Consider the following 288,358-nt stretch of genomic DNA (forward strand, 5'->3'; position numbering starts at 1 on the left):
GCTATGTGTCACGTGTGCTCCCTCTCCGGCTTCTAGGTCACTAGGCTGCTCGTTATGGCGCACACCTATCACCATCGTTACGCGCACCTGCGCTGCACTGGACTCCATCACTTCCCTGATTACCTTCCCTATATATGTCACTCACTTTGGTTCCTTCCCCAGACGTAATTTTTTCAGTTTCAGTTTCATGTCTGTACGTTGTTCGTGTTTCTTGTTTTGTATTATGTTTTCATTTATTTATTAAATGATTCACTCCATGAACTTGCTTCCTGACTCCCAGTCAGGATGCTCTCGATGGTGCAGCTGAGGAACGTTTTGAGGATCTGGGAACCCATGTCAAATATTTTCAGTCTCTTGAGTGGGACTAGGAGTTGTTGTGCCCTCTTCACGACTCCCTATTGGCTGTCTCACCTTTGTCGGTGATCAGGCTGACCACTGTTGTGTCGTCAGCAAACTTAATGATGGCGTTGGAGTCGTGCTTGGCCATGCAGTCATGGGTGAACATTGAGTACAAGAGAGGACTGAGCACGCACCCCTGAGGGGCCCCCGTGTTGAGGATGAGCGTGGCAGATGTGTTGTTATCTACCCTTACCCTTGAATGTTGACCTATTTAAAGGTCTTACTCACATCGGCTATGGAGAGCCTGATCACACAGTAGTCCGGAACAGTTGATGCTCTCATGCATGCTTCAGTGTTGCTTGCCTCGACGCGAACATAAAGTTATTTAGCTCACCTGGAAGGCTCATGTCACTGGGCAGCTCGCGGCTATGCTTGCATTTGTAGTCCGTAATAGTTTGCAAGCCCTGTCACATCCGAGCATTGAAGCCGGTGTAGAACGCTTCGATCTCAGTCCTGTATTGACGCTTTTCCTGTTTGATGTTTCGTCGGGGACCGTAGCGGGATTTCTTATAAGCGTCCGGGTTAGAGTCCCGCTCCTTAAAAGTGGCAGCTCTACCATTTAGCTCAGTGCGGATGTTGCCTGTAATCCAAGGCTTCTGGTTGGGGTATGTATGTACGGTCACTATGGGGGCGACGTCATCGATGCACTTATTGATTAAACCAGTGACTGATGTGGTAAACTCCTCAATGCCATCGGAAGAATCCCGGAACATATTCCAGTCTGTGCGTGCAAAACAGTCCTGTAGCTTAGCATCTGCTTCATCTGACCACTTCCTTATTGATCTAGTCACTGGTACTTCCTGCTTTAGTTTTTGCTTGTAAGCAGGAAACAGGAGGATATAATTATGGTCAGATTTGCCAAATGGAGGGCGAGGGAGAGCTTTGTACGCATCTCTGTGTGTGGTGTCAAGGTGGTCTAGAGTTTTTTTTTTTCCCTCTGGTTGCACATTTAACATGCTGGTAGAAATGAGGTAAAATGGATTTAAGTTTTCCTACATTAAAGTCCCCAGCCACCAGGAGCGCCAGCTCTGGATGAGCATTTTCTTGTTTGCTTATGTCCTTATACAGCTCGTTGAGTGCAGTCTTAGTGCCAGCATCGGTTTGTGGTGATAAATAGACTAAGGGTGAATTTGTGTGTGAGAGATATATTATGTATAACCTACCTAAAAGCAAGAGATTGCTATGTACACAGGTAAGATCAGGGATATTGCCTCTGCGTATTGAAACAGGTCAGATCAGGGATGTTGCCTCTGCGTATTGAAACAGGTCAGATCAGGGATATTGCCTCTGCGTATTGAAACAGGTCAGATTAGGGATATTGCCTCTGCGTATTGAAACAGGTCAGATCAGGGATATTGCCTCTGCGTATTGAAACAGGTCAGATCAGGGATATTGCCTCTGCGTATTGAAACAGGTCAGATCAGGGATATTGTCTCTGCGTATTGAAACAGGTCAGATCAGGGATATTGCCTCTGTGTATTGAAACAGGTCAGATCAGGGATATTGCCTCTGCGTATTGAAACAGGTCAGATCAGGGATATTGTCTCTGCGTATTGAAACAGGTCAGATCAGGGATATTGTCTCTGCGTATTTATACAGGTCAGTATTGTGGTGACATGGAAGAGGAAAGACTATATAACTATTGTGACCTCAAAGAAATAGAGAATGAAACTAATTTTATCCTCTATTGCCTTTTCTACCACGAAATACGCTTGCTCTTATTCTAGAAAGCACACCAGATATACCTTGGCATTATGTGGCTGAGCGATGAGGAGAAATTGAAATGTGTTTTTTGTGTATTTCCATTTGCGGAATATTTAGATAAAGCCTGGGATAAAAGAAAAAGGGCGACCTATAATTAAATTGTAAAAATATTTAGCTTCTATGTGGTAAATGGTGTGTGTGTGTGTGTGTGTGTGTGTGCATATTATTTTACTGCTCTAGGGATGTGATTATAGTTTGGATAACCTTATTTACTATTATGTATTGATTTTTACCTTACTTTTTTTTTACTCTTAATGCGATGCACAATGCAGAAAACACCAGAAGAAGAATTATAATTTATTTACCATAGTGAATTATTGTATTTGTAAACAATTAAATGTCATTTCATTTAATAAAAAAATTCAAATAGCTATGAAAAATATAGATAAACTCTCTTGTAAATAGTGTGGTCTACAGCTTACCATGAGATACACTACCTCAGGCGAGCAAAACCTTAATATTTGATTTTGTGCACCAGCTGTCATTGACAAGTAGACACAGACCTCCACCCCTTTTCTTACCGGAGGCAGCTGTTCTATCTTACTGATACACGTAAATCCCAGCCAGCTGTTTGTTGTCCATGTCGTCGTTCAGCCACGACTCGGTAAAACATAAGATAATACAGTTTTTAATGTCCTGTTGTTAGGATAGTCTTGATCGGAGCTCATCCATTTTGTTACCCAATAATTGCACATTGGCTAATAGGACTGAAGGTAGAGGGGAATTTCTCACTCGCAGTCGGATCATTACAAGGCACCCTGACCTACGTCCCCGATATCCCGTCTCTTCTTCATTCGAATTATGGGGATTTGGGCCTTGTCGGATGTGTGAAGTAAATCATTTGCGTCCGACTCGTTCAAGAAAAAATCTTCGTCCAGTACGAGGTGAGTAATTGCTGTCCTGATATCAAGAAGCTCTTTTCGGTCATTTTGTACAAAATAAGTTACAAATAACGTGAAAAAACACACACAATAGCACAATTGTTTAGGAGCCCGTAAAACGGCAGCCATCTCCTTCGCCATCATAAAAGCTCTTCAGGAAGGCCATTCTATTGCCAATGTTTGTCTATGACTATCGCACAGGATTGGTACATCCGAACATCACACCTGCGGGACAGGTGGCAACAACACCTGCCCGAGTTACACCAAGAACGCACAATCCCTCCATCAGTGCTCAGACTGTTCGCAATAGGCTGAGAGAGGCTGGATTGAGGACTTGTAGACCTGTTGTAAGGCAGGTCCTCACCAGACATCACCGGCAACAACGACGCCTATGGGCACAAACCCACTGTCGCTGGACCAGACAGGACTGACAAAAAGTGCTCTTCACTGACGAGTCGCGGTTTTGTCTCACCAGGGGTGATGGTCGGATTCGCGTTTATCGTTGAAGGAATGAGCGTTACACCGAGGCCTGTACTCTGGAGCGGCGATTGATTTGGAGGTGGAGGGTCCATCATGGTCTGGGGCGGTGTGTCACAGCATCATTGGACTGAGCTTGTTGTCATTGCAGGCAATCTCAACGCTGTGCGTTACATTGAAGACATCTTCCTCCCTCATGTGGTACCCTTCCTGCAGGCTCATCCTGACATGACCCTCCAGCATGACAATGCCACCAGCCATACTGCTTGTTCTGTGTGTGATTTCCTGCAAGACAGGAATGTCAGTGGTCTGCCATGGCCAGCGAAGAGTCCGGATCTCAATCCCATTGAGCACGTCTGGGACCTGTTGGATCGGAGGGTGAGGGCTAGGGCCATATCCCCCAGAAATGTCCGGGAACTTGCAGGTGCCTTGGTGGAAGAGTGGGGTGACATCTCACAGCAAGAACTAGCAAATATGGTGCAGTCCATGTGGAGAAGATGCATTGCAGTACTTAATGCAGCTGGTGGCCACACCAGATACCAGATGTGTGGCCTCGAGTCACATGACTCGGACTCGAGTCAGACTCAAGTCACAAATATGATGACTTGCAACTCGACTTTGACACCAATGACTCGTGACTTGACTTGGACTTGAGCCTTATGACTCGACCTGACTTGGTACCCTCCCCAAGCCCAAATATAAAAAATTATGCTATTAAAAAAAGTGTGCAGCGCATCAACTCTTCATTTAACGGGTTACAATTTGAATCGAACAGCAGCCAATCAAATTGTGCCAGCTGAGAAAAAGTTGTGCGTGGCAGTGCAGAGGAACTTCGGCGGGTGAATTCAGATGGAGCCCTTGGAAAGATGATATCCAAAATTATTATTTTCGGATATAAAGACAACGCTGTATCAACAAAAAACGGATTGCAACTTGCAAAACATGCGGGATGAAAATTACAGACGGAGGCGCAACAATTTCCAACTTTGTTCGACATTTGAAGCTGCACAAAGAACGGTAAGTCGTGGCGAATATAGCCGATAGCTATATATTTTATTACTTTACTGGTATATCATGTAGGCTAACGTAACGTTAAATCAATGAGCCGCCACACAGTCAGTCAGTGCAGGAACATGATCATTGCACCCAAGATTGAGCTACAACTGGCTAGGCAGTTGGTAGCCTAAATCCTGCCTGATGTTACTGCTGTTCCTAAAACCATTGACATACGTTAGCCTACTGAACCACACAGAGAGAGTGTGTGTGTGTTAAGGTTGGGCGATTGTGTACAAGCCTACATCGCCCGATTGCGCCCCATAGCGGGAGGGGGTGTCTTTCTCATGGCTACCCATGTATTTCCATGGAAATATAATGTTTATTTGGAAAGTAATAAATATATAGATCTTTTTAAAAGCATTCATGATTTGCGTAAATGTAATATACTATTACTCTTGTTAATAATATGAAATGGTATTACATTTGGTGAAGAGCACATTGTGACTTGTTTAGGACTCGAAACACAAAGTTTAGGACTTGAGACTTGACTTGCACTTGCCTGTCTTGACTTGGGACTTGACTTGAGACTTGAGTGCTAAAACTTGAGACTTACTTGTGACTTGTAAAACAATGACTTGGTCCCACCTCTGCCAGATACTGACTGTTACTTTTGATTTTGACCTCTCCTTTGTTCAGGGACACATTATTCCATTTCTGTTAGTCACATGTCTGTGGAACTTGTTCAGTTTATGTCTGTTGTTGAATGTTGTTATGTTCATACAAATATTTACACATGTTAAGTTTGCTGAAAATAAATGCAGTTGACAGTGAGAGGACGTTTCTTTTTTTGCTGAGTTTATATACACTGCTCAAAAAAATAAAGGGAACACTTAAACAACACAATGTAACTCCAAGTCAATCACACTTCTGTGAAATCAAACTGTCCACTTAGGAAGCAACACTGATTGACAATACATTTCACATGCTGTTGTGCAAATGGAATGGACAAAAGGTGGAAATTATAGGCAATTAGCAAGACACCCCCAAAAAAGGAGTGATTCTGCAGGTGGTGACCACAGACCACTTCTCAGTTCCTATGCTTCCTGGCTGATGTTTTGGTCACTTTTGAATGCTGGCGGTGCTCTCACTCTAGTGGTAGCATGAGACGGAGTCTACAACCCACACAAGTGGCTCAGGTAGTGCAGTTCATCCAGGATGGCACATCAATGCGAGCTGTGGCAAAAAGGTTTGCTGTGTCTGTCAGCGTAGTGTCCAGAGCATGGAGGCGCTACCAGGAGACAGGCCAGTACATCAGGAGACGTGGATGAGGCCGTAGGAGGGCAACAACCCAGCAGCAGGACCGCTACCTCCACCTTTGTGCAAGGAGGTGCACTGCCAGAGCCCTGCAAAATGACCTCCAGCAGGCCATATCATTAATGATATAATATACAAATGCCTATCAGCCAACTTGCTTGCGCCAATCCCTCGTAATTACAGTAAAGTACTGTAAAAATTACATTCTTACCGTTTCTTTGTAACTTTTACAGTATTGTACTGTCTTTCATTTACTTTGACATTATAGTAATTTACAGGAAGCAGGCATCCAATTACCCTGAATATTTCAGTAATGTATTAGCACTATCCAGAGATAGTCAGAAATATACCATAAGATATCTTGTTGTAATTACAATTATTTTGAAGACCAGTATATCCTTAATTACAACAAGATTTTCAGTAACGATTACAGAAAAGGTTTACTTGCTATGACTATGATGTTTTTAAAAATTATCAATCTTGTTTCAATGCACCAACTGTAAATTATTAAGGACAAGAGTGCCCGTTAAATGACCAAAATGTAAATTAAAATATAAAAATGAAAACTTTCAAAAAACACTCGGTAATATGTCACTGGGTAATTTCAGTAATATGCTGTAATTGTAATTCGTCTGTAAATTAGATTACAGTAGTTGACGTGGTACTGTAAATTAGATTACATGAACATTTTTGGTACCATAAAATGTATTACAGTAGCTGTACTGTAAAATCAATTACAGTAACTTACTGGCCAATTGCGTGCCAGTAAATTACTGTACATTTTACAGGAAACGTTTTACAGTGTGGTGTAGGCCCATTCCAGGAAAAAAACAGCTGGGCTTCAATTGGTAGACTACAAGTTTATTTTTTAAACCCCACCCACAGACAAACGCCAAAAACACATGACAACAGCATTTTATCTGTTGAGCGGGGCTAATCTATGCGTAAAACGAATTAACTACAGAAAACAGAAGAAAACTGATTATGAACTGAAGCACAAACAATGGATTGACATTTGTTAAGTAAGTGAAAAGTAGGCTATCTATTTTTATGAATGTATCTGTTCCTTACTTTGTGGATGAGCTGAAGTGAGCATGGTATAAAAAGGCATTTTGATTGTCTTACTCTGCTGATGTTGAATTCTAGCCTAAAGTTTTGGCGTAACCAGATAGCCCATTTAATTTACTCTTTTACGACAAAAGTATGAGATTGACTCTGTTCCGACATATCATGAAGTTTATAGGTTACTCAGCCACCTGAATATGTGCAATAAGAAGAGCAGGTAAGCCTATGCGTAAAAAGTATTCTACTTTCAACTGTATCCATTTCTTTCTTAGGGATACTTTTTGAACAGTTCACATTGACTTTATACCAAAATGTAAAATGTATAAGCAGACATAAACAATGAGGGAACAAAGAACAAATTAACATGATGGGCATTGATTTCCTTCCCTGTACAGCCACACGGTAAAACTCTGATTTAATTGGGAAATTATGCTTATCCAATATATCACAGACAACCCAACTGTTATAGCCTAGTCAGTGTGTGGTAAAGTGAGTCATTTTAAGGCCTACTATAGTAGCATATGCCTTAATTAAAATGCTGTAGAATGAGGTCTACACATAAACATAGGCCTACACCCAAAAAGCTGAAAAGCTCCTCTTGTTTGTGTGGATTGTAATCATACCATTTTGAACACTTCCAAGGAAGGGCATTGTGTAATTAATTCATACCAGGATCCAGGTTACATTGATGCCTTCCCTCAACCATCTTCTCTTTTATCTGCTCAGGTTGCTCCAGTGTTCCATAGTTGTCGAACAAAAGGTGGCAAGTTCTGAAAAAGAGACTGTCAACATCCAGCCTCAACCATGGATTGGAAGACCTTCCAAGCCCTGCTGAGTGGGGTGAATAAGTACTCCACGGCATTTGGTCGCATCTGGCTCTCTGTGGTGTTTGTGTTCAGGGTGATGGTGTACGTGGTGGCGGCGGAGCGTGTGTGGAGCGATGATCAGAAGGACTTTGACTGCAACACCAAGCAACCCGGCTGTGCCAACGTCTGCTACGACCACTACTTCCCCATCTCCCACATTCGCCTGTGGGCCCTGCAGCTCATCTTCGTCACTTGCCCTTCCTTCATGGTGATGATGCATGTGGCGTATCGCGATGAACGCGAACGGAAGAATGCCAAGCACGGCAACAAGGACAAACTGTACGAGAACACAGGGAAGAGGCACGGTGGCCTCTGGTGGACCTACCTGCTTAGTCTCTTCGTCAAGTCGGGCATCGAGATCTCCTTCCTCTACATCCTCCACAAAATCTACGACAGCTTCTACCTGCCCCGGCTGGTCAAGTGTGAGGTCAGCCCCTGCCCCAATCAGGTGGACTGCTACATCGGCCACCCCACAGAGAAGAAAGTTTTCACCTACTTCATGGTGGGCGCCTCGGCCCTCTGCATTGTGCTCAACGTCTGTGAGATCATATACCTTGTCTCCAAGCGGATCGCTCACATAGCACAAAATACGAGGAGAAAACAGAGCACCATGGCCCTGAATGAACGGTACAGCAAGGAGAATTTCTGCAGCGACTGCACTCTGCCCATGTCTCAGCTGGAGAAACAACCCTTAAGGTCCCAGTCCCCAGGCCACCTTCAAGCCCCTTTACCGGCTCACATGCGTGCGTCTGCCCCTAACCTGTCCTCTGCAGTATAGGATGCCTGAACTATCCCAAGATTCAACCACAACATGTATGCCTATGGAGCCAGGTCTCACCTTATTGATCAAGCCTGCTCATGCTTGTCCTCCTTTAAGACTCTGTATGAGAGACAGGTTTTTCTCTAAGACTCTACTGTCCTATTACTGCCCTATACTACCATGGTGCAAGGCTTTGTACTGATGTTCCATGACCCTGGGGCTAGACAACCCTGATCTTCAGCCACACCCCATTTTATACAACTCAACTCCCACTGCCAGACAATATAAAAAAAAAAAAATCTATTATTGTCTACTGTTACATCTTACAAAGCTTTTCCAGTTAGTCTCACTTTGTTTTCACATTACTTTAAAGTTTCTTGCCAGGGGTAAAAGTGCCCGCATACTAGATTTGGTTTGTTCATAGCAGAACTCGGCTAGGCGAAGCAAACGTCTGTGTTCGCATACTCCCTAAAGACCTTCGCTTGAAAAACAAGAAAAAAACAGCAATATTACTGTTGTTTGTCCCTCGTGAGCCACCGTAGCAACATCATAGCCAGTAACACATCCTCAAAATAGTCAGAATTAATCTAAGATAAATCAATAAATCTGTAATACATTTTCTACCGAGGATGTCTGTCGCGCAATTTTATATCTAGCTAAGATGTTTGGTGCAAGTGGAAAAGTGAAAAGAATTTGCATGAAAACTAGTAGTGTATTATCCTCAAATATATATATATATTTTTTTACCTTGTTTTATGATCTCAATATGAGGACAACAGAATGATAACAAATCTCTTTGGTTTGGACTTTATAGTATTACTGCAAGCTTAGTCTAAAATGGACAGTGCCTTCCCACTACTTGACGCTCTAATAATTTATTTTGTTTTATTTACAGCATTCATTCTAATAGAAGCTCCTCTATCATTATTACGGATATTTTTTATTTTTTACTTACTCTATTGCAAGACTACATTAGCATGGTTCCACTCAGATTTATGTTGCAAAGCTACAACAGATTGCCTGTCTTTTTACATGCTTGTAAACCAACCTTCCTCATCCAAGGTTTATGTTGATTCAAATGAGGGACAAGGAACGCTGCTATTTAATTGATCAAGTCCACTTATGCAAGTAAACCCTGGCATCTTGGAAAGCTGGAGCACATGAAAGCAAAGAAGAACAGGGTTGACAATAAAGTGGACAAAATCTCAGCCTTAGTGTTCCTCATGGAACATTGGTGTGGATACCTGATAGCCTCACGTTGTCAGGAGCAGAACCCTCACAATCAGCTTCAAACTTCCATTTTGTACATTATTATTTTGATAAATAAAATGTTGACATTTAATTTACTACAGTCTCATTCATGTTACAGTAGTTATTTGGCATTCCTGTTGACCTGACTGACTAGATAAGAACATCTCTAGTCAGGACATTAAAACAGACCCATGTGACATACAGGACCACAGACAGCAGTCCAGCGCAAAGGCATCCTGTTATAACCATGTAATACAGTATGTCATATTGATGTAGGCCTACACACGTACAGTCAGTGAAAGGATGTTTCTAGCACTAAATATTGCTTTAGTGTTCATTTTCAATTAGATGTCGGAATTTCTCTGTTTATGTTCAAGTCATCAACTCATTGGCCCATATCTGCCAGCTAAGGACAACATCTACTTGACGTTTCCTGTTCTGCATTCTCCCAATCAATGATGACAAAGGACAAAAATGGACCAACAAACATTCAAATGACTGAGTTAGATCTAAATGATTATTGTTTTACCATCTGCCTATTTCCTCATTGTGGCGCAGAAACATTTGTTGAGATTCTCTGGGAATCTGTGTTAGCAAGCTAAAGGAATTTGCATAGCAGGTCCAGCTTGTCATTCACGTTTCTCTTTGCATTAGGACAAGGAGTGGAAGACAAACACTCCTTGTCCTAATGCAAAGAGAAACCTGAATGACAAGCTGGACCTGCTATGCAGATTCCTTTAGCTTGCTAACAGAGATTCCCAGAGAATCTCAACAAATGTTTCTGCGCCACAATGAGGAAATAGGCAGATGGTAAAACAATAATCATTTAGATCTAACTCAGTCATTTCACTGGAACATGTTCCGGGATTCTTCCGATGGCATTGAGGAGTACACCACATCAATCACTGGCTTTATCAATAAGTGCATCGAGGACGTTGTCCCCACAGTGAGTGTGCGTACATACCCCAACCAGAAGCAATGGATTACAGGCAACATTCGCACTGAGCTAAAGGGTAGAGCTGCCGCTTTCAAGGTGCGGGACTCTAACCCGGAAGCTTACAAGAAATCCTGCTATGCCCTGCAACGAACCATCAAACAGGCAAAGCGTCAATACAGGGCTAAGATTGAATCATACTACACCGGCTCCAACGCTCGTCTTATGTGGCAGGGCTTGCAAACTATTACAGACTACAAAGGGAAGCACAGCTGCGAGCTGCCCAGTGACACGAGCCTACCAGACGAGCTAAATCACTTCTATGCTCGCTTCGAGGCAAGCAACACTGAGGCATGCATGAGAGCATCAGCTGTTCCGGATGACTGTGTGATCACGCTCTCCATAGCCGACGTGAGTAAGACCTTTAACCAGGTCAACATACACAAGGCTGTGGGGCCAGACGGATTACCAGGACGTGTGCTCCGGGCATGTGCTGACCAACTGGCAGGTGTCTTCACTGACATTTTCAACATGTCCCTGATTGAGTCTGTAATACCAACATGTTTCAAGCAGACCACCATAGTCCCTGTGCCCAAGAACACAAAGGCAACCTGCCTAAATGACTACAGACCCGTAGCACTCACGTCCGTAGCCATGAAGTGCTTTGAAAGGTTGGTAATGGCTCACATCAACACCATTATCCCAGAAATCCTAGACCCACTCCAATTTGCATACCGCCCAAACAGATCCACAGCTGATACAATCTCTATTGCACTCCACACTGCCCTTTCCCACCTGGACAAAAGGAACACTTATGTGAGAATGCTATTCATTGACTACAGCTCAGCGTTCAACACCATAGTACCCTCAAAGCTCATCACTAAGCTAAGGATCCTGGGACTAAACACCTCCCTCTGAAACTGGATCCTGGACTTCCTGACGGGCCGCCCCCAGGTGGTTGTGGGTAGGTAGCAACACATCTGCCACGCTGATCCTCAACACTGGAGCTCCACAGGGGTGCGTGCTCAGTCCCCTCCTGTACTCCCTGTTCACCCACGACTGCATGGCCAGGCACGACTCCAACACCATCATTAAGTTTGCAGACGACACAACAGTGGTAGGCCTGATCACAGACAATGACGAGACAGCCTATAGGGAGGAGGTCGGTGACCTGGCCGTGTGGTGCCAGAATAACAACCTATCCCTCAATGTAGCCAAGACTAAGGAGATGATTGTGGACTACAGGAAAAGGAGGACCGAGCATGCCTCCATTCTCATCGACGGGGCTGTAGTGGAGCAGGTTGAGAGCTTCAAGTTCCTCGGTGTCCACATCAACAACAAACTAGAATGGTCCAAACACACCAAGACAGTCATGAAGAGGGCACGACAAAGCCTATTCCCCCTCAGGAAACTAAAAAGATTTGGCATGGGTCCTGAGATCCTCAAAAGGTTCTACAGCTGCAACATTGAGAGCATCCTGACTGGTTGCATCACTGCCTGGTATGGCAATTGCTCGCCCTCTGACCACAAGGCACTACAGAGAGTAGTGCGTACGGCCCAGTACATCACTGGGGCTAAGCTGCCTGCCATCCAGGACCTCTACACCAGGCGGTCTCAGAGGAAGACCCTAAAAATTGTCAAAGACCCCAGCCACCCCAGTCATAGACTGTTATCTCTACTACCGCATGGCAAGCGGTACCAGAGTGCCAAGTCTAGGACAAAAAGGCTTCTCAACAGTTTTTACCCCCAAGCCATAAGACTCCTGAAGAGGTAATCAAATGGCTAGGCTACCCGGACTATTTGCATTGTGTGCCCCCTCCCCCAACCCCTCTTTTATGCTGCTGCTACTCTCTGTTTATCATATATGCATAGTCACTTTTAACTGTACATTCATGTACATACTACCTCAATTGGGCCGGCCGACCAACCAGTGCTCCCGCACATTGGCTAACCAGGCCATCTGCATTGTGTCCCACCACCCGCCAACCCCTCTTTTACGCTACTGCTACTCTCTGTTCATCATATATGCATAGTCACTTTAACCATATCTACATGTACATACTACCTCAATCAGCCTGACTAACCGGTGTCTGTATATAGCCTCGCTACTTTTATAGCCTCGCTACTGTATATAGCCTGTCTTTTTACTGTTGTTTTATTTCTTTACTTACCTATTGTTCACCTAACACCTTTTTTTGCACTATTGGTTAGAGCCTGTAAGTAAGCATTTCACTGTAAGGTCTACACCTGTTCTATTCGGCGCACGTGACAAATAAACTTTGATTTTATTTGCATCACTTGATTTCCAGTAGAATTGCAAAATCACAACCTCTCAGACTATTTCACTCAACCATTAGGGACATACACGAATCCAGTGGTTTACAAATATCTCAATGGTACCACCTTTGATTGGTTTTGTAGTGCCTATGAATGAATGTCAAATCCTCAACTAGTCCAGTTATATAATCACCAGATCCCTAGGTGAGTCATTTCTTCATCCTAGTGGGATGGGGAGTGTTGTGCTGGTAGACATTTTGGCTATACTGTAGATGTGTCACAGACACTGGCTGTGTAAATGCACTAGGTTATATAACCTGTTTTATTAAATATGCATAACACATTCATTAAAAATGTTAGTATTTATTTTTTGAAAATACAGCAAAAAAATGTGCTTCCTTAGATTTGAGACAAACTTTTCGAATGGCTTTAATTCAGAAGTGTAACATTTTACAATAAATATTTACATTCAATGAGACAACAAAACCAAGAATTAAACAGAAAAAGAAAAACTCCACTCAAACTGCAGGAATGGCGGACTTTAATTGTCCTAATATGGTAGGCTTGCAAATCCTAAGTGGTTTTCAAGTAAGGATAGTTGGAAGTTTGGTTAAATGGAAATAAACATAAGAGAATGACTAAATCCTGTGACTTCCTGTCCCATAATAGAAAACAAGATGGTCCATTTGTTGATTCAAATCAATACATGTTTTCTATTCCACTCTGCAAACATCAAGATCTGTTTAGGATACCTACTGCAATACACTGGCAGGACCCATCCATTTGCCACTGTTATGACAACTGGCTAAACATAAGGATTGACAAATAAGGACAAGGCTGTTTCTACACCAAGCAATTGAAGTACAAGTCAGGCAATCCCTTCATTTAACTTTAAATTATATTAAAACAGCATACTTTATTCTGAATATGACTAGTGTCCTAGTGTATTTGCAATAATCATGTAACACACAACGGTAGCGGGCAAGGCACCAGGTTGATGTAGGACAAGATGAGAATGATAAGGCACCACTTGAGCAAGGCTTTCCAACTATTTTGATTTCTTCATTTATAAGCGAGGTACTTGACTTATATCAAATAATGGAACACACACAGTTCTTACAACCATTTTTATCTACAGCTAATCAAAGTATATTACACCTCGGTGGCACAGGTGTGTGTTGCCTTAGTAATGCCTTTTAGCCTTGTCTGTAGGCATCACTCGTGACATCCCTCTTCTAGGCCTTTGTGGAGCCAGGTTCAGAGTTTGCAGGTGGCCTGGGCCACTTTCGAGCTGGTCTTTTTGTTCAGGGAACGACAGATAAAAGCTCCAGCATCCATCAGCTTTGGCAGGTCCACTCCCTGAGACAGAGGGAGAGGAAGGACAGAGTCACACACAAACAGGGAACTCATTGTGTGCACTGACCAGCTTAAAAAAGATAACTGGTTCTCCTACAGATCAAAACCCTTTGTGTCGAAGTAAACACTGATGACAATGATGCTTTCAATACAGAGGAAGTAGAACACTATCTCGTAACAGTTTGCCAGATTCCATTGAACTGAGGGAGGAAGTGAAAGTGGGAGACCAGTAAAAAGAGAGGGAAAGGGTGAATTCTCACCGTCTGTATGCCAAGTCCGTGCAGCATATACACCACATCTTCTGTGGCCACATTCCCAGAAGCCCCTTGTGCATATGGACACCCGCCAAGGCCAGCCACTGACGAGTCCACAACACTGATGCCCATCTGCAAAAAGCAAACAGCATCTTCATCAAATGCATGCCAGTAGAATTCCAGTACTATTCATACAGCAATCAGAGGAGTCCTCTATATTGCACTCAGCTTCAGGTCTATGGTCAGAGTCGATATTCACGTCATAACAAGGAATTCCCCTCGACCACGCCCACAAATTGGGGAAAACATACCCCCATTGTAAAAGAGCCAACTTCGTCATAGATTTTTTTGTTTTATGTTTTTCAATGTACAGTACATGTAACCAGGTAAAAAAATCCCGACCTACGGTTTGCAATGCTCCCACGTATAGATATAGAGCCTGCGAGAAGAGCCCTGTGGCTTCAGGCTATTCGGGTTGGGAGAGTAGGAAATGTGGGGACCCGGTGTCCAAGTAGGCTACACATACACTACCAGTCAAAAGTTTTAAAACACCTACTCATTCAAGGGTTTTTATTTATTTTTACTATTTTCTACGTTGTAGAATAATAGTGAAGACATCAAAACTATGAAATAACACATATGGAATAATGAAGTAACCAAAATATTGTTGAACAAATCAAAATATATTTTATATTTGAGATTCTTCAAAGTAGCCACCCTTTGCCTTGATGACAGCTTTGCACACTCTTGGCATTCTCTCAACCAGCTTCATGAGGTAGTCACCTGGAACGCATTTCAATTAACAGGTGTGCCTTCTTAATTTGTGGAATTTCTTTCCTTCTTAATGCGTTTGAGCCAATCAGTTGTGTTGTGACAAGGTAGAGGTTGTATACAGAAGATAGCCCTATTTAGTAAAAGACCAAGTCCATATTTTGGCAAGGACAAGTCAAATAAGCAAAGAGAAACGACAGTCCATCATTATATTAAGACATGAAGGTCAGTCTATACGGAACATTTGAAGAACTCTGAAAGTTTCTTGAAGTGCTGTTGTAAAAACCATCAAGCGCTCTGATGAAACTGGCTCTCATGAGGACCGCCACGGGAATGGCAGACCCAGAGTTACCTCTGCTGCAGAGGATAAGTTCATTAGAGTTACCAGTCTCAGAAATTTCAGCCCAAATAAATGCTTCACAGAGTTAAAGTAACAGACACATCAACATCAACTGTTCAGAGGAGACTGTGTGAATCAGGCCTTCATGGTCGAATTGCTGCAAAGAAACCACTACAAAAGGACACCAATAAGAAGAGACTTGCTTGGGCCAAGAAACATGAGCAATGGACATTAGACTGGTGGAAATCTGTCCTTTGGTCTGGAGTCCAAATTGGAGATTAAAAAAAATAATAATAATTAAATTTTTATCCCCTTTTCTCCCCAATTGTCGTGGTATCCAATCGCTAGTAATTACTATCTTGTCTCATCGCTACAACTCCCATACGGGCTCGGGAGAGACGAAGGTCGAAAGCCACGCGTCCTCCGAAGCACAACCCAACCAAGCCGCACTGCTTCTTAACACAGCGCGCCTCCAACCCGGAAGCCAGCCACACCAATGTGTCGGAGGAAACACCGTGCACCTGGCTCCCTTGGTTAGCGCGTACTGCGCCCGGCCCGCCACAGGAGTCGCTGGAGCGCGATGAGACAAGGATATCCCTACCGGCCAAACCCTCCCTAACCCGGACGACGCTAGCCCAATTGTGCGTCGCCCCACGGACCTCCCGGTCGCGGCCGGCTGCGACAGAGCCTGGGCGCGAACCCAGAGACTCTGGTGGCGCAGCTAGCACTGCGATGCAGTGCCCTAGACCACTGCGTCACCCGGGAGGCCGGCAAATTGGAGATTTTTGATTCCAACCTCTGTGTCTTTGTGAGATGTGGTGTGGGTGAACGGATGATCTCCGCATGTGTATTTCCCACCGTAAAGCACGGAGGATGTGTTATGGTGTGGGGGTGCTTTACTGGTGACACTGTCTGTGATTGATTTAGTATTCAAAAGCACACTTAACAAGCATGGCTACCATAGCATTCTACAGCGATACGCCATCCCATCTGGTTTGGGCTTAGTTTAATTTATTTTTCAATATGACAATAACCCAACACGCCTCCAGGCTGTATAAGGGCTATTTTACCAAGGAGTGTGATAGAGTGCTGCATCAGATGACCTAGCCTCCACAATCCCCCCAACCTCAACCAAATTGTGATGGTTTGGGATGAGTCTGACCGCAGAGTGAAGGAAAAGCAGCCAAAAAGTGCTCAGCATTTGTGGGAACTCCTTCAAGACGGTTGGAAAAGCATTCCAGGTGAAGCTGGTTGAGAGAAGGCCAAGAGTGTGCAAAGCTGTCATCGAGGCAAAGGGTGATTACGCATTAAGAACGAAAGAAATTCCACAAATTCACTTTTAAGAAGGCACACCTGTTAATTGAAATGCATTCCAGGTGACTACCTCATGAAGCTGGTTGAGAGAATGCCAAGAGTGTGCAAAGCTGTAATCAAGGCAAATGGTGGCTATTTGAAGAATCTCAAATATAAAATATATTTTGATTTGTTTAACACTGTTTTGGTTACTACATTATTCCATATGTGTTATTTCATAGTTTGATGTCTTCACTATTATTCTACATTGTAGAAATTAGCAAAAATAAATAAAAACCCTTGAATGAGTAGGTGTTCTAAAACTTTTGACCGGTAGTGTAGCTATGTGTGTGGAAAACATTTAATCACAGGTAAGACATTTAACTTGTATAGTCTGTAACTCCACTTACTCTTGTAGCTGTATCGTCTATTTGTTTGTGTTGTTGGTCTTGGCTAGCTTAATGTTCTTGTTGGTAGCAAGCTAGCGCCATCATTAAAAGGGGCAATAAGAAGCCCTACAACATTACGTTTTTCTAAGACGTGAGAACGCTCTAGAGCAGGCAATGTTGAAAAGTCATCTTTAGACATGTTGTACCTTTCTTAAATGTAGTTTTGAAATTGACGAAAATTACATTTAAAAAAAGTCACGTTGTTTTTGCTGTGAGCCAATGGGGTAAACACGGGTTGGTATCCCCCAAGGCGAGCGGGGACGCGATGTTCTATCTAATGTCAACTGGGACTACACAGTACCTGTAGGGCAATGAGAATGTTGGCCAGGGCCTGACCGTAGGTGTCGTGGCAGTGGACTGCCAGAGCGTTGACGGGCACCTCCCTGCTCACCGCCTGCAGCATCTCAGTCATGCCACCTGGTGTGCCCACGCCTATGGTGTCACCCAGAGATATCTCATAGCAACCCATGGAGTACAGACGCTTGGCTACCTGCATTAAAGAGTTACAAGTGAAATCCTCAAACAGGTTTTAAGCTCTATAACAATGTTCAATTAAATCTATTTGGAGCATAATAACATTTACAAGGGAAGATGAGATATTTCTCCGTGAAAAGGGAAAGAATGCTGGGCTTTTTCTGAGTCAGAGGAACTCACCTGAGCCACTTTGTCTGGTGACACCTTGCCCTCATATGGGCATCCCAGCACACATGACACATACCTGAGGGAACAGAGCAAGGACATGAGACTGATACCCTGGAGTCAAACAACCTGATGTCTTAAGAGGAATGTGACCAACCCTACAGAACTACAGAATATGACCAACCCTACGGATTTTCTCCATTGACAATCATTGCTCCTCATTTTCTACCTCAGCTTCTTTGTCCGTCTGTCAGTCCGTCTTACCCTCTGACTGGCACGCCGGCCTCTTTGGCTGCTTTGGTGACCTCCTCAAAGCGCTGCAGGCTCTCATCCACAGAGCAGTTTATGTTCTTCTTACTGAACAGCTCCGAGGCTGCACCAAATATGGCCACCTCTGCTGCTCCTGCCTTCACCTGGGAAAACAAACAGCAACATACTTGCTCGATACCTACAGTATAAAATAGGACACTGATTTTACAACAGTGTATGATGACACTTAATGGAATTCATAAGTTATTCTAACTTCTCATTTTTTTAAATAATTTGTGTATAGATATGATATTGAGGTGACATAAGCAGTGGCATGGAGCCCAGGTAGGAACTTACAGCTGCCAGGAAGCCCTTGAGGTTGGGGGTCAGAACGGGGTAGGACACACCTGGCCTTCTGTGGATCCCCATCATCACCTCCACCTGGTCTGCCATCTGCCAATCAGGGAAGAAAAGACACCAAAGATGATGGATAAATGAAGATGTCCCACTCAGGCCATTTACCATTTAAAACAAATTGTAAGTTCTGTCTGCTTAACGGGGTAGCTCTCCCATAGACACCAATGCATTAGCAGCTGGGTCTGGTCTGCTTAGTTCATTGACTGTATATGAACTCGAAGAAATGAAGGAGTGTGATGTCTCGCTTCCTCTTCCGTCTCTGAGGACATATCACAAACTATGCAATGGAGTCTTCGCTAAGCCCCGTCACCCTTGCTTATTGTTACATCCTTGGACAACATTTTTCCGGGAAGTCTAATACATGCACTGGCAAAATACCCTCACAATGATCTTTAACTGTGTTTCTAATACGCAGTTAAAACACACTACTTGGTATTTATTAAGGATCCCCACTCTTCGTGGGGTCCAGCAACATTAAGGCGGTTATTTACAATTTGAAATATTACATGACATTACATTTCATAACACTTTACCCAATACATTTAGTGTGTTCCCTCAGGCCACTTGCTAATCAGGAAACTCTTAGGGTATGTTGTGGAGAACTGTCATTACAATTGCTTCACGGGAACCTGGTTAAATGATGTTTGTAGTGTAGAAAACCACTGAATGGCTCTGAATTCACTGTCAGCATGCAGTCAAAGCTACAACCACTTTTGGAACTAACAGCAGATGGGAGTTGTATTCATAACAACTTGGCTAAACATACATTTTGAGAAAACAAGTTATATTAAGTGGCTAGCTAGCGTTAGCAACATTTGGTGGTCAATGAGACTGAGAGCTAGCTAACCAGCTGAGCTAGCAAAGAATGTAATAAAAGTATAATTTAGGATTAGAAAAATACTCCATTAACAGGCTGTGCATTTCAGGAATCAAATTAGCAAGTACTCCTGGTGCACTGCTTAATTACTTAACCATTTACATATTAATTTAAAAGAAAAATCTCCGTTTTCATTTAATTTAAACGTGAGCTTGGCTCAGGTTAGCTAGCTAAGTTATATTCATAATATAGCTAACTCATCTGCTATCGACATCAGGATATGATCTGAGTGCACTAGTTACAGTGCCTTCAGAATGTCTTCATACCCCTTGACCTATTCCACAATGTTGTGTTATAGCCTAAATTCAAAATTTATAAAATAGTTTTCTACACACAACAATCCATAATAACAAAGTAAAAACATGTTTTTCAAAATGTTTGCAAATGTACTGAAAATAAAATACAGAAATATAATTTACATAAGTATTCACACCCGAGTCAATACATTGTAGAAGCACCTTTGGCAGCGATTACAGCTTTGAGTCGTTTTGGTTATGTCTGTATCACCTTTGCACATCTGGATTTAGGTATTTTCTCCCATTCTTCCTTGCAGCTTTTTTCAAGCTCTGTTAAGTGAACAACAACATTCAAGTCTTTCCATGGGATTAAAGTCTGGGTTTTAGCTGGGCCACTCAAGGACTTTCACGTTGTTCTGAAGCCATTCCAGTCGAATTGGTTATTAGAAAAGCACAAACATAACATTTTCCTTCACAACGTAAATTAGATATTTCTGTATTTAAATTTTCAATAAATTTGAAAAGATGTTTTCACTGTCATTATGGGTGAGAGAAAAAAATATTTACATTTTTTAAAATTCAGGCTATAACAACATGTGGAATAAGTCAAGCGGTATGAATACTTTCTGAAGGCACTGTAGCTCGAAAAGTGGTCAGTAGCTTTGACTGCGTGCATTTAGACCCATCCAGTGGTTAGGCACACTTCAAACTTCATTTTACCAGGTTCCTGTGAAGCAATTGTAACGAAAGTCTACCACAACACACGTAAGAGTCTCCTGAACAGCAAGAGTTTAATAATGTTTCATCTGTATATTCTATAAAGGAAAAATGGGTGTCAAATGAAGCTTTAGAGTTTGCTCTGTAATATTAGCAGCATTTTGATTTCAATAATTTTCTCACAAATAATCAATATTGAAAAATATAAACAGGAATATTGAAAATATAACACATTTGATTTGTCTAATTTCTCAATATATTGAACATAATTTACTGTACAGGCATATCAAAGTTCTAGAGAGAGATCTCTGCTAGTTTGAGTTATGTTCCAATTTGTAAAGCATTTCCAACAGAGTGAATGTGAAAATGGATTAAAATTGGTCACCCTCTGCTGGTTATTTGCAGGATGTGCAATGATACAATCCAACAGCATACCACCCTGCATCCCACTGCTGGCTTGTCTCTGAAGCTAAGTAGGGTTGGTCCTGCTTAGACCAGATGCTCCTGGAAGTAGTGTTGGAGGCCAGTAGGAGGCACTCTTTCCTCTGGTCTAAAAAAAATATCCCAATGCCCCAGGGCAGTGATTGGGGACATTGCCTTTTGTAGGGTGCCGTCTTTCAGATGGGACATTAAACTGGTGTCCTGACTCTCTGTGCTCACGAAAGATCCCATGGCACGTAAGGGGTGTTAACCTTGGTGTCCTGGCTAAATTCCCAATCTGGCCCTCATACCGTCATGGTCACCTAATCATCCCCAGCTTACAATTGGCTCATACATCACCCTCCTCTCCCCTGTAACTAATTTAAAAAAAAATACAAGTAAAAGAGGGGCTGTGATTGCCAACTATGCCAATTTCTCTGTAGAAAAATGGGCAATAACTCTAAAACTACCAGAGATTCCACTCTGGAACTTTGATATGCCCGTAGAGTATATTATGTTCAACAATATATCAATATATAACAATAGACATGTTTTATATTTTCTATAATTATGTTTATATTTTTCAATATTCATATATGAATGTAATAAAATTGTTATTGAAATCAAAATACTACCCATATTACAGAACAAGTAGTAAAGCTTCATATGAAACACATTTTTCCTCTGTAGCACATACAAATGAAACATTATGGAGTCTTAAAGGAGGCCTGGGTAAAGCCAAAATGTAAACTGTTCTAACTTTAATTATTTCTCTATTAAGATACGAATGTCAAATACACTGCTTAAAAAAATAAAGGGAACACTTAAACAACACAATGTAACTCCAAGTCAATCACACTTCTGTGAAATCAAACTGTCCACTTAGGAAGCAACACTGATTGACAATAAATTTCACATGCTGTTGTGCAAATGGAATAGACAAAAGGTGGAAATTATAGGCAATTAGCAAGACACCCCCCAAAACAGGAGTGATTCTGCAGGTGGTGACGACAGACCACTTCTCAGTTCCTCTGCTTCCTGGCTGATGTTTTGGTCACTTTTGAATGTTGGCGGTGCTTTCACTCTAGTGGTAGCATGAGACGGAGTCTACAACCCACACAAGAGGCTCAGGTAGTGCAGCTCATCCAGGATGGCACTTCAATGCGAGCTGTGGCAAGAAGGTTTGCTGTGTCTGTCAGCGTAGTGTCCAGAGCATGGAGGCGCTACCAGGAGACAGGCCAGTACATCAGGAGACGTGGAGGAGGCCGTAGGAGGGCAACAACCCAGCAGCAGGACCGCTACCTCCGCCTTTGTGCAAGGAGGAGCAGGTGAGGCACTGCCAGAGCCCTGCAAAATGACCTCCAGCAGGCCACAAATGTGCATGTGTCTGCTCAAACGGTCAGAAACAGACTCCATGAGGGTGGTATGAGGGCCCGACGTCCACAGGCCAACACCGTGCAGGACGTTTGGCATTTGCCAGAGAACACCAAGATTGGCAAATTCGCCACTGGCGCCCTGTGCTCTTCACAGATGAAAGCAGGTTCACACTGAGCACATGTGACAGACGTGACAGAGTCTGGAGACGCCGTGGAGAACGTTCTGCTGCCTGCAACATCCTCCAGCATGACCGGTTTGGCGGTGGGTCAGTCATGGTGTGGGGTGGCATTTCTTTGGGGGGCCGCTCAGCCCTCCATGTGCTCGCCAGAGGTAGCCTGACTGCCATTAGGTACCGAGATGAGTTCCTCAGACCCCTTGTGAGACCATATGCTGGTGCGGTTGGCCCTGGGTTCCTCCTAATGCAAGACAATGCTAGACCTCATGTGGCTGGAGTGTGTCAGCAGTTCCTGCAAGAGGAAGGCATCGATGCTATGGACTGGCCCGCCCGTTCCCCAGACCTGAATCCAATTGAGCACATCTGGGACAACATGTCTCGCTCCATCCACCAACGACACGTTGCACCACAGACTGTCCAGGAGTTGGCGGATGCTTTAGTCCAGGTCTGGGAGGAGATCCCTCAGGAGACCATCCGCCACCTCATCAGGAGCATGCCCAGGCGTTGTAGGGAGGTCATACAGGCACGTGGAGGCCACACACACTACTGAGCCTCATTTTGACTTGTTTTAAGGACATTACATCAAAGTTGGATCAGCCTGTAGTGTGGTTTTCCACTTTAAATTTTGAGTGTGACTCCAAATCCAGACCTCCATGGGTTAATAAATTTGATTTCCATTGATCATTTTTGTGGGATTTTGTTGTCAGCACATTCAACCATGTAAAGAAAAAATAAGAATATTTAATTCATTCAGATCTAGGATGTGTTATTTTAGTGTTCCCTTTATTTTTTTGAGCAGTGTATATGTCAACAATCGTTCCAAAGGACCCTTCTATGGCATTCAATTTAGTTAAAATTCCCCAAATCATGGTCCCAAATCACTCTAGTAAGCTCACCTGTGGAACCCATTTCGGGGAGACAAAGCTCGTGGCTTCGATGACAGAAAGACCTGCCTCTGAGAGCATGTCAATCAGGTGAATCTTAACTTCAGAAGGAACGACAGTCTGACAGGGCCAACAGGAGAGAGACAGGAGTTATGACAATAACATCTGCAGACTGCAACCGGTGGCTTTTGACCCAGTTCCCCATAACTGGAATGACTAACTTTTTCCTCATGAGTTTGAGTGACACGCCCACCCACTCAAGCCAATGCAATGGACCGCCATAAATATGTAATTCACTGGTGGACTGATTAAAAGTATGAAATCTTAATAAAGTGAAATATTACCTTCTCATTTTGCAGGCCATCCCTGGGTCCCACCTCCACTATCTTTACCCTCTCTGGGAGAGTTTTCCCTGCAGACGCGCCATCCTGAACCTGTCAACGGAGCGTTGTGAGACAGTGCACGTAACGTTAGTTAAAAGCAACGCACACAAGAACCACACACGCTCAGATTAAGGCAAACCATATCGCATTATGTATATGACATTGACGGTTATACCAAAATATAGTATCACACACACACATTTTATAAGCGGCCTTTATCATCAATTCTAACAAAAACAGCTAGCTAACCTAGTATCAATGATACTGGTACTGTAGTCGCTAGCTAGCAAACGTAGGCTAACAACGGGCGCTTGTGTTTAAAGGGCACTCATTTGCAATCAAATGTAGCTAGTCAAAAAAGCAAGCCACTGCATTGAGGAGACATTGAAAAAGAAAAACATATGGACTTACTAATTTTGCCACTACTGCTGGACGACTCAAGGATAAACATTGATGACCCATTCTAGAACCAAAACAGCTTCTGTTGACAAATCTCATGACAGCCGCCATTTTAGTCCAACATTAGCGTTAACGTCAATTTCTTCTTCTTCTTTGGTATCATGGCGTTCGCACATTTTGTTTGTGCATGCTGCTGCCTACTGTGCGGTAGCATGTGTTCAATCACGTTACATTTGTGATACAAAAATAAAAAGGTAGCGAGAGAAAATACAAAATTGCACCACCAACCAACCCTACACATATATACCACAATATAATAAAAGTCTCGAAATATCTTAGAACTCTTCTGCAGTCAAATCTCGTATACCCAGGTACTTCTCTGCAGCTGCCACCTACACTCATTAAAGACCCACTGCCCCATTCCACTACTTTGGCCCTATCTTCTCCTGAACCATGCCAACGGCCTGGGAGGATGAGACACCACCACTCAACACACCCTGTAACTCTTCTGAAGTCAAATCTCGTAAACCCAAATACTTCTCTGCAGCTGCCACCACATCTATTTTCTGTGATTTACAGTGCGTTCCATTTCTGCAGCACAGAAGATAACCATTGCTATGAACGCTAAGAAGCCAACCTTACTGAAGCATATATCACTCGTTGGCTTATCCCTCTGAGCTGGCACCAATCTACTCTCACGATCCCTCACCCTTAACCCCATCCTCCTCTACTTTCTTCACTGCCTCATCATATGACACCTTCTGCACTACTCTGACTCTGGGCACTTCAATCTGCCTCTCTCGCACCGGACACTTCCAATCCCCAACAACATGTGCACCCCTACAGTTGACGCACACAACTTTATCCACTGAAACTACACAATCATCTGTCCCATGCCTATAGGGAGTGATTCAGGACAGAATTCAGCCTAGTGAAGCTACTGATACCTCTCACCAAGTCCCCTAACATCTTCCTAGCGCAATAAGATACTGCCATCAATTAACATGGATTGTCAATGGAGACAAGTTTTTTTTCTATGGTGTCAAACCGCCGACACATTCCTGTCATGTTCATGTCACGTGACACATCATATAGACATTTCTTATGAAAGATCTCACCTTGAACGCCTTAAAACATCTACATAACATCTGCGTGTACATCATGCTTTCACGTTGTGTACACGCGATACTTATGTGTCACATATTAGTTTATGTGTAAGTTTTGTTTTTATTAAAGATCTCACCAAATATGCATTTCACCTCTATATAAAAAATATGTATATGGCTAGTTGATTTGCAGCCAGCTCTCCTTCTCCGTGGCTGACGTGAGTAAGACATTTAAACGCGCTAACCCTAGCAAGGTTGCCGGCCCAGACAGCATCCCTAGCCGTGTACTCAGAGCATGCACCGACCAGCTGGCTGGTGTGTTTACTGACATATTCAATCTCTCCCTATCCCAGTCTGCTGTCCCCACATGCTTCAAGATGGCCACCAATGTTCCTGTACCCAAGAAGGCATAGGTAACTGAACTGAATGACTATCGCCCTGTAGCACTCACTTCTGTCATCATGAAGTGCTTTGAGAGACTAGCCAAGGATCATATCACCTCATATCACCTCCACCTCCACCTGCCACCCTAGACCCACTGCAATTTGCGTACCGCCACAATAGGTCCACAGATGATGCAATCACCATCACACTGCACACTGCTTTATTCCATCTGGACAAGAGGAATACCTATGTAAGAATACTGTTCTTTGATTACAGCTGAGCATTCGACACCATAGTACCCTCCAAACTCATCATTAAGCTGGAGAGCCTGGGTCTCAACACCACCACGTTTGGGTCCTGGACTTCCTGACGGGTCGCCCCCAGCTGGTGAAGGTAGGAAACAGCATCTCCACTTCACTGATCCTCAACACTGGGGCCCCACAACGGTGCATGCTCAGCCCCCTCCTGTACTCCCTGTTCACCCATGACTGAGTGACCATGTACGCCTCCAACTCGATCATCAAGTTTGCAAATGACACAACAGTAGTAGGCTTGATCACCACCAACAACGAGACAGCCTGTAGGGAGGAGGTGAGGGCACTCGGAATGTGGTGTCAGGAAAACAACCTCTCACTCGACGTCAACAAAACAAAGGAGATGATCGTGGACTTCAGGAAACAGCAGAGGGAGCACCCCCCTATCCACATCGACGGGACAGCAGTGGAGAAGGTGGAAAGTTTTAAGTTCCTCGGCATACACGGCACGGAAAAACTGAAATGGTCCACCCACACAGACAGCGTGGTGATGAAGGCGCAACAGCGCCTCTTCAACCTCAGGAGGCTGAAGAAATTTGGCTTGTCACCTAAAACCCTCACAAACTTTTACAGATGCACAATCGAGAGCATCCTGTCAGGCTGTGTCATCGCCTGGTACGGCAACTGCACCGCCCACAACCGCAGGGCTCTCCAGAGGGTGGTGCATTCTGCACATGTAACAGTTTAACTTTATGGCGTCCTCTCGCCCCGACCCGGGACCCTCTGCACACATCAACAACAGTCACCCACGAAGCGTCGTTACCCATCGCTCCACAAAGGCCGCGGCCCTTGCAGAGCAAGGGGAACCACTACTTCAAGGTCTCAGAGCAAGTGACGTCACCGATTGAAAGGCTATTAGCGCGCACCACCGCTAACTAGATAGCCATTTCACATCCGTTACACTCACCCCCCTTTCAACCTCCTCCTTTTCCGCAGCAACCAGTGATCCGGGTCAACAGCATCATTGTAACAGTATTAACTTTACGTCCGTCCCCTCGCCCCGACCCGGGCGCGAACCAGGGACCTTCTGCATACACCAACAACAGTCACCCACGAAGTATCATTACCCATCGCTCCACAAAAGCCACGGCCCTTGCAGAGCAAGGGGAACCACTACTTCAAGGTCTCAGAGCAAGTGACATCACCGATTGAAAGGCTATTAGCGCGCATCACCGCTAACTAGATAGCCATTTCACATCCGTTACACACAACGCATCACTGGGGGCAGACTACCTGCCCTCCAGGACACCTACAGCACCCGATGTCACAGGAAGGTCAAAAAGATCATCAAGGACAACAACCACCCGAGCCACTGCCTGTTCACCCCGTTACCATCCAGAAGGCGAGGTCAGTACAGGTACATCAAAACTGGGAATGAGAGAATGAAAAATAGTTTCTATCTCAAGGCCATCAGACTGCTAAACATCCATCACTAACAAAGAGAGGCTGCTGCCTACATACAGACTTTTAATTATTGTCCACTCTAACAAATGGATCACTAGTCACTTTATTATTGACACTTTAATAATAATGTTTACATATCTTGCATTACTCATCCCATATGTATACAGTACTGTATTTTATACCATCTATTGCATCTTGCCTATGCAGCTCGGTCATCGCTCATCCATATATCTATATGTATATATTCTTATTCCATCCCTTCAGATTTGTGTGTATTAGGTAGTTGTTGTGGAATTGTTAGATTAATTGTTGATTTTGCTGCACTGTCGGAACTAGAAGCACAAGCATTTCGCTACACTCGCAATAACATCTGCTAACCATGTGACCAATACAATTTAATTTGATTTGATTACTGTGTAGGTATGCCTATTTCTCAAATCAATACGGACAAGAGGGCTTCTTTGTTGGAGGGAGCCCTATTCAGAAAGAAGATGTAGCCTATGTCTCCAGCACAGAGTTCAAACAACTGGGAACTCGGCAATCTCTGAATTCAGACTTCAGTGCATTCAAGACAACTGGGAACTCGGAACTCTGCAATCTCTGAATTCCGGCTTCAGTGCATTCTAGACAACTGGGAACTCGGAACTCTGCAATCTCTGAATTCAGACTTCAGTGCGTTCAAGACAACTGGGAACTAAAAATAAATAAAAACATTTGAAAGGTCATCCAAACTCGGGCATCTTTCTGACTTTGTTTCCGCCCCAGAGTTCCCAGTTTACCACAAGTTTACCTGTTTAACAGACACAATCATTGTCACCATGCAGTCCTTAGGCTAGTAATTATGATTAAAAGCAGGGCAGGGAAAAAAGAATAGGCTACCCCTTGTTAGCTTAGCCTTAGAAAAAACAACAGTCCAGATTATATAAAGCGATCTAGGCTATAACAATGATTAACTCCATGATTATTTCTGCAAAGTCTACTAGCCTATTGAAGGTCTTGCCCAGCCTCAACAAGGGTTCTTGGTAGGCCTATGGGCTTATGAAAACATTTACTTTGAAATGTAATGCAAGTGTCATTATCCCAAGATAAATATGGTCATTTTAAATGCTCAGCAATTTAGAATATTAGTGGTAGGCTATGCCTATAACAAAAGACCAAAAAGATAACAGATAACATTTTTATCTCTCAGCAGAATCACATTGAATCAGGTTATTAATTTCAGTGCAGTTGTGTTTTTACGCATTACCTTAGCTTAAACTGAACCGAAAACACCCCAGCCTATTGATTTTGCCCACTATCTCCTACAGATTGGATACACACGAAGGCCTATATTTAATCCGGACAAACAATAGCCTTTGACGTCTTGCCATATGTGTTCCAATTAGGCTAAATGTAGTCCTATTAATAAGGCTGGAATGTTTTCAGATTAATTTGCATAGGTTAACATTTGTGATTAATGATATTTACTATCATCTGCTTTTTATTATTAAACAGGCCCCATTAAGAATAATTGTTTTCAATGCTCTGCATGGACTTTGATTTTTCATTTGTTTTCCATAAATGACTACTGCTTTATACCTGACCACGTTGTTAAGGTTACGCCTAGGCCTGTTCCTTGTAAAGATTGTATTGAGTGGAATAAAAAACAATGTCTAGACAAGAAGGTGGGAATGGTTGTGTGGTGAAGAGCACCAAAGGCATGTTTCTGTCTACCAACAAATCGTGCGTATTAATTGTGTCATTGTGTGAATCGTTTAGTATACCCTTTGTTTGTTCATGTTGATCAATTCCCTGTTATATACAGTACCAGTCAAAAGTTTGGACACACCTACTCATTCAAGGCTTTTTCTTTATTTGTACTATTTTCTACATTGTAGAATAATAGTGAAGACATAAAACGATGAAATAACACACATGGAATCATGTAGTAACCCAAAAAGTGTTTAACAAATTAAAATATATTTTAGATTTTAGATTCTTCAAAGTAACCACCCGTTGCCTTCATGACAGCTTTGCACACTCTTGACATTCTCTCAACCAACTTCACCTGAAAGCTTTTCCAACAGTCTTGAAGGTGTTCCCACATACTGTATGCTGAGCACTTGTTGGCTGCTTTTCCTTCACTCTGCGGTCCAACTCATCCCAAACCATCTCAATTGGGTTGAGGTCGGGTGATTGTGGAGGCCAGGTCAACTGATGCAGCACTCCATCACTCTCCTTCTTGGTCAAATAGCCCTTACACAGCCTGGAGGTGGTAGCCATGCTGATTAAGTGTGCCTTGAATTCTAAATAAATCACTGACAGTGTCACCAACAAAGCACCCCCACACCATTACACCTCCTCCTCCATGCTTCATGGTGGGAACTACACATGCAGAGATCATCCGTTCACCTACTTTGCATCTCACAAAGACATGGCGGTTGGAACCAAAAATCTCAGATTTTGACTCATCAGACCAAAGGACAAATTTCCACCGTCTAATGTCCATTGCTTGTTGTTTCTTGGCCCAATATAGTATCTTCTTCTTATTGGTGTCCTTTAGTAGTATTAGTAGTAGTTTTCAGCAATTCGACCATGGTTTATTTAGAATTCAACACCAGTAAATGTTCACCGTTAATTCCCATATTTTATAATCTTCAATGTTGATTTACGGCAATTTCTGTTCATGCAATTCGAAATGCTACACAAAACAACAAGTTTTGTTTTATTACATAACATTGACAAATTCTGTCAATTTATTCATTGTTTTGTCAGTTTCTTCATGGTCTTTTGTTTGCGTTTGGGCTTGTCTTTTTTGTAGAAGTAAGCTACTTTGCCTGCTCGCAAATGTGTGTTAAAAGTGGGGATGTTTCATCATATTTCTGATTATCTTAACTCACCACCAGAAAACCATGGAACCACCAATACAATATAGGCCTACACTCTTTGTCAGGTTTTGGCCAGGACTGTTCTGGTTTTGGTCACTAGATGTCCCCATTGCACCTTTTTTGAACCTTTTGTTTTTTCCTTGCTCTAATTATTGTTTGCACCTGTATGTCGTTCCCTTGTTAGTATTTAAACCCTGTGTGTTCCTCAGTTCTTTGCTCAGTGTTTGTATGTTAGCACCCAGCCCCAGCCTTGTTGTGAACTTATATTTTCTCTTGTTGGATTTTTCAGAGGTTCTCTGGTTTTGTTCTTGTGTATTTTGGATTAGTCTTTTGAGGTTTGTTTTTTTCCCTTGCTGTTCTTACCACTTTGTGGATTTTCTTTGTATTTTGGAAGATATCCATTTTTTGCCTTTTGGCTTGATTTTGGACATTGTGGATTTATATTCTTTGCCTGAAGATCTTGTTCTTTTATTAAACCACCATCTTTAGTACTGCTGTGTCTGCCTCATCTTCTGGGTTCTGCCGATTATTAGTGACTGTTTCTCGCACCGGGTCCTGACACTCTTAGGAAAAAAAGGTGCTATCTAGAACCTTAAAGGGGTCTTCCACTGTCCCTATAGGAAAACCCTTTGAAGAACCCTTTTTGGTTCCAGGTAGAATCCTTTTGGGTTCCATTCCACAGAGGGTTCTACATGGAACCCAAAAGGGTTCTTACTGGAACCAAAAATACTTCTACCTGGAACCAAAAAGGGTTCTCCTTTGATGAGAGCCAAAGAACCCTGTTGGAACCTCTTTTTCAAGAGTGTACACAACAAGTTCCACCTGTACTCAACAAACATCTGCCTGGTATTCCAGATAACACGCAACATAGCACGTCAACCTCTGCTCAGACTTAAATAGCAGTTCCAAGAACTTCCACCAGGGTTGACTGTAGCATCCTCAAATGGACAAAAAGGAGACAAGAGGGCACCCCACATTCATTTTAGATCCCGAGGCGTCTTTATTTCCATATGCACTCACTCACATCACTTTGCCATCTTCCATGTATGGCATTTCAACATTGACACAGAGGGGCACATCACACTCATGTATTTTCTTGGAACTCCATCCATAACTACACACACACACGCACACGCACACGCACACAAACACACACTTCTGTAGCATCTTGTTTACATTTCTCACATTTTAGGCATCCAACTGAGGCCTTGGTTGAATCGTGTTGCACTGAGATAGGCACAGAGGTATGTACAGCCCTTTTCTGTGTGGCTGCAAATGAGTTGAACAGGAGAAGAAGAGGTGGTTGCTTGTAGAGGGAGAGTGGTGGGGGTAGTGGGTTGAACAGTTTCAGTGAAGCTGATTGGTTGATCTGGCTCATGACATCATCTTGAATAAAAGAAAGACTGATTTAGAAATTAGTTCGACATTGTCATAGTTAAACAGCTGAATAGACTTCATTAACATGGTCCCAGAGATAGCAAGATATTCCGTTTTCACTGAATGAAGTAGCTACCCTACCCATATACAATTTAACTCTTCAAATAAATGAATTATACTATAGTACGTTCAATGACTTTATTATGTAGACTATAGGCTACTCCTGTATCTACCTTGTACAATGCTGTAATCATTGAATGAAGTAGCGTATCCATCCACATTTACAATTTAATTGATCAATTAGATAAATAATACAAGCACATACAGTTACATTATTGTAGAATAGGCTACTCCTGTATCCACACTATAATAGCATACCGTTATGATACTGGCGTGATCTTAGGTCTTCAATCGAAGTTGTATGTTGTGTCTCATTTCCGTACTTCATGGAAAAGTAGTTATGCATCCCCCATTCAATTAAGTCCGGGTGTGAATGTCCCATAGCTCCAGCACACAACGGCATGTAGGGGTAGTGTATTACAATGTAAAATGTGTACATGTCCTATAGCGCCCCGTTTGTATATTTTAATTTACAATTGAATTAATCCATTAAATAAATAATACCATACATCAAATTACGTTATTATTGTATACTAGCCTACTCCCCTATCGACACAATAAATAATATTGCCTACGTGCCTTCGACTATACGTTGTCAACTCAGCAAAAAGTACTTATTTTCAAATAAACCATATTTGCCTTACCAACACAGTATGCCTAAATATTTAATAACAATATCAGAACTTAAATATACTCACTCCTAAATAGGATCAAGGACATCTTGTGAATGATTTTTAATCGTCTATCTGGAGCAGACTCGAAAATCACGCCTTTCTCTTGTTCTATGGTGTACCATTTCTTTGCCATAGTTTTTCCTGTTAAAAAAACAAAAACAATTGATGTCTGTGTTGCTAGCGAGCTCTCAAATACCGTGTCCGTTTTTGGTTTAGAAGTGTGTGTGTGGGGGGGGGGGGGGGGGGGGGGGGGGGGGGAGGGGGGGGGTTAACCTTGCGGAGTCTTGCGGTCTGGGCATCTAAAGCTAATTTCCTGCATTTCTACAAAATCTAAATTGGAGATTGCATGGCTGTGTGCTCAATTTTATACACCTGTCAGCAATGGGTGTGGATGAAATAGCCAAATCCCCTATTTTGAAGAGGTTTCTACATATGTTTGTACTGTATATATATATATATATATTGTATATCCCCTGATTTGGGCATGTTTTCAATACAGACTCCTTTTGTCGTACAGTATTCCACATAAAGCATCCAGAACTTATGAAAGTTGCACAGTATACTCTACAATTTGTAATAACTCAAATCTAGTGATACATAACTTGACATTTCTGCCATCCATTGTGACATTGTGGGAGGATAACCAACCTTTCAATTAATGGCAATGCATTTCTTAGCTGCTATAAATGCTTGGTTACACAGTTTCTTCTGATAACAGTCTCCAGTATCAACATTTCCAAGCAACCAAAAACAGGGAGAAGGGAGAGTCTGTAGACACGCTGAGATAAAATAACATACTCTTTGCCAGAATTCAGCCAGCCTTGACAAGACCATAACATATGCAAATATGTCCCCTTTTGTGTTTTACACCTCCAGCAGAGGAATTGCATTTCTGAGTGCTTGATATTCAGTTTCACTGGCATATAGCACGTTCTATGGATGGGCTTAAACTGCAGTAATGTATGTCTGAGATGATATGAATATGACTGGGCATTCAAACACATCTGTATCCATTCATCATCATCAATAGTGTCTCCCAGGTCTTCCTCACATTTTTGTTTTATATATTTTGTGTCATCGGGAAAAGCCTCTATCAACCCTTGATACCATTTGTAAATCAACTTTAGAGGTTTGTCAGACTGCCTTAGAATAGTTTCAATCTTTGAAGATTCTGGCTTGTCCAGTGTTTGCAGCACAGAGAAAATAAAGTGTTGCATCTGCAAAAGATCACTTTAGCGCCATCACACACTGGTCTTCCCTGGTTGCCTGACCTTGCTGTGATCCCTGTCACCATCTGATCCTGCTCAGATGAGGCAAGGCGCATAATTACCTTGGTGTACATTTATACATTTTATTATCCAAGAATAGAATCAATGGTTAATTTACTGAAATGGCCATCATTCCCAGATCTCAGACTGTAGCCTGCCCATCAACTCAAGATGGAACGTTGTATCCATTCACTGACTGTTATAATAAACTGCAAAATTCACCGGAGCTCCGTAGACTGGTCTTCCCTGGCTGTCTGACCCTGCAGGGACACCTTTCACCATTTGATCCTGCTAAGACATGATGAGCATAGTGTTGTGTACTGACTGTGCACCATTACAGTGAAGCCTGTAGAGCTGTTTATACCATGTCAGTGTGAAAAGTAAGGAATTACCTAGGGAAACTGACAGATCAATAACGTTACATATACTACCTCAAATAAAAACTCACACTGCGCTCTCAAAAAACGTCAGAATATCAGTCTTCAATCGTTTGGTCGCTGGTTTCATAATTTGATTCAGGTCTGGTGTGATTGAGGCAAAAGTAATAGCTAATGTTAGACAACTTTTGGCTAGCTCTAATGGTACATTAACTGGCGAGAACGAGACAAGTTAATTTACTTCTATTGAGACGAGACAAAACAAAGGCTACAAAACATTTCCATACATACAACAGCTGTTATATGTTGCTACCTGACAGATAGCTAGAGGCTAGAGCTGAACTGGCTGTGGTAGCTACTAGCTACTAAATTCAGACAAAGCTTCAGTTGAGAAGGGATGAAACATTAGCTAACGTTACACGCCACTTACACTACTAGCTCAGCACTGGGAATAAATGATTTTTTCCCTATTAAGTCAAACAGCAGTTACCTTGCCAGCTACATCAGTCAAATAAAGAATAGCCAGTTTCTTCTCTGCTTGCTGTTACAACTCAGGGAGAAAAGCACAACACACACAGACAACAGCTTCCTCTGTTCACACGCTCTGTGGTGTCCACGTGGTCCTAAATCCAGCCGTCTCAAACCACCAAACAGCCCACCCGACTGCTCTGAGGGGTCCGCATGGACCTAAACCACACCAATACCGCTTTTTGTATCATAGTGCAATGATAAAACTGGGGGGACAAAAATGCAATTCCAGAGTGTGTGGGGGTCATGTCCTCCCATCCCAAGTGACACTAAACTTAACCACTTTGCATTTTTACTTGATTGAGGTAGGGACATATAAGGATCCTGGATAGCACGGACCCTCTGGGAAATCCTATGAACTGGTCTATTCGACTGAAAGTCATGGACACAAACCCTATTGGTTGTCTAACGTAGTGGGAACTGGTAACAACACAGTCTGTGATTGGCTAACAATGTTTAGATCTGTATACAGCGAGATAAGATAACATACTATCCCATGAGGTGTTGAGGAAAAGCCAGATTAGGAATGTCTCATCCTATGTTCAAGAAGGGCCTTTTCCCCTTTATTCAGATTACACCTGCTCACTTTCAGTTGTTTGAAAAGGAAATAATCTCCAAAATATCGTTATTTTTTAAACAAGCCTTAGAAAGTTGGTTGCAATTTCAGTTTAATCCACCTGAAAAGACAGAACAAATAATACAACAAATATTGTGGTTAAACTCAAATATACTAATTGATTAAAAAAACATATTTTTCGAAGAAATGTTTAAAAAGGTATAACTTTTGTGAATTATATCATGAATAGGACTGGTGGAGTTGTCACACATGCAGCTAACACAGACATATGGAAATGTCTGCTCTACCCAAAATTACAACCAACTAATTGCAGCATTACCACAAAAATGGAAGAGGCAAGTAGAAGGGGAAAAAAGTTAGGAACATGTATGTCGGCCCTCTATTAAAGAACATAAATGGTTAAAGAAAAGTGTGATGAATAAAAACATATACCAATTTAATTTAAGGACCAAAAAAAAACTGACAGCTGTGCCATATAAATTGCAAAATAGTTGGGAAGAGATTTTTGATGTACCCATTCCATGGCACATGGTTTATGAATTGATACGCAAAACAACGCCGGATTCAAAACTTCGAATTTTTCTATTTAAATTACTATACAAAATTCTTGCAACCAATAGAATGTTATGAATATGGGGGATACAATCTTCCCAGCTCTGCAGATTTTGCTGTGAGGAGGCAGAGTTATTAGATCATTTATTTTGGTATTGTCCATATGTAGCTCGTTTTTAGTCACAGGTCCAGGAATGGCTGAAGAATTGCAACATTTGCCTAGAACTAATGCTACAGATAGCAATACTGGGTGATATGAAAAGCCTTAGTCATTCAATCAATAATATAATTATTTTAGCAAAAATGTTTATTTTTAATTTACAATCTGTAGAAGCTATGAGAATAGAAAGGTTCAGGGCTTTTGTCAAGCATCACAGCACAGTTGAAAAATATATGGCAAATAGAAATCCAAAATGGATGGTGTTGAGAGATAGTTTGGAGGGGTTGAATGGAACTGAAGGGTGGGACTAATAACAAGATAACCAATGCAAAACATACGGGTCTGTAAAATGTATATAGATTCAAAAATGTTGTGAAATAGCACAGTTACAAATAGAAATCACACTGGATGGATATCAGAAAGAGGAAGGACTAAAAACAAACAACATATAACTATTGTAAAATGTATTGTGTCTGTAAAATGTGTATAAGATGTGTAAACTGAATGTAGAAGCCTAAGTGTTATTGTTTATTAGTTTACTCCAATTGGGGGAAGGGTGGTAGGGTTTGCGGGAATAATAAAGGTATATAAAAAAAAATATGTATGTCTATATAGGTATGTGTATGTATACATATGTGTATGTGTATGTTTATGGATATATTTACAAAAAAATATATATGGGGGATTGGAAATGATGCAGCCAATTACATTGATGGAAGCAACAATCTTTCCGCAATATTAAGCTGATCCACCCCTTAAATTAAAAAGGACAAATCCTATTGGTTGTCTGACGTAGTGGGAACTGGTAACAACACAATATGTGATTGGCTAACAATGTTTAGATCTGTATACAGCAAGATAAAATAATCCCATGAGGTGTTGAGGAAAAGCCAGATTACCTATATATTAGACGTAATCTTTTCTAGGCCATAATAGCCAAACACACAAACTGTAGGCAACACTATAGGCCAATGTGGCTACTGTGAGGATCTGTGTTTATTGCGCTATAACCCAATACTACATCACGTGATTGAATATTAGCAACTGTTGGCCTGGGTGCCTGGGTGTCTGTGTTGGAAGTAACATTTTGCCCCAGATAGTGTGCTGAGAAGCTGTGGTTAACCTTGAGCGAGAACAGTATGCTATCTATGCAGGTGCAAATAGCTCAAACAATGTTACAGAACACCCTAGAATCTACACAGCAACAGCGCCGGACACCAAGGAGCGCCAAGAGGCTGGGACCAGCCTGGGCGCCGGCGATAGCAAGTTTAAACCACGCTCAGCCTCTACTGTGATAGGCCAACAGACGGGTTGGAACTACGTCTATCACAGTATAAGAACAGCTGTTTACTTTCATCATACCAGTTCCCTGTTCTACCCTGCAAGGTGTTACAGTGAACCCGTATATACGAAAATTGCATTTACCATTTATCGCTTGAGTTTAATAAAAATACTTAAAGTATATTCGGTGACTCTGAATCACATTTTTATCCTGATACCAGATTTGAATTGACACAATCCCTTATACTACCTACATCGCAATGTCGGCTTGCATGGGGAAAACGGTGCGAATATAAACTATGCACTTTCGGGTTTTTATTAATACGCAGGCGTCAGTAAGGCATTGGTATCACCTCATTTCAGCTGGACATGCAATAGTAGACGACAGCCACATGGTGGTACTGTTGCCTAGGCTTAATTTTGGCCTTAATCACTCCCCATACCCTATATCCTGCTTACACGCGCTCGGTCTCTGCCAATGCTCTACCACGACAAAGGTATCGATATTCTACGGTGATCTGGTTCACCCGGTGCCCGATATGCTCTATTCGCCCCCATCTCTGTCATCATTGCCATTTAAAAAAAAAAATGTTGGGCAATTTTACTTGTTTGGGGGTACACATTCACTTCCTGCTCAGCCCTAAAGCCCTAAACCCGTTTGTTAGAAGATAAAAAAAGGCAGTGCTGAGCGCCCGAAGACCAAGGAGCCACTTACAGTATAAGTTCCCCCTTTTAGAGACTATACTCACCTTTTTAGGGCTTGACATTTGGAATTATTGAAATAATAACATACCTAAGATTAGGCCAACCCGATCCTCCTAATTTTTTGTAAAAAAACAAAAACAATTTGAACTAATTGTTCCAAAAACATAGCCTTCCCACATGTATATTGTAGTACTATAGCTATCACTCAGTTATATGGTTAACTCAAACAATCAAGCACCATATACACCACAGCATCTCTTACCAGGGTCAATGAAAAATGATTGATGTGACCAATGAAATCAAAACACAATGACACAATATATTTTCTTTGTTTAGAAAATGTATTTCCCAATTTTTATGGCTATTGACTCAGCTATTATATCATTAGAGAAAATGTCTATGACAATACATACAAATGACAAGACAGATAAGACATGGTATTTTTCACCTAAGCATTAGAGAAGTACCTGTATGGAATCAACAACATAATATTAAATCATTATGAAATATAAATCATTCATTTTGTCTTGAGGTCTCTTCATGTGTGAATGGAAAAGAAAAATGAAGAACTTTATGATTTGCTTTGGCCCAGTAACATAGGAGGAAGTGAAGAAGATGAGCATTGAGTGACATCATATTGAAGACGGGCTGTTATTAGTGAATCCGGTAGGGTTTTTGGACTGCCAGCGCCAAAGGTCCTCACCTTTAGAGACAACCAGAGGCATGACATTATGAGAATAAACATTTGCTCTTTGTAATCAAGATTGTGCATTGAATTGAGGCCTGGAGCTGTCGTGTTGTGTTGACAAATGATGTACAGACTCAGAGTAACAATGAAAGTAAAAGGGTAGTAGTAGTTCAATAAAGGTGTACTTACACATTCTCTCCAGGTCGAAGTCAGCTTTCCAGCCCAGCTCTTTCTCAGCCAGAAGGGGGTCAGCATAGCAGGATGCTACATCTCCTCCTCGCCGAGGGGCGATCAGGTACATGATCTGTGGCAAAGACAATCATTACAGTACAACCACCCTCACGTGAAATGGTTTGGTCTGAAATTAGCCGTCAGACAGGTATTGCTTGAAGTAGCCGCTTTCTACACATGTAGTTCTAAAAATGTAGTTCAAGAGTAAATAAATCTAGGAATACTGATGGATGAAGGCTCTGAAGTTTTTAAAAGAGTCTCAAGTCACTCACTTCCTTCCCTGAGGCCTTCTCCATAGCCTTCACCATCTGGAGCACAGAGTAACCGGTTCCTGTTCCTAAATTATACACCTAGAGAGTGAGATACAGGGAGGGAGAGGGGGGGGGGGGGGGGGGGAACGTCACATTTCTATATGAAAATGGCAGAGACCTGAGAAATTGTGAATGAATGAGGAAAGACAGGAAAGATCACTCAGGTAATAGTGTGTTCATGTAATTCAGGCCGCCGGTATACTGTACCTTGCATCCACAATTGTCCTTCAGTTTCTTGAGGGCAGCTATGTGTCCTTTGGCCAAATCCACAACATGGATGTAATCTCGCACTCCTAAAGAGAGAAAGAGGAGAAGGATTATTCAGAATTGGATGCATTTCACAAAAGAAATGATGATTTGACATTTACCATCAGACGGTTATGATTTTGATTTAATTCTATTCTGTGTTGTTTTCAATCAATGTCAATCAACCCACTTTTGTTGAAGCATAAAGTCAGTCATCATTACCTGTTCCATCAATAGTGTCGTAGTCATTCCCAAACACATTGAGGTGTTTTCTTCTCCCAATGGCCACCTGGGTTAGCGAAGAGAGAGCCACAGCACATAAAGTCAATTACAATACTACATCCCAGTGACAAGAACAGAGATGAGAAAAGGAATAACTCAGTAGTATATCGCGTCATTCAAGGTGGATAAACATTGCTTGTGTTTACCTGGGCGACATAGGGCAGCAGGTTGTTGGGGATGCCCTGAGGGTCTTCTCCGATGAGCCCAGAGGAGTGAGCCCCGATCGGGTTAAAATAGCGCAGCAGCACTGCGTTCCAGTCCTGTGAATACATACAGTAGTATCGTTGTACACATTGGTACACACTGTTATTCAGGACATCTATCATGCATGGGATGTATGTGACAGATGGTCAGGGTGTGTGTGATGTTGAATAGAGAACCTGGGGTAGGTAGGTACAGTACCTTCTCTGCCTTACACTGGTCAATAATCATCTCCTCTATGAAGTACTTGGTCTTGCCGTAGGGGTTGGTGCACCCCCCAACAGGGTGCTGTTCGTCTATGGGAAGCCGCTGGGGGTCTCCATACACCGTGGCTGAGCTGCTGAAGACCAGATTGTGCACGCCATGAGTCTGCATCACCTGGGAGGCATGCAGATGCACACACACACACACACGGACAGACAGCAGCCCTTGAGACAGCAATCTAAGGAACACACATGCTTAAGCATACAGACTAACATCAGGAAGCGGGTTGAGATTATTGCAAGCAACACAAACACTAGTAGCGGGTCAAAAGTAAAAGACAAGTACAGTGCTACAAAGTTATAAAATCAACCCACAAGCACTCATGCACTTTGGTAGCAGTTCTAGGCAAGCGGCAGTGAATGCCATTACATAATAGGTCGCTTCAAAAAATGCAAGGCAAGCTAAGATTGAGGTGTTCTCGCTTACCTCAAGCAAGTTCATGGTTGCAGTGAGGTTGACCCGATAGTACCTCAATGGCTGCTCAACTGACTCACCCACTGCTTTTAGACCAGCAAAGTGCATTACAGCACTGAATGAATGCTGTTAGGACATGAAGACAGAGACAAACAAGAAAAAACCAAACAATGACAAAGGTCTTGAGCAAAAGTGTTAATAGGGCCAGGAGCTGTCCCTGACTCCATGACCTGAAGAGGAAATCCTCTGGGGTCTAGTTAAAGCCTGTGAACACTGTTCAGCAGGGATACATGTGTAGTTTTAAACCTGTTTGAAGAGCTTCTCCAGGCCTGTGCGGTCCAGCAGGTCCAGCTCATAGAACTCAATGCTGGTGTCCAGGATTTTCTCTATCCTCTGCAGGCTCTCAGGGACATCCCTTACTCCTCCAAAAAACAAAAGGATGTGGAACAATGATCAACACACAAACACACCTTTACTGTTATCAGCGTCACACACAAAACAAACAGTAACTGTCAAACAGATAGAGTGTCATAGGCCGTATTAGCCTACTCGCAAAGCCACACTGGGCAAACTAAGGACATTTACCTTGGACGGCATTGCTGAAGTTATCTATGACCACAGGGCAGAATCCTGCCTCAATCAGTTCCACCACACAGTGGCTGCCGATGTAGCCTCCTCCCCCAGTCACCAGGACCTTCTGTGCCATCGTGACCCCCCGCCTTACAAAGACAAAACACATCACACACCAGCAACACACTACACACAACAATCATTAGAGCACATAGCAACATTCTAGAGATGTGCTCGGCCTCAGATCTACCTTAGATCAATGCCTGGCTTTAATGAGACTGTCACAATATTTCAGGACAGCCCAGTTTACATTTTGTCTTAGAGATAACAACCCATAAAACCTGGAGTGCTTGTAAAGCTAGAAAATAAATGGCAAGAGGTATGTAGTTCAACTATTACATTTCAGTGCCCCACCCACCCACAGACCAACGTCACCACTTAGTGCACCTGTACAACCAGGAAACAGATGGTGAAAAGGTAACAAACAGTGCCTTCAGAAAGTACTCAAACCCCTTGACTTTTTCCACATTTTGTTGTGTTACAGCCTGAATTTAAAATTGATTACATTTAGATTTTGTGTCACTGATCTACACATAATACCCCATAATGTCAAATTGGAATTTTGTTGGTAGAACATTTTCTAAATTAATAAAATATTAAAAGCTGAACTGTCAAGTCAATAAGTATTTAACCCCTTTGTTATGGCAAGCCTAAATAAGTTCAGGAGTAAAAATGTATGAAATCGCATAATAAGTTGTATGGACTAATTCCATGTTCAATAATAGTGGTTAACATGATTTTTGAACAACTACCCCATCTCTGTACCCCACACATACAATTATCTGTAAGGTCCCTCAATCGAGTAGTGAATTTCAAGCACGGATTCAACCACAAAGACCAGGGAGGTTTTTCAATGTCTCGCAAAGAAAGGCACCTATTGGTAATGTGTAAAAATTGTAAATAAAGCAGACTATAAATAGCTCTTTGAGCATGGTGAAGATATTAATTATGCATCAATATACCCAGTAAATAGAAAGATACATGCGTCCTTCCTAACTAAATTGCAGGAGAGGAAGGAAACTGCTCAGTGATTTCACCATGAGGCCAATGTTGATTTAAAAAAAAAAACAGTTACAGAGATGAATGGTTGGGATAGGAGAAAACTGAGGATGGATCAACAACATTATAGTTCCTCCACAATACTAACGTAAATGACAGAGTGAAAAGAAGGAAGCCTGCACAGAATAAAAATATTCCAAGACATGCATCCTGTTTGCAACAAGGCACTTAAGTAATACTGCAAAAAAATGTGGCAAAGAAATACACTTTTTGTCATGAATACTGAGCAATATGTTTGGGGCAAAGCTACCAACACATCACTGAGTACCACTCTTCATATTTTCAAGCATGGTGGTGGCTGCATCATGTTATGGGTATACTTTTCATCGGCAAGGACTAGGGAGTTTTCTTTAGGACAAAAATAAATGGAATACAGCAATAAGCACAGGCAAAATCCTAGAGGAAAACCTGGTTCAGTCTGCTTTCCAACAGACACTGGGAGACAAAGTCATGTTTCAGCAGAACAATAACCTAAAACACAAGGCCAAATATACACTGGAGTTGCTTACCAAGACGACATTGAATGTTCCTGAGTGGCCTAGTTACAGTTTTGACCTAAATCGGCTTGAATCATTTTTTAAAGAATAATGGGCAAATATTGTACAATCCAGGTGTGCAAAGCTCTTAGAAACGTACCCCAAAAGACTCACAGCTGTAATCACCCCAAAAGGTGCTTCTACAAAGTATTGACTCAGGGGTTTGAATACTTATGTAAATGAGTTCTCAATTTCGAGTTTTCAATACATTTGAATTCTTTCTGAAGGCACTGTAGGTGCAGTGAAGAAAGTGTCCCTGCCAGACCATACTGCAGTTGCAATTAACGCCATGACATAACCTGAATATGACTGCGCCCAGGCAGAACCTTTTTTTCAAGACACATCAGCAACATATTCAATTCTAAAATGCAATTGAACTGCTATATTATGCGTGACAATTGTGCCTGTAAATCATGAGCCACTAGAGTATGAAGTCTATTATACAACTAAAATCGGCAGTTAACAAGAACATTATTGATGTGGTAAAGTTAGCAAGACATTCACATAAAACTCTTCTGATTGAGTTATTGCAGCTAAGCTGTCACCACTGGATGAATGTTACCACTGGCATTCACCCAGAAGATCATACATGAATGAAACTACTTACTTGAACGTCTTCTCCAGGAATTGTCTTCGCGGGAAAGATGACGTCCGAAGAATATAGTACAGATATAGTGTGTGTCAATGACTGCCAATAAAACATTAAGATATCACCTGAAATAAGTCTCCCTTGTACAGTGCAGTTGTTTGGACATATTTCTTGCTTCCTGTTCAGATACGTGGACCATGCGTAAGTCAGAACAATCAAATACTACATCCGGTAGCGTATGCGCGGTTCTTTCAAATTAAAAGCCAATTTAAAGCCTTTTTCCTGACTTTTTAAGCAGATATAATTAATGCAGTAAGAGCTTGATTTTCTTAGAGACTTAAGATGTTATAATTGTATTATCAAAAATGATCATATTTTACTTTCTATTACTATTTATCAGAGAGGACTTTTATTTTTGTAGCGTCACCCAGTTCAGTTGGAAAATCTACGGACCACTTGCGCTAACTTCTTGGCACTGATACGTGGACGGCGTCAAACAACGAAGGCTCACATGCTCTGACGTCAGAATTCACCGAATGAAACCATGCCTTTGACTATTTAGAGACAGTACCGTAATTGTGGTGGCAACGAGCTTGTGCATTGGCCAGTAATGGCCACATTGGAGGAACAGAAACTACAGAGTTAGAAAAAATATTACCCTGACACAGAAAATGTACAAGCATCGTAAACATATTTTTTGGGCAGGAGGAAGTAATGAATCATCATTATGAACAGATATTTAAAAACATAAAAAATACAAACTTCCATTCTAATTTGGACATGATTCAAGCCATCCTCTTATCCAAGAAGATTTTATATCGTTGCAAATGAAACCCCCAAACTCTCAAGGCAGAACAGTATGTTTCTTTGTATCTCAGCTTTAAACAATTTGTTTACCAAATAATAATGAAAAAACATGTGTTTCAAAAATGCACAATACAACTGAGAGATATTAAATAACATTCTTGCATGTGTATTCTCAAAATGCAGACAGATTCACTGGCAGACACAAAGCATTGCCAGACCCAGGAATGTCACATGGCTCCACTAGCAAGAGTGGCTCTGAGAGAAAGTGAGAGAGAGAGGGATGATAAAATCGAAAGGATGTCATCATAAATGGACATTTACGTGCCATCTTAACGTAGATACATGTTTCAGTGTGAATGGGAGATTACTTATGGTCTGTGTAGATGACAGATTTGTAGGAGAGGAGGCATCCCCACATCAATGCCTATGTGAAATAGACATTGAGGGGCATTCTTTTATATGTTGTGGCATTTTTGAAACTTTTGCACCATTCCTGGCCTGCCGAGGAACACTGGCACATGAAGAAAGGCAGTCATTGTGACGGAGGAGGGAAGAGGGGAGAAGAGAAGAGAGAAGTATTGGGTACAATTTCTTCACACCTCCTCCTTTGCGTGCAGAATTGAATCGCTTTCTCTAAAACTGGAGAAACACAAACAGGGAGACACTATCTGAGAAAGGTGAACAAAAGAAGAAGGCATTTGGAACAAACACAGAAATCCAACAATCCAGAGGAGGACCAACCCAACGTGGCACTGAAGACAGAAGGGAACATTTATTATATTACTTCAGCTCAGAGAAGAACAACACAGCCACAGGCTTTTACACAATAACAGCCAGATCAACATTCTCCAGCTTTGGACCGAGCCAGGGGTTTGGGTTCTACAGAAACGAGCCATTTGCAGTTTGGTGCTGGTTTGGGGTTCTGCAGTGTCCACTCTTTCTGTAAGTTTCCAAGGAGAAATTGCTCTGACAGTGACTGACTTAGAGAGAGCATTTGCGCTTGTGTGTTTGTTGTGGGAAGCACATACCATGGCCTGGGCTGGGGTGTGGTTGTGTATGTGTGTCGGTGTGAGTGTATCTGTCCATCTGACCCTTGGGGTGCCCCCCCAGCACCGCGGCTGGCTGCGTCTATGGGAGGAGGGCGAGGGCTGTGGGGAGTGTGAGAGGGAGCGCTGTCCTCTGGCGCCCTCTAACTGTCCAGCAGGGCAAGTGCAGGACAGCTGCGGCTGCTGTGAGCAGTGTGGCAACGTGGAGGGGCAGCAATGTGACCCGGATGGGGCGCAGGATTTCTATGGGCGCTGTGGAGAGGGGCTGGTCTGCCAGAGGAGAACCAGGAGAGGACGGAGGGGCCGCAGGAGGGGTGAACCAGAACCTAAGTGTGTGTGTGAGGCACAGGGCTCTGTGTGTGGCTCTGATGGACGCACCTATCCCAACCTGTGTCAGCTGAGAGAGGCAGCCAGTCGGAAAGGAACCACTCTGAGACTCACTGGACAGGGACCATGCTACTCTGGTGACTATAGTCAATTCTTATTATAGCATCAGTCAGGTTAAAGCTATTGGTCTAAGAAGAGTAGAGAGACTGCTGCTGTAACATGGTTTTAAGGTCTTAAAAGAGCTTTAAAGATTCACTACATTATTTATATAAAAAAGTAATGTGGATATGTTCTGTGAAAAGAGCCACAATGTAAACTCTCGTCTCTGTATGGCGTTCCTCTCTGGCTCAGCTCCTCGTATCTCCAGAGCCCCCAGAGACCTGTCCAACTACACTGGAAACGACATTGTGTTTGGCTGTGAGGTCTCTGCCTTCCCTCTGCCCAACCTCAGCTGGAGGAAGAAGGGCAGTGACAACTTCCTGCCAGGGGACGATCCACACATCTCTGTCCAGGTCTAATGATGTCACTAGTGTACCACTTTACTATTTATTTATGTCTAAGTTTACTAAAGTTTACATTCCGTTGTTGAAGTTGGACTTGCACATGACATCTGGTGTATTTATGTGGCCTGTGTCTGGTCCTGTATACCCAGACTCCGCCCTCCCTCTCCTCCTCCCAGGCTCGAGGTGGCCCCCAGAGGTACACAGTCTCTACCTGGCTGCAGATACAGAATCTTCACCTCTCAGACGCAGGGATCTACTCCTGCATCTCCCACAATGCACTGGGGGAGACGTCTGCGTCCGCCCGTCTCACGGTGCTCAGGCAGGGTGAGACAGGGCAGCAAATACTATCCATAAAGCATTCGATCTGTAAGATCCCAGTCCAACACTGCATATGATTTGTAATGGGTGTTTTCACCATTGGCTTCTTCATTTTTTCCCCGATCTGTCTCTACATCAGAGCTGAGGGTTCTGAAAGGCCGTCTGAATGAAGAGGAGGATGAAGAGGAGTATTACTATGACGACACTGAGGAAGGCAGCGATGATGGGCAGACAGAATCTGGAGACTACCTGGGATGAACTGTGGGTCTATATAACAACAACAGTGTTTAACTTACAGAAAATGAACAAACTGACCAAAGGAGAGGTATTTGGAGGAGCAAGAGCATGTAGTCTGAGCATGATGTTTTTTTAACAAAATATCCTCATACGTAGAATACCACATATCAATATACTAGTTTTTCTATTAGTGTATCATACTATGGCACGCATTATCATAGCACAAAGACAATAAAACACTGCTGTTAACGTTTTGTATGTTTGTATGTCATTATTTGCAACTTGTTTCCATTTGCATTTTGCATGTTGTTCTGAATCACAGCAGCAGAGGGTGCTATGCCCATGCATTACAGTTTTTCTCAATTGCTAAAACACTAAAAGCCATTGGCTGAACAAAGTTCTCAGTTGCCTGTACTCATTTAGCTAATTATGCAGTCTGTTGTCAATACCTTAAACCATTTCACATGGTAAAACACAATTTGCAGGTCTCACTTAGACTTTTCAGCAAAACTCTAAACACATTCTCATTCTCAAAACACATTCTGCACTCTAATGCACATGTCATCCATACCGGTAAACACAAGTGGCAACAATCAAATACAACTAGAGAACACATGTCATTGATTGAACACAACCACTCAAAATGGATTTAACCTGTTTCAAATGATGCGACACAACCAATATAAGCCAGTTCAGAGAGCAAACAGGTTGTTGAAGGTGGGAAGGAGAAAGTCTGAGAATGGATAGAAGAAACAATGTGAGAGGACGAGGACGAGTGCATATACGAGGTGGGCGACGAGGAGGAAGAGGAGGAGGACGAAGAGGAAGAGGAAGACAAAGAGTGGAAATATCTGATGAAATTCGAGCAACAGTTATAGACCATGTTCTTGTCCATGGACTGACAATGAGGGAAGCAGGACTTAGAGTGCAACCTAATTTGAGCCGATTTTCTGTGTCCACCATAGTAAGGACATTCAGAGAAGAGAACAGGTACAGTATACTACTGTATTTTTATTATTGCAAATTGACTGTAGTACACTATATGCAGCTGTTTCAATAGACATTTGTAAAGTTAATCACTGTATGTATTGTACTGCATGAATATGTTTTGTAACTGCACAACTACTTTTTGTAGAATTGCAAGGCTGCCACATGCAGGTGGAAGGACAGCTATATTCACTCGGGAGCAAGAGGCCGTTATAGTTGGCATGGTCCTTCAAGATAATGCAATACGACTCAGAGAAATCCAGGAACGAGTGATACAAGACAACACACACTTCCAGGGAATCGACAGTGTGAGCATTTCCACAATTGACCGTGTCCTCCATCGTAACAGGATGCGAATGAAACAAGTATACAGAGTACCTTTTGAGCGCAACTCACCAAGGGTGAAAGAGCTGCGAGCTCAGTATGTGCAAGTACGTGTAAATTCAGAAACATTTACTGTAATCCAGATTGTCTACAGTACTAACACATACTATGTGAATGACATTACTCTTCAGTACATACAATGTATGTGAATCAGAAGCCTAATTGTACTCTACAGTATAGCACTGTCTCTGTACGATTTACAAAATCCTACATACAGTATATTGTATTTCTACACAGACAATATTTGACTTGGAATCCTTGGACAGACCCCATGAGTTCATCTTTGTCGATGAAGCAGGCTTCAATCTAACAAAGAGGAGAAGGAGAGGCCGAAACATGATTGGACAGTGGGCCATTGTTGAAGTCCCTGGTCAACGAGGTGGCAATGTCACAATCTGTGCTGCTATCAGCAACCATGGTGTTCTACATCACCATGTTACACTCGGGCCATATAACACCCAGCACCTTCTAAGATTTATTGCCAATCTAAGAAATATTTTATTTGAGCAGCAGGTTCAAGAGCAGCAGGGTCAAGAGCTAAATGAGAATCCCATTCCCACCTATGTGATAGTGTGGGACAATGTCAGTTTCCACCGAGCTGCTCAGGTAAGGGAATGGTTTAACATCAATGGGCAGTTTATGAACTTGTACCTCCCTCCATACTTGCCTTTCCTGAATCCGATTAAGGAGTTTTTCTCCTCTTGGAGATGGAAAGTGTATGATAGACAACCCTACACCAGAGTAAATCTGCTGCAAGCTATGGATTTAGCCTGTGGTGATATAGGTGAGGAATCATGTCAGGGCTGGATACGGCACACAAGAGGCTTCTTCCCCCGTTGCCTCAGGAGGGACAATATTGCTTGTGATGTCGACGAAGTGCTCTGGCCTGACCCAGCCCAAAGACAAGAAGAAGTGCTCTGGCCTGACCCAGCCCAAAGACAAGAAGAAGTGGTCTGGCCTGACCCAGCCCAAAGACAAGAAGAAGTGCTCTGGCCTGACCCAGCCCAAAGACAAGAAGAAGTGCTCTGGCCTGACCCAGCCCAAAGACAAGAAGAAGTGCTCTGGCCTGACCCAGCCCAAAGACAAGAAGAAGTGCTCTGGCCTGACCCAGCCCAAAGACAAGAAGAAGTGCTCTGGCCTGACCCAGCCCAAAGACAAGAAGAAGTGCTCTGGCCTGACCCAGCCCAAAGACAAGAAGAAGTGCTCTGGCCTGACCCAGCCCAAAGACAAGAAGAAGTGCTCTGGCCTGACCCAGCCCAAAGACAAGAAGAAGTGCTCTGGCCTGACCCAGCCCAAAGACAAGAAGAAGTGCTCTGGCCTGACCCAGCCCAAAGACAAGAAGAAGTGCTCTGGCCCGACCCAGCCCAAAGACAAGAAGTGCTCTGGCCTGACCCAGCCCAAAGACAAGAAGAAGTGCTCTGGCCTGACCCAGCCCAAAGACAAGAAGAAGTGCTCTGGCCCGACCCAGCCCAAAGACAAGAAGAAGTGCTCTGGCCCGACCCAGCCCAAAGACAAGAAGAAGTGCTCTGGCCCGACCCAGCCCAAAGACAAGAAGAAGTGCTCTGGCCCGACCCAGCCCAAAGACAAGAAGAAGTGCTCTGGCCTGACCCAGCCCAAAGACAAGAAGAAGTGCTCTGGCCCGACCCAGCCCAAAGACAAGAAGAAGTGCTCTGGCCTGACCCAGCCCAAAGACAAGAAGAAGTGCTCTGGCCCGACCCAGCCCAAAGACAAGAAGAAGTGCTCTGGCCTGACCCAGCCCAAAGACAAGAAGAAGTGCTCTGGCCTGACCCAGCCCAAAGACAAGAAGAAGTGCTCTGGCCTGACCCAGCCCAAAGACAAGAAGAAGTGCTCTGGCCTGACCCAGCCCAAAGACAAGAAGAAGTGCTCTGGCCTGACCCAGCCCAAAGACAAGAAGAAGTGCTCTGGCCTGACCCAGCCCAAAGACAAGAAGAAGTGCTCTGGCCTGACCCAGCCCAAAGACAAGAAGAAGTGCTCTGGCCCGACCCAGCCCAAAGACAAGAAGAAGTGCTCTGGCCCGACCCAGCCCAAAGACAAGAAGAAGTGCTCTGGCCCGACCCAGCCCAAAGACAAGAAGAAGTGCTCTGGCCTGACCCAGCCCAAAGACAAGAAGAAGTGCTCTGGCCTGACCCAGCCCAAAGACAAGAAGAAGTGCTCTGGCCTGACCCAGCCCAAAGACAAGAAGAAGTGCTCTGGCCTGACCCAGCCCAAAGACAAGAAGAAGTGCTCTGGCCTGACCCAGCCCAAAGACAAGAAGAAGTGCTCTGGCCTGACCCAGCCCAAAGACAAGAAGAAGTGCTCTGGCCCGACCCAGCCCAAAGACAAGAAGAAGTGCTCTGGTCTGACCCAGCCCAAAGACAAGAAGAAGTGCTCTGGCCCGACCCAGCCCAAAGACAAGAAGAAGTGCTCTGGCCCGACCCAGCCCAAAGACAAGAAGAAGTGCTCTGGCCCGACCCAGCCCAAAGACAAGAAGAAGTGCTCTGGCCCGACCCAGCCCAAAGACAAGAAGAAGTGCTCTGGCCCGACCCAGCCCAAAGACAAGAAGAAGTGCTCTGGCCCGACCCAGCCCAAAGACAAGAAGAAGTGCTCTGGCCTGACCCAGCCCAAAGACAAGAAGAAGTGCTCTGGCCTGACCCAGCCCAAAGACAAGAAGAAGTGCTCTGGCCCGACCCAGCCCAAAGACAAGAAGAAGTGCTCTGGCCCGACCCAGCCCAAAGACAAGAAGAAGTGCTCTGGCCCGACCCAGCCCAAAGACAAGAAGAAGTGCTCTGGCCCGACCCAGCCCAAAGACAAGAAGAAGTGCTCTGGCCTGACCCAGCCCAAAGACAAGAAGAAGTGCTCTGGCCTGACCCAGCCCAAAGACAAGAAGAAGTGCTCTGGCCTGACCCAGCCTAAAGACAAGAAGAAGTGCTCTGGCCTGACCCAGCCTAAAGACAAGAAGAAGTGCTCTGGCCTGACCCAGCCCAAAGACAAGAAGAAGTGCTCTGGCCTGACCCAGCCCAAAGACAAGAAGAAGTGCTCTGGCCTGACCCAGCCCAAAGACAAGAAGAAGTGCTCTGGCCTGACCCAGCCCAAAGACAAGAAGAAGTGCTCTGGCCTGACCCAGCCCAAAGACAAGTAGAAGTGCTCTGGCCTGACCCAGCCCAAAGACAAGAAGAAGTGCTCTGGCCTGACCCAGCCCAAAGACAAGTAGAAGTGCTCTGGCCTGACCCAGCCCAAAGACAAGAAGAAGTGCTCTGGCCTGACCCAGCCCAAAGACAAGAAGAAGTGCTCTGGCCTGACCCAGCCCAAAGACAAGAAGAAACACATTGATCACATGTTTACTCCTTTGATTTGTGGCTCTTTTAGTATTGTATACTGTAGTACAGTGTATTGTAGGCTGTATACTGTAGTACAGTGTATTGTAGGCTGTATACTGTAGTACAGTGCATTGTAGGCTGTATACTGTAGTACAGTGCATTGTAGGCTGTATACTGTAGTACAGTGCATTGTAGGCTGTATACTGTAGTACAGTGCATTGTAGGCTGTATACTGTAGTACAGTGCATTGTAGGCTGTATACTGTAGTACAGTGCATTGTAGGCTGTATACTGTAGTACAGTGCATTGTAGGCTGTATACTGTAGTACAGTGCATTGTAGGCTGTATACTGTAGTACAGTGTATTGTAGGCTGTATACTGTAGTACAGTGTATTGTAGGCTGTATACTGTAGTACAGTGCATTGTAGGCTGTATACTGTAGTACAGTGCATTGTAGGCTGTATACTGTAGTACAGTGTATTGTAGGCTGTATACTGTAGTACAGTGCATTGTAGGCTGTATACTGTAGTACAGTGCATTGTAGGCTGTATACTGTAGTACAGTGCATTGTAGGCTGTATACTGTAGTACAGTGTATTGTAGGCTGTATACTGTAGTACAGTGCATTGTAGGCTGTATACTGTAGTACAGTGCATTGTAGGCTGTATACTGTAGTACAGTGCATTGTAGGCTGTATACTGTAGTACAGTGTATTGTAGGCTGTATACTGTAGTACAGTGCATTGTAGGCTGTATACTGTAGTACAGTGCATTGTAGGCTGTATACTGTAGTACAGTGCATTGTAGGCTGTATACTGTAGTACAGTGTATTGTAGGCTGTATACTGTAGTACAGTGCATTGTAGGCTGTATACTGTAGTACAGTGCATTGTAGGCTGTATACTGTAGTACAGTGCATTGTAGGCTGTATACTGTAGTACAGTGCATTGTAGGCTGTATACTGTAGTACAGTGTATTGTAGGCTGTATACTGTAGTACAGTGCATTGTAGGCTGTATACTGTAGTACAGTGCATTGTAGGCTGTATACTGTAGTACAGTGCATTGTAGGCTGTATACTGTAGTACAGTGTATTGTAGGCTGTATACTGTAGTACAGTGCATTGTAGGCTGTATACTGTAGTACAGTGCATTGTAGGCTGTATACTGTAGTACAGTGCATTGTAGGCTGTATACTGTAGTACAGTGTATTGTAGGCTGTATACTGTAGTACAGTGCATTGTAGGCTGTATACTGTAGTACAGTGCATTGTAGGCTGTATACTGTAGTACAGTGCATTGTAGGCTGTATACTGTAGTACAGTGCATTGTAGGCTGTATACTGTAGTACAGTGCATTGTAGGCTGTATACTGTAGTACAGTGCATTGTAGGCTGTATACTGTAGTACAGTGCATTGTAGGCTGTATACTGTAGTACAGTGCATTGTAGGCTGTATACTGTAGTACAGTGCATTGTAGGCTGTATACTGTAGTACAGTGCATTGTAGGCTGTATACTGTACAATGGACAAATTGTATGGCCCTGAACATTGTGCTTTCCATGTATTAACAGTACTGACTGCTCAATAGATTGTGACTGGTTGCAGGTTCATATCAACAAAGAACAAGAATTACAGTATCACAGAGACAAAGGACAAGAATTACAGTATCACAGAGACAAAGGACAAGAATTACAGTATCACAGAGACAAAGGACAAGAATTACAGTATCACAGAGACAAAGGACAAGTTTGTGAGATGCAGGGTACAGTACTGTAAAAATAGGGGTACAATGAGGAGGAAGAACAAAATTACAAAGCAGAGTAGTAATTTCTGATCAATTTTGAGCTACTATGATAGAACATGTTTTCGTTCATCAAAAGACAATGATGGAAAAATATTTTTTTAGATAAAAAATGTACTTCTCCCTGAGAATTGTATGTTTTGAACAATGTGTTTTCTATTTTTCGGTGTATTGTTTACTGACTGCTTGAGAGTGTATATCATGTTGATCACTTTGTTTATGATTTGAGAGCAGTGTTTGATTTTGAACACAGGTAAAACTGTTTTGAGGTGAATGTTTCATTTTGCGAGAGGAGTCAGATGTTATGTAAATAGTGCTTGAAGATGAGGTTTTGTGTTTAATGTTTTCAGGAAATGGAGCACGGTTTCAGAAATTGTGTTTTAGCAATTGAGAAAAACTGTAAATACTTATTGGGAGTTTGTAAATCACTGGTCCCTTCCTGTAGTTCCAAGTCCTTTGTGTTTGCAGATCTGATATTTGTTTAGGTCTTGTATATATTTACATTGAGATACTATTGACATAATGATTCTGTTGAAACAAGGACGCAGTCTATATTTTCCAGCCGACAGGCTGGTCATCCTTCTCTTTCTCTCCACACACTCGAGAAATATGGCAAGCAGTTGTTAGCTGCTGTAAATAAGATCAAGCTCACATAGAGGGAGGGAGAGCGAGAGAGAGAGAGGGGAGAGAGAGAGGGCGAGAGAGAGGGAGAGAGAGAGGGGGAGAGAGAGAGGGGAGAGAGGGAGGGAGAGAGGGAGAGAGAGATGTTGGCAGCGCACTACATTGCTGCCTGCCATAAGTTGAGGGACAGTGTCTGACAGACCAATCAACCTGCACATGTACTCTACTGTATGCTTATTGTTATTGTTGAATGTATGGTTATTTTGACCCTTGGTTATTGTTGTTACTGTTGTCCCATTGACAATTTTTATTCTCATATTTTTTTAAAGTTTTATATTGTAAATATCCAAAGTAAGCTTTGGCAATATGTACATTTTTACGTCATGCCAATAAAGCGAATTGAATTGAGAGACTGACTGACGGACTGAAATATGTGACCCACCAGAGGGAATGTGTGTCAGTGCCGCTCCCTGCCTGGCTTGTTAATCCTCTCCTCTCTTCAGTTCATCCACTGGTCCCTGCTTCATCTGAATGGCAGCCTGCATTAGCACTGAGACTGCTGTGAAAGGTTCTATGTTAGTCAACGCTGATAAGAGATTAGAAACTTGAGGGGAGACACAGTCCATCCAACCTTCTCTCTTTCCCACCACCTCTCCTTCCTCTCTCGTCCCCTCTTTTTTCTCACACATGTATTACCGCTCTCCCATTCTCTTCTCATTACCTCCATTCTCCCACCTTTCATTGACACTCATCTCTGAAGGGACCAGCCAGATAGAAAAATGTTCTTTCCGATTGCATGCAAAGAGATGATGTCATAATGAGACATCTCCTCATGGTGTGGAGGCTCCCCTTCCTCTGCTAATTGCCTTGTACAAACTAGAATCTGATATAGCGGATATGAGGCACAAATACAATTATTGCAGTCTAATAAAGACAGATTGAGATTAAGGGAGCGAGTGACAGAATGAGAGCAAGAAAGAAAAAGAGAGAGAGAGCAAACGAGAGAGAGAGAGAATGATTGATATATACAGATGGAGCGAAAGAGAGAGAGTTATGTCAATTTACTGTAATTCAAAGCAGGAAAGAACGAGTGACACACCCACCCACACACACACACACACACACGCACGCACGCACGCACGCACACACACACACACACACACACACACACACACACACACACACACACACACACACACACACACACACACACACACACACACACACACACACACACACACACACACACACACACACACACACACACACACACACACACACACACACACACACACACACACACACACACACACACACACACTACCACTTGTTTTCCCATCCATTCCCTCAGATACGGTAATGTCATTACTGTGGTAATTATCCTCATTAGTGACAACAGCTGTAGAGAGCTCAGTGTGGCTAGTCCTTCAGACCCCACCCCAACCATCTCTCTCTCCACTGTGCACCAATGCTCATCTGAGGAGCAGATCTCAACGGGTATAACCCAACCCTCTATTTAACTTATAGTAACACACATATAGCCTGGTTCCTCTCTAGGTTTCTTCCTAGGCTCTTGCCTTTCTAGGGACTTTTTCCTAGCCACCGTGCTTCTACACCTGCATTGCTTGCTGTTTGGGGTTTTAGGCTGGGTTTCTGTACAGCACTTTGAGATATCAGCTGATGTAAGAAGGGCTATATAAATACATTTGATTTGATTTGATTTGACATGTACACATCTACACCCTATAATTCTAATGTTTGGATGCCTTTGCCAAGTCTCTTCCATCTGCCTGAATGCCCATCTATTTAATGAGGATTGGTGTGGAACAGGAGTGGTCTGAGAGGGAGCAGGATCAGCTGAGGAGGATGTTGTGGAGTCCATACAGAGCTTAAACTGTGTCAGAGATACCCGGTAAGGGTTAGGTTTAGGGTTAGAGATACTGCTGTAAGTACAGTGTAATACTGAGTCATTACATTACTTGTTACACTGTAATTACATCAGTAGTTGCACAGTAATAAGGGCACTATAATGTAACGTTTCACCAGAGAGGGACTACATTTACAAACTTGTTAGATTTTACAGTGAGATTGCATGCTAAAATGCAACAGACACTTTTTTTTTAAATGTAGTAATAGCTACAGTAGAATCTAATACCTGAAATGAGTTCATTAAAAACAATAAATAATAAAAACATTTTGGTGTTTTAAAAGCAATTAAAAGCTCTCTAAAGGTGTGTGTGTGTGTGTGTGTGTGTGTGCGTGTGCGTGTGCGTGTGCGTGTGTGTGTTTTTGTATATCTGTCTGCCAGTATGTTTGTATTTACAGTATGTGTGTGTGTCTACATACCAGCTTGCTAGCTTGCGTATGGGTGTGTGCGTGCGTGCATGTGTGTGTGTCTGTGTTTGTGTGTGTCTGTGTGTTTGTCTGTAGAACAGTCAATTACAATCTCATTGGTCCATTTCATCAAAGCGTAGCATGCCAGGTCATTCCAGTTATTCAGCACAGATTTGGTATGGTAGTAAATGCTGACACAGTTTCCATTCCCACCTCTATTATTAGGCTCTCCAGAATTCCAGAACCTACAAGCCTTACTGATGATTACATTTCAACATATTCCAAATCATGTGTATAAAGACTTGTTGATGTGATGAAAACAGGTTACCATCTCTTACGCTGTGGTCAGTGGGGTTCCGTCCACCCATTTCCAGGTCCCATCAGAAACTCTATCAGTCAGACCAAGCCAGGGCTTGCTGTTCAGTCCAGAAAGAGAGCAACAGTTTATTCATAATACAACTGCAGTGAATGCAATGCATTCGTGATGAGACTTGTAGTCTGAGGATTTTTGGTTTGAATCTTGAAAGATTTGAAAGATCTTAGAACTTCAAAGGATAATTTCTCTATTTTCTCTCGCTTTCTCTCTCTCTCACCTGTTCCTCTTCGCTGTTTATGACCGCTAGGTCTGCTCCTCTCTTCAGACAGTCCCGTCTGCTCCTCTCTTCAGACAGTCCTGTCTGCTCCTCTCTTCAGACAGTCCTGTCTGCTCCTCTCTTCAGACAGTCCTGTCTGCTCCTCTCTTCAGACAGTCCCGTCTGCTCCTCTCTTCAGACAGTCCCGTCTGCTCCTCTCTTCAGACAGTCCCGTCTGCTCCTCTCTTCAGACAGTTCTGTCTGCTCCTCTCTTCAGACAGTCCTGTCTGCTCCTCTCTTCAGACAGTCCCGTCTGCTCCTCTCTTCAGACAATCCCGTCTGCTCCTCTCTTCAGACAGTCCGTCTGCTCCTCTCTTCAGACAGTCCTGTCTGCTCCTCTCTTCAGACAGTCCCGTCTGCTCCTCTCTTCAGACAGTCCGTCTGCTCCTCTCTTCAGACAGTCCGTCTGCTCCTCTCTTCAGACAATCCCGTCTGCTCCTCTCTTCAGACAGTCCGTCTGCTCCTCTCTTCAGACAGTCCTGTCTGCTCCTCTCTTCAGACAGTCCCGTCTGCTCCTCTCTTCAGACAGTCCGTCTGCTCCTCTCTTCAGACAATCCCGTCTGCTCCTCTCTTCAGACAGTCCCGTCTGCTCCTCTCTTCAGACAATCCCGTCTGCTCCTCTCTTCAGACAATCCCGTCTGCTCCTCTCTTCAGACAGTCCTGTCTGCTCCTCTCTTCAGACAGTCCTGTCTGCTCCTCTCTTCAGACAATCCCGTCTGCTCGTCTCTTCAGACAATCCCGTCTGCTCCTCTCTTCAGACAGTCCTGTCTGCTCCTCTCTTCAGACAGTCCTGTCTGCTCCTCTCTTCAGACAGTCCTGTCTGCTCCTCTCTTCAGACAGTCCTGTCTGCTCCTCTCTTCAGACAGTCCTGTCTGCTCCTCTCTTCAGACAATCCTGTCTGCTCCTCTCTTCAGACAGTCCTGTCTGCTCCTCTCTTCAGACAGTCCTGTCTGCTCCTCTCTTCAGACAGTCCTGTCTGCTCCTCTCTTCAGACAGTCCTGTCTGCTCCTCTCTTCAGACAGTCCCGTCTGCTCCTCTCTTCAGACAGTCCCGTCTGCTCCTCTCTTCAGACAGTCCCGTCTGCTCCTCTCTTCAGACAGTCCCGTCTGCTCCTCTCTTCAGACAGTCCTGTCTGCTCCTCTCTTCAGACTCTCTTGAGGTTTTAGACTGGTTGGAGATGTAATATCAGCTGGAGTTAAACTTCCTCCATTCTTTCAAACAGCAATAAGAATACACAATGTGAATTGCTTTCTATTCATTGGCGTTTGTATGCACTATTAGTTGATCCAACACACACACTCAAACACACAAACACACACACACATTTTATTACTCACCCAGGTCAAACTGAAGCTTCTCTCTCTTTAGTCAGGTTCTTGTAACTGATCTGTAGCTGATCACTCTCTTTAGTCAGGTTGATATAATTGGTCTCTAACCATTTTATTAATTCCTGCCATAAGTTAGCTGGAATAAGACAGGAAGCTGTGGTTGAATAAGACAGGAAGCTGTGGTTGAGTTTCCTGAAAGAAGCTATGAGTCTATCAGTTATTTCATCAGTACACAGAAACGTGCTTATCATTTGAGAACATCTGAAAGAAAGGTGACATTTCCACGCTACAGCCCTGCTCAATAGATCTGTATCTTCATTTAAAAAATGTACATTATTTTTTCTTAATTGTGCCAGAGATTTGTCTTCATTTTGCAATCTAGCTATAAAGAGTATAATTAAAAATCCCACGATACATAGAAGTCCCATAGGGCTCTGTTCAAAAGTAATGCACTACATGGGGAATCCCGGATACCATTTGGGACACAGCCCCTGCATCACTTAACATGTTTGGAGTGGAGATACAGACTTCAAAAACACATAGGACTGGTTTCCTGGACACAGATTAGGCCTAGTATTTCATCTAAAAAGCACTGGATATTCTGTTTTTAGTCCAGAACTTTTCACCTGTGTCTGGGCAACCAGCCCATGGTTTTAAGTACTAATCTATTTTATGACAACGAAAACTATACTGACTTCACAAATACAAGAAAATAACAGAGAACATCAATTTATTGGAGAGTATTGCAACCCACAAGGATGTTAATTCAAACATTTCTCCTTCCCACCTTAGCAGCTCACAAATACAAATGTCAAGGCTATAATGCAATTTGCTCTCTTAGCTGATTTTTGGACAGACTTTCTTCTTCTGAAGTAGAAAAATCTAACACAAGAGGGCACTGTTCTGCAAAAGCAACATCTTGACAAGTCTTCATGGTAAAATTCCACATGCATTTATTTGACATACAATCCACCTATAGGACCACAATATTCACCGTTCAGTTATCAACAAACCACACACTGTAAATGCATGTAATTTATCCCAAAAAGTACTTTTTGACTTTATTGTACCTAATTCTTTTCAGAATGGGTCAACCCCAATTTAAGATTATAATAACATTCACCCTTTGTAACAAAACCTATTGGCTATTAGATCACCTGAAGTTCACTTGAAAGCAACATGAGAATCATCACTGCCTTTAATTGTATAATCTTGCGCCATCCCCGCAAAGAAAAATATGACATCCTTGACTAAAACAGACTTTTACACAAAGCAACCTGCACTCTCTGAAATGTCCTGTCTTTTATTGGTAGAGCACAGAGTACAGTGCAACCTGTGTGGAGCTAAAGCCCTGTATTAGGAGCTAAATGTCATGCATAGCCTTTTTTTTATTGGCCGTTGTGGTGCAATCTGCCCTTTTCCCTTCACAGACGCCATTGTTAAAGAGGTGGTATTAATCCGCTGGGCCAGATGGTCTCTCTTACAGGTCGGACTGGGAGTGTTTACCATGCACTGGTGTGTGGATAACAGGTGAGCAGCATATCATATCCCCATTAGCCAATCAGGACACAGCAGATGTCACATTTCTGCCTGTTAACCTGTATTTGGCATATGGTGCTGTTTAAGCGATAATGGAAGGAGAGGGAAGAGAGTTTGATCATGACATTTGTCAAGGTTTATCCCATCTCCTATTTAAGCCATCATATTTTTTGATGAATCTGAATATGATTGGATGTTAAAAACTGATTTGTAGGCCTATTGAACAAACAAAAAAATGTAACATGCAGGGATGTTGTCCCTTTAACTATAACAAATTCTCTTATGTTAATCAAGTAAATACAATAGTTATTAGAAATGGGTGACTAACAAGTTATTTCCATAGTTTCAACCTATGTTATACCCCTCCAGTCCAGTCGAGTCCAGTCATTCTCCTTATTCATGTTTCAGACAACTCTCCACTGTGAACATAAGGTAAATAAACATTATTGCAATGTGGTATCATGGCAACCAGGTAAGGGAGAACAGAGGGGAGTCTCAGAGCTCTGAATTACTGTAGTTGTCTAATAGATCACCTACAGCTTGCAGCCAGGGCCGGGCCTGGGCATAAGAGACATAGGTGGTTGCCTAGGGCCCTCGGCCGCTAGGGGGGCCCCAACCCCCCAAAATATACACACATATATATAGACATTACCAGTCAAAAGTTTGGACACACATACTCATTCAAGGGTTTATCTTTATTTTTACTAAGATATCAAAACTATGAAATAACACATATGGAACCATTTAGTAACCAAAAAAAATCTAAATATATTTAATATTTGAGATTCTTCAAAGTAGCCACCCTTTGCCTTGATGACAGCTTTACACGCTCTTGGCATTATTTCAACCAGCTTCATGAGGAATGCTTTTCCAACAGTCTTGAAGGAGTTCTCACATATGCTGAGCAATTGTTGGCTGCTTTTCCTTCACTATGCGGTCCAACTCATCCCAAACCATCTCAATTGGGTTGAGGTCGGGTGATTGTGGAGGCCAGGTCATCTGATGCAACACTCTATCACTCTCCTTGGTCAAATAGCCCTTACACAGTCTGGAGGTGTGTTTTTGGTCATTGTCCTATTGAAAAAACAATGATAGTCCCACTAAGCGCAAACCAGATGGGATGGCATATCACTGCAGAATGCTGTGGTAGCCATGCTGGTTAAGTGTGACTTGAATTCTAAATAAATCACTGACAGTGTCACCAGAAAAGCAACCCACACCATTACACCTCCTCCTCTATGCTTCACGGTGGGAACCACACATGCGGAGATCATACGTTCACCTACTATGCGTCTCACAAAGACACAACGGTTGGAACCAAATATCTCACATTTTGACTCATCAGACCAAAGGACAGATTTCCACCGGTCAAATGTCCATTGTTCGTGTTTCTTGGTGTCCTTTAGTAGTGGTTTATTTGCAGCAATTCGACCATGAATGCCTGATTCCTCTGAACAGGAGACAGATGTGTCTGTTACTTGAACTCTGTGAAGCATTTTTTGGGGCTGCAATCTGAGGTGCAGTTAACTCTAATGAACTTATCCTCTGCAGCAGAGGTAACTCTGGGTCTTCCTTTCCTGTGGCGGTCCTCATGCGAGCCAGTTTCATCATAGCCCTTGATGGTTTTTGCGACTGCACTTGAAGAAAATGTCAGTTCTTGACATTTTCTTTGTTGACTGACCTTCATGTCTTAAAGTAATGATGGACTGTCATTTCTCTTTGCTTATTTGAGATGTTCTTGCCATAATATGGACTTGGTCTTTTACCAAATAGAGCTATCTTCTGTATACCACCTCTACCTTTTCACAACACAACTGATTGGCTCAAACGTATTAAAAAGGAAAGAAATTCCACAAATGAACTTTTAACAAGGAACACCTGTTAATTGAAATGCATTCCAGGCGACTACCTCATGAAACTGGTTGAGAGAAAGCCAAGAGTGCGCAAAGCTGTCATCAAGGCAAAGGGTGACTACTTTGAAGAATCTAAAATATATTGGGGGGGTTCAGTAGGGGTCTCAACTTACTGGTTAGCGTTAGAATAGTAGAATAAACAAGGTGCAATTTTGAAATGTGGTTGTGCATAAGCAGTTTTCCTCTTCTTATGTCAGTCATTGACAGTCACTCAATTAGCGCTGTCAGCAAAAAATTTTTTTTTATTGGTAAGTTAGTCTACCCAGCTATCTAAATTTGCAGAAATCATGGCCGAATTACCGACCAGGCACAAATGGCACGTGCCCAAGTGCCCTGACCGCCAGGGGGCCCTCACTGATTTTGTTAGTCACTCTCACTCAGATATCACATTAACATGGCTTGTCATGGCAAAATGTGTAGGATTTCAGGAAATTACCTTTGAAACTGCAACATTTTCTCTCGGCCCATTGCAAAATGTGTAGAATTGCAGGAAATGTACTTTAAAACTAAAAATGTTTCTCTCCGCCATCAAGAGGGGGGCCACTAAAATGTCTTGCCCACGAGGTCGGGGGTCCCCCAAACCAAATCTTGCATAGGGCCCCCAAAAGGCTAAGGTTGGCCCTGCTTGCAGCATATGTGAATTGTATCCAGTCAGACTTAGAGCACCCATTCTGTCAACATCAGATCAGGTTACCTGTGGCATCCTGGAGCTCCTCACCTCACCCTGCTCTCACCTGGCTGGGTGGCTTCTCAATAGGTTGCACAACTTCCTGTTATTAGAAATAGACTGACAATGTTTGGCAGTGCCTTCACACAAATACTGAGTGGCGCAGCGGTCGAAGGCACTGCATCTCAGTGCCTACCAGAGTTGCTTACCATCAAAAACAATGGAGAAAATGCTTCCCATAACATTAAAAGATGGAAATAGCTGTTCTATCATTCAGCCAACAACAACAGCCAATGTGTGGTGTTCAATATAGGCCTAGATTCAATGAGACTTTTGAAAAAAACATGTTTATCCACTCTGACTGAAAATGTTGTTGTTTTATTTGACTTAAGAAACCCCTTCACAAAATAAAATACATTATTATTCCCATTCCATTACAGAGAATCAGACAAATTATGCTACCCTCTGCTTATTGGCTACTTAGCTTATTCAAGTCTGTCTCAAAATACAACACTGCCCCTTTAAGACAAAAAAAAGCAATTTTCCTGACTTACTTTACAAAAGATGTCTAGAAATGCACATGTTTTGTGCTCCTGTAGGAAGCAATCCCTCCCCCATTGCTGACTACAAATGATCTATAACTGGGCTAATAACTCACTAACTAGCAAAGGATATTAACAAATGTACAAATGTGCACATGTTGCTACATGTAGCGCTCGCTTTGATCAACAACAAAACAAGTGCATCTACTGACGACCGCTCATGTTATAAAAACAGTCCAGTTCAAAGTGAATGGCAGATCCATATATAAATGGTCTATTGCCTATAGGCCTACTGCAGCTCTTATAGGTTATGGCGCACAGGTCTGTGTAGAGTACGGCCCTGAGTCATGCCTGTCAATGCAATAGAATCCTACTCCGATGCATTCTGCCTACAACAACATCTCTTGCATAGTTCGTCTTGTTTCGGTACGTTGCATTGAAAGTGGCTAATATTGCGTTGATTCAATCACAATTCCCACAGTAAAGGGAAATGTTGATAGTGTTAACTAATGGGGAAAACTGAGTGAAGTTCAATCTCGTGCTTCTCTGCGCGCGTTGATATTTCTTATGCGCGCAGCTTAGAGGGAACATTGATCACAGCTATAGACAACTATTAGAGATAGATGAATGCCACTTGATTTGCAACCAGAGCCCAGAGTTTCTTCTGGTCATGAAGTCGGGGGAAAACGCCTCGCCCAAGGTTATCTCATAAGGGCCTCTCAGGCTGATTAGGGTGCTAAGCTGCTGGTGCAGGCCGTGGAGCCAGGCTGTGTTTACCTACCTTCCAAAGGCATCCTCTCTCCGCTGGTTAACTCTTGTATCATACTCTCGCTGGCAGATTTCTGGGAGCGCTGGAGGACGAAGAGGAGACAAGCTGGAACATTGCTCAGGTGTAATGACATTTAGAGATCATCTTTATTTCATTTTCCTAATGTTGTGTATGGAAATTGATTTTCAATTAAATTGTATATTCTCGGGAAACTCAAAAACACCATGGCAATGGTTCAGCAGTTATTACTGAACAAGGCAGGTGTTCATTTCAGAATACCCAAACTCAATAGATACCTATGTCGGCCTCTTCCTTGTGTAACCATTAACCACTCGTCAAACACAATACAGTATGACCTATCTGGTCATGAATACACCTTCAGTGGTGGCCGCAGTGCTGACTCTCAGTTGCTAGAAACCCCAGGAAGAAAGCATACAGGGACACACATTTAATACAGCTGGACTGCTGGCATACGGCACCTTGCGGGCACTTAGGGCCCCGTGGACTGACACTCCTAGCAGGGCCTCACTGTCAGCCTGCGTCTGTTGTCATCACCATTATATCTCTCTGATGATGAAACGATTAGCAGACACTAGGCTAATCACAAAGCGAGCGGGTGATGGATGGGGTGGCTGATAGACTCAGGGGGTTGGCTGGGGTGCTTTGTCCAGGCACCCCTCGATCTTGTGATACCGGCAACCCCCACCCCCTATCCAACCCCTGTTACCCCCACCAGCTGCCCTGACCCCTCATCATACCCCTGCCTCTGCTCACCATGTGCTGAGAGTCAAAGGGGTCCTCCCATCAGTCATCAGAATGGAATCCCCCCTACCCCACGTCACAATCAATCGCCCCCGGGACAGAGATGGATGGGGGCATCCACGGCCCTGTATCTTCTTGGTAAAGACGCTCTCACAATGGGCTTCTGTCATTGGTAGATAATAGAGCTGGTCCCAGGCATGGTGCTCAGGTCAAGTTAGCTGCCCCTGGAAGGAAATATCAGAAGGCCCCGGACAGAACCCCATTTATCTGTTGACATAGCTGCCTGTTCTCCTGGACGCCACAGTCTGTCCTGAACCCCAGGGGTACACACCAATACAATAGAATTAACATGATTTTCCTGAGCTGAGTACTGTGCCAGCATATTGTGTCTTTCACATGCTATTTGATGTTCTTAAAATTACAAATGGCCCTATCTTTTGACGTATTGCACGTATTGCACTTTTCTGTCGTGTATCATTACATACATTTGAAGTGCAGTTTTTCTCGTAAATTTGGATTTTCTTGACCATTGATTGAGTCCTTAGTTGTGAATAACATGGATAATTGCAGAGTTAAACTATAGGATGATAATGCCATAACACTATGATTGAGAGTGAAAGATCCTATCATATATTCACCACTGTCTGTTGCCTACTATCATCATTCACATGCAGATTCATCCTCTCTGAAGTGCAATGCAGTACAATTTCAATTTAGATAAGGTGTACACACAAACATAGAAAGGACAGAAATCTAGAGAATGGGGGGGATCTTGATTTGATTAACTAATCATACTCTTTGTAATCCCACTCGGCTGTGGAGGGCAACGCATGACTGTGGACTCCAATCACACACTTGATTGTTGAGGGTATGGAGCAAATCAGCTCAAGGAACCTAAGTCCATACACTACAGAATGGCAGTGATTAACCACACAATTACGAGGTACAGCATTTATTTCAGTCACAGCCGGCCTCCAGTGCAGGCAGTATTGGGGTATTTTAATCCTCTGGCAAATGCATGCAGGTTGTTTGTGACTAGGTGGGACAATAAGGTTTACGACCCTGTACCCAGAATGGTGCATTGTTTTAAAGGAGGACCTCAAGCCACTCAAGATACATTGAAACACATATATACAGTATGTACATTATTAATATCCTCCAGGTTCTTTGACCCTACCTAATACTAGCAGAAGCCCAACTAGCTGAACTGGTAAGCTCCATGCTAACATTTTCATCACTCCCAGCTGCGTGACAGGCCTCTCTACAGGGTCACGGAGTACAGGGGTAGGTGGTGGAGGCAGTAGGGGTAGAGGGCTGGAGGGGGCTCGGAGCATCCAGAGGGTGCGTCTGCGTGGCAACTCCACAGGCCAATCCATGACTGATCTCATCTAGTTTATTATGCAAACGGCTCCCAACTCCCACTGCATAATTAGGACTTAATTAACATGAGAGGAATCTTTCATCTCTCTGGATCCGGCCTGCTCCTTACTTCCATTTACAACATGATATTAATTTCGGAGGGAGGTATGGTACCCTTGCTGATGAAAAGATTGATAGAATTAATTAAGTATTTTTTTCCTGGGAGAAAATAATAAGTGTGATGAGCAGAGTCTGATTAACCCCATTATAGTGACTAATTAGGGGGATCATTTAATAATCAAAGAAGAATGCTAATTATGCCATCTAAATCAGGAGTGTCCATTCTGGACAAGCTTTGGGAAATGTGACATTCAAAATTCATCACACATGGTCATTTATGTGTGTGTGTATATGTTGTGTATATGTTGTGTATACGTGAGGACTGTCTGAGTCTCAAATTATTCCATCTAATTGTTTTATTTCTCATGCATTGAAGAACATCTTACTGGAAAAATAAATGAATTAACAAAGGATGACAAGTTTGCAACAGATATACAAATGATTCATGACAAAGCAGCTGAATAAATCATCACATTGATACATTAGTACAAACTTTAATTAACATGAAACATTCATACGTTTCTTAGCTGCAGAAGTAATTTAGGCTCCTTTGATATAAGGGTTTCCCCCTCTGTAAATCATAATGACAAATGAATGATAAGTATTCTGAGTAGAAGAAGTGTAAGCCTAATAATCACCTAAGGATAAATTAAATGGATTTGACAAACTAACCTCAGGTTATCCTACAACACACACCCAGTCATGTCTTCTTCATCCCATCTACCCGCATTCTAAGTCATGAGTTAAGATACAGCACCATGGACAGCTACCACAGTGCCGCTCTCCATCCAGAGGGTTCTGAAGTGACATCCTTTACGCTAGCCTTTAACAGCTTGGTGGGTGTCTCAGGCCAAAACACAAACTAATACCAACAGTTTCTGATATCGATCAAAACATTGCAAACAAGGCACAGGTGAATATGCCACAGGGTTCTCCAGAGGGTGGTGCAGTCTGTCCAATGCATCACCGGGGGCACACTGCCTGCCCTCCAGGATACCTACAGCACCCGATGTCACAGGAAGGCCAAAAAGATCATCAAGGACATCAACTACCCGAGCCACGGCCTGTTCACCCCGCTATTTTCCAGAAGGCGAGGTCAGTACAGGTACATCAAAGCTGGAACCGAGAGACTGAAAAACAGCTTCTATCTCAAGGCCATGACTAGCCATCACTAGCCAGCTACAACCCGGGTACTCAACCCTGCACCTTAGAGGCTGCTGCCCCATGTACATAGATATGGAATCACTGGTCACTTTAATAATGGAACACTAGTTACTTTAATAATGTTGACATACTGTTTTACTCATTTGATATGTATATACTGTATTCTATTCTACTGTATTTTAGTCAATGCCACTCTGACATTTCTCTATATAATATTTATATATTTCCTAATTCCATTCTTTTACTTTTAGATTTGTGTGTATTGTTAAGAATTGTTAGATACTACTGAGCTGTTGGAGCTAGGAACACAAGCATTTTGCTACACCCGCAATAACATCTGCTAAATATGTGTATGTGACCAATAAAATTTGATTTTATTTGATTGGAATAGGCCTACATTCATACTTATAGGCTGCGTTCTGATGTGATTGGTCAAAATACCCTAAACCCTAACCCTTACCAAACCCTAACTCTAACCCTAACCTTAAACTTTACCTTAACTATTTTAAATTTGAACTTCAGTGGGGTAGGTAAGCTGTGTCCTGATTCTCTGGCAGGTTATGAAAGGGGATGGCGGTTGATGTATGGTTCACAGGAACATAGAGAATGTAAGATGAAGTGCTGAGGGCTCCATTTGTCAATCGAGGGAAGATGTGGCTCATTAGGTTTCTGAGCGGCCATCTTTCTTGCTTTTTCTTGATGATGCCTCTGTCTTCAGCAGTTTCATCAAGATAATGGTGACCTCATACAATAATCCATTTGAGCGATGTTTCTAGTTTCATTTCTGTACATTGAGTCACTACGGTCATTATGGTTGGTTGTTCATGACCTGGGGTGTAAATGGACATCACCTTACGTTCTGATCTTAAAGAAAAAGAAACACACAGCCGTTAAAACAAACTAAAGAAATCCACTATGTCACCATGCTGCCGCACTACAGACAATAACATCTACAGTCATGAGTAAAGATCTGTTAATAGAATCCACCAGGGAAGAAAATGTGCATGTTTGTTGTTTCAAAATGCATTTGGAGAATGGTTGGGTTGTGTGTGTGTGTCTCCACACGTGTGTACCTCAATTTCCCTCTCTGCACCCCCATAGTGCAGCTCTGTCTCAAAGAACTCTTGTCAGATAATTGAATGAGCTGTAGCAGAGAGAAAACCTGCAGTGGGGAGCTTGGCGCCTGCTGTCCTTATTATCTGTAACACAGCAGTCGCACCGCTTGCTCTTTGTGGTTCGCTCATGAATAGAGAAAAGGAATGTGTGGAATGACAGAGGTGAACACTGAGGAGAGAGACAGGGCATCACATTTTAACCAGCCCAGATAGAACATTCACTTTATCCACCTCCATGGCTCTGAGGTGAATTAGCGTTTAACAATTTAACATTCCAGGGCATGCTTGGTGACAGGAGGCTCTGGTGGAACACAACCAACGGACTGGAGAGATTTCTGAGCAGCTCTCGGAAGTTTCAGATGAGTGAATTTAATATGCCCCAGGGCTTGGAGACATCATGTTTCAGGGAACCATTTCCATATGCTAGCTAAGGGGAGGAGAGGTTAAAGAAGGATTTTTAAGCCTTGACAATTGAGACATGGATTGTGTATGTGTGACATTCTGAGGGTGAATGGGCAAGTCAAAATATTTAAGTACCTTTGAACGGGGTATAGTAGTAAGTGCCAGGCGCTCTGGTTTGAGTGTGTCGAGAACAGCAACGCTGCTGGGTTTTTCACGCTCAACAATTTCCTGTGTGTATCAAGAATGGTCCACCACTCAACGGACATCCAGCCAACTTGATTGGAGTCAACATGGGCCAGCATCCCTGTGGAACGCTTTCAACATCTTGTAGAGCATGCCCCAACAAATTGAGAATGTTCTGAAGGCAAAACTCAGTATTTGGAAGGTGTTATTTAGGAAATCAGTGTACAATTCAGATATTTGTACAGTACCAGTCAAAAGTTTGGACACACCTACTCATTCAAGGGTTTTTCTTTATTTTTACTATTTTCTACATTGTAGAATAATATTGAAGACATCAAAACTATGAAATAACACATGGAATCATGTAGTAACCAAAAAAGTTTTATACAAATCAAAATATATTTTACATTTTAGATTCTTCAAAGTAGCCACCCTTTACCTTGATGACAGCTTTGCACACTTTTGGCATTATCTCAACCAGCTTCATGAGGTAGTCACCTGGAATGCATTTCAATTAACAGGTGTGCCTTGTTAAAGTACATTTATGGAATTTCTTTTCTTCTTAATGCATTTGAGCAAATCAGTTGTGTTGTGACAAGGTAAGGGTGGTATACAGAAGATTATTTGGTAAAATACCAAGTCCATATTATGACAAGAACATCTCAAATAAGCAAAGAGAAATGACAGTCCATCATTACTTTAAGACATGAAGGTCAGTCAACGCAGAAAATGTCAAGAACTTTAAAAGTTTCTTAAAGTGCAGTCGCAAAAAACATTAAGCGCTATGATGAAACTGTCTCTCATGAGGACCGCCACAGGAAAGGAAGACCCAGACTTACCTCTGCTGCAGAGAATAAGTTCATTAGAGTTAACTACACCTCAGATTGCAGCCCAAATAAATGCTTCACAGAGTTCAAGTATCAGACACATCAACATCAACTGTTCAGAGGAGACTGTGTGAATCAGGCCTTAATGGTCAAATTGCTGCAAAGAAACCACTACTAAAGGTCACCAATAATAAGAAGAGACTTGCTTGGGCCAAGAAACACAAGCAATGGAGATTAGAGCGGTGTAAATCTGTCCTTTGGTCTGATGAGTCCAAATGGGAGATTTTTGGTAACAACCGCCGTGTGTTTGTGAGACGCAGAGTAGATGAACGGATGACCTCCGCATGTGTGGTTCCCACCGTGAAGCATTGAGGAGGAGGTGTGATGGTGTGGGGGTGCTTTGCTGGTTACACTGTCTGTGATTTATTTAGAATGCAAGGCACACTTAACCAGCATGGCTACCACAGCATTCTGCAGTGATATGCCATCCCATCTGGTTTGCGCTTAGTGGGACTATCATTTGTCTTTCAACAGGACAAAGACCCAACGCACCTCCAGGCTGTGTAAGGGCTATTTGACCAAGAAGGAGAGTCATGGAGTGCTGCATCAGATGGGATGAGTTGGACCGCAGAGTGAATGAAAAACAGCCAACAAGTGCTCAGCATATGTGGGAACTCCTTCAAGACTGTTGGAAAAGCATTCCAGGTGAAGCTAGTTGAGAGAATGCTAAGTGTGCAAATCTGTCATCAAGGCAAAGGGTGACTACTTTGAAGAATATAAAATATATTTTGATTTGTAAAAAAAAAAGTGGTTACTACATGATTCCATATGTGTTATTTCATAGTTTTGATGTCTTCACTATTATTCTACAATGTATAAAATAGTACAAATAAAGATAAACCCTTGAACGAGTAGGTGTGTCCAAGCTTTTGACTGGTACTGTATATCGTAAAATATTGTAGAAAAAAAACAATGATTTCCTAAATATTGTTTTAGGATCTAATAGGTCAAATGTCGGACAGACATGTTGTCCACCTGCAAGGAGACAAAGTCTATAAGACTTGCTGCCCTGGTTCTTAGAAACCCCCAGTCCCTGATTAAATCTAGATTCCTCACTGGCCCTGTCCTTGATGCTGAATGGATTCTCCCTAGCAGATTACACAAAAGCCCAATAGCCCTACAGCTCATCCATTACAATCATTGATTGACAATGCCATTCATGGAGCCCATGTCATGATGAGCGTAAATTACAGTGACATCCTTTGAGCATTCTAACAGGATGGGGGTGGGTGAGATTCAGACAGTGGGCTATGGAATAGGTGAAATGGATATCTCGAGATCATTTATTTATTTTATATTTATCCTTTATTTAACTAGGCAAGTCAGTTAAGAACAAATTCTTATTTACAATGATGGCCTACCAAAAGGCAAAAGGCCTCCTGTGGGGACGGGAGCCTGGGATAAAAAACAACAATAATATAAATATAGGACAAAACACACATCACAACAAGAGAGACAACAAAACACTACATAAGGAGAGACATAAGACAACACCATAGCATGGTAGCAACACAACATGCTAGCAGCACAAAACATGGTACAAACATTATTTGGCACAGACAACAGCACAAAGGGCAATAAGGTAGAGACAACAATACATCACACAAAGCAGCCACAACTGTCAGTAAGAGTGTCCATGACTGAATGAAGAGATTGAGATAAAACTGTCCAGTTTGAGTGTTTGTTGCAGCTCGTTCCAGTCGCTAGCTGCAGCGAACTGAAAAGAGGAGCGACCCAGGGATGGGTGTGCTTTGGGGACCTTTAACAGAATGTGTCTGGCAGAACGGATGTTGTATGTGGAGGATGAGGACTGCAGTAGATATCTCAGATAAGGGGGAGTGAGGCCTAAGAGGGTGTTATTTATCTTAAAGAGAAATAAATTCTGTTTCATATCTGGCAACCCAAAAGGATTCGACCAGAATGGAGCCAGCAGTTATTCAGGGTGATACCCCTTCCTTCAATTTCTGCATCCTAATTTCACCTGTAGGTGGTGCAATAAAATAGGCAGACTGTGAGCTGAGTCTGAATTGAATTAACTCAGAAAGAGGTTAATTATGAGTAAATGCTGTATGCCTGTATCATTATGCTGTACAAAAGTGGCATACAATATTTGATATTTAACTCTTGTGTAATTTATTAAGAGTTGCCACTTGCAGCACATTAGGAAATTATGTTTTGTTAAATATGCCTACATCAGTCGATCAAAAGAGCAGCATTAACATGCAGAAACTCTGGATATGAATGGTTCCCCACATCACTAAACATTATTTGACATTTAGAGAGAAGATCCCCGTTCCAATTTTAAACCAGGTCGAGTGATGTTGTGGCGTAGGGCTCAGGGCTCCAAATATATAGTCTGTTTAGGGGCGGATGAAGTTTACTTTATGGATGGATGGCAAGGCAGCTGTATGCTAATGATGCGCCGATCCTTCAGTGCTTCCACTCTTGCAGGGCAGCACGCGCCACTGAGCAAACACGCACATGCATCCGCTGAAACCCCTACATACCGGCCCACGCGCTCTTAGAAATTATCACGGGGGAGAGAGGAACTGCTTAAAATGTCATCAAAGCGTGTAGCTCCACGAACCACGAATAATATAACTGCCAGCAAAAACTTTGTCGAACAAACACGGACTATAGCCAAAATATATACAGTTGAAGTCGTACACTTAGGTTGGAGTCATTAAAACTCGTTTTTCAACCATGCCAGAAATGTCTTGTTAACAAACTATAGTTTTGGCAAGTCAGTTAGGGCATCTATTTTGTGCATGACACAAGTAATTTTTCCAACAATTGTTTACAGACAGATTATTTAACTTATAATTCACTGTATCACAATTCCAGTGGATCAGAAGTTGACATACACTAAGTTGACTGTGCCTTTAAACAGCTTGGAAAATTTCTGAAAATTATGTCAAGGCTTTAGAAGCTTCTGATAGGCTAATTGACATCATTTGAGTCAATTGGAGGTGTACCTGTGGATGTATTTCAAGGCCTACCTTCAAACTCAGTATCTCTTTGCTTGACATCATGGGAAAATCAAAATAAATCAGCCAAGACCTCAGAAAACAAATTGTAGACCTCCACAAGTCTTGTTCATCATTGGGAGCAATTTCCAAACACCTGAAGGTACCACGTTCATCTGTACAAATTATAGTACGCAAGTATAAACACCATGGGACCACGCAGCCATCATACCGCTCAGGAAGGAGAAGTGTTCTGTCTCCTAGAGATCAACATACTTTGGTGCGAAAAGTGTAAATCAATCTCAGAACAACTGCAATGGACCCTGTGAAGATGCTGGAGGAAACAGGTACAAAAGTATCTATATCCAAAGTAAAACAAGTCCTATATCGACATAACCTGAAAGGCCGCTCAGCAAGGAAGAAGCCACGGCTCCAAAACCGACATAAAAAAGCCAGACTACGGTTTGCAACTGCACATGGGGACAAAGATCGTACTTTTTGGAGAAATGTCCTCTGGTCTGATGAAAGAAAAATAGAACTGTTTGGCCATAATGACCATCGTTATGTTTGGAGGAGAAAGGGGGATGCTTGCAAGCTGAAGAACACCATCCCAACCGTGAAGCACATGGGTGGCAGCATCATGTTGTGGGTATGCTTTGCTGCCGGAGGGACTGGTGCACTTCACAAAATAGATGGCATCATGAGGGAGGAAAATGATGTGGATATATTGAAGCAACATCTCAAGACATCAGTCAGGAAGTTAAAGCTTGGTCGCAAATGGGTCTTCCAAATGGACAATGACCCCAAGCATACTTCCAAAGTTGTGGCAAAATGGCTTAAGGACAACAAAGTCAAGGTATTGGAGTGGCCATCACAAAGCCCTGACCTAAATCCCATAGAAAATGTATGGGCAGAACTGAAAAAGCGTGTGCGAGCAAGGAGGCCTACAAACCTGACTGAGTTACACTTGCTCTGTCAGGAGGAATAGGCCAAAATTCACCCAACTTATTGTGGGAAGCTTGTGGAAGGCTACCCAAAACGTTTGTCCCAAGTTAAACAATTTAAAGGCAATGCTACCAAATAATAATTGAGTGTATGTAAACTTCTGACCCACTGGGAATGTGATGAAAGAAATAAAAGCTGAAATAAATCATTCTCTCTACTAGTATTCTGACATTTCACATTCTAAAAAAAGCGGTGATCCTAATTGACCTAAGACAGGGAATGTTTAAATGTCAGCAATTGTGAAAAACTGAGTTGAAATGTATTTGGCTAAGGTGTATGTAAACTTCCGACTTCAACTGTATAAGGGCAGATTCATGAACGGTTGTAGGCCTACGTGAGCCTATAATGTGACTGGCCTTTAGCCTAGACCTATATATTTGTTGACTATTTCACATTTTTATAACACTATGGCCTGATAAGGGGAGAAAACTCGTTTTAAACTTGTTAATGTGAAAAGTTAAAGGTAGAAAGACGTTGCTATATATGTATAATTTAAGAGAGACAAAATGTGAATTGCACAAAGCTAACGGTTTTCATTCAAACAAGCGAAAGCGCATCAGAACAGAGCCACCCATTCAAAAGGCGCATGTTTCAACTAAGGATGGTGTAATTATTTGACTTGGTCATACAGCAGCTTTATGCAAATCAGGAGAACAATAGGCCTACCCGATTATTCTTGCCTTGCTTCCCCACGCAGAGAAAAAGAGAGCACGCTCTGCCAAGTGACGCATGCACGCTCATCTGAAGATATTATTATAAAACGCAGGCAACCATAACTCTAGGCCCACTAGACAAAAATAATCGTAGATGATCGACCTTGTAAGCATATAGCGTACTCTCTAAACTTGATGGCTGTAAAATTGTATAGGCCTACATTTAAAGGTAATGTATGCACAAAACTGACAATAAATTATCAGAAATAACCCTGACTACAAAACACAGTATGAAAATGCTCAATTTACATATCCTTTGTAAATACATTTTCAAAGAATTGAACCATGCAAGACTTTCTGATTGTCTGAAAGTGTTTTATAATAGCCTACATGCAACTTAAAGTGCCTAAATTAAAAACATCAAACCAATCTTGATTTGAAGAAGGTAGACGATATATTAATTCCAAATGTAAACTTCAGAGTAAAACTTTGAAAACCAACTAATATTTCACAAAATGAATAATACTAAGATACAGATGTATGGATATTTTTCCAACAAGAACGTAACCTTATCAAACAAGAACAGTTTATAAAATGATATTTTTAGAGACATAATTTTTTTTAAATCGTTGCACATGACATCCATATCACATTCCATACAGAGCAACACTGGGCGCGCTCGGGCAGTGATTACACACAGCACGCGCCTATCTCTAGGACAGATTGGCGGTGAGTCCTATTTCACAGTGAAGGGGTCAATTTGCTTTTCAAACAAAAACGGGAGATCCAGCGTGGGCAGACGTTCCCGTGGCTATTGTGTACCATGACCAGAACCCTTCTTATTACTTATAGTGAGATGTCTGATGTATAACTCCAGTTAAACTGCCGAGACAGACGCGTGCCCAAATAAATACATTCGTACCAAATAATGTTTATTTTCAAGAAGTCTTGCCTTGTTTGTGTAAAATAATAACACTGCTTATCGAATTTTCGAAGACTGGGCCTTATATCAATGTCACATGTTGTTATATTGTTGGAGGTTCGTGCGTAAAGCTTGCTTTTGACTGGGGAAAAGTCCCATTAAACCACAATAGCCACGTGTGTGCCATTGCTTTACTATCGCCACTGACATCACTTGCTGCTCTAGTTTTTAGATTTTCATTTTGTTGTCTTTTATTCTAGTAATGCAAATAACCCCTTGCGACGTCTTTGTTGCCTTCTCAACCGGACCCCTCTCCAGTCCAGTCCCCGTCTTAATTCACAATTCTGATGATTGTGGCAGTGACGGACATTTCCCTTTGGCAGCTCCGTGGCCCCCAAAGGAGAGGCACAAAGCCGTGGCACGTGTGTATTTGTATAGAGAACCATCAAACCGTAAAAGGAGGAGGGCCCGGCGTGTGCCTCTGTCGGGGAGTGGCCGAGCGCACACATTAATGTTATAAACCGCAAGTACATCTGCTAAGCTATCTGCACATCCTTCAACGAAATCCACCAAACGCTGGCTTTGAACCCTCCCACATCCAAATCCACTGGGATCTTCGTTTCGTCTGATTGGTTGAGGATGCGGCAACAAGGGGCGAGAACAATAGCATCATTCTGGCATAAAAAGAGTGCAGCTATGCCTTGGAGACGAAAACATTTCAGCAACACAGAGATCAATAGCTTAGCGAAAATATAAGTTAGCAACCGAGGCTCCTGGCGTGACTGTAATTTCACAAACCTGGATATCATCCGAGCCTTCGCCCACCTCTCCAAAGTGCCTTTCTATCATTCGCAAAGATGCCCAAAGGATTCCTGGTAAAAAGAAACAAGAAATCAGCACATGTTTCCTACAGGACTCGTACAGATGAATATGAGCAGGAGCATCACATCCCAGCCTTTCAGAGTCAGGTGGACTCATCTCCCCCTGTCTCTATTGCGTCCAGTCCGGACCGCGCAGCTCCATCACCAGACATCACAGCAGACGCCCCGGTCCCCAGTCTGGATGCTAAAGGGGTTCAGTTTGGAGACCAAGAGGCTGTGTACCAAGCCCTCTACAGCCCCACCAGGCCCATCAGCAAGGACCACGAGAGGAGATATTACGAAAGAAGTTTTAATCTAGGTTCGCCAATTTCTGCTGAATCATTCCCGACACCTGCCTCCCTCAGCAGTTTAGATCTCCTGTTCGCCCCCGTGGATTTGAAAATAGGCACTAGCAACAGCAACCGCAGCGGCACCACCAGCAGGATCCCTGCTACAGCCATCAGGGGCGGTACTAAGAGGGCCGCATCCGACACTGAGCGCAAGAGCAAACCTGCCTCCAAAAAACCCAAAGCCATCAGAAAACTGAATTTTGAAGACGAAATGACAACGTCTCCGGTACTTGGTCTGAAAATCAAAGAGGCTCCTGTCGACTTTAAACCCAGAACGCAGACGTCGGCAGGTGGGAAGCCTTTAGGAGAGTTTGTCTGTCAATTGTGTAAGGAAGCATACGCTGATCCATTTTCTTTGGCCCAGCACAAGTGCTCTAGGATAGTGAGAGTTGAGTACAGGTGTCCTGAGTGTGATAAGATGTTCAGCTGCCCGGCTAACCTCGCCTCTCACCGGCGCTGGCACAAACCGAGAGCGCAGAGTGCAGCCGGGATACCATCTACCCCGAGCATCAAATCTGAAATCGCCAAAATTCCCCCCGGTGTCAAGTCCACCCCAGAGGAAGCCAAAGACCCAAGAATCGAGCTTCTGAGTGACAGAGACACCCCCAGCCCGGGTATGTCTGAATCGGGCTCAGAAGACGGTTTATACAACTGCCAATACTGTGGGAAGAGGTTTAAGCGCCAAGCATACCTAAGAAAACACATCCTGGGACACCAAGCCTTGCAGAATAAAATGTTCGAGGACCACGCGTTTCAAAACAGCGACAGAGTGGAAGAGCAGGTGCCAGTGTCCTTATCCTCAGAGGAAAATACAAACCAAAGTCCCCTGAATCTAAGCCCCGTGGACTGCCTTCTCTGCCCCGTTTGCGGGGAGAATTTCCCCAACAGGGCCAGCCAGGAGAGACACCTGCGTCTCATGCACTCCTCCCAGGTGTATTCCTGCAAGTACTGCTCTGCCACTTTCTACAGCTCACCCGGACTCACGAGGCACATCAACAAATGTCATCCGTCGGAAAATAGGCAGGTGATCCTGCTTCAAATGCCCGTGCGCCCCGCTTGCTGAGCAAAGGGAGAGTTGGAAAACAAGTTAATTGCCTACACTACTGAAAGACAGGCAACTTGATGTTTAGATTGTGTGTTCGATGAGAGCTGTCCTATCCATGCCAATCAGATGGTTATTGAATGCTTATCTATTTCTTGAAATAAAAAATAGGCATATATTTTGAGATTTCTCTCAAATAGTTTATTGAAAGAACATAAAGTGTTAGTTTGACTGTTAAAGGTATTTTCCTAGGACAGCTGCACACGTGCTCAAGTAGCCTAATAGCTTCTAGACCTAAGAACTGTTTCATTTTCCCTCATAAAAGCCTTTTAATTCACAGACTGTGAATTTCTGTTTCATTAAGCTTTATGCTAACTTATGAATCACAGGACAGACTTATCAACTTTGTCTTAAAAACGTACAAATATCGAATCATTCCCTTTTAGTAGAACCACAAATGCCTTTAGAATATAGCCTAAACACATCTAAAGTCTGCTGTACAACTGCCTTAAAAAAGTCAACATAATGATTGTTTTAATTTTGAATGCTGGCACATATTTTATTATTAAATGTTGCAATATTGTTTCGTCATAATACTTGTATTTATTTATTTATTTATTTATTCTATTTGCAATTCTATTCTGTAATTTATTGTTGTGTTGTGTGATTATTCTGTGTCATTCTGGCAGTTCACATGTGGTAGCCAAATGTTTTGTCAAAATTAGGAGTTGTGCTAATTGTCGTGGACCGGTCTAAATCTTCAATCTCCACAGCTCTTGTAAAACGTAAAGCTCTTATCTTAGATGCAATCTTTTTCTATGAACATTTTTATTTTCTTAAATGTTGGCTTTTATAGCGCTCTGATTGTATGTGTACACTGTTGTCATCTATCTATCCATCGAAATAAAAAAAATATTTTCAAAATGAAACCATTTATTTAGCTATAGTTTGACATTGACACAAACGGTCTTGAATAATACTAGTCCTACATCACCCAGGTCTGCTTTCCCTCCCTGACTTCGAGTCATATCAACAAGAAAATAAACAGACCTACAGGGAAGTATTCATTCAAATGGATGTCAGAAATAATGATTTGTCCTTTAGAAAAACAAAACAATAACATTTTTGTTGTGTAAATGATATTATATGGAAATCCATCTGGGTAGCAACTCAAGAGACACAATCTTCAGCCGAATAATTCTAAATGGTAGGCTATTGGGAAATGGGTGCATATGGGGAAAAAGTTGTCTTGAAAATCATTCTTATTCTTTCAATTTCTCCACTGGACTTCGCCTACACAACAAAATATCATATATTATTTCTCTCAGCTTCACAACATTCATTTGGCTATTTGTATGAATTTTCAGGCTACGTGAAAGCTCAAAACAAAACATAGATGAAGCATACTCAAGTGGGTAATTAGTAAAGGATGTATAATAGCCTAATTACCATGGATACTCAAGCCATGATGCAGGCACATTCACTACAGATGCATCATTTCTACAATGATGTGACTGATGTCAAACAGAGACTTTTCAAGGATTGTACTCCTCTAAACAAACCAACCTAATTCCTCTTAGACCCTTTCAGGTTTCATTTAACTGTGATTGCATCCGATGCCAGCATTTTTTTCTAGGCAACGGAAAAGATACCCTAAATTGATTGTCAGTGTATTATTGATATGATGATTCAAGCCTGGTTTTGGTTCCTATAAAGAAGAGACAGAGAGCACTTAGCTTCCAGTCATAAATTGCCATAATGCTTGGTCAGAACATGGCTCAGGACAAAGAGGTGATGGCCACACAACTCACCTCAAGATCAGAAAGACATTTGTCTTTTCTTGAGACTCAGAATTTGATTTCCCCTTTTGCTGACTGTGTAGGCTGAACATCCAGGTTCACATACAATCCCCATGAAGAGAAAGATTGGTAACAACTTCCAGAAGCATGTGTGTGGCTTCAGCCAGCCCATGAGGGGGTAATGATCATTGTTAGGTCATGACTGTGGATACCGTCATGTAGTTCACTAATGAGGACAGGCCTCTAGGCAGTAGTCAGTAGACATGTGGAACTCTTGATATGTCACAATGTGAAAAATAGACAGTCCACATACACTGAGTGTACAAAACATTATAAACACCTGCTATTTCCATGAAATAGACTGACCAGGTGAATCCAGGTGAAAGCTATGATCCTTTATTGATGCCACTTGTTATATCCACTTCAATCAGTGTAGATGAAGGGGAGACAGGTTAAATGATGATTTTTTAAAACCTTGAGACATGGACTGTGTCTGTGCGCCATTCAGAGGGTGAATGGGCAAGACAAAAGATTTAAGTGCCTTTGAACGAGGTATGGTAGTAGGTGCCAGGCCAACCGGTTTGTGTCAAGATTTTTTACGCTCAACAGTTTCTCAGGTGTATCAAGAATGGTCCACCACACAAAGGACATCCAGCCAACTTGACACAACTGTGGGAAGCATTGGAGTCAACATGGGCCAGCATCACTGTGTAGTCAATGCCCCGATGAATTGAAGCTGCTGTGAGTGCAAAAAGGGGGAGGGGTGAAAGTCAATATTAGGAAGGTGTTCCTAATGTTTGGTATACTCAGTGTGTCTTGAACTTATACCTACTGTAGATCACAATTAGTCTCCTTTCTTAACTTGTGAATATTCAATCACATAATGTAGACAAACACAGGAGAGCTTCAGACGGTCCAAAAGGGACAGGGTCAGGCAAGATAGACCGACAGACACACATCACCAATTATCGTCTTAAGTCTTTAACAATTAACAATCCTCCCAGTGTAGGCTAGGTGCTGTAGACTTTGCACCTGTACCTTCGGTTGGGGCCCATTATCCCAGCCTCCTCTCCTGGAGCTGCATGGAGCAGCAGGGGGGACAGATGGGAAGGGGGTCAGGTTACCCCGGCTGCTGCTTCTGGGCCAGGGTTGAAAAACCAAGACAACAGCACCATCATGTCACCCCTCCACCCCATCAACCCCCCCCCCCCCCCCCCCCCTCCCCCAAAGGTTACAGTCAACCTGTCACTGCAGCCAAAGCAGCAGATTCTCACCAGATGATTCATGGAGGATAGGCGTTACTGTGACAGGGTTAGGCTAGTACCCATCTCTGTAATGACAGTTTTAAAGGAAAAGGTTGAATTTACTTTCTCTACTTCCGCACCACTGCTATGAAAAAAAACATTCAAATCAATAGACCCATACAAATAACACAGAGAACACGTAGGATTTGAAATTGATTTAATGAAATGTTTTTGATTTTCACATTTCTAATAAAGATAGCATGACTTCAGTCATTAAAAACGGTTTGATATGTTAACAAGTAATAATGAAATCTTCAAGCCTTTTTCCCCCTCTTCTTATACAAATATTATATTACAGGCATTAATATATTTATGGTAAAGGACTGAAACCCTCGATTTGACACAATGTACAGGATTCCTAAACCAAAACCTAGAATTAACAACTAACTCTGTTGCTTCACATGAGTTGAACCAGTCTTGAGTAAGACACAATCCTTGCCCTGGTCAAATCAAACCTTACGCCCATTTACTCCCATATATGACAGGAATCCCATCCACAACATCTAATCTACAATTTAGACTCCATAAGAAGATCGGTAAAAAGAGCTGGGTAGTTCTTTACAGTGGCTACTGGGAAGGTGAAAGCATTGATCTGACTCAGGTCAGTATTTACATACATTCTTCAAATTCACAAAATGGACTTCATTATTTCTGAACGAACTCTCCGTTCATGCCTCCTATGTTATTAATCAGTGCTTGGGAAAGAAAGGGACACAAAAAAGAGAGAACAAAATGAAAGAAAGAGAGGATGTACAGGTAAGGCAAAATAGTGCAACAGACAGGGATGCAGCTCTGGTGGAACCCTGCATAATGTGTGAGTAACACCTGGCTTCCATGGCAACCCAAAGGCGCAGGTTGTGGCGGACGAGGCGGCGTGAGTAGCATAGCGCCAGCCTGCCTGTTGCTAAGAGGGTCGCCAGAGCACAGCGCTGGTATGCCTTCTAACTCCGCAGCCCCCCACCCCTCCACTGTGGCCTCACGAGGTTACTCGGGGTGCATCATGGGAAATAGGAGGAGTAGGTGCCATTTGATTCCAATTCAGAGAGAAAGGAGAACAGAGCATCTCCTGAAATAAAGACGAAACAAAAGTGGGCCAAACCCAGTCAATCTGTTCATATAAAACGTGTGAGGACGAGGAGGACAAGACACTGACCTTTACAGTCACACAGGGGGAAAAAACAGTCTCTCCCTCTATAACAAAGACATGAGACAGGAAGGCAAGGCTAGCTGTCCTCCGTTTTGCTCTTGCAATGAACAGAAATAAAATAAATCCAATGATGTCTAACAGTGGTTTACAGTGGTGGGGGTCTTGGAATGGATCTTGGTGGACAGACATTACACAGGCACTGCGAGAAGCTCCTTCACAAATACACACAGCCATACAGACACACACACGGATGCGCATACACACACCAGTGCATGGAGTTAAGATTCACCTGAGGCTCCGGTGGCGTTTTCCTCTAAAACAACACACGTATACATTATACAACACTACAAACATCAAATAAAGCAATTTACATCCAAGAATAAAGAGAAAATACACATTCATTGCTAGTTTATCAATGACAGTGAGTGCAAAAGACCATCTGTGGGAACACTGGAATGTCATTCTTAACTTTACAACACGAGAGAACAATGGCAGAGGAAGAGCCAGATGGAAGATACTGGATTACAGGTTATGAACCCAGGTGAAACAATCCTACACAGGGTAGCATCACTAAACAATTAGAAATGCAGTCTTTTCTCATTTCCAGCAGAGTTGCATAAAACAAAAGGAAGACAAAATCCATCGGAATCCATTTAAAAAGGTCCTTAGCGATAAAAAAGAAGAAAAAGTTTTGATTCACCTCGGGGTTGGAAAGACATCATTGACTGTCCCCTCCAGGTTCATAACTATTAAAAACAGACTCCTGCTGCATTGGCTCACAGCACTCCATAACCAGGAAGTGTGTGGTGTGGTGCAGCATTATGCTAGAGCAGCACCTCCTATGTCACAGCCCTTCCACAACATGAGGATGAGTATGGTCCAAACAGACACACAGGCTTCCATGGCTCAAGTCCCAGGACAAAACAACACACTTAAATATGATCCTATCCTGTCAACAGCAAGAGTATCATCAGTGATTTACACAGCAGAATCGCAAGGGGGGGGGGGCAGTCAATGGGAAAACCATGAAATGAGTCCCTTTTGGGTAGTGTAACTTGGTGAAGAAAAATAAAAGTTTTATTTCATATAATTTTAACATTTAACATGTGTTCATAAAGAACACATGTTCAACTTAATAAAAAACAGGTTTTACCATCTCAGGAGGTTAAATACAAAGATTAAGTGCCTATTAAGTGCCAACAAATGTAACAGGGTTGATGATTTCACCCTGAACAAGGCAGTTAACCCACTGTTCCTAGGCCGTCATTGTAAATAAGAATTTGCTCTTCACTGACTTGCCTAGTTAAATAAAGGTTAAAAAAATAAAAAATAATAATAATTCTTAAATCAGTCATAATTCCCCTTGCGACAGAGGGATTGGAAGCTTGTGTTCAGGGACAGGGAGGGGCAATTGAATGCAGCTTCACCATTTTAGAAATAAAATCAAAAACATGTATAGCCTGTCTATCTATGAGTAACAGGGTTAATGTGTAATGCTCGACCCGCTCAGTTCTCTACCACAAAACACCAGAAAATGGGCAAAAAGAGAACCAGCTCATCAAGAACCTGCTTTAACACTATGATTTTACTATGATATGTTCAACGTTTCTTCTGAAAAAATGATTACTAGTACACTATATTAAAAGTTCAGATCATAGTAGGGTTGACCTTAAAATGAGGGACATGTTAATGTTTTTTTCTTACTTAAAATTAATCACATGAAATAGCAAAAATGACTTTGTTAAAGCAAGAAAATAACTAGGGCTTTACAATGATGGTGAAAACTTGGAGGAATTTGGGGGTTAGGTGGGTTAACATCTTCTGAAAAGTCACAGAGGGAAATGTCAAAACGCTGCATTTTGGCACTTCAGCAAGTCTTTATTCATGAAAGAAAAACAGATTTATTGAATTCTCCATGTGGAGTCTTTTAAAGAGCACTCCATTTAATATAAGAGGCTTTTAAAATTCAATATTGGTGCACAATTTCTACTTAAAAATATCAAAGGGGTACAAAAGGAACTCATTTTGTGGAAAGACCCTTACCAAAATGCATATGGGTGATCATATTCCTTTTCTATGTCAACATAGAGATCCTTGTTGTGACATAGAAAGGGAATTTTGAAATGTTGATGATATATGGACTTTAAGCCACCAGACATGATTGTTCAGTCAATTCCCTGTCCATATTTAATCGCTGAACTGACAAGTGATATTAATCAGATTCTTTCAGAAAATGCAGCAACATCGGAACAAACTTCAATCTCTTCTTCAGGTCAAATATGCAGTTTAACAGTAAAACAATTGGAAATGTATCAAAGTATCAATAACTGCCACATAAATAAAAAAATGCAATATGCTCCAGTTATATGTTTAAACGAGATATAAAACAAACAACGCACACACCAAACTGCAGTCATGAGGGGTTAGGTATGAGGTTTCACAGCAGGACCTGTAGTAAAGATGAAGCGGGGGAGGTTTGGGAGGTGGGTCGGGCGAGAGTGCTCAGTTGGAAGATTTGCTTATGGCGCTGGCTGATCGGCGGAGTTTTCCGGAAACTCTGTTCTTTGTGGCACGGGGAATCGTGGGGGAGACCTGGTCCGCCTGGTCCGTTCCTAAAGAAACACTGAGCTCAGCACTCGTGCTGCCGCTGAGAGAGCCTGGAGAGAGAGAGGGAGGGGATGAGAGAAGGGATAGAGTGGGGGAGAGAGAGGGGAGAAAGATGGAGAGAAGTGGTGAAACGTGGCAGGCTAACATAGCGCTGATAAGACTGGCATACTCCAGCATGTTCTGACTGCCATGCATGTCATCGCTCCCCGTCCCCCAAAGCAGACACCCCAAACTGCTTACTCCCTCAAATGTATAATACCAAAACAAAACAGAAACAGGTGTATAGATTGACTTGAACCTTTAATTCCTCACAGTTTTCAAAGTGGCACGTGACTAGATCCAGCTATATACACATATAGATGCAATGTTCACCATTCTTTCATCACATGCTTTGACTGGCTAGACTAGAGGCTACTAGGGGAGAGAAGCTGGATATTTCTCTCAACACTTTGGGTTTGGGTGGGCAGATGCTTGCATGAGTAGGGGGGAAAAAAGAAACCTATTTTAAACCACGTGGTCCTAAGAATATAATTGCCTTCGCTGTTCAGCATAAAGAGAATGTGACAGATTGTTCAAGTCTTAAAATGGTGTATTGTAAAAAGTGAATGGAACATTATGTTAACTGGACAGGCATGTTGCGAGCATGTGAAGAGACGCCTTTTGTTCAACATTGTGGATCGGGGCTCCCGAGTGGTGCAGCGGTCTAAAAGCACTGCATCTCAGTGCTAGAGGGGTCACTGTTCAATTTCAGGCTGTATCACAACAGGCAGTGATTGGGAATCCCATAGGGTGGCGCACAATTGGGCCAGCGTCGTACGGGTTTGGCCGGGTTAGGCCATCATTGTAAATAAGAATTTGTTCTTAACTGACTTGCCTAGTTAAGTAAAGGTTAAATAAATACAAAATAAAAATGATTACAGGCTGCAAGCAGTGAAAAGTGAGGGGGAGGCCGGTAAGAGCAAACATATTTTGCATACACCCCCCAATGCATCTTAGCGATGCCTCAAGTTTAAACAACTTTCCTGCTTTGCCAAGATGGCATCTGGTTGCCTATTTTCTTTCCTTCACTTTTTTCTCTCCATCTTTCTGAAGCTTCTCAAGTTCCTGCAGCTAAAAGGGACAGCAGATGGCTGCAGTAACAGACACTCAGCCCAGTGGACACGAGCATCCCTGACTTCCACTCATTCAGAGGGGGAGGGGTTAAGGGTGTGTGTGGGTGTGTTAGCGGAATGGATCTTCATTATGCATCTGAAAAGAACAGAGGAGGGCTGTGAGTCGATGTAGGGGCAGGCCTAACCCAAGTCCAACCCTACAGCCCCACTTCCAACTCCAGAATTCCACTAGCTTCCACTTTGACCAATCCACCGCTGGGCCCTGCCACGCTGGGCCCTGCCACGCCCCACCCTCTCGTATAGTTGTTGGATAATGGGGAGGGAAGTGGGCCGCAGATAAGATAAGGTAAAGGCCTCCACACAGACGTTACATTTACTAGCCCACCAGCATGCTACCTAGAACCCACCCATGCAATGGACACCTCTATAGATTAAGTGATCGGTTTAATACCCATTAACAACACACTCATGCTTGTTTTAAATTGCAGCACTTTGGGCTGCATATATATCATATGAAGCCCAAAAATGACTCAAACTTAAGTTGATTATTAAAATAACACATGCATAACATATCTCCAGGGTGAAACAAAAATCTCCCAAGACTTCAGTTGGCCGGTGTCTGACTGGTTCATCATAACACTAAGACTCAGAGCAACCAAGGTAATTCCTCTGAGCTCCCCCTTAAAGGGATACTTCGGGATTTTGGCAACTTCCCCTGAGTCAGATGAACTCAGGGATACAATTTATGTCTCTGCATCCAGCATGAAGGAAGTCAGAGGTCGTTTGGCAAGCCGGTGCAAACTAGTGTAACCATCGACTACCAGTCTTTGCAATATCTACTAGCATGCTAGCAGTTTCCATAGACGTCCAGTCTTTGTGCTAACGCTAGTTAGCAATTGCGCTACCGTTAGTAACTTCCTTTAAACTGCCTGCTGAGACATAAAAATGGTATCCATGAGTTCATCTGTCTCTGGGGAGGTAGTTAAAGGGCTTTATTGTCAAAATCCTGAATTACCTCTTTAACAACTATCCTGACAGAGGCCATGATGGGGCAGAGACTTGCACAGGGTGCCTTTAATCGGAGATCCTTTCATAGAAAGAAAGAAAGAAATAAAGAAAGGAGAGAGAGAAAGAGAAAGAAAGTGAGAGAGAAAGAAAAAGGAGAGACACAACCCCCCCCCAAAAAAAACAAAGGACATAAATGGGCCTCATCCCCATCGGTCCCCTGCAGCAATTCAAAAAAAGCTTAAATGACAGACGTTTTCTTCCAGTACGGCAGGTGTTAGTATCACATTCTGCCCTAGGCAAACAGGGGAGAAAAAAATAATGAACAAGGAAGGAAAAAAAGCACTGGGGAGATAAATATAAAGGAGTGACATGCAGAAGCTTAGCCAGAGAGAAGAGTGGCCGTGTTGCTCATGCTACTACTGAGTCAGGTGCTAATTGTCCCGAAACGTGCACCGTCACTCGCAATTACCGCCTGGATAAATAGAGAACACAATCCCCATATAACGTCATATCAACCCCCCATACACCGTTTTGTTAACGTTCCTTTAAAAAGCGGTAGTTGGGTAAATAAAGCGTTAGTACAAAATAAAGGAGAAACCAGAGATGAGTGAACGGGCGAGCGAGGGTAGGCTCTAGGGCGACACACAAGCTTCCAGCCGGTGCTCGGGGCTTACCTTGTTCAATTACTGTAATGACACCTTTAACATGTTTTAATCTAAAAGAAAAACAGACAGTAGAGCGTCACATTAAGACAGACAGTCACCACAACACAGCCCTGCCGTAGACCGACAGTCTCCACAACACAGCCCTGCCGTAGACCGACAGTCTCCACAACACAGCCCTGCCGTAGACCGACAGTCTCCACAACACAGCCCTGCCGTAGACCGACAGTCTCCACAACACAGCCCTGCCGTAGACCGACAGTCTCCACAACACAGCCCTGCCGTAGACCGACAGTCTCCACAACACAGCCCTGCTGTAGACCGACAGTCTCCACAACACAGCCCTGCTGTAGACCGACAGTCTCCACAACACAGCCCTGCTGTAGACCGACAGTCTCCACAACACAGCCCTGCTGTAGACCGACAGTCTCCACAACACAGCCCTGCTGTAGACCGACAGTCTCCACAACACAGCCCTGCTGTAGACCGACAGTCTCCACAACACAGCCCTGCTGTAGACCGACAGTCTCCACAACACAGCCCTGCTGTAGACCGACAGTCTCCACAACACAGCCCTGCTGTAGACCGACAGTCTCCACAACACGGCCCTGCTGTAGACCGACAGTCTCCACAACACGGCCCTGCTGTAGACCGACAGTCTCCACAACACGGCCCTGCTGTAGACCGACAGTCTCCACAACACAGCCCTGCTGTAGACCGACAGTCTCCACAACACAGCCCTGCTGTAGACCGACAGTCTCTACAACACAGCCCTGCTGTAGACCGACAGTCTCCACAACACAGCCCTGCTGTAGACCGACAGTCACCACAACACAGCCCTGCTGTAGACAGACAGTCGCCACAACACAGCCCTGCTGTAGACCGACAGTCACCACAACACAGCCCTGCTGTAGACCGACAGTCTCCACAACACAGCCCTGCTGTAGACAGACAGTCACCACAACACAGCCCTGCTGTAGACCGACAGTCTCCACAACACAGCCCTGCTGTAGACCGACAGTCTCCACAACACAGCCCTGCTGTAGACCGACAGTCAGGGAGGGAGGTGAGGGGGACATTCAGGAAGCCTGTGTGGTTAGATATTGTCACAGTGAGGATCACAGTCATACAAGAAACAAGGAAACAGGACGCATCCAATAAGACATTTAATATGTTAAGAGACGGCAGCATTATCAGACAGCGAGAAGTCCACTTTTGTGTTGGTTGGAGTCTCTTGCGTGCTCTTGATCGGTAAATGATTTCTGTAACTTTACATTGCATAGGTTGGTATGACTGCTTATTATGAAATGAGAATATGTTGGGCTGAATTATGTGAAAAGCACCTGAACCAGTTCAACACCATGGGATAGAGATCAGTGTTAGAGAAAAAAAAGGCATATTATCATATCTGTGTTTTACAAATCATTATAAACTGGGTGGTTCCAGTCCTGAATGCTGATTGGCTGAGAGCCGTGGTATATCAGACCGTATACCACGGGTATGACAAAACATGTATTTTTACGGCTCAATTACATAGGTAAATCAGTTTATAATAGCAATAAGGCACCTCAGGGGTTTGTGGTATATTGTCAATATAGCACGGCTAAGGTCTGTATCCAGGCACTCCGCATCGCGTCGTGCTTAAGAAAACCCCTTAGCCGTGGTATATTGGCCATATATCACAGCCCCTCATGCCTTAGTGCTTAAATATACCACGTACTAATGAAACAGTGCTTGTGTATGTGTATACGATAACACAATTAATCTGCACTGAAGTACATACAACGTGCTGTCCCGCAAACAAACAAAAACCACCGACCAGATTGACCTCTCCGACACATTGTGAAAGCTAGCGGCTCTTCAGTAGCCAACCGATGCAGTTAAAGCAGAGGTAGACGAGGAAAGCAAGTGAAGAGTTGTTGTCTCCAGACAGACAGTGGTTTAAGGGTGAGAGAGGGAGGCCTGTCTAGACTCTGGGGAGTTGAGAGCTCTTCAGTTTGAATCCATTAGCAGCTGGGTCTCATGAGAGAAGTTGTTTACCTCTTTTAAAATACACATTTATTCAACCCGTTGAATAATCATGTTGTCTAACTCCATCTTCACATGTATTGCAGCCAGTGTAGAACTCCATAGGAAAACACACAGTCCATAGGCAAACCAACATGCCAACAAACACTCAAACCACATGAATCCAAATCCAGACAGACAGAGTACAACCCTCTGAGTGACATTGCAGACCCTCAGTGCTGAGGATGACAGCAATCTACTGTGTGTTATAAGATGGGTCATGCAGGAGGAGGAAGATGGGGGGGGGGGGGTGATTGAGGTTCACTGAGATGGTGTAGCTGTGGGGTCAGAGGTGAAGGACAGGTTAATGTTGCTGGTGGAGGGTGGACAATGGGCATCATGCCTAGTGGAGGAAACAGGCAGGAGTCTTACAGTCCAGCTTGGCCCAGGGGTACTCCACGTCCCAAACCATCCCCGGCCAACACCTGCACGCTGCGCATCATGGATGACATGTTAGTGGAGCAACGAGCCAAAGCAGGAGTATTGACAAGCACACACACTGCAGCAGCATATGGAACGACAAGCACCACAATAGATTCAGCTGCGGGACGATTTCCTCTTAAACGCACGGTCAGGGGGCCAGAACCAATTTACAAATAATTTGTCAATCGACCGCAAGAATATATACACTGTGTGCACAAAACATTAGGAACACCTAAACAGAACATCCTCAATTCGTCGAGGCATGGACTCTACAAGGTGTTGAAAGCGTTCCACAGGGATGCTGGCCCATGTTGTCTCCAATGCTTCCCACAGTTGTATCAAGTTGACTGGATGTTCTTTGGGTGGTGGATCATTCTTGACACACACAGGAAACTGTTGAGCGTGGAAACACCCAGCAGCGTTGCAGTTCTTGACACACTCAAACCGGTGCGCCTGGCACCTACTACCATACCCCGTTCACAGGCACTTAAATCTTTTGTCTTGCCCATTCACCCTCAATTGCACACATACACAATCCATGTCTTACGACCTAAGAATCGTTCTTTAACCTGTCTCTTCTTCATCTACACTGATTTGAAGTGGATTTAACAGGTCAATAAGGGATCATAGCTTTCACCTGGATTCACCTGGTCTGTCTGTCATAGATAGAGCAGCTGTTCATAATGTTTTGTACACTCGGTGTATGCTGAAACAGATATGACTAAAACAATAATTTCAAACCTTACATTTCTATACGATCACTTATATCGCTCTATTATGCATGAGAATACTTTGGAGCAGATTTCCTAAATTAAAATAACTTGGAGCGGATTTGCTGGTGTTTTTTACAGTCTTATGTCCAACAATAAGCAGCATACCACCCTGCATACCACTGCAGGCTTGCTTCTGAAGCTAAGCAGGGTTGGTCCTGGTCAGTCCCTGGATGGGAGACCAGATGCTGCTGGAAGTGGTGTTGGAGGGCCAGTAGGAGGCACTCAATGCCCCAGGGCAGTGATTGGGGACACTGTCCTGTGTAGGGTGCCGTCTTTCGGATGGGACGTTAAACGGGTGTCCTGACTCTCTGAGGTCATTAAAGATCCCATGGCACTTATCGTAAGAGTAGGGGTGTTAACCCCGGTGTCCTGGCTAAGTTCCCAATCTGGCCCTCAAACCATCATGGTCACCTAATAATCCCCAGTTTACAATTGGCTCATTCATCCCCTTCCTCTCCCCTGTAACTATTCCCCAGGTCGTTGCTGCAAATGAGAACGTGTTCTCAGTCAACTTACCTGGTAAAATAACGAAAAAAAAAAAGAAAAAAAAAAGAAAAAAAAAAATAATGTTGTTTTTCCTTGTTCAAAAACTTGGTGGGCAAAATAAAATAGGGAACCATGTATTAGAGGGTAGTACACAGCAACGATACACTAACAGGGAGAAAACTAAAGGAGCCTGTTGTGAGGATATATTAGTGACCACCTGTTGATGCATAGAACCATACACAGGACATGTTATGAACATAAATGTGTTGCACATTATCCACACTACTGCTAGAAATACATGAAAATATGTTGACAAAAAAACTACCATTTCAAAACAACTTCTCAGAAAAGAAGGGAATGCCTGGTTTATCACTGGAAGAAGCTGCGAGCACCTGTCTGTGTTTATTTTACCTTTATTTAACAAGGCAAGTCAGTTAAGAACACATTCTGATTTTCAATGACGGCCTAGGAACAGTGGGTTAACTGCCTTGTTCAGGGGCAGAACGACAGATTTTTACCTTGTCAGCTCGGGGATTCGATCTTGCAACCTTTCGGTTACTAGTCCAATGCTCTAACCACTAGGCTTCCTGCCGCCCGTATGCGTGTGCGTGTACTACTAGGACTTAACCTCCCCCTTGTTTAAAAGATTACCAGGTGAAGACCGCATGCAGACCAAGAATGAGTCCTGAAATTGCCCTGCATCTCTGTGGCGTGGTGCTGTGCCTAGAAACAGTTGATGCAGAGGGCCAGCTGATTACAAACCCACTGTGGACAAAAGCCTAAATCCTGGACACACAAATGTATGCATACACCACACACACTTTTACATAGACATACAAACAGAAGCAATAGCCCCAAAACAATGTTTGCCCATTAATTTCTATATTTCCACTGCATTAAAGAGGGTTAGTACATTAAGTCTTGCTGTTGGCTGCTCTCAGCAGACACAGCTGATGCACAATACTGTGAAACCAATCCTCATTTAACAATGAGAAAATAATGGTTTATTGTCTGGCCTCTACTCCCACAATCCCAATGAGAAGCCAACCAGGTATCCTACTCCTGCCCCACTGCTGAAATAACCCACAACAGCAGAGGATAGACATGACCCGGCGCTAGGTAATTACATGTCTTTTCTCAATCACTCTCTCTCACTCACTGGTTCAATCTCTCCCCTTTCTGTTTACCTCTGCCTTTCTATCGCTCCCTCCCACTGAGGAATAGTCCCTGTTTAGTATTCTGGTTGATGAAAAAGGTCAATAGGAAGTCAGTTTAGGACTTCTTTTATTTTAGAATGTATTTATTTGCACCAAAGTAAACAAGTGATAGACAACAATACAGATAAACAAATAAAAACGGCGTGCAGGTGTGGTTGGGACTCCTGTCCACCTCTGCAGTAAAGGGAGCAGACTGTAATTATGTTAATAGACCTGCTACCCCCTGCCTCCGCCAGTCTGCTTATCAACCCTGCCTTCTGGGGCTGCTCGCTGAGATCTGAACACACACACACACACACACACACACACACACACACACACACACACGACCGCACACACAGAAAAAGGCATGCACGTACGCGCGTAGACCAGACACACGCGATAACAGATCCAGTTATCACAAAGTAGAACAGCACAGGTGTCCAGTTATATCCTTGCTGTATCGATTGGATGCTAGTGGTGTTGTTGTTGTTATAGACCCATCAGATCTAGGCCAGGCAGGACAGGAAGAGGAGACATTGTTTAATGAAGTCCCCCTCCATCTCCTCCTCCTGACCTCTGGAGGATAGCAGTGTGAACCCAGTGTTCACCGTCGACTGTTAGTTACTACACATCTCTGGTAAGGGGAACGGAGGCTCCGATAAGAAGTGTCCGATCACATGCACGGGGCTTGACCCACCTTTAATCATGTCACATGTATATTTCGATCAGGCTCATTAAATGAGAGGGAGATAAAAAACAGAAAGGAGGAGGTGAGATGAAACAGTACACAGCGAGACAAGGAGCAGGGCCCGACTAAGTTGTTGAGCCACGGGTGAAGTCTTTGATGCTGCTGCTCAGACAGTGTGGAGAGAGATTGGCCCTGCTGCCTTTGATATTCATCAGAGTGTGGGTGTGAGGAGACAAGGACCAGGACACAGAGATGGAGGGGCCTGAAGAGGGCTAACAGGTGTGCTGCTGTGGAGGAAGTGGAGGAGGAGAGCATGGGATTCTTACCTGTCCCACTCATTGGGTAGTAGCTGGGTGAAGGGGAGAAGACCTGCGAGGCAAAGTCCTCAAAGGTCATGACCTCTCGGTGGTTCTGCACGATGGCCTCCAGGTACAGCGCCCGCTCCTCATAGCTGGGGCCAGGGTTAAGGAAAAACAGAGGAAGAGACCTAGAAAACAGCAGATTTACAGCCCAATGAATCGAAACAAAAACGCTCAATTCATCAATGCAGGAACATAGTCAATCAAGACAAAACAACAGGTGAAGAAAACCCATCGCACCGTCACATAATAGAGAAATGAGCCTCTCTGACCAACAACAGTAGCAGACACAGACAAAAGGCAGCATGAGTAGACAGAGGACTAGTAATAACCAGACCGTTGGAGAGACAATCACCCTGGCCACACAGCCACAAATGGGAAAGCAGTCACCAAATAAAAACACTACAGGCATGAGCCTCCTCTCGCCTGGCCTCTCCTTGGCCTAGTGGTTAGAGCGTTGGACTAGTAACCGAAAGGTTGCAAGATCGAGCTGACAAGGTACAAATCTGTCGTTCTGCCCCTGAACAAGGCAGTTAACTCACTGTTCCTAGGCCATCATTGAAAATAAGAATTTGTTTTTAACTGACTTGCCTAGTTAAATAAAGGTAAAACACAATAAAAATCCCTGGGCACTCTAATAGAACCCCTGCTGGAGACAGAGAGATGCTCTCGGACATCCCTCCCACACTGGCACTTCTCCAACCCGTTAGGGGGAAAATTGTAGACATTTCAAATTCAGAGTGGCAGGCAGGGAGAGCCGGATGGATACAGACAGTCAGTCAGGATAGAACATAACAGAATAACAAAAAGGGCTCAAAATGCTGCTCTCTCTCTGTGTGTGTGTGTGTGTGTGTGTGTGTGTGTGTGTTAGAATGTCACTAACTATGCTAGCTGTAGGTTTCTGTCTTTCCTTCTAGATAACTGCACCTAACAAATGGTTATTCAGTCACCTCGTCAAGAGTCGACCCAAACAGGCATCTACTACAGCCCCCGACTCCAGGAACCTGCTGGGCTCATTCCGCTCTCATTAACAGACTGCTGCTTGTAGTAAGTGTTGCTAGGCTGTTGCTAGGGCCCCTCTGCTCTGGTAGAGTGTTGGGTTAGAAGAAGGGCTGGCACTGGAAGTGGATGTTACTGGGAATGTGTATGGGCTGGACTAAGCTGGGTTGGCTAAAATGGAATGGACTGGGCACATGCTGGCACAGCAGGGGTTGAGGCAGGCATGACGAATGGCTGAAAGGCAGCCGTTTCAAACTGGGGCTGACGGGCACCTGAGCCTAGGGCCTGGGCCAGCCTGAGGACAGGCAAGCTGCTCACCACACGGTGGGAGGGAGAGCGGCATGGAGAAAGATAGGGAGATAAGCTTCATTGGTGCAGCAAGTCTGTTCTAAATCCACGGAGTAAGGGCAACACAAGGGCATGGGTTAAGATCACCTGAGCTGTGTGTGAGGCTGCACAGTCATCTTTTACCTGCCTCCAGATCCCGCTGATTCAACCAGGAGTGGGGACACAATAGAGAACATCACAGACTTTGCTGCCATGGCAACCCAGGTCACAGCACAATGTGACGGGTCAAATCCCGGGTTTTATGAATGTACGTGGAGATAGGAGGGGGGGGGGGAAGAGAAAATCTGTAAATCGAGAGAGAGCGAGCGAACGAGCGAGAGAAAACTCCAGTCCACTGAGCCAACAGAGCCATATGGTTGTCCATTATCAGAGATGCAGATGACTGTGTCCCGGCCTATTACTGAGATTCCTAAAGCAAATATTGACTCCAGCTGGGGTGGCCCTCCACTCTCCTCTGACACACACATCTCCTACACTCTGTCGATTCCTCTACCCACTATAACCAACGGAGAGAGAGAGATCAGGAAAGAGATGGAAAGAGAATCGACTGAGTGCAATCAGTAAATGCACGGCTTCTGCGGATTTGAAACTTGTAGCACATTAATCCCTAGAAAATCTCAGATACAAGGTGAGTGGTAATGTTGAACTGGAGACTCTATTTCTATGGTCCCCTCCCTCTGTCTCTGTCACTAACGACTACAGGCTTGGTACAGGATGTTCCCCTACATGTGCACAAAAGCTGTTCCTGCTTGCCTAGCACCCAGTAATTAAATCAAAGGACAACGGCGGAAAAAGCATATCCACGTCGCGTTCGCCAAACCCACTGACTCTTCCCTGGGCGACAAACATGCGGTCTCTCTCTCTCTCTGTGGCAACACATATCTGTTAAGGAATTACCTCTTCAGGTGGAATGGCCATTACCCGAGAGATGGCTATGTTGGCATGTTATTTATCATTTACTGATAATGTACCTGGCTACTGTAGGCCCCTGGCTACTGCAGGCCCTTGGCTACTGTAGGCCCCTGGCTACTGCAGGCCCCTGGCACTCAAAACCATTAGGCTATACTACAGGGACCTTGCCAGGATGAAAACAACAATAAGTTTCCGCGGTATCAACGAGTCATCCGTAGTCATCAAGTCATCCGTAGAACAATTGTCATTTCACAGTTGAACTGTTAAGTAAAAAAAGAGTGGTCGAGAGGCTTCCAGAAGCATGTTCTACCACTAAGAATCTCCCAATATTCCCCCAAGTTCCAAGGAGCTGCACATTCCCATTAGGGAGAGGAGAGGGAATATCCTGTCTGTGAAGCGTGTCAGAACGCTGCATGAGCAACTGACAAACAAACCTCTTCAGTTAGACGAGATTGTAAACAACCTGTAACATAAAATAATGCTCTGACGTCACTCAACAAGGTCAGCCTTTAAAAGAAACTGTGAGAGAAGGAGAAATCACAAAGGTATTGGTTATGACCAAAAAAAAGCACATTTCAAATCCACTTGGCAACGACAATGGAGGCATTTAGTAGATAAAAGTCATCCTCTAGCAGTATACTAGCCCCTCTAACTCTGCCCCCATGGTGCTCACTGGTACAAAAGGCAGTGACTTACGGCTCAGATAAAGCCGGTGTGTGGCTGTTGGGTGATGTGAATTGTACACACACCACACATGGAGCCTCCACCTCTGGCACTCTTATAAACAAGCCGATGTGTTCCCTGAAACAGAGTGCGCACACAATAGTGCACGTGTGTGTGCATGTGTGTCTGCACGTGTGTGTGCATGTGTTAATGCATGATGCATATGTGTGTGTGTGTTTGAGCGTAATGTCCAGATGGCAGGGTGGCCAAGGGGGAATCCAGGGTCAAGCGCCTTTATGGATCAAAACCAAGGTCAGGCAGCAGCAGTGGGCCATGTTCAAGGTGAATAGGGCCTCAGATGGCTCTTAACAGGCTGCTCTGGCCCGGGACCCCTACACCCTCCCTCCAAAGGGATCCGTCCTCAGTCTCTCTCTGCATCTTCCCAGTCCAGAGGGACTTATATTGAACCTCTGCGCATCCCCCACGCCCCTGTCCTCTCCCTATCGGGCATTTCAGACAGACAACTTTGGGATGATACATTTTTGTTTCCCCGCAGATTATTTGGAAACTGTGGTCTATCTGCTTTGTACAGTCGTGGCCAAAAGTTGAGAATGACACAAATATGCATTTTCAAAAAGTCTGCTGCCTCACTATTGCATGCATCACAGGTGTAATCAGTCTGAAATATGTCAACTCAGAGTAGGCCTAAAATACAATGGAGACATCTCCTGTAGAAAAATAAACATGGCCGACTCAGATACTGCTTGGAGTTGCACTATGGTGCTCCTTCATCGACTCTTTGACCAAATGTACATTTCACATAGGGAAGAACTAACGTTTTCAGAAACATCTCCTATTCTTACTTACAATAAAAGTGATTGAAAAATGCCACAAGACATTATTCACCATTCAGTTACTATTGGGAAAAATATGATGCAAAACACAACCAAAACCAACTGCAAATTCATCCTACACGATTGTAGAGTCACAACTTAAACGTTGTCATTGTGTGCAAGAAGCATGGGACAAACGACTAAACTTTTGACTACTTTAAAACCCTGTAAGTGATTTTGTCTGAATACTTATGGCTTCTTCAAATGGGGGGAATAGATACATGAAGTGCTTTCATTTCTAAATGGTGAAACAGACATGTATGAAAATACCTTGAAAGAAAAGCTGACATTCTGTACTCACTGTCATCTTATATGAAACATTCTATCGCAGATACTGGAGGACAGAGCCAAACACAAACATGTAGCTTCACTGTCCAAATACATATGGAGGGGAGTGTATACCTGTTGATACTTGAAGAATATAACTTATCATTTTGATAACATGAATGGTTAGTCCTTGCATCCATAACTCTGTATATGAATTTGAGAGTGGTTACATTTCTCCAGGCCCGTCCCTCAGATTTTTACCAAAACAGATTGTTTTGTTATTGTTTCAATTAAGGATTTTAGCTTCAAGAAGATGTTAATATTTAGATTCGTTTTTTTAAAGAGACTTTGTTGCCCTATTGCTCACTGGAGGTCCTACAAGAGAAACATTAAAACCATTAAAGGCCCAGTGCAGTCAAAAATGTGATTTTACTCTGTTTTATATATATTTCCACACTATGAGGTTGGAATAATACTGTGAAGTTGTGAAAATGGTGATAATGCTATTTTAGTGTAAGAGCTGTTTGAAAAGACCGGCTGAAATTTCAGCCTGTTTTGGTGGGATGCAGTTTTGACCTGCCTGGTAAATTAGTTAATACACCAATAAGAAAGAGAGTTCCAAACCTCTCTGCCGAGAACAGCTATTTTTCAGTTTTCCCCTCCCCACTCAGACCAGCAGAAATCTTGTCAGAGAAATTTCTTTTAGCCAAGAAGCTATTTTTGTTTTATTTTTGACTATTTTAAATGATAACAATCGCAGTAAGGTACTTAACCCAGAAATGATTTGATGTTAAGATAAAAACGGCTGCATTGGGCCTTGGGTATCTGGTACCATGACTCTTCCACCACCAACACCTTCTAGCTGCTAGTGTCATCCTAGAATAGAAAGACTGATGCTCTAAGTCTCTTTCTTACAGATATATTCCTTTGCTTGAGAGTACAGTCGTGGCCAAAAGTTTTGAGAATGACACAAATTAATTTTCACAAAGTCTGCTGCCTCAGTTTGTATGATGGCAATTTGCATATACTCCAGAATGTTATGAAGAGTGATCAGATGAATTGCAAAGTCCCTCTTTGCCATGCAAATGAACTGAATCCCCAAAAACCATTTCCACTGCATTTCAGCCCTGCCACAAAAGGACCAGCTGACATCATGTCAGGGATTCTCTCGTTAGTACAGGTGCGAGTGTTGACGAGGACAAGGCTGGAGATCACTCTGTCATGATGATTGAGTTTGAATAACAGACTGGAAGCTTCAAAAGGAGGGTGGTGCTTGGAATCATTGTTCTTCCTCTGTCAACCATGGTTACCTGCAAGGAAACTCGTGCCGTCATTATTGCTTTGCACAAAAAGGGCTTCACAGGCAAGGATATTGCTGCCAGTAAGATTGCACCTAAATTAAACATTTATCAGATCATCAAGAACTTCAAGGGGAGCGGTTCAATTGTGGTGAAGAAGGCTTCAGGGCGCCCAAGAAAGACCAGCAAGCGCCAGGACCATCTCCTAAAGTTGATTCAGCTGCGGGATCTGGGCACCACCAGTACAGAGCTTGCTCAGGAATGGCAGCAGACAGGTGTGAGTGCATCTCCATGCACAGTGAGGCAAAGACTTTTGGAGGATGACCTGGTGTGAAGAAGGGCAGCAAATAAGCCACTTATCTCCAGGAAAAACATCAGGGACAGACTGATATTCTGCAAAAGGTACAGGGATTGGACTGTTGAGGACTGGGGTAAAGTCATTTTCTCTGATGAATCCCCTTTCCGATTGTTTGGGGCATCCGGGAAAAAGCTTGTCCGGAGAAGACAAGGTGAGCGCTACCATCAGTCCTGTGTCATGCCAACAGTAAAGCATCCTGAGACCATTCCTGTGTGGGTTTGCTTCTCAGCCAAGGGAGTGGACTCACTCACAGACTCACTCACAATTTTGCCTAAGAACACAGCCATGAATAAAGAATGGTATCAACACATCCTCCGAGAGCAACTTCTCCCAACCATCCAGGAACAGTTTGGTGACGAACAATGCCTTTTCCAGCATGATGGAGCACCTTGCCATAAGGCAAAAGTGATAACTAAGTGGCTCGGGGAACAAAACATCGATATTTTGGGTCCATTGCCAGGAAACTCCCCAGACCTTAATCCCATTGAGAACTTGTGGCCAATCCTCAAGAGGCGAGTGGACAAACAAAAACACACAAATTCTGACAAACTCCAAGCATTGATTATGCAAGAATGGGCTGCCATCAGTCAGGATGTGGCCCAGAAATTAATTGACAGCATGCCAGGGCGGATTGCAGAGGTCTTGAAAAAGAAGGGTTTACTCTTTGCATCAACTTCATGTAATTGTCAATAAAAGCCTTTGACACTTATGAAATGCTTGGAATTATACTTTAGTATTCCACAGTAACATCTGACAAAAATATCTAAAGACACTGAAGCAGCAAACTTTGTGGAAATTAATATTTGTGCCATTCTCAAAACTTTTGGCCACGACTGTATGTGTTAGCCTACCTATTGTATTAAAATGACACCTTTGCTGCATTATTCACACTCTCAGAATCCAGTAGCCTTTCTCTCTCTAGTTGGGCGTGCGAGATCAAGAGTGCCTAGTATATGTGTGGTCTCAATGAAATAGAATAGACTGACTATGCACGGGCAGAGAATGACAGGCAGTTATCTTTCCAAGGAAATGTACTTAAATATAATTAGGCTATAGTTTAATACATTGCCTATAAATACAAAAGCATGTGGACACCCCTTCAAATGAGTGGATTTGGCTATTTCAGCCACACCTGTTGCTGACAGGTGTATACAATTGAGCACACAGCCATGTGACCTCCATAGACAAACATTGGCAGTAGCATGGCCTTACTGAAGAGCTCAGTGACTTTCAATGTCGCAGCATGCCATCTTTCCAACAAGTCAGTTCATCAAATTTCTGCCCTGCTAGAGCTACCCCGGTCAACTGTAAGTGCTGTTATTGTGAAGAAGAAACTTCTAGGAGCAACACAAGCTCACAGAACAGGATGGCCGAGTGCTGAAGCGCGTAAAAATCGTCTGTCCTCGGTTGCAACACTCACTACCGAGATCCAAACTGTCTTTGGAAGCAACATCAGCACAAGAACTGTTCGTCGGGAGCTTTATGAAATGGGTTTCCATGGCTGAGCAGCCGCACACAAGCCTAAGATCACCATGCGCAAAGCCAAGCGTCGGCTGGAGTGGTGTAAATCCCGCCGCCATTTGACTCTGGAGCATTGGAAATGCATTCTCTGGAGTGATGAATCACACTTCACTATCAGGCAGTCCAGACAAACAAATCTGGGTTTGGCAGATGCCAGGAGAACGCTACCTGCCCCAATGCATAATGCCAACTGTAAAGTTTGATGGAGGAGGAATAATGGCCTGGGGCTGTTTTTCATGGTTCGTACTAGTCCCCTTAGTTCCAGTGAAGGGAAATCTTAATGCTACAACATACAATGACATTCTAGATGATTCTGTGCTTCCAACTTTTTGGCAACAGTTTGAGGAAGGCCCTTTCCTGTTTCAGCATGTTAATGCCCACATGCACAAAGTGAGGTCCATACAGAAATGGTTTGTTGAGATTGGTGAGGAAGAAACTGACTGGCCTGCACAGAGCCCTGACCTCAACAAAATCGAATAACTTTGGGATGAATTGGAACACCGACTGTGAGCCAGGCCTAAATCGCACAACATCAGTGAGCGACCTCCCTAATGCTCTTGTGGCTGAATGGAAGCAAATCCCTGCAGCAATGTTGCAACATCTAGCGGAGGGCTGTTAAAGCAGCAGGGGGGGACCAACTCCATATTAATGCCCATGATTTTGGAGTGAGATGTTCATGTTGTGTATAATGGGCCACATGACAATATCTGGTAATTCAACCTAGGCTATTTCAAATCAAATTTTATTTGTCACATGCGCCGAAAACAACAGGTGTAGACCTTAACATGAATAGCTTACTTACAAGCCTTTAACCAACAACGCAGTTCAAGAAATAGACTTAAGAAAATATTTACCAAATAAACAGTAACAATAATGAGACTATATACAGGGGGTACCAGTACAGAGTCAATGTGGGGGGTACAGGTTAGTTGAGGTAATTAGTACATGCAGGTAGGGGTGGGTAGCAGCAGTGTAAAGGGGAGGGGGGGGGGGTGTATATATAAATAGCCCGGATGGCCATTTAATTAATTGTTCAGCAGTCTTATAGCTTGGGGGTAGAAGCTGTTAAGGAGCCTTTTGGACCTAGACTTGGCGCTGCGCTACCGCTTGCCGAGCAATAGCAGAGAGAACAGTCTATGACTTGGGTGACTGGAGTCTTTGACAATTTTATGGGCTTTCCTCTGACACTGCCTAGTATGTAGGCCCTGGATGTCAGGAAGCTTGGCCCCAGTGACGTACTGGGCTGTACGCACTACCCTCTGTAGCGCCCTACGGTTGGATGCAGAGCAGTTGCCATACCAGGAGGTGACGCAACCTGTCAGGATGCTCTCGATGGTGCAGCTGTATAACTTTGAGGATCTGGGGACCCATGACAAATCTTTTCAGTCTCATGAGGGGGAAAAGGTGTTGTCATACCTTCTTCACGGCTGTCTTGGTGTGTTTGGACCATGATAGTTTGTTGGTGATGTGGACACCAAGGAACTTGAAACTGTCGACCAAATCCACGACAGCCCCACAGTCTTGGGTGAACAGGAAGTACAGGAGGGGCTAAGCACACACACCTGATGGGCCCCAGTGTTGAGGACCAGCGTGGCAGATGAGTTGTTGCCTACCCTTACCACCTGGGGGCGGCCGGTCAGGTAGTCCAGGATCCAGTTGCAGAGGGAGGTGTTTTGTCCCAGGGTCCTTAGCTTAGTGATGAGCTTTGTGTGCACTATGGTGTTGAACACTGAGCTGTAGTCAATGAACAGTGGATGCTCACATAGATGTTCCTTTTGTACAGGTGGGAAAGAGCAATGTGGAGTGCAATTGAGATTGCGTCATCTGTGGATCTGTTGGGAAGGTATACAAATTGGAGTGGGTCTAGGGTTTCCGGGATGGTGGTCTTGTTGTGAGCCATAACTAGCCTTTGAAAGCACTTCATGGCTACCAATGTGAGTGCTACAGGGCAGTAGTCATTTCAGGTTACCTTCGCTTTTTTGGGCACAGGGGCTATGGTGGTCTGCTTGAAACATGTAGGTATTACAGACTCGGTCAGGGAGAGGTTGAAAATGTCAGTGAAGACACTTGCCAGTTGGTCTGCGCATGCTCTGAGTACACGTCCTGGTAATCCGTCTTTCCCCGCGGCCTTGTGAATGTTGACCTGTTTAAAGGTCTTGCTCACATCGGCTACGGAGAGCGTGATCACACAGTTGTCCGGAACAGCTGGCGCTCTCATGCATGCTTCAGAGTTGCTTGCCGCGAAGCGAGCGTTAAAGACATTTAGCTCATCTGGTAGGCTCGTGTCACTGGGCAGCTCGTGGCTGGGTTTCCCTTTGCAGTCCGTAATAGTTTACAAGCCCTGCCACATCCGATGATCGTCAAAGCCAGTGTATGTTATGTTTACGCATTTTGATATTGTCTATAGGGCACACAAATGCTGGGACCATGGCTGGCAAGTGAGCTGTGTCATATACGCCTAAAATTACTTTGCGGGACTGCGGTTGGGTTCGAGAGCAGTTCTTGCTGTAGCATGTTTGAGTCTGACAGAAAGCCAGGGGGAGCAGTATGAAAAGCTGCGGTAGCGGGAGGGAGAGGGATAAAGAAATCAGTCCCGTGCAGACCTCTACCTTGCACAACATCACTCTCACAGAGTACACACAGAGTAGGGAGGGACATACGCATACATCTGGGATTATCATTCATACCGGCCAAAGGAGTTGGATTATTAGTCCACCAGAACAGCACAAGGACAGAGTTAATGGATAGCAGCGTGAAAACAAGTATTTCCTTTTCTGTCAAGTGGAACTTCCAGAGGACTGGAAAGCAGCCCTCTCATCCTCTGAGAATTGTATAAAACAAAAGGAAACCACAATTTTAGGCTGTGGGATGGGAGCTGGCAGTGTGAGAGTTCAGGACACACCAAGAGGTTAATCTGTTGAGAGGGCCTCACAGAAGGGGGGCTCCACACTACTGGTTTAGAGTCCAGAGGAGAAAAGGGCTTTAAAACCCCATCCTGAGGTCACCCTCTCACAGGCTAGACAGGAGCTGTTATAGAGTGAGAAATGATACTGGCTCATCTAACCAATAGGCGGCGCCATCACTGGTCCTAGGCTGGTAACCGTTCTGTGAGCAATCAAGAATGTTGAGTATTGGTCTCCATGATAGTGTTGTAAATCGGTTCCTAATAAATGACAAGTAAAGATTACATCCTGTGTCCTCCAATTATATGTTGGTCTATTCAAGATACTACATTTGGCGACGAGGCAAAAATCTGAAGTTTTCGGTGAGACTACGGAGTTTGAGTTGAACGGTGAAACTACCGTGAGTGAATATTAGCATGCTAGTTAGCTAGGAAAGGCTAAACGAGTGAGACCGATTGACGTGGGGAAGCTAGGAAATACTTTGCCTTCTCTTTGGCAGCAGTGACTGGACGATGGACAGGATGGCAGGCACAGTAGGATCGGCGGCACCATTTGACAACAAGACAGTTGTGGGAAGAAAATTGCGAAATTCTCAATCTTTTGAAAAGGGCCATTCTACTAAGCTGCGTGGGCGCGCAAATCTACACCTTGATGAGGAATTTAATGAGACCGGCAAAACCAGGAGAGAAATCATTTGAGGACTTGGTAAGTCTACTGAAAACACATTTCAATCCTAAACCGAGTGAAATAGTACAAAGGTGGAAATTCAACTCAAGAAATAGGAAACCAGAGGAAAGTGGTATTGAATATGTGGTGGAGCTAAGGAAGCTAGCACAGGACTGTAACTATGGAGACACCCTCACAGTGATGCTACGTGACTGATTAGTATGTGGGGTAAATGAGGATAAGATACAGTGGAGCCTTTTATCTGAGGAGATTTTGGACATTCGACAAAGCACAGCATTACAGTCGCAGACAAAACTAGCACGAAGGCTCCTATAACGATTTGAGGGGGAAGAGAAAGACATTTGTAAAGTGCAAATTTCTTACAGGAAGAGGAAGAGCGTTGTGAGGATGTGTTTACTATTCACAATACAGACACTACCCATTACTAAGGTACCTCCGCTTAGACAGTATTTAACAGTACATGGATGAAAAGTGAAACAAGAAACAGATATTGGCTGTAGCGTAACAATAATGTCATAGTCAGAGTATGCTAGGCTAGGGAAGAAAGCAAAGGTTCCAGAGCTAGGTACATATTTTATCACTCTGAAAACATATACAGGACAGAAAGTGGACATTGTAGGATCAGCTAATGTGAAAGTTGAACACAAAGGAATAGTCAAATAGTTGTAGCTGGGTACAGGACCAAACCTGCTGGGGCGAGTGTGGATCGCCATTTTGGATGTGGACAGAATAGGATGCTTGACAGAAAAGATGCTCTACAGGAAGTGTTAAAGAAACATGAGGAAGTGTTCAAGGATAAGTTGGGCACGTTGAAACGATTCACAGCAAAGATACATGTATCAAGTGATGCCACACCCCGTTTCTTCAAACAAAGGTCAGTACCGTTTGAAATGAAAACTAAGATAGAGGCTGAGTTAGATCGTTGCCAGGACAACAAAATCATGGAACCAGTGAAGTTCTCAGACTGGGCAGCACCGTTAGTCCCAGTGTTAAAACCAGACGGTACAGTGAGATTGTTTACCGTTACTTTATAGTCATTACTAGAACAGTACCGATTCCTAAAATAGAGGACATGTTCACGTCCTTAGCTGGAGAAGAAAAATGTAGCAAACTAGACATGAGTCATGCTTACCAGCAGATTGTGCTAGATGAAAATTTAAAGAAATATGTCACAGTGAAGACGCACAAGGGACTGTTCACATATGCCAAGTTCCCCTTCGGCGTCAGTCCCGCTATCTTCCAGCGCACTATGGAGGAGACTCTACAAGGGATTACCCAGTGTCTCTCGATGATATTCTCCTGACAGGAAGAAATGATCAGGACCACATCCGAACACTGGACAGAGTGTTACAGCGACTGGAGGAGGCTGGGCTTCGCTTGAAAGGGAGTAAGTGCAGCTTCATGGAGAAGAAAGTGACATTCCTAGGACACAGGGTGGACGCTACTGGACGGCACCAATGCCTACCACAGTCACAGAACTGAAATCGTATCTGGGCCTATTAAACTACTATAAGAGTTTCCTACCGAATCTGTCGACACTATTGGCTCCCATGCACAGTCGAGCAGAGTGTTAGTGCATTATGATGAAGGAAAATAACTGATACTTTCCTGTGATGCCTCACCCTACGGGGTAGGGGCGTTAATGTCTCATCCCATGCCAGTATGGGGGGGGGGGGGGGGGCAATAGGGTTTGTATCAAGCACTCTATCACCTGCAGAGAAGAACTATTCACAACTTGATAAGGAGGGGTTAGCTATCATATTCATGAGATGTGCAGTAACACTACGAGCATATGAGTATGTTATTACTTACAGAGCAGGCAAGGACAATGGTAATGCAGATGCTCTCAGCCACCTCCCTCTCCCAGTGTCCAAGCAGTCCGCCACCGGAGGAACGAGTGCGGATGTTGGACCAGGAGAACCGCCCACTGATGACCTCCCAACAAATCCAGAGCTGGACACACTGAGGAGGTGGCCAGATCACAATGTGGGACCTGAGTTTGCTCCATACCAACAGAGACAGCACGAGCTCAGTATCCAGGACGGCTGTGTGCTGTGGGAAGCTCGTGTCATCATTCCAGAGAGAGGACACACAGTGATGATGGAGTAGCTACATCAGAGTCATCTCGGCATGACCAGAATGAAAAGCATGGCCAGGAGCTACACGTGGAGGCCTAATATCGACTTTGACATTGAAAAGAAGGTCAAGTCATGCACCACATGTCAAGAGCAAAGGAAAACACTTGCTAGAGCACCACTTCATCCATGGGAGTGGCCCAGTAAGCCCTGGAGGAGGCTACACACCCTATGCAGGTCCTTTCATGGGGAAGATGTTTTTGGTGATCGTAGACGCTCACTCAAAATGGCTGGACGTATATCCAGTGAGCCCAGCTACATCTGCTGCTACCGTGCCTCAGGAACAGTTTCACTATTCATGGCATTCCAGAGATGATTGTTTCAGACAATGCTCAGTGTTTTGTGTGTGAGAACAGTAAGGAGATCATGACAAAGAATGGAATCACACATGTCACTTGGGCACCACACCATCCTGCGTCGAATGGTTGGGTAGAGAGACGTTCAAAGAGCTAATGAAAAAGAGAGCAGGTGACTCGTTGGAGACAAAACTGAGCAGAGCGTTGTTTAGCCATCGCGTCACAGCACACTGGACTTTTACCGGCTGAGATGATGATGGGGAGGAAAGTTGAGGTGCACGTTAGACTTGATACACCCAGACCTAAAGAGTAAGGTGCAGGCTAAGCAAGCAGGACAGAAAACGTAGCATGACAAACACGCAAAAGCTTGCAGTTTTGTAGTCGGAGACTCAGTGTGTACCAAGAACTTTGGGTGTGGACCTAAATGGGAAATCACTGGGTCTGTTTCATACACTGTGATAGTGGGGGATAGTAGAGGAGTACATAGGCATGGTGATCAGCTGTTCAGCAGACAGGAACAAGACTATGCAGAGCCAGTGACATGCAAAACAAAGCTCAGTCCAGCAGGCAAGGAGTTACCACAGGACACAGGTACTCCACGGCCACCAACGGACAATGCACTTGTTAAGGAAACCAACAAAGGTTCACCTAGAGGGGAATTGCGACACTCTCAAAGAGTTAGGAAACCTCCAGCTCATTTTGGAGAGTTTGGAAAGTAATGGATATATTTGTTTCTCCTTTAGGAAGTAAGGTAGTCTACCCTTGCTTCCAATAAACAAAAGTGAAATGACAATGCAAACATTGAATCAGTTGTTCAGTTGATATAACACACTGGAAGGTTATGTTAATGCTAAGTGAAGAGATTACTTACTAGCTACAATGAGAATGGTTACCGTTATTGGAATACTCATACAGTAGGTGTTAGATCTGAAAATGTTAAACTAACCAAGAGTTAGTTCAGATTTATGGGGGAAGGAGTGTTGGAGTGATAAATGATGCTGGCTCATCTAACCAATAGGCGGCGCTATCACCGGTCCTAGGTTGGTAACCGCTCTGTGAGCAATAGAGCTAGTTGAGTATTGGTCTCCATGATAGACAGCGGTGTAAATCAGTTCCTAATAAAGGACAAGTAAAGATTACATCTTGTGATCTCCAATTATACAGTGGGGAGAACAAGTATTTGATACAGTGCCGATTTTGCAGGTTTTCCTACTTACAAAGCATGTAGAGGTCTGTAATTTTTATCATAGGTACACTTCAACTGTGAGAGACGGAATCTAAAACAAAAATCCAGAAAATCACATTGTATGATTTTTAAGTAATTAATTAGCATTTTATTGCATGACATAAGTATTTGATCACCTACCAACCAGTAAGAATTCCAGCTCTCACAGACCTGTTAGTTTTTCTTTAAGAAGCCCTCCTGTTCTCCACTCATTACCTGTATTAACTGCACCTGTTTGAACTCGTTACCTGTATAAAAGACACCTGTCCACACACTCAATCAAACAGACTCCAACCTCTCCACAATGGCCAAGACCAGAGAGCTGTGTTAGGACATTAGGGATAAAATTGTAGACCTGCACAAGGCTGGGATGGGCTACAGGACAATAGGCAAGCAGCTTGGTGAGAAGGCAACAACTGTTGGCGCAATTAATAGAAAATGGAAGAAGTTCAAGATGACGGTCAATCAACCTCAGTCTGGGGCTCCATGCAAGATCTCACCTCGTGGGGCATCAATGATCATGAGGAAGGTGAGGGATCAGCCCAGAACTACATGGCAGGACCTGGTCAATGACCTGAAGAGAGCTGGGACCACAGTCTCAAAGAAAACCATTAGTAACACACTACGCCGTCATGGATTAAAATCCTGCAGCGCACGCAAGGTCCCCCCTGCTCAAGCCAGCGCATGTCCAGGCCCGTCTGAAGTTTGCCAATGACCATCTGGATGATCCAGAGGAGGAATGGGAGAAGGTCATGTGGTCTGATGAGACAAAAATAGAGCTTTTTGGTCTAAACTCCACTCGCCGTGTTTGGAGGAGGAAGAAGGATGAGTACAACCCCAAGAACACCATCCCAACCATGAAGCATGGAGGGGGAAACATCATTCTTTGGTGCTGCTTTTCTGCAAAGGGGACAGGACGACTGCACCGTATTGAGGGGAGGATGGATGGGGCCATGTATCGCGAGATCTTAGCCAACAACCTCCTTCCCTCAGTAAGAGCATTGAAGATGGGTCGTGGCTGGGTCTTCCAGCATGACAGCGACCCGAAACACACAGCCAGGGCAACTAAGGAGTGGCTCTGTAAGCAGCATCTCAAGGTCCTGGAGTGGCCTAGCCAGTCTCCAGACCTGAACCCAATAGAAAATCTTTGGAGGGAGCTGAAAGTCCGTATTGCCCAGCGACAGCCCCGAAACCTGACGGATCTGGAGAAGGTCTTTATGGAGAAGTGGCCTTTCTCTATGGGGAGGAGAGGCTGTCTTTGCTCTGAGTGGTACGCACATCACACTCCGCTCCAAGCTACTACCCACACCCCACTGAGCTGCTATGATACATGTGAACGATTGAACCAAGAGACACTCAACTAGCCTCTATTTAAGCAGTCAGTAGCCACTAGGTTTGATACCATTTCACTATCCTTTTCAACCGACCTTTCACCATCTATTATTTGTATTACATACTACCAACAAGGTAATTACAGAATCGCACAGAGAATTCTGTCTCTCCTACAACACTAGAGAGTAAGTAACTGCTGAGGATGAAGAGCCAAGGTTAATCCTGCTGGTATAAAGGTCCTCTTGCTAAATGACCTCTCGCAGTTTGAAGACGGGGTAGACTACCTGTGGGTGCTTAACCCCCACTCTCACCCTCTCTCGCTCAAATCTGTCCATTAATCTCCCAATCAGCCTGTCCTTCCAGAGAGGAGAGGAGAGTGGGGGCGGCCACTGCATTTACTAGCAGCAGTCACATAATCGTCCTGTTAAGAGGGGAATACTTATGTACCATATTACGTATTGGATCACTAAAAAATACACATTTTACATTGCCATGTAGTTTACCAATTAAATGGTCTGACGGTGATGTGGACATACTCGGTATACAAATCCCAAAAGAAAGAAATGATCTCACTCCAATAAATTTTTATAGAAAGTTAGCAAAAATAGATAAGATCTTGCTACCATGGAAAGGAAAATACCTGTCTATTTGTGGGAAAATCACCCTGATTAACTCTTTAGTCATATCACAGTTTACCCATTTGCTTATGGTTTTGCCTACACCTAGTGACCTGCTTTTTAAATTATATGAACAAAAAATATTCAATTTTATTTGGAACGGCAAGCCAGATAAAATTAAAAGGGCCTATTTATATAACGAATATGAATTCGGAGGGCAGAAATTATTAAATATTAAAGCATTAGACCTCTCCCTAAAGGCATCAATCATACAAAAGTTATACTTAAATCCAAACTGGTTCTCTAGTAGATTGGTACGAATGTCTCATCCTATGTTCAAGAAGGGCCTTTTTCCCTTTATTCAGATTACACCTGCTCACTTTCGGTTGCTTGAAAAGGAAATAATCTCCAAAATATCTTTATTTTTTAAACAAGCCTTAGAAAGTTGGTTGCAATTTCAGTTTAATCCACCGAGAAGGACGGAACAAATAGTACAACAAATCTTGTGGTTAAATTCAAATATAGTAATTGATAAAAAACTGTATTTATCGAAGAAATGTTTAAAAAAGGTATAATGTTTGTGAATGATATCATAAATAGGACTGGTGGAGTAATGTCACACATGCAGCTAACACAGACATATGGAAATGTCTGCTCTACCCAAAATTACAACCAATTAATTGCAGCATTACCACAAAAATGGAAGAGGCAGGTGGAAGGGGATAAAAGTAAGGAACTTGTATGTCGGCCCTCTATTAAAGAACATAAATGGCTAAAGAAAAGTGTGATAAATAAAAACATATACCAATTTCATTTAAGGACCAAAAAACTGACAGCTGTGCCATATAAATTGCAAAATAGTTGGGAAGAGATTTTCGATGTACCCATTCCATGGCACATGGTTTATGAATTGATACGCAAAACAACGCCGGATTCAAAACTTCGAATTTTTCTATTTAAATTATAGTACAAAATTCTTGCAACTAATAGAATGTTATATATATGGGGGATACAATCTTCCCAGCTCTGTAGATTCTGCTGTGAGGAGGCAGAGTCATTAGACCATTTATTTTGGTATTGTCCGCATGTAGCTCGTTTTTGGTCACAGGTCCAGGAATGGTTGAAGAATTGCAACATTTGCGTAGAACTAACGCTACAGATATCAATACTGGGGGATTTGAAAAGCCATAGTCAATCAATCAATAATATAATAATTATTTTAGCAAAAATGTTTATTTTTAATTTACAATCCGTGGAAGCTATGAGAATAGGAAGATTCAAATCTTTTGTGAAGCATCACAGCACAGTTGAAAAATATATGGCAAATAAAAATCCGAATTGGATGATGTTGGAAGATAGATGGGAAAGGTTGAGTGGAGCTGAAGGGTGGGACTAATAACAAGATAAACAATGTAGGGCATACGGGATCTGTGAAATGTGTATAGGTGCGGAGCTATTGTGAAATAGCACAGTTACAAGTGGAAATCAAACTGGATGGACAACAGAAATAGAGGAAGGACTAAGAACAAACAAGAGAGAACTATTATAAAGTAGACTGTGTCTGTAAAATGTGTATAAGATGTATAAATTGAAAGTAAAAACAGAAATGTTTATCAGTTTACTCAAATTGGGGGATCGGTGGTAGGGTTTGCGGGGAAAAGGTATACTCTTTAAAAAAAGTATGTATGTCTATGTAGGTATGTGTATGTATATATGTGTATATGTATGCATACGTGAATGGATATATATATTTACCCCAAAAAATATGGGGGATTGGAAATGATGCAGACAATTACATTGGAAGCAACATTCTTTCCGCAATATTAAGCTGATCCACCCCCCCCCCCAAAAAAAAAAAAAAAAAAAAAGAGGGGAATACTTCAGCGATGTTAGTGTCGCATGAACAGGAATACCACACACACACACACACACACACACACACACACACACACACACACACACACACACACACACACACACACACACACACACACACACACACCTCCTGAATGAAATGTACCACCCCTATCCCCCTACACACCCACCATCCATTAGTCAAAGTGGATTTGTACATATCTCATTAATTTGGTCCTGGCAGGTTTGTATGACATTGCATGAAGACATTCAAATAAATAAAGTGTCAAGGTGTCATCTCCTAAAAATAAATGGTGTGGAGAGGAGGAAAGGAGACACCAGCCATTACACAGGCAGAGTGTAGTAGAGAGATGCTTAAGAGAGAGGGAGTGAGAGCGATAAGGAGAGTGAGGGAGAAAGAAAGAGGGAGAGTGCAGGTGTTGATTGGACAGGGGCTGGGTGGTGAGTGCCAGGCAGGCCAGCGGTACCGGTTGTCACAGAGCAGGCCAAGGTGTGAAGCTCGTCCCAGTGGAAAGACCCAGATGTGTGAGGTGATTATGGGGAAGAGGGACAGAGAGAGAGACATTTCAAAATGTCTATATTCGTTTAAAACTTTTGTGAGTGTAATGTTTACACATTTGTCCCTTGTTAATTACCCTTTTGTTTACTGTTTCCCATGCCAATAAAGCCCTTTGAATTGACAGAGAGAAAGAAAGAGAGAGAAAGAGCTCTGTCACACATTGGGTCTGTACATAGTCAATGGTAAGACTCGTGTAGACTCCTATGGTAGGTACACCTACAGCTAATCGCTTGGCAGTAGTACTGTAGATTACTTTATGACTGACCACAACCGAGAGTCTGTCTGAGCCTTCACAGTCAGCCCACTGACACCCCTATCAGATCATAGTAAAATCAAAGTCTACTTGAACTGAGCAATACTCAATCATGAGGCATCAAAACCAAAAGGAACTGCAAAATATTGAGGAATGCCATAGTAGTGTAGGAACCAACCAAAAAACAATTAGGCAACAACAAATACAATCCCTTTTAGACAACTTCCTGGACAAAACATTTCATTGTATAAACTTGGCAGTAGAAAGCCTAAACAGTATATTTGACCTTTCAGCTTCCCTATCAAAACAAAAAATGTTAAGCAGACAAACTAAGAAAAAACTATTATAATGACAAATGGTTTTATGAAGAATTCAAAAACCTAAGAATTAATTGAGAAACCTATCCAACCAAAAACATAGACCTAGAAAACCTGAGCCTATGCCTTCACTATGGTGAATCACTAAAATAATACAGAAATACAGTACAGAAAAAAAGAAGGAACAGCATGGCAGAAATCAGCTCATTGTCATTGAAGAATCCATGGTGTGGAGACAAATTTAACCCCAATAACTACCGTGGAATGTGTGTCAACACAGCAGACTCGTACATTTCCTCACTGAAAACAATGTACTGAGCAAATGTCAAATTGGCTTTTTACCAAATTATCATACAACAGACCACCTATTCACCCTGCACCTCCTAACTGACAAACAAAACAAAGGCAAAGTCTTCACATTCTGATTTCAAATAATCTTTTGACTCAATTTGGCATGATGGTCTGCTATACTAATTGATGCAAAGCAGTGTTGGGGGAAAAGCATACAACATTCTAAAATCAATGTACACAAACAAGTGTGCAGTTAAAATGGGCAAAAAATTAATTTATTTCCACAGGGCTGAGACAGGGATGCAGCTTTCTTTCCGTGGGCTGAGACGGGGATGCAGCTTTCTTTCCGTGGGCCGAGACGGGGATGCAGCTTTCTTTCCACAGGGCTGAGACAGGGATGCAGCTTTCTTTCCGTGGGCTGAGACAGGGATGCAGCTTTCTTTCCGTGGGCTGAGACGGGGATGCTGCTTTCTTTCCGTGGGCTGAGACGGGGATGCAGCTTTCTTTCCGTGGGCTGAGACGGGGATGCAGCTTTCTTTCCACAGGGCTGAGACAGGGATGCAGCTTTCTTTCCGTGGGCTGAGACGGGGATGCTGCTTTCTTTCCGTGGGCCGAGACGGGGATGCAGCTTTCTTTCCGTGGGCCGAGACGGGGATGCAGCTTTCTTTCCACAGGGCTGAGACAGGGATGCAGCTTTCTTTCCGTGGGCTGAGACAGGGATGCAGCTTTCTTTCCGTGGGCTGAGACGGGGATGCTGCTTTCTTTCCGTGGGCTGAGACGGGGATGCAGCTTTCTTTCCGTGGGCTGAGACGGGGATGCAGCTTTCTTTCCACAGGGCTGAGACAGGGATGCAGCTTTCTTTCCGTGGGCTGAGACAGGGATGCAGCTTTCTTTCCGTGGGCTGAGACAGGGATGCAGCTTTCTTTCCGTGGGCTGAGACAGGGATGCTGCTTTCTTTCCGTGGGCTGAGACGGGGATGCAGCTTTCTTTCCGTGGGCTGAGACGGGGATGCAGCTTTCTTTCCGTGGGCTGAGACGGGGATGCAGCTTTCTTTCCGTGGGCTGAGACAGGGATGCAGCTTTCTTTTCGTGGGCTGAGACGGGGATGCAGCTTTCTTTCCGTGGGCTGAGACGGGGATGCAGCTTTCTTTCCGTGGGCTGAGACGGGGATGCAGCTTTCTTTCCGTGGGCTGAGACGGGGATGCAGCTTTCTTTCCGTGGGGTGAGACGGGGATGCAGCTTTCTTTCCGTGGGCTGAGACAGGGATGCTGCTTTCTTTCCGTGGGCTGAGACGGGGATGCAGCTTTCTTTCCGTGGGCTGAGACGGGGATGCAGCTTTCTTTCCGTGGGCTGAGACGGGGATGCAGCTTTCTTTCCGTGGGCTGAGACGGGGATGCAGCTTTCTTTCCGTGGGGTGAGACAGGAATGCAGCTTGAGCCCCACCCTCTTCAACATAAATATCAACGAATTGGCGCGGGCACTAGAACAGCCTGCAGCACCCGGCCTCACCCTACTAGAATCTGAAGTCAAATGTCTTCCATTTGCTGATGATCTGGTGCTTCTGTCCACAAACAAGGAGGGCCTACAGCAGCACATATATCTTCTGCACAGATTCTGTCAAACCTGGGCCCTGACAGTACATCTCAGTAATACAAAAATAATGGTGTTCCAAAAATTGTCCAGTTGCCAGGACCACAAATACAAATTTCATCTAGACACTGTTGCCCTAGAGCGGTAGTTCCCAAACTTTTTATAGTCCCCGTACCCCTTCAAACATTCAACCTCCAGCTGCGTACCTCCTCTAGCACCAGGTTAAGTGCACTCTCAAATGTTGTTTTTTGACACACACACACACTATACGATACATTTATTAAACATAAGAATGAGCGAGTTTTTTTCCATTAACCGGCTTGTGGGAAGTGACAATGAGCTCTTACAGGACCAGGGCACAAATAATACAATTTATTTAACCATCATACATATAAAACCTTATTTGTTACTTGAAAATTATGAGTAAATCACCACAGGTTAATGAGTAGAGTGTGCTTGAAAGGATGCACATACAGTTGAAGTCAGAAGTTTATATGCACTTAGGTTGGAGTCAAAACTCGTTTTTCAACCAATCCACAAATTTCTTGTTAACAAACTATAGTTTTGGCAAGTCACTTAGGACATCTACTTTGTGCATGACACAAGTAATTTTTCCAACAATTGTTTACAGACAGATTATTTCACTTATAATTCACTGTATCACAATTCCAGTGGGTCAGAAGTTTACATACACTAAGTTGACTGTCCCTTTAAACAGCTTAGAAAATTCCAGAAAATTATATCATGGCTTTCATTTGAGTCAACTGAAGGTGTACCTGTGGATGTATTTCAAGGTCTACTTTCAAACTCAGTGCCTCTTTGCTTGACATCATGGGAAAATCAAAAGAAATCAGCCAAGACCTCAGAAAAAAAGTTGTAGACCTCCACAAGTCGGGTTCATCCTTGGGAGCAATTTCCAAACACCTCAAGGTACCACGTTCATCTGTACAAACAATAGTACGCCAGTATAACCACCATGGGACCACACAGCCGCCATACCGCTCAGGAAGGAGACGCGTTCTGTCTCCTAGAGATGAACGTACTTTGGTACGAAAAGTGCAAATCCCAGAACAACAGCAATGGACCTTGTGAAGATGCTGGAGGAAACAGGTACAAAAGTATCTATATCCACAGTAAAACGAGTCCTATATCGACATAACATGAAAGGCCGCTCAGCAAGGAAGAAGTCACGGCTCCAAAACCACCATAAAAAAGCCAGACTACGGTTTGCAACTGCACATGGGGACAAAGATCGTACTTTTTGGAGAAATGTCCTCTGGTCCGATGAAACAAAAATAGAACTGTTTGGCCATAATGACCATCGTTATGTTTGGAGGAAAAAGGGGGAGGCTTGCAAGCCGAAGAACACCATGAAGCACGGGTGTGGCAGCATCACGTTGTGGGGGTGCTTTGCTGCAGGAAGGACTGGTGCACTTCACAAAAAGATGGCATCGAGGCAGGAAAATTATGTGAATATATTGAAGCAACATCTCAAGATATCAGTCAGGAAGTTAAAGCTTCGTCGCAAATGGGTCTTCCAAATGGACAACAACCCCAAGCATACTTCCAAAGTTGAGAAAAACAAAGTTAAGGTATTGGAGTGGCCATCACAAAGCCCTGACCTAAATCCAATAGAAAATTTGTGGTCAGAACTGAAAAAGTGTGTGCGAGCAAGGAGGCCTTACAAACCTGTCTCAGTTACATGAGCTCTGTCAGGAGGAATGGGCCAAAATTCACCCAACTTATTGTGGGAAGCTTGCAGAATGCTACCCGAAACGTTTGACCCAAGTTAAACAATTTAACTTCTTTCAGCTAGGGGGCAGAATTTTTATGTTTGGAAAAATAACGTTCCCAAGGTAAACAGACTATTTCTCAGGTCCAGATGCTAGAATATGCATATACAGTGGGGAGAACAAGTATTTGATACACTGCCGATTTTGCAGGTTTTCCTACTTACAAAGCATGTAGAGGTCTGTCATTTTTATCATAGGTACACTTCAACTGTGAGAGACGGAATCTAAAACAAAAATCCAGAAAATCACATTGTATGAATTTTAAGTAATTCATTTCATTTTATTGCATGACATAAGTATTTTATACATCAGAAAAGCAGAACTTAATATTTGGTACAGAAAGCTTTGTTTGCAATTACAGAGATCATACGTTTCCTGTAGTTCTTGAGCAGGTTTGCACACACTGCAGCAGGGATTTCTGCCCACTCCTCCATACAGACAGTCTCCAGATCCTTCAGGTTTTGGGGCTGTCGCTGGGCAATACAGACTTTCAGCTCCCTCCAAAGATTTTCTATTGGGTTCAGGTCTGGAGACTGGCTAGGCCACTCCAGGACCTTGAGATGCTTCTTACGGAGCCACTCCTTAGTTGCTCTGGCTGTTTGTTTCGGGTCGTTGTCATGCTGGGAGACCCAGCCACGACCCATCTCCAACTCACTCGGCTTTGCTATATCACATTTGACATTGTCTGTAAGCTTGAGTTCATTTGCATACAAAAAAATCCTCCAATGATGGAAAGACCTGTGTGTTGTCCTTGTTAATGCAGACAGAAAAGAGCTCCAACTTCTTAATCGTAGCCTAAACATCAGCACCACAGGTAACTTCCACACAGCTGTGAATGATCTGAGAGACAAGGCAAGAAGGGCCTTCTACGCCATCAAGAGGAACATCAAATTTGACATCCCAATTAGGATCTGGCTAACAATACTAGAATCCGTTATAGAACCCATTTCCCTTTTTAGTTGTGAGGTCTGGGGTCTGCTCACCAACCAAGAATTCACAAAATGGGACAAACATCAAATTGAGACTTTGCATGCAGAATTCTGCAAAAACATAATCCGTGTATAATGTAAAACACCAAATAATTAATGCAGAGCAGAATTAGGCCGATACCTGCTAATGATCAAAATCCAGAAAAGATCTGTTAAGTTCTACAACCACCTAAAAGGAAGAAATTCCTAAATCTTCCATAACAAAGCCATCACAGACAGAAAGATTAACCTAGAGAAGAGGCAAGGTGGTCCTGGGTCTCTGTTCACAAACAGGACAGCAACACAATTAGACACAACCAAATCATGAGAAAACAAAAAGATAATTACTTGACACATTGGAAAGAATTTACAAAAAAAACTGAGCAAAATGGAAAGCTATTTGGCCCTAAACAGAGAGTACACAGTGGCAGAATACCTGACCACTGTGACTGACCCAAACTTAAGGAAAGCTTTGAATAAGTACATACTCAGTGAGCATAGACTTGCTATTGAGAAAGGCCGCTGTAGGCAGACCTGGCTCTCAAGATAAGACAGGCTGTGCACACTGCCCACAAAATGAGGTAGAAACTGAGCTGCACTTCCTAACCTCCTGCCAAATGTATGACCATATTCGAGACAGATATTTCCCTCAGATTACACAGACCTACAAAGAATTTGAAAACAAATCTAATTTTGATAAACTCCCATATCTATTGGGTAAAATACCAGTGTGCCATCACAGCAGCACAATTTGTGACCTGTTGCCATAAGAAAAGGGCAACCAGTGAATAACAAACACCATTGTAAATACAACCCATATTTATGTTTATTTATTTTCCCTTTTGTACTTCAACTATTTTCAGATTGTTATAACACTGTACATAGCCATTATATTACACTTTAAATCTCTCTATTGCTCTGAAACTTTTGTGAGTGTAATGTTTACTGTTCATTTTTATTGTTTATCTATTTCACTTGCTTTGGCAATGTAAACATATGTTTCCCATGCCAATAAAGCCGTTTAAATTGAATTGAAGAGAGGCGCGATTGCTTCAGAGAACAATTTGGTTTCAGGTAGAGAGGAACTGTCGAAATACACAAAGAGGGGATAAAGAGTGCGAGAGAGCATATTCCAGAAACTACTCAGCATGCTAAGTACACAAAGTACCCATGGTGTTTCATTAGACAGATTGTTCCTGTGAGAACCAGAAAGGAGTGGGTGAGAGAGAAAGATAGAAAAACGTATTTCTATTCTGTCACCTGGTATGTGAATTGAGAAGCTTCCAGAAACGACCTGGCTAAGATGCTAAATGTTCTGTACAGTCTGTGGTGTAATGGCAGGTTACAGGAGCTTTAACAAGGGGCCTAATTAGGATCAGAGCCCCAGGGGATTACGCTGGCATTAAGGCCAGGTTAACGACACCTTCAGGGGGATGAGTCTCCCTCGGCGTCAGCCTCTCAAGCCAACTTCCACACCTCACCACCGTCCATCTGAGAGCGAGACAGGGGCACGAGGAGTTATGGCCGTGACATCACTACTAACCCGTGACATCACTGCTACAGTAGCACCAATCCAGACAGAGGGCTGTGTCTGCTAGCTGGCATGGACCCTTATTTATGACTGGGCCACAGTGAAGAAGTCGCCCATTCTCTCAAGCATGCCATGTTGCCGCCAGCTTACAGTTCCCTGAGGCGCACTAAAAATCGATTAGTACTTCATAGCAAATCAAATAAACGCAATCTTTACCAGAGTTATGGTCGACTGGACCAAAAACTATGCCATAGTGATGGGTCAACTGGGAATGGTGAGCCATAGATACTTCTTCTTAGTGTTGAGATGGTAACACTTTACATTAAGGTATACTTTATGGGTAACTAAGTTGTTTATAAATCAATGGATAACAATTATCCTTTTTCTGATAACGTAATAAATTCGGACATTGTCAATTGGTTATTCCAACATAACTGTTCGCCATCAACGGGCAGGGCTGGTTGTGTAGTCAGATGAGTATTCCGATGTGTAACAAATCTCCTGTTCAAAGGGCCGTCTATTGATCCGTGCCAGTAACGTGTCCGCCTTAGATGTGGAGCACAATGGAGACATGATTGATCAAACCCAGAGAGATGATTAAAAGCAGCCAGTCACAGGGCTCCATCACATTAACAGAAGATTGCCTGGTCGACATGCTCAAGGAGAAAGAGACTAGAAGTGGGGTGGTCAGAGAAACCTTTGAAGATGTCCTTTTTTCGTCCAATCTGAAGTAATCAGGTTTGGATGAAAGCTTCCGTGGCCTGAGCACTTTGTTTGGCTGGAATAATGGTGGGCCTCAACAGAGCAGGGGAGGTGAATATGTATGTGCAGTGCCTGGGTGGACATGACTTTGAACCATGCGTGTCCATGACATGCACATCAAATTTGAAACCATGGACCAAAATGGCTATTTTCAGACATGTACTCAACATGTGAGTCGTACCACCTGTATCCTGCTTCAATCCCAAACCAGCAACAGAGCAGAGAGAGACTGTCTTTGGCCCGTTTGACACGTCAGTCCCACTCCACAGAGAGATTCTGACGTCCTAATAGCGTGCAGGGCCACATACAACACGGTGTTATGCCAAAGGGTTTTGGTTTAACTTCTCTAGGATAGGGGGCAGCATTTTCACGTTTAGATGAAAAGCATACCCAAATTCAACTGTCAGCTACTCATCTCCAGATGATAAGATATGCATATTATTAGTATATTTGGATAGAAAACACTTTCTAAAACTGTTTGAATCATGTCTGTGAGTATAACAGAACTTATTTAGCAGGCGAAACCCAGAGGACAAACCATTCAGAATATTTTTTTTGAGGTCACTCTCTTTTCAATGGGTTTTCATTGGGAATACAGATTTCTAATTGACCTTTTTGCAGTTCCTACCGCTTCCACTGGATGTCAACAGTCTTTAGAAATTGGTTGAGGTTTTTTGCTTTGTGTAATGAAGAAGTACGGCCATCTTGAAAGAGGGTCACTGGAAGTGTACTGTTAGAGGCGCATGACCAGAAAGCTAGCTACAGTTTGTTTTAATCCTGTATTGAACACAGATCATCCCGTCTTCAATTTTATCGATTATTTACATAAAGAAATATCTAAAGTTGTATTACAAAAGTAGTTTGAAATGTTTTGGTAAAGTTTACAGGTAACTTTTGAGATATTTTGTAGTCACGTTTCACAAGTTGGAACCAGTGTTTTTCTGGATCAACGCGCCAAATAAATTGACATTTTGGATATATATCGACGGAATTAATCGAACAAAAAGGACCATTTGTGATGTTTATGGGACATACTAGAGTGCCAACAACAGAAGCTCGTCAAAGGTAAGGCATGAATTATATTTCTATTTCTGCGTCTTGTGTCGCGCCTGCATGGTTGAAATATGCTTCTCTCTCTTTGTTTACTCTGTTGCTATCCTCAGATAATAGCATCGTTTGCTTTTGCCGAAAAGCCTATTTGAATTCTGACATGTTGGCTGGATTCACAACCAGTGTAGCTTTAATTTGGTATCTTTCATGTGTGATTTTATGAAAGTTAGATTTTTATAGTAATTTATTTGAATTTGGCGCTCTGCATTTTTACTGGCTTTTGGCCAAGTGGGACGTTAGCATCCCACATATCCCAGAAAAGTTAACCCAACGATAACACAGTGTTCCACAGAACGCTAATGAAACATTTACCACACAGATGAGGCCTCTGAACTTTTTATGTGCGGGAAAATGATTGCTATGTGTTCACGTGTGGAGTCGGCGTCTGCTTCCGACCGTGTTGGGATTCATGCTCCAGAGTGCATTCTCTCGCCCCTACATTAGCCTCGCAGTGAAAGGTTCAGTGGGTAAATAGAGCTCTCGAGCCTTATGCAAAACGGCAGGCATTTAGCCGAAATGCTAATGATGAGCACAGGGCTACAGATGATCACAGTTATCATTGCGTTATGAATGCGTTGGAGAGCCAAGGTTAGTTACAGGGACAAAAGGGAATTCATTTGCTCTCATCTCTGCATTACAGCCATATTCCAATCAATGTCATTACAATCATAATGAGGTTGGGGCTCTTATCAAAAAATGACAACCAGTAGCAGACCGTATCGCTGGCCAATTTGTCCTCAGGATCGTTTCCACGTTGTTCTCCTTGAAGATCACAGTAATAATAAGGCTGTGAGCGAGTGTCAGTTTGGAGGACAGGAAGTGTGAGATAAATGTATGTGACACATGAGGGGAGCGCATACGAAAGGGCAGAACTATGGGGCCCTCCTCTAGTCTACAGCGTGAAGGGCAGATCTATGTGGCCCTCCTCTAGTCCACAGTGTGAAGGGCAGAACTATGTGGCCCTCCTCTAGTCCACAGTGTGAAGGGTTAGGAGGAGCAGATGGAGTTCCAAAAGCTCCCGTATAGACACGGACTCGGCTGTTCTGGAATACCGGAAAAACTCCCCGCTCTGTCTGACGCCCCCTTTCTTCTTTTTCTTTCCTCCCCCTCTTTTCTTTCATTGTCTTTCTCTCCAGCTTTCCTCAAACCCACCCACCGCCGCCCCTCCCCAGGCCTGAAAGCACAGCCGGATGTGGGGTAGGCCTGGAGTGAATGAGGTGGGGGAGGGATGGGGAGCCTCCCTACTACCTGGAATGATTAGTGGGGGTGGGATGGCAAGAAAGAGGTATGAAAAAAACTGGGCAGAAAGACAACTGATGTCTTCTGTGTTGGCAACAGCCTTTTCTAATCCTAGCCCTGGGGCCACACTATGCAGTCAAGCGGGCTATTACATGGCAACAATTAGGGGGCTGGAGCCTAACACCTGGTCCTCCCCATTCTGGCCCTCCACTGGCAGCTGACTGTACAGTCTCATCGCCAGGTGGTCCTACTTCAATGACATTAGCTAGTCACTCAAGAGTTAATCAGGAGCCTGTCTTAGCCTAGTGTTGGCTGCATGGAGCCCATTTACCAGCCTCAGCCCCATCCAAGACTGGCTGTCTTTTTATGGGGATGTACGGAGACAAAGTTGTTTAGAAATCTTGTTCAAATGAAGATCTCTAAGAGGGAGCTCAAATAATTAACCGACGGACTGAGGCCTCTAGGATTCCATCCTGTTTAGCAACTCGCGGTGCGTCCACATACAGCGAGGGATTATAATGGGCCTTTTCATGGACGCACAAAAACAGATGGAGGAGCTGGGAAGTGCTATACATCTCTGCAGATGGCCGCGACAAAGTAGGGGGAGGGAAACGGGATTTGGTCAAAGTCGGCAGATACAAAAACAAGTGGGTGTAGACTATAGCAGCCAGGGCCATATCTGCCTCCACAAAGGCCATTCCATCTATATCCCCCTGCCCTGAAGATCTGAGAGTAAATAACACTCATTACAATGACAATACATATAGATTTGTAGCCCAAACTGCTAGAATCTCATCAATAGTAATTAGTGGCTATACATAACTAATGAAGATGTGCACAGCACATAAATCTGAAGAGCTCAGGGCCTTTGTTTTCCTGCCAAAGCCTTTTGGAGGAGTGCAGGTCTGGTAAACAAGGTTTTCTGTCAACATTTAAAATGGAAAAACCTAGAGGAACATCTACAATGACAGGGAGACGAAAGTCTTGCTTTAGAAAGAGACTACTAAGAGGTTATAAATCTAGAGCTGATGACCAGATAACCAACCAAGCTTTCTCTTTATCCAGAGCAAAAACAGCAGCACAGCAAATACATTCAGGCCACCAAATGACAATGCCAATCATAGAAAGGCCTAATGTACAGTATGTTGCTCTGTGGCCAAATCAATGGCTGCCACTTGACAACGTACACATACTCTCTCCATTACCACATCAAAGGGAGCCTTCTGGAAATGGCAGAAAATGCACTATATACACTTTAATGTTTCGCTTGTCTCTCTATTTGGAAAATTCCATTTAATGCAAAAGCTCAGGACACGGACATCCTCCACTGGGAAACAATGGAGCCGGGCCAGGAGAGGAATAGGTGCTGCCTTTCAACTGTTTAAAGAATCAACATATACATAACTAATTCCTCTTTAAAATAACCAATTAAGGCTGTGACATTTAACGCAATGTGAAGAAAATCTATAGACTAACAGTGGTTCTAGTCTCATTATGATAAAAGAGAATTGAAAAACTAGCCTAATGCCAATTTTAGGACAAAACAGAGCAAGGCCAAAGGTTTCTAGATAAAAGAAGTCCCTAACCCAGGGCCACGTCACAGAGACTGAGAGAATCCTGGGGTATGTGAGGAGTGACATTTTGCTGACATTTCCCGGTAGCATTGAACACGGGCCGTCTCGAGACGCCGACAGAAATATCTGTGGATATGCTTGAATGTGACAGAAGAGAGCGAGAGAGGAGAGAGAGCCCTGGTCTTTTCAGGGGACAGTCTCAGTGCTCTGGCCGATGATGACGAGGGACACAGAGATTGAATGGTAATAACTGGTGCGCAGACAATGGATGATTGAAGGCTCTCTCCGCGACGCTGAAGGATTTCAATATCAGAGCGGCCATAGAACTGGGATCCTTATCGGGGCAGGCCTCAGACAAAAGGAGAGCTGCGCGTGAAATGTGGGCTAAAACATGGGCACACGACCACGCCGATTAGCAAAAGGCTGCGCACACAAAGAAGCCAGCTTTATGTGGACAAAGGCTGTCCAGTGCCTCGTTGTAACGAGAGAGATAGAAGGAGAGCGGAGAGAGAGGATGAGGAAGAGAGAGACAGAGGGAGAAAGGGAGAGAAGGAGAGAGGGGCTTTACATATATTCTTTCCTCCATCTTCTACTAGATGTCAGGCCTAAGGAGACGGGAGACTAGAGAAGGGAGGGGAAGAGAGCCCGGTGTTTGAGTGCTCCAGGCCCTCTGCTTCTGATCAGGAATAATGGACCAGCAACACCAGAAAACTCCCAGGACCCTTCCATCGCTAAAACCTTCCCCATCCTATTCAGAAATATCCACACAGACACACATGAACACGTATGCCACACACGGAGGTGCACACCTGCACGGTTCTGTTTTTCTGCCCCAAAAAACTAAAAATACTCAAATGTGCGGAGGCTTCCCAGGGAAGCTCATTAACCCTCCCTCAAGAACCCTGAGACAAAAGAGAAGAAACAAACCGAACTAATCAATGACAACGCAGCCATTGTAGTGGAAACAAGAACAAGCATCAATTTGGATAACCTGAGAGGGCTAACAGCTTTCCTTTAGTGGTGTTTGGCTGGCTGGGAGAAGAAAGAAAGTTCATTAATTAAACAGGGGAACAGATGGAATGGCTAGTTGGATGCTAATCACTTAAAGCAGACAGACCGGTTTTACACCCGCAGTAGAACCACACACACAATCCCTATTAACACGTCCTGTTAAAATGGAATGTACTGCGCTACCAGCACTGAAGTCCGTTACGGAGTCTGTGATCGGCAGAGCGGATGGCCTTCCATATACAAGGACTAAAAGTATTGATGCAGCCTAAAACATAGTTAAACAGTGGAATGCACACACAAGTGCACAGAGTAGTACCACTGAAGTCCACGGTTATGACTGCTTACAAAGCCAAAACACCTAGCATCCATCAGCACGAGTCCTCTCAGATAAATACTTTTCAACCAGGGATTCCTTCAAAGTATGTTTTTCCTCCACAGATAAAAACATAAATGATTTCCATAACAACAAGATATGGAAGAATGGCCTAGGTTTTGATGGTTGGTGATAGAGACAGCTTTCACAGTTATCAGAACTAGGGGTGTCTAGTGGATACCAAACACCTCTGTGGCTTCACCCCTGACAGGTTCATAATGATACAGCCAGTCTGATACTAGTAACGCTACCCGACACCTCCCTACCGGGGCTGGCTGGCTGGCTGGATGGTGGGAGAGAGAGGGGGATCCCACGCAGACCTGGCAACCTCTCAGCCTTTCACTGCACTCTTACAAAACAGACAGATGTCAGGCATGAATGCATAACAGACGGAGCGGGGAGGGGAGGGTTGTGAGGCGTTCAAGTTTAAAGATACACGGAGCATGACATTCTTTCAGTAACATGCTGTGCTGTAATGTGTGTACATTCCCAGGACTTGAAATATTTAGTGATGGGGTGGCACATATATAGAAAACAAAAATTCGTCTCCTCTGCAAATGGCGGAGGACCAATTTTTTAAAACTATTTTTTTAAACCATTTTTCAAAAAGACCCATTTAAAATTCCCTTGAGTAACACAATCACAATTTTGAGTGACACACAATTAAGTAACGAGTGGACAATGATCAGACAAAATGATAGGATACATTCTCCCATTTGGAGACTATTGACAGTTTAACAACCTTAGTAAAACAAACCCTATAACACAACAACAAGATGAAACAGAAATAGCACTTCAATGCTTCCGACAAACCCACAGTAACTCCTCATCAGCTCTCTGTGCTGCTCTCATCCCCAGGATCAGTACACAGACAGTGTCTTCATGGTCTTTCAGGGCCCTGTGCTGTCATCAAGCCCTCCAGCCCCTGCCATCAGCCGTCTGTTTCCATGCCTGCTCTACCTGTGTTTAAGAGTGGCCCTGCTCTGCTCAGCCGCCGCTCAGCCACCGGCCCCCAGGGCTTTCACTGGGAGGGTGAGTGGGGGACACCTTTTGTTAGAGGCAGGGTGGGGAGGAGATGGAGGGGGGAGGGAAAAAACTATAATGCTGTGAGTCATTCTGCATTAGCAGCAGAGGGGGGGGGGGGGGGTACTTTTGCATGCTGTATGAAGCTAGACGCCATATGCCATCCGGCCAGGCTGCCTCCTGAGTCAAGGCTGGGTTTGACAGGTCTGTGCGTGTCCCCCCCTCGCTCCCTTGGCCCCCTTGGCCCTTCTAGGCCCTAGTGGCAGAGCTGTCTGCTGCTCCGAGCGGAGCGGCCGTGGAGTGGTGGTGTGTGGGCGGGGAGGGGACTCAGTGATGTGAACACATCAGACATTGTCGTGAGCCCCAGGAACAGCTGGTCAGCTGGAGAGATGTAGGGGCGGGTTGAGGGCGGAGGAGTGGAGGGGTTGAGGGCGCATGGGTTAAGGACGGAGGGGTTGAGGGCGGAGGAGTGGAGGGCGGAGGAGTGGAGGGCGGAGGAGTGGAGGGCGGAGGAGTGGAGGGCGGAGGAGTGGAGGGCGGAGGAGTGGAGGGCGGTGGAGTGGAGGGCGGAGGAGTGGAGGGCGGAGGAGTGGAGGGCGGAGGAGTGGAGGGCGGAGGAGTGGAGGGCGGAGGAGTGGAGGGCGGAGGAGTGGAGGGCGGAGGAGTGGAGGGCGGAGGAGTGGAGGGCGGAGGAGTGGAGGGCGGAGGAGTGGAGGGCGGAGGAGTGGAGGGCGGAGGAGTGGAGGGCGGAGGAGTGGAGGGCGGAGGAGTGGAGGGCAGAGGAGTGGAGGGGTTGAGGGCAGAGGAGTGGAGGGCGGAGGAGTGGAGGGGTTGAGGGCAGAGAAGTGGAGGGCGGAGGAGTTGAGGGTGAAGTAGTGGACCTAATCCCACTGATCATGGGATTAGAATTAAAATATTCAGTAGAGGAAACTCCCTCCATCCCAAAATGTCATAAACCCCAACCATAGACCCCCTTTCATCCACTCCTCAGCCCCCACCAAACTCCACCAAAGTCCTGCTTCTCCCAACAACAGACTCCAACCCAACCGCCTCTGACAACCCCGACCACCTCCATCCTGTTGAGCAATCCACCCTGCCCCAGACTTCTGAGTTCCTATTGGGTCATTGGGAATGGACGTCCCCGAAAGCTGGACTGTGACAATGCTGAGAGCTGGACTGTGACAGAGCTGAGAGCTGGACCGTGACAGAGCTGAGAGCTGGACCGTGACAGAGCTGAAAGCTGGACTGTGACAGAGCTGGACCGTGACACAGAACTGGACCGTGACACAGAACTGGACTGTGACACAGAACTGGACCATGACACAGAACTGGACCGTGACACAGAACAAGACCCTAACCTAATGTAAGCAGGTTGCTCTTCCACACAATGTCACAGAGCCTCTAATTCAAAAGGCACAGAGGAGAGTTAGGGCTGTACACATCACTTCTCACTGAGAGGCATATGACAGAGGGAAGATGGCCCAGCTCACCCTTCTCACAGTGAGAAGCCAAGCACTCAGTTCATGGGCTTGGAGATGGCTGCAGGAGACTGTTATGGCACACAGGCTCTTATTTGTCAGCTAATCAGCAACACTAAATAATACATGTTCAGCTACAGTACACTAACATGGCAGCTCCCATTCATAGCCTCCTTTCAAAGACTCCGAAAGATGCTTTCCTCCTGACTAGGTAATGAATCTTCTTGTCCTAAAGAACACATTGTTATCCATGTAGGGACAATGAGAGAGAGAGAGAAACAAAGCCTTATTCAGAAGGTACACAACGCAGTAGGCCAATATCAATGGCAAGATTCACACATATATGATGTTTTCATGAGCGTGCAAAGGCAGTGCTCCAGAGCTGGTAGACGGTTGGCTAGATGAGGCAAGGGCCTGCACCTCTGGAGGTTGGCAGCAGCCCTAGGTTCCACTGGGCTTTGTGAGCTTCCCTGAGAAGATGAAAACTCTCTCTGCTACTACACTGCATGTCCCCCACAATGGCACCTAAAAGTCCGGCTCGCATGACTGGCCACATGCAGGAACAGATTATGGCTATTGATTGCTGCCCGGAGACGGATCTCTCTGTGTATGTGTGCGTGCGTGTCTTAGGGGAGGGTAGTAAGGGCACTGGGGCGAAAAAGCTATTGATTCTGTCCAGCGGGGAAGTTGCGTTTCAGAATGAAGGTCAGCTCTACTTTGCCTCCCCCTATTAGAGGTTCCTGCTACCTAAACACACGTTTACTCGGGAGTGAGTGCTTGTTTAGGAGAGAGAACAACACTTAGTGACTGGATCAAGTCTCCCGTCGGAAACCCAACAGGCTATGTGGAAGCAGAGAAAGTCCACAACATTTAGCAGACACTTATCCAAAGCGACCCACTATCCTGGCGTTGCAAGCGCCATGCGAGACCAACTGAACTACAGTAGGACCACATACAGTAGTTGGGGATGAATGACACATTGCATGTCAGGGGAAATTCTCTTGATATATGGTGTGCTACTTATATAGCGGGAACTTGGCTGTCAAGAGTATTCTCCTCCCGCATGTCAGGTCCTCACCACTCACAGTGAGTTTGCGTTCCCCTCTGGCAGTGGAGGAGACTGCAGCCCGCCAGCCCGCTGCTCAGTGTTCATACAGGGTGACTATTAGGATTCACACAGCCATTCACACACCCTCTTCCAATAGGGCCATGTTAATGACACAATATAGGTGATTTCTGACAGCCTTGTAATATAAGGTCTGTGGGGTCAGGACTGTCTCTTTCACGTCCCACAGCACCGAGGGCTCTGAAATAACACCACTGCGTTGTCACTGAATAGAGCAGGATGCTGTACATTATTGGAGTGGAATGGCACACATAAACCCACTTGGATAGACATCTTAAACGCTGACCATGTGTCACACATACACAGACACACAAAAACTCACACAAAAAATCTCTCACACACAAACTACTCCAAGTACCATGGTGTAGAGCCAAAAAGGAAACAGCGGATTGAATAGGAAGGGATGATTGGTGTGTGTCTCCAGCAATGTGGCTGGTGGTCATATTTCAATATCAAATCTAATTAGCCGGAGTGATGGTGCAGCAGAGCGCCTGGCTGCTGGAGACTCCAGTTCTGTGGCGGACGGAGCGGGAGAGAGGACACCAGAGAGCGCCACAGAGGAGAGCACCACAGCGCCAGGCCTGCCTTTATGTGGACGCACTGAGGTCATGTGGCTTTTCTTTGTAGAAACATTAAACAAATGACCTTGGAGAGCGGCCTGGCTACAGACAGCAGATTGGGGAGCGCCGGGGCGGGGAAACGCTGGATAGGGATTTCATCTCGGCTACAAAAACAGCCTGCTCTGAAAAGAGCCAAGATCATTGTTCCAACCCAAAATAAAACACCTACATTTTGCAGAAGACGAGAGGCAGATGAGATGAGGAAGAGAAGGGAGCATACATGGAGGAGTGGTACAATGCAGACACCATTCAGCAGAAGGAGGAATGGGTCATGCCTTTGGGTCAAGTCTAGATACAGTACCAGTCAAAAGCTTGGACACACCTACTCATTCAAGGGTTTTTCGTTATTTTTTCTATTTTCTACATTGTAGAATAATAGTGAAGACATCAAAACTATGAAATAACACATATGGAATCATGTAGTAACCAAAAGTGTAAAACAAATCAAAATATATTGTATATATGATTCTTCAAAGTAGCCACCCTTTGCCTTGATGACAGCTTTGCACACTCTTGGCAACCAGCTTCACCTGTAATGCTTTTTCAACAGTCTTGAAGGAGTTCCCACATATGCTGAGCAATTGTTGGCTGCTTTTCCTTCACTCTGCGGTCCAACTCATCCCAAACCATCTCAATTGGGTTGAGGTCGGGTGATCGTGGAGGCCAGGTCATCTGATGCAGCACTCCATCACTCTCCTTGGTCACATAGCCCTTACACAGCCTGGAGGTGCGTTGGGTCACTGTCCTGTTGAAAAACAAATGACAGTCCCACTAAGCGCATACCAGACGGGATGGGATATCACTGCAGAATGCTGTGGTAGCCATGCTGGTTAAGTGTGCCTTGAATTCTAAATAAATCACCAACATTGTCACCAGCAAAGCACCATCACACCACCTACTCCATGCTTAATGGTGGGAATCACATATGCAGAAACCATCCATTCACCTACTCTGCGTCTCTCAAAGACATGGCGGTTGGAACTGTATATCATTAGTTTTGGTATTCCTGCTCTTTTTTGAGGTAATAAACCTCAAATAGCATTCTAAAATATATCTTAAAACATTCTTCAAAAAATAGTCAAAACTTTATTTACTGGTAGGAGTTGTTTTCTTTGAACAAATCCTGAGAAATCTTCTGAATTGCAAAATAGTTTGTGTTTGTGTGTGGGCCCTATCTTGATAAAAAAAAAATAGGTCTCATCGCCTCGATGACTCATGACTATTTCTTTGTTTAAACGTAATCCTCCAGCCATCCAGGAAAATGGCCCACACACAGACACCAGTGCTGGCATTGCCAGCATCCATTGGCGGGGAGCATCCGTTTGTCAGCTCATCTTCCAGATCTGCAGTATGTGGGGCCTCAGCCTGGCTGGTTGCTTCACACTGCCAACGCTCCAGCCCAGCCAGCGATCATCTCATCTCGCAGATCAGGCCGTCGTGATGCTCTCTTCTTGCTAAGGAATGCCAGGTAGGCCTAGTCTGGTCCGGCGCTGGCTCCCTTCCCCCTTGGCTCCCAGTACAGACTGGCCTATGGTAGCTAGGCACCGCTGGCAGTTCAGCACATCTCACACTGGAGTAATTCACTTGGATTTGGTTTACAGACATCTGCCTCTCTGCTGTCCCACTGATGCCCCCAGGGACCCTGTGAGGGGCTGATATGAGCCTCGCTGATGGGTGGGTGGGATGGGGGGGCGGGGGGCGACACCCGTGCATACAAATGCTAGCACATACAAATCAAACACTCAGAATGTACAGCCACATACACCTGTAGCCAAAGTTTAGTGCACATTATTAGCTTAAAAACATACTATAGGCTACTGACATTATCGTGCACCCATGCCCACTTTCCTTACAAACCGTAAACCAATGACCTTTGCCGCGATGCCAAAACAATACTTGAGAGCGGTGCACAACTTGGGTCCAACCTCAAAAGCTGGAGATTGCTGGTCGCCATGGCAACACCCAGAGAGCTACTGTGGTCCCTGCGAGGCCACTCTGTACAGCCTGTCCCTGTCCGGGGAGAGGCAAAGCTGCAAGGCTTTGTGGGAGATCAGATTTCACCCACCGGGGCCCGCTCCAAAAAACCATCCCTCCCCTCCTTCAGTCCTCAACTTATTCACATGCAAATTAATCTCCATCGCTGATTACGCTCGTCTTAAACCAACTGACATGTACAGCTGGAGATCAGGCCCTTAACGACAGGCAGGCTGTTACAGGGATGGAGGGGAGGACGGGTTAATGACAGTCATGTCTCTGCTGCTGTCGTCTAAACCCACTGCATCATACAAAATGACAGAGAGGTTACACAAGATCCTCATTACAGACCCAGACAGACACATGCGTCCTCACATGTCACTACGGGCTGCGCGACACACCGCAACACCTCAACCCTGTGCGCTGTTAATCGCTGTATGCAAATCAGCCAGAGCATCAAGATCAGTGTCAGTGCTCACCCATGCAGATCACCCAACACGCTACACGCACCACATGGGAATCCACCCTGGCCAACCACTAGAAGGGCTAACGCCGCAATAACAACAATCAACCCGTTTAGAAATTCAATATTTTCACATATGAGAACAATCAGAGTGTGAGGAATAACATTAATACCTAAAAAAAATTATACATAGAAAAAGTAACCGTCCCTGGAAAAACATGCACGGCCTACCTGCTGAGGTCTGTTGTTAACCTTGTGGAAGCAGACAGGGCTGTAAGGGTAGGGGAGACAGAGTAAAGAGTTCATGCAAAGGATACAAGCTCTGGTAAAGCGTCAGGCGGGACTTGACAGCTCTGCTGGCGTTGATGCAGGTGGCACGCACAAGGCTGGGAAGCAACATTCCTGTGACGATGGCGCCGTTGAAAAGAGGCCCAAAGAAGGGGACCTACGAGGGGAAGGAGAGAGGGAGGGAGAAAGTTACCATCTTAAATAACCGTCATAACTGTTGAATTGTTCTTTTTTCTGTGGAATGAAAAGCGGAGTGAAGACAGGACGGCCGGGCATTCGTGTGGTTGAGTCCGTTTCCGCGGTTACATGGACTCATTACAACATGATGAAACTTTGTTGCTCCGTGCTGAAACAAGCAAGGTGCTGTAGCAAACCAGTCTGGTTGCCTAGGCAACGCTCCCCTCCATGCAGCATGAGCACATGCAGTCAGGAGCGGAGGGAAGGAGAAAATGTGCGTCATAAAAATAAAAATGCTATTCAAACGCAGTATCAGTGAAACGTTTGGACACACCTACTCATTCTAGTGATTTTCTTTATTTTTAACTATTTTCTACATTGTAGAATAATAGTGAAGACATCAAAACTATGAAATAACACACCAAAAAAAGTGTTAAAATCAAAATATATTTGAGATTCTTCAAAGCAGCCACCCTTTGCCTTGACAGCTTTGCACACGCTTGGCATACTCTCAACCAACTTCATGAGGTAGTCACCTGGAATGCATTTCAATTAACAATGCTCTGTCAGAGTGACCATTGGGTTCTTGGTCACCTCCCTGACCAAGGTCCTTCTCCCCCGATTGCTCAGTTTGGCCGGGCGGCCAGATCTAGGAAGAGTCTTCCATTTAAGAAAGATGGAGGCCACTGTGATCTTGGGGACCTTCAATGCTACAGAAATATTTTGGTACCCTTCCCCAGATCGGTGCATCGACACAATCCTGCCTCGGAGCTCTCCGGACAATTCCTTCGACCTCATGACTTGGTTTTTGCTCTGACATGCACTGTAAACTGTGGGACCTTAAATAGACAGGTGTGTGCCTTTCCAAATCATGTCCAATCATTTAATTTACCACAGGTGGACTACAATCAAGTTGTAGAACCATCTCAAGGATGATTCATGGAAACAGGAAGCACCTGAGTTCAATTTTGAGTCTCACAGCAAAGGTTCTGAATACTTATGCAAATAAGGTATTTCTGTTTTTTATTTTTAATAAATGTACTTTTTCCATGGTGTGCTCAATTAAAGACATGACAATGTATAATTGTTTGTGTGTTTAGTTTAAGCAGACTGTGTTTGTCTATTGTTGTGACCTAGATTAATGAAATTGAATTTTATGAACAATTTATGCAGAAATCCAGGTATTTCCAAATGGTTCACATACTTTTTCGTGCCACTGTAGTGAGCAATATGTTTGGAACATCAAATTGCAATAAAATAGAAGTATTGAATCGCATTACATACAGAATCTTAAAATCGCAATACATATGGTATTGGCACCTACGTATCATGATAATATTATCTTGTTGGGGTCCCTGGCAATTCCCAGCCCAACATCTAATATTGCTACAGGGTTAGATTCAAGTTTGAGTGACTTAGGACTAAGTGTTGAGCTTATTTAGCATAGAAACCGCACACACATCGAATGCAAATCAATACCGGAGAAAATACTTTTACTATTGAACAAATACAGTGGGAGCGCTCTGTGTTTGAGAGCAGCGTGCATGTGTGTGTATGTGTGCGTGTGTGTGACACATGCGTCTGTTCATGCGTTTTGGGGAGATCTTAAATCTGCTGAGTTTAATGATCGTTGACCTGGAATGTGACGTGCGTGTCAGAGCCTCTCCATAAGTCCTGCTGTCTACTTGACATGGCATAGCTCATTATACAGACAGTCCCTCCACTTCAATAATTAGAGCACACTTCAAACTGACAGCTAGCCCATTCAATCTCTACTGGTGTAAAAAAAAAAAAAAAGCCTAACTTCTAGAGGTCAACTTAGGACAATGAAGCGTCTGCGTAATGGGGGCTGTAGGATTCTATGGTGGAGGTTTGGGCTGCAGACTGGGTGGTTGTTGGTGGTGTCTTTCTGTCTGTCTGTGTGGATATTGGGAGGAGGCCTAGGTGGATAGCCAGACAGAGGGCTATGGGCATCATCCCCAGGTTGGCAGAGTCTTGCTGGCAGGTCAGTGGAATGAGAAAGTTGCCATGCATTCTGGCCCCATCTTTTGCTCCAACACACCAAAGCCCCTCGTTTGGCCGACAAAGTCTCTTTCGCCCTCTTTAGAAGAGACTGGAGATATTGTGTGAGGTTTTCTTATAGATCTGAGATGAGGAAGTCCCAGTGACGGACTTCCTATTGTTTTTTGGGGTCACGTTTAGGATGAATATTAGAGTCTACCAATCTAAGTATATAGTGCCTTAAGAAAATATTCACACCTGTTCACACCCGTACAAAAAACAACAAAACACAAAAAAACACAAAAAGCTTATTTCTCAAAAATGTTGTGCAAAAATGTGTTTACATCCTTGTGTTAGTGAGCATTTGTTCTTTGCCAAGATAATCCATCCACCTGCCAGGTGTATCATATCAAGAAGCTCAGTGGTTGAATACTTATCTAATCAAGATATATTAGTGTTTGATTTCTCATATATATGAAAAATCAAACACTAATATATATATACTTGACTGTGCTCCGACCACACTATGCTCACCTTTTTCTTCCACTTAGACAGAATATTTTGTATAGATCGTTGACAAAAATGGACAATTAAATAAATGTTAATCCCACTTTGTAACACAAAAATGTTTGGAAAAAGTCAAGGGGTGTGAAAACTTTTTGAAGGCACTATATATAATAACCTAGCCTACCGTAGATGGTTACATTGTGAACTGTAGTCTTTGACCCAGCCAGTCAGTCTATCCAGAGCTGTGTGTGCAGCGGCTCAGAACCAAGATGAAAGCTAGCTGAGCGACACTGACTGCCTCAGAGCACATACCCACAGTGAGGGTAATGGTCTGGAGTGAAAGAGGAGGGCATTAGAGCGTCCATCTCAGAGTCACACAGGCAGACCGACAAACAGGTAACCCTCTCAACCAACAAGGCAGTCTGGAGGGACATGAGTAAGGAGAGGGGTTCTCTAAGTGAAGATCAGACAGCTGATACCTTTTTCCAAACAAAGAGTTGGATATGCTGAAGCAGTGAAATGTTGAAGGAGTCCCATAATATTTGTTTAATGCTAACAAGACAGTAAGTAAAATAGTGTATCCATTACACACATAGATTGAGTGGAAAATAATCAAGCAAGTGCAGAAACAAGCTCCAAAAGCCATTTAGGTTTTGAGCCTGCCAGCTGATCTCTAGTACCAGTACCTGTGGTTTCTTCATGATCTGGATGAAGAACGTGTGGTTCTTCATGGGGTACACGATGATCAGCACGTCTCCAAAGTCAGTGGGGATGATGCCGCGCCGGTAGTCCCTGCTGTGCTCCGACCACACTATGTGAACCTCGTCGTTGCCCAGGTGACGCAGCTGCACCAGAACAAACCACAGGGTTTAGACACGGCTACAGCGATCACAGCGGTCAGAAAGAACATCTTGTTATTCCTATAGAAAGGTTTTTAATATTAGGTTAGAGATTACCACAGCTCTGGGTGTTGTGACAAAGCTTCTTATCATTTGAATTTCCACTGGAAATTCAAACCACAAAAAAAACTTTCAATTGAGCATTTTAAAACCAATCATTGAAATTAACTTTACCCCAAAGACATAAAATTGCGTCCAATTTCCATGTTCTATTCATGAATACAAATGAAGTCAGGACAGAAATTACACAAATGACAGGAAATTGGCAGATAGTTAATGTACTGTAGAACTTGTTTTCAACCAAGGCAGAGGGGAAGTGAGAGAACAGTCTTCCCTCAGTATTGTGGCTGACATGGGCATTGAGTGATGGGTTTAAGGGTGGCCATTCCAAACTCACTGGCCTTTACCCATCACTCGTGGGGAAACCAGTTTTTTAGTTTGTGATCTGGATAAGGATAAACTGGGCCTAGTAAGGGTTAGACAAAAAACTCCTGTCCCTGATTATGTGGCAACATCAAGGCCTTGCCTCCTCACCGACTGACTCACTGAGAGGAGGAGGAAAACATCTGCCAATGTACTTGGGTCTAATGAGCCATTAAGAAAACATGGCCTCGCCACCCAAAAAAATGCAATTAGCACATTCTATTATAAGCCCTTAATTATGGTAATGGTATAATGTTCAACAAATCCACAACACCGTGCTCCCTGGTTCATCTCATCTGTACAAGGATCAATGGCTCCAGTGCAGGTCAGGTCAGACAGGCACAAATTAACCAAGAATGTTGAATATGCATGTCGAGGTTACCCACAAAAATCCTAAGGACTTTAAATTAACATTTGAATATTACACTGAACCAAAATATAAAACGCAACATGTAACGTGTTGGTCCCATGTTTCATGAGCTGAAATAAAAGATCACAGACATTTTCCATATACACAAAAATATTATATTTCTCTCAAATTTTGTGCACAAATTTGTTTACATCCCTGTTAGTGAGCAATTGTCCTTTGCCAAGATAATCCAGCCACCTGCCAGGCATGGCATTTCAAGAAGTTGATTAAACATCAATCATTACACAGGTGCACCTTGTGCTGGGGACAATAAAAGGCTACTCTAAAATATGCAGTTTTGTCACAAAACACACTGCCACAGATGTCTCAAGTTTTGAGGGAGTGTGCAATTGCCATGCTGACCGCCGGAATGTCTACCAGAACTGTTGGCAGAGAATTTAATGTTCTAATTTCTATCCGGTGGGCGAGTGGTTTGCTGATGTCAGCATTGTGAACAGAGTGCCCCGTTGTGATGGTGGGGTGATGGTATGGGCAGGCATAAGCTATGGACAACAAACACAATTGCATTCTATCGATGGCAATTTGAATGCACAGAGATACCATGACGAGATCCTGAGGCCCATTGTGATGCCCATTTCTTTTAAGGTATCTGTGACCAACAGACGCATATCTGTATTCCAAGTCTTGTGAAATCTATAGATTAGGGCCTAATGAATTTATTTCAATTGACTGATTTCCTCATATGAACTGTAACTCAGTAAAAGACCAGGGGATGTGATTAGGAGTCAGGAGAACATGGAAAGTCAGGAAAAGGAGGATATTGGTTTGTGGGTAGGTAGATTTCAATGATATATGAGTAAAGGGGGATGTGAGAAAGGAAGGAAATTCTGATTAAATCAGGCGAAGAATCACATCCCTGAAGCTATATGTGCCAATAGAATCACACCTGTGTGTGGCCTAAGTCAAAGGCCCTTGTCCAATTAACCCTCAGTGACCTCCCATCCACACAGCACAGCAGGCCTCTCAGCAGCACAAGTGCTCCCTTCTAAAAACACAGAGCTCAGTTAAACCCTGGTGCTGGTTGTGAGTGTGGGGCCGGCCGAGAGCCCCTCGCTCTGACATTAGGACCCTACATGGCCTGACCCCCAGCTCCCTGGTCGCTCCAACAACCGCATTACTACAGCCAGCTGCTGCTAAGCACTGCACCACTCTGCCCTAAAGCCCACAATTGGATTGGAGGAATTTATGTTTTTGTCCCGTTTTCCTTCTTGGTGTAGCTTGGGGCCCATTGATTCTTTCCTTCAGACACTCTTGCCAGCGAAAGCATTGCCCTTCCCCACCCGACACAGTATGCGGTTAAGAGCAGGCGGCCGGGCGATGCTGAAAGTTTTATTTGTAAATTGACAGAGAAACTTCCTGTCCGATAAAGCCTCTTTTTCATCCCAATTTCTTATCCCCTCCCTCCCGTCCCTGTTAGCCTACACACGCGCCGCCGAGCTGCCAATTTCTGTCTCGCCTTTGGCTAGCGCGGGGTTCTGGGAAGCGTGGGGTGCAATTACAGGGGCTCCCAATCAAATGAATCGAAGCGGGCCGAAGGCATGCTCCGACCCCTCCAGCGCCTCACACCAGCAAGCCAAAATCAAACTAATTTCCGCAGCCGCTGAGCACAGGTTCAGTATGGGGTCGGTGCAGGGCTGTTTTTTTAGGGGGAGAAGGGCAGATGTGTCGATGGAGGTTGGGGGTATATGAGGATGGCCTGATGAATTTCCTCTCTCCGTGGGACAGCATATGAGAAGACTGGTGGCTCGGGCAGGGGCCTCGCGGCTCATTTCTCCATGCTAACTGCTGCTGGTGTGCTACAGCCAGGTAAACCGCTGAAGCGCCATCGATCTCTCCCGCAGTCACAGCCGGATTGGGATAAAAACGTCCTGCCGGCATCGGCCCGGCGCCTGCACTGACAGGGACAGCTAATGGCTGAATCTGGGCTCCGGTCACAGCACCCACGGAGGGGGGAACAGATCCGGGAATCACGGTCATTACCATAGCCACACATGCCCCTTCTTACACGCCTGCTTCTCTCTCTACTCCTCATCCTGCCCAGAGTTTACTAATCAGTGCCAGAACCCAGGAGTTACACCACCTGACCTCAGTTTAGCACAGATTGAAGACCCAAGACGGCACACAGACAGACAGGGCACGGCTCGGAGGCCATTTCACTCTGTATACACTGTGTTTGGAGCCTAGTTTTGTACGCAGACATTACATTGTTTGAAGGACTGTGGACCTTGCTACACTATTAGTGTAGTGATAGGTATTTAAACCAGTTTAGGTTAATGAGCTTTTTCAGTCAATGGCAAACCAACAAACAAGTTTTTGTTGTTGATTTTCTTCCCTTTTGCAGGCTTTTCTGACGTTAACTTCTTGGATCTAGAGGGAGTAATAGTACCTTTTTGGTGAGGCAGTCGTCCGAGTTGGACGGCATGCGTGTGGACACATGCAAGATGACTTCCACCGTGGAGGTAGCGTAGTAGGGAGCAGTGTGTCCTGTGCTGCCGTTCCTCTGAAGCCCTCCCATGAAGCCACAGTGTGTGGCTAGATCAACCTGAAGGCACACAACACGGTTAGGAGAGTGCTGTCAGTGTGTGTGAGAGAGAGACACTGCAGGAGTGTGTGTTTATGTACCTCCCATCCCAGGCCAGACACAAAGTCTTCGTAGGCCTGGCTGCCTGCGCTGTTGGACAGGATGGAGCACTTATCTTCCTGACCCTCTCTGATGTAGAACACAGCGATCTTGTGCGTCTCTCTGCTGTAAGACACAACACACAAGACTTGTTGTTAGAACAATGGCCCTGATGATGTTACACTGTTCTACATCCAGGGGTTTGTAGTATAGTATGATGAATTGTTGTCGGATATCTGGATATTCTAAATACGTGTGGTTTTGGTAACGTACGTTTTTAACCTGAGCACGGCTGCGAGATGGCGAGGCGCTCTATTGCTGCAGCTGTGGAGCGGCTGGTGATTTGGGAGTGAGCAGATGGAGGCAGAGAGACAGACGCAACTCGGCTACAAATCAAGACTAGCTAACTTGTAGCAGGCGCAATGTTATGTATCATTCCATATAACAGTGCTCGTCTGTCTTGACTGGAGTAGCCTAGGGAATCTAGCTAGCTTAATGAGGTCACGTTTTGCGCTTTCTCCCCAACCCCGTTCGGATAAAACAGCAGCCTATCTGTTGGTTGCTCGTTGTAGCCTACTTCTTCTCATTTCGCTAACTTTTAAATCCGTAATTGCATTCCATATCTCATTACATTCGTGAACTCTCACTACACGTTGCCTCTGTTAATGTTTGCCAATCAAAGCGACAATTTACACACGAACGCAACCAGTCATTTTCATGGGGCGCACATCATACATTCTACATTGAAACATTTTTGCTTTTATTACCTTAATAATTTGAAATGTCATGGTATATCCTTGTATGTAACAATGCCACATTAATATTGTAATTTCATTTCGAAAAAGCCTGTGTGTTACAATAGGCATATCATTTTTTTCTTCAGTATTTGAATATCCGTGCACATCCCTACTCCACACTCAACCCCGTTAAGATCAGCGTGCTCTGAAATGTGAACCACACACCTCCAAACGTACACCTCCACACAATACTGCAAATATGGTCTAATATCAGAGTGAGCAGCGTGTGTGTTAGAGTGAGTGCACAACAGTACGTGTGTTTACTTTCCCCATACCCCCCCCCCCGCCTCACCTGACAAACAAAACAAGTGCAGACAGAGTTCCACCCATGTGCTTCAGTGTTGCCATGGTGGTGCGTGGCTCTGTGTTAAATCGGGGGAATTTTGAATGTTTCGACACAGGTTGCCATGAGCGGCCCAGGTATGCTCGCTGGTCTGGCAGAATGAGGCCCAATCCTGGGGGCATTCTTTAATAAGCCCCGGTCATTAACAGTGTGGAGTGCCTATTGATCACTGTGTGTGTGTGTGCTGCCGAGCTGTGATCAGCCTGAGATGGTGTGGATTAGGAGGAGAGGAGGAGGGAAGTGTGGAGCTGTTTTAATACGTGTCGCCTTGAGAGTGTGATCTTCACTGATTTTGAGGAAGGGATGCTTCATTAGTGGGCTTAGGTTCAGAGAAACGGCGGATATGGAATGCAGGCTTAACTAGAATATAGCCAGCTGAAATCTAGGTTGGTTTATAAAAATAAAAAAAAGGTCTTCATTAGAAATGAAACGCTATGATACATCATTCAGTAAATTAGTATTTAAAAAAATAAAAATAACAATAAGCACACCATGTGTGCCAATGTTATCTAGAGATAACATGTGTGCTGAAGAGGCCCTAAATAATTAGCGGGTAAGAACATACCACTGCCTGGAATCCAAATTCTTCAATTCTCTCAAGAGTTTAGAGTTCTTCTTCAGGAGATGAAAGCTTTTCCTGAAAAGGAATAAACAAAACTGAACTTGAATGCACCCATTGACAATTATTAGAATTTTCAAAATGATCAACCAGATGGTACTTTACAGTGTACCAAATGCAAAGCTTGTGCCTGTTAATTATTATTTGAATGGTAAAAGACAGACTGAAAGTAGGATAGGAAAGTTTCATGTTTCAGTTGGGTTTTTGGTCTGAGGAATAACAGGTGGAGGTTTAAATTGGGCTTGGAGACATTACTAATCTACTGGAGGGGGTCTCTGCTTCCTTCCCCAAAGGTGCGAGCATCTCATTACAAGGATGCCACCTGCCAAGGTGGACCTGAGTGAAAACAGTTGGGCACAGTTGCCCTGTGGAGAGAAGATTAACAGGCTACACACCCTGCCATGCTTTTCCGGTCTTTCTTTTTCTCTCTCTCTGCGAGGTATTCTTCTAACTAGTCTACAGCTGTGGATGTGGTGGTGTTGTGCTCGGCTCTGTACCTGTGGTCCCATGAGTTCATGCCCAGGTCGTTGAGTAGCAGTCTGCAGAAGTAGAAAGGGGCTTTGGGCTCCTGTGGAGTGGGTTCTTTCTGGCTGGCGGCCTTGACGCTCACGTCTGCATTCCACCTCTTCACCTGCTCTTCTTCCTGCTGTGTTTGCCTGAGGATTGCCTCCACGATGGCCTCCTCCAGCTCCAGGTTCATCCCACAGGGAGAGGGGGCTGGCTGGTTGAGCCTCAGCAGGGGCTGGGGCAGGCACTCAGGGCTGCTGTTGCCAAGTTCCTCCAGGAGTTGGTCCAGGACATCCACCTCCTCACAGCCTGACTGGGAGTCCCAGCCTGGGGGGTAGGAGCGCTCAGAAGTCCCCGGCGAGGTGGGCTTGGTGGTGGAGTGGTTGGAGGAGTTTTCACTCGCCTGATGCATCCCATTGACTTCCTCCTGGGTGCGGTAGAGAACCCCTCCATCCCAGGAGTACTTTCCAGAGATGTCCCTGACGATGATGCGTACCTGGGAGGAGTTGTCGAGGGATTCCCCTGGACCAGAGGGCTCTGAGGGCACCTGAAGGTAAGACACCAGGGTGCTGTCGTTGAACACAAACAGCTGCAGGTTGGGGCTCTTGAACACCTCAGAGGAGAGTTCTGATGACTCCACAAAGGGGTTGTCGTGGTTCTCACTGACCAGGCTGTGTAAGAGGGCGGGACCACCACTGAGGGGATGGTGGCCCAGGTGGTTCACAAGGTGGGTCATGATCATCCGTGCCGTCAGAGGGATCAGCTCCACGTTCCGCCTTTTCTTCTCTGTAGGGCAGAGACAAACCATTTCAAAGTCAGCGTGCAGTCGCCAGATGTGATCAGTGTATTTCATAAAGTGAAGTCAAAATACAGAATTGAACACCTTGAACTTGGGCCACCGTCTTTCTGAACCACATTACCACATGTAGACGTGCTCTCAATCCGCTCACCTTTTCAACACAAAGCTAGCTTACCCATTATCAATCACTAATGGGGTCGTTTTTCATTTCTCACAATGGCACACCTCTGCCGCAAGTAGGTAGAATCTAATCATAGGAGACGACTTTGAAAAGGCCATTGAGTCTGTTACAACGGGAGGAGAGAAAAGACCAGCAGGGTGCTAATGAGAACGACAAGTTTAAAGCAACAGTGAACAGAGCACTACTCCCCCGAATCAGATCTATGTAAATGATCCACATGCTCAAGACTACTCCAAAATGAAAAAGGGATACCGTGTTACGACGCGGAGAAAACAAGACAAGCTCTGCATAGTGACTGCTATCAATACCACCATGGCTCATCAAAGTGGAGAAAGCTCTTTAGAGAGCGGGCGGTACGCCGCATTGTAGATACACAGGGCCTTTGATGAGACTTAATCAATGTGAGCTGAAAGGGAAATGCATAGTGCTCTTTGGCTGGTCTTCTGAGGCCGTTTGTTATTTCTATCTGGACTTTGTAGCGCTGTATGAAAAGTAATGACATAAGCTAGATATTTCAGCTAGACTTAGCCAACATTGCATCAACGGGTAGGTTCTTGTTGTCGAAACAACGGACTTCTGGATGAGCAGAGGAATAGTCTAATACATAACCTAATGGCACTACAAGGTCACTAATAAAAATCATTTTCAGATGTCTCTTTTATAAATGGGCCCTCTCCCTGGGGCAGAGCGCTAATGCCTACCTCTTAAAACATTCCATTCCATGAGTTAGTCTAGTCAATGTTAGTTAAAAACATTTACATTTAATGGAGTAGCAAGCTCCAAATGGAAGGGAACATATTAAAGGTTACATCTCCCTGTAGTTCACCCACTGCTCATTTCCCAGGTGGTTTGGAAGAGTAATGTAGAAAACCAACAGCAGCAGCTGGGCACACACACCTTAGATGACAGGGCACTCACAAGCATTCTCTCTCTCTGTCACACAAACACACACTGTCAGTCACACACACTCTCTGTCACACACACTCTCTGTCACACACACTCTCTGTCACACACACTCTCTGTCACACACAGTCACACAAACGCACACAGCCCTCCTTTCATTTCGCCGCCAGCCCAGTGCAATCTCCCACACAGCAGGTATTAAACGGGTGGCACCTCGTCTCCCCATTCTGCCTCACGCTGTGCTGGAGACAGTAGTGAGGCCGGTGACGGCGGCGAGGTCTCTGGTCTCCTTACCCTCGGCCACGGTGAGCAGGCTGCCCAAGTCCGCAGTGGTGTGCGAGAGAAGGGGCTCTGAGCTCTGGACCTGGCCCAGCATGAGGAAGGGGTCGTAGTCAGTGGAGAGGTCAGACAGACTCAGGAGGTAGTGGCTCTGCTGGGTGTGCAGGTTGGAGCCAGAGACACAGCAGTGTAGCACCTACGGGACAGAGGGTAGGGTAGGAGTTAGCTCCTAGCGCGGTTAAAAACACCACAGGAGAAAGACAGTGGGAGCCTTGCATGCAGTCACTGCTGCGGTTTCCTTGTGTGGCTTGCTGCACAGCATCAGCAAATACATGGGACTCAGAAATTAAACACATTACACACTTATACAAACAGTACTCAGTCTGCCTGAGAGTTACAGAATACCAGTTGGGACTGGCCGGCAGCGGGAGACAGTGAACACCTGAACAACATTGACCTTCCAGTAACTGAAACAGAGTAAGGAAGTAACTAGGCAAGTCAATGTAAAAGGATACAGTAATCTCAAACGCAGAGGTTCCCGGGTAGGGACGCAAGCATTGAATGGTTCAGGTACATACGAAGGGGTACTATATGGTCTGTTGCCATGGTGAGCCTCCACCTGAGGGAGAAGAGGTGCTTCACTGCCACATCTCTCCTGTGATGAGTGAGTATCGATCTGCATAACAGATGGTGCGGCATCTGTCCATTGGGTTGGCAGGGCTAGATAAGACGTGCTAGTCCAGTTGATTACACTGATTGGCCAGGTTACCTCTGTTTGATTTAATTAAGACTTTATCCCTCTGCTCATGTTGCCACAAACATGCACCCGCACACGCCACCACATACACACACGCAACCACACACACACACATGCATGCACACACAAACACACGCACTCAGACACTCACACAAAAACCTGTGTTTGGAAGTAGGTGGAAGTATGTAAATGATAAGTTGTCTACTGGTTTTTGTCAAAGTAGGTTTTTGTTTATTGTAAAAAAAAAAAAATGTAAAAAGGAAAATAACATTTGGAAGCTACGCCTGACATACCAGACAATAGCAAACTGTGGGGCCTCTCACACTGAGTGGGTGGACTTGGTAAACCCATTGTGGAGGCTGGTCTATGTAAATGAATGGCTAATCCCATTCAACACACACACACGTGCAAACTTGGCTGAGCCTCAGAGAGGAGAGGTGCAGGTCCTGTCATCTGAAACAGTATTGTGTGGGGAAATGCAGACAGTATGTGGATTATAATGCCTTACAGTCCTCTGGGCATGGGGGGGGGGGGGTTATGGTGAAAAGACCAGAACCAAACAGCTGCCACACCAAAGCCCCAAAGTGGTTCCTCTGTGGACGGGGAAAAAAAGCTTCCGCTTGCTTGACGACTAAGTGGCTGCACCTCGCATAGCAACAGTTCCATGAAGGTAACACACACCCGAACAAACATGGATACGTGTAGACACATATGCACACACACTCATGGATGCACAAAAACATGCACACAAGCAAACACACAACACACAAAAACAGAGCGAGGGTGCAGCTGCTGAGGCAGGCAGAGAGCAGATGGAGGACACGGCATGGAGGTCCAGTGAACCAATAAGGTCCAGAGCAATCATGCCTTTTGCACAGACCAGCCTCATGCTGTTAGACACAAACACACCAACTACCAAGCTCAAATCCTCAGCAGAGGTGCAGAAATGTTCCATCTTTATTCATCAGCGTATGAATGGGTCACTTTTAAGTTGAATCTGTTCATTGAGGATTTGGTATGAGAAACAACTAAATAGTTAATATAACAAATCCAAAAGAGATGCACAAACTAGACAAAACGCTTTACTCATTTTGTGAGGTTTACTGGTACGTAAATGAGTGCCTAGCTGAAAAGACTGAGTATAAAATATTTAAAAGAAAGTGTTTTTTGGGGGGAGTATAGTTTGAAGTCCATTTGGTATGGGAGACCAGTAGAGACGTGTATTTTGTGTGTGCGTGATATTTTTCTGGTTTTATTACATTAAATGTTGTCCAAATAGAAATCAAGAGGACCAGCATTTCAGTAAGATCAGGGTAACGCTGATTTACCAATGATGATATTAAGTGACACTTTACTTGTATGGGCACAATAGAACAACCAATGAAATGTATTTATTTCCTACATAGCAGCTGCAGTCTCTCCCATATTAAGAGATATTCAATTCAAAAGTAGACAGGCTTTTAAATCCAGGCTTATCAAGAGGACAAAGGCATATTTAAATAATTTGACAATTTCTTATCAGGGGTGACATCCATATAAGGGTTTGTCTTTGACCACATCTGTCAAACCTCCACTGAATAATACCTCATTCATTTAGCTCATTTAGCTCATTCATTTAAATTTATTTTAGCTTTATTTAACTAGGCAAGTCAGTTAAGAACAAATTTTTATTTTCAATGACGGCCTAGGAACAGTGGGTTAACTGCCTTGTTCAGGGGCAGAACGACAGATTTTTACCTTGTCAGCTCGGGGATTCGATCTTGCAATCTTCCGGTTACTAGTCCAACGCTATAACCACTAGGCTACCTGTCGCCCCAAATAAGTGTTCAAACACCTAATCGGGGAAAAAGTCAGATAAAATCTTCCCTGTTATAAATGAATGTTTTTGAGTATCACATGTGCATTACCAAACAGGTGAGGTGGTTTGGTGGACATTCTCACATAACAGTAGAAACTGGAAGCAAAAATTGGAAACTTAATTTCCAAGGCGGCATGGAACACATTTTAAATGTCAAATAGGGCTTCTGAAGAGGGCTGTGTTGGGGGTTAGACAAATTACTGTGACACTATTCTTTTCTTTTACCCACCCTGTAGATGTAGTCGAGCAGAGGGGCCTTGTGGGATGTGGGGTCCTCCAGCACGGGCATGGTGATGGGCTCCAGCAGCATAGTCAGGGGCATGGCCATGCACCAGTCCAGCAGGCACAGCAGCAAAGACACCATTAGCTGAGCCATACAAAGAGAGGAGAGGCTTTTCCATTAGCCCAGTGCCCTCCACTCACACAATGAAGAATCATGCAGGCAAATATAATTAGTAAAGCAGCTAGGGAGGAGATGAGCAATGGGGAGAGGTAAGGAGGGACTGAAAGTGAGAGAGTCAGGGCTGGAGAGAGAGAAAGAGACAGAAAGCAGGATGGGGGAGACAGAACAAGATTCCTGAGCAAATGCACTTGCTACATCTATGAAGAAAGGGTCCTTCAGACTTCAGCCATTTTTTGCTCATTCAATTTCCTGTACCTTTTTGTCAGCCTCCACCGTCGAGTGCTCTGCGCTCGGCAACAGAAATGCTATGGTGGCCACAAAGATCTGCATGGGACGAAAAAAAGATATGGATACTTTGACGACATGTTTTCCGCGAGTGATAGTGAATATGCATGTCTCATATCAGGAAGGTGAAGAGGAGCCGTGTAAACCTGCCTCAATGATTTTCTTTGGGAGAGAGCGCTCTAGCCTCTGGAGGTGTTCCCAGTGAGAGATGAGGAGCTGGAACAGGTCACAGGCTACCTGAGCCACAGCTTTGTTCCCAAACTGACCAGAGAAGGGACAGGAGAACAAGATATCCAGGTTAAAAACTCTGGGAAGTCGTAAGATAAGTAGTTGTACAAAACTAGGACGTGGACCGTCTGACAGAACAGAAAAAGGTATGAAAATGTCTTGGTTCTGCAATGACCTTTCAAATTACAGTTCATTAATGGACTGACTGGCAGACAGCTGAACATAGTGATTTGGAATTCAGGACACAGAAATGCAACTTCCTGTTTTCTGGCTGAGTGCCTCTTGACATATAACAAGGGTAGACAATGCAGAAATGGCCCAACACAAAAAGAGACCGTGAGACTTTAGCACCTGCTTTTAGAAAAGCAGCCCTCCCTCGCCTCCACCCCCCAACATCTCCTTTATTTTGGGCCGGCTGAGTGGGTGTCAAGTTGGGTTGGGAAGTGATTACTGCGCCATTAGAGGGAAGAACTGCAATAGTAGGAAACTAGAGGGGAGATGTGGTTGCTTAAATTGGCCTGCATCCACTGAGCGAGTGGCCTGGAAATTACACCACAACCTCCAAGCTCTTTCCCCCAAAAAACCCAGAAAGCACTGGTTCCCTCTGCATCTAACCACCGATAGACAGGGAAGCAGAGGTCTTAAAAAGAGTATGTTTCAGTCACACCACAGAGCACGTTGTCACTCACAGGCGCTGACGCATAAAACGCACTGACCTTTAGTGTTACGCCCAGAACATTGATGGCATCCTCAACCTGGTGGTGAATATTCTGCTGCATCAGCTCCTCACATACCCACAGGCCCAGACTACATACAGCTATACACCTAGAACACACAGCAGACCAGTGAGAATACTGATATACACTATGTTCTTGAATTCTTGAATTAAACAATTCATCAAATATTTTATTTCAATATACTACTTATATGAACCTTAACCCACTCGATACAAATCAGTCCCATTGCTTCCAAACCACCTTTATTCTGCACCCCTATCCCTCCATACCTGGCCGCTTCATAGGGTTCATTCCGTGCCGTCTTCAGTAAGATGTTGACCAGATAGTCCTGAAGGGCAGAGAGAAGACATGATAATGATCAATCCACTTCACATACCATCCAAACATTCCATCTTATCCATCAAAGTACACATTTTGTAACTACAGGGAACTGCTATACATTTTTTTTTTTTTTTTAAATGGGTTTGCTGTCTGAGTATTTACTAAAAGGTCAAAGGACATAGAAGAACTCTGAATACCTTGATGTCCTCGTTCCCGACGACGATGTCATCAGTTCCGGGAACGGTCTGCAGTAGTGGAATCTGCAGGTAAAGGTTGGGAAAACAGACCAGCGACCCAAGGACGGTCTGTGCTTCTATCCTCGGAGCCTTTCAGAGGAAAATAAAACACTTCCATCATCACGGCTACAGAACATGAAACATTATGCTTCCAGGAAATTCTTCCAAGAGCGGCTGCTTAATGGCCTTGTGTTGAATTCAACGCAGTACATTCAACACACTCCAATCTGAACTTCACAATGATGTTTAGTACAATATGTTCAATGACCTTAAATATTATTACATCAAATATTGCATTTGAATATTTACATTAGCCAACTGATACAATTCAGTTGTAGCTATTACAATGTAAGACTTGTCATATTGTGTGTGTGTAGACCTGCGTACCTCGGAGGAGCCGTTGCTGAGGACGCGTGCTGCAGCGGTGATGAAGTCTCCCACCAGCATGGTGAAGCCAGGCAGGCCCAGGAAGAAGAAGCGCGGGGAAAAGGAACGGATCACCGTGTTCAGAACATCCTGGGAGGGATCACACACACACACACACACACACACACACACACACACACACACACACACACACACACACACACACACACACACACACACACACACAGAGATGGTTATGGTCAATGGATTGATTGGTTGAACGATCAGTAAAACCACACCTGTTTTGTAAGCAGGTTGCATGTATTTCTGAGTTGATTTGGAGGAATGGACAGGCACTGAGCTCTGGAAAGGAAAGGTAACATAGTAGTCATTCCCACATTAGCATAAATATGACAACAATGCACTCAGGAAAGCACAGAATTTCACAGTCCATCTTTTACAAAACAAAAAATGAGAGTGAGAACAAGGTGGAGGAGGAAAAGAGAGGAATGGGAGAAAGAGGCAGCAGATGGGTTGATAACAGCACAAAGGAGGGAGAATGGTGGAACAAAAGACCTGCAACTTTCCACACACACGTAATTAAAGCCAGGGATAAGGTATTGTTCAGGTACACAGTGCGCTCGCTGTGCCAGATGGGTGCTGACATTAAAGAGGGATTTCTCTATACGTGGGTAGATAGTACAGCTCCATAATAACAATGGTCGACGACCATCTTATTACCCCGATGGCTAGTCAAAGTACAGTCATGTTGCCTTAAATGTCAGGAGTGAACTGAAATTCTTGATGAGATAAGAATGGAAAAGTTCTACATAAGGGGAGATTGGTTTGCCCGCTTATCTTTGCTAAGCCAGTGTGTGTGTGTGTGTGTGTGTGTCAGACAAAATCCAGGCCCGGGAACACCTGCCTTCTGGGTAGCTGTAAATGTGTGTAAATCAGGTCGTTCAAACAGTGGCCGTGTCTCCCCGAGTCCTAAACCCCAGTGCACCTCAACAAACACCCGGTACACTCCGCACACCTCCACCCCCACTCTGCCCCTCCCAACCCACCCACCCGCTACATTAATTACCTCAAATTAAGCCTTTGTAAACACAGAGCAGGGGGAACAAAGGAGGAATATAAAAACAAGCAGGCAATAAGGAACAAGTCAAAACATACACAGCGCCGGCAGACGACAAAAATTGGTTTGGAGCATTAGGGCTTGGAGGCCCATTTTACCGTCATTTCTGACGTAATTGACCTCTGAAAGGCGTAATGTGGTGAACAGTCTGTGGTAATTAGCTGCCAACAAACTGTCGGCTGATTGCCTGAAATGAGCATTTTAAGGCAAGCGACAAACCTACAAAGCATTTCCATTGTGCATGTAAGTAGAGGGAGCTGGTTGTGAAATGAATGTGTGGTAGTAGAGATGGGAATTGGTCCTGTGTGGTGGGGCTGAGGGTTGGCAGTGGGATTGGCCTGCTCTGCTCAACAAAAGGTGCATTAACACTACCCCGACAGGAGGCTTCTTAAAACCCTTTCATTCTGCCGTGTTTGAAGGCACACAGGAAATGAGCCTCAGTCTTTACAGTGCCTTTAGAAAGTATTGACACCCCTGGACTTTTTCCACTTTGTTGTGTTACAGACTGAATTAAAAATGCATTACATTTACATGTTTGTCGTCACTGGCCTACACACAATACCTCATAATGCCAAAAGTGGAATTATGTCTTTACAAATTAATAAAACTTTAATGCTGAAATGTCTTGAGTCGATAAGTATTCAACCCCTTCGTTGAATACTAGTAAAAATAATTTTTGCATTTAACAGGTACAATACGCAGAAATCGCTAAAATTCAAATAGTTTGCCAAATTTACGTTTGTGACAAAACAAGCAAGCAGTGTAGAGAATCACTGTACCATCTAAACTACTGGGAAATATCTTTCCAATAACCAAAAATATTGTATTTTCAGCTGTTGAAAGCTGATGTGCAAAAACAAAACTTAAAGAACAGGAAATAGACATGGAAATAGAGCAAACAGATCTATCGCTTCTTAGACTTGCTGTCAATGAGAATGATAGATCTATACCTCACATTTTTTGTTGTTGTTGTTACATTTACCGCTTTTTCGCTCCAATTTTGTGGTATCCAATTGGTAGTTACAGTCTTCTTATCGCTGCAACTCCCATACGGACGCAGGAGAGGCGAAGGTCAAAAGCCCTGCATCCTCCGAAACACTACCCAAGCAACCTGCTTCGAGACACAATGCCCACTTAACCAGTAAGGCCGCACCAATGTGTCAGAGGAAACACTGTGCACCTGGCGACCATGTCAGTGTGCACTGCGCCCGGCCACAGGAGTCGCTAGTGTGAGATGGGACAAGGACATACCTGCCGGCCGAAACCTCCCCTAACCCGGACGACGCTGGGCCAATTATGCACCGCCCAATGGGTTTCCCAGTCGGGGCCGGCTGCGACAGAGCCTGGACTCGAACCCAGAATCTCTAGTGGCACAGCTAGCACTGCGGTGCAGTGCCTTAGACCACTGCGCCACTCGGGAGGCTATACCTCACATTTCTATGTGAATTTGGTTAGGTGGCCCAAAAAGTAACATACTGCAGCTTTAACATGATTTTTGAATGACTACCTCGTCTCTGTACCCCACACTAAGGTTCCTCAGTCGAGTATTGAATTTCAAACACAGGTTAAACTACAAAGACCAGGGAGGTTTTCCAATGCCTTACAAAGATGGGCACCTATTGGTAGATGAGTAAAAAAACAAAAACAGACATTGAATATCCCTTTGAGCATGGTGAACTTATTAATTACACTTTGGATGGTGTATCAATACACCCAGTCACTACAAAGATACAGACGTCTTCCTAACTCAGTTGCCGGAGAGGCCTCATGATTTCACCATGAGGCCAATAGTGACTTTAAAACAGTTACAGAGTTTAATGGCTGCGATAGGAGAAAACTGAGGACGGATCAACAACATAGTAAACTCAGCAAAAAAAAGAAACGTCCTCTCACTGTCAACTGCGTTTATTTTCAGCAAACTTAACATGTGTAAATATTTGTATGAACATAAGATTCAACAACTGAGACATTAACTGAACAAGTTCCACAGACACGTGACTAACATAAATGGAATAACGTGTCCCTGAACAAAGAGGGGGGACAAAAATTCACCATCTGGTGTGGCCACCAGCTGCATTAAGTACTGCAGTGCATCTCCTCCTCATGGACTGCACCAGATGTGCCAGTTCTTGTTGTGAGATGTTACCCCACTCTTCCACCAAGGCACCTGGAAGTTCCCAGACATTTCTGGGAGCCCTCACCCTCCGATCCAACAGGTCCCAGACATGCTCAATGGGATTGAGATCCCGGCTCTTCGCTTGCCATGGCAGAAGAATGACATTCCTGTCTTTCAGGAAATCACACACAGAACGAGCAGTATGGCTGGTGGCATTGGCATGCTGGAGGGTCATGTCAGGATGTGCCTGCAGGAAGGGTACAACATGAGGGAGTAGGATGTCTTCCCTGTAACGCACAGCGTTGAGATTGCCTGCAATGACAACAAGCTCAGTCCAATGATGCCGTGACACACTGCCCCAGACCATGACGGACCCTCCACTCTCCAAATCGATCCCGCTCCAGAATACAGGCCTCGGTGTAACGCTCATTCCTTCGACCATAAACGTGAATCCGACCATCACCCCTGGTGAGACAAAACCGCGACTCGTCAGTGAAGAGCACATTTTGCCAGTCCTGTCTGGTCCAGCGACCGTGGGTTTGTGCCCATAGGGGACGTTGTTGCCGGAGATGTCTGGTGAAGACCTGCCTTACAACAGGCCTACAAGTCCTCAGTCCAGCCTCTCTCAGCCTATTGCGGACAGTCTGAGCACTGATGGAGGGATTGTGCGTTCCTGGTGTAACTCGGACAGTTGTTGTTGCCATCCTGTACCTGTCCCGCAGGTGTGATGTTCAGATGTACCGATCCTGTGCAGGTGTTGTTATATGTGGTCTGCCACTGCGAGGACGATTAGCTGTCCATCCTGTCTCCCTGTAGCGCTGTCTTAGGAGTCTCACAGTACTGACATTGCAATTTATTGCCCTAGCCACATCTGCAGTCCTCATGCCTCCTTGCAGCATGCCTAAGGCACGTTCACGCAGATGAGCAGGGACGCTGGGCAAGTTTTCATAACTGTGACCTTAATTGCCTACCGTCTGTAAGCTGTTAGTGTCTTATTGACCGTTCCACAGGTGCATGTTCATTAATTGTTTATGGTTCATTGAACAAGCATGGGAAACAGTGTTTAAACCCTTTACAATGAAGATCTGTGAAGTTATTTGGATTTTTACGAATTATCTTTGAAAGACAGTTTCTTTTCTTGCTGAGTTTAGTTACTCCACAATACTAACCTAAATTACAGAGTGAAAAGAAGTAAGCTGGTAAAGAATAAAAATATATCAAAACATGCATCTTGTTTGCAACAAGGCACTAAAGTAATACTGCAAAAAATGTGGCAAAGCAATTCACTTTTTGTCCTGAATACAAAGTGTTGTATTGGATTTGCCCCAAACATATTACTGAGTACCACTCTCCATATTTTCAAGTATAGTGGTGGCTTCATCATGTTATGGATAGGCTTGTAGTCGTTAAGGACTGGGCGTTTTCAGAATTTAAAAAAAGGGAATGGAGCTAAGCACAAGCAAAATCCTAGAGGAAAACCTGGTTCAGTCTGCTTTCTAACAGACACTGGGAGATAAATTAATTCAGCAGTAACCTAAACTAACCTAAAACAAGGCCAAATCTACACTGGAGTTGGTTACCAAGAAGATAGTGAATGTTCCTGAATGGAACTTACAGTGTGTACTTAAATCTGCTTCAAAATCTATGGCAAGACCAGAAAATGGTTTGACAGAGCTTGAAGAATTTTTAAATAATATATAAATATATATACTTTTTTTTTTTTTTTTAAATGGCAAATGTTGCAGAATCCAGGTGTGGAAAGCTCTCAGAAAGACTTGCAGCTGTAATTGCTGCAAAATATGCTTCTACAAAGTATTGACTCAGGGGTGCAAATACTTATGTAAATGAAATAATTCTGAATTTCATTTAAAAAAAAAAATTATATAAAAAAATATATACAGTATATTTTGTCATGATGGGGTATTGTATGTAGATGGGTGAGAAAAAAATAAATAATTTCATAACTTTTCAATTCAGGCTGTAAGAACAAAATGAGGAATAAGTCAAAGGGTATGAATACTTTCTAAAACCACTGTATTAGAGATTTTTTTATTTTTTTATTTTTTATAAATATGTTTTACAAATGTTCGCATTTTTATTCCACTTTGACATTCTTTTTTTTGTCAATGATCTACACAAAATACTGTCACAATTTTAAATCACACTTTGTAAATCATTTTGTTTTTGTTTTTTGGAAAAAGTCAAGGAATACTTTTTAAAGGCTCTGTACAAATGGAATGAAATATTTCCCGATTTACTGGTCATTATTGTATGAGACTGAAATCATAGCATTACTTTAAGTTGTGATCACAGAAAGTGTGTGTAAAATAGGGGTTTCCCAGTCCAGGCTAATAGATAGACCCCTCCTGTTAATCTGTCAAGGTGTAGAGGTCCTTTTGAAAGGTTTAATCATCAACGAAGCCGCTGAGGTTTTGAACCGCAACAGAACTCAACCGTCACATTTTCCCTCCCTCTCCCCAGGCCTCCGTTACACAGATGAAACAATCCCTGTTTTCTCTTCACTGATACGTTGAGGTGATTAGAAAAACCTATGGTTGTGCATAGGGAGAGCAGGTGTGAGAGAGATGTTTACTGACTGGCTCACACCCAGCAAACAAAACACACAGTTCATAGAAGGCCCATTTTGATGCACAAAAAACAACAACCCCTCACATTAGGCTGATGTACATACATACAGCACTCTTAGAAAATAGATTACTACCATTGGCCCAAGGCCATGCCAATTGTCTCGTGGCCATGCCACTGCAGGCTCAGTGGACTGAGACCGAGAGAGCCTGGACAATACCATTGACCTTGGCAGCCGGGAGGTATACACTCCTTCACAGCCCTTCCTTTTCAGTGAAAAATGTTGCCACGTTATATTTGCAAACGTGCAGTGCTTTAAAAAGTACTAGACAGCCCATTAAAAACAAAGAAATGTGGGGAGCGTAGGAGTGGGACAGAGTAGACTAAAGAGAGAAGAACATTAGATTTGGAGGGATACTGTAGGGAGGGTGGATAGAGCGGATAGAGCAGGGGTCAAACGTAAAACATACACAGGAAGGGTCCAATCTGGTGGTTTTCGGGGGGGGAGGGGCAAACTCAATATATTTTAAAATGACTGAAGCCATATAAAAACTGTGTAGCGATAATGGACCTATATTTATACAGTTTCTTGACTTTGTCCAGCTCCCTAATGATCATGCAAATTTAACTAGACAGTCGGGGACGACAGGGAGTATCGACAATTCCAAAAACGACGGATAGAGGACTATCTTCAGCAAATTGTGACGGCAAGGAAATAAACAAAATGAGTTTAACATCCCTGGGATAGAGGGAGGGGGATGGAGTAAGAGGCACGTTCTTATGTAAAGCAGGCGTGCGGCTGGGCTGTCCCTCCATTGTGTGGCATTAGGACTCTTTCTCTGGCCAATTTGAGCACGCTCCAGCGCCCAGCCAGCTCAACACTGGCGGCCCAGGCCCCATATTATATTTAGGCACAACAAAAGCTGGAAAGGAGAATGCCACGCTGTCCCTCTACACCGGCCCCCTCATTTCTCCACAGCGCGTTCCCCAGGACCTCCCTCTCCTCCACAAGGCCCCCTCCGGTCCTCTTCAGCCCCAGCCAACGTGTCACTCCAACGGAGTGCAACAGACGTCAATCCTTAATTAATCACGTATAGACGGCAGGAGCTCAAACATTATTTAACGACATGGAAAACATTCTAATAAGCTTGTCGCTCTGCCAAAGCGCAATATAAACCCGTGGGCAGAGCATACACGCACAAAACAAACTAATTTATTCACAGTTTCCCCCCCTTTCCTCATCAATCTCTTTCTCTCTCTCCCTTGCCTGTCTTTGTTTTGTGTGTGTGTGTGGGGGGGGGGGGGGCTCCTGTTTTATCCCCACTCAGCAGGCTGGACTGGACCTCCGCCAAATGTGAAGAGCAGCCAGCCAGCTAGGCAGGGAGTGGCTAGCTAGAGGAGGACCATGCTGAATTGAGAGGAGACAACATGCCAAAACAGTGAGCCATCACAATCACCACCGGTTGGCTGTCCTCCCAAAGAGACTAGAGAGATCCAGCTGAGAGTTGAGTAGAGGACTAGAGAACACTTAACTCCACTGATCTGAACTCAGGTGAGCCTTACCTACACACAATATAATACTTCACCAGCTTCATCAACTATCTTCACATTTACCTCAGCCAGTCCAGATTAAGTTAGAACGGTAAAGGTTAGGTATACACAATGTCATCATCAGCAGGACATATGTCAACACATGACAAGACATGCCAACAAACATGTGCTATGTACTGGCAACCGAGCATCTCATCATTCTCCTCCTCTATCTAGAGGACCATGGAACAAAAGCTAAGATGCCTTTGATGATAGCCCCATCTAGTGGATATGAGTGGAAGTACAACCACAATGCAACAGATCCCAGCTGTACAGTTTATTGGCAGGTGGCTGCAAGAGCAGTCCCATTCTCTTGTGTTTGACAGTGTCTCCCTCTTCTGGCCTTAGTTTCTGGAATCTACATCAAGAAAAGCACATGAACACAGGAGAATGATGCACAGTTTAGGTGCTATCAGAGTTTTAGAGGCAATGTTTCAACCACTGTGGCTCTTCGTCAGGCTTCCTCTTGGCCTTACCTGTCTCACATGAACCCCTCCTACTGGCTAGTTAAAGCATGCTTAGGATAAAACAGAAAATTACCTGGTCCACGCTGGTGAAGCCCTTGTGCATGACGTGGTAGAGATGGACCAGGAAGTCACTGTTGGGCAGCACGTCCTGGTTCCTGGTCATCATCTCACAGATGAGTTTATAGGCCTGCAGCTTACCCGCCTTGAACTCTGCAGGCAGCATGGTGGCCTGGGGGAAAAGGGAGAGGAGGACAGAGGGAGAGAGACCAGGTCACACGGTTATAGTCACATGCATGTCTTTGATAGTTCTTAGTTAGGTGATGCATGTAGAGGCAGTGGACCTCTGAACCGCTGAGTCACCTTGAAGAGCCAGGAGGCCAGCATTCTGAGAGGAGGGATGAAGACAGGCCGGGGAGGAGATGACTGGTTATCCACACTGATGCCCAGGTTGTCCCGGATCTGCAATTAGGGCAGTACTGCATTAGCCAGACTGAAAATCTACAGAACAAAATATTGACTGAGACAAATTTACTGTACATGACATGTCATCAGGGCTGATAAGAGTGTTTGAAGGCTGGGCAGTGCTTACCTTAGCCAGTTTGTGCCAGAGGTCGTAGAGGTAACTGAACATCTTGGCGTGGATCCTGGGGCAGCGGATGCTGTTGACGTCCCCCAGGATACCCAGAATCCTTCTCCAGAGCACAAAGGCAGAGTCAGCGTGCCAGCCGGTCATGCTCCCGCCTGCGATGATGCTGACATCATCAGTCAGACACTCACGGCTGTCTGCAAGACCAGGTAGAGCAGAGAGAGAACTCTCATTTACTACTGTATAAACTCTATAGTATAACACTAGAACTCTAGACCTGTCCACACCCCGGACCCAGGTGATTCAACACAGAGGTTGATTTTTCCCAGTCACCAGAGTCACACACAGCTGAACACACGTGATGGGTGGGTATAGGATTAACACAGTGCAACACAGAGGGTGGTGGGCTGTTCAGCCTAGAAAGGGGGTGTGTAGGGGCAGTAGCAGTACCCTGGTCCTGAGGCATGTGTAACACAGACTGATGTATGGTGTCCTCCAGCAGATGGGGGAAGTCCCGGCACTCAGAGTGCACGAGCAAAGCTGGTGGTGGGACAGGGGTGCTGCTGGTGGTGGGACAGGGGTGCTGCTGGTGGTGGGACAGGGGTGCTGCTGGTGGTGGGACAGGGGTGCTGCTGGTGGTGGGACAGGGGTGCTGCTGGTGGTGGGACAGGGGTGCTGCTGGTGGTGGGACAGGGGTGCTGCTGGTGGTGGGACAGGGGTGCTGCTGGTGGTGGGACAGGGGTGCTGCTGGTGGTGGGACAGGGGTGCTGCAAGTGGTGGGACAGGGGTGCGGAGTGGGGAGAGAAAACACTCAGGAAAGAAAACAAGACGACAACCAGAAGACAGTGGAGCTTGACGGCGCACAATCACCAGATGACAGAGGACAGTGAATTCACAATGAATCAATGTAAGAGCACAGACGAGGTGGGGATAATGTCGGGTCAGGGGTTACACTAAGGGTCAGGGGTTATGCAAAGGGTCAGGGGTTACAGCTGAGGTACTCTTTCATTTGACAAGAATTGACAGCTATTTGCCACAGCTGTTTTTTCCAAATATTCACCAAAGCTGAACCACGATAATATTTCGGGATACTTTCCAAAGACGTACCTAACATTTCTTAATAGCAAGGAGACTCTCACCTAACATTGCCCAGTAAACATGTAACAGTAGTAACCAATCCATCTTTATGTGTCCTCCCTCAATAGCCATAACGCGTTAACCTAATACCAAAGACAGCTTAATAAACAAAAGGCCCAGCTGCCTGCTGAATAAAGACCCCTGAGCAGAACACCTCCAAGGCTAGATAGAAGTGGAGAGAGAGGGAGTGTTTTCTCTTTAGAGCTTCATAGGCCAGGGTGAGGGAGGGCAGGCAGGGCAGGGGAAGATACTGTAGAGTAGACAGAGGCTGGCTATGAAGGTTATGCTAATCCTCTGAAAGGTCAGGCTGCTCTGAGAATAATCCCCACACGACCCACGGACAAACACCCGAACCTGACAAACCCCACAGAATACAAATCTACTGAACCTGAAGGCCATATGCTACAGTATTTATCCCATATAAACCAATGCCATCCTAGCCTCGGTTACCAAAATCAGTCCCCCCAGAAACCTTACCCAGACCCCCCCCCCCCCCCCAACCAGTCCAGTACCTGCCAGGGCCTGATTGTGGCTGAGCAGCAGGTTCCTCTGGCTCCCTGTGTCTGCTGTGACATCTATCTGGGCTGACTGAGTGTCTGCCTCCTCCTCAAAGGCCTGCCAGGCCAGCAGGCTGCCGTCAGCGTCGTTCAAGTAGCCGTTGGACGTCTCGCTGCTCACACTCACACTTTTTTCCTGGAGCGTGGGCCTTGCATAGTTGTGTCCCTCTACAGAGTAGTCCAGCTCGGCCGGACTGCTGCTCCTCCGGATCAGAATCTGGGAGCACAGAGGGATAAGTCATCAGTGGTTGTTCCAGAGATGCCTCTATCAGACCGCGACAGATGCCCTGCTGAAATAACCAAACAAAGTAAGATGGTCACAGATTTTGCGTCAGGTGTGTGTTTCTCACCACTGGCGGGTCGCCGTCTGTCCTCGCTTCCGACGCCCTGCCATCGGAGCCACAGGAGTTGTTGGGGGAGTACTCCCTCTTGTGGCCTGGAGTTCACAGTGACTGTTAATCACACTGGACACACACACAGCCACCCCACAGCAGACAGCCCCTGGTCATAAATACTGTTCTAGTCTCATCCCTGCATCCTCTAGATGCATGATCAGAATGAGTTGTAGCCCAGTGGTTCCAACCTTTTTTTGGTTACTGTACCACCAACTGAATTTAGCTCTGCCCGGAGTACCCCTGAAGTACCCCCTCATGTACATTTAATCAGCAGACCTATGTTCTCATCAGTCTTCTCAAGTATCCCCTGTGGATAGACCAAGTACCCCCAGGGGTCCTAGTACCCCTGGTTGGGAACCACTGTTGTAGCCTGTAGGCTTCAAAGCACATCACTGTATAGATGGACACATTGTTAGCAGCAGTATAGATACATCCACTAGAGGGCAGCAAAAATGGCCTACGTCAGAACACGCCCTCACGCTGTGTGTGTTCGCACACTCATTGGTGTATCCCTACCTGGGAAGGTGTCAGTCAGTTGCTGTGTGATGTCGGAGGTGCTGCTGCTGCGTGGTAGAGGGCTGTCTCCAGCCTCCAGCTCCCCGTCTCCCCCACACTCAGACAGCTGGCCCTCCTCCACATCTGAGCACCACGACCAGGGAGCCAGGAGAGGACAGAGGGTTAAGAGCAATGCATCAGGCATCTCATATCCGGCACACTACACATGCTCTACCACACAGAATTCCGGCAACTTCAAGGTGAGACACATAGGATTTTTCGGAAAATGTCTATAATATATCTGGCACTAATAGTGGAATGATAGTGTTTCACAGTATTTCTTACCCACCAGTGTTGTGATTGGCTGTGATATTCGGCTATTGATTTCACCCGATGGCGCGACATCTGCTGTCAACCCGGGAAAATTGCTCTGACTTTGTGTTTGTGTTCTCTACCGAATATCGCTCTGTCATGTCCTGGTTGCTAAAATTCTACACTGTTCGCTCAATTTCAGTTGATCTTCTTATGGCTGCAGGGGCAGTATTGAGTAGCTTGGATGAAAAGGTGCCCAGAGTAAACTGCCTGCTCCTCAGTCCCAGTTGCTAATATATGCATATTATCATTAGTATTGGATAGAAAACACTCTGAAGTTTCTAAAACTGTTTGAATGATGTCTGTGAGTATAACAGAACTCATATGGCAGGCAAAAACCTGAGAAAAAAATCCAACCAGGAAGTGGGAAATCTGAGGTTTGTAGGTTTTCAACTCATCGCCTATCGAATACACAGTGGGATATGGGTCAGTTTGCACTTACTACGGCTTCCACTAGATGTCAACAGTCTGTAGAACCTTGTCTGATGTTTCTACTGTGAAGTGGGGCCGAAGGAGACGGGAATGAGCAAGGTCCATGAGCTGACCATGCTCTGACCATGCGCGTTCACATGAGAGAGAGCTCTGTTCCATCGCACTTCTGAAGACAATGGAATTCTCCGGTAGGGACATTACTGAAGATTTATGTTAAAAACATCCTAAAGATTGATTCAATACATCGTTTGACATGTTTCTACTGACTGTTACGGAACTTTTTTACATTTCGTCTGCTTTTAGTGAACGCGCTTCGTAACTTTGGATTTTTTTACCAAACACGCTAACAAAAGTAGCTATTTGGACATAAATGATGGACATTACCGAACAAAACGAACATTTCTTGTGGAAGTGGGAGTCCTGGGAGTGCATTCCGACGAAGATCAGCAAAGGTAAGTGAAGATTTATAATGCTATTTATGACTTTTGTTGACTCCACAATTTGGCGGGTAACTGTATGGCTTCCTTTAGTGGCTGAACGCTGTTCTCAGATTATTGAATATTGTGCTTTTGCCGTAAAGCTTTTTGAAATCTGACACAGCGGTTGCATTAAGAACGAGTTTATCTTGAATTCTATGTAAAACATGCATCTTTCATCAAAGTTTATGATGAGTATTTCTGTTATTTGATGTGGCTCTCTGCAATTTCTCCGGATATTTTGGAGGCATTTCTGAACATGGCGCCAATGTAAACTGAGGTTTTTGGATATAAATATGAACTTTATTGAACAAAACATATATATATTGTATAACATGAAGTCCTATGAGTGGCATCTCATGAAGATCATCAAAGGTTAGTGATTCATTTTACCTCTATTTCTGCTTTTTGTGACTCCTGTCTTTGGCTGGAAAAATGTTTTTTCTGTGATTTTGCGGTGACCTAACATAATCGTTTGTGGTGCTTTTGCTATAAAGCCTTTTTGAAATCGGACACTGTGGTGGGATTAACAAGAAGAGTATCTTTAAAATGGTGTGAAATACTTGTATACTTGAGGAATTTTAATTATGAGATTTCTGTTGTTTGAATTTGGTGCCCTGCACTTTTCACTGGCTGTTGTCATATCGATCCCGGATTGCAGCCCTAAGAAGTTATCTGAGAAAACAAGCACTGAATAGTGTAGGGAATCATTAAACCATCAAAATCGCTGTGAAATATCGTTTTTACAGCCGTTTCAAGCTGGTGGACCAAAATGAAAGTTACTTTCGGTTTTGGTCCACCAGCTTCAAACACCTGTAAAAATGATATTTTTTCAGTTTAGATATTACAATGATTCCCTACACTCTTCCGTGCTTTGTTTTTCTCTCATAAAAACTGAAATAGAGCGAACAGTAGAATTTTAGCAACCAGGAAATTAGCTATTTCCGCTACACTATATATATATATATATATATATATATATATATACACACACACACACACACACACACAAAAGTATGTGGACACCCCTTCAAATTAGTGGATTCTGCTATTTCAGCCACACCCGTTGCTGACAGGTGTGTAAAATCGAGCACACAGCCATGCAATCGCCATTGGCAGTACAATGGCTTTACTGAAGAGCTCAGTGACTTTCAACGTGGCACCGTCATAGGATGCAAGTCATTTTGTTAAATGTCTGCCCTGCTAGAGCTGCCCCTTCAACTGTAAGAGCTGTTATTGTGAAGTGAAAACGTCTAGGAGCAACAACGACTCAGCTGCGAAGTGGTAGGTCACACAAGCTCACAGAACGGGATGCTGAGTGCTGAAGCGCGTAATTTTGTTTTGCCTGTGCTCCATTACTCACTACAGAGTTCCAAACTGCCTCTGGTTTCCATGGCCGAGTAGCCACACACAAGCCTAAGATCATCATGCGCAATTCCAAGTGTCGGCTGGAATGGTGCAAAGCTCGCTGCCATTGAACTCTGGAGCAGTGGAAACGCATTCTCTGGAGTGATGAATCCCGCTTCACCATCTGGCAGTCTGACGGACAAATCTGGGTTTGGTGGATGCCAGGCGAACGCTACCTGCCCTAAAGCATAGTGCCAACTGTAAAGTTGGGTGGAAGAGAAATAGTGGTCTGGGGCTGTTTTTCATGGTTTGGGCCAGGCCCCTTAGTTCCAGTGAAGGGAAATCTTTACGCTACATCATACAATGACATTCTAGACGATTCTGTGCTTCCAACTTTGTGGCAACAGTTTGAGGAAGGCCCTTTCCTGTTGTTTCAGCATGACGATGCCCACGTGCACAAAGCAAGGTCCATTCAGAAATGGTTTGTTGAGATTGGTGTGGAAGAACTTGACTGGCCTGCACAGAGCCCTGACCTCAACCCAATTGAACACCTTTGGGATGAATTGGAACGCAGACTGTGAGGCAGGCCTAATCGCCCAACATCAGTGCCCGACTTCACTAACACTCTTGTGGCTGAATGGAAGCAAGTCCCCGCAGCAATGTTCTAACATCTAGTCGAAAGCCTTTCCAGAAGAGTGGAGGCTGTTATAGCAGCGAAGGGGGACCAATATCCAACAATAATGCCCATTATTTTGTAATGAGATGTCTGACGAGCAGTTGTACACATTCTGTACTTTTAGATAACATAGCCAAAGTCAGAACAGCCTTCCCAGTTTGACAACAGATGACAATCCGGTGGGAGAAATCAATAGGCGAATATCTTAGCCAATCACAACACGGGTGGGTAAGTAATAGTGTGAAACACTATCATTCTACTATTAGTGCCAGATATATTATGGACATTTTCTGAAATTACAATCCAAAAATTCTAGAAAATCTTGTGTAGCACCGTTAAAATGATAAAATGGTTCCATTGTTTTAGCCACAGTGAGATGGAATAGGAACATGCAGTGATAAACATTAGAACAGATTAGTATAGAATTCTCAGACAATTGTCCTTTTTTACTTTCAATCCAAAACGACAGTAAGTAGCCGTGAGAAACAAGGGTTTCCACTTCACTGAGTGTTAATAAAACAGTGAGGGACTGACAGGAGAATAGGAGACGGGAGATAAGAGTAGTGACAGACAGACGGAAGAGACAGACAGGGCGAAGGAGGGAGGACACCACACAGACAGCTCTCAGAAACACTTTACCTGAAAGCCTGTGAGAGCAAGAGTTACCGGAAGAGGAGGAGAGACCAGGCAAGAAAGAGCTCACAGTGTGAAGCAGCATAGGAACGCTTTTAGTAGCGGGCAGAGCCTCGTAAAGATGGACACAGCTGCTGATAGACTGGCTTCGCTTAGCTTCCATCAGAGAGAGAGAGAGAGAGAGAGAGAGAGAGAGAGAGAAAGAGAGGGAAGGAGGAAAAATAAGAGGAAGAGAGAAGGGGAGAGAAGTCAATAAGATCATATAGAGCAGAATGGCAGAAGTACACCACTGGCAAATACATTTAACACTTTGCATAAAAATTATAAGAGGGGAAGAAATAGTGCAGAAAAATATGACCAAAGAAGACAAAATCCACTAGGGGTTGAATCCTAATTGGAGATCTGCAGGTGCAACTTGAATTGTCATTCATGTCAATTTGCTCGAAAAATGTAAGAAGAGCGTTTTGTTTTTGTGCGACTCCAACAACAGCCCGAAGGCATTAAGAAACAAACAGGCAGAGTGAAATTACTGAGACAGCAAATTAAGAACTAATAACTGAGACTTCAGTGTAAAGAGAAGATAAATAGAATATATTAAAGCCTAAACCCGGAGGCTGGATCTCATGTTCATTTGACACTTGAGGGCTCTTCACCTAAACAAAGACACTGCTCTACCAGATTTGTTGTTGCATATTCTAAAAAAATGTTTTTTTAATGAACCCGTCTACATTTGAGAGACGTCATTTATGCAACGCGTTGATTTTATTTGAAGCCCAGATTAATTCGTTCTCTATGCCTATACATGACAGAAGAGGACAAATACAACTGGCTTTGAGTGCATCACAGTAAAGACAACTTATTTCCATCCACACACAACTTTGTAATGTTATCTCCTAAAAATACACTAACAAATAGAAAAGCAAAAGGCAGCTGGAAAGGGCTGGGACACGCAAGTTTTTACAGTGATACAATTCATGTGTCGCGCATATTGCATTCCAGTACATTATTTCCATAATAAGAATAAGGTACTGGTTTGAAATGAGTAGACCTAGGATATTAATTTGATCACCCTGTTGCAGGAGAACCTTCCTGCAATGCAGGACATTTTAAATGTGTCGTGTAATTGAGGTTTAAAAAGGTTTCTGAAGTTTGTACATTTCCACTTTGCAATTTCAGACTTGATTTTCCCTTACGAAAAATTGATCAACCCCTACAAAAATGTAAATGTACTATAATTCACATTTCCTGTCACTGCGGGACTATTTTCCTGCTGTAGCAACCTGGCTCAAACTAAGATCATACATCTGTAGTCAGTCAACAGGACAATATGACCATATTTATTATTAGCTCCCAGTAATTTCAACACCATGTCGCAGGAAATACTCATCAGAAAAACACTGCCAAGTACGTATTGGCATAAATGAGATTACACACATTTTCAGTTTTCAAAGATAAGGCGTTGGGGAAGTGTGCGTGGACAGCACTTCAGACCTAATATAAAAGAGACAGGAGCATTGCAAGAGAAAGAGGATTCTAATCTCTGCCTACACCACACTTTAATTAGTCGCTTTCATTTGGAGATAGCATCGTCTCCACTACAGACCGCTACTGTTACCCGTTTTATGCATATTAATGAGCATTAATTACACTCTTAATGAAACTATCAAAAACGTCCACTGATTGATGTGTGGGCCCTCTCTCAAGGAGGAGGAGGAGGGATATCGGGATGTTTGATGATCAATGTGGGAGAAATCCAATTAGACGAGAGAAAAGGAAGAATTTAAGGCGGTGGCGTTTCATGTCGGTCTCTGTCTGTCTGCATGCACACACACACATTTAAGAGTCCTCCTTCAGGCCCAACTACATCTGGTCCAGGCTCAACAAGCTCTTCAGCGAGCAGAGATGCTATCAGTCATTACACAGACAGAGAGACACAGACAGAGAGACACAGACAGAGATACACAGACAGAGAGACAGAGACAGAGACAGAGACACACAGACAGAGACAGAGAGACAGAGACACAGAGACAGATGGACAGAGACAGAGAGACAGACAGAGAGACACAGACAGAGAGACACAGACAGAGAGACACAGACAGAGAGACACAGACAGAGAGACACAGACAGAGAGACACAGACACAGAGACACAGACACAGAGACACAGACACAGAGACACAGACACAGAGACACAGAGACAGACAGAGACAGAGAGACAGACAGAGACAGAGAGACAGACAGAGACAGAGAGACAGAGAGAGAGAGAGAGAGAGAGAGGAGAAAGGAGGAGGGTGAGGAAACAAGCAAGGCGGGTCACTCTTTCATCCCCTTCCGTTAGGGATTAGCTAGTTTAGAGACAGCTCATCTCTGCTCTGGATCGCCTGAGAGCTCAACTGATCATTAGACTGAGACGTCTCCATCAGTCAAGTGGATGTTGTTCACTTTATCTGAACAATGAAGTAACAACGTTCGTCTCCAACATGTCACCAGGAGAGTGTGTGTGAGCCGGAGAACTGACACAGAAACATGTTGACTTTGGCCAATAACATCTGACAAAAAAATGGAGACCATCTGCTGTCGCTTTGTGCTTAGAGCTGAGCCCTTCACCAGCACCTGGGCTAACGTACACATGCCCTGCTTTTATATACACTCAGTCACTGTTGAGTCTATGGAAAGTCTGTTCTACACTGTAGTGCCATAGAGGGACTCTGAGATCTGGCACTTGCCAAATATGACTTCATTACAGTAGCATGTGTGTGTATGTTCACCTGTGGCTTTCTGTCGTACGTTGTTGCGTGCCTTCTCCACGCCGGGGGCCCCTGAGGTGGTAGCGCTGCGGAACCTCATGGGCTCCTGGACCCCCTGCTGGTCTCCCTGGTTCCTCCAGCTTAAAGAGAAGGACCTGGCCACCGCTGCTGCCTTCTGGGAGTCCTGGATCACCCCTGAGACACAGACAAGAGAGACAGACACACGCAAATAATATAAATACAGAAGCAAAAAGAGAAACTGAATCTTTCGACCATTGTTGCTCTATTCTCTGAGGCTTGCACAGCATCATCCCCCTCAATCCCTTCATCCCTCCATCCATCCAGGGATCTCAATTTAAAAAAGTGTGTTGGTAGCGTTGGTGCTTCCAACTTAAACAAGTTAGGAGCACCACATAACATCTAGGAGCACTAGACAAATTGAGATGCAGCCTTTATTGGGCCGGTATGAATTCTAGCTAAACTCAACAAAAAAAGAAACGTCCTCCCACTGTCAACTGCGTTTATTTTCAGTTAGCCTTCAGCATAATTCAACTATTTGTATTCATTTGCATCATTGTCAATGACACTTTTATTTGAAGGCAAACTGAAGTTCAATTTCAATAGGAGAACAACAAGTGGCAATCTAGATAATACTTACTCACATGGATTCCTAAATCATTGCTAAGAATAATGAAAATGACTGCAGTTTCTACTGGTCATGGTTTTCAGGCTGGTTGTATTGGTGCTAGCGTCCTCTCACTGTCAACTGTGTTTATTTTCAGCACACTTAACATGTGTAAATATTTGTATGAACATAACAAGATTCAACAACTGAGACATAAACTTAACAAGTTCCACAGACATGTGACTAACATAAATGGAAAAATGTGTCCATGAATAAAAAGGGGGGGGGGGGGGGGCAGAATCAAAAGTAACAGTCAGTATCTGGTGTGGCCACCAGCTGCATTACGTACTGCAGTGCATCGCCTTCTCATGGACCGCACCAGATTTGCCAGTTCTTGTTGTGAGATGTTACCCCACTCTTCCACCAAGGCACCTGCAAGTTCCCAGACATTTCTGGGAGCCCTCACCCTCCTATCCAACAGGTCCCAGATGTGCTCAATGGGATTGAGATCCGGGCTCTTCGCTGGCCATGGCAGAACAATGCCATTCCTGTCTTGCAGGAAATCACACACAGAATGAGCAGTATGGCTGGTGGCATTGGCATGCTGGAGGGTCATGTCAGGATGAGTCTGCAGGAAGGGTACAACATGAAGGAGGAGGATGTCTTCGCTGTAACGCACAGCGTTGAGATTGCCTGCAATGACAACAAGCTCAGTCCAATGATGCTGACACACTGCCCCAGACCACGACGGACCCTCCACCTCCAAATCGATCCGGCTCTAGAGTACAGACCTCGGTGTAACGCTCATTCCTTCGACCATAAACGCGAATCCGACCATCACCCCTGGTGAGACAAAACCGCGACTCATCAGTGAAGAGGACTTTTTGCCAGTCCTGTCTGGTCCAGCAATGGTGGGTTGGTGCCCATAGGCGACGTTGTTGCCGGTGATGTCTGGAGAGGACCTGCCTTACAACAGGCCTACAAGCCCTCAGTCCAGCCTCTCAGCCTATTGCGGACCGTGTGAGCACTGATGGAGGGATTGTGCGTTCCTGGTGTAACTCGGGCAGTTGATGTTGCCATCCTGTACCTGTCCCGCAGGTGTGATGTTCGGATGTACCGATCCTGTGTAGGTGTTGTTACACGTGGTCTGCCACTGCGAGGACGATCAGCTGTCCATCCTGTCTCCCTGTAACGCTGTCTTAGGCGTCTCCCAGTACGGACATTGCAATTTATTGCCCTGGCCACATCTGCAGTCCTCATGCCTCCTTGCAGCATGCCTAAGGCACATTCACGCAGATGAGCAGGGACCCTAGGCATCTTTCATTTGGTGTTTTTCAGAGTCAGTAGAAAGGCCTCTTTAGTGTCCTAAGTTTTCATAACTGTGACCTTATTTGCCTAGCGTCTGTAAGCTGTTAATGTCTTAACGACCGTTCCACAGGTGCATGTTATTTAATTGTTGATGGTTCATTGAACAAGCATGGGAAACAGTGTTTAAACCCTTTACAATGAAGATCTGTGAAGTTATTTGGATTTTTGCGCATTATCTTTGAAAGACAGGGTCCTTCTTTTTTTGCTGAGTTTATGTTGTGCCCTAGAAATGAACAAGCCTATAAAGCCAATTGTTTATTATAAAAGCTAAAATGTTGATACAAATACCTGTCATTGAAATTACAAAGTAATTTGTGGAATATTAGGTTTCTACATGGTTTAAAAAGGAACATTTCCTAAGCTATCCCTTTTCCATTGTTTCTGTTCCGCTAAATGTTTGGATGTAATGGTAAAGTTACCAGGTTGTTAGCTAGATAATGAGGTAACATAACTGAACAAGCGGTTTTAGAATCGTTTTAGCACGTCCCACGACGTGGTTTATGGATGTAAAAAATACGGCCCGCCAATGGAAATGCATCCCGCTGCGACGCCAATGCGCGATAGAAGAGAAAAAAACCTAGAGGCGGTGATATGGATCACAACTTTGGAATGGTTTGGGCTAGGAGACAAGTGGCTTTCTCTGTAGTAATGGTGCAAACACCATGGTCACGAATCTGTGCGTTTCCTCTAGGGAACTCCTAAACAGCAATACAGCTACGCCTAAACATTATAATAATTGTTATATGGCAGATTTGTTTTCTAGGCGCAATGGTGCTTCCATATTAAAATATTAAGGAGCATTCGCGACCAAAAGGGTTGCACTTTAGAGCCCTGCCTCCACCCCCCTCTCTCTCCCCTGCCTCCTCACCCCGTCCCCTCTGTTTCTTCTCCTTCTGTTCGCTGAGTTTGTCCAGGGGCAGGTTGCTCATGTCCAGTCCGTAAACGGAGCGGGCTAGGACCGCGGTCAGAGAATCCATGATGCTGGCCCACTCGGTCACCAGCTCCTCCCAGCCTGTCAGAGATGACAGCACAGACAGCAGCTCGTCCCACAGCTCCCGAGAGATGAACACACACAGGTTGGCCCGTACCCACGCCACGATGATCGTCTGGGGGAGGATGTACAGGGGCACAAAGACAGGAGGACGAAACAGAACATCTCATTAATCACCATAGGCAGGCAGCTGGTTCTTATTGGCTTGTAATCAAAACACTAACAAGCCATTAGAGCTGTAACATTGTTTCCACATTATATTAACATCATGGGCAACAACCATTTCCAGGAGCTTAGCTGGACTTCCTCTAACAGAGGTATCAGAACAACTCTGTAACAGTAAGAGAGGCTATATGATCCCCAGGCTGACTGACCCGGAAAAGGATGGCAGCCAGGCTCTCAGCAAAGATGTCTTTTCTTTGGTTCTCCTGAGGCCTCTTCATCACCGACTCAGTGATCCTCAGCAGCACCTGTAGCATCTGCTCCCTACACACACCAGACACACACCAGAAGATATAATTAGTCCATCATTGTGTATCAGTAGATGATCATATAACACAGTGGAATTGTCCAGGTCTGTCCTTCAGGTAAAAGCAACCGCATGGTTTAGAATTTGTTTTCCTATTTAAACCAGTGGGTGTACACAAACAGTATATACAGTGCATTAGGAAAGTATTCAGACCCCTTTTTCCACATTTTGTTACATTACATGACTTGTTCTAAAATGTATTAAATTATTTTTTATTCCTCATCTATCTACACACAATACCCCATAATGACAAAGTGAAAAAAGGTGCTTCGAATTTTTAGCAAATTTATACAAATAAAAAACAGAAATAACTTATTTACATAAGTATTCAGACCTTTTGCTATGAGACTCGAAATTGAGCTCAGGTGCATCCTGTTTCCATTGATCATCCTTGAGATGTTTCTACAACTTGATTGGAGTCCACCTGTGGTAAATTCAATTGATTGGACATGATTTGGAAAGGCACACACCTGTCTATATAAAAAGGTCCCACAGTTGACAGTGCATGTCAGAGCAAAAACCAAGTCATGAGGTCGTAGTAATTGGTCGAAGTTGAAGATCCCCAAGAACACAGTGGCCTCCATCATTCTTAAATGGAAGAAGTTTGGAACCCCCAACACACTTCCTAGAGCTGGCCGCCCGGCCAAACTGAGCAATCGGGGGAGAAGGGCCTTGGTCAGGGAGGTGACCAAGAACCCAATGATCACTCTGACAGAGCTCCAGAGTTTCTCTGAGGAGATGGAACAATCTTCGAGAAGGACAACTATCTCTGCAGCACTCCACCAAACAGGCCTTTATGGTAGAGTGGTCAGATGGAAGCCACTCCTCAGTAAAAAGGCACATGACAGCCCCTTGGAGTTTGCCAAAAGGCACCTAAAGGACTCAGACCATGAGAAACAAGGTTCTCTGGTCTGATGACACCAAGATTGAACTCTTTGGCCTGAATGCCAAGCGTCATGTCTCGAGGAGACCTGGCAACATCCCTTCGGTGAAGCATGGTGGTGGCAGCATCATGCTGTGGGGATGTTTTTCAGCAGCAGGGACTGGGAGACTAGAGTCAGGATCGAGGGAAAGATGAACGGAGCCAAGTACAGAGATGCTTGATGAAAAGCGTTCTTAGAGCAAGTTAGGACCTCAAACTGGGGCAAAGTTTCATCTTCCAACAGGACAACAACCCTAAGCACACAGCCAAGACAACGCAGCAGTGGCTTCGGGACAAGTCTCAATGTCCTTGAGTGGCCCAGCCAGAGCCCGACTTTGAACACGATCAAAGAACTCTGGAGAGACCTGATAATAGCCGTGCAGCGGCGCTCCCCATCCAACCTGACAGAGCTTGAGAGGATCTGCAGAGAAGAATGAGAGAAACTCTTCAAATACAGGTGTGTTAAGCTTGTAGCGTCATACCCAAGAAAACACAAGTCTGTAATCGCTCCCAAAGGTGCTTCAACAAAGTACTGAGTAAAGGGTCTGTAAAGGGTCAGTTATTTTTAAGAAATTAGCAAAAATTCCTAAAAACCTGTTTAGAAATTGTGAAAAACCTGGAGGGTAGCCTCACGATATCTCAAAATATTGGCCACCATTAATTGGATATTTGAGTGCCGTAAAATAAAAAGTGAGCTATACCTGACAAGTGTGAGTGGTTTAGGTTAATTGTCCCATCCTTTGTGGGATCTGCCTGTCAAGCAGCAGCTACCGGTAGAAACTTTGTACAGTTGGCTTAACATAGCGGTAAGTAGACCGCTATGTAGAAGTATGTACTTTTTCTCCAACCAACATAGCTAACTTCGCTTGGTAGGCCTAACATTATTCCTTTTTCAACATTGTTTTTAAATAGTGTTTAGTCGGCCTCCCGGGTGGCGCAGTGGTCTAGGGCACTGCATCGCAGCACTAGCTGTGCCACCAGAGACTCTGGGTTTGCGCCCAGGCTCTGTCGCAGCCGGCCGCGACCGGGAGGTCCGTGGGGCGCCGCACAATTGGCCTAGCGTCGTCCGGGTTAGGGAGGGTTTGGCCGGTAGGGATATCCTTGTCTCATCGCGCTCCAGCGACTCCTGTGGCGGGCCGGGCGCAGTGCGCGCTAACCAAGGTAGCCAGGTGCACGGTGTTTCCTCCGACACATTGGTACGGCTGGCTTCCGGGTTGGAGGCGCGCTGTGTTAAGAAGCAGTGCGGCTTGGTTGGGTTGTCTTTCGGAGGACGCATGGCTTTCGACCTTCGTCTCTCCCGAGCCCGTACGGGAGTTGTAGTGATGAGACAAGATAGTAATTACTAACAATTGGATACCACAAAATTGGGGCGTAATTATTTTTTTTTTTAATAAATAAAATAAAAATAGTGTTTAGTCACGATTGCTGCTGACAAACATGATAGGCTACATTGATTGACGGACCACGTCAAATTGGCTAGCTAATAACAGACCACGTCAATCAAGCTAACTTTCAGGGGATAAACTAGATGACTATATCTAAATATTGTTTGATTTAGGGTGATGACAGTAGTCCGATGGACAACTTTACCAGGACGATGTCAAGCTCTTTCCAAAAGCCTAATGTCTGCTAAAGCAAGCTAAATGACACATTGCTTCTGCTAGCGAGCTACAAATGGGTAGCCAAACGGTTCTGGCTACCCTCACGCATCTGAAAATACATGATCAATTGATGTTTACTATATAACTCTGATGATAGAGCTAAATGTGGAATAATCAGAAATGTGTAGTTTTGACTAGGCTCTTCAAGAGGAGATATTACAATCAAATAGTTGTAATTATTCTTGAAAACAGCACGTAGTGGTCAATGGATTTAGTGTAGATGGGGATCTCCTTGCCCCCCACCGGGGGCCCCAGCAGCCAAACTGAACACTATTGTGACGTTTTATTGATAATGTTTAGTGTATATCAGTATGTACGTTGATGAGGTGCTGACTGACGTACCATGTCTGTGTGTTCATGGCGTGCTCCATGATCATGTGTCGGTAGATGCTCAGCACCCCTTTGCACACCTCCACCTGGTTGTCCAGTAGTTTGGCCACGTCCTGGCACGGCTCCAGCAGAAACACGTTGGCCGAGTTGGTCAGGAACACCTGGGGGGGTAGAGCAAAACTACGGTCAGGGGTTTACGAGATACATCTGGACACGCACAACAACAACAAAAGCGTTTCAAAAGCCAAAACGCGCTTGCACGTACATACCTGCAGGGTGGGCTGGATGCCAGCCTTGATATCTCTGTTCTGTTCCTCAGTGAGACAGCCCCGGCTGATGGCACTGCTGAAGGAGTATGTTCTGCCCCAACTGGACGAGCGCTTGTGACCATGACTTTCTAACGCCTGCAGGAGGATACGACCGTCCAGTCAGCGTGGCGAGTATGAAATTGAGTGTTCAGAGTTAATTTTTGTCTGTGCATCCACTAATTTGTGCTGTATGTGTGTGTAGTAATTAGGTTAGTGTTTATATTTGTGTTTTATACACGTGTGAAAAGGAAATGTGTTTTTTTGTATATCCCAATGTGCAGAAGGTGTTTTTTGTATATTCCAAAGATCAGAAATGTGTTTTTTGCAAACACCTTCAGAGAGTGGGGTCACAGCCAGGGTCAGCCATTATCAAAGGTGATCCTTGGACCAATTAGGGTTAAGTGCCTTGCTCATTGACAGATTGTTCACCTTGTCGGCACGTGGATTCGAACTAGCGACCTTTACGTTAATGGCCCAACGCTCTAACTACTAGGCTACCTTCCGCCCTGTGTGTGTTTGTCTGTGTATCACTGTCATTACCTGTGTGTGTGTGCTATCGGTCTCAGTGATGAGCAGCTGCTCTGGGTTCTCCTCCACCTCGGCCTGTCTGCTCTTCTCCGGCTCCGTCATGAAGCCTGGCTTCTCCTGCAGGATCCACTTCCTGTACACCTTGATCACCTTCCGGGTCGCTGACGCCTCACAGGAGGGCAACAGGAAGGCCTGGAGATACAGAAAGATATTACACAGTATAATGCAAGAGAAAATAGGATAATGGACGTTGGATAATGAATAAATGTATTTTCAGTATCCTAATAAGGTGTTTGCTAAATGACACGAAGCAGATGTGGTGGTTAAGGACATTTAACTTGAATTAACTCGAATTATTAAATTTGCTCCAGCGAAGAGGATTGCTTTGATGTAGTGATAGTGTCTTTGCACTAGAGGGCAGCACACAACAGATAAGATGGTTTCTCAGCATCATGTTCCAAAGCTAGTGGGGTACCAAAGGAAATCAGCTTCACAACTAAAACTGCTACTGCGGAGGAAAAGCCTAGTTAATACTCTCATTGAGTCACTTGGAAACACTTTGTCATCATCTCTCTGTGGGCTGTACCTGGTGAAAGACCTCGTTGACGAAGTTGATGTTGTCCCGTGTGGAGAGTAGGATGGCGTGCACCATGTCGTAGACGCTGCGGTGCTCCTCGTCGATGCTGCACAGGCTGGAGTCGCTGGGGCGCCAGTCAGACAGCGTGCTACTGTTAGAGTGGCTCTTCTCTGGCTCTGTGGGGCCCTCGCCACCACGGTCTTTATCCTTCTCCTGACTGCTACTGCCTGCAGTGACAGTCTGAACACACACACAGCACAGGCAGCGGGTTGGACAGGGTACCAGCGAGAGGGTATAGGGCTGGGTTCCAGTATAAATTATAAAGACCAAGACAAACACAGCATTAACTGTTGGTTGAATAAAATTATTCATTATTTATTTATTAAAATAAACCTCGCCTTGGAATTGACCATTCAATTCTACCTGCATTAAAGGGATACTTTATCTACTTCCCTAGAGCCAGATGAACTTGTGGATACCATTTGTATGTCTCTGCGTCTAGTATGAAGGAAGTTAGAGGTAGTTTCGCGAGCCAATGCTAACTAGCGTTAGCGCAGTGACTGGAAGTCTATAGGTATCTACTAGAGGTTGACCGATTAAATCGGAATGGCCGATTAAATAGGGCCGATTTCAAGTTTTCATAACAATCGGAAATTGTTATGAGAAGAAAATTACACCTTTATTTAACTAGGCAAGTCAGTTAAGAACACATTCTTATTTTCAATGACGGCCTAGGAACGGTGGGTTAACTGCCTCGTTCAGGGGCAGAACGACAGATTTTTACCTTGTCAGCTCGGGGATTCAATCTTGCAACCTTACAGTTAACTAGTCCATCGCTCTAAAAACCTGATTACATTGCACTCCACGAGGAGCCTGCCTGTTACGCGAATGCAGTAAGAAGCCAAGGTAAGTTGCTAGTTGGCATTAAACTTATCTTTTAAAAAACAATCAATCAATCATAATCACTAGTTAACTACACATGGTTGATGATATTACTAGTTTATCTAGCGTGTCCTGAGTTGCATATAATCGATGCGGTGCGCATTCGCAAAAAAGATACCTAACAATAAACATCAATGCCTTTCTTAAAATCAATACACAAGTATGTATTTTTAAACCTGCATATTTAGTTAATATTGCCTGCTAACATGAATTTCTTTGTGTCACCTCTCTTGCAACAGAGTCAGGGTATATGCAGCAGTTTGGGCCGCCTGGCTCGTTGCGAACTGTGTGAAAACTATTTCTTCCTAACAAAGACAGCCAACTTCGCCAAACGGGGGATGATTTAACAAAAGCGCATTTGCGAATAAAAGCACAATCGTTGCACGACTGTACCTAACCATAAACATCAATGCTTTTCTTAAAATCAATACACAGAAGTATATATTTTTAAACCTGCATATTTAGCTAAAATAAATCCCGGTTAGCAGGCAATATTAACCAGGTGAAATTGTGTCACTTCTCTTGCGTTGATTGCACGCAGAGTCAGGGTATATGCAACAGTTTGGGCAGCCTGGCTCGTTGCGAAATAATTTGCCAGAATTTTACGTAATTATGACATAACATTGAAGGTTGTGCAATGTAACAGGAATATTTAGACTTATGGATGCCACCCGTTAGATAAAATACGGAACGGTTCCGTATTTCACTGAAATAATAAACGTCTTGTTTCGAGATGATGGTTTCTGGATTCGACCATATTAATGTCCTAAGGCTCATATTTCTGTGTGTTATTATGTTAGAACTAAGTCTATGATTTGATAGAGCAGTCTGACTGAGCGGTGGTAGGCAGCACCAGGCTCGTAAGCATTCATTCAAACAGCACTTTCCTGCGTTTTGCCAGAAGCTCTTCGCTGTGCTTCAAGCCTATCAACTCCCGAGATTAGGCTGGTGTAACCGATGTGAAATGGCTAGCTAGTTAGCGGGGTGAGCGCTAATAGCGTTTCAAACGTCACTCGCTCTGAGACTTGGAGTAGTTGTTCCCCTTGCTCTGCATGGGTAACGCTGCTTCGAGGGCGGCTGTTGTCGATGTGTTCCTGGTTCGAGCCCAGGTAAGAGCGAGGAGAGGGACGGAAGCTATACTGTTACACTGGCAATACTAAAGTGCCTATAAGAACATCCAATAGTCAAAGGTATATGAAATACAAATCGTATAGAGAGAAATAGTCCTATAATAACTACAACCTAAAACTTCTTACCTGGGAATATTGAAGACTCATGTTAAAAGGAACCACCAGCTTTCCACATGTTCTCATGTTCTGAGCAAGGAACTTAAACGTTAGCTTTCTTACATGGCACATACTGCACTTTTACTTTCTTCTCCAACACTTTTTTTTTGCATTATTTAAACCAAATTTTACATGTTTTATTATTTATTTGAGGCTAAATTGATTTTATTGATGTATTATATTAAGTTAAAATAAGTGTTCATTCAGTATTGTTGTAATTGTCATTATTACAAATACATTTTTTATTTTATATTTTAAAATCGGCCAAATAATCGGTATCGACGTTGAAAAATCATAATTGGTCAACCTCTAGTATCTACTAGCATGTTTGACATCGGACCTACCTGGATGAGTTTGGGGATGACCTCGTTAGTCCCGTTCTTGGCGCTGGGGGTGGCGGTGCTGACATACTTCTTCTCCAGGAAGAAGGTGACCAGCCAGGTGATGAAGGCCACACGGGGAGCCAGGTACTGGTCTCTCGTACAGAACGTGCTCTCGTTGTTACGGGTCACTGGGACATACAGAGGCTTTGGTCTGTGGTGGGGGAGGTCTGGGGGAGGTCGGGAGAGGGAAGGGTCAGAGACACAGAGAGGGAAACAAGAGTGATATATACAGCAGGTGAAAGACACAGTGGGAGTTAGAGAAAGATAAGGAAATTACACTAGATCTAAATACACTGCTCTTTCAGTCAACGTCAGGTTTTTTTGCTGTTACGGGCCATTATATGAAAATATTTAATTCAGCCGACAAAGTAGCTGACCTGAACAACCCTGATAATTAGTGAACCACAGCCTCGTGGACCAGGTTAATGTTTCAAAGGATTTTAATTTCTATAATTCATGAAACCTCATTTAAACATGGGTTGAATACCTTTGAATTGACTGGCAATTAGCTAAAAATAGACATTCCCTCTCAGACAGAGAGTAGATCATTAGAACAGGGGAAATGGAGGAAAACATCAAGTTCATGACAAGATGTCTAAATTGCCTGGCCTCAGGAATCTGTGTGCATCGACTGTAGTAATTAGCTTTTGGGTCAAGTTTTTGACTTGGCAAACGCCTGTTGCTGCAATTATAAATTAGAACTTCTGACTTGCCTGGTTTAATAGAGGAGCATGATATTACACTTCCCCTCCAAAAAAAAAAAAACATTTATCCAAAGCTGCTTCTCAGGAGAGTAGCTAATACCCAATTTGCATGCCACTTTAAAAAAAAAAATGTAAAAAGCTACCAGGAGTGTGTTAGAGAGTCAAGCTGCACATTCAGAATCTCAAATGGAGTAAGCCCTTGAGTTTTTGCAAATTGACCCACGGTGACATAACAGTATAAAAAAAAGACTGCTCTTAGGAAAAAGGGAATACAACCCCACATGCACAGACTCACCCACACCCACACCCCTACCTAAAAGCGGCTTGTAAAGGTTGGTGAGCTTGGTGAACGAGGGGAAGAGGTGAGGAAGGTAGTACTTCTTGAACAGACTGAAGAGAAACCTGAAGCCGGTGTCCTGGTTGTCTTTGTTCTTCCACTCTAAACTGGATGCCTTTCAGACACAAAGAGGCAGACTGAGTCACAACACAGCCAGACAATAGGCCCAATACAAGCTTGGTAGTGGATACATTACTTTGTTTTTACAGGAAGGAATGGCCTCATTTGATGAGATTATGCATTTTGAAAGTATTCGACCAAGGCCACAGAGTGATCCAGTGTTGTCAAGGAAGGACAATATTGTAGCAGGAGCCTCACCTGGACAACCATAAACTTGAGCAGGGTTTGGAGGATGTAGCAGGTCTGGTCGTCTGCCAGCTTCTCCCCTGGCACAGCTGGCACCAGCGGAGTAATCTCCTCAGGCACCACCTTGGCTGTTGAGCCAGAGAGAGAAACAGAGCGAGAGGGGGAATGAGGAGTGAGGAAGGCCTTGATCTCACTCCAGCAGCCCATTTCATGAAATAATCAGTGTAGTTGCCCAGGACCCAGACAATCACAGTCAGCTAGCTGCCCCAGCTCAAATTGCACAACTTCCAGATGGCACTGAAACAGGTCTGAACAGCAAACTGAGACACATTCAACTGTAAGGACAGGGGACCAGAAGACGGAGCATGGAGAGCCTTGGGGTATGTTGAGCGTGTGTGTGTGTGGTTTTACTATCCTTGTGGGGACAAAAAGTCGAGGACAGTAAAACAAGGAAAATTCAGGACAACTGGGGACATTTTGCTGGTCCCCTCAAGGAAAAAAGCTATTTTAGGCTTAGGTGTTAGGGTTATGGGTTAAGGAAAATAGGATGTTGAATGGAAATCAATCGCTTGGTGCCGACAACAATAGTAAAACAAATGTGAGTGAGAGACATTGAGGGGTCTCACCATCGGGCGGGTTGGAGAAAGGGTTGTAGATGATGGTATCCAGGGTACAGGGTCCTCTGGTGGAGGGCACGGCAGGGAAGCCTGGCACCAGGCAGGCAAAGATGAGGAACTGCTCCTCTGCACAGTTATTCTGCAGGGCCTGCAGCCACAGCAGGAACAGACGAATTCCCTCACATCTGATCTGCATGCAGGAGGACAGGGGACAGGTTACTGTACACAGAACAGGATCAGACTGCTCCGTCTCCTTCAAAATCACGTGGGAGTAACATGTGCAAGTTTGTGTTAGAAAACGCAAAACAAGTCTCACCTTGAACGAGTTTCCAGTGTGCAAAAGCTTTTTCAGAATAGAACCTGCAACGGAAAGCGAGAAAGCATGACGAACAGAGGACAACCCTGACACCAACAAAAGAGATATGCCTTCCACCTGATGTGTACTAGAGATACAACACACTACTCTCTGCACATAGTTACACTTAACAGAGACAAGCACGTCGGTCTGTTCCATCAGTAAATATTGACCTTGGGGGTGGTGATAAACCAGTCAGGGAGGGAAGGCTGCTCATTCTCCTGATGAAAATGAACATCAATTGCCTGGCGTGCAGTTATGAAGCCAATCAGGTCTGCGGTAATCAAATGAGACATTGCTCTGATTGCTAAATGCCTGCTTCTCCACTCATCAGGTTAAATCAATGCGTTGAAAAAAAATGAAGAATAAATTGCTTCCAATCCCAACTCCTAGGCTCCAAGAGATTGGAAATGAGACATAAGGAGAGACCGAGATACATTTTCCACCAGGTGACGGTCTGTAAATGCTTGTTTCTCTAGTGGAGGGGACCCTAAAAAGACATCACTGGGCCCTGTCTTTCTATACAGCTTACGGCGTTCCTTGTCCGTGTTGCTAATGAGTTTTGTCCTCTAACTACTTTGGGCAGCAGGGTCAATGATAGGCAACAGTTGTCTTGGTGAGGTGACTCCTTAAGGATGAGGCTAGGGAAGGAGGGACAGGTTTTAGCTGGCATTTTGTGGACTAGGGAGCGTGTTTGGGGACTGCCGAGGGAAGATGAGCCTCCATAGTGGGAGCAATAAGCCCCAGGGGTTGATCCGCGGCGACGATCTCTGCCTCATCGCTTTAGGGAAACGGCTGACAAACAGAAGATTATAATTGAGGTTATCGCTGCTTGCGAGGATGAAACCGAGCGACGCATAATTCAATTACCAATTTGCATTTCAAATGAAGCTCTCATTTGCATTTTTCATTTACCTCTCCTTCCGCGACTAATTATTTTCTTCTCACACAAACTGTTAAAGCATGGTTGTGCCGATAATCTATGCTTCCGTGGTTTATTTCGGTGGTTGTAGTAACACAGGAGGGGACAGACCTTTGACTAATGTACCCATGCGGAAGAATGCAAATATTACCACTGTAGGCCTATTCAAGGAGGGTAGAGTGAGTACCAACTTAGAAACAGCTGATTCATTGGTACATACCTATACTGTGGAACTGCCATCGACTGTAGATTCGTTCTGGTAGAAGTTGCAGAATTTTCTGGAGAAGATGGGAAGGAACGTGTAAAATATTAGCACAAATGCCTGAAGTGTCTTTCTCCGAACAGACAAATCAGAACACAGAGACAGAGCAGAGAAACCTGATCACAGATGGAGAGAGGACAGCAAAAATGTACTCGATAGGCTTTAAACAACTCACTTTTGCACACCACACACTAGACAGGGCCATGTTGCTAAGCTGCTCAGCCATACATCCTAAACAGAGACCACTTAAAAAAAGCATAGCAGCCTTGTCAGTCAACCAGTAGTCACTGCTCTCCGTTCCTCCTCCTCCGTGTGTGTCTCTGGCCTGCTATAGGGGTGGCCCCGGTGACACGGGACAACGCTGGAAATGTCATCACCTCGCCAACCATGGAATTTACAACTCAATTAGAGCGTGTGACCTTTCAGCAGGCTATAATTACTCCTCCACTGAGGGAGGGGTTAACTGGGTCCCTCTGGGGGGATAAAAAAGAGACAGGGGGGATGAGAAGAGAGGACACCACTGTGGAATGTGCAGTGTGTGGCGGCTGGTCCGATAATGGCAGTGGATTGTGGGTAATTGATGAACCACTTGGTAGAGCAACCCTACCCTGCATGATAAAGCTCTGCTCAGAGAGAGAGAGAGAGAGAGAGAGAGAGAGAGAGAGAGACAGAGAGAGAGAGGCCTCTGAACAAGTCCTCACCAGCAGTAGCTATACATGCAAACTGAATTTGTAGTGAGTCTTGACAAGTAGAGAGACTGAAGGAAGAGTCCACACATGCAGAGCACGGAGAAAGAGCGAGAGAGACCATATCCTGGATCAGTAGCCAAGAGGAGAGCAGCCATGCCACATTATGGCTTCCAAAACTCATCTCATGTTTCGAGTACAGCACATCTCGGTTTATAAACACCTCCCCCCCGCTCTGTATTTCTCCCCTCCTCCACCTCTCTCTCGTTGTGCATCTCTCCTCGTGTCTACTCCACTCTCCGTCTAAATCCCTATTCTTCTCAGTGATAGAAACAGAAATCTGACAGACAGCCATCACTCCTGGTGTCCCTGTGTCCTGGTTGACTCCTCTCTGATCCAGAGCGTGATGATACATGTCCTTCTCTATTGCACCTTTCTATTGATCCCGGCTGGGATTAGACATGCCCAGCTCCCAGCACTGATGCTCTCCTTGGAGATGCAGACACATTACTCTAGGTGGTAAAACAGTGGGGGGTCAGTCTAAGCCTGTGTGGTTTCCAGAGAGGGAGGGGTGTGTGTGTGTATGTGTAACACCCACCCTTCGTCCAGGGGAAGGCAGGGAATGCTGGAGCAGAAGCGGGGAGACTCCCCGCGGCGGTGGGAATGGCAGCCGCAACAATGGGACTTTACTGGCTGATATGAAGCGCTGTGAGACTGACAAAGGGGCTGAGCAGAGCGGGCTGACTGAGTTACTCTAATCTGGAGACGTACTCCAGGCATAAAGATGGGGTATTACGGAGGGACGCGTCCAACTCCAACCACATTTACATGATCCGTACTTAGGTTTCCAGCCACAGGGCGTACATGACTCAGAATACACTTCTACCAGAGGTGTTCCACAAGGGCTTTCCAGCGCTCACAGACAGGCTCAGCAGAACTTTGAAGACTTTGTTTTTGTCATTGTACCCACTGATTTAAGCTTCACTTTGGTAGGATGTAACACCGCACCTGTGGAGTCTCTCATCCTTGTTTTGACGCAACAATGAGAAAAGTTGGTGAATAAGGCAAGAGGATTCGGTGGAGTTTCAACTCATGTTAAGACTGAGCTTACTTTCCAGAAAACATGAGGAAACTTTCTTAAACCAGCCATATATGAGCCAGAGACATTAGTTTCTATAGCACAGTCAGTCACAGTGGAGTTGGTAGTGAATGGCATGGCAGGCATGTGACCATCACAGCCCAGAGAGCCACAGCAGGCAAATAGAGCAGGGTCACAGTTCACTGTCATTTATTCAACTATTGCATGAACCTGCATTGAACATGTTGGAGTAACTCCAACTGTGTAGGACAGTTAAGTAGATCACTAGGCCTGGAGGCCTGGGTGAAATAATATGTGACAGTAAAATGTCCGGTCATACAGTGAAAAACTGAAAATGTTTCCAGGCCAACCCCCACAGTGTAAACAGTGGATTACTCATTTACATGGAAACCAAATCACGAGCCGTTTGTAGAAGTAGATACTGAGCTCAACTGATGACAGCCTATAGCCTATCAAATAGAAGTAGGCCTAATATGGTTCTGATCGGATTGGTTAAGTAGCCTATCAAACGGAGTTCTTGCTTGAGCGATATCTAAATTTGGTCGTAACAAGCTTATCAGACATGCAATGTAGCAAACATATAACCAAAAGGGCATTCGTGAAACGGCTTCATACTACTCTGACCAGTAGGTGGCAGCAACAATACACTGTAGCTCTTCCTCAAGCTAATGATTACCAGTCCGATCAGTACTCACACATTCCACTTTTATCAAAGTCAAAGCAAGCGGAATTCGCTGACCCTTACGTTTCATAGCAGGTCTTAAAAATAACTTTTAATGATCAGCTAGGATTTGTTTTTGACAGGGCCGGTGAGTACAAGTTCAACCCACTGCCAGTGAGGCGGAGTAGGCAAATCAACCCAGTGACGGTTGCCTAATAGATACCCAGAAGTTTAGACAATAATAGCAACCTACAAAACAAAGGCCTAGACTACTACTCAACAGCAATGCATCAAATGACAAATCTAAACTCTCTAGTATGGTCAGGTGAAGGCTTACATTTATGCTATTTGGCAGACACTTACACTTACAGTCAATGCGTGCATACCTTTTGACATATGGGTGGCCCCGGCGGGAATCGAACCCACGACCATTGGCTTTGCAAGCTCCAACGCTTGTAAAAAAGCATTGATACTTGCACCAGAAGTCTCCTGCGGAAGATCTGACAATCCTAATCCAAACCGGAGAGGAGAGGAGGAAAACACACAATGGCTCCATGTACATTCTCCTGAAGGATATTGGCTAGTAGAAAACAAGCCAATAAAAAGCCATTGAGCTCTTCCACCCTTGATGCGGACGAAGGGGAAGATGAGGCCATTAACCCAGAGACACAGAGGAGAGGCATTGACGGGCAGCCACGATACAGGTTGACATTATTTTATTCATGACCTACTTGGAACATTCCCATTTACATACCCTGCATTTTAATGGTTCGGCTCTGCAGCGAGCGGTTAAACTGACATCAATCACGGCCAATCGTCTGCCCCCGTGAGCGACGGCAGAGACAAGCACAGTAAATCATGAGAGCTGTGTAAATCGAGCGCGTTCCTCTCCTCCATGTCCTCTTTCCTTCATAACATGATTACCGTCCTGTCTCTCTACTACAGCACTGACTGGAGAGTAGGCTGGCCTGAGTCCCAAGGGTCTACACACAGAAAACCACACAGTGTTCAGTCGCTGGCTGATATCCAGAAATAGTGGAGAAAAGTAACATCAATTTAGCTCACAGAGCTCTCCATTTCTATCTGCTCTCCTTTACCCAAAGGCATATTTGTTGCATCAAATAAGGTATATTAAAAACCCTCTGACCACCACCCTATTGAAGTGTATTCTGGACAGACTGGGGCTTTCCCAGTTGGGTGACGAATGGCTGGGCTCAGAGAGGTGAGTCAGGGCCTGGGTGACGGATGGCTGGGCTCAGAGAGGTGAGTCAGGGCCTGGGTGACAGATGGCTGGGCTCAGAGAGGTGAGTCAGGGGCTGGGTGACGGATGGTTGGGCTCAGAGAGGTGAGTCAGGGGCTGGGTGACGGATGGCTAGGCTCAGAGTCAGGTCGCAGCCCAGATACTGGGGAAGCACACACACTTCACTCGGACATCCCCTGGTTACAGAACCACAGCCAGTCTCACAACCACTAACCTGGTCAGAACCACAGGGCCACAGCCAGTCTCACAACCCCTAACCTGGTCAGAACCCCAGCCAGTCTCACAACCCCTAACCTGGTCAGAACCACAGCCAATCTCACAACCCCCAACCTGGTCAGAACCACAGCCAGTACCACAACCCCTAACTTGGTCAGAATCACAGGGCCACAGCCAATCTCACAACCCCTAACCTGGTCAGAACCACAGGGCCACAGCCAATCTCACAACCTGGTCAGAACCACAGCCAGTCCCATAACCCCTAACATGGTCAGAACCACAGCCAGTCTCACAACCCCTAACCTGGTCAGAACCACAGGGCCACAGCCAGTCTCACAACCCCTAACCTGGTCAGAACCACAGCCAGTCTCACAACCCCTAACATGGTCAGAAACACTGCCAGTCACACAACCCCTAACCTGGTCAAAACCACAGGGCCACAGCCAGTCTCACAACCCCTAACCTGGTCAGAACCACAGCCAGTCTCACAACCCCTAACCTGGTCAGAACCACAGCCAATCTCACAACCCCTAACCTGGTCAGAACCACAGCCAATCTCACAACCCCTAACCTGGTCAGAACCACAGCCAATCTCACAACCCCTAACCTGGTCAGAACCACAGCCAATCTCACAACCCCTAACCTGGTCAGAACCACAGCCAATCTCACAACCCCTAACCTGGTCAGAACCACAGCCAATCTCACAACCCCTAACCTGGTCAGAACCACAGCCAATCTCACAACCCCTAACCTGGTCAGAACCACAGCCAATCTCACAACCCCTAACCTGGTCAGAACCACAGCCAATCTCACAACCCCTAACCTGGTCAGAACCACAGCCAATCTCACAACCCCTAACCTGGTCAGAACCACAGCCAATCTCACAACCCCTAACCTGGTCAGAACCACAGCCAATCTCACAACCCCTAACCTGGTCAGAACCACAGCCAATCTCACAACCCCTAACCTGGTCAGAACCATAGGGCCACAGCCAATCTCACAACCCTGAGATCAACAAAACAGTCTTTATCTGTGATTGAAATGCACTGTATACAAACTTGTGTACTGCACACAAAAATAACTTACTTTTTGTGTGTGCCTCTCACGAATTTCCAATGATGTGACGGTTCAGTGGACAGGACCTCTGCCATGCGGGAGGGTAAATAACCATGTGTCAGTGGGTCTGGGAGTCCTGTCATGTGACCACAGAGCTCCCGTCTTGTGACAATGACGCCAGAGGTCTAGAGCGATGTTCCATGACTTCCACCTACATACACTTGCTGTAATTAGTGCCAGTCTTCCCCAGCGTTTCACAACTGTTCCTCATCCACCTACTCAAATGGGCTGCAATTTGTCGGTACAGCAGGAAATAATCTGTAATTAATTGAGAAGTGTGAAGACTGATGCCGATGCTGATGTTCTGTATCTACACTGACTGTACAAAACACTAATGAACACCTCTTCTTTCCATGACACAGACTGACCAGGTGAAAGCTATGATCCCCTATTGATGTCACATGTTAAATCCACTTCAAATCAGTGTAGATGAAGGGGAGGAGACAGGTTAAAGAATCATTTGTAAGCCTTGAGACAAGCCGTGGACTGTGTATGCGTGCCATTCAGAGGGTGAATGGGCAAGACAAAAGATTGAAGTGCCTCTGAATGGGGTATGGTAGTAGGTGCCAGGCGCACCGCTTTGAGTGCGTCAAGAACTGCAACGCTGCTGGGTTTTACAGGCTCAACAGTTTCCTGTGTGTATCAAGAATGGTCCAACACCCAAAGGACATCCAACCAACTTGACAACTGTAGGAAGCATTGGAGTCAACATTGTAAAGTCCATTCCCCGACCAATTGAGGCTGTTCTAAGGCCAAAAGGGGGTGCAACTCAATATTAGGAAGGTGTGCACACACACAACCTAAAGCATCTACATCCAGTGTGGCCTCGACATATGAACTACTGCAAGAACGTTGTCATTGACTGATTAGCCCACTTGTAGGCTAGGGGCAGATACTGTGCAGTCAGTGTGTACCTATTCTAGCGTGTAGTGTCCGCTGTAGTGGCCTAGCCAAAGCCTGCTCCCTCTTGGCAGTGAAGACACAGAGGAAAGTGAGGAAGTGATGGGGAGAGGCAGGCCAGGGCTAGGAGAAAGCAGCCGTTATGCCCACTGCCAATCTGAGAGTGAAGGCAGGCAAGTGTTCCATGGGAGGCAGCCAGGGTCGATCAAGTTCAACAGAGGTGGTATTCACAGCATGACTTAGCAAACATGCAGCGTGTAGTGCAGGCTAGCAGCCCTCTGTCCTCAGCTTTTATGTCACGCTGCGACATCTCCTCTAATGGTTGCCTTTGAACGTGTGATACGCGGTTAATGTGATGCGTCTGGCTGAGAGGACTCAGTCCGTTTTTGTTGTGCATTAGATCAGTGAGTGAGATCATTCAAGAGAAAACAGGCATTTGACTGTAGCACTAATAGGTTGTCCAAAACATGGACTGAATAAGGGACGGCACGGACATCGGTTCGGTATTGTCAGGGGCAGGTATTGATTAGGCTGGTTACTGAACTCTATAACTGTGTGTGTTAGGAGGTGTATTGAAGGGCAGACGTACAGGTATGCTATGACATTCTGTGTCTGTGGCATGAAGAGCAGTACACAGGCTCTCTGCGCCTCATCATACCGTGGTGTAACCATACACACACACTACACGCCAGTGTAACAGCGCAAGCTGCCCCTGACAATGCCACCACACAGAGAGAGAGCAGCGAGGTGGCGGGTGACGACGGCAGGGGGTGGGGGTGCTGGGTTGAGGGAGAACAGAAAGACCCATTACCCCTGCTACACAGAGGATGACCCCTCCCCAACCACCCTCAGAAAGGGGGCTCACATACCGAACCACGGTGACAGTAAGGTCATCTCCACAGCACAGCCAGGTCAAAAACAATAACACGCTGGGGACATGTCAAGCCCAGAGATGGCCCAGAGATGGGGTCTTAGTTTGACGGATGGGGAATCTGTAGCCTAGTTTCTCATCGTTCCTTGGAGAGCTGAGACAACTGGAGCTAGGAGCGTGCTACCTTTAGTGAGGTATCTGGAGACTTACAGGGATGAATTCATGAAGTGGGTTATTGAAGGCAGAGAGATTCTTTATTCTTGGCCCGTCTGTCAAACCAAATTAAAAAGTGTGTCACAAAGCGTGGTGGAGTCACTAATGGCTTTATCCTTGCAGCCATCCAGTCACACACCCACCTCTGTGCTGTCTGCGGATGACTTTATGGTTGATTGACGAGCCTAACTAAAAGTGATGATACAGACCTGCTACAGTACTAGGGGCATTGCAGTTCACAGCACAAGATGTCGGCAATTTGAATCTGATCCAAAAGAGTACAAAGACACAGCACAGAAGGGCCCGACAACAGGCACATGCCCTCCCTTGAGAACAGAAGGAAATAAACCTGTGCACACCATCAAATCCTTCTTCTAGGAACTTATTTCCAGGCCTTTTCTACTGTACAATCTATCCCCTTACACTGTAAAGTGAATGCTTTCTTTGGTGGCCGAACACAAAGCAACACCCATTAGTGCCAGGCGTACGCTCGCAGATAGACCTGGTATTTCAAGTCCGTATTGTTATAAACAGCCACGTCCGATCCAACATGTCTAATCTAGCATCTCAGAGAGAAGGGAACACAGTGTGTCAGTTGAGGATCAAAGCTGTTCGTATCGGTACTGTACACACCACTCAGTGAGCTTATCTTCTCGGCACACTGTAAAAGCACACGGGGCTAAAGGGGAACACACTTGGGTTAAGCTGCTTTCAATTTTAGTTCTTTTTCAAAGGATAACCTAGAAGTATTTTTTAAAGGCATGTGGAATCTGAGGCCATATGACTGGGTGTGGAGGGAGACAGACTTCTCATGCTGTGGAGGGAGGCAGAGAAAGCCAGACTGAAGCCTAGCTTCATGCCACATGAACAGACAGAGCGCACTTCCTGTCAATACCGGGTTGGATGTCAGCTTGACTGAAGCCCAGGTTTCAAAATGTACGGAGAGAGAAGTTCAGTCAGGTGAAAGTCAGGTATCACAAATACAGTTTGAACTCCGTTCGTGACGTTCTCACTCAACAGTCAATACAGGAGAAAGACTATAAGCAGCTGACCGTCAATAACACAGGATACCGCGTACACCTGCAATACCAGCATGCCAATAAAGCACAATATATAGATATATATAGATATATATAGATATATATATATATATATATATATATATAGATATATATATAGATATATATATATATATATAGATATATATATATATATATATATATATATATATATAGATATATATATAGATATATATATATATATATATATATATATATATATATATCATGTTCTGCACCTCACACCAGTAAGTTTGCGAATAACAAGCCAAATGCAGTCCACATATGGTGATACATTTTATGTAAAATTATAATACGTTGAAGATGCCTGGGTAGCTCTCTGACAGAGTAGAGAAGGGACAGGTAACTTTGATTGGAGTGGGGGCCACAAAAAATCTGAACTCATCATGAGGGGCCACAGTGGCTGCCAGTTACCCGTCCCTGGAGTAGAGTATATGGCCTGCTGACACCGTTTAACCTCGATCTCACACAGAGACCAGTGGGCCCATGTCCAGACCTCAGCCCTGGGCTCCTCTTCCTCTGTCCTGCTAGAATGACCTCTGTCGACACAGTGAGAAGAACACTCCCCTCACACAGAGACTCCATTTCCACTGAAAGGACCTTGACATATGCTCTCTTCTAGCTTCTCTCCGTCTCTCTTCCAGAGACTGCCAGCCAGCCCGGCCCTGCCAGGACCAAATGTTAGTGGAGAGCTAACTGTTTGTATTGGAAACTGGAGCTGCTGTTTGAGTCAGGTGGGAAAACAAGGTGGGGGACTTTAACCTCCAGGAGAAGCACCAGACTGGAGAATGACATCAGTCAAGCTGTTTATAAACCATGTAGGCCACACAACACTCATCTCTGCTGAACAAAAACCCTGCAAATGAATACAGTACACAGCAAGGTTTTTATCATCTCTGTGTGCTGCCTTCAACACGGGTGAAAAACAATCAAGCTGGGTCTATTAATTCCTTAACAACCCCGTTTCCTTTTCTATTTGAGGTGAATTCAGGAAGTAGGCAGGCAGGTCGAATTAGCACCAAGGAAACGGTGTTGGCCCCTCCCTTCAGCTGAATGCAAAGCTGAGTAAACAGATTGAAACAGATCTGATCCATGTCTATGGCTGGAACTGTCACTAGACAGACAGGGAATCATCACCATGATTCAGAACAGAAAGGTACAGCAACTTACTTCAAAAATAAAGAGGATCGAGTCCAGCTCCTCCCTCTGAGATTTGTTCCCTGAAAGAGAGAAGAGAGTCAGTTTCATCCATAAAAGAGGAAAGACAGTTCAACATTGGGGTTTGGAACCTATCAGAAATGTGTTGTTCATTTCACTTCAGTGGTTTCCAAACGTCCTTCTGTAGTCCAGCATCTGCTTATCATCCAGATCACTTTTGTAAGTCCTAATTGATCACAACACTAGGGATGCGAGTTCTCTCTTACAATGAAGTGAGACATATTGACTTGGATGAGAACTGGCAGACCCTGCAGCTCTCTAGGGCCAGGATGAATGTGACTAACATATTTCATCATTCCAAAGCCCTGACAGTTGTGTGACTTTCATGATCTTGTCTGTGTGTGTGTGTGTGTCTGTGTCTGTGTCTGTGTGTGTGTGTGTGTGTGTGTGTGTGTGTCTGTGTCTGTGTGTGTGTCTGTGTGTGTGTCTGTGTGTGTGTCTGTGTGTGTGTCTGTGTGTGTGTCTGTGTGTGTGTCTGTGTGTGTGTCTGTGTGTGTGTCTGTGTGTGTGTCTGTGTGTGTGTGTGTGAAAAAGATCTCTACAAGTTATGAGCACCACAAAGAGGCCGCTGCCAGTATACCGGAGGTCACTTCCTCCCAAGGTCATGATCAAAATAGAGCTAGGCTCTGAAGCTGTGAGGAGGAGAACGTGGAAGCTGAAGTCACCCCTCTCAACCATGTCATCAGAACAGTGTGTTAGAGAGTAGTGAGAATGGGGAAAGTGGAGGGGGTTTATTATTGAAGGCCCTACGATGGAGCAGGCATTAAACATGGAGGTAGTCACCCAGGGCTCAGAGTAAGTGCTGGAAGGGGACTTGGGGAGAGGACCCACAGAGGGGTGTGCGTTACAGAGCCCAATCATCAACAAACAGACTGACAACAGGGGGGGGGGGGGGGGGGGGGCACTTAGATCAGAGTGTAGTGTAGCTCCACCTTGGGTTAGATAACGGGCCAGACAATGGGCGAGATCAAGCTCTTCTCTGTTCTCCTCCCTCTTTCTAAACGGGTTAACCTAGAGTACATGTCTCTGAGAATCCTGCACTATCCTGCACTAGAATCCTGGCGTGTGTTCTGAGAAGGAGAGGGTTCTGGGAAATGTATGATTGTTGTGATGCACTTTCTAGGTTATTATTAGCTCCCAGCAATACTAATCCAGGGGTTCCCAAAATGAAGTACTGCAGAGGTCTGCAGCCAGATCGGAAAATATTATTATTATGCATTTAGATGTTTTTTATGAATATTGCTAGCAACAAACACATTTTGGACAAGAGATCCATGGAAAAAGTTTGTAGGGTACATACAATGTAATATTATTCATCCACAATTTACAATCCACAATTTACAATTTAAACCCTCACAGGGATATTGGTATCCACAGCACTCAATCATTGATCAATTTCGTCAACTCCATTCTTCCTGTATTCGCCAAAAATGTTGTTCTCTGCACCAAGGCAACATGTGTAGAATTGTGGGAAATTAGATTGGAAACTGCTAAATGTTCTCTGTGATGCCAAGAGGGGGGCATTTAAAATGTTCTTTCCCAGGACCCGAGACTTGATTAGTCCGGCCAGGCAGAAGTCAAGGTAAAAACTGCTTATATGCTATTTTTAATGAACTCTAAGGTAGGAGTTGTGTTGTGATATTATGAGGAGGTCCCTGATGAATTTGCTATCACAGAAGGGGTCCCAGACGCAAGAAAGTTTGGGAACCCCTGTACTAATACACGCTTTCTACTCTGGAACATTTTACACATTCTGTTGTGTACAGATATATTTCAGTGGACAGAAGATATACAAATATACAGCTGAAGTCAGAAGTTTACATTCGCCTTAGCCAAAAACATTTAAACTCAGATTTTCACAATTCCTGACATTTAATCTTAGTAAAATGTCCCTGTTTTAGGTCAGTTAGGATCACCACTTTATTTTAAGAATGAGAAATGTCTAGAATAATAGTAGAGAGAATTACTTATTTCAGCTTTTATTTTTCTTTCATCACATTCCCAGTGGGTCAGAAGTTTCCTTACACTCAATTAGTATTTGGTAGCATTACCTTTAAATTGTTTAACTTGGGTCAAACGTTTTGGGTAGCTTTCCACAAGCTTCCCACAATAAGTTGGGTGAATTTTGGCCCATTCCTCCTGACAGAGGTTATGTAACTGAGAAGGGTTTGTAGGCCTCCATTCTCGCAAACGCTTTTTCAGTTCTACCGACACATCTTCTATAGGATTGAAGTCAGGGCTTTGTGATGGCCACTCCAATACCTTAACTTTGTATTCCTCAACTTTGGAAGTATGCTTGGGGTTGTTGTCCATTTGGAAGAGACATTTGCGACCAAGCTTTAACTTCCTGACAGATGTCTTGAGATGTTGCTACAATATAGCCACAATTTTCCTTCCTCGTGACGTCATCTATTTTGTAAAGTGCACCAGTCCCTCCTGCAGCAAAGCACCCCCACAACATGATGCTGCCATCCCCGTGCTTCACAATTGGGATGGTGTTCTTTGGCTTGCAAGCCTCCCCCTTTCTCCTCCAAACATAACGATGGTCATTATGACCAAACAGTTCTATTTTTGTTTCATCAGACCAGAAGACATTTTTCCAAAGAGTACGATCTTTGTCCCCATGTGCAGTTGCAAACCATAGTCTGGCTTTTTTATGCCGGTTTTGGAGCAGTGACTTCTTCCTTGCTGAGCGGCCTTCAGGTTATGTTGATATAGGACTCGTTTTACTTTGGATATAGATACTTTTGTACCTGTTTCCTCCAGCATCTTCACAAGGCCCTTTGCTGTTGTTCTGGGATTGATTTGCACTTTTCGCACCAAAGTACATTCATCTCTAGGAGACACAACTCGTCTCCTTTCTGAGCGGTATGATGGCTGCGTGGTCCCATGGTGTTTATACTTTCGTACTATTGTTTGTACAGATGAACGTGGTACCTTCAGGCATTTGGAAATTGCTCCCAAGGATGAACAAGACTTGTGGAGGTCTACAATTATTTTTCTGAGGTCTTGGCTGATTTCTTTTGATTTTCCCATGATGTTAAGCAAACCGGCACTGAGTTTGAAGGTAGGCCTTGAAATACATCCACAGGTACACCTCCAATTGACTCAAATGATGTCAATTAGCCTATCAGAAGCTTCTAGCGCCATGAAATCCTTTTCTGGAATTCTCCAAGCTGTTTCAAGGCACAGTCAACTTAGTGTATGTCAACTTCTGACCCACTGGAATTGTGATACAGTGAATTATAAGTGAAATAATATGTCTGTAAAAAAAAAAATTGGGGAAAATTACTTGTGTCATGGACAAAGTAACTGTCCTAACAGACTTGCCAAAACTATAGTTTGTTTACAAGAAATTTGTGGAGTGGTTGAAAAACAAGTTTTAATGACTCCAACCTAAGTGTATGTAAACTTCCGACTTCAACTGTATGAAACAAACCCTAAAATAATTACATTCCTATAGTTCCCCAGAATCTCACTGTGGGCTGAGGTGGTGTTAAATTACATTTGATCATGTAGTACATAAGCTCTACATTATCAAAATCAGACATGCTTTTGAGTTATGTACCCAGTAGGTCTGGCACTGGCCTTTTAACTATTCTAAAGCCGAGAACCAAGAGGCATGGAGAGACAGCCTTTAGTTACTATGCTCCCAGCCTCTGGAATAGCCTGTCAGAGAACCCGGGGTAGGCCGAAACTGTGGACATATTTAAGAGATCTTAAAACACATCTTTTTAGCTTTTTTAGTCTTTCAGTTTCTATTGTGATACTTTAGTTTTTTATCCTCTTATGTTTGTTGTGTAGAAAATATATATATATATATTTTTTTTTAAATAGCTTTTCCTGTATAGTGCATTGTGTTGCATTCATGTCTGAAATGTACTATATAAATAAAGCTCGATTTGATTTAGGGTTTTGTGCCTCGTCTTGCTAGTTGTCTTTTTCACCTCTGAATGGGCCCAAAATCACTGAACATCACCTTGGTTGCAAACTCAAATCATTAACCTGCTGCAATGTAATACCAGATCTGAATTTATGTTAATCTAATTGGCTTTGAACGGCTAAGGGAAGTCGTTGGAATGAAAACTACAAACCCCCCTTCCAGAATTGAACACACCGGCTCTGAAAGAGCTGAAAACGTCATTACCCAGCTAGTTATACACTCTACTACCGGGCTAGAGGACTGGGGTAGTTTACCCAGCTAGTTATACACTCTACTACTGGGCTAGATACTGGGGTAGTTTACCCTGCTAGTTATACACTCTACTACTGGGCTAGATACTGGGGTAGTTTACCCAGCTAGTTATACACTCTACCACTGGGCTAGATACTGGGGTAGTTTACCCAGCTAGTTATACACTCTACCACTGGGCTAGATACTGGGGTAGTTTACCCAGCTAGTTATACACTCTACTACTGGGGTAGTTTACCCAGCTAGTTATACACTCTACGACTGGGCTAGATACTGGGGTAGTTTACCCAGCTAGTTATACACTCGACTACTGGGCTAGATACTGGGGTAGTTTACCCAGCTAGTTATACACTCTACTACTGGGGTAGTTTACCCAGCTAGTTATACACTCTACTACTGGGGTAGTTTACCCAGCTAGTTATACACTCTACTACTGGGGTAGTTTACCCAGCTAGTTATACACTCTACCACTGGGCTAGATACTGGGGTAGTTTACCCAGCTAGTTATACACTCTACCACTGGGCTAGATACTGGGGTAGTTTACCCAGCTAGTTATACACTCTACCACTGGGCTAGATACTGGGGTAGTTTACCCAGCTAGTTATACACTCTACCACTGGGCTAGATACTGGGGTAGTTTACCCAGCTAGTTATACACTCTACCACTGGGCTAGATACTGTGGTAGTTTACCCAGCTAGTTATACACTCTACTACTGGGCTAGATACTGGGGTAGTTTACCCAGCTAGTTATACACTCTACCACTGGGCTAGATACTGGGGTAGTTTACCCAGCTAGTTATACACTCTACCACTGGGCTAGATACTGGGGTAGTTTACCCAGTTAGTTATACACTCTACTACTGGGCTAGATACTGGGGTAGTTTACCCAGCTATTTATACACTCTACTACTGGGGTAGTTTACCCAGCTAGTTATACACTCTACCACTGGGCTAGATACTGGGGTAGTTTACCCAGCTAGTTATACACTCTACCACTGGGCTAGATACTGGGGTAGTTTACCCAGCTAGTTATACACTCTACCACTGGGCTAGATACTGGGGTAGTTTACCCAGTTAGTTATACACTCTACTACTGGGCTATATACTGGGGTAGTTTACCCAGCTAGTTATACACTACTACTGGGCTAGATACTGGGGTAGTTTACCCAGCTAGTTATACACTCTACTACTGGGCTAGATACTGGGGTAGTTTACCCAGCTAGTTATACACTACTACTGGGGTAGTTTACCCAGCTAGTTATACACTACTACTGGGCTATATACTGGGGTAGTTTACCCAGTTAGTTATACACTCTACTACTGGGCTAGATACTGGGGTAGTTTACCCAGCTAGTTATACACTCTACTACTGGGGTAGTTTACCCAGCTAGTTATACACTACTACTGGGCTAGATACTGGGGTAGTTTACCCAGCTAGTTATACACTCTACCACTGGGCAAGATACTGGGGTAGTTTACCCAGCTAGTTATACACTCTACCACTGGGCTAGATACTGGGGTAGTTTACCCAGCTAGTTATACACTCTACCACTGGGCTAGATACTGGGGTAGTTTACCCAGCTAGTTATACACTCTACCACTGGGCTAGATACTGGGGTAGTTTACCCAGCTAGTTATACACTCTACCACTGGGCAAGATACTGGGGTAGTTTACCCAGCTAGTTATACAGTCTACCACTGGGCTAGATACTGGGGTAGTTTACCCTGCTAGTTATACACTCTACTACTGGGCAAGATACTGGGGTAGTTTACCCAGCTAGTTATACACTCTACTACTGGGGTAGTTTACCCAGCTAGTTATACACTCTACTACTGGGCTAGATACTGGGGTAGTTTACCCAGCTAGTTATACACTCTACCACTGGGCTAGATATTGGGGTAGTTTACCCAGCTAGTTATACACTCTACTACTGGGCTAGATACTGGGGTAGTTTACCCAGCTAGTTATACACTCTACTACTGGGGTAGTTTACCCAAACTTTAACTTCCTCTTCTCCCCCCTCCACCAAATTAAAGCCACAAGATGCAGGGACTGGGGCAGCAGTCAACACTGACCTCACTGCTGAAGTGCCTTCAACTTTGCTTAGATCACGGGAGTGATAACATTTTAACAGGTTCACATGGCATAATTTAGAGGACTTCCTATGACTAGGGGTTTCAATAAGATAGTTCAAATCTGACACTTTACGCAACACAGTGAAAGGACCACAGTATTTTGCCTGTAAAGGTGAACTTACAAGAGGCAGAAGAGCAAGTACCCGATCACCGGGACTAAACTCACGCAGCTCAGCCTGTCCGTCATATTTCAGTTTCATTTTCCGTTGAGAACATTTTAGTTTTTCTTTCGCTAGTTCACCAGCCCTATACAACTTCAACCTAAAACCATTTACATAGTCAATAAGGTTCCGAGGTGGTTCCTCAGGCAAACAACCATCCTGCAACACTGCTAAAGGCCCACGCACCTTATGGCCAAACACTAAGTCATTTGGGCTAAACCCTGTGCTTTCCTGCACTACTTCCCGAGCAGCTAGTAACAGCCAAGGTAACCCCTCCTCCCAGTCGGCAGACAGTTCCGTACAATATGCACGAAGCAAGGATTTTAAAGTTTGATGAAAACGTTCCAAAGCTCCCTGGCTCTGGGCATGGAACGCAGTAGACTTGTTGTGTTTAACTTTAAGCTGTTTGAGAACCTGAGCAAATAAATGAGAGGTAAAGTTAGACCCCTGATCTGACTGGATGGTTTTTGGAATCCCAAATGTTGAAATAAATTGAGTTAAAGCTTTAACTACTGATTTTGAAGTTATGGTACGCAAGGAAAAAGCTGCCGGATATCTGGTTGCTTGACACATAACAGTTAATAAGTAGCTATGACCTGACTTGGACCTTGGTAATGGCCCAACACAATCGATAATAAGATGCTCAAAAGGTTGCCCTACGGCTGGTATTGGATACAACGGTGCAGGCTTTACAACCTGATTTGGCTTGCTTGTGCGCTGACACGTATCACAAGTTTTAATAAACTGAGATACATCCCGCTTTAAACGTGGCCAGAAAAAATAACGAAGTATACGATCATACGTTTTACGAACACCCATATGACCTGCCACATCACCATGTGAAGTTTGCAACACTTTATTTCGCAAAGTAGTAGGTACAACTATTTGAAAGACTGGTTCTCCTAAACCCTTATCATAGTGTGGAACCCATTTCCTGACCAACAGCCCATCAAGAAGAAAATAACACTGAGCACTATTCCTCACCACTGAATCAGGAACCACTTTATCAAACAGATCAGCCAAAGTAGTATCGGCTTTTTGCTCAGCCATCAATGAATCTCTAGAACTAGTCAACTGTTCTGTCTGGAGTTTGATTGGCAACTCAAGACTTTCTGGCTTACTCTCAATCTCCTTACGAGAGGCTGCGCGGGTAACCGCACAAACTGGAAATACCTCAGGAGACACACAGTTCTGATCCGGAGATTCCCTTGCAGGTGACACTGAAGGTTGCTTCTTACAGATGTTTAATTTGCCATCTGCCCACACCTTACTACCTGCCAAGTCATTCCCCAAAATCATGTGCACTCCCTCTACTGGCAACTGAGGTCTAACCCCAACATCTACATCACCCTCTATCAGACCACATTTTAGGGTAACTTCATGTAAAAAACAAGACAATGGAACTAAACCCATACCACATACCATTGCACAACGGCCAGTATCAGACTCTTTAGAGAACGGCAAAACAGATTCCAGAATAAAAGAATCTAAAGCTCCAGTGTCTCTTAGGATCTTGATTTTAACATTCTGGTTGCCATCTACCAGGGACACTACACCATCTGAAATAAAGGCTGAAAAATCACAGCGGGAAAACTGAGAATCAAACTCAACTAGTGGCTGAAACAGCTCACCCTGGTGGTCAGAGGCTGTAACAGGACTTGCCATCACAGCAGGTTTAACTTGAACTGACTGTTTTGATTTAAGCAGAGGACAATTTTTCTTCCAATGTCCTTCAACTAAACAGTAGCGACAGGTATTAGCATTAACCGGTCCTTTAAGTCCTCCAGACCCAAACTTCTGCCGAGGCCTTTTGAAAAAATCTCCAAAAAAAGGTGACCTATTCCTAGGAGTAAAGTTATTCTTATGGTACACGTCACTGTTTGACTCAAAATGGCTTTTATGTGTTAGCCTGTACTCATCTGCAAGGATGGCTGCATCACTTGGAGACTTAACTTTACGTTCATTCATGTATGTAGCAACCTGGTCAGGAACAGAATTTTTGAACTGTTCTAACACAATCAAATTAGACAGACCCTCAAAAGTACTAACTTCAGAAGCTGTACACCAACGATTAAATGCAGAAGTCAAATCACAAACAAACTCAGAATAGGTTTGTGAATCTAACTTTTTCCTGTAACGAAAACGTTGACGATATGCCTCTGGCACAAGCTCGTAGACCTTCAGAACTGCTGATTTAACTTTAGCATAAACTTTACTGTCAGCTACACTCAGTGCTGCAAAAGCCTCACGTGCTTTACCTGTAAGTACACATTGCAACAACGTAGTCATGTCCAAATCTGACCAAGCTCTAGCTTCCGCAATACGCTCAAATAAAGTAAAGTATGTGTCTGGATCTGACTCATCAAATTTAGGCAACAAATGAAGATTCTGTGAAACATCAAACTGTGGTAGTCTTTCCGGTCTATTAGCATTTCTCAATCGCTCTATCTCTAATTGCATTTGCATTTGCTCTAATTGCATTTGCCTTTGCATTTGCAACAGTTCCCTCTGCTGCTCAAAAGTTAATGAAGGGCTAGCCTGAAAACTTGCACCCTCACTACTAGCAGACTGACCGCCAAAAACACCCATTTCCCTAAGACCCTGCTTTAAGCTAGTTTTAACAGTCTCTTTAATTTTTTTATCAACAATCTCAATCTGATAATGTTCAGCAATTTCAATTAACTGCTCCTTAGTACACAACTCTAAGGCTACCTCTGAAGGAGCTTGAATAAAACTACTCAAAATGGAAGACATTTTCCTCAACCAATACAACTATTACGAATGCTCAAAAAAACACAACTCACCTGCTGTCAATCTGGGTTCAAGGACAGGAGCCACACCCCACTATCCTCCAAAAACTACTAACTAACTGGCCCTGGTCTTCGTGCAGTCACATGTGGTGGGGTTTTATGCACACAAAACCAGTGGAGTGGAAAAGACAACCAGAAACTGGCGGCCCTCCCATAACCACGGAGGTGCTCCCGAGCCGATGTAGGGGAAAAGGGAAAGGGATGCTCTACCCACGTTCACTGCCACCTAAAACAAAAACACCACAAGCCTCCTATGGACACTTGCTGATATGCCTGAACAGGAGAGGACTCCCACCTGAACAAAACCCAGAAAAACACAAAGTGAATTGCTTAGCTACCAAGCTAACTGAACCAAAAGAACACATGGCTCTCAACTCTCTTAAACAAAAATTGGCCCAACCAAAACATCCACTCAAACAAAAAAAACATTTGGCAAACTAAACTAAACTAACCCAAGTTAACTACTATCCCGGATGAGCCCCCACTTGTCACAAGCCGGCTCATAGCCTGTGACAAATGAGAGGACACGAACAACAGGTATAGGCCAATTCAAGAGTGTTGTCACGGCTCCTCCTCTGCAGTGCAGGGGGCGGTTCCTCCTGCAGGCAGAGGAGGGTCGTTAAGTGATTGGAGCCACCTGGGCTCAGGGTATAAAGCTGTCACTAATCTCTCTTGCTCTCTCTCTCTGCTCCTCCAGGTATGCTCATGATTTGTTTGTTCCTTTTTAGTTTTGCATAGTTTCCACTCAGTCATGTTCACACACACATATTCATGCACCCATGCACTTTACATACACCTTACATTATGATACATCCACACCTCATTCCTATTTCTTAGTTTAAGTTAATAGTTTGCTTAATAATAAAGAACACTTTTGAATTGGCCTATACCTGTTGTTCGTGTCCTCTCATTTGTCACAGGCTATGAGCCGGCTTGTGACAAGTGGGGGCTCGTCCGGGATAGTAGTTAACTTGGGTTAGTTTAGTTCAGATTGACAATTTTTTTTGTTTGAGTGGATGTTTTGGTTGGGCCAAATTTTGTTTAAGAGAGAGTTGAGAGCCATGTGTTCTTTTGGTTCAGTTAGCTTGGTAGCTAAGCAATTCACTCTGTTTTTTTCTGGGTTTTGTTCAGGTGGGAGTCCTCTCCTGTTCAGGCATATCAGCAAGTGTTCATAGGAGGCTTGTGGTGTTTTTGTTTTAGGTGGCAGTGAACGTGGGTAGAGCATCCCTTTCCCTTTTCCCCTACATCGGCTCGGGAGCACCTCCGTGGTTATGGGAGGGCCGCCAGTTTCTGGTTGTCTTTTCCACTCCACTGGTTTTGTGTGCATAAAACCCCACCACATGTGACTGCACGAAGACCAGGGCCAGTTAGTTAGTAGTTTTTGGAGGATAGTGGGGTGTGGCTCCTGTCCTTGAACCCAAATTGACAGCAGGTGAGTTGTGTTTTTTTTTTGAGCATTTGTAATAGTTGTATTGGTTGAGGAAAATGTCTTCCATTTTGAGTAGTTTTGTTCAAGCTCCTTCAGAGGTAGCCTTAGAATTGTGTACTAAGGAGCAGTTAATTGAAATTGCTGAACATTATCAGATTGAGATTGTTGATAAAAAAATTAAAGAGACTGTTAAAACTAGCTTAAAGCAGGGTCTTAGGGAAATGGGTGTTTTTGGCGGTCAGTCTGCTAGTAGTGAGGGTGCAAGTTCAGGCTAGCCCTTCATTAACTTTTGAGCAGCAGAGGGAACTGTTGCAAATGCAAAGGCAAATGCAATTAGAGCAAATGCAAATGCAATTAGAGATAGAGCGATTGAGAAATGCTAATAGACCGGAAAGACTACCACAGTTTGATGTTTCACAGAATCTTCATTTGTTGCCTAAATTTGATGAGTCAGATCCAGACACATACTTTACTTTATTTGAGCGTATTGCGGAAGCTAGAGCTTGGTCAGATTTGGACATGACTACGTTGTTGCAATGTGTACTTACAGGTAAAGCACGTGAGGCTTTTGCAGCACTGAGTGTAGCTGACAGTAAAGTTTATGCTAAAGTTAAATCAGCAGTTCTGAAGGTCTACGAGCTTGTGCCAGAGGCATATCGTCAACGTTTTCGTTACAGGAAAAAGTTAGATTCACAAACCTATTCTGAGTTTGTTTGTGATTTGACTTCTGCATTTAATCGTTGGTGTACAGCTTCTGAAGTTAGTACTTTTGAGGGTCTGTCTAATTTGATTGTGTTAGAACAGTTCAAAAATTCTGTTCCTGACCAGGTGGCTACATACATGAATGAACGTAAAGTTAAGTCTCCAAGTGATGCAGCAATCCTTGCAGATGAGTACAGGCTAACACATAAAAGCCATTTTGAGTCAAACAGTGATATGTACCATAAGAATAACTTTACTCCTAGGAATAGTAGGTCACCTTTTTGGGGGGCATCTTTCCAAAGGCCTCAGCAGAAGTTTGGGTCTGGAGGACTTAAAGCACCGGTTAATGCTAATACCTGTCGCTACTGTTTAGTTGAAGGACATTGGAAGAAAAATTAAAGTTAAAAAGTTAGTTTCAGATGAGGTCTTACAAGGACGGTTGAAAAACTCTCAGACTTTGCAAAACCTTGGGGTTTTGGTAGATCATTTAGACCCTGAGAAACGTGATGAATTGGTAGCTCTTATTAGAAACTACCCTGTTTTGTTTTCTGACACTCCATCGCAAACCCACTTAATTGAACATGATATAGACATCGGAGATGCTAAGCCTATCAAACAGAGATTTTATCGTGTGTCTGAGGAGAAGAGATTGAAACTGGAAACAGAGCTTGCACTGATTATAGAAAAGTTAACAATATTACTAAAGCAGACCTTTACCCTCTTCCTAGGATGGAGGACTGTATTGATCAAGTTGGGTCAGCAAAGTATGTTAGCAAATTTGATCTTTTAAAGGGATATTGGCAAGTACCCCTTACCAAAAGAGCTTGTGAGATTGCTGCCTTTATAACTCCATCTGGTTTGTTCTCTTATAAAGTGATGCCTTTCGGCTTGCGGAATGCTCCAGCCACCTTCCAGAGGCTAATGAATCGGGTGGTCTCAGGTCTGGAAGGGTGTGCCGTGTATTTGGACGACGTGGTCGTCTACTCAGACTCCTGGGAGGAGCATGTTCGGAGAGTACAAGGCCTGTTTGAAAGACTGGTGTGGGCCAGGTTGACTATTAATTTGGCAAAATGTGAGTTTGCCAAAGCTACAGTCACATACCTAGGCAAGGTTGTGGGTCAGGGATTTGTCTGTCCCGTGGAAGCCAAGGTTCAGGCTGTGAGGCAGTTCCCACAGCCCTCTACAAAGAAAGAACTGATGCGCTTCCTGGGAATGGCGGGGTACTACCGTGCTTTTTGTAAAAACTTTTCGGTAGTAGTGTCCCCACTGACCAATCTGTTGAAGGCCAAGGCTGAATTTATCTGGTCCACCCAGTGTCAAGAGGCATTTGATGCAGTTAAGACTCTTTTGTGTTTGGCACCTGTGTTGGCAGCACCAAATTTTGGGAAACCTTTCAAATTGCAGGTAGACGCCAGTCAAATCGGTGCTGGGGCTGTGCTTCTCCAGGAGAATGACGACAAGGTTGAGTGTCCAGTCAGTTTCTTCTCCCGGAAATTTAATAAGTATCAGAAAAACTATTCTGTAATTGAAAAGGAGGCTTTAGGTCTCATTTGGGCTTTACAGCACTTCGAGGTCTATGTTGGTTCTGGTTTGACCCCTTTAACTGTGTTCACTGACCACAACCCACTTGTTTTTCTGAGGTCTCTGCAAAACCCAAACCAGCGCCTGATGCGTTGGGCTTTGTTCTTGCAACCTTTCAACCTTGATATTAGACACATTAAGGGTAAGGATAATATCATTGCTGATGCTCTGTCCCGTGCTCCTTTAACCTAGCTTGTACCTTTTCTCTGTTGACCCCTACGGGCTGTCTGTGCCTCTTTCCTCTTAAATTGCTCCCCAGGTACCAGGGCTGCCGAGTTTGAGGGACGGACAGTCGGCTGGGGGACACGGGGCTACTGCTAGGAGCCGGGATTGTTTTTTTTTGTTTATTTGTTTTTGGGGAAATTTGAATTATTTTGATTATGTTGGAGGAAGTTGGGTTGAGGGTGGGACCCTCATTTTAAGGAGGGGGGTGTCACGGCTCCTCCTCTGCAGTGCAGGGGGCGGTTCCTCCTGCAGGCAGAGGAGGGTCGTTAAGTGATTGGAGCCACCTGGGCTCAGGGTATAAAGCTGTCACTAATCTCTCTTGCTCTCTCTCTCTGCTCCTCCAGGTATGCTCATGATTTGTTTGTTCCTTTTTAGTTTTGCATAGTTTCCACTCAGTCATGTTCACACACACATATTCATGCACCCATGCACTTTACATACACCTTACATTATGATACATCCACACCTCATTCCTATTTCTTAGTTTAAGTTAATAGTTTGCTTAATAATAAAGAACACTTTTGAATTGGCCTATACCTGTTGTTCGTGTCCTCTCATTTGTCACAGGCTATGAGCCGGCTTGTGACATTATACACTCTACCACTGGGCTAGATACTGGGGTAGTTTACCCAGCTAGTTATACACTCTACTACTGGGCTAGATACTGGGGTAGTTTACCCAGCTAGTTATACACTCTACTACTGGGGTAGTTTACCCAGCTAGTTATACACTCTACTACTGGGGTAGTTTACCCAGCTAGTTATACACTCTACCACTGGGCTAGATACTGGGGTAGTTTACCCAGCTAGTTATACACTCTACCACTGGGCTAGATACTGGGGTAGTTTACCCAGCTAGTTATACACTCTACCACTGGGCTAGATACTGGGGTAGTTTACCCAGCTAGTTATACACTCTACCACTGGGCTAGATACTGTGGTAGTTTACCCAGCTAGTTATACACTCTACTACTGGGCTAGATACTGGGGTAGTTTACCCAGCTAGTTATACACTCTACCACTGGGCTAGATACTGGGGTAGTTTACCCAGCTAGTTATACACTCTACCACTGGGCTAGATACTGGGGTAGTTTACCCAGTTAGTTATACACTCTACTACTGGGCTAGATACTGGGGTAGTTTACCCAGCTAGTTATACACTCTACTACTGGGCTAGATACTGGGGTAGTTTACCCAGCTAGTTATACACTACTACTGGGGTAGTTTACCCAGCTAGTTATACACTACTACTGGGGTAGTTTACCCAGCTAGTTATACACTACTACTGGGCTATATACTGGGGTAGTTTACCCAGTTAGTTATACACTCTACTACTGGGCTAGATACTGGGGTAGTTTACCCAGCTAGTTATACACTCTACTACTGGGGTAGTTTACCCAGCTAGTTATACACTACTACTGGGCTATATACTGGGGTAGTTTACCCAGCTAGTTATACACTCTACCACTGGGCAAGATACTGGGGTAGTTTACCCAGCTAGTTATACAGTCTACCACTGGGCTAGATACTGGGGTAGTTTACCCTGCTAGTTATACACTCTACTACTGGGCAAGATACTGGGGTAGTTTACCCTGCTAGTTATACACTCTACTACTGGGCAAGATACTGGGGTAGTTTACCCTGCTAGTTATACACGCTACTACTGGGCTAGATACTGGGGTAGTTTACCCAGCTAGTTATACACTCTACCACTGGGCTAGATACTGGGGTAGTTTACCCAGCTAGTTATACACTCTACCACTGGGCTAGATACTGGGGTAGTTTACCCAGCTAGTTATACACTCTACTACTGGGCTAGATACTGGGGTAGTTTACCCTGCTAGTTATACACTCTACCACTGGGCTAGATACTGTGGTAGTTTACCCAGCTAGTTATACACTCTACTACTGGGCTAGATACTGGGGTAGTTTACCCAGCTAGTTATACACTCTACCACTGGGCTAGATACTGGGGTAGTTTACCCAGCTAGTTATACACTCTACTACTGGGGTAGTTTACCCAGCTAGTTATACACTCTACTACTGGGGTAGTTTACCCAGCTAGTTATACACTCTACTACTGGGGTAGTTTACCCAGCTAGTTATACACTCTACTACTGGGGTAGTTTACCCAGCTAGTTATACACTCTACCACTGGGCTAGATACTGGGGTAGTTTACCCAGCTAGTTATACACTCTACTACTGGGGTAGTTTACCCAGCTAGTTATACACTCTACCACTGGGCTAGATACTGGGGTAGTTTACCCAGCTAGTTATACACTCTACCACTGGGCTAGATACTGGGGTAGTTTACCCAGCTAGTTATACACTCTACCACTGGGCTAGATACTGGGGTAGTTTACCCAGCTAGTTATACACTCTACCACTGGGCTAGATACTGGGGTAGTTTACCCAGCTAGTTATACACTCTACCACTGGGCTAGATACTGGGGTAGTTTACCCAGCTAGTTATACACTCTACCACTGGGCTAGATACTGGGGTAGTTTACCCAGCTAGTTATACACTCTACTACTGGGCTAGATACTGGGGTAGTTTACCCAGCTAGTTATACACTCTACCACTGGGCTAGATACTGGGGTAGTTTACCCAGCTAGTTATACACTCTACCACTGGGCTAGATACTGGGGTAGTTTACCCAGTTAGTTATACACTCTACTACTGGGCTAGATACTGGGGTAGTTTACCCAGCTAGTTATACACTCTACTACTGGGCTATATACTGGGGTAGTTTACCCAGCTAGTTATACACTACTACTGGGCTAGATACTGGGGTAGTTTACCCAGCTAGTTATACACTCTACTACTGGGCTAGATACTGGGGTAGTTTACCCAGCTAGTTATACACTCTACTACTGGGGTAGTTTACCCAGCTAGTTATACACTACTACTGGGCTATATACTGGGGTAGTTTACCCAGTTAGTTATACACTACTACTGGGCTAGATACTGGGGTAGTTTACCCAGCTAGTTATACACTACTACTGGGCTAGATACTGGGGTAGTTTACCCAGCTAGTTATACACTCTACTACTGGGGTAGTTTACCCAGCTAGTTATACACTACTACTGGGCTATATACTGGGGTAGTTTACCCAGTTAGTTATACACTCTACTACTGGGCTAGATACTGGGGTAGTTTACCCAGCTAGTTATACACTACTACTGGGCTAGATACTGGGGTAGTTTACCCAGCTAGTTATACACTCTACTACTGGGGTAGTTTACCCAGCTAGTTATACACTCTACTACTGGGCTAGATACTGGGGTAGTTTACCCAGCTAGTTATACACTCTACTACTGGGCTAGTTTACCCAGCTAGTTATACACTACTACTGGGCTAGATACTGGGGTAGTTTACCCAGCTAGTTATACACTCTACCACTGGGCTAGATACTGGGGTAGTTTACCCAGCTAGTTATACACTCTACTACTGGGCTAGATACTGGGGTAGTTTACCCAGCTAGTTATACACTACTACTGGGCTAGATACTGGGGTAGTTTACCCAGCTAGTTATACACTCTACTACTGGGGTAGTTTACCCAGCTAGTTATACACTCTACTACTGGGCTAGATACTGGGGTAGTTTACCCAGCTAGTTATACACTCTACTACTGGGCTAGATACTGGGGTAGTTTACCCAGCTAGTTATACACTCTACTACTGGGCTAGATACTGGGGTAGTTTACCCTGTTAGTTATACACTCTACTACTGGGCTAGATACTGGGGTAGTTTACCCAGCTAGTTATACACTCTACTACTGGGCTAGATACTGGGGTAGTTTACCCTGTTAGTTATACACTCTACTACTGGGCTAGATACTGGGGTAGTTTACCCAGCTAGTTATACACTCTACCACTGGGCTAGATACTGGGGTAGTTTACCCAGCTAGTTATACACTCTACTACTGGGCTAGATACTGGGGTAGTTTACCCAGCTAGTTATACACTCTACTACTGGGCTAGATACTGGGGTAGTAGTTATAGGCCCTTTTTTATAAACAGACACACAGGCAGCACACCTTCCTTACCTTTTTGCTTTAAGTTACTTTCCAGTGTAATGAAATTTTCATAGAAGATAAAATAAATCTGCGAACAGTTGCTTTCGAAGAAGGTCTTCAATTCACTCTTCTCAATGATATCTGCAAAAGGAAACAGACAAACACACACCGTCAGATCAATTGTCAACTGCCAGACAAACAAAATACAAGGATTGTTGTTTAGTGAAACTGGCCAAAATGTAAAAATCGCTGCCATTACAGTCTAACAATGAAAGATTCCAGTGAGAAGATTATCCATAATTCTCTCCCATGTCTCAATCAAACATATGTTGTCATACATAAATCAGAAGCTTAAACATCCTTGGTAATTCAACGGCTGTGAGGATTTACATAACAGCACACCAAGGAGTTTGAGAGGGAAAACGTCTAATTAGGCTAGCTCACCATGCTATAAAGAAAGCGGTTAACTCAGTGGATGCTGTCTGTTTAAATGGTTCAGATCATTAAAAAGGGAGGGATACACGTGGCTGAGTGGAGAATGACATCCCCAAGGAGCATCACTGATGAGCAGGGACATACTGAGGTACAGGGGAGGGCAGAGCCATAGAATTCTAACTGAGAACGTAGGCCTCGCTCTATGAGGACAGGCCCATTACACATCTGTCAATGGGACTTCACTTGCGCAAGCTGTGTCCAATTCCAGAATCTGGGACAACCTTACTTTAACCTACATTCCGTAAAACTCTCCTCCAATCCTCTGCATAACACCTTGATTCAAAGATCTTTTTTTGTTTATTTGTTTGTTAAATTAGTTGAAATGAAACTAATAGCTCACCAAACTGTAAAAGCTCTTAGCCATGTGTGGTGTGTGAGCGGTGCTGTGCTGGTGGTTGAGGGTGATCTGTTATGGAGATGGGGAGAGAGTGTAGAGGTTTCAAGGCCAGGGTCGAGGCATGTTGACCTCAGGTGATGGCTGGGGGAACAGGACCAGCAGCAGTCATACACACACAGTAGGTCTTGGCTAGCTCTAGCCTGCTAGCAGATCTATTCTTCAGATCAACTCCTCTTGTATTCGTTGGCATGCTGAAAACAACATGACAAAGATGACTAAAAAGCACATCGCTCTGCGACCAGGCTAGAATGTCATCATGTTCCTATTAGGATGTAAACCAATCCAGAATCAGGCTTGGCATCAGTCACAGAACCTTTCTCTTCCAAGCTACACTCAACTGTGATGAGAACATTTAACAGGGGGAGACTTCTTCCCCCTAATTGAGCAATTAAGATTCACCTTCTGTTGAGGCTCTAGTCTGTCCTGGTCCTCAGTTCTGTTCAATACACCATCAACCACCAGTCAACTGGACGGGGCCCGAACCTAGCCCAGATAGTCTCCAGTAAATGGCTCAGGGGGACTGCTGGAAGCCACTGTGGGACAATGACAGTCTGTCTTGTGATTTATGTTTGCCCCCAGATTAAAACCCCGATAATGAAGAATCATGGATATCACCCTGGCAATAGAGTTTGAACCGGTGTTCCATGGATCTGGCCTAAAGTTAAAAGGCAAACAACAGCCATCACAGAGTAACTGGTCCTGGATGAGACAGGAGCTGCTCTTGTCCTTATTTCTCAGGCTAATCTGACTGCAGCTCTGATTGAATCGGAATATAGAATAAGGCCTGATATTGGAACGTCCATCACAATCAACTGCAACAGAGTGGAATTGCAGCACCACGGGCAACACAATACGCAATGCTAGGCTAACTATTAAAACCATAATAACAACAAAACGCCAGAAGAAGCAGAATAGCCCATTTTATACGGCAGTATTCCCATGTGACACTTTTAATACCGGCAGCAAAACAGGGAAAAACACACAGTAGCACATAAATCAGTGAAATGTTTGGACTAGGGAGGGAGAACAGAACAAAATGTAGAGCAGAGATGACCCTTCTCCAGCCTGCATACTCTTCCTTCAATTACATTCTGCACATCCCCGACCAGCTATAGACACATTTACAAATCCTTCAAGCAATGTTTACAAAATAATAGACTACTCGATCAGGTTAAACATTACACTTGACCTGACTGCCCTAAGCCGTGTGCAAAAAAACAACAGCACGGCAGATACGTCTCCTTCACACAAAGTGTCATATTTCGCAACAAGGGAAATTCCATTCAGATCCTATTAACACACTGGCATAACACCCTTTCCTGCACACGTTCACTAGCACACTAAGCACTTTCGAAAGATTGTGAATCATTTGGAGGGGGGCTTGACACTGCCTCTCTGCCGACATCCATCCCATCTCCGCCTCTCTCATTTGGCATGCCGGTGCTGGTATGCAGTCACTGAGCTAATCACACAGTCCTTTAAGTTCACACCACGCTGTCATACTTAAAACACACACACACCCCTCAGCCCATCAATACAAAACTCAGTGTCTGCTTTAAGTCGTCCGCGTGCTTCCCAGCCAAAACAGTTCGGAACAGTTTGTGCATATATTATATTATATTATGACAATGATGATTCTGTGACGTTTTTGTTCGTTTAGGACTTCAGCAAGGGGTTTTCGGCTGTTTGGGCACACATTCCCCGCCCCCCCCCCCCCCTCTCATGGCAAGCCCAAGTCAAACGCCCAAGTCTATGTCCCCATCGGCAATTGGTCAACCGTAGGAAGTCTTCAATAATGTGCCTGCTGTCATTCAACGAGAGATGACTCGACCTCATTCACATTTTGTTCACTTGAGAAATACTGCACCAAACATCTGAGTCAGATGCAAAATTGCGCGACTAAGATATCCTTTGCAAAAACTGCAAAATTTATGACAGATTTCTTAAAATGACCAGATGAATTCTGACTATTTTGAGGAAGTGTATACTGGCTACGGTGTCTCTTTTTTCAAGTGAAGGTCTTTTAAGGGAGTATATGAGCAACACTAGCCGAGTTGGGGTAGCCGCCAGCCAAACCGAAGCATGCGGACGCCTTCACAAGACACAACAAATCAGTGGTAGATCTAGGAATAGATCCAATGAGCCAGCCAAAATCATTGAGCATTTTAGCTAGCCTTAGACTACTAGGTCTAATGAATAACTTTCAGGTCTAATAACCTGAAGGTGAAAATCCAAAAGGTCTCTATTCAGACAGGGGCTGGAATAATAACACACACTGTGCTCTGCACCTTAGCAGCTCTATTCCAAGTGACGAAAGACAGTACAGACCCAGTACCAAGGGGCAAGGCAGCGCTCTTATCTCAGCACCTCACATGGTCCACTTTTCAGCACTGCTCATTGTGTTGGAGCGCTTCCTGTCTGCCGCTCAGGAATACATGTTGACTCATCAGCAGCAGTACCCACCCAATAACCCACTAGCCTGCTGGGAGAGAACAGGAGAGGAGAGAGGACCAGCAGGCACATCCTCAGGGAAGGAGGGAATCAGGAGGGCTTGAGGGTTGTGTGTGTGTGTGTGTGTGTGTGTGTGTGTGTGTGTGTGTGTGTGTGTGTGTGTGTGTGTGTGTGTGTGTGTGTGTGTGTGTGTGTGTGTGTGTGTGTGTCTGTGTGTGTGAAAGAGGGAGCATAAAAGAGAAAGGAGTGCACGCGTGCAAGCGGCGGGTCATTGGTCAGGTGATAAAGCCATTCCCAGGTCACTTCCTCCCATATTCCTGTCCTACAGCAGTCAGGAGACCCACTAAACCCACTAAAACTTTATTGTCCAGGGGGAGTTCTTCTTTGGACAACAAAGTAGCTTCACAGAGTGGCTTAATACACATGGAGTTGTACATACATGCAATAACAAACATGTTGTTCTAACGACTAGCCAACCTGGCTAGTTTGGAAATTGTGTGCTTGGGAAATTGGAATGTTGAACTTCTAGTCAACAACCAACATAGTTTACATGTCTGTCCATTATCAACATCTGAATTTGATAGATTGACCTAGATCTGTGTTTACGCCAATCCCTTGAACATGAGGTGGTGTGCGTGCGTATGTGTGTGTGTGTGCGTGCGTGCGAGCGTGGAGCTGGGTCATTTCTGTTTAACGTCCTGCATGTCACAGACCCATCAGAGCCTGCTCTCTGATCTGACTCCTCAGAGAGACCTCTCTGTGTGTGGAAGTGAGCGAGTGCCAACGTTTCACTGATCCCGACACAATCGCACCTCTCTCAGTACAGAGGAGCAGAGAGGAGAGGAAGGTGTTGGTGTGATTGTCGAGTGTGGCTAAAGGAGTTCGGGACAAGTTCAACAGCAAAGAACAGACCCGGGGTCAGTTCCTATTCCAAACAGTTTATTTGTAATTCCACTCGGCCAATCGCTAATCCGCCTCTTGGCAATGGCAGTCCGGACACAGAGCTAATGCTTTGTATCTTAAACGATAGTAAGCCACAAGAGTACTATTGAGTCACTCTGTGGGGGGAAGTAGTAGAATACGGGCCATATCCCAGAGGAGTTAAGAAGTGGGCTACCGGAGTAAGTATTCTACACTGAAAATGAACCCCCCCCCCCATTTTTACGAAATCACAACGGAATACGAAAAGGAATCCTACCTTGGGTCTAAGAGTTTCAAGCGACTGACTGTTCCTGATCGTGTGCAGGAAAATCTCCTGTTGCCAGTCAGAGCAGAGCAGCTGTTGAGTCCCCATGCGGCAGAATAACAACCTGCAACAGCTAGGCAGATGAGCCAATGCCTGATGGCCATATTACATATTCAAAGAGGGGTAACTCAGGAAGAGAAACACAACACGTTGTCCACGCTGACATATATAGTGCTGACTGTCTAGCCTCACTGTTCTCTCTCAGGATAAGGAGCCGACCGGCTCCAAAATGTCAGATAACATCGGAAAAGTCACGACTAAACAGTCGTCCAGAGACACCTAGGTCTCTGGACGTCACATGACATCACATCAACACAGGAGTCCTGTCTGCGTCGGTGTGACGTCAGCACCATCGACGGTTAAACTAGGGTTCCAGCACACTGGGCCTGTGATTCCTGTGTAATACAAGACCACTCCGACATGCCTCTGGACCAAATCAACTAGACGGGAGACACTTACACAATTCGAATGTATTTGGTGGAGAAAGGGAATTGGGTGAGAAGCATGCATGGTTGACATTCTAGACTAGTGAATGTTAAATGGTACCTACATTACAACTAGGAGGTGTTCTACTTGATTAAGGGTCCACTGGTGTGTGCATTAGGCCTAGCCAATCACGTTGAACTGGTCATCCGGTCATCTGAAGCCGCATGCATATTTACACTGCACAGTAAAAACATCTGGACACTTGACCTATTCAAACCGAAACAGCACTTCCTGTAGGCATAACAACAAGAAGCCATTTACCGTAGAAACGTGTGTGAAATGTTCCCTAGCAGCAGGGAGATGAATGGGAGCCATTCACACCACGCGGAGTCATTAATATACTATGTCACATTCATACAGGAGGGCCTAGCTGATCAACCTGTGATCAGACAGAATCATCAGCATTTAGACCTAGCTCTGTTCCCGCTCTGGCTGCCTGTCAGGAGGAGTGAGATATAGGAGAGACTGAGGCTGTCTCTCGCACGAGGCTCAGAGCAGACACGCACACAGGGGGGGGGGGTCTTTAACTAGGCTAACTTGCCTGGGGGGCAACAACACAGAGCTGCTGCTAATGTGGAGGCTGATGGATGCATGGATGCAGGGTTAGCTACCTGAAATCCCCATCACTCTGGCCCACACACAGAGACAGAGAGACCGACACAGAGAAAGAGACAGAGAGACCGACACAGAGACAGAGACAGACAGAGAGAGACCGAGAGACACAGAGAAAGAGACAGGCAGACAGACAGACAGGGACAGAGAGGGACAGAGAGGCACAGACAGGGACAGAGAGGCACAGACAGGGACAGAGAGGCACAGACAGGGACAGAGCGGCACAGACAGGGACAGAGCAGCACAGACAGGGACAGAGCGGCACAGACAGGGACAGAGCGGCACAGACAGGGACAGAGCGGCACAGACAGGGACAGAGCGGCACAGACAGGGACAGAGCGACACAGACAGGGACAGAGCGACACAGACAGGGACAGAGCGACACAGACAGGGACAGAGAGGCACAGACAGGGACAGAGAGGCACAGACAGGGACAGAGAGACCGTCAGGGACAAAGAGACAGAGAGCCGAGCCGGACACAGAGACACACAGAGAGAGCGACAGACACACAGACAGAGTTGTATTTTAAAACAACATACTTTTTTCTCTGGTTTTGATTCTGGTGCTGGTGCCTTGGGCCAGAGAGAGATGGATAAAAGAGAGAGAGAGCCCCCGCCCCATTGAAGGAGTGTAGGCTTGGCAGTAGGCACTGTGTCACGAGGCAGGCCAGACAGTCAGACTGTGCTGCAGTTCAGTTCAGTCACCGTGTCACTGCCTCAGTCAAAGAAATCTTGAGCAGAACCGCTAGCTAACACAGCCACAGTGTCCTCAATTCATTCCATACACCTTACATAGCAGGCACCCATTCTTTCACCCCGATCCACCTACAACAGCCACCCCATGGGGGCATCAGCAGGGCACAGCAGGCGCCAGCTCACCTCTTCATCCTCCTCTGAGTGTGCTAACCGCTAAAAAATATTCATCTCAACACCGCCACAGCTCAGCTATTTTAAAACCAAGTACCAGGAAGCCAACCTGAGAGAAGCAATGGAGGGAAGTGTACAAAACACCCCCCCAAAAAGAGGTGCAATCAGCCAGCAGCTCCCCCTCCACAGGCCTCGGAGCTCCCCCTCCACAGGCCTCGGAGCTCCCCCTCCACAGGCCTCGGAGCTCCCCCTCCACAGGCCTCGGAGCTCCCCCTCCACAGGCCTCGGAGCTCCCCCTCCACAGGCCTCGGAGCTCCCCCTCCACAGGCCTCGGAGCTCCCCCTCCACAGGCCTCGGAGCTCCCCCTCCACAGGCCTCGGAGCTCCCCCTCCACAGGCCTCGGAGCTCCCCCTCCACAGCCCTCGGAGCTCCCCCTCCACAGCCCTCGGAGCTCCCCCTCCACAGCCCTCGGAGCTCCCCCTCCACAGGCCTCGGAGCTCCCCCTCCACAGGCCTCGGAGCTCCCCCTCCACAGGCCTCGGAGCTCCCCCTCCACAGGCCTCGGAGCTCCCCCTCCACAGGCCTCGGAGCTCCCCCTCCACAGGCCTCGGAGCTCCCCCTCCACAGGCCTCGGAGCTCCCCCTCCACAGGCCTCGGAGCTCCCCCTCCACAGGCCTCGGAGCTCCCCCTCCACAGCCCTCGGAGCTCCCCCTCCACAGCCCTCGGAGCTCCCCCTCCACAGCCCTCGGAGCTCCCCCTCCACAGCCCTCGGAGCTCCCCCTCCACAGCCCTCGGAGCTCCCCCTCCACAGCCCTCGGAGCTCCCCCTCCACAGCCCTCGGAGCTCCCCCTCCACAGCCCTCGGAGCTCCCCCTCCACAGCCCTCGGAGCTCCCCCTCCACAGCCCTCGGAGCTCCCCCTCCACAGCCCTCGGAGCTCCCCCTCCACAGCCCTCGGAGCTCCCCCTCCACAGCCCTCGGAGCTCCCCCTCCACAGCCCTCGGAGCTCCCCCTCCACAGCCCTCGGAGCTCCCCCTCCACAGCCCTCGGAGCTCCCCCTCCACAGCCCTCGGAGCTCCCCCTCCACAGCCCTCGGAGCTCCCCCTCCACAGCCCTCGGAGCTCCCCCTCCACAGCCCTCGGAGCTCCCCCTCCACAGGCCTCGGAGAGCAGCGCCGAGTCGCTGACTTTGGACCACGTTTAAGAGGTTCATGATAAATCCATGGCAACCAGCTGCGGCGAGGGAAACTTCACTGCCACCTGTCACATGATGCAATTCACAGGGAGGGAAAGGGTAGTACTAGGAAGCAAATTAAGGAAAGCAGGAGCAGGCTCATTCAGAGAACTAACACACGGAGGATCCCACTGACAGTAAATGAACCAGAACCAGGGACACCAGCAGAGCAGCACTGAAGCCCCTGAGGCGTCAATCATATTTATTATTTTATTTCACCTTTATTTAACCAGGTAGGCCAGTTGAGAACAAGTTCTCATTTACAACTGCAACCTGGCCAAGATAAAGCAAAGCAGTGCGACAAAAACAACAGCACAGAGTTACACAAACAAACGTGCAGTCAATAACACAAAAGAAAAGAAAAATTGAAAAATCTAAGCACAGTGTGTGCAAATGTAGAAGACTAGGGAGGTAAGGCAAAAAATAGACCATAGAGGCGAAATAATTACAATTTAGCAATAATACTGGAGTGATAGATGTGCAGATGATGATGAGCAAGTAGAGATACTGGGGTGCAAAAGAGCAAGAGGGTAAGTAATAATATGGGGATGAGGTAGTTGGGTGTGCTACTTACAAATTCACTGTACCTGACAGCTGATGCTTAAAGTTAGAGAGGGAGATATTTTTGCAATTCGTTCCAGTCATTGGCAGCAGAGAACTGGAAGGAATGGCGGCTAAAGGAGGTGTTGGTTTTGGGGGTGACCAGTGCAATATACCTGCTGGAGCGCGTGCTACGGGTGGGTGTTGCTATGGTGACCAGTGAGCTGATATAAGGCGGGGCTTTACCTAGCAAATACTTATAGATGACCTGAGGCCAGTGGGTTTGGCGACTGATATGTAGTGAGGGCCAGCCAATGAGAGCATACAGGTCGCAGTGGTGGGTAGTATATGGGGCTTTGGTGACAAAACGGATGGTACTGTGATAGACTGCATCCAATTTGCTGAGTAAAGTGTTGGGGGCTATTTTGTAAATGACATCACTGATGTCAAGGATCTGTAGGATGGTCAGTTTTACGAGGGTATGTTTGGCAGCATGAGTGAAGGAGGCTTTGTTGCAAAATAGGAAGCCGATTCTAGATTTAATTTTGGATTGGAGATGTTAAATGAGTCTGGAAGGAGAGTTTACAGTCTAACCAGACACCTAGGTATTTGTAGTTATTCACATATTCTAGGTCAGAACCGTCCAACCGAGTAGTGATGCGAGTTGGGCGGGCAGCGATCGGTTGAAGAGCATGCACCTAGTTTCACTTGCATTTAAGAGCAGTTGGAGGCCACGGAAGGAGAGTTGTAATGGCATTGAAGCTCGTCTGGAGGTTTGTTACCAAAGTGTCCAAAGAAGGGCCAGATGTATACAGAATGGTGTCGTCTGCGTAGAGGTGGATCAGAGATTCACCAACGGCATGAGCGACATCAGTGATATATACATAGAGACTGCCAGAAGTCCGGACAACAGGCCCTCCGATTTGACACACTGAACTCTATCTGAGAAGTAGTTGGTGAACCAGGCGAGGCAGTCATTTGAGAAACCAAGGATGTTGAGTCTGCCGATAAGAATGCGGTGATTGACAGAGTCGAAAGCCTTGGCCAGGTTCAATGAAGTTGATCACACCGAGTCAAATTGGAGTCTCTTATGAGGTCAATGGGAGTGCATTCAGTGAGCTACCACCAGCGCTGACTCTATAGACCGATGCACAGAGCCGTTGAGCTCATAAAGCCCTCAGCCATCCAACGCCAGGTCTTAGCAACGTACGGACAGAGGCTGTGAAGGTAGAAGACACCAAAAACAGCCTGAGCAACATGCATCATCTTCTGTAAGCAGTGTATTTACAGTGTGTGATAAACTCCTGACTGTCAGGGTAAAGCCACGGGGCTAAGTAGCTCTCTGTGAATGGAACGGAGGTAGTGGTACAGCGGATATGTGGCCTCCTCCTCCACCGTGATAATATAACAGTGGTTTACAACTGACTGTCAACAGCCGTGCTACACCTCTCTGGCAGTGAGGTGTGATCTTAGCAGCTACTGTAAGCATGCCATGCCACTGTCAGACACAATCCCTCAGGTCAACCTTAGTAATATTAGCCTATTGCAATTTGCAATAGTTTCCCTCCTACATACTGTGCAAAAGCCAACACTTGACACTTCATGAACATGGAAATGAAAGGCCATATTTTCAAACTGTGGGGCCTTTCATTAGGACCATGTAACAGACTGAACCTTTGACAGACATGGTAGCAGTGGCTGGATGCAGCCTGACCTCAGGCCAGTCTGTGTTCGCAGATCAGGGAGCCGCTCAGCTGCCGAATGCCTCTCTTCCTAATGAGGTCGCCCCCAATACCTCCCTTAATTAACCTGGGATGGCAAGCAGCGGGCAAGAGGCAAGCTGCTGCCTGGTTGTCGCTATCTGGCCATGCTGCAAAGGACAGTAAAACAAAATCTGATTTTACCACTACCTCTAACCCAAAATTAAGAACAAATGGGTTAGCTCATGTTCTTCCTCATCAATTCTGACGATACGCCTAGGAATTATGTTCTTAGGAGCATTCCCAGCGACAGCCGGGTTGAATTTGGGTCCAGAGGCAAAACCAGTTGAGCCCCACTGATCTAGTTACCTTACAGCCCATGTGGAGTCTACCCTCCATGCCTTTTGATTATCTCACCAGAAAATTAAAAAAATAAAATAAACACCCTTTAGATTTCAATGGAGATGACAACCAGGGTTGTGTATTGGGGCAACACACACCTGTAGGAATTCCCAGGTATTCCAAACATCCTGTAATAAACAAGAAATCTGGAATCCTCCAACCAGGATTACTTAAAAACCTAGGAAATATTGAAAAGTTACCAGAATTGTACAACTCTGTTCAGTGCATTCTGCTATTTGAACTTGCGACCATGAAACCAGTCTGACCAGACTTTCATGACCTGTGTAAAGGACATAAATATTACTCTGTATAAAACGTAGACTAGGACTAGGTTACTCCTCATCGTTTGATGCATTGCATTTGTCCTTGTCATGTGCCTCTGGGCCCTCAGCCTTTAAAACACACACAAAAAAGGGTTTTGTTGTTGTATTTTACCCCCTTTTTTCTCCCCAATTTCCATCGTCTCATCGCTGCAACTCCTCGGTTGTGATACAGTCCGGAATCTGGCTGACGCCTCTAGCACTGAAATGCAGTGCCTTAGAGCGCTGTGCCACTCAGGAGCCCACTTGTTCTTCAGTTTCTCCTATACGCAGTGTTACCCCTATATGCATCTAAAATCGTGGCCGCCACTGCAAAATAAAATAAACTCTGTAGACTTGCCGCACCAAGGCCTGCACCTCAACAATGTCGGTTTCATAAAAATGGTTGTAGCCAAACTGAACTATAGACCACTGGTTTAATGTTGACTTCGATATGTCACAAACACCAGCCTTCATCAGCCTCGGGCCATGCAGCGAGAGGTGAGCCCGACTCTGCAGCCCCAGGGTACTGACCTGACCTCCGAACACAGCATCTAGCCTGTATGCCACAGCCAAGGTGGGGACTAGAGAACCTGCCCAAAACACAGCATCTAGCCTGTATGCCACAGCCAAGGTGGGGACTAGAAAACCTGGCCAAAACACAGCATCCAGCCTGTATGCCACAGCCAAGGTGGGGACTAGAGAACCTGCCCAAAACACAGCATCTAGCCTGTATGCCACAGCCAAGGTGGGGACTAGAAAACCTGGCCAAAACACAGCATCCAGCCTGTATGCCACAGCCAAGGTGGGGACTAGAGAACCTGGCCAAAACACAGCATCCAGTCTGTATGCCACAGGCAAGATGGGGACTAGATAACCTGGCCAAAACACAGCATCTAGCCTGTATGCCACAGCCAAGATGGGGACTAGAGAACCTGGCCAAAACACAGCATCCAGCCTGTATGCCACAGCCAAGGTGGGGACTAGAGAACCTGGCCAAAACACAGCCAAGATGGGAACTAAATAACCTGGCCAAAACACAGCATCCAGCCTGTACGCCACAGCCAAGATGGGGACTAGATATCCCGGCTGGACATCACACTCTAACGCGTGTCACCATTGTCATACTTATTTTACCAGAACTAGGTCAGTGCTGAATCTGCATTAACAGATGGGCCTCGCACTGTTTGGCAAAAAAAAAATTTTTTTTTTTTTTACTGTACATGATATAATGAATCCAGAAAAACCAAGCCCAAGATGTACCTGAGCTCAATTTCGAATCTCATAGCAAAGGGTCTGAATACTTATGTAAATAAGGTCTGTTTTGAAAAAAAGTGTAAAAACCGTTTTTTGTTTTTGTCATTATGGGGTATTGTGTGTAGATTGATGAGGAATTTGTTTTATTTAATCATTTTAAGAAAAGGCTGTAACATTACAAAATGTGGAAAAAGTGAAAGGGTCTGAATACTTCCCGAATGCACTGTAGATTCAGAACAGAATGATGACTAATATGTTATTGTAGCTCATCGTATAGTAAATCTCGTCACTTGGCTGAGGTGAGGCCTATAGTGCCCTGTGTGAATCTCACTTGAAAGTGAAACACTTTGTTCACTATGACTGCCTGGTATTGACAAGCGTAACACGTACACAGTCATAACGGACAACCATGGGAGTGGCAAGGAGGAAACAGCTACGTGAGATCAGGCCAGGCTGCTCTCTCTCACCCCCAGAGTCAGTGTAGCCACGAGCCCTGCAGACCTAGGGAGGCCTACAGTACTATAGGAGAGAGGTGTGGAGCTAGCAGCGCCAGGGTGATAATGACATTAGCTGCCAGCCTAAATGGGCAACACTAGACAGACACGGACCTGCTAATGGCTGTCTAGTGTCACCAAACCTGCATAGTACAGTTCACATCTATGCCCAGCTATTCACAATGGATTTGAGGTTGCCACATATCAAGGCCTTTTTTCCCCTCCATTCAGAGAAATTAGTTATTGAAATCGCTTGCATTATTTACCATAAAGTAGTGTAAAAGTACCAGGTTTTGACCACTAGATAACGCTGTTCCTGCTATAGCACCACACTCATCCATGTTTTGCTGGTCTCTTGTGTTAATTAAATATCACAATATTTCCTTTAGAACTTTTGGTAGAAAATAGGGCCGGTACAATACCAGTGTCGCAAAGGAAACAAAACACGAATCAGATTGAACTTCTTCAGGAAAACAGCCTTAATGTTGGAAACAATCATTTATTTATTTCCCAAGCTATAGCACACACAATTTTCAATACAGCAGGTTTTTAAAAGACCAAAGAGTTTGGTCTGTGTCATGTTTTCATTATTTCCTAGTAGAAAACCAATAGATTTGTCTCATGATGAAAATGAATTGTGTGGTCATCCTCACATTTCAACCAGTCCTCCATGAAACCAATTCAGTTCGTCCTTCTTTTACACTTAACCCGTGTCCAGGAAACAGCCCCCCTTGTGTGTGGTTTATTATCTTTAAAAAAAGGTCTGGATTAGTTACTGTTAGACCATTCCTGCTGTATAAGCATATCATTAGTTCTAAGGCTCTCAATGTTATGGTCTCTAATGTTCTTCAAGTTGTAAAAGTCCCACAACTGTATACTGTTTTGCAATGGTACAAGAGTCACAATAGAATTCAGAAATGCTTTTTTTTTTAAACACAGATCAAAAAAAATCATCTGAATTTTAAACCATTTCAGCTGCGTTTTAGATTGAGAATCAATACAGTGATCGGGGGGTGTAGCAATAGTTTTTCTTCACAGAAAATACATTAGTGAAACACATTCAGCTGAAAATAGCTTCATTTTCATCAGATGACAACAGAAGAGCAACGCTATTTGGCTGGCGGCCATCAAATGTCTAATATTTATCATAGAAAGAACGTAGCCAGCAACATTTCCTAACGCTTTGCTTGAGGTTAATCTTGCATTTAACCGGAGAAAAGTAGGCTACACCTGCATTGCTTCTACACTTGCATTGCTTCTACACCTGCATTGCTTGCTGTTTGGGGTTTTAGGCTGGGTTTCTGTACAGCACTTTGAGATATCAGCTGATGTAAGAAGGGCTATATAAATAAATTAGATTTATTTCTGGCGTTAATCCCAAAAAACGCCATTCATTTTCTCCATAGGCTTTGTCCAGCAAACCATGGTGTAATTAGTGCCTACAAAAAGACGCCATTACTATTTCTCGCTCTGCCCGTTCGTGAATTCTCATCCGAGTGGAGAAGTGCAACTGAAGCACAAAATTAGTCTGATGCCGATCAGAAATGACAAAACACAGCAAGATATGTGTTTTATTATTTTTTTCCTGCGTGTGAAAAACGCAGAATTCTGCAATCCCTGTTGGTAACGGTATTGGGTTGGGTTTAATGCTGATGCTCACTAATCACTAAACATATAGAGTAGGGCTGGGGGATATTTTTCACATTACGACTACATTTTATCTTTCATAATATAAGTTCGAAATATGCTTTATAAGTAGTTCATGACATTAGGGTGGCAACACGTACATTATACGTGATTTCAATTGGGCTTTCTCCATGCTGATTGAAGTTGTATTGAACAGTGTAAAACAAACAAAAATACTTTTTGCATTTACTGCACTTTTGTTATCATTTCCACACTGTGCCACACAGGGCTGCATGATATGGGCAAAACTAGACCTAGTTAATTGGTGAACTGTTGGAATCATGGAAATAGAATGATTATTAAATTCTATAGTTGGAATCAGTGTTGATTTTGGCAGCTACTTTAGATTTAGTCTTAAAATACTTGAGTCTTAGTCACACATTAGTCATTTCATCCTTCGTTAGTTCTAGTTATTATCAGTCGATTAAAACTCTGGAAAATGTCTCTAGTTTTAGTCAGTCATTTTAGTCACATTGTTTTCTATTAAATTATGAATATTTAGGGTACCTCTAACTTTCATCATGTGCACATTAAGATAGCCTTGACCAACTACAGTAAAACTTAAATGAATAGCCCAAGCTTAAATCACTTAACACAACAGGCACCTAGAGACAGGTTTCTATTTGAGCCAGGCCTCTATTACCTTAATGCACACAGATTTAGCTCATTTTCATTTCAATTGTTTCATTCCAGCATTTTAAACAATTTCTTCATTTCCTGCACTAATGTGTTATTATTTACAGACTGTGTCATGTTTCTTTAGTCTTAGTATTGCTCTATTTTGTCAAGAAAAGAATCATTGACAATAATTATTCTCCTCCGACTGTGTATTTTCGGCAGTTCTTACTTTTGCCACTAGAGGGCGATCGGCTGATTTCTGGGGGTCAGTTTCTTACTGGCATTAAAAACGGATGATTGCCATCATTTTTTGAGCCATTACTGAATTATTTAATGTAACAAATCAAACCTCAAACAATTCATGGTAACTCATGGTAAACTCGTAAACAATTAATTTAGACTCGGCATTTAATTGAAACAGCCGTTTACAGTAGTTGCTGAAATGTGTGCTGTTGCCCGGCTATTAAAAAAGGGACAGGCAGCTATTTGAGACTAACCAATACCAGCCTTAATTAACAATATAGGCTATAAAGCCTTGGCTACAGGTTAATTAATTTACAGCTAAGATTTTCTCCCCATCAGAGCCATCAAGAGGGTAAATAACAGTGGTTTAATTGAAAAGGAGAGAATTTGATCCATTGTCCATTAGTCTCATGTGGAATTTGTCTCGTCACATTTGTCGACTAAAAAGAAAAGAAAATTGTAATCGTTTTTTCCCCCCCAGGGCATATTGTCTCGTTATCATACATTTCTGTCAGGAAAAATAGGTTGTGGACGAGTATTTTTTGCCATAGTTATTTGTTGATGAAATTAAAACTGGTTGGAATATAGTGGGCAGCACCTTGAACACGTTGTTTGAAATGATGACTGAATAAGCCAGGGAGAAATTGACAGGGTAGGAACAAAAGGGTTGGTCAGTGTTCCCAGATGACCCTAATTAGGTTTTACATGACACGTTTTCATACCACATGCAGCTAGCTACCATATTCATGCTTTGCCTATTCCTCTCGGATTTAGAAGATACCATTGAACAAACAGGCTTATCTAGGCCTACACCAGCACTGGTACCATTCCGTATTAGATAACCATGTTTCCTCTGACTAGCCAGCCAACTAGCAATTACTATTAGCGGCTAACGAGATTTATTTTAGCCCCAACTTGCTAAGAAAATACAAAATAGCATACAGTAGTTCAGACAGTAAGACACACAAACTAATAGTGTAACTATAGAACGCTTATGGAAAGCAGCATTTCACCAACAACATCTATCAGACTGCAGAGTGAACGGCAAAAAAGTGCTTGAGACTCCTTGGTCGAGCAACTGCTCCCTCCTTGAGTGACAGGGGGTAGGGCAGGGCGGTGGCATGCAGACATTCTTGCTATACCGCAATGCATGCAGCAGTAGGTGAGGGAAAAAGACGACTCAAGTAGCAAACTATAAAAACGCACAATAAAACGCGCCAGAGTTACGTATCACATTTAACAAACCAAACATTAAAATACCGTTATAGAAGGTAAAATAAAAGCCCAACCGGTCCCTGCATCAATACCGATATATAGTACAATATGCTATACTGCCCAGCCCTAATATAAAGCTGATTTTCAATTTGATTGACTGCCGTGGAGCGGCATTTACTGGTTAAAACCTGGTACTACTTTATGATAAATAATACAACCGACTTCAATTACTAATTTACTAATTACTTCAATTACTAATTTCTCTGAACAGGTAGAAAAAAAACATGGTTGGATGTTGGGTACTACATTTATTGAATATTATCTGAATCCTACCCAGCTCCCGCTCAGCCCAGTCCAAGTTCTTCTCTGTCCTGGCACCCCAATGGTGGAACCAGCATCCATGCCCATCTTCCCAAAAATATCTAAAACTCTACCTCTTCAAACAGTATCTTAAATAATCCTCCTACTCACCTCGACCCCACCAACCCCCAAAATATTAAAATAATTACACACACATACCCCAGTCAAAAGTTTGGACACACCTACTCATTCAAGGGTTTTTCTTTATTTGTACTCTTTTCTACATTGTAGAATAATAGTGAAGACATCAAAAATAGGAAATAACACATGGAATCATATAGTAACCAGAAAAAGTGTTAAACAAATCAAAATAAATTTTCTGTTTGAGATTCTTCAAAGTAGCCACCCTTTGAAAGAATTCAAAGCTGTCATCAAGGCAAACAGCTTCATGAGGTAGTCACCTGGAATGCTTTTCCAACAGCCTTGAAGGATTTCCCACATACACTGAGCACTTGTTGGCTGCTTTTCCTTCACTCTGAAGGTCCAACTCATCCCAAACCATCTCAATTGGGTTGAGGTTGGGTGATTGTGGCGGCCAGGTCATCTGATGCAGCACTCCATCACTCTCCTTCTTGGTCAAATAGCCCTTACACAGCCTGGAGGTGTGTTGCGTCATTGTCCTGTTGAAAAACAAATTATAGTCCCAATAAGCGCAAACCAGATGGGATGGCGTATCGCTGCAGTAGCCATGCTGGTTAAGTGTGCCTTGACTGGGTAACACTGGGTCTTCCATTCCTGTGGCGGTCCTCATGAGAGACAGTTACATCATAGCGCTTGATGGTTTTTGCAACTGCACTTAAGGAAACTGTCAAAGTTCTTGAAATTTTCTGTATAGACTGACAATGTCTTAAAGTAATGATGGAATGTTGTTTCTCTTTTCTTATTTGAGCTGTTCTTGCCATAATATGAACTTGGTCTTTTACCAAATAGGGTTATCTTCTGTATACCACCCCTACCTTGTCACAACACAACTGATTGGCTCAAACGCATTAAAAAGGAAAGAAATTCCACAAATTAAGAAGGCACACCTGTTAATAGAAATTCATTCCAGGTGACTACCTCATGAAGCTGGTTGAGACAATGCCAAGAGTGTGCAAAGCTGAAGTTGAAGAATCTCAAGTATATTTTGATTTGTTTAACACTTTGGTCACTACATGATTCCAATGTCTATTTCGTAGTTTTGATGTCTTCACTATTATTCGACAATGCAAAAAATAGTAAAAATAAAGAAAAACCCTTGAATGGTAGAATAGGTGTTCTAAAACTTTTGACCGGTAGTGTGTGCCTAAAATAACATTGTGGTACCGCGGTTGGGTTCGGGACCAGTTCTTACGGCAGCAGGCGGGAGTCGGACAGAAAGCCAGCAGGAGCAGTATGAAAAGCTGCGGTAGCGGGTGGGAGTCGGACAGAAAGCCAGCGGGAGCAGTTTGAAAAGCTGCGGTAGCGGGTGGGAGTCGGACAGAAAGCCAGCAGGAGCAGTATGAAAAGCTGCCGTAGCCAGACAGAAAGCCAGCGGGAGGAGTATGAATATCTGCTGTAGCGGGTGGGAGTCGGACAGAAAGCCAGCGGGAGCAGTATGAAAAGCTGCCGTAGCCAGACAGAAAGCCAGCGGGAGCAGTATGAATATCTGCTGTAGCGGGTGGGAGTCGGACAGAAAGCCAGCGGGAGCAGTATGAAAAGCTGCGGTAGCGGGTGGGAGTCGGACAGAAAGCCAGCGGGAGCAGTATGAAAAGCTGCGGTAGCGGGTGGGAGTCGGACAGAAAGCCAGCAGGAGCAGTATGAATATCTGCTGTAGCGGGCGGGAGTCGGACAGAAAGCCAGCGGGAGTAGTATGAAAAGCTGAGGTAGCGGGCGGGAGTCGGACAGAAAGCCAGCGGGAGCAGTATGAAAAGCTGCGGTAGCCGGACAGAAAGCCAGCAGGAGCAGTTTGAAAAGCTCCGGTAGCGGGCGGGAATCGGACAGAAAGCCAGCGGGAGCAGTTTGAAAAGCTCCGGTAGCGGGTGGGAGTCGGACAAAAAGCCAGCGGGAGCAGTATGAAAAGCTGAGGTAGCGGGCGGGAGTCGGACAGAAAGCCAGCAGGAGCAGTTTGAAAAGCTGAGGTAGCGGGCAGGAGTCGGACAAAAAGCCAGCGGGAGCAGTATGAAAAGCTGCGGTAGCGGGCGGGAGTCGGACAGAAAGCCAGCAGGAGCAGTTTGAAAAGCTGAGGTAGCGGGCGGGAGTCGGACAAAAAGCCAGCGGGAGCAGTATGAAAAGCTGCGGTAGCCGGACAGAAAGCCAGCGGGAGTAGTATGAAAAGCTGAGGTAGCGGGCGGGAGTCGGACAGAAAGCCAGCGGGAGCAGTATGAAAAGCTGCGGTAGCCGGACAGAAAGCCAGCAGGAGCAGTTTGAAAAGCTCCGGTAGCGGGCGGGAATCGGACAGAAAGCCAGCGGGAGCAGTTTGAAAAGCTCCGGTAGCGGGTGGGAGTCGGACAAAAAGCCAGCGGGAGCAGTATGAAAAGCTGAGGTAGCGGGCGGGAGTCGGACAGAAAGCCAGCAGGAGCAGTTTGAAAAGCTGAGGTAGCGGGCAGGAGTCGGACAAAAAGCCAGCGGGAGCAGTATGAAAAGCTGCGGTAGCGGGCGGGAGTCGGACAGAAAGCCAGCAGGAGCAGTTTGAAAAGCTGAGGTAGCGGGCGGGAGTCGGACAAAAAGCCAGCGGGAGCAGTATGAAAAGCTGCGGTAGCCGGACAGAAAGCCAGCAGGAGCAGTATGAAAAGCTGCGGTAGCGGGCGGGAGTCGGACAGAAAGCCAGCAGGAGCAGTATGAAAAGCTGCGGTAGCGGGCGGGAGTCGGACAGAAAGCCAGCGGGAGCAGTATGAAAAGCTGCGGTAGCGGGCGGGAGTCGGACAGAAAGCCAGCATGAGCAGTATGAAAAGCTGCCGTAGCCGGACAGAAAGCCAGCGGGAGCAGTATGAAAAGCTGAGGTAGCGGGCGGGAGTCAGACAGAAAGCCAGCGGAAGCAGTATGAAAAGCAGCATCTTGCTAAGATGCATTTAAACTGTGACGCATGAGCAGCATCTCAGCGTTACGCTATGGTATAATGAACATGGGCAAGTGATTAAAAGTAGGCTACACGGTGGACAGGGATGAAAGAAAACGAGATTGTATCTATCCCAGTGTGTTTTGAAAATTTGAAAATCACATGTCAAGGTCTCAGCTTGACTCAGCAGAGAAAAGGACCTTGCTGACTTTTTTTTCCGATGTGGCAGTGATTGTTTCCCCAGAGCTTTACCTCCTAACAGCAGCCATCCTAGTTGACCCTGACCCCACCATCACTCACCACAAAAGCATGGAGAGGAAAGAGGAAGAAGTGACACTGGCCAACATCCTGTCTTCCCCTCCCTCTTGCTCACACGTGTGTGTGTGTGTGTGTGTGTGTGCGTGTGCGTGTGCGCGTGATCCAAGTTAAGGAATAGCCATGCATAGCTCCAGTCACAGAGCCATGTGTGATCAGGTGGTCTAGCAGGCTCCTGTAATTAACAACCTCAGGCAGATCCAGTCAGGCATGAACAGCAAATTAACATGCAGCAGCTCACACACTCAACATTACAGATATCCTCACTGGGCACAAAACCAACAAAAAAAACTCCACTGAAAATAGACTCTCTTCAGAATTCCCCTTCAAGTAGGCTACAGCAGTCTTAGGGCCGTGACTATTTCCTGACCATAGACCTTGGTATAGCCTACTGATGCCGTCATGTCATACTGTGATATTGGGCCTAAATCAAACTTGAGTCAAGCAGTGTTTTCCACTAGCGCTGAATGTTGGCTATACACCAGGTTACACAGCAATTTTCAGCCGTGTACTTTTTCAACTTAAATTAACTAGGCTACTTTTCAATGAGCAAATCAGAAAAAAAGGCTGCAGCGTCCTCTCCCGCTAGAGGTAACGATGAGTCGAAATCAACTTAGCCTGTGGTTTTCTGGCACATTCAGTTATTTTCTTTTGCGTGTTTCATATGATGCCCCAAAGTGTTGGCGCATCGACTTCCTGTACATTGATTTGCGAACAGCAAGCTTGACTGAATAAAGTCGATCTCATATATTCTTGCCATTCCGAAATACAACGGAGTGTCAAGTCTTGACTATCTTAATTATGTTTGTTTGTTATTTTATAAAATAATGACATACCATGTTGTCACGTTCCTGACCTGTTTTCTGTTGTTTGGTATGTGTTTAATTGGTCAGGGCGTGAGTTTTAGGTGGGTAGTCTATGTTATGTGTTTTCTATGTTGGGTTAATGGGTTGCCTGGTATGGCTCTCAATTAGAGGCAGGTGTTTGGCGTTTCCTCTGATTGAGAGTCATATTAAGGTAGGTTGTTTCACATTGTTTGTTGTGGGTGGTTGTCTTCCGTGTCAGTACATGTTACCACACGGGACTGTTTCGGTTTGTCTGTTCCTGTTCGTGTGTTCTTCGTTTCATGTAAGTTCGTAAGTTTAGGTCTGTTTAGTTCATTTTGTTATTTTGTTTTCTAAAGTGTTATTTTGTGTTTCGTCGTTTTGTCTAATAAATCATTATGTCCACATACCTCGCTGCGTGTTGGTCTGATCCATGCTCCTCCTCATCCGAGGAGGAGGAATATGACGACGATCGTTACACATGTTCAATTATTACACAATTAATTAATTAAGTAGTAATCTGGGGAACCACGGGAAAAGTTATTTAACGAGTTACTATCTCCCGACTAAACTCTAAAGACATCTCTTTCGTCAGTCAGTCAATTAATTCAATCTTATTACCTCATATCAGACTCATTCTGAATGTCGCAGAACTCTTGGATATCTGCACGAACCCTAGCATAAATGATGAAATTGGCTTAATTTATTTATTTATTTACTAACTAACTAACCACACAGAATAAAACAAACAAACAAACAGGATAGTTTTCACATCGATTACTACACAATGGAATGAAAAGTCCCTAGTAGACTAAACCAGTATGACGGCTTGTTACACAAAATTACGGATTCAAAAGAGAGGGAAAGGGAGAGACAAAGGAATTCCACGATTGTACAGACAGCTGATTACTATGCTCACGGAAATGCGAATAATTTGCACACGAACGGCCGCTCATTCAAAAATAATTGCAATGTAGATATTCACTAGGGATGCACGATAAATCTGCGTATTCCTCCAAAGCCCAGTTGTCCTGAGTCTGCACAACTCTGCCAGGACGTAGGATCATGGGAGACACTCAAGTGCTTTAGTACTATATCTCGACACAATGATGAAAATAATCACGGCCTCTAAACCTTCAAGCTGCATACTAGACCCTATTCCAACTAAACTGCTGAAAGAGCTGCTTCCTGTGCTTGGCCCTCCTACGTTGAACATAATAAACAGCTCTCTATCCACCGGATGTGTACCAAACTCACTAAAAGTGGCAGAAAAAGCCAAAAAAAGCCTCTCTTGAAAAAGCCAAACATTGACCAACAAAATATAAAAAACTATCGGCCTATAGCGAATCTCCCATTCCTCTCAAAAAAAATAGAAAAAGCTGATGCGAAGCATCTCACTGCCTTCCTGAAGACTAACAATGTATACGAAAAGCTTCATTCTGGTTTTAGACCCCATCATAGCAATGAGACTGCACTTGTGAAGGTGGTAAATGACCTTTTAATGGCGTCAGACCGAGACTCTGCATCTGTCCTCGTGCTCCTAGACCTTAGTGCTGCTTTTGATACCATCGATCAGATTGGAAACCCAAATTGGTCTACATGGACAAGTTCTGGTCTGGTTTAGATCTTATCTGTCGAAAAGATATCAGTTTGTCTCTGTGGATGGTTTGTCCTCTGACAAATCAACTGTAAATGTCTGTGTTCCTCGAGGTTCCGTTTTAGGACCACTATTGTTTTCACTATTTATTTTACCTCTTCGGGATGTCATTCGAAAACATAATGTTAACTTTCACCGCTATACAGATGACACACAGCTGTACATTTCGATGAAACATGGTAAAGCCCCAAAATTGCCCTTGCTGGAAGCCTGTGTTTCAGACATAAGGAAGTGGATGGCTGCAAATTCTTATTTTAAACTCAGACAAAACAGAGATGCTTGTTCTAGGTCCCAAGAAACAAAGATCTTCTGTTGAATCTGACAATTAATCTTGATGGTTGTACAGTCGTCTCAAATAAAACTGAAGGTCCTCGGCGTTACTCTGGACCCTGATCTCTCTTTTGACGAACATATCAAGACTGTTTCAAGGACAGCCTTTTTCCATCTACGTAATATTGCAAAAATCAGAAACTTTGCTCTACTTTCCAGCTACCAGGATAAAGCACTAAATAAGCTTCAGTTAGTGCTAAACTCAGCTGCTAGAATCTTGACTAGAACCCAAAAATTTGATCATATTACTCCAGTGCTAGCCTCTACACTGGCATCCTGTTCAGGCAAGGGCTGATTTCAAGGTTTAACCTCTCTGGGGTAGGGGGCAGTATTTTCACATCTGGATGAAAAGTGTGCCCAAACTAAACTGCCTGTTACTCAGGCCCAGAAGCTAGGATATGCATTTTATTGGTAGATTTGGATAGAAAACTCTAAAGTTTCTAAAACTGTTAAAATAATGTCTGAGTATAACAGAACTGATATGGCAGGCGAAACCCCGGGAACAAACCCCCCCCCAAAAAAATAATCAGCTTACCACTATTTTCAATGGCTAGTATTTTAATAATAAGGCCAAGTCCTCCCAGATTGCAGTTCTTAGGGCTTTCACTAGATGTCAGTCTTTAGAAAGACTTTCAGGCTGGTATTTGGAAAAATTACCCAGAAATTGTAGTTTTCCTAGGTGGCTCCCATTTTGGCTGTAGTGTTTCCAAGCGCGTGGAGGAAAGCGTGTTCTTTCTTATTTATCTCCAGTAATGAACATACTGTTCTCCGTCTTAAATGTTATCGCTTATTTGTGTATTAGGATACCTAAGGTTTGATTATAAACGTTGTTTGACTTGTTTGGAAAAGTTTATTAGTAACGTTTGGGATTCAATTTGTATGCATTTTGATGGAGGGAAACTGAGTGGATTGACTGAAGCGCGCCAGCTAAACAGAGTTTTTATGACTATAAAAGAAGGACATTATCGAACAAAAGGACCATTTGTGATGTAACTGGGACCTTTTGGAGTGCCAACAGAAGAAGATCATCAAAGTTAAGGCATTTTTTATATCGCTATTTCTGACTTTTGTGTCGCACCTGACTGGTTGAAATATGATTTTTCATGTTTTTGTATGCGGGGCGCTGTCCTCAGGTAATCGCATTATTTGCTTTCGCCTTAAAGCCTTTTTGAAATCTGACACAGCGGCTGGATTAAGAAGTTAAGCTTTATTTTAATGTATATCACATATATTTTCAAATATGTTAAATATTTGAATTGAGTATTTTTGAATTTCATGACGCCGCGTAAAATTTTGCGCTATACGTGCAACACAGCATTATACTAAACTAGCCCACAATGTCTGCTGTGTGGATCGAGCAGTCAACAAGTTGAGCAGTCATTTGAAAGAGTAACAAAATTTCAGCGAGACAACTCAAAGGCGATATCCATTAAAGCCAAGATAATTGGAATTCATTGTCCTTAACAAACAACCGTTACCCGTTGTGGGTAATGTTGGCTTTTGCTGACTAGTCGAGCACCGGTACACACGACCAAGTGCACTATTTTTAAGATGTTGCCCTACCGGAATTACACAGTAATAGCATCACTGCTATTAGCTTCACGACATACATACTATGGAACGCCGTTTGGGTTTTTGAGTGTCAAAAAAGATACAGTAGCACTGTCAAAGCTGTACAAAAAAGTCAGCAAACACAGGCCACGAACAATGTGTTTACAATAATGCGTTGGTAATAAAGCATAATTTGTTCGACCTCGACCGCATTTGTTCGACCGCAACCTAAACTCAGCAAAAAAAGAAGCGTCCCTTTTTCAGGACACTGTCTTTCAAAGATAATTCGTAAAAATCTAAAATCTAACTTCACAGATCTTCATTGTAAAAGGTTTAAACACTGTTTCCCATGCTTGTTCAATGAACCATAAACAATGAACTTCTTATGGCTGCAGGGGCAGTATTGAGTAGCTTGGATGAAAGGTGCCCAAAGTAAACGGCCTTCTGCTCCTCAGTCCCAGTTACTAATATATGCATAGTATTATTAGTATTGGATAGAAAACACTCAAGTTTCTAAAACTGTTTGAATTATGTCTGTGAGTATAACAGAACTCATATGGCAGGCAAAAACCAAGATCCCATTGAAATCACAGCGAGATATGAATGAGTATTCACTTCCTACGGCTTCCACTAGATGGCAACAGTCTGTAGAACTTTGTCTGATCACTCTACTGTGAAGGGGGGCCGAAGGAGACAGGAATGAGTCACCACTGCCATGAGGTGAACATTCTTTCACTATGCGCCTTCACATAAGAGGCAGCTCCGTTCCATCGCTTATCTGAAGTCAATGTAATTCTCTGGTTGGAACGTAATTCAAGATTTGAACAACATTCTAAAGATTGATTCAATACATCGTTTGACATGTTTCTACTGACTGTTACGGAACTTTTGGACATTTCGTCACGTTTTAGTTAATGCGCTTTGTGACTTTGGCATTGTTTACCAAACGCGCTAACCAAAGTAGCTAATTGGAAATAAATAACAGACCTTATCAAACAAATCATGCATTTATTGTGGACCTGGGATTCCTGGGAGTGCATTCTGATGAAGATCAAAGGTAAGGGAATATTTATCATGTAATTTCTGGTTTCTGTTGACTCCAACATGGCGGCTAATTTGACTCTTGTTCTGAGCTCCGTCACAGATTATAGCATGGTTTGCTTTTTCCGTAAAGTTCTTTTGAAATCTGACACAGCGGTTGCATTAAGGAGAGGTATATCTATAATTCCATGTGTATAACTTGTATTATCATCTACATTTATGATGAGTATTTCTGTTGAAACGATGTGGCTATGCACCATCACTGGATGTTTTTGGAACTAGTGAATGTAACGGGCCAATATAAACTGATTTTTTTTTATATAAATATGAACTTTATTAAACAAAACATGCATATATTGTGTAACGTGAAGTCCTATGAATGTCATCTGATGAAGATCATCAAAGGTTAGTGATTAATTTTAGCTATATTTCTGCTTTTTGTGACTGCTATCTTTTGCTGGAAAAATGGCTGTGCTTATTGTGGTTTGGTGTGACCTAACAATCATTTGTAGTGCTTTTGCTGAAAAGCATATTTGAAATCGGACACTTTGGTGGGATTAACAACAAGATTACTTTTAAAATGGTACTGTATAAGAAACATGTATGTCTGAGGAATTTTAATTATGAGATTTCTGTTGTTTTGAATTTGGCGCCCTGCACTTTCACTGGCTGTTGTCATATCATCCCGTTACCGGGATTGCAGCCATAAGAAGTTGATGAACATGCACCTGTGGAACGGTCGTTAACTTCTTGGGGTTAATAGGTTTTGATTATGTTTTACTGGTAATGGGGACATACATAAATGCTTACAAAATATATTTTGGTCAGTGTGGTGTGTGTGTGTGTGTCACCTGTATTTAACTACGCAAGTGAGTTAAGAACAAATTTTTATTTACAATAATGGCCTACCCCAGCCAAACCCGGACAACGCTGGGCCAATTGTGTGCCGCCCTATGGGACTACCAATCATGGCCGGGTGTGATAGAGCCTGGATTCAAACCAGGGACTGTAGTGATGCCTCTTGCACTGAGATGCAGTGCCTTAGACCGCTGCGTCCATGTGTGCGTTAAATATTTAACCGTACTAGAATGCATAAAAGGCAGCTAAAATTTTAAATAAATCGGTATTATGAATTACGCCGACATAATGTCTGTGCTCCCATGGGTGAGGCCACTGACTGGTTAAAATTTTAATATGAAAAACAATTCTCATTTACAAGGCTAACATCACATTTCATCTTCTCACAAATTGTTTCATATTTAATTGTATAAGTTCCACAAGATTTGTAAATCTGATAACTGGGAAATATACACATTCAGAGATACAGTTGTTCTCATAGCGTCCTTAATGAGATCCCAAAACAACAACTGTTCTGACATAATTGTTCTTTCAGTACGCACGGACCAGTCCAACTGTTTGGATTACAGAAATATTGTTTCATTATTCAACCATTTGATGTTACTGTTTTGGCGAGAGGAATCGCCTTGTAACAAAGAGATTTTTCCCCTCCTCCTGCAAAGCCCAAAGGCAGAGTTTCTACAAGGTATTTACGACCGTCATAAAATGGCCGACTTCACCCCTCTCCGGGAGAAAGAGGGCGCTGTAGAGCGGACCCACTGTAACTTGATCCTTCCTATCCTCACAGGAGAGTCATGACAGTAGTTACATGTCAATGGTATCGAAACGGGACAAGTGAACTAAAGATCTCGTTTGTATTTTCAATATGTTTTGTTTGTATTTTAAAGTCCATCAGGACTAGCCAGACAGTGACGTTTGAGTGAGTGACTCGTCAGCAGCCTACCGAATCGCATTGGTAAGAGAGCTGATGTTTTGGCTGCCTAATTTACATACTGGTAGGCTTTTTGGAAATAATCTGCAGAAATTCTAAAAACAGTCAATGAAGATTGTGAATCCTCCTCACTGCAGGAACAATAGGTAGGCTTGTGGCGAGAATGCCTTACTGTGGTCCAAAATATGATAAAAGAAAACTTTTTTTTTTTTTGTGGCCTGCTGTAGGTCATTTTGCAGGGCGCTGGCAGTGCACCTCCTTGCACAAAGGCAGAGGTAGCGGTCCTGCTGCTGGGTTGTTGCCCTCCTACGGCCTCTTCCACGTCTCCTGATGTACTGGCCTGTCTCCTGGTAGCGCCTGCATACTCTGGACACTACGCTGACAGACACAGCAAACCTTTTTGCCACAGTTTGCATTGATGTGCCATCCTGGATGAACTGCACTACCTGAGCCACTTGTGTGGGTTGTAGACTCCGTCTCATGCTACCACTAGAGTGAGAGCACCCCCAGCATTCAAAAGTGACCAAAACATCAGCCAGGAAGCATAGGAACTGAGAAGTGGTCTGTGGTCACCACCTGCAGAATCACTCCTGTTTTGGGGGGTGTCTTGCTAATTGCCTATAATTTCCACCTTTTGTCTATTCCATTTGCACAACAGCATGTGAAATTTATTGTCAATCAGTGTTGCTTCCTAAGTGGACAGTTTGATTTCACAGAAGTGTGATTGACTTGGAGTTACATTGTGTTGTTTAAGTGTTCCCTTTATTTTTTTGAGCAGTGTATAATTCCAATCTTGATATCAAAAACATCAGAAGTGGCATATTTTATATTACTGTAAGAATGGAGGGAGTGGCATTTGTCTGAGTTCTTTGGTCAGTGTGTGTAAAATCTGTCCAAGTTCTCGTCAAAATATGTCTTTTGAACACAAAAAAAAACATATAGCTTTGTAAGCTTTCACCATGACATAACAGCACAATCATTTTTATTTAAAAGAGGTCAACGTTCCCCTAGACTCCCTGCTGTGTCCAGCACCCAATCACTCATCCCTACTTCCTGTCCACACAGGAACCAGCCAGCACCAGACCAGGAGGAAATCCTTCTTTGTTGAAAACACTGACTGCAGGAGGGAGGAGGGTGGCCAACGGACATCAATATGGAGGCCCAGCTATCAGCTGCTGCACAAACAGACCTGCCTTATCTTTGCCCACACATGAGGACAAGAAAAACCGTAGGGAAGTAACAGACTCCCTTGGACCACTGTTGACCTCTATCTTGACCGTACAAGTCTTGACATTGAATGTGCAGCGTCAGCAGGAAAGTACCCTGATAGGCTAGACTTTTGACATATTAACCACCTTTGCGCTAGTTCAGCACTTTTTTGAGATGGAGATTTGTACACAGACACAGTGTAAAGTGGTTGATAGGTAGTGCCTGACAGGGGGCCAGTCCCAGATACAGGTGTTCTACAGGTCAGCGAGCCTGTTAAAAGATGGACTCAGGCAAGGGGGGTCAATTGAAATGGTCCAAGTAGCACACCGCTCCACAATGAGCTTCATAAAAGACACTACACGAAGAGAGTGAGAGTCTGGCAATATTTCTGGTTGTTTGGCATGGAATGATACTGATGCAGAGGGAAATTAGGCTAAATGACCTTACAGTATGCATATAACCTAGGCCTACAACACAGAATGACGCTTCCTGTTCAAAGGTAGACCCTAGGTTAACAAACAGGACTTTCTTTAGAAGAGTCCCATCTGCAAATAAATGGAGAAGATACTTTTTTCAACAGCATTCAATGTGAAAGAGTGTAATATAATGAGGCGTCTATATGTCCTCAATTTACAGTCAGGTCCACAATTATTGGCACCTTTGATAAAGATATTATATGCTCCAAATAAATTGCTATTATATTATTTTAAGTGATGAAAAAAAATCTAAAAGATAGGGGTGCCAATAATTTTGGCCCCTGTGTTCAATACTCTAGCACTCTCCCCTTGTGAGGATAACAACCCTGAGCCTTTTTATAAAGATGTTTTATGAGGTTGGAGAACACGTTGGGGCTACTACTGGTGTGCGTGGCCAAAGAGCTCTATTTTCATGCCGGTACTATGGTCAGACAGAGTACTTTGGCCACGGACACCAGTGGTAGGTTTGGCATTGAAAACAGAAACAAATGCAGAAAAGTATATCATACCTACAGTAAAATATGGTGGTGGATCTTTGATGTTAGTCTCCAAACTTGAACCACATTGAAAACGTGTGGCGTGAATTGAAGAGGGCAATCCATAAGAGCAGACAAAGGATATCAAGGAACTGGAACGATTCTGTATGGAGGAATGGTCTAAAATGTTCTCCAATCTCATAAAACATTGGATAAAAAGACTTGAGTATTGAAAACAGGGGTGCCAATCATTTTGACCAGTATCTTGAGATTTTTTGTATTACTTGTTAAACAAAATATTTCTCTAAGCAATTGTAGTATAAAATAAATGTCCCTTTGTTTTGTTGCATACAATATAGCTCAGTATAATTACAGTATTTTCTGTTCATCTTTATTACGGGTGCCAAAAATGATGGACCTGACTGTATATCCAATTAAAAAGAGTTAGATCCACAATCTGTCATTCCAAACATGTCTGCAATTTGTACAAATGTATTTTCTTGTCCTTGCAGTCTTCTGAATTTTTGCATAAGATGAGTGAGAGAAACAATATTGACCATTGAAACTCTAGGTAGGAACTGATAGTGAAATAGACTTAAACAAATTTAAACACAAAGCCTGGTAAGATAAATTCCACAAAAATAAACTGAAACAGTGGTTCATTTCCCCAAGGAGAACAAACTAGCAGAACTACAGTCAACTGTCACACACCCCCACATCCTTTCTCTGATAACCATACCCGGGGAAAGATAGGTATGCCTGCCTATTGAATAGGCTTCTTCTATTCAATACCTATATTTTCACTTTGTTTTTGATATATAGACTAATGTCTCAAACAGACAAATTATAAGATACTTTATTTGCAGCTAATAGAAAAAAAACGTACCTAATTGTTAGGCTGGCTATTCCGATAATGTCCTACTGCCTGCATCAGGACAAAATAAATGGCATTCAATGAGAATAGGTAGCAATGTCATGTGACAACCACCTATGAATTATGCAATACTATCTGAATATGTAGCTAACTGGCTAGGTAAGAAATTGAAAGTACACCCAAAGGCTAATTTAATTTGTGGGACTAGCAAACTAGCTACCTAGTTACATGATTCAACAAAGTGTCATGTGCATTATGTTCAGATGTCATCTCCAAATGTTGGCTAACGTTACTGAATGGCTCTTTTGTTAATGCTAGCTAGCCTAGCAATATACATTTCATTGAGTTTAGCAAGCTATACAGTGCCAGCTGCTATGTTAGCTAACAACTCTTTGAGGGACTAGAGGTTGATAGCTAGTAAGCAAGCAGCCAACTTGCAAACAAAACTGTCCATCTAGTTAGTACCTAGGACGTGAAGCGAAGCACCTTGTTAGCACAAAGCTAGGTTTTTGTAACCTGCCTGCTGCTGACTGGCATGCTAATCAGCTAGCTCTGGCTAACCGTTCTACAATGACACTACTGGTGGCTTGCAAACGAACGTTAGACAGACGCGCTAACCACAAAGGATGGCTTGGCTTAGCTAGCTAACGTTAGCCAGCTCCACGTTTATCATATAGGTTAGCATGATGCCCCATATATTCGACGTGGTAAAAAAAACATTGGACACAAAGGTTAGCTAGCTAGCTTACTAGGAGGCAGGCACCATCAATAATCGAGCGAGTCACTGGTGCTGCATCAAAGCTCGATGACATGTCACTCACCTAACAGGGACCGGAGGTGCTTCAGTCGGGTCAATACATCCTTCTTTGGGTCCAGAACTTTCTGTGTAGATTTCTTGACGTCTCCATGGCCCCTTCGAGTGAACATTCCGCTGTAAAACGCAATTTTGAAACCTAGAATAAGTTACCTCTTCTTTACCATATAGTGAGCCTATGCTGTGACTCCGTCACTTTCCTCACCACCGCTCTATGCTTGCTCCGCGAGCATACTTTGCGCCGCTAGTCCCCTCCTTTTTCGTGGGTGTGTAAACACGGAAGCGCAGCTCGTAACGTGGCCACGCCCCCTGTAGTACGTAGCCAGCAAGTGCTCAAGCGCTTGCCCCATGTTTACAATTTCACACAAACTTAATATTGCCACTGTCTTTGAGAGCTACCAACTCTCACCCATTGGCCGTGAAACACGTATTTGACCCTCTTCTCACACACCACACCTCTTATATCTCACGCATTGAAAAGTACTGCCTTTTCTAATAAGTCAGTGCGTTAACTTTGGAGCGAGAGAACGTTTTTCGCTGAGTTTATTAAACTAAAAATAGCAGCATGGTAGCGCTGTTTTATGTCCAATGTTGTCAACAAAATTAGGTTTCTGTTACTCCCGTCCCTATTGCAGAATGCTGCATTTTGACAACATGTACTAAAGTTGATTTATTCCACACTTGCATTGGCCCCCTCGTTTGGTGATTGACATTTAGGACAACGACAAGGCAGCAGACATACCTACCAGTAGTGGTGCGTTGTTTGCTATTAATTGTGACCGTGATATATAGGCCTAAAGGCAGAGACAACAAGAAGACAGTGGAAAAAATAAATTCAACCACACTTTTATTTTATCACAAAACCGGATAGCAACCTTTGTCCGATTAAGTCCATGACGCATATGCCATGTAACAGACAGGTACATGACCTCCAGCATGGTCAAGCAAGGTAATGTTTACGACATTTTCGGACCACTAAACAACTATTGATTTAGAACCACAGCGAGTTAACACAAGTCGCAAAGAAAACAGGAGCTGCCTCCACTATTCCAGCACCATTTCAACTTCAACATTTCAACATCAAATCACCTCTGCTTAGTCTAATACAGTGACAACTAAAATGTACCATAAACAATTTAGTCCAATCAACATAAACTAAATATGATGTGGCTGTCCATGGTTCTGATTTTTGTTTGCATGTGTGTGCATGAGTTGGTGTAAGTAAAAAAAAACATGTTGACTCACTCTACTTGCAGAGAAATGTGAATGCCATCCTCCTCTCTTTCATATTGATGAAACAGTCTATCACTCTGTCATACAGTACACACTTTTATTTTTTGTTGTTCTAGGCTAACTGGCTAAAATGCTTGCTCACTAGCCTAACTTCCATTCATGGCCAACGTTAGCTAGTTAACATTGGCTTTCTACATAGCGACATACTTCCATCCTCTCAGGCCAGGGGAAGAACAATGATTTCATTAATGGTCAGATCAGAATCGCCATTATAATCATTGACCAGTATGGAGAAATGCAAATCCCTATCTCCATCCATGGCTAATTTAGCAAACTAGCTAGCTATCCACCAGAGGATAACAACACAAAGAGATGCAACAATTCAAGTTGTTTCTGTGTATTAGTGATGTATGCTCTCAAAGCGATTTGATAAGAGAGACGCCAAATCCAAGCTGGCTACCCTTGACACTTGTTTCCCCACCAGGAAAAAAGTTTGTCAAGGGATGACAAATGCTCCCTGGCTTCCCTTGTATTCAATGCTAGAGGCGGTAACATTGGGGCTCCCGAGTGGTGCAGCGGTCTAAGGCACTGCATCTCAGTGCAAGAGGGGTCATTACAATCCCTGGTTCACAATCCAGGCTGTATCACATCTGGTTGTGATTGGGAGTCCCATAGGACGGTGCACAATTTGCCCAGTGTCGTCCGGGTTTGGCCGAGGTAGGATGTCATTGTAAATGAGAATTTGTTCTTAACCGACTTGCTTAGTTAAATAAAGGTTAAAAAAACAATAAATAAATAAAAAACAATGTCCTACTCGTTTGAACCAGACAGTATCAGATAGATGGCCTACACTTAGAGAGACATATTTGTTGTGTACTTTAGTCGTATCATGCCAAATGTCTACAAACAGGTGCTGGAAATCAGTGGTGTAAAAAATACAAAAATTGCAGCGTCGAACCGTCATTCAGGGCAGATGGTGCAGAGCACCACCAGTTTTGAGCTCCACCTGTTTAGCAAAAAAATGTATACAGTTTATATACAAGAATATATGCTTGTTTTGCATGTTATTTTGGCATTAATATCTGTCACATATCAGTTTGCAAACAATGTCCCCCCAAAAATATTTGGGTTAATAAAGCCGCATGGTCTCTTTTTCGTTTTCTTGAGTAAGGCAGCTCCAAAATGCAGGTGTTTCAGCCTGGCTCAGTGCTTTCTGTAGTGGTGGTGGGGCAGCCAGCAGCAAATGTAGAGCGTAGGGGTTGGTAATGTTCTCTAGTTGCGCCGTGATTGGCTCAGTGTTCTGTCATTCATGGGGACACTAGCCACCGCAAAATCTACAGGGAGAGCTATAAAGTTCAAGCCCCCTTGGGTGCTGCCATAGATTTACATTAGAAGTGCCCATCCAAGAAGGCTCAAGGCCATTGGCCACAGATAAAATGATGTCAAATCACGGTAGATAGCTTTGATTGGACTGATCATGTCAACATCATAATTTCAAAATATTAGCTAGCAAGTAAGACAAGCAATAACTAGCCTGCTATTCAGTGGAGAGGGTGTGTGTTCCAAATCTGGGTTTAAGAGTCTATTTTCCAAGCTTAAAGGGATAAACACTCACACACAACACCATGGGCCAGAAAAGGTTGAATACATTGGCCATGCTGTCAATCCAGCATGACTTCTGCTGCGTTCAAGACAACTGGAAACTTGGAAATCGGAAATCGCAGACTTCAGTGAGTTCAAGACAACTGGAAACTCCGACTGGGAAAGTATGTTTTGAACGGTCATCCAACTCGGAATTCCAAGTCAGGAGCTTGGGCCTCTTTCTTTTTTTTTCTTTTTTTCTTCTTCTTATTTTTTATTCATAATACAAAAATATACTTACATTGCTACATCAAACATGTCTAACAAAACACAGGTATTAACAAGAAAATACTCAAACATACAAAAAAATATCAATAAAATAATACAAAAAATAAACAATTTTAGTGCAATTGTATTCACTCTGAAAATATCTTATTATAATGATTCAGGAAGATGTTATTCTTGTTGTTATTCACTAGGGTTAATGTTTTAAAAAGATAATTCAATTCAATCAGAAAAATGTGTAATTTTGGTATGGGCCTCTTTCTAGAGTTCTGACCTGAAGATCAGTGACGTCATGATTCAACCTTTTTTTCCGAGTTCCCAGTTGTCTTGAAAGCAACATAAATCCGGAGAATGCCAAACTTTAATGACAAAGTTCGATGACAAAATTTGTCCACAAGAAGGACCGGCGCAGTGGGCACAGCACAACATAGTGAGTCCAAAAATGTATTGTATGCTGCTGCATAAATTATGTAATATGCCAGGGAGATATGTATACTGTGGCTAAGAAATTAATACTAAGTGTATGTTGAAGAAGCAGGACATTATCACTTTAATACACCGGGTTACCGACATGTAAAAAAAAAAAAAGATTGACATATTTTCATTAAAAACGTTATTTTGGTTTATTTATTCACACTATTTCATCCTTCCACAATATATAGTCCCGATACAAATCTAGGGTTGCTACCCAAGCCGGCTGGTCGTTCGTTCTATCGGTTTCGTTGCCAGAGACGCGACCCAGTCGTTCAGTCTTTTTGTTCTGTATCTATGGACCAGTCGTTCAGTCTTTTTGGTCTGTATCTATGGACCAGTCGTTCAGTCTTTTTGGTCTGTATCTATGGACCAGTCGTTCAGTCTTTTTGGTCTGTATCTATGGACCAGTCGTTCAGTCTTTTTGGTCTATGGACGCGACCCAGTCGTATCTATGGACGCGACCCAGTCGTTCGTTCTTAACTAGCTGGCAACGTTCTTATCCCTTGCTTGCTAGCTAGCCAACTATGGATAACTCACTGTCATGTCAAACAGTGCAGTCAGAATAACAACAAAAGCTGCATTTGCATTTGTTTAAGCTGTTTTCTACTGACATTTATTTGGACACATCCATAACAATGAGCTAGAAAGGTGTGATTTCGCCTGTCATAGAAAATGTGCTCTCTCGTCAGGACACATTGTTGTTCAGAGGAGCTAGCCAACAACACAGCTAACACAATCACTTCAAACTGAAGCTGGAAAGACTGCAAACTACCTGCACTTCGTTTCGTTTGACCTTTACCTTCAATTGACATTTCTTTGTACACTACCGGACAAAGGTTTTAGAACACCTACTCATTCAAGGGTTTTTCTTTATTTTTACTATTTTCTACATTGTAAAATAATAGTGAAGACATCAAAACTATGAAATAACACATATGGAATTATGTAGTATTCAAAAAAGTATTATATTATATTTGAGATTCTTCAAATAGCCACCCTTGACTTGATGACAGCTTTGCACACTCTTATTATTCTACAATTGTCACGGCTGTCGTCCTCTTCTTCCTCTGAAGAGGTGTAGCAAGGATCGGACCAATACGCAGCGGGGTAGGTGTCCACGTTTTAATAGGGAAAACTGAACATGAACACAAAAACAATAAACGTGAACAAACCGAAACAGTCCCGTGTGGCACAAACACTGACACAGGAAACAATCACCCACAAAATACCCAAAGAACATGGCTGCCTAAATATGGTTCCCAATCAGAGACAACGATAAACACCTGCCTCTAATTGAGAACCAATCTAGGCAACCATAGACTTACATAAACACCTAGAATGAACACAACCCCATAAATCTACAAAAAAAATAAACTAGATAGTACAAACACCCTAGACGAGACAAAAACCACCCTCGTCACACCCTGACCTAACCAAAATATTTAAAGAAAACAAAGAATACTCAGGTCAGGGCGTGACAGTACCCCACCCACAAATGTGCGGACTCCGGCCGCAAAAACCTAATCTAAAGGGGAGGGTCCGGGTGGGCCTCATTCATGGCGGCGGCTCGGGTGCGGGACGTAGACCCCACTCTACCATAGTCATTGCCCTCTTCAAGGGCCTCTTCAGAGGGACGACCCTCGCCTCTGACCTAGGGTCTAAGATCCTAATTAAAGGCCCCACTGGACTGAGGGGCGGCTCCGGACTGAGGGGCGGCTCAGGACAGACGGGCGGCTCTGACGGCTCAGGACAGACGGGCGGCTCTGACGGCTCAGGACAGACGGGCGGCTCTGACGGCTCAGGACAGACCTGCGGCTCTGATGGCTCAGGACAGACGGGCGGCTCTGACGGCTCAGGACAGACGGGCGGTTCTGACGGCTCAGGACAGACGGGCGGCTTTGACGGCTCAGGACGGCTCAGGCGGCGCTGGGCAGACGGACGGCTCAGGCGGCGCTGGACAGACGGACGGCTCAGGCGCCGCTGGGCAGATGGACGACTCAGGCGACGCTGGGCAGACGGACGGCTCAGGCGGCGCTGGGCAGACGGATGGCTCAGACGGCGCTGGGCATACGGGCAGCGCAGGCGGCGCTGGGCAGATGGAGACCTACAGGAGGCTTGGTGTTAGGAGGAGGCACCTGAAGGACCGGGCTGTGGGGGAGCACTCGAGCTCTGGTGCGCAGCCTTGGCACCACTCCCCCAGGCTGGAATACTACTCTAGCCCGGACCCTCCAGAGTGCAGGCACAGGTTGAACCGGGCTGTGGGTGAGCACTGGAGATCTAGTGCCTACTACACGCACCTCTCCCTTAGGCTCCACTCCCACATTTGCCCGGCACGAGCGGAGCGCAGGCATAAGACGCACTGCACCCTCCCAGCGCCCCGGAGACACAGCACGCAGAGCCAGCGCAGGATAACCTGGACCGAAACGGCGTACCGGTGACCAGACACGCTGAGCAGGCACAATACGCCCTGGCTGGATGTCCGCACTCACATGACACTTTCGGGGGGCTGCCCTATAGCGCACCGGGCTATGGGCACGTACTGGCGACACCGTGCGCTTAACCGCATAACACGGTGCCTGACCAGTAACGCGCTGCTTATAATAAGCACGAGGAGTGAGCTCAGGTCTGCTACCTGGCTTAGCCACACACCCTGTGTGCCTCCTCCCCCAAAAATTTGGGGCTGCCTCTCGTACCTGTCGCGCTGCCGTGCTGCCTCCTCATATTGCTGCCGCTCAGCTTTTGCTGCCTCCAGCTCTGCTTTGGGACGGCGATATTCCCCAGCCTGTGACCAGGGTCCTTTCCTATCCAGAATCTCCTCCCAGGTCCAGGAGTCCTGCGATCGCTGCTGCCTGATACCACGGTGCTAGGTCCTTGGTTGGTGGGTGATTCTGTCACGGCTGTCATCCTCTTCTTCTTCTGAAGAGGTGTAGCAAGGATCAGACCAATACGCAGCGTGGTAGGTGTCCATGTTTTAATAGGGAAAACTGAACATGAACACAAATACAAAAACAATAAACGTGAACAAACCGAAACAGTCCCGTGTGGCACAAACACTGACACAGGAAACAATCACCCACAAAATACCCAAAGTACATGGCTGCCTAAATATGGTTCCCAATCATCGACAACGATAAACACCTGCCTCTAATTGAGAACCAATCTAGGCAACCATAGACTTACATAAACACCACCTTCACTACATTCCTAAACACATCCCCATAAATCTACAAAAAACCCTAGACAGTACAAACACCCTAGACGAGACAAAAACACACAAACCACCCTTGTCACACCCTGACCTAACCAAAATATTTAAAGAAGACAAAGAATACTCAGGTCAGGGCGTGACAACAATGTAGAAAGTAGTAAAAAATTAAGTAAAAACCCTTGAATGAGTAGTTGTTCTAAAACTTTTGACTGGTAGTGTATATATCCATAAAAATCATGCCAGCTGATTCATGATTTCAACTTGCTTAGATACGCTGCCTGCCTGTCTGTCTCGTCCCGACTCCAGACATTCATTACTATGGGACAGCTGGAGATCGAATTTGAATATTGAAACAATGTTGCAAATGCCAGAGAGAAAGACAGCAACATTTATACAAATCTCCGCTGTTGAAAACTAAATGCTAGTCTAAATGAAATGTCTAGAAATGTCTAGATAATGAGATAATGTCTAGATTATTTTTTATAGTGGATATCAAGTTTATAAATTGCCTGGCTGGGCTGATGTGACAGTGGATTGTGCAGTCAGATGGAACACAGTAAATAGGCATTTTAACGTCATAGATTTAGCCGGTGGTAATTTGTGGATTATAATCTGGGTGGTTTGAGCCCTGAATGCTGATTGTCTGACAGTATATCAGACCATATACCACGTTATGACAAAACCTTTATTTTTACTGCTCTAATTACATTGGTAACCAATTTATAATAGCAATAAGGCACCTCGGGGGTTTGTGATATATGGCCAATATACCACGACTAAGGGCTGTAACCAGGCACTCTGCATTGCATTGCCTAAGAGCAGCCCTTAGCCGTTGTATATTGGCCATATACCACACCCCCTAGGGTCTTATTGCTTAAATAAACACCGTCTGGAATGCGGTTTTAACCAATCAGCATTCAGATCCACCCGTTGTATAATGTATAGTAAGCTGTTAATAGCCCATGTGCCTCACCTTAATAATTTGGTCCCTTTCCCCTCATAACTTAGCCTACTGTTCTGACTTGGTGGTGCACATGTAGCCTATAGGCTGTTTTAGAGAAATGTCATCATCAAAAATTGTAAGAGCTTTCATTGTCTGCTTATATGTCCCCTTTATTTATCCTACGGTTCTTACTTGGTGTACAAGGAGGATACTGTAAGAACGGCCCATATTCTGAATTCTGCCGCTGTACATTTCAAAAGTGCTGAACAAATAGTTATATTGACTACGCACGTCTTAGCTTGCTCATTAATGTCCTTATCGAAATTACAGATTGCCTTTTATCCGCTCATTGTTCCCTTATGCCATTGTTTGTCTCAATTGTCAGTAGAAACCACACTTGTTTAAGCAAGTCAGCCATATCAGCTATGTTTTTAAAAAAGGCAGTAAATGAGGCTGAATGAACTGTTTCGCTACGAACTGACTTGTTGGAAAGGTGGCATCCTATGACAGTGCCACCTTGAAAGTCCCCGAGCTCTTCAGTACTTTAGTTTACTATTTATATTTTTACTTTTACTTCACTACATTCCTAAAGAAAATAATGTACTTTTTACTCCATACATTTTCACTGACACCCAAAAGTACTTGTTAATTTTCACAGGAAAAGGGTCCAATTCACACACTTAAGAGAACATCCCTGGCTGAAATTAGATATAGAGGATGTCTTAATAAAGCTATCAAAAGTTAAGTATTTGTAATTTATTTGTAAGAGTTGTTCATATGTTAGGCTATTGGTTACAGGTGCAACACAATATTGATTATTGAATTATCATTAATCTAGTTCAGTCTTATCATTAATCTAGTTCAGTCTTATCAATCACTTAAACAAATGCAATAATGATCCCTTACCTAGCTTGATGACTGTGGGCATTTTTGCTGACTTTTTGTTGTTCTAAATAAAGACAGCTAGAAGGGCCATGGGTCATATTAGATTGTGTAGAAATGCAGGAAATGAGCTTTAGATGCCCGAAAACATTGAAGAACCCCCAGTCCTCCTGCCAAGTTATGTCCCCCCCATTAAAACAAAAGTTGCACCCCTGGATGTTGCACTTGCATCAGGAAAGAGAATTTAAATGCAATTTAGATGCATATTAGATATGTCACCTTACAGAAAATGATCTATGAATGGTAAGTAAACTCCAAAGTATCACCTGGTGTTTATTTTTGGTACTGCTGCTTAAACTCCTGCTAGTTTCAAGTTTCAAAGTTTATTTGCCTCATGCACATGATACAACAGGTGTAAAAGAGTACAGTGACAGTTTTACTTGAGAGTTGTTTCCCAACAATGCAGTGATAATAATAATAATAATAATAATAATAAAAAATTTAATAAAAAAACACAAGAAGTTAAAGAAACATGAGAATGCAAACATATCAGTGGCAGTACTTTATTCAATGTGCTGGGGTACTGGAGTGGATGAGGGAAGTTTACACATAAAAAAGTGACTTGTAGTAGGATATACATGTAAACCGGGTTGAAAGTTACTGGTCGCAGGAATATATAAATACTTATGGTAATATACTAGTAGTAATAAATACATGCAAGTAGGAGTAATAGTGACCAGTAGCAGGATAAATAGATAGATACTAATGGTAATGGAAATCAATAATCAATGAACAGCAGCGTAATAGTAGTAATGAATCTAATCAATACTCATTTTCGCAGCAGCAAAGGTGTGAGGGGGTGTGTGCGTGTAAGTGTATGGATTCAGTAATGAGTGTGTATGAATTACCTTCTCGTAATGTACCTGTCTTAACAATACATCAAATAATATAAATACGTGTAAATATATATATCTTGTTAAATATATGTATCACCATCACAAACATTATTATCTAGAAACATTTAATCACATATGTATTGCCACCTTTCCACACCCAAGCAACATCTGAGTAGGACGCTTTTTCTACAGTATATGTGTCTAATCTATTGAAATGAATGTACAGTCGTGGCCAAAAGTTTTGAGAATGACACAAATATTAATTTCTGCAAAGTTTGCTGCTTCAGTGTCTTTAGATATTTTTGTCAGAAGTTACAATGGAATACTAAAGTATAATTACAAGCATTTCATAAGTGTCAAAGGCTTTTATTGACAATTACATGAAGTTGATGCAAAGAGTCAATATTTGCAGTGTTGACCCTTCTTTTTCAAGACCTCTGCAATCTGCCCTGGCATGCTGTCAATTAACTTCTGGGCCACATCCTGACTGATGGCAGCCCATTCTTGCATAATCAATGCTTGGAGTTTGTCAGAATTTGTGGGATTTTGTTTGTCCACCCGCCTCTTGAGGATTGACCACAAGTTCTCAATGGGATTAAGGTCTGGGGAGTTTCCTGGCCATGGACCCAACATATCTATGTTTTGTTCCCCAAGCCACTTAGTTATCACTTTTACCTTATGGCAAGGTGCTCCATCATGCTGGAAAAGGTATTGTTCGTCACCAAACTGTTCCTGGATGGTTGGGAGAAGTTGCTCTCGGAGGATGTGTTGGTACCATTCTTTATTCATAGCTGTGATCTTAGGCAAAATTGTGAGTGAGCCCACTCCCTTGGCTGAGAAGCAACCTCACACATGAATGGTCTCAGGATGCTTTACTGTTGGCATGACACAGGACTGATGGTAGCGCTCACCTTGTCTTCTCCGGACAAGCTTTGGACAAGCTTCGCCTCACTGTGCGTGCTGATGCACTCACACCTGCCTGCTGCCATTCCTGAGCAAGCTCTGTACTGGTGGTGCCCAGATCCCACAGCTGAATCTACTTTAGGAGACGGTCCTGGTGCTTGCTGGACTTTCTTGGGCGCCCTGAAGCCTTCTTCACCACAATTGAACCGCTCTCCTTGAAGTTCTTGATGATCCGATAAGTGGTTGATTTAGGTGCAATCTTACTGGCAGCAATATCCTTGCTTGTGAAGCCCTTTTTGTGCAAAGCAATGATGACGGCACATGTTTCCTTGCAGGTAACCATGATTGACAGAGGCAGAACAACGATTCCAAGCACCACCCTCTTTTTGAAGGTTCCAGTCTGTTATTAAAACTCAATCAGCATGACAGAGTGATCTCCAGCCTTGTCCTCGTCAACACTCACACCTGTGTTAACGAGAGAATCACTGACATGATGTCAGCTGGTCCTTTTGTGGCAGGGCTGAAATGAAGTGGAAATGTTTTTTGGGGATTCAGTTCATTTGCATGGCAAAGAGGGACTTTGCATTTCATCTGATCACTCTTCATAACATTCTGGAGTATATGCATCATACAAACTGAGGCAGCAGACTTTGTGAAAATTCATTTGTGTCATTCTCAAAACTTTTGGCCACGACTGTACTCTCAAGCAAAGGAATATATCTGTAAGAAAGAGACTTAGAGCATCAGTCTTTCTATTCTAGGATGACACTAGCAGCTAGAAGGTGTTGGTGGTGGAAGAGTCATGGTACCAGATATCCAAGGCCCAATGCAGCCGCTTTTATCATAACATCAAATCATTTCTGGGTTAAGTACCTTACTGCGATTGTTATCAATTAAAATAGTCAAAAATAAAACAAAAATAGCTTCTTGGCTAAGAGAAATTTCCCTGACAAGATTTCTGCTGGTCTGAGTGGGGAGGGGAAAACTGAAAAATAGCTGTTATCGGCAGAGAGGTTCGGAACTCTCTTTCTTATTGGTGTATTAACTAATTTACCAGGCAGGTCAAAACTGCATCCCACCAAAACAGGCTGAAATTTCAGCCGTTCTTTTCAAACAGCTCTTACACTAAAAGAGCATTATCACCATTTTCACAACTTCACAGTATTATTCCAACCTCATAGTGTGGAAATATATATAAAACAGAGTAAAATCACATTTTTGACTGCACTGGGCCTTTAATGGTTTTAATGTTTCTCTTGTAGGACATCCAGTGAGCAATAGGGCAACAAAGTCTCTTTAAAAAAACGATTCTAATTATTAACATCTTGAAGCTAAAATCCTTGATTGAAACAATAACAAAACAATCTGTTTTGGTAAAAAGCTGAGGGACGGGCCTGGAGAAATGTAAGCACTCTCAAATTCATATACAGAGTTATGGATGCAAGGACTAACCATTCATGATATCAAAATGATAAGTTATATTCTTCAAGTATCAACAGGTATACACTCCCCTCCATATGTATTTGGACAGTGAAGCTACATGTTTGTGTTTGGCTCTGTCCTCCAGTATCTGCGATAGAATGTTTCATATAAGATGACAGTGAGTACAGAATGTCAGCTTTTCTTTCAAGGTATTTTCATACATGTCTGTTTCACCATTTAGAAATGAAAGCACTTCATGTATCTATTCCCCCTATTTGAAGAAGCCATAAGTATTCAGACAAAATCACTTACAGGGTTTTAAAGTAGTCAAAAGTTTAGTCGTTTGTCCCATGTTTCTTGCACACAATGACAACGTTTAAGTTGTGACTCTACAATCGTGTAGGATGAATTTGTAGTTGGTTTTGGTTGTGTTTTGCATCATATTTTTCCCAATAGTAACTGAATGGTGAATAATGTCTTGTGGCATTTTTCAATCACTTTTATTGTAAGTAAGAATAGGAGATGTTTCTGAAAACGTTAGTTCTTCCCTATGTGAAATGTACATTTGGTCAAAGAGTCGATGAAGGAGCACCATAGTGCAACTCCAAGCAGTATCTGAGTCGGCCATGTTTATTTTTCTACAGGAGATGTCTCCATTGTATTTTAGGCCTACTCTGAGTTGACATATTTCAGACTGATTACACCTGTGATGCATGCAATAGTGGTAGGCCTCTGATCCACTGTAGCTTATGTCATGACTCACTAGGTCATACGGACACATCTGATCTGGCCCTCCAAGTAACCCTACAGAACATAGCAATACAGGAGAGAGAGGATGGCCTGGTTCAATTGGAGACTGTTGTTCCCCCGCTTGGCATAATACAAGACTGGCACAGACAAAGGTCAAAGTGTTACAACCCACTGGGCACACACTGGTTGAATCAATGTTGTTACCACGTCATTTCAATGAAATTATGTTGAACCAACATGGAATAGATGTAGAATTGATGTCTGTGCCCAGTGGGAACACTGCTTTATTTCTCCTCCCTGCCTGCCACTCGACCTGTTAACTGGAAGCTTTTACCGTTCAACAAAGACGTGGTTTAATAGAAGACAGGCCTCCTGTAGTTAAAGTGAGCTAAAGGTTATGCTGCATTAGGTGGGGTACAGCATGAGATTTTTATGGAATTTTTTTTCATGGTAAGCATTGTTGCTAATTAACATTTAGGAAGAAATGGGCGTAGAATGCATTGGAATCGAATTTTCAAAATAAGAATGAATATCAAAACTTACATTTAAATTCAGTGCAATCACACAATCCCTTATACAGACAGCTACACTAAGGTTTTATTTTCAAATATGGGAGACTCCTCACAATGCAATAGCTAAATGAGGTAGAATCAGAGTTTAATGCCTATTTTTCATCGTGGGTGAACTGATTTGCTCAAAGCTAAGATCACAGCAAAGGTTGGAAAATTATTCCCGAAATGGCCAGGAGGTGGCGCATAAAGCAAAGGCTCCTCGTTCAACCTTTTCTGCAAACCTTTCTGTTTGTGTCTCCTTGGAGTTAGAACAAATTATAAAATGTCTAATTAATTTTTTCTAACAAAAATATGTGACCTCTGATAGGAGAAAATGTAGAAAAATTCGAATGACAACGCTATTGTGTTAGACTTGTCATATGTCCTGAAAAGGCCACGACAGGTTTTACCTATGCACTGTGGGGGAATAGGAATCCAATTTCCCAGTCGTGCAGACATTGAAAATGCAAGACCTTCACTCTGAAATGAAAGATAAATGAGACAAAGAGCCTATTCGGTAGGCCAAATAGACACTGTTGATATTATTAATCCATTTCCGGATGGAAAAGGGATGAAGTAATTCATGTACTCTAGGCAGTAGGCACTTTCTCAAGGCTTTGTCAGGGGCATAGATTAGGCATTGGCCTCACATGACTGACGGACCAGAATCCTAAAGTGCAAATGTCACTAAAAGGACCTTAACAAAGTTACGAATGAACTGCAAAACTGCAGAGCATAGCAAAGACATGTCATGTAGCCTGTAGTTTCCTCAGCCCTGGACCACTGTTGCCAGGCAGCGCAACACATGCTCTGCAGAGAATACAGTAGAACCATTGAGTAATGCAACATAAGCTACTCCTGTTTTATAATGTGCTTTTATTGTAGATCTTTTGTCACATACAAACACGTAATATCTTTCGACCTCACCTATTTTCACGACAATTGCAGTAGATGTCTGCTGCAGATACTATATCAAGGCAAGCAGGAAATGTAATGCTCACACTGTAGAAGGTCAACGCGAGGTTGGTTGTCTTTATTTCTCTAGCACAGTCACCTCGATGTACCTGAAGCGCTATATTGTGGGACAGCTTGTACTTGTAACCATCTTTCCTTCCAAGGTTTCCTTCGAGTCACAATAAATCCATTGAATGTCAGGAGATGGAACGGAGGGGATGGAGTGTGGAGGTCAAAGAGGAGGAGTGTAATCAGTCATGGGCTATGAGTTTGGTATGACACTCATTATCTGAAGTGGACCATTTTAAGAAAAGGGGAGGTTGCCTGTCACAACAGATGTTGATTACACAAACCCTGTTGTTTGGAGTGATGAATGTAACACACACACACACACACACTTATTGGAGATGGGCATCATCCACCCCTCTAATTACTGTAACCATCATTACCATGTTGTTTTGGAAAATCAAGAGCAGGTTACTGCTTATCACAAGACTAAAGAATGGCATCTACAATATCTTAACAAACGGGACTGGGATTATTTTTTATGTTTTTCTTTATACATCTGTAGTGATACAATTACAATTCTTCAGAAAATCTAATCCTTTTAAAAAGGTCTATTTTTTTTTTTTACAATCGTTGAGGCTCACAAAACAGAAATGAATAAATGAAGGTGCAGTTAACATGCTAAACTGAGGGTGGCACTATAACCCAACAAATGTTTTTATATTGTCAAGGCAGCCTGACTGAATCCAATCCAAGGTCTGCTCTAAATTATTCTTACAAAGTGCTTGTAAATACTTTTCTCCTTGTATGGTTATGCATTTCCTTTTTGTAAGTGCCATTTAAAAGCTAATGTATCCCATTAAAACATATTGAGGTGTTGAGGATAATGACACAATTAATCATTGACAATGTCATTTTGAATATAAATATCGGCCTACTATGGGATTGCTGAACATTCCATCCCTCATAAACTTCAAAGGGGACAGATCCATAGGTCTAGATAGAAGGCTAAGGCTTGTTACCGGAAAAATACTGTCTAGCTGTGAGAGACCACCCACAGCTTCTTCAGATAGAGCTATGAAACGTGATACTGTGTGAAGATGAAAATGAGATCACATGCATAGAAGATCATTTGTGTCTGAATAGAAAACGGGTCGAGTTTCATAAATTGATTTACTGTAGGCTAGCCTATGGGCCTCCTATAGCCTACGATGCAATTATTAACCTTAAATAATGAAATTACAAATTAATTACTTTAAAAAAAAGTTTAACATCTTATTTCATTTCAGGTCATGAATGCAGTGGGATGGTGATGGAGCATGGAGGGATGGCCGGCAATACAGAGAACAAGTTCCCTTTGCAACAGCTAATAATGTTATCCTCCATCTAATTCCAATGCTCTACCACCAGGGGTCATCGTTGTGCCCCTGTCTAAAGTAGGCCTGCAGTATTTATTAGGCCTATTTATCATTTATCTATTTGATGAATGGAAAACACTGCTTTAGACCTACCGTCATTTCATCAACATTTTAGAAACAGATATATGTTTGAAAGGTTTTCTTTTCTAGTGAAAATATTTTATTGGTATGGGAAAATATGCATGATACTGTATTTATCAAAGCTACTGTAAGGTAGCCTTCCTGTTCTTTACAAGCGAGAATTCATATTTCTATAAGATTTCCAGTGATATGTTTGAGCATAGTTCAGTAGCCTATTTCAGTGGATAAATAGTAATCTATTTCTCTAGTGTTTGTATTGCATAGGTACTTTTGAGCACATTTTCCAAAAGGTTAATGAGAGACACTCTGTAGTAATTAAAACAAGAGCATTATAAGTCAGAGTTTAACATAAACGGCTCATGGAAACATACCAAACACTTAATTAAAACTCTATATGGACACCGTCTTGTATCTCTGGAGATAATCTGGTGTGAAATGCAGGGGCGCAACTTTGGTTTTAGAAGTGGGGGGGACAAATCTATTTTATTTTTTATTTTTTATCCAGTCGGATAAACACTCCAAACAGCCTACCCGACCGCTCGGAGGCATCCTCATGGTCCTAAAGTACACCATTTCCCCGTTTTGTATCACATTCCAATGATAAACATGGGGGGACAAAAATGCCATTTCTGAATATGGGGGGGCATGTTTTCCCTGCCCCAGTGAAAGTTGCACCCCTGGTGAAATGTATAATAGTAATAAGAGAATTAAACCATTAATGTGGATTATGCAATGCAGGGGTCTGTATCATATATACCATGCTATGCTGAAAAATAGTTCTGCAGTATTTTTCACTTCATAATCTGATTCCAATTTAACTTGTGGTCTACTTTACAACAACAAGCGAGGAGAACTTTGATTGAAATGGCCATGATTTAATTGGATTCATTTAGATGTAAAATTACCTCCTGAAGGAGAATCTTTTATCTGTTAAGCTCAACATAGAATGGTTTCTTCTGTACACCAGTTAAGGAGCTGAAATCATGTGTCCATTCATTTAGACATCAGTGTGTGGGTAGCATAAGAACATTCTTGAATTTAAAATGAAAGACACATCATTAAACCTATGACCTTGCATTTAAAAGACTGACATCTATCTGACATACCGGAAAGTGCTTGAGAGAGAATGCTCCGCTTAAACAGGCAAGTATTAGGTAAGTATTATTCAAGGGGTAGTTTTTCTTTATCCCTAATGATGGTATCCATCTTCCATTGTTATCGTATACACAGTCATACGATAGGACGTGTAAAGGGACATTCAACCAAAATGACATTTGCCATTATCCACAAGCAATTTTTTGCATGACTAATGGCATGCAGTTCCCAATCATGATATCCCTGTTTAGCTGATGGTGCCAGAAGCCTACCCTGTCCCTGATATGTGTGGTAAGGGAAGGGTGACATACACATGAGAGGCAGGGCTGTAGTGACCTCTCAGTTAGAGACAGTCCTCTGCCTCACCCTGGCTATGTGAGTGCCCCTACCCTTCCACCTCAGCCCATTCACCAGCCTCCACATGACCCTATACCTGACAAACGTGCAGCTCCTCTCTCCATGTGTGATTGGATCATTGGCAGTGAATGCCCATGCCTGCAGTGGCCAACTGCCCTTTGCAACAGAGCCTGTCTTTAACTGTGTATGGTTGGATCAACAGCCATCTGGCACCATGATCAGAGATGATTCTACTGTACCTGTTGTTGCTTCCAGATAACAGCTTCCTTCGTTGAGTATATTGTACCATTCAAAGCATAGAGATTATTTGTGGAATTTCAATGTTTCAGTCCGTGTCTTTATATTCATTCACTTTGCTCAGTGTGTGTGTTTCTCTCTGTGTTGTACAGCTAACAGTAATGAGAGATCCATAGGAGAACCTGACCTTTTGAGTTGCCAGGGAGAGCCAGTGTGTGGATCCTGACCTGTTGAGTTGCCAGGGAAAGCCAGTGTGTGGATTCTGAGTTGGGGATCATTAGCCGAGTTCTTTACTAGTACCCAAGTTTATTCTCTCCCATGTGTGTTTACTGTGCAGTGACTGGCCCTGGTCCTAGCCACAGGGGTGTGAAATAACAAGCACTAGAGGGATTTCACTTGGTTCACTATCAAACCTGTCTACAAACATTAACCTTCACCAAAGTGAATATACAGAACTATACTTGACTTCGAAAAGTCAGTCCATGTAGTGAATTGTGTTTACTACCTTCTATTTACAACTTTTATTTCTCAAAATGTCACACAATTAGAGGCCACGGTTATATGTTGGTTCCCACGGGAGAAGGTAGATAGATGTGTGTCTGGCTTGTTTGTGCTGCTGTTTGCTGCTCCTGTTGAGTGAAACCTGTTTTATCTCTGTTATCAATGGTGTCCAATGCTCCATTGCAAAGACAAACAGCCGTGTTTCTAAATGTGCTGACAGGAAATCAATGGATGCTTTCCCATGGGCAGCTAATTAACAAGACACTTGTGCCGTGTTGCTACATGGGCCCCATCTCTTTGTCTCTTGATTGTATCAGGAGAAATGCATGAGATGCACTGAACAACAGATAAAATGTCAGAGAGGTTAGGTGTAAACACACAAGAGATACTCATTCTCTGTTCGTAGTGGCTAGTACGCCTCACAGTAACTGCATGCTTTGACATGCCCACATTTGGAAGTAATTGTCATTGTTAAAATGATATTTTCTTATGGGAGTATTTTCTAAGGATAACTAATGGTTATTTATGGTTCATAAAAAACATTGTCCTACTTGCAGCATTGTTATACACAGGAGAAAGATTCTCTCTCTCACTCTGTCCTTCCCCTCCCGGAGGACCTGAGCCCTAGGACCATGCCTCAGGAGTACTTGGCCTGATGACTTGTGGCTGCCCCCAGTCCACCTGGTCGTGCTGCTGCTCCAGTTTAAACTGTTCTGCCTGCAGCTATCTGCTGCAGCTGTCTGCTGTTTTCGACTCTCCCCCTCTCTCTGTCTCTCTATTTCTCTCTCTCTCTCTACCGCACCTGCTGTCTTCAACGCCGATACCGATACCGATTATTGGAGGACCAAAAAAAGCCGATACCGATTTATCGGACGATTTTTATTTTACATTTATTTGTAATAATGACAATTACAACAATACTGAATGAACACTTATTTTAACTTAATATAATACATCAATAAAATCAATGTAGCCTCAAATAAATAATGAAACATGTTCAATTTGGTTTAAATAATGGAAAAACAAAGTGTTGGAGAAGAAAGTAAAAGTGCAATATGTGCCATGTAAGAAAGCTAACATTTAAGTTCCTTGCTCAGAACATGAGAACATATGAAAGCTGGTGGTTCCTTTTAACATGAGTCTTCAATATTCGCAGGTAAGAAGTTTTAGGTTGTAGTTATTATAGGAATTATAGGACTATTTCTCTCTATACCATTTTGTATTTCATTAACCTTTGACTATTGGATGTTCTTATAGGCACTTTAGTATTGCCAGTGTAACAGTATAGCTTCCATCCCTCTCCTCGCTCCTAACTGGGCTCGAACCAGGAACACAACAACAACAGCCACCCTCAAAGCAGCGTTACCCATGCAGAGCAAGGGGAATAACTACTCCAAGTCTCAGAGCGAGTGACGTTTGAAACGCTATTAGTGCGCACCCCGCTAACTAGCTAGCCATTTGACATCGGTTACACCAGCCTAATCTCGGGAGTTGATAGGCTTGAAGCACAGCGAAGAGCTTCTGGCGAAACGCAGGAAAGAGCTGTTTGAATGAATGCTTACGAGCCTGGTGCTACCTACCACCGCTCAGTCAGACTGCTCTATCAAATCATAGACTTAGTTCTAACATAATAACACACAGAAATATGAACCTAAGGTCATTAATATGGTCGAATCCGGAAACTATCATCTCGAAACAAGACGTTTATTCTTTCAGTGCAATACGGAACCGTTCCGTATTTTATCTAATGGGTGGCATCCATAAGTCTAAATATTCCTGTTACATTGCACAACCTTCAATGTTATGTTATAATTACGTAAAATTCTGGCAAATTACGTGGCCCAAACTGTTGCATATACCCTGACTCTGCGTGCAATGAACGCAAGAGAAGTGACACAATTTCACCTGGTTAATATTGCCTGCTAACCTGGATTTATTTTAGCTAAATATGCAGGTTTAAAAATATATACTTCTGTGTATTGATTTTAAGAAAGGCATTGATGTTTATGGTTAGGTACACATTGGAGCAACGATACGCACCACATCGATTATATGCAACGCAGGACACGCTAGATAAACTAGTAATATCATCAACCATGTGTAGTTAACTAGTGATTATGATTGATTGTTTTTCATAAGATAAGTTTAATGCTAGCTAGCAACTTACCTTGACTTCTACTGCATTCGCGTAACAGGCAGGCTCCTCGTGGAGTGCAATGTAATCAGGTTTTTAGAGCGATGGACTAGTTAACTGTAAGGTTTCAAGATTGAATCCCCGAGCTGACAAGGTAAAAATCTGTCGTTCTGCCCATGAACGAGGCAGTTAACCCACCGTTCCTAGGCCGTCATTGAAAATAAGAATGTGTTCTTAACTGACTTGCCTAGTTAAATAAAGATTAAATAAAGGTGTAAAAAAAAAAAACGGCCAAATCGGTGTCCAAAAATTAATCGTCCATTCCGATTAATCGGTCGACCTCTAGTCTTGACCTCTGAATGCTCTGCTATGAAAAGCCAACTGACATTTACTCCTGAGGTGCTGACCAGTTGCACCCTCTACAACCACTGTGGTTATTATTTGACCCTGCTGGTCATCTATGAATGTTTGAACATCTTGAAGAACAATCTAGCCTTAATGGCCATGTACTCTTATAATCTCCACCCGGCACAGCCAGAAGAGGACTGGCCACCCCTCAGAGCCTGGTTCCTCTCTAGGTTTATTTCTAGGTTCCTGCCTTTTTCCTAGCCAACGTGCTTCTACAACTGCATTACTTGCTGTTTGGGATATTAGGCTGGTTTTCTGTATAAGCACTTTGTGACATCTACTGATGTAAAAAGGGCTTTATTAATATATTTGATTGAAAATAAATATTTATTTGGCTTATTCCATACATCTCTATAAAATATAGCAAAGGTTCATAGTAAACCATGCATTGTCATCGAACTGGTAGTAGCTACACAGGGTCAACCTCCTAACCAGGAAACAGATGCTCTGTGCTGAATCTTAACTTGAGTGCTGTGGAAAATCACTTTTCTAAAATGGCCCCTGACTGAATTGGTCTCTTACTATAATTTCAAAACATTCAAAGAAAGAAAAAATTGAAAATGTCCAATCCTGCTCTAACGTGTAAGAGTGACACTTGCGGATTTCCACCGTGGACAAGGTGGCAGTACGAACACTGATAGATGAGAGGGAATAAAGAGCCTTCTCATGACAAACCTTCGGGGAAATGTCAGCCTTTCATGGTGTTGAGAAGACCTATTTCATATCTATCACAGCAGGCTTTCTGCAGGCTGATATTTCAGATTTCAGTCCTCCCGCACCGAAAATCCTCTGCCAATCTTCTCCCCTTAAGAATCTTTGAAAGTCCCTGACACATTATTCCCTCTACCTCCCGCTCTCCCTTCTGATGTGACAGAACAAACCACGACCTATTAGGATTAAGGCTTTGAAAAGATCTTTGAAGCCGCTCAAGGTTTCTTTAAACCGGGAAGTGACAATATGAGCTGTGTGGCAGCAGGCACTGAATGGAGTGATTGCTAGTCCTCCTCAGTGAGCTCTGCTGTCATTCCCCAACCCCACACACCCTGTCCAATCCTACCAAACCCCCAGCACTGCTGTTGTGTACAGTATTGTTTGCAAAAATGTATATTTATTCCCTGCTTTACTTAACAGGTTGTTATGGATGCTGGTCAGAGATGACTTCGCTTGGTACCCTGGCAGTATCTGAACTGTTGCCCAGAATAAAATCAAGCAATGATTGACAATAGCTTATTTTCTATAATTATTTTATCCTGTTAGAACACAGCGGTGTCAAAAGCTTCAGAGGCTACAAGCCGATGAAATCGGAAGAACAATAAGTAACACAGCAATATGGGATGGAGAGGAAAGAGGCTTTTGAATTGATGTGGATGAGAGTTTCCGGAAATGTCTCCTTTAAAACACAATAGCACATTGTGTTATACACTCTTTAGGTTCTAGATAGCACCTTTCTAAAAGTGTAGCCTATATGACTGGAAATGAAAGGAGTTCAAGGTTGATCATTTTCACACCAAAGCTTCGTAAAGGCATTGGTAGATATTCCAACAGGTTGTTGTCATCAAGCCATTCATGTAGACAGTAGAGTGGATATTATTTGAAATGATGGAATGTATTGACTATGTGAAGGAGAACTAATAACGTTAACCTGACTGCCTGCATACCTTGCTTTTGCCACAGCTACACCAATGACAAATGTACACAATACACATACCATTGCTATGCATCTCCCACAATCAAAATATAGTTTTGCATTTTGTATCTAATCACCCCCATGAATATCTGTTATCATTTTCTCCCTAAGGTGACGGGGCTGATGTCAAATATTTTAACTGGAGATTTATCTTTAGACGTTTCTGAGGATCCCATTTAGATAATCCCGGTCTGTTTCTTGCTATGCTAGGGTTAAATATGCCAGTTTGTGTGTCAGTGGAAGACAGTGTAGATAATGGCTGCATGCAGAAATGGAGCCATGGGGCAGGCATTGTAGAGTCAGTATGCATCCCTCACTGTGGGATACTCCCCGGCACAGAAAGACTAGGTCTTGGGGACCTGCCACCATAAAGCACATATTGATCTGCCATTGCATCTTATCTCCCACAACTTTAGATGAAAATGCTCAACACTGGCTCTCTCTCTCTCCTCGGCTGAAGGCCTTTCTATCCCTGAGTGGAGTATTTCTAATCTCCCATGAAGTAGCTAGGCCTATCTATTTCAAGTTTTCCCACCGTCTTGCACAGAAAGTGCTCTGAAAATTAACCATCGTACGACGCTTCCCATCTAAAGAATAACTCGAATTATCATTTTGGTTTGATCTCTCGGTGTTATTTATTAGACCAATGTTTTTTTCTTGGCTTGTTGGCTTTTTCCTCCCCTCCAGGCACTGTTGTCATAATCCAGACAATTGGCCGGTGTTACTCTTATGGGAAATGGCTGGGAATCGGATCCTCCAGGGTATCATTTAATGTCCTGTTCAAACGAGCAGGGAAGGAAGGGCTGAAGCCCTGACAAAGCCCTGGTATAAAGAGCAGAAAGTCTGGCCTGACAGACGGACGAGCTAGCCGTCCTCCAGGGCTTTGACTTTGGCAAACAAACGTTTGTTTTTCAAAGTGTTTTATAGTGTGATAGATTAAGGCGGATGCAGTCCAGGGGCCCCCCTGCATCCCCTCAAACAGTGCATTGATGAGCCGGGAGCACCTGTTAGGGGAGCACAGAGGAGCAGCCCAGGATGATATGGAGCAGGGCTTTGTGGGTAGCAAAGTCAAAACAAAGCTGTCAGTGAGGGCTCATTCATCTTTGATGTTCATTGATGAGAAAACTGGTGGGCCTCGACAGAGCATTGTTTCTGCAAAGTGGCGCCCATTGACAGCCAGAAAGCCGCGTTCGTTTTCGGCCCCTGACGGGTGGAGCTCATTTTAAAAGGCTTAATGGTGCATTTATCCAGCCCAAAACACAATGCTAAAGAGCAGCCCTTTGGCATTGGCTCAGGACTATCTTCCCCCTTCCTAAATGGCCTATAAACAATAATAAAATGGTAATAGTGTGTGAATAGGTAGCACCGATGGGCATGGATGTATCATTAACTCATGGACTCTTACATATCCTGCTGTACGAATCAAGATCCAGAGACAAGGGCATTGACTGCCATTAAGACAAGTCTTCTTCCTGACTATCTGTCCCACTCTGTGACTGCTTCACTTGTCAAAGACGTGGGATAGCTTCCATAAAGCAGGTTCTCATGCCATTGTTCAACTAATCATATCCTCTCCAATCATTTTATAGGATGTGATAAGATAATATTAATGTTCTTTCTCCTCATCTCGAATAAAGGAGAACAAAATGTTGGGGGGAAGGTAGCTAGGAGAAAATGTAAATCAATTTGTAGCAGTTTCCACTTAGTGTATTGGCTTGAAAAGAAAGCACGCCAAATTTATGTTATCTACCTCAAATCCTATTAGAATCAGGTTAATTTGGTGGCAACATTTTCAAAACCTCTTCATATCACCACATCAGCTGGTGGGTCGTTTCATGAAATGAGGGGCTTCTGCGTCCCTTTGATGTTTTAAGTAGAAATTGTGCACCAATATTGAATTTTAAAAGTATGTTGTATTAGATGAAGTGCCCTTTAATATAGACCATATGGATAATTTAATAAATCAGGCTTGCTAATTCTGCATTTTGACATGTCCCTTCATCAACCCACTTATTCCACACATTTCTCCAAGTTTCACCATCATTGTAAAGCGCAAGTTATTTTGTTGCTTTGACAAAGTTATTTCTGAAGACGATTATTTATTTCATATTATTCATTTACATCTGTGCTTCATTTTAAGGTCTTCCCTGTTACGTGACCTGAACTCTCGTTACAATTTGGTGAAACCATTCCTTTTTAAATGTTTTTTTCCAAAGAAACATTGAACATCTAATAGTCAAATCATAGTGTAAAAGCAGGTGAGCTGGTTCTACTCTTTTTGTGGTGGAGAACTGAGCATGTCGAGCATAACAAGTCAAGCCTGTTACCCATAAACTCAAAGAAAGAATGGTTCCAAAAGGGTTCTTCGGCTGTCCCCATAGGAGAACCCTTTTGGGTTCCATGTAGAACCATCTGTGGAAAGGGTTCTTCGTTGAACCCAAAGTGTTCTACCTAGAACCAAAAGGGTTCTACCTAGAAGCTAAAAGGGTTCTTCAAAGGGTTCTCCTATGGGTACAGCCCAAAAACAATTTATGTTCTAGATAGCACAGGCTAGAGTGTAGATAGGCAGGCTAGAAAAGTTTTTACAATGTCATTTTATTTGTGAAGCTTGAATTCAATTACCACTCCCTGTTGCACACCACAAGCTTCCAATCCCCCGGTCACAAGGGAATTCATATTTGATTTTAAATAAATTATCAACCCTGTGACTTTATTTGGCACTTAATAGGCACGACAGTAATTTTTTTATTTAACCTCTTGAAATGGTAAAAACCTGTTTTTATTAAGGTGAACATGTGCTCTTTATGACAGAATGTAAAAATTAGGTGAAATCAATGTTTTTGGGGACAAAGTTCCACTTCTCAAAAGGCACCGAATTGGTGGAAATACCCTGGTGTCTTTGAATGCTCGCTGTTTGTTGGAGTAAATTTAGTCAATTGACATGATTATGTCAGATACAGTATCTTATTGATTCATAATCTGGGTTATAACTTGCAGTATTTGTACTGAATGTGCGTCAGTGTGGTTGAAAAGCCATTTAGTATTGACAGATTTTACAGGCCTTCTAATGATTTTTAAATACTTAATACTTTAGCAGTATTTATTTTATTTTTATTTATTCGTTATTTTACCAGGTAAGTTGACTGAGAACACGTTCTCATTTGCAGCAACGACCTGGGGAATAGTTACAGGGGAGAGGAGGGGGATGAATGAGCCAATTGTAAACTGGGGATTATTAGGTGACCGTGATGTTTGAGGGCCAGATTGGGAATTTAGCCAGGAACACCGGGGTTAACACCCCTACTCTTACGATAAGTGCCATGGGATGACCTCAGAGAGTCAGGACACCCGTTTAACGTCCCATCCGAAAGACGGCACCCTACACAGAACAGTGTCCCCAATCACTGCCCTGGGGCATTGGGATCTTTGTTTAGACCAGAGGAAAGAGTGCCTCCTACTGGCCCTCCAACACCACTTCCAGCAGCATCTGGTCTCCCATCCAGGGACTGACCAGGACCAACGCTGCTTGGCTTCAGAAGCAAGCCAGCAGTGGTATGCAGGGTGGTATGCTGCTGGCAATGCACTGTAATGCCAACAGTGGGGGTTTGCACACCCAACCCAAATGATACCAGTATGCTTATAACACCAATGTTTACATCATGAATATAAAAGTATTTTTCCAGGGTACTTTGGACCCATTGTTCTGAGAAATCAAGGGCTCTTGCCATCGTGATGGGTTCGCCTGATTCAGAATAGAATAGAGGTGTAGCCTCATCTGTACTTCAATAAAGTCTTTCTGTTTACATCTTCAATGCTGTGGAAGAGCCTTTCAGAGCGCTTCCTTTCTTCCTCTCTATGGTTTTATTCTGCAGGCGTGGGGATGTTTAATGATTCCTTCATGAAGAGTTTTGATTCTCTGTTACAGACTATACATTGCTTTGCTGTCAGATAACACTTTGTGCCTTGTAAACATGAACAGATATGCAAGTGCAATCAAATATGTTCTATTGCTTGCATAAATGAAATTGGATGAGAATGGAAGTTTGAAGAATTCTTTCCCCTCATTTGCTGTTCAATTGCCAGGGTCCATATCTTCATTTTTTCTCTCGAAGGGAAATAGATGGTTTTGTCACTCAGTATGCATAAACTGTCCACAAAAGAAAATGAGAGCAATTCTATTGGTCTTAGATACACCTAGTGTGCATGGCTCCATAAAAACGGGATGTTTGGCTATCCTGAAGTTATTTCTGCAGAAACATTATGTTCTGTGTGTTGACTAAAATGTGATTTCAAACACTTTGCTCAAACTTCAGCTCCAGTCACCAAGGAATATGTTAATAAAAAAATCGAATCACATTTTATTTGTCACATGCGTCGAATAAAACAGGTGTAGACCTTACCATGAAATGTTTACTTACAAGCCCTTAACCAACAATGCAGTTCAAGAAATAGAGTTAAGAAAATTTTTACTAAATAAACTAAAGTTAATTTTTTTTGTTTTCTTAAACACAATACATTTACATAACAATAACGAGGCATACAGGGGGCACCGGTAGTTAGTCAATGTACAGGTGACAATGCATAGATAATAAACAGCGAGTAGCAGCAGTATAAAAACAAAGGGGGGGTCAATGTAAATAGTCCGGTGGCCATTTGATTAATTGTTCAGCAGTCTTATGGCTTGGGGGTAGAAGCTGTTAAGGAGCCTTTTGGACCTAGACTTGGCGCTCCGGTACGCTTGCTGAGAAAACAGCAGAGAGAACAGTCTATGACTTGGGTGACTGGAGTCATTGACAATTTTTTGGGCTTTCCTCTGACACCGCTTAGTATATAGGTCCTGGATGTCAGAAAGCTTGGCCCCAGTGATGTACTGGGCCGTACGCACTACCCTCTGGAGCGCCTTATGATCAGATGCTGCCATACACAAGGCGGTGATGCAACCGGTCGGGATGCTCTCGATGGTGCAGCTGTAGAACTTTTTGAGGATCTGGGGACCCATGCCAAATCTTTTCCGTCTCCTAAGGGGGAAAAGGTGTTGTCGTGCCCTCTTCACAACTGTCTTGGTGTGTTTGGACCATGATCATTTGTTGGTGATGTGGAAACCAAGGAACTTGAAACTTGACCCACTCCATTTCAGCCCCGTCGATGTTAATGAGGCCCTATTCAGCCCTCCTTTCCTATTGTCAACGATCAGCTCCTTTGTCTTGAGGGAGAGATTGTTGCCCTGGCACCACACTGCCAGGTCTCTGACCTCCTCCCTATTGGCTGTCCCATCATTGTCGGCGATCAGGCCTACCACTGTTGTGTCGTCAGCAAACTTAACGATGGTGTTGGAGTCGTGCTTGGCCACGCAGTTGTGGGTGAACAGGGAGTACAGGAGGGGACTAAGCATGCATCCATGAGGGGCCCCAGTGTTGAGGATCAGCGTGGTAGATGTGTTGTTGCCTACCCTTACCACCTGGGGGGGGCGGCCCATCAGGAAGTTCAGGATCCAGTTGCAGAGGGAGGTGTTTAGTCCCAGGGACTTTAGCTTAGTGATGAGCTTTGAGGGCACTATGGTGTTGAACGCTGAGCTGTAGTCAATGAATAGCATTCTAACATAGTTGTTCCTTTTGTCCAGGTGGGAAAGGGCAGTGTGGAGTGTGATTGAGACTGCTTCATCTGTGGATCTGTTGGGGCGGTATTCAAATTGGAGTGGGTCTAGTGTTTCCGGCATAATGGTGTTGATGTGAGCCATGATCAGTCTTTCAAAGCACTTCATGGCTACCAACATGAGTGCTACAGGGCGATAATCATTTAGGCAGGTTACCTTCACTTTCTTGGGCACAGGGACTATGGTGGTCTGTTTGAAACATATAGGTATTACAGACTCGGTCAGGGAGAGGTTGAAAATGTCAGTGAAGACACTTGCTAGTTGGTCCGCGCATGCTTTGAATACACGTTGGTAAACTGTTTGGCCCTGCGGCTTTAAAGGTCTTGCTTACATCGGCTACGGAGAGCGTGATCACACAGTCGTCCGGAACAGCTGGTGCTCTCATGCATGCTAAAGTGTTGCTTGCCTCGAAGCGAGCATAAAAGGCATTTAGCTCATCTGGTAGACTCGCGTTACTGGGCAGCTCGCAGCTGTACCCGGTCCCAGTGGGATGCGTCTCGCCCTTCCCAGGGAGTGTGATGGGACGGCGGCACGGTGCCAGGGTTTTCTATTACAGCTGGACCTATACCTGGCCACCGTTTACCCGGCTCCCTCGGTAAGGGAGTTGGGTGTCGGTCCTCGTCTCGTGCCTCTCGGTGAGAGCTCTGGATTGGTCTAACGGCGTGTGGGGAGAAGGAGATGCAGCGTTGGACGATTTCGAAGGAGTTCACCCGCGGCTTCCGGGCAGTCTTCGACCACCCGCCCGAGGGTAGAGCGGCGGGTGAACGTCTCTTCCACCTGAGGCAGGAGACGAGGAGCGCCCATGGGTTCGCCCTGGAATTTCGGACCCTGGCTGCAAGAGCGGGATGGAACGACAGGGCCCTTATCGACCACTATCGCTGCAGCCTGCGCGAGGATGTCCGTCGGGAGTTGGCCTGCAGGGATACCACCCTCACCTTCGACCAGCTGGTGGACCTGTCCACTCGGCTGGATAACCTGCTGGCTACCCGCGGACGTCCAGAGCGGGGTTTGACGGTTCCATCCCCCAGCACATACCGCTCTGATGCGGAGCTGGGAGGTGGGAGGTGCTGCACTCAGGGAGACCGGAGGAGGTTCCGTCTTGTGCACCATCTGTGGCCGCAGAGGTCACACTGTCGGTCGGTGTCTGGTTGGTCCCTCTGGGGTTCGAGGCAGCAGGCAGGGGGCACTCTGGCGTCACCCCAGGTGAGAAGGCACCATTCTCATCCAGAGCCCTCTGTTGCACACATGTTTTTGTTTGTTACTTTTCCTGAGTTTTCCCCGCATTCCCAGCATAAGGCGCTTGTCAATTCAGGCGCAGCTGGGAATTTTATAGACAGATCATTTGCCCATAGTTAGGGATCCCCATCGTTCCAATGGCTATGCCCTTCCCAGTTCACGCCCTAGACAGTTGACCATTAGGGTCAGGGTTGATTAGAGATGCCACCGCTCCTCTGGGCATGGTGACGCAGGAGGCTCACAAGGAGAGACTCAGTCTCTTCCTCATTGACTCTCCTGCGTTTCCCGTGGTGCTAGGCCTACCCTGGTTAGCTTGTCATGACCCCACTGTTTCATGGCAACGGAGGGCTCTCACGTGGTGGTCGCTAGAGTGCTCGGGGAGGTGTTTAGGGGTTTCCGTTGGTGCTACTATGGTGGAAAGTCCAGACCAGGTCTCCACCGTGCGCATTCCCCCCGAATATGCCGATTTGGCTCTCGCCTTCTCCAAAAAGAAGGCGACTCAATTACCACCCCATCGACGGGGGGATTGTGCGATAAATCTCCTGGTAGACGCCGCACTTCCCAGGAGTCACGTGTATCCCCTGTCACAGGCGAAAACGGTGGCTGTGGAAACATATATCTCCGAATCCCTGCATCAGGGTACATCCGGTCCTCCACTTCACCAGCCTCCTCAAGTTTCTTTTTTGTGAAGTAGGAGGGAGGTCTGCGCCCGTGTATTGACTATCGAGGCCTTAATCAGATCACTGTGAGGTACAGTTACCCTCTACCTCTGATCGCCACAGCGATTGAGTCAATGCACGGGGCGCGCTTCTTCACCAAACTAGATCTCAGGAGCGCATACAACCTGGTGCGTATCTGGGAAGGAGACGAGTGGAAGACGGCGTTCAGTACTACCTCAGGGCATTATGAGTACCTCGTCATGCCATACGGGTTGATGAATGCTCCATCAGTCTTCCAAGCCTTTGTAGACAAGATTTTCAGGGACCTGCACGGGCAGGGTGTAGTGGTGTATATTGATGACATTCTGATATACTCCGCTACACGCGCTGAGCATGTGTCCCTGGTATGCAGGGTGCTTGGTCGACTGTTGGAGCATGACCTGTACGTCAAGGCTGTGAAATGCCTGTTCTTCCAACAGTCCGTCTCCTTCCTAGGGTACCGCATTTCCACCTCAGGGGTGGAGATGGAGAGTGACCGCATTTCAGCCGTGCGTAATTGGCCAACTCCCACCATGGTAAAGGAGGTGCAGTGGTTTCTAGGGTCTGCCAATTACTACCGGAGGTTTATCCGGGGTTTTGATCAGGTAGCGGCTCCCATTACCTCACTGCTGAAGGGGGACCCGGTACGTTTGCAGTGGTCGGTGGAGGCGGACAGGGCTTTTGGTCACCTGAGGGCTCTGTTTACCTTGCCCATCCGGATCCCTCTTTGGAATTCATAGTGGAGGTGGATGTGTCCGAGGCTTTGATAAGAGCCGTACTCTCTCAGCGCTCAGGTACGCCACCGAAGCTCCACCCCTGTGCTTTCTTCTCAAAGAAGCTCAGCCTGGCGGAGCGAAACTATGACGTGGGGGACCGGGAGCTGTTGGCTGTCGTCAAGGCTTTGAAGGCGTGGAGACATTGGCTTGAGGGGGCTAAACACCCTTTTCTCATCTGGACTGACCACCACAATCTGGAGTACATCCGGGCGGCGAGGAGAATGAACCCTCGCAAGGCAAGGTGGGCCATGTTTTTCACCCGTTTTGTTTTCACCCTTTCTTACAGACCAGGTTTCCAGAATGTGAAGGCAGACGCACTGTCCCGGCTGTATGACACAGAGGAGTGGCTCATGGATCCCACCCCCATACTCCCAGCCTCCTGCCTGGTGGCGCCGGTAGTGTGGGAGCTGGACATTGAGCAGGCGTTGCGTGCAGAGCCCGCTCCCCTCCAGTGTCCCGCTGGGCGTCTGTACGTTCCGTCTGCTCTCCGTGAGCAGCTGATCTATTGGGCCCACACGTCACCCTCCTCTGGTCATCCAGGCATCGGTCGGACGGTGCGCTGTCTGAGTGGGAAGTACTGGTGGCTCACTTTGGCTAAGGATGCAAGGGTTTATGTTTCCTTCTGCTCGGTGTGCGCCCAGTGTAAGGCTCCTAGCCACCTGCCCAGAGGTAAGCTACACCCCTTACCCGTTCCACAACGGCCATGGTCGCACCTGTCGATCGATTTCCTGACCGATCTCCCCCATCACAGGGAAACACCACGATCCTGGTTGTTGTCCTGCCATCTCCTTCCTCTGCCCGGTCTCCCTACGGCCCTAGAGACTGCGGATGCCTGGTTTACGCACGTCTTCCGGCACTACGGGGTGCCTGAGGATGTGTCTGATCGGGGTCCCCAGTTCACGTCGAGGGTCTGGAGGACGTTCATGGAACATTTGGGGGTCTCGATCAGCCTTACCTCGGGTTTCCACCCCGAGAGTAACGGGCAGGTGGAGAGAGTTAACCAGGATGTGGGTAGGTTTCTGAGGTCTTACTGCCAGGACCGGCCGGGGGAGTGGGCGCAGTTCGTGCCCTGGGCAGAGATGTCCCAGAACTCGCTCCGCCACTCTTCCACTAACCTCTCCCCCTTCCAGTGTGTACTGGGGTACCAACCGGTTCTGGCACCTTGGCATCAGAGTCAGATTGAGGCTCCTGCGGTGGACGACTGGTTCAGGAGGAACCATAGGAGACATAGGACGCCGTTTATGTTCACCTTCAGCGGGCCATGCTGCGCCAGAAAACCAGCACAAACCGTAACCGCAGTGAGGCCCCGGTGTTCGCACCAGGGGACCGTGTCTGGTTCTCAACCCTCCACCCGCCCCTCCACCTGCCCTGCCGGAAGCTGGGGCTGCGATTTGTGGGGACATTTAAAGTCCTGAGGAGACTGAACGAGGTTAGTTACAGGTTATAACTTCCCCCCGATTACCGTATTAATCACTCGTTCCATGTGTCTCTCCTCAGGCCGGTGGCGGCTGGCCCGCTCCAGGAGTCTGAGGTGCGGGAGGTTCCTCCGCCCCCTCTGGACATCGAGGGGGCCCCGGCGTATTCCGTCCGCTCCATACTGGATTCAAGGCGTCGGGCGAGGGGCCTTCAGTACCTCGTGGAGTGGAAGGGGTACGGTCCGGAGGAGAGATGCTGGGTTCCGGTGGAGGATGTATTGGACCCTTCAATGCTGCAGGAGTTCCACCGTCTGCCGGTGTCAGCGTGCTGCTGGAGCCACGCGTCAAGGGGTGGTGGTACTGTCACGACTTCCGCCGAAGTCGGTTCCTCTCCTTGTTCGGGCGGCGTTCGGCGGTCGACATCACTGGTCTTCTGGCCATCGCCGATCCACCTTTCAATTTCCATTTGTTTTGTCTTGTTTTCCCACACACCTTGTAGTGGCTTCCTTTCCTCTTTACCATACCCACTGCCCAAGCCTGAAGCGGGGTTGTTTCGTACGCATACAGTCCACACTCAAGGTTTCCAAACGGCCAAACATTCAATGACATCCAGGGATATGGTGCAACAAAAATGTTTATTCTACTTATATCTAACAAGGAAATGATTCTCCAATCAACTTAAAGCATAGATTACTTGATATGGAAAATACATAATATGTCTGTATGGTCAAAAAACTATATCGCTCCTAGCAAGGACTCCTTCCACCGAAGGCCCAACTTCCTGCCTTTACCATAACACACTTAACACAGTACAATGAATGGGCAAGAGGGGGGGGGAAAACTAAGTTACACTAACAACAAATTAATATATCTCAATCAGGTAAATATAAATCATAAAGGTACGTACCTAATATTTCATCATATACATTAATATGTAATATATTTACACAAATGTACATGGAGTTCGGTATGTTCAGTCTTTTATACAAATATGTCCAAATCAGCTCTAACACACCTGGTTTACAATTCCCTCTTTACTTGTTGTGTATTTAACCCTCTGTTCCCCCCATGTCTGTGTGTGAAATTGTTTGTTATGTTTATTGTGTGACGCGTCAGGCTGTTTTTTCCGTGGTATTGTATTGTTGTACATTATTTTGTGTGACTAGGGCGCTATTCGCTTTTTCCTCTGGCTGGAGTGTTGTGACGCTGTTGCATCCGACTGTTTTGCTTCTGCCAATTAAAGTGTGCCTGTTCACTCATCTCTGCTCTCCTGCACCTGACTCCAGTTGACCAGTTGCGCACACAGTCTGACACTTGCACATCCTCATCTGCACATATATCACTCCAGTGTAAATTGCTGAATTGTAATTACTTTGCCACTATTGGCCTATTTATTTCCTTATCTCTTACCTCATTTGCACACACTGTATACAGATTTTCTTTTGTGTTATTGACTGTACATTTGTTTATCCCATGTGTAACTGTGTTGTTCATGTTGCACTGATTTGCTTTATCTTGGCCAGGTCGCAGTTGTAAATGAGAACTCGTTCTCAACTGGCCTACCTGGTTAAATAAAGGTTAAATAAAATAAATGGTCTGATGAAATAAAAATAGAACTGTTTGGCCATAATGACCATCGTTATGTTTGGAGGAAAAAGGGGGAGGCTTGCAAACCGAAGAACACCATCCCAACCGTGAAGCACGGGGGTGGCAGCATCATGTTGTGGGGGTGCTTTGCTGCAGGAGGGACTGGTGCACTTCACAAAATAGATGGCATCATGATGGCATCATGAGGAAGGGAAATTATATGGATATATTGAAGCAACATCTCAAGACATCGTTCAGGAAGTTAAAGCTTGGTTGCAAATGGGTCTTCCAAATGTAAAATGACCACAAGCATACTTCCGAAGTTGTGGCAAAATGGCTTAAGGACAACAAAGTCAAGGTATTGGAGTGGCCATCACAAAGCCCTGACCTCAATCCTATAGAAAATGTGTGGGCAGAACTGAGAAAGCGTGTGCGAGCAAGGAGGCCTACAAACCTGACTCAGTTACACCAGCTCTGTCAGGAGGAATGGGCCAAAATTCACCCAACTTATTGTGGGAAGCTTGTGGAAGGCTACTCGAAACATTTGACCCAAGTTAACCTGTTGGGGATGGGGGCGCTGTTTAGACTATTTATGCTAATTTGGCTAATTTTTGAAACGGCTTCCCACAAAATCCTTGATCGTACAATATGCATATTATTATTATTATTTGATAGAAAACAGTCTATAGTTTCTATAGGAGTTGAAATTTTGTCTCTAAGTGGAACAGAGCCCATTCTACAGCAATTTCCCTGACATGGATTCAGATTTCAGAAATGTTGGCCACTGTTCTGAAGTCAGTTAAAACGGCACTGATATTGCTATGACTATACGGACACTTCTTACGTCTTCCCCTGGATGCCTTTACGTGATGACGATTCCAATGGGGTCGATTGCGCGTTCACAGGCCCTATAAATCAAAAAACCCTGTAGCTAGCAAGTCTTTCCTTGCTGCGTAACGTGCGTGCTGGACACCGACCCGCTCCTGTTCCAAGTTTCCAAGTTAGTTTAGCCTGTTATATTTCTCCGGTCATCTTTTCACTCGTTATAGGAGTTAAAAACATCATAAGGTAGTTAATTTAAAGCGTTCTATAGCAATTTATATCCGTTTAGTGCGATTTTGGGACATTTATTTCTTTAACGCTGTGAATAGGTGGGCACGCTTTCAGTTCATCCCGAACGCAGTTGGCATTTTCACATGGCAAGAGGACAGCTTTCCACCAAAAGACGATTCCTCCCAAGAAAGGATCCTTTGCCCAAGATACTGATGGAAGAACAGCTCAAGGTAGGACATTTTTATTATGATAAATCGTGTTTCTGTCGAAACATTTTAGTGGCTTAGGACGCCATGTTTTTTGACGTAGCTTCGCTTGGCGCAAACTGTATTGAAAAGTAAGGATAAATTAAAAAATGTAATAACGCAATTGTATTAAGAATTAAATTGTCTATCAATCCCTGTCCACCCTATATTTTTTAGTCACGTTTATGAGTATTTATGTATAAGAGTAGATCACTGTCTAAGTGGCGCAAGGACTTTTTCTTTACCAGCTTGTCTACATTTCACATTGTCTAACCATGATTTTGGTGGCTAAATATAAACATTTTCGATCAAACTGTATATGCATGTTGTAATGTGATGTTACAGGAGTGTCATCGGAAGAATTCTGAGAAGGTTAGTGAAAAAATTAATATCTTTTGGCGATGTTGACTTTTATCGCTCACTTTGGCTAGAATCAATGCTGGGCTGCTAATTGCTATGTGCTAAGCTAATATAACGATTTATTGTGTTTTCGCTGTAAGACACTTAGAAAATCTGAAATATTGTCTGTATTCACAGGATCTGTGTCTTTCGATTCGTGTATGCTGTGTATTTTTACGAAATGTTTGATGATTAGTAAGTAGGTAAACACGTTGCTCTAAGTAGTTTTTCTATTCCATTTGTGACGGTGGGTGCAATTGTAACCTATGCCATCTACCTGAAATATGCACTTTTTTCTAACAAAACCTATCCCATACCATAAATATGTTATCAGACTGTCATCTGATGAGTTTTTTTGTTGGTTAGGGGCTATAAATATCTTAGTTTAGTCGAATTGGTGATGGCTACTGGTGTTGGTGGACAAATAAAAGATGGTGGATTATGCTAATGTGTTTTTAGGTAATAGATGTACATCTTTACATATTGTGTCTTCCCTGTAAAACATTTTAAAAATCGGACAAGTTGACTGGATTCACAAGATCTGTGTCTTTCATTAGCTGTATTGGACTTTAATGTGTGAAAGTTAAATATTTTAAAAAAATATTTTTTTTGAATTTCGCGGCACTGGTTTTTCAGTGGGGGGGGGGGGGGTGTGCCGCTAGCGCCACGCTGATCCTAGACAGGTTAAACAATTTAAAGGCAATGCTACCAAATACTAATTGAGTGTATGTAAACTTCTGACCCACTGGAAATGTGATGTAAGAAATAAAAACGGAAATAAATCAAATCACTCCAACAGGCCCCTCAGGCGTGACGCCCGCTGAAGGCCCATCCTGCTAACCTACTAGGCCTGTTAGCTACCTAGAGCTACCTGGAACCCTGCTAATTCCACGACTGGCCTATCGACGTCACCGCACGAAGAGGCAAAAACAGACTTCCCCCCCCATCGCGACGTCCCCCAAAGGCTAACTTGCCTGCCCCGGTCTGCTAACTGCTAGCTTATCTTGCAGCTAGCGCTGCCAGTAAGCTAGCACCAGTTAGCAAACACAATTCTACAATTCACAACCTCTCTTTCGCCATCGCTATCCGGCTTGGATTCTCTGTCGACACAACCACGTCTGGTCTGCGGACGTGCCGTCAACCGGTGCCCTCAACCGGCCTCCGTCTGAGCAGACCCCCTCCGTCTGAGCAGACCACCCGCCGGGCTACTAACTTTAAACGCGTGCTAGCTTAGTGGAGGCCTCACTGCTCCATCTACGGCTGCCCCCTGGACACTATGATCACTTGGCTACATAGCTGATGCCTGCTTGACTGTCCATTAATTCATGGTACTCCATTCTGTTTATTTGTGTTTTATCTGTCGGCTCTGTGCCTTAACTCAGGATCTGTGTGTAGTTAATCCGACCCTCTCTGCCTAGTCGTCGCCATTTTTACCTTCTGTTGCTGTGTTAGCTGACTAGCTGCTGTTATCTCACCTGTTGTTTTAGCTAGCTCTCCCAATCATGACCTGCAATCACTTTATGCCTTATTGTATGTCTCTCTCAAATATCAATATGCCTTGCATACTGTTGTTCAGGCTAGTTATCATTGTTTTGGTTTGCAATGGACCCCGTAGTTCCACTCTCCGTACCTCTGATACCTCCTTTGTCCCACCCCCCACACATGCGGTGACCTCACCCATTGAGACCAGCATGTCCAGAGATACAACCTCTCTTATCATCACCCAGTGCCTGGGCTTGCCTCCGCTGTACCCGTGCCCCACCATACCCTGGTCTGCACATTATGCCCAGAATTTATTCTACCACGCCCATAAATCTGCTCCTTTTATTCCTTGTCCCCAACGCTCTAGGCGACCAGTTTTGATAGCCTTTAGTCGCACCCTCATCCTACTACTCCTCTGTTCCTCGGGTGATGTGGAGGTAAACCCAGGCCCTGCATGTCCCCAGTCACCCTCATTTGTTGACTTCTGTGATCGAAAAAGCCTTGGCCTCATGCATGTCAACATCAGAAGCCTCCTCCCTAAGTTTGCCTTACTCACCGCTTTAGCACACTCTGCCAACCCTGATGTCCTTGCCGTGTCTGAATCCTGGCTTAGGAAGGCCACCAAAAACTCTGAGATTTCCATACCCAACTATAACACTTTCCGTCAAGATAGAACTGCCAAAGGGGGAGGAGTTGCAATCTACTGCAGAGATAGCCTGCAAAGTTCTGTCATACTTTCCAAGTCTATGCCCAAACAGTTCGAACTTCTAATTTTAAAAATTCATCTCTCCAGAAATAAGTCTCTCACTGTTGCCGCCTGCTACCGACCCCCCTCAGCTCCCAGCTGTGCCCTGGACACCATCTGTGAATTGATCGCTCCCCATCTAGCTTCAGAGTTTGTTCTGTTAGGTGACCTAAACTGGGATATGCTTAACACCCCGGCAGTCCTACAATCTAAGCTTGATGCCCTCAATCTCACACAAATCATCAAGGAACCCACCAGGTACAACCCTAAATCCGTAAACATGGGCACCCTAATAGACATTATCCTGACCAACTTACCCTCCAAATACACCTCCGCTGTCTTCAATCAAGATCTCAGCGATCACTGCCTCATTGCCTGTATCCGCCACGGGTCCACGGTCAAACGACCACCCCTCATCATTGTCAAACGCTCCCTAAAACACTTCTGCGAGCAGGCCTTTCTAATCGACCTGGCCCGGGTACCCTGGAAGGATATTGACCTCATCCCGTCAGTTGAGGATGCCTGGTCATTCTTTAAAAGTTACTTCCTCACCATATTAGACAAGCATGCTCCGTTCAAAAAATGCAGAACCAAGAACAGATATAGCCCTTGGTTCACTCCAGACCTGACTGCCCTCGACCAGCACAAAAACATCCTGTGGCGAACTGCAATAGCATCGAAGAGCCCCCGCGATATGCAACTGTTCAGGGAAGTCAGGAACCAATACACGCAGTCAGTCAGGGAAGCAAAGGCCAGCTTTTTCAAGCAGAAATTTGCATCCTGTAGCTCTAACTCCAAAAAGTTCTGGGATACTGTAAAGTCCATGGAAAACAAGAGCACCTCCTCCCAGCTGCCCACTGCACTGAGGCTAGATAACACGGTCACCACTGATAAGTCCGTGATAATCGAAAACTTCAACAAACATTTCTCAATGGCTGGCCATGCCTTCCACCTGGCGACTCCAACCTTGGCCAACAGCCCCGCCCCCCCCCGCTGCTACTCGCCCAAGCCTCCCCAGCTTCTCCTTTACCCATATCCAGATAGCAGATGTTCTGAAAGAGCTGGAAAACCTGGACCCATACAAATCAGCTGGGCTTGACAATCTGGACCCCCTATTTCTGAAACTGTCCGCCGCCATTGTCGCACCCCCTATTACCAGCCTGTTCAACCTCTCCTTCGTATCATCTGAGATCCCCAAGGATTGGAAAGCTGCCGCTGTCATCCCCCTCTTCAAAGGGGGAGACACCCTGGACCCAAACTGTTACAGACCTATATCCATCCTGCCCTGCCTAGCTAAGGTCTTCGAAAGCCAAGTCAACAAACAGATCACTGACCATCTCGAATCCCACCGTACCTTCTCCGCTGTGCAATCCGGTTTCCGAGCCGGTCACGGGTGCACCTCAGCCACGCTCAAGGTACTAAACGATATCATAACCGCCATCGATAAAAGACATTACTGTGCAGCCGTCTTCATCGACCTGGCCAAGGCTTTCGACTCTGTCAATCACCATATTCTTATCGGCAGACTCAATAGCCTCGGTTTTTCTAATGACTGCCTTGCCTGGTTCACCAACTACTTTGCAGACAGAGTTCAGTGTGTCAAATCGGAGGGCATGTTGTCCGGTCCTCTGGCAGTCTCTATGGGGGTACCACAGGGTTCAATTCTCGGGCCGACTCTTTTCTCTGTATACATCAATGATGTTGCTCTTGCTGCGGGCGATTCCCTGATCCACCTCTACGCAGACGACACCATTCTGTATACTTCCGGCCCTTCCCTGGACACTGTGCTATCTAAACTCCAAACGAGCTTCAATGCCATACAACATTCCTTCCGTGGCCTCCAACTGCTCTTAAACGCTAGTAAAACCAAATGCATGCTTTTCAACCGTTCGCTGCCTGCACCCGCACGCCCGACTAGCATCACCACCCTGGACGGTTCCGACCTAGAATATGTGGACATCTATAAGTACCTAGGTGTCTGGCTAGACTGCAAACTCTCCTTCCAGACTCATATCAAACATCTCCAATCCAAAATCAAATCTAGAGTCGGCTTTCTATTCCGGAACAAAGCCTCCTTCACTCACGCCGCCAAACTTACCCTAGTAAAACTGACTATCCTACCGATCCTCGACTTCGGCGATGTCATCTACAAAATAGCTTCCAATACTCTACTCAGCAAACTGGATGCAGTTTATCACAGTGCCATCCGTTTTGTTACTAAAGCACCTTATACGACCCACCACTGCGACCTGTATGCCCTAGTCGGCTGGCCCTCGCTACATGTTCGTCGTCAGACCCACTGGCTCCAGGTCATCTACAAGGCTATGCTAGGTAAAGTGCCGCCTTTTCTCAGTTCACTGGTCACGATGGCTACACCCACCCGTAGCACGCGCTCCAGCAGGTGTATCTCACTGATCATCCCTAAAGCCAAAACCTCATTTGGACGCCTTTCCTTCCAGTTCTCTGCTGCCTGCGACTGGAACGAATTGCAAAAATCTCTGAAGTTGGAGACTTTTATCTCCCTCAACAACTTTAAAAATCTGCTATCCGAGCAGCTAACCGATCGCTGCAGCTGTACATAGTCCATCTGTAAATTACCCCCCCAATTTACCTACCTCACCCCCATACTGCTTTTATTTATTTACTTTTCTGCTCTTTTGCACACCAGTATCTCTTCTTGCACATGATCATCTGATGATTTACCACTCCAGTGTTAATCTGCTAAATTGTAATTATTCGATTTATTGCCTACCTCATGCCTTTTGCACACATTGTATATAGATTCTCTTTTTTCTACCATGTTATTGACTTGTTTATTGTTTATTCCATGTGTAACTCTGTGTTGTTGTCTGTTCACACTGCTATGCTTTATCTTGGCCAGGTCGCAGTTGCAAATGAGAACTTGTTCTCAACTAGCCTACCTGGTTAAATAAAGGTGAAATAAAATAAAATAAAATAAAATTCTCTCTACTATTATTCTGACATTTCACATTCTTAAAATAAAGTGGTGATCCTAACTGACTTAAGACAGGGAATTTTTAATAGCACTGAATGTCAGGAATTGTGAAAAACTTAGTTTAAATGTATTTGGGTAAGGTGTATGTAAATTTCCGACTTCAACTGTAGCTGCTCTGTCCTGCCTATACACGGAGAAGCCAGCCAGCTCTATATTATCAGTGTCGTCGTTCAGCCACGTCTCGGTGAAACATAAGATATTACAGTTTTTAATGTCCCGTTGGTAGGATAGTCTTAATTGTAGATCTATCAAGGCACAAGGCAAGAACCAAATGCAGACACAGGAGGCAGATGGTTGGAGTCTTACAATGTTTATTAATCCAAAGGGGTAGGCAAGAGAATGGACGTGGACAGGCAAAAAGGTCAAAACCAGATCAGAGTCCAGGAGGTACAGAGTGGCAGACAGACAGGTCAAGCAGGCGGGTACAAAGTCCAGAAACAGGCAAGGGTCAAAACCAGGAGGATGAGAAAGAGGAGAATGCAAAAAGCAGGAGAATGGGGAAAATGCTGGTTGACTTGGAAACATACAAACAAACTGGCACAGAGAGACAGGAAACACAGGGCTAAATACACTGGGGAAAACAAGCGACACCTGGAGGGGGTGGAGACAATAACGAGGACAGGTGAAACTGATCAGGGTGTGACAGATCGTCCAGTTTGTTTTCCAATGATTGCACGTTGGCCAATAATATGGAGGGAAGTGGTGGTTTACCTACTCGTCGGCTAATTCTTACAAGGCACCCTGGCTCCTCCCCCTTTTCTTCACGCTGATGACAGGGATTTGGGCCTTGTCTTGACAAGGCAGTATATCCTTCGCGTCGGACTCATTAAATCATTTTTTAAATTCTAATTTGAGTTGGGTAATCGCTGTTCTGATGTCCAGAAGCTCTTTTCGGTTACAAGAGATGGTAGCAGCAACATTATGTACAGAATGAGATACAAACAATGTGAAAAAACAAACAAAATAGCACAGTTGGTTAGGAGCCCGTAAAACTGCAGGCATCGTTATCTCAGCTCACTGGTCACGATCACAACACTCACCCGTAGCACGCGCTCCAGCAGGTATATCTCACTGGTCATTCCCAAAGCCAACACCTCCTTTGGCCGCCTTTCCTTCCAGTTCTCTGCTGCCAATGACTGGAACGAATTGCAAAAATTGCTGAAGCTGGAGACTTATATTTCCCTTACTAACTTTATCTATCAGCTATCTGAGCAGCTAACCGATCGCTGCAGCTGTACATAGCCCATCTGTAAATAGCCCATCCAATCTACCTACCTCATCCCCACATTGTTTTTATTTACTTTCCTGCTCTTTTGCATACCAGTATTTCTACTTGCACATCATCATCTGCTCATCTATCACTCCAGTGTTAATATGCTAAATTGTAATTACTTCGCTACTATGGCCTATTTATTGCCTTACCTCCTCACGCCATTTGCACACACTGTATATGGATTTAATTTTTTTCTATTGTGTTATTGACTGTACTCTTGTTTATTCCATGTGTAACTCTGTGTTGTTGTTTGTGTCGCACTGCTTTGCTTTATCTTGGCCAGGTCGCAGTTGTAAATGAGAACTTGTTCTCAACTGGCCTACCTGGTTAAATAAAGGTGAAATAAAAAAAATCCCCTCCGGTGCCATTATATCGATCCCAGGTTGAAAATAGAACAAATGTATTATTTTTTGATTCAGTGAGAAAAATACAAAAGTAGATGGTCCTCGAGAGGTATAGTGTATTTCCTCACTTGCATCTGCCTCAGTGAATCTGTCCTCCCACTCAATGTTGTCGTCTCCTGATATTGTGCTAGTGTAATCAATTGCAGTAGCTGTGACAATTACTGTATGAGTTAAGCTTCCAACCGTTATTTTTTATTTTTTTAAATGAATAATGATCACTAGAATGGTTATTAACCTTATGATGGTCCAAAGGTCAGCCATGTTGGTCAGGGAGTTGGTCAACCATGGTTTGCCAGTGCTGTGATAAGATATTGTGTAAAATAATGAATTTAAAGAATGTGTCTGCACTGTATGTTTGTTAGCTAGCTAGCTAGACAGTTTTAGATGATTCCATGGATTGTTGTAATTAACTGACAATATGCCAACATTCCATTCAAACAATGCAGTCAAGCCACAGCCAGACACTGGCTGAAATCAGTTGATGATTATAACGAGTGCGCTGAGAGTCAGGAAGCAAGTACAGGGAGTGAGTGTTTTCATAAATAAACAAAACAAGAAACACAAACAACGCACCGACATGAAACAGAGTCAATAACACCTTAGGAAAGAGCCAAGGGGAGTGACAGATATAGGGAAGATAATCAAGGAGGTGATGGAGTCCAGGTGAGTGTCATGAGGCGTTGATGCGCTTGATGATGGTGACAGGTGTGCGGGATAATCAGCAGCCTGATGACCTAGAGGCCGGAGAGGGAGTATACGTGACAAGGATAGGACTTAGACAACTTGTAAATGCAACAAGTACTGATATTGGATCATGTAATAAGCACTCTCAGCTTTCCAAGAAAACAAAAATGTAGACATTTATGTTCTTACATATAATTTAGAGGCTATTTATATAGAAAATTGATTTAAAACCAATATAAAATGTATTTATGAGTATATGACAATATTTAAGGTTGACAATAATTATATTACACAATTTCTGATACATCACATGCCTTTGTTCTGTTTTCCTGCATAAGTAAAATCAGGATTATGCCTCTACTGCCATTCATTCCAATTAGACTGGTTTGGATTTCCCCCTGACCAATATGGCTGCCATTTTCAACTCATTCTGTAACTCTGAGGGTTTATGACATAGCCCTTCTAGTACTTTAATAGGATCTCTTTGTTCACCCCACTCCCTCCCCAGATAGGATATGGACACGTCATAAGTAAAGGCAATTTTTATTTTATTTTTATTAAAGGAAATTACCTGTAAAACTGCAACATTTTCTCTCAGTTTCATGGGGAAATGTGTAGAATCGCAGGAAAATTGCCTAAAACATTCAACATTTTAATTATATTACACAAGCCTCATAGAAAAATGTGGCAAATATGTGTAGAATTGCAGGAAATTGTCTTTAAAACAGAAAATGTTTCTCTCAGTCTCATGGCTTATTGTTTTATTTCCCTGGTTATGGAACATTTTTGTGTTTGGTATGGTTTTATAAGTGTCTGAATTGAGAAATGTGTGGTCATTGTCTTGCTTCAAATATCATTCTCCAATATACTACATTTGAATATGCTTCAAATATGGAGTTGGAGGAGAGCAGTATAGATCCCTGTGTTAAGACTATGGGGGTGTGTTGTCATCTCCTCAAAAGCAGGAGAGAGAGAGAGAGAGACAGAGAGCTCTTTTGTTCACTCACCTCTTTAACTGGTAGTGTTTGACTTCCCTGCGACAGGAGTGGGTAATTCAGGAGCACTGTGTGAGGTTGTTAGATCAGTGAGGCCCAAGACAGCACTATTCTTTGCAGACCCTTGACAGCAAATATGTGGTAATGATATTGTCTCCAGCTGGGTAATAACACACAATTCAGTCTGCCACATACTGCATTTGCTGGAAAAATGGAGGGGGAAAAAAAAGAATTACACTGAAGTACTGGAGGAAAATGACAGTAGAAATGTCCTCAACCTGAGGTGTTATATTGAAAAATTCACGTGTTGCAGGACACTGCATGGGCAACAACACGTTTCCCCCCAGTATGTACAGTGCATTCAGAAAGTATTCATACCCCTTGACATTTTCCACATTTTGTTACGTGACAGCCTTATGCTAACATTTATTTTTATATTTTCCTCACCAATCTACACACAATACCCCATAATGACAAAGCAAAAACAGGTTTTTAGAAATGTTAGCAAATGTATTCCAAATAAAAAACTGAAAAAGCTTATTTACATAAGTATTTAGACCCTTATCCATGAGACTCGAATTTGAGCTCAGGTGCATCCTGTTTCCATTGGTCATCCTTGAGATGTTTCTACAACTTCATTGGAGGCCACCTGTGGTAAATTCAATTGATTGGACATGATTTGGAAAGAAGCCCACCTGTCTATATAAGGTCCCACAGGTCACAGTGCATGTCAGAGCAAAAACCAAGCAATGAGGTGGAAGGAATTATCCGTAGAGCTCCAAGACAGGATTGTGTCGAGGCACAGATCTGGGGAAGGGTACTAAAACATTTCTGCAGCATTGAAGGTCCCCAAGAACACAGTGGCCTCCATCATTCTTAAATGGAAGAAGTTTGGAACCACCAAGACTCTTCCTGGAGCTGGCCGCCCGGCCAAACAGAGCAATTGGGGGAGAAGGGCCAAGAACCTGATGGTCACTGTGATAAAGCTCCAGAGTTCCTCTGTGGAGATGAGCGAACCTTCCAAAAGGACAACCATCTCTGCAGCACTCCACCAATCAGGCCTTTATCGTAGAGTGGCCAGACGGAAGCCACTCTTCAGTAAAACGCACATGACAGCCCGTTTGGAGTTGTCAAAAAGCACCTAAGAACTCTCAGACCATGAGAAACAAGATTCTCTGGTCTGATGAAACCAAGATTGAACTCTTTGGCCTAAATGCCAAGTGCCACGTCTGGAGGAAACCTGGCACCATCCCTACGGTGAAGCATGGTGGTGGCAGCATCATGCTGTGGGGATGTTTGTCAGCGGCAGGGACTGGGAGTCTAGTCAGGATCAAGGGAAAGATGAAAAGGAGAAAAGTACAGAGATGCTTGATGAAAACCTGCTCCAGAGCACTCAGGACCTCAGACTGGGGCAAAGATTAATCTTCCAACAGGACAACGACCCTAAGCACACAGCCAAGACAATGCAGGAGTGGCTTTGGGACAAGTCTCTGAATGTCCTTGAGTGGCCCAGCCAGAGCCAGGACTTGAAACCGATCGAGCATCTCTGGAGAGTCCTGAAAATAGCTGTGCAACGACGCTCACCATCAAACCTGACAAAGCTTGAGAGGATCTGCAGAGAGGAATGGGAGACAATCCCCAAATATACGTGTGCCAAGCTTGTAGCGTCCTACCCAATAAGACTCGAGGCTGTAATCGCTGCTAAAGGTGCTTCAACAAAGTACTGAGTAAAGGGTCTGAATACTTATGCAAATGTGATATTTCCGTTTTTTTTATTTTTAACAAATTTGCAAAATAAAAAAATAACTATTGTAGAATAAGGCTGTAACGTAAGAAAATGTGGAAAAGGGGTCTGAATACTTTTCGAATGCACTGTATAGGCATGGAATGCTGAATTTACTGGATATAGACAGTGAAGGCAGCATACTGTGTATACTACACATGGGATTTGATCATTCTCTATTGTGCTGCCTTAGTATAGATCAGGGATCGGCAACTAGCGGCCCACACCCCCCTTTTGAAGGCCCTCAAATCAACTCAGTCGGGGTCTCAACTTACTGTTGCGAGTTAGAATAGAATACACAATGTGCAATTTAAAAATTTGGTTATGCATCAGCAATTTTTCTCTTGTTATGTCAGTCACTGATAGTCAGTCAATTAGCCCATGTCAGCTAACAATTTTTAGATTGCTAAGTTAGTTTAACGGCCTGCTATTTAAACTTGTTATTTTGATTGAATTACCGCCTTTGGGGCGCTCATTGATTTTGTTTGTCAGTCTCACTCAGATATCCTATTAAAAGCCTCAAACATTTATCTCCACCACATGGCAAAATGTGTATAATTGCAGCAAACTTGCTTTAAAACTGCAACATTTTCTTTCCACCTCATGGAAAAATGTGTAGAATTGATACAAAATGAGGTACAAATATATATTTTTTAATTATCCGCTGTAAATAGGGGGCACATTTAAAATGTTTTTCCCACAATGTTGGGGGGGGGGTACCCCCATCAAAGTTGCCCGTCTCTGGTTTAGATATTCAACTTGTTCTCCTCATCAAGACCTTTAATGTTATACTTTAATAGACAGTGACGGCAGAAACAACCTTGACCTCCCTGATATGCTACACCGCTATAACTGTCAACACCATCTAACTCAATGGCCAATCAGTGGTGGGCTGGGGCTGGTTCACCCACTGTGCTGTGAAATTGTGGCATGTGATCCTTAATATGTGTGAAGTTGACAAGGCCTTTACACAATGCCCTAAGCCTCGGGGGTCTCCTCTGGCCCAGTCTATTAGCTTCCCGCTGGGGCTGGGGATGCATGGGCCTGGGGCTGGGTCTTGGGCTGAGGCTGGGGACGGGGCTGCGTGGGCCTGTGGCTGCGTGGGCCTGGGGCTGCATGGGCCTGGGGCTGCATGGGCCTGGGGCTACATGGGCCTGGGGCTGAGACTGCATGGGCCTAGCGCTGCGTGGGCCTGGGGCTGAAACTGCATGGGCCTGGGGCTGGGGTTGCATGGGCCTGGGGCTGCATGGGCCTGGGGTTGGGGCTGGAAATGCATGGTTCTGAGACTACATGGGCCTGGGGTTGGGGCTGCAGTGGCCTAGGGTTGGGGCTGGAGATGCATGGTTCTGGGGTTGGGGCTGCCTGGGGCTGTGGATGCTTGGGCTAGGGCTGCCTGGACTTATTCCAAGGGATAAGTTGGGATAATAGTTGTTTTACGCATGCCTCCCAGACACGGGCTTGCTGTCAATCAAACTCTGAACAGAGGAAGAAAAAAAAGAATACATATACACTACCGTTCAAAAGTTTGTGGTCACATAGAAATGTCCTTGTTTTTTAAAGAAAAGTTACTTTTTTGTCCATTCAAATTCTGTCAAATTAATCAGAAATACAGTGTAGACATTGTTAATGTTGTAAATGGCTATTGTAGCTGGAAACGGCAGATTTAACAAATATATTTTTTTATGGAATATCTACATAGGCGTACAGAGGCCCATTATCAACAACCATCACTCCTGTGTTCCAATGGCACGTTGTGTTAGCTAATCCAAGTTTATCATTTTAAAAGGCTAATTGGTCATTAGAAAAACATTTTGCAATTATGTTAGCACAGCTGAAAACTGCTGATTCTGATTAAAGAAGCATTAAAACTGTCCATCTTTAGACTAGTTGAGTATCTGGAGCATCAGCATTGATTACAGGCTCAAAATGGACAGAAACAAAGAAATTTCTTTTGAATCTCGTCAGTATATTCTTGTTCTGAGAAATGAAGGCTATTCCATGTGAGAAATTGCCAAGAAACTGAAGATCTCGTACAACGCTGTGTACTACTCCCTTCACAGAACAGTGCAAACTGTCTCTAACCAGAATAGAAAGAAGAGTGGGAGGCCCTGGTGCACAACTGAGCAAGAGGACAAGTACATTAGAGTGTCTAGTTTGAGAAACAGACGTCCTCAACTGGCAGCTTCATTAAATAATATCCTCAAAACACCAGCCTCAACGTCAACAGTGAAGAGGCGACTCCGGGATGCTGGCCTTGTTGAAAGGTCTTTGTTTCTGGCCATTTTGAGCCTGTAAATTAAACCACAAATGCTGATGCTCCAGATACACAACTAGTCTAAAGAAGGCCAGTTTTATTGCTTCTTTATTCAGAACAACAGTTTTCAGCTGTGCTAACATAATTGCAAAATGGTTTTCTAATGATAAATTAGCCTTTTAAAATGATAAACTTGGATTAGCTAACACAACATGGCATTGAGCACAGGAGTGATGGTTGCTGATAATGGGCCTCTGTACGCCTATGTAGATATTCCATTAAAAATCAGCCGTTTCCAGCTACAATAGTCATTTACAACATTAACAATGTCTACACTGTATGTCTGATCAATTTGATGTTATTTTAATGGACAAAAAAGTGCCTTTTCTTTAAAAAACAAGGACGTTTCTAAGTGACCCCAAACTTTTGAACGGTTGTGTTTATACACATTTATTTATCCACCAATGGCATTGTCACACATCAAGCTCGTCCTGCAACCTGCCTTTTCTCACCTCAAAGTCCACGCAGTGTTCATGATCTTCAATCCCAGCACCGGCACTGCCCAGCCCCGGCACTGCCCAGCCCCAGCCCCAGCCCAGCCCCAGCCCAGCCCCAGGACTGAGGCAGCAGCCACTGTAGAACAGCAGATAGGAGAGCTTCCCCTGCCTTGCTCATTTATTATACTGAGAAGAGCGTTGTGCATGGAGAAAATAAATTAGAATGCAATGTAAAATGTAGCCTTGATACTGTATGGTTAGAAGAAGAAGGCTGGCACATTGGAATGGAGGAATAATTTATTTTTTCTCGCTCATGAGGTGAACCAGTGTCACGCCCTGACCATAGAGAGCCCTTGTTTCTCTATGGTGTAGTAGGTCAGGGTGTGACTAGGGGGTATTCTAGTTTATAATTTCTATGTTGTGTTCTAGTTTATATTTTCTATGTTGGTGTTTTGTATGATTCCCAATTAGAGGCAGCTGGTAATCGTTGTCTCTAATTGGGGATCATATTTAAGTAGCTATTTCCCCCTTCTGTATTTGTGGGATATGGTTTGTGTTTGTGCACCACGTAGTCATGGTTAGTTGTTCGTTTATTTATTTATTTATTGTTTTGTTTTGTTTAAGTTTCTCTTTTAATTAAATATGTGGAACTCAACATCCGCTACGCCTTGGTCCCGTTCTTACGACAACCAGGTGATTAAATGGGTTCAATCTCAGCAGCTCAGATTTGCATAACACAGACCGATGACCTTAAAACTTCTTATGGCTGCAAGGCAAAGTGTTGAGTAGCCAGTGAAATCGTGCCCATTTCAAACGGCCTCCTACTCAAATCTTGCTCGTACAATATGAATATTATTATTCTTTTTGGATAGAAAACACTTTCTAGTTTCTAAAAGAGTTTATACATTTTTCTGCTCATCTTGTTCTGTGGTGGAAAAAAAACTATTTCTTTGTCCTGACCGTCCACTTCCGGTACTCTGGAGGAAGTGGGATGGACTTCTGTTTTGCCTTGGTAACGAACGGCTAACGTCTCCAGCTTGAATTTTTTTTTTGCTACATGTGACCATATCATCGTAATGTATGTTTTTTCAATATAGTTTAATCAGATTATTGAAACTTTATTTGGGAGTTTTGCCGTGTTCCGTCATCTGACTGTGTTTACGTTGGAGAAATTTATGCCACTACGTTAGTGCCAATGCTAATTGAAGAGGGACATTTGCCATTCTGAATCGAAACAACGACTCATCTGGACAGAGTACACGTTCTTCAACATTCTGATGAAAGATCAGCAAAAGTAAGACCCATTTTATGATGTTATTTCATATATCTGTCGTGCATGTGAATTGGCCGTGGGTGCCCAATTATTTCTGTCTATTGTAGCTACGCTAATATAGCGATACATTTTGTTTGCGCTGTAAAACATTTAATAAATCGGAAATATTGTTTGGAAGCACAAGATGCCTGTATTTCAATTTGCTGCAGACTATGTATTTTTCAGAAATGTTTTATGATGAGTAATTAGCTATTTGACGTTGGTGTCTGTAAATATTATGGCTGCTTTTGGTGCAATTTCGGATTGTAGCTGAAATGTAAACTATGGTTTATACATGAAATATGCAAATTTTTTGAACAAAACACATGCTATACAATAAATATGTTATCAGACTGTCATCTGATGAATTTGTTTCTTGGTTAGTGGCTATTTATATCTTTATTTGGTCGAATTTGTGATAGCACCTGATGGAGTAAGAAACTGATGGAGTTAGAAAAAGTTGTGTCTTTTGCTAACGTGGTTAGTTAATAGATTTACATATTTTGTCTTCCCTGTAAAACATTTTAAAAATCGGACATGTTGGCTTGATTCACAAGATGTGCACCTTTCATCTGGTGTCTTGGACTTGTTAATGTGTGAAAGTTAAATATTAAAAAAAAAAATAGATTTTGAATTTCGCGCCGTGCATTTTGAGCTGGATGTTGTCATAAGTGTACCGGTGTCGGGCTTCCCCCGTAAAAGGTTAAGTGATTGAATTTGGTTGGAAGAAAATAAAATGCATTTCAAAATGAACAAATGAAATGATAGAAATGGCAAAGGTACAGTATATATTATTTATTTCTGGTATTGAAATAATAAAGAATTAACATTTTTCTCGGGCCGAGACTATTTCATAAACACCTTTTTTTTGGAATGAATTTGATGTCCCCGGCCTCTCTTGAAAACTTGACTGTCCTACTCTCACAAAATGGCGCCAGAGAAGAAGGCTGACGTTTTACGTGTCCCCAACTGATTGTGTTTTTTTGTTCATTTATTTTTGTTGTTTGTAACTTATTTTTTACTTATTTTGTACATAATGTTTCTGCTACCGTCTCTTATGACCGAAAATAACTTCTGGACATCAGGACTGCGATTACTCACCACGGACTGGCAGAATCATTTTTTTCTTTAACGAGTCTGACGAGCCCTGCTTTCTCGGGAACAGGCCCAGATCCCCATGATTTGCGCAAAGAGGAGGTGGTGAAACAGCAGCCAGAGGGTGGGCTGCCTTCTGAGGATTCGTAGGCGATTGAATAAATCCCTACTTCCTTCCATTCTGCTAGCAAACGTGCAATCTTTGGAGAATAAAATTGATAACCTACGCGGAAGATTAAACTACAAACTTTTGCCCCAGTCTGAGGTCCTGAGCGCTCTGGAGCAGGTTTTCATCAATCTA

The 288,358-nt window shown here is 44.1% G+C and overlaps 6 protein-coding genes across 15 annotated transcripts; 3 read left to right on the forward strand and 3 right to left on the reverse strand.

Annotated features, from left to right (window-relative positions):
* Positions 1-6,731: 6,731 nt before the first annotated feature.
* LOC129812774 (gap junction beta-3 protein-like) lies at positions 6,732-10,264 on the forward strand. Its single transcript, XM_055864627.1, has 2 exons — positions 6,732-6,853; positions 7,623-10,264. Exon 2 carries the CDS (start codon positions 7,701-7,703, stop codon positions 8,538-8,540), a length of 840 nt encoding a protein of 279 aa, XP_055720602.1. The 5' UTR covers positions 6,732-6,853; positions 7,623-7,700; the 3' UTR covers positions 8,541-10,264.
* Positions 10,265-13,331: 3,067 nt separating this feature from the next.
* LOC129812775 (hydroxymethylglutaryl-CoA lyase, mitochondrial-like) lies at positions 13,332-24,899 on the reverse strand. 2 transcript variants are annotated; one of them, XM_055864628.1, is made up of 9 exons: positions 24,233-24,885; positions 23,783-23,872; positions 23,451-23,558; positions 18,693-18,788; positions 18,351-18,499; positions 18,102-18,165; positions 17,749-17,937; positions 14,601-14,726; positions 13,332-14,343 (listed from the first exon to the last, which is right to left on the reverse strand). In XM_055864628.1, exons 1-9 carry the CDS (start codon positions 24,329-24,331, stop codon positions 14,242-14,244), a joined length of 1,023 nt encoding a protein of 340 aa, XP_055720603.1. In that variant the 5' UTR covers positions 24,332-24,885; the 3' UTR covers positions 13,332-14,241. The 2 variants fall into 2 exon arrangements, with proteins under 2 accessions (XP_055720603.1, XP_055720604.1); XM_055864629.1 differs by lacking the exon at positions 23,451-23,558 and having other exon boundaries at positions 24,233-24,899.
* A 13,337-nt stretch (positions 24,900-38,236) lies between these two features.
* Positions 38,237-43,584, reverse strand: LOC129812776 (UDP-glucose 4-epimerase-like). Of its 2 annotated transcripts, none has more exons than XM_055864632.1 (11): positions 43,384-43,584; positions 41,137-41,270; positions 40,858-40,970; positions 40,564-40,677; positions 40,075-40,251; positions 39,819-39,932; positions 39,613-39,679; positions 39,352-39,437; positions 39,106-39,183; positions 38,792-38,906; positions 38,237-38,617 (listed from the first exon to the last, which is right to left on the reverse strand). In XM_055864632.1, exons 2-11 carry the CDS (start codon positions 41,255-41,257, stop codon positions 38,547-38,549), a joined length of 1,056 nt encoding a protein of 351 aa, XP_055720607.1. In that variant the 5' UTR covers positions 41,258-41,270; positions 43,384-43,584; the 3' UTR covers positions 38,237-38,546. The 2 variants fall into 2 exon arrangements, with proteins under 2 accessions (XP_055720607.1, XP_055720606.1); XM_055864631.1 differs by having other exon boundaries at positions 40,858-40,973; positions 43,384-43,583.
* An 805-nt stretch (positions 43,585-44,389) lies between these two features.
* LOC129812777 (kazal-type serine protease inhibitor domain-containing protein 1-like) lies at positions 44,390-46,857 on the forward strand. 2 transcript variants are annotated; one of them, XM_055864634.1, is made up of 4 exons: positions 44,390-45,682; positions 45,897-46,057; positions 46,225-46,372; positions 46,506-46,857. In XM_055864634.1, the coding sequence occupies exons 1-4, from the start codon at positions 45,202-45,204 to the stop codon at positions 46,622-46,624; spliced, it is 909 nt and encodes a 302-aa protein (XP_055720609.1). In that variant the 5' UTR covers positions 44,390-45,201; the 3' UTR covers positions 46,625-46,857. The 2 variants fall into 2 exon arrangements, with proteins under 2 accessions (XP_055720609.1, XP_055720608.1); XM_055864633.1 differs by having other exon boundaries at positions 44,391-45,682; positions 46,198-46,372.
* Positions 46,858-75,450: 28,593 nt separating this feature from the next.
* LOC129812778 (insulinoma-associated protein 1b-like) lies at positions 75,451-78,149 on the forward strand. Its single transcript, XM_055864635.1, has one exon. It carries the CDS (start codon positions 75,826-75,828, stop codon positions 77,239-77,241), a length of 1,416 nt encoding a protein of 471 aa, XP_055720610.1. The 5' UTR covers positions 75,451-75,825; the 3' UTR covers positions 77,242-78,149.
* A 2,314-nt stretch (positions 78,150-80,463) lies between these two features.
* On the reverse strand, positions 80,464-237,727 carry LOC129812779 (ral GTPase-activating protein subunit alpha-2-like). Of its 7 annotated transcripts, none has more exons than XR_008753074.1 (41): positions 237,457-237,726; positions 206,511-206,621; positions 189,175-189,224; positions 179,861-179,918; positions 178,680-178,723; positions 178,373-178,553; positions 177,759-177,874; positions 177,417-177,555; positions 176,361-176,566; positions 173,798-174,028; positions 173,224-173,403; positions 172,645-172,779; positions 172,388-172,536; positions 169,308-169,419; positions 168,811-169,048; positions 165,971-166,144; positions 163,211-163,360; positions 159,290-159,412; positions 158,729-158,814; positions 158,334-158,595; positions 156,688-156,881; positions 156,459-156,557; positions 156,172-156,327; positions 148,223-148,351; positions 147,797-147,925; positions 147,548-147,606; positions 147,258-147,366; positions 146,464-146,574; positions 146,284-146,352; positions 145,855-145,992; positions 143,026-143,206; positions 140,839-141,634; positions 140,288-140,359; positions 138,585-138,708; positions 138,349-138,504; positions 134,897-135,055; positions 131,555-131,682; positions 92,822-92,946; positions 86,872-86,912; positions 86,205-86,276; positions 84,039-84,127 (listed from the first exon to the last, which is right to left on the reverse strand). XR_008753074.1 is itself a non-coding variant. In XM_055864638.1 (41 exons), exons 1-40 carry the CDS (start codon positions 237,560-237,562, stop codon positions 86,908-86,910), a joined length of 5,850 nt encoding a protein of 1,949 aa, XP_055720613.1. In that variant the 5' UTR covers positions 237,563-237,726; the 3' UTR covers positions 84,039-84,127; positions 86,872-86,907. The 7 variants fall into 7 exon arrangements, 6 of the variants coding, with proteins under 6 accessions (XP_055720611.1, XP_055720615.1, XP_055720613.1 ...); XM_055864638.1 differs by lacking the exon at positions 86,205-86,276 and adding an exon at positions 89,299-89,358; XM_055864641.1 differs by lacking the exon at positions 86,205-86,276.
* Between the last annotated feature and the right edge of the window lie 50,631 nt (positions 237,728-288,358).

The sequence above is a fragment of the Salvelinus fontinalis genome, chromosome 16 (assembly GCF_029448725.1).
Source record: "Salvelinus fontinalis isolate EN_2023a chromosome 16, ASM2944872v1, whole genome shotgun sequence".
In the NCBI taxonomy this organism is placed as follows: domain Eukaryota; kingdom Metazoa; phylum Chordata; class Actinopteri; order Salmoniformes; family Salmonidae; genus Salvelinus; species Salvelinus fontinalis.

Bases quoted from the DNA above. Each gene is read 5' to 3' on its own strand.
- LOC129812774 (XM_055864627.1), top strand. From the start codon at position 7,701: ATGGATTGGAAGACCTTCCAAGCCCTGCTGAGTGGGGTGAATAAGTAC.
- LOC129812775 (XM_055864628.1), bottom strand. From the start codon at position 24,331: ATGGCGGCTGTCATGAGATTTGTCAACAGAAGCTGTTTTGGTTCTAGA. The intron at 17,938-18,101 runs GTGAGTTCCTCT...TCTTTAATGCAG, and splicing joins CACCAGACAAAGTGGCTCAG to GTAGCCAAGCGTCTGTACTC. The intron at 14,727-17,748 runs GTACTGTGTAGT...TGCTTTTTGCAG, and splicing joins ACATTCTCATTGCCCTACAG to ATGGGCATCAGTGTTGTGGA.
- LOC129812776 (XM_055864631.1), bottom strand. From the start codon at position 41,257: ATGGCACAGAAGGTCCTGGTGACTGGGGGAGGAGGCTACATCGGCAGC. The intron at 39,933-40,074 runs GTACTGTACCTA...ATGTATTCACAG, and splicing joins ACCAGTGTAAGGCAGAGAAG to GACTGGAACGCAGTGCTGCT. The intron at 39,680-39,818 runs GTAAACACAAGC...TCGCTAACCCAG, and splicing joins TGCTGCCCTATGTCGCCCAG to GTGGCCATTGGGAGAAGAAA.
- LOC129812777 (XM_055864633.1), top strand. From the start codon at position 45,202: ATGGCCTGGGCTGGGGTGTGGTTGTGTATGTGTGTCGGTGTGAGTGTA. The intron at 45,683-45,896 runs GTGACTATAGTC...TCTCTGGCTCAG, and splicing joins ACAGGGACCATGCTACTCTG to CTCCTCGTATCTCCAGAGCC. The intron at 46,373-46,505 runs GTGAGACAGGGC...TCTCTACATCAG, and splicing joins TCTCACGGTGCTCAGGCAGG to AGCTGAGGGTTCTGAAAGGC.
- LOC129812778 (XM_055864635.1), top strand. From the start codon at position 75,826: ATGCCCAAAGGATTCCTGGTAAAAAGAAACAAGAAATCAGCACATGTT.
- LOC129812779 (XM_055864642.1), bottom strand. From the start codon at position 237,562: ATGTTCACTCGAAGGGGCCATGGAGACGTCAAGAAATCTACACAGAAA. The intron at 176,567-177,416 runs GTAGGGGTGTGG...GACCTCCCCCAG, and splicing joins CCTTTACAAGCCGCTTTTAG to ACCTCCCCCACCACAGACCA. The intron at 145,993-146,283 runs GTACAGGAAATT...TGTATGGCTCAG, and splicing joins CGGTGGAGGCTGACAAAAAG to CTAATGGTGTCTTTGCTGCT.